Here is a 234,273-nt window from a genome sequence, read left to right on the forward strand (position 1 = left end):
CTGTGATGCTGAGTTTGATTTCAAAACTGACAGCTAATCCCAAATCTTTCATCTTCTCCAGTAATGACCAACATGCTTTAATATGTTGGCTTTCATTTTGACAAACGTATCAAAACTCACCTGGCAGCGACATTGTTAGTATTTATGTTTAAATGGTGGGCCTGTGTGCACCACTGCTGCATTTTTCTTGTGAGATTTAGTCTCCACTACCTGCACGCCAAATGAAAATATCTCCACAGCCATCTCAAAACACAATCACATCCTGTGCAATATTTAAACAAGATATCAGGAAGATTATTTCACTAATAAGAACAGCTATGTTAATTTAGCACTGTTGTATGAATACGGAGGGAATCAGTTATTTCCTTGTCACATTATTTTTTAAACTTGTGATCCATGACAATTTGTTTCCTGCCTCACCCCAATTTCTGGAATGCATTTCTCTCCTTCACTGTTCATGGCCTTGTAGTTGTCATTTTTCAAATAGTTTAAAGACCAGCAGGAATTAAACTGCAATTTAGTTTCAAAGTGCCCCAGCCAGGACACAGCGAACAGGAGGAGATATTACAATGTGATCATCAGAATTGCCAACGCCACCACATAGAAGAACAATCACCTAAATCCACAAGGTCTTCATTGCAAAGATATGGTCACCAACAACGTCCTGGAGTTTGTGCCAAGTAATGAGTTGTGTTGCTTTCATCAGTCACAGGATTCTGGAGCAAATCTGGAGAATACAAGATTCTACCTTGTAATACTTTTTTTTTCAGAAATACATAAATGGATTGCTAAATTTGACATCTGAATCTGGGGAAGCATACATCCACAAAAATGGTTCTTGCATCGCGGTACAGTGTGCAGCTGGTATAGCTGCTGCTTCACAACGCTGGAGACCCTGGTTCAACCCTGGCTTCAAAGGTCAAAGGCCATTTATTGACACATACACCATGTGGTGCAGTGAAATTTGAGTTACCATGCAACACACAAAAGATAAACACAACACTTTAGAATTTAACATAAAACATAAAAAACATCCCCCCACAGCGGAATCAACGTTTCCCACTAAGGGAAGGCACCAAAGTTCAGTCCTCTTCCTCTGTTCACCTGTGGTCTGGTCCTATTTGAAGCCTTCGCAGTCGCAGCAAAGGTGGCCCGATGTTTGTTTCAGGCTCTTGAACGGATGAACACTCTCAGCGGCCCGGAGCCTCCGAATCGGCCGCTTCCTACCAGAGACCACGCTTCCGAAGTCCGCACGCCGAGCTGGGCGGAGATTCAACGCTGGTGACCTCGGCGAGAGATCCCAGGCTCCGTGATGTTGAAGTCAGCGCCGCCAGCAGCTGGAAAGTCAGTGCCGCCCCACAGCTCCACGGTGTTCAAAGTCGGCAGTCCCAGCACTCCGGAGCTCCAACGCGGCAACTCCCGGAAAGGCATCGCTCGCTCTGCGATGGAATCCAGTGCTGCGCTGAAGCTCCGGCAGGAAAGACCGCGCCAATCCAGATGGTAGGCCGCGAGGAGGGGGCGAAGATGCGGCTCGGAGAATAGTCGCATCCTCGACCAGGAAGTGACTAAGAAAAACAGTTTCCCCCCCCCGACAAAAAAAAGACTTAATTTCCTCCAAAAACAAACTTTAAAGCAGACTAAAAAATAACAAAAAGAATGAAAGGACAGACAGCTGCAGGCGAGGCAGCCACACTCGATGGCGCCACCACTCGGGTGGTTGTGTGGAGCTTGCATTTTCTCCCTGTGACCGCGCAGGTTTTCTCCGGGTGCTCTGGTTTCCTCCCACATCCCAAAGACATGCGTGTCTGTAGGATAATTGGCCTCTGTAAATTATGTAGGGAGTGGATGCAAAAGTGGAACAACATACAACTACTGTGAAAATGTGCTCAATGGTCAGTGTGGACGGTGGCCAAAGGGCCTGTTTCTATGCTGTCTCTATCAATCAGTATGGCATTAATTATTCCAATCCGTGCATGCTACCAACATTACATATTACCTTCCACAAGATACACCTTTTTATCCTCTTGCATTTTCAATTATCTCTGGGAAAACACTTCTATCCAAGATACTACTTAAACTGAATGACATGAGTATGATTTTCCACCCAAAATGAATCATTGCTACAATCCTGTACATGGTTCTTCTTTCCCAATCTACAAAATGGTGATATTGTGATTAACCACTGTTACCAGCCTTGACTGATGAGATTGTGGTTCAAATTCAATGGGACAAGGGGCTTTGTTAGTGAAGACCTCAAGAAGGTTGCATTGGTGCCATATTATTTTCATTGTCCTTGGTAAGGAATGAATAGATACTGTGGATGTAGACTGCAACCTACATGTTGCCTTGTAATAATTCTTGGTATATTGGGGGAATTTAATGGTGTGATTGATAGTTCAGAATATAATTAGATTAATTGCTGCTATCATCTATTGGTCAACATATGTTTTAAAAGTTTGCTTCTGGTGCACAGGAATAAAAATGGCGGTGATTTTTTCATGTTTTTGTGCGGAGGACTCTCAATGTTTCCCTTCTGGATCTTATCCGTGTTAACATTATTTTTTTTCCATGTTAGTAATTCTCGTGTGGTATTTGTGGAAAGAGAAATAATGTTTCACTTTGAAGACCTTTTTCAGATCCTTTGGCCTGAGAAGGTAATTACTTCTCTTGCCAGGAATGCTACCTGATCTGAGAATTCCCATTATTTTTTGTGGTGGATTTCTAGCACCTACAGTTTTTATGGTATACTTTTTTAATTAGCTAGTTCATTTCTAATCTGTTTCAGTTATAGATCTCTCGGCTATTCAAATAGTAATAAGTCTGAGTTCCTGGGTCCATGTAATTTGTCCACAATTTTCCCCCTTTCTTTGTGACCCTGCATACATTGAAAATCATCTTGCATTTGAGTTAAGATAGTCTAAGCTAATTCAGCACATCACAGTGTGTAAATTGCCTTTAATAGAGATCATAAGGTCATAAGTGTTAGGAGCAGAATTAGGCCATTCAGCCCATCAATCTACTCCAACGTTCAATCATGGCTGATCTATCCCTTCCTCCTGACCCCATCTCCTGCCTTCTCCCCATAATCATTGACACCTGTACTAATCAAGTATCTATCTCTGCCTTAAAAATATCGATTGACCTGGCCTCCACAGTCTTATGTGGCAAAGAATTCCACTAATTGAGACTCATTTCTCACATTTTTATCAATTGTGCAACCAATACACGTACTGGATTAATTTGCCTGATATTCTCGCTGTACCTCATCCTCCATTACTTTAACAAGTTGAATTATGCTCCTGAGCAGTGACTTCATCCTATATGCCATCCATGAACACAGGGGAAATAAAATTCATATAAGCCCGGGTTCGGGGGGCAAAGTATCTTGTACACATGAAGAGGTGCTGAACACTACATTTGCATGAACACTAGAAACTTTCTTTGCTGTTGTAACTCTAGCTGACTTTGATTTCAGGATCCTCTTTAAATTTCTTTGGGGCTGCTGAAGCAAAGAAGCTGCAGACATGAATCCTGAAGTAAAAATAGCATCCAGGTAATATGAAACAAGTGGTCAGGCAACATTGGTACACCAAGAAGCTCTTTCTATTTCAAAAAGACACAAAATGCTGGAGCAACTTGGCAGGTCACGCAGTATCGATAATGTGTATGTGAAGTTTTGCGTTAGGACCCTTCTTCAGCTCGATTATAGTAGGCAGTAAGAAGCTGGAATAGAGATTGGCAGGACTAAGCCAGGCAAGGGATATGAACCAACCACAGGCAGATAGGACTAGTGCACCTGGGACATGTTGGCAGGTGTGGGAGGGGGTTGGCAGATGACTTAATAAAGGCCAGCAATTAAAAGACAATAAGTGGGGTAAGGAGACAAGCATAGAAGAGGTGTGAAAGGTGAAGCTAGAGAATGGAATGTAAGGGGAAAGGGAGAAATAGGTGTGTATAGAAACATAGAAATTAGGTGCAGGAGTAGGCCATTTGGCCCTTCGAGCCTGCACTGCCATTCAATATGATCATGGCTGATCATCCAACTCAGTATCCCGTACCTGCCTTCTCTCCATACCCCTGATCCCCTTAGCCACAAGGGCCACATCTAACTCCCTCTTAAATATAGCCAATGAACTGGCCTCAACTACCCTCTGTGGCAGAGAGTTCCAGAGATTCACCACTCTCTGCGTGAAAAAAGTTCTTCTCATCTCGGTTTTAAAGGATTTCCCCCTTTATCCTTAAGCTGTGACCCCTTGTCCTGGACTTCCCTAACATCGGGAAACAATCTTCCTGCAAGTATCCAGGTGGGGCACAGGGAAAAGGGGGGGAGGGGGGGTTGTTTACCTAAATTTGTAGAATTCAACGTTCATACCATTGGGGTGGAAGTTACCCAAGCGGGATGTGACGTGCTGTTCGTCAGGTTTGCATGTGACTTCTCTGGCAACGAAAGAGGCTCAGGACAGAAAGGTCAATATGGGAATGGGAAGGGGAGCTAAAATGGTTAGCAACCAGGAGATCCAGAAAGCATTTGCAGATGGAACACAAGTATCCGACCAAACAGTTGCCTAGTCTACGCTTGGTCTCGCAGATGTAAAGGAGGTCAGATGTAAAGGAGGATGGTGTGAAAGAGTCACAGTGATAGGCCACTGGAATCTGATTTGTGTATGCTGACTGGATGCAGATATTTCGTAGTGTAGTCACCCAAACGTTGGTCTCCCCAGTGTAAAGAAGCAACAAATAGTCTTCCTTTTCTTTAAGGAAGACTTGTTTTCAGCTCAGGATTTATGGATTCAGTGGGAGTTGATGAGCCACAGTGTGAAACTCTCACTCTTTACAGATGAGTCAGACCCTGCCCGATTGGGCAGGCATGTGGGTCGTTTGAGGTCAAGGGTCAAGAGTGTTTAATTGTCATTACTTGCAGCCTGTAACACAAGAAATGGATAATTTCCAGTACGATTTCTAATGTAAAAATATATATGAAGAGGCGGTGATGAACTGTTATCTACACAGGGCTGCTGTATGCTCTTCATGCATTGACTGGAGTTTCCCAGTACTCTCTCCAATGCTCCGTATCTGTGTTGTGTGATAGGCCAAAACATTTGCAGGAATCGGTGGGGATGTTGCATTTGTTGTAGGGGATTTTAAGGACATCATTAAATGTTTTCATGTGGCGTAGTTCAGAATAGAGTGTCCGAATGCAATAGAGTGAATCTGAATCTGAATCTGTCTCAGTCTAATGTCTACCCTGCAAGCAGCCTGAATAATTCTGATGTGGGCAGCGAGGCTGGAATGTGGAGAGTGGTGTGTCATGATTAGGCTGTAGTGGATATTTTGCTTTATGTATGTTTGTTGTTAGACTGGTTCCCTCATGTACTTCGGTGATAGCATCAACCAGCCTTTTAACGTACACAAACCCGCGTAATCTGCAATCTGCCGAGTTGAACAACGGGTCCACGTGACCACTTGGGCTGGGCTGCAATCGGTGCAAGTTGAACAACTTGCCATTCGTTCTGAAGATTAACACCACTCCCGTCGATAATTGGAGGGTGAGATGCAGAGCAGTGGCAAGAAAGATTGAGAGGGAAAAAAAGGAAAGAAGAAATTGTTGAATTAATGCAAGGCATGAGAAGTGTGCAGATGCGGTTGAGAAGAGAATGAACAAAGGGAGAAGGATGGTGAGAAATGAGACCAGTGGGCTGAGAACCAGTTGAGCAAAGTAAGCATGGTCTGATCGATAGGAATGAGCTGCAGAGGAGATGATGCCTGCAATTAAATTTCTTGACGTAAAATGGCAATGAATTTAACATAAATCAAAACCAAAATGACTGGATTCAAGAATCGATTTCTACGGCTAATTATTTTCGTTTGGGAGAAACACATTTGCCAGATCCAAACCAATCTCTTACTTGGCCAAGTCATTTGCATCCTGATTTCCTTCATGGGAAGCCTCATTTTAGATTTCTTATCGCTATTTCTCCAGAAGCTTCAGGGGACCTATTTGAAGACTTTTGAAGCCGTAGAGCGTAACGTCTTGACGTGAACTGTTTGGAAGCCACCATATCTTGACCAAAAGATGTTGTGTCAGAAAATCACTCATGTAGACACGGGAACTGGAAGCACAGCTGCTTTGTTTATTTTATTAGAAGTTAATACAGTACAAAACAGTACAGTGGAACCTAATTTTAGGTGCCATCTATGTCATACCGTAATCCATTCTATGTACAACCTCTACTTTTATGTTTTGAGAAGGAAGTAAGCAAGACAAGAAAAAGAAAACAATAGAAAGGGGAAAAAGAGGAAAAATAGATGGTAGAGAATAGAAAAACGTGAAGTGTGTATATAAACAAACCAATTGTGTGTATATAAACAAACACTTTAATGGTTGCAGACTAGGTCCTGTTTAACCCGCTCTTGCCTCATCAGTCAGTATGTACCTTCATTATGGGGGCAATGCTGTTACTATTCTTTGACCATCCCGGCCATTTTATACACTTTGATAAGTCTACTTAAATTTCCTAAATTCAAGAAAGTCTAAGTGTGTCTGCTTAATCTTTCATCATAAGCTCCCATCCCAGACATAAATATTGATCCATAATTAATATGAGCCAATCCATAACAAATATATACTTCGTTAGTTAAGGAGATCAGACCCACCACATATCTATATAATTACAGTAGGATGTCTTTATACTTTATCTCAATCCTCATGCAATGCCAACATACCAGTCTGTGGGAGTCTGAAGAAGGGTCTTGACCCAAAGCGTCACCCATTCCTTCTCTCCAGAGATGCTGCCTGTCCCGCTGAGTTACTCCAGCATTTTCTGTCCATCTTTGATTCCTTCCTGCACATACTGTTCCCATTCCTCATTGTTTTCTTTACCTGCATGTTACTTGTCAATAATTTTGACATCAGCACTGTACAGTTTAGTACCTTTGAACACCAGTTCTCTATTTCTGACTAGTTAAAAATATTCCTCAATGTTCAAACAATATTTTATAATGTATATATTTAGTTTGTCTGGGGATGCTTTTCTAGCTGCATCTTGTGTGTAGAACCTTGTTTATGGTGAATGGATCACTCCAAGCCAAACTACAATGGGTGATCAAAGACCCTGTGATACCAGATCATGCTCACAATCTTATGCAGCAATGTTACACATTTTTGAGATCAGATAAAGCATAAAAATAAGTTTAATTTGACACCTAATTCACTTTCATATCTTCAGTATTAAAAACGTTGTGGCCATTTTCATACTTGTAAATTAGCATCTTGTTCTCTATTGGTTTTCCATTGAGTTAACACAAAAGCTGTGATCAAGGACAGTGAAATGGCCATAACTTTATTAAAAATTAAGAGAACTGAAAGAAATTTTCAGTTATTATAGATTGAAACATTCTGAAACAAATATTAAACAATTTTACTTGGATGACCTGAAATTAAAGCATATAATTAATTAGTTACCCAATTGTAGCTAATTCCAAAATTCAATTACTAGATCTAAACATCTATCCATTTCTTAAGGAAAGATTAACATTTTAAAATAGCCTAAGTGTCCAAAGAACATTCACACAAGAATTCACAATAAAACATGATTTTAAAATCTCATTGACATTAATTTATAGGCCAAATGGAAGGGATTTAGTGTTCAATTGCTGGAAATTAATCGCCATTTAGAGGATGATTTTTAATCTACTCTAACAATTAAATAACCCAATTTAGTTTAAAAATACATGCAACGAACGAATTTTGCAGCGATTTTTCGTCAGCAACAAAATAGGCTGAACAACTTCGATTTCAACAGCCTAGAGTAAATCGCGTTTTAAACCCGCCCCCCTCTCAAAGGTGCCAAAGTCGCGCACACGGGCAGCGGCAGAACTGCAGCACAGCTGAAGGTAAGTTTTGCAACATACCTATCCCATGTATTAATAAATGATGGAAATTCCTCTGGTTGTAAAAATATAGTGAATCTAGTTTCATATTCAGAATGTTACTGCTCTGAATGTCTTCATAGCCCAGATATCAATATGTGTAATGAATCTATTCCAGGGGGTATCATTGATCAAGTCTTAATGTTTAATTTCATGACCCTCTCCCCTCACTACCCCATGCTGCCATAATTAAATTCACACAACCACACTTGTGCCTATTGTCACACCACTAGGTGTAAAACCTGACACACATTGACTCTTTCACTCTCTCACACACAGCTCTGTCTCAAGGTATCAGATTATGAACCTCAGAGGTACAAAGGGAATGCTTTGGGATCTGACTGACATTGTGAGGAGTGGCAAAGGGAAAACAAAAGCCTGTGAGGAATTTCCACATTAGCAGGCTAAAGAGATTGGGCGTAGATGGAGCTACCTTTCTGGATAAATCAGGAGAGGGTGGAACCAGAACTACAGCCGAATGGAGGAACCACCCAAGTCAAGACAGACACCAAATGCTGAAGTAACTCAGCAGGGCAGGCAGTATCACTGGAAAGAACGAATGAGTGACATTTTGGGATCGAGACCCTTCAGACCCGAAACGTCACCCATTCCTTCTCTCCAGAGCCTGTACACTGTGTCACTCCAGCATTTTATGTCTATCATCTGTGGTTCCTTCGTACATAACTACCCAAGTGATCTGTGGCATATTGAACAATAATTTTGGTGGATCCTCATGTGGAAAATCCTTCTTTCAGATAGTGCTTGTTTTTATGTTAACAATGCCTGCACTGAAAACTAATTTTATTACAGTACTCCATTACAAGTCACTCAGAGGTGTTGACTTTTGCTTTCTAAATGAGTAAGTTGACTGATTTTGGTTGACATTACCAGTCAACCACATAATATGGGAAGTAAACCAAGATCTAAATAGGAAACAGTTGGCAATCATTTTCATCTTCTCTTTTCCTCCTCCTAACTGGACTTTATTCAATTGCACAGCATTGACAAAGCAAGATTTAATCTCTGGGTGAGCGGGAGTAGGGTGGGAGCAGAAACTCAGAGGAATAATTTATATAATTGGGTGGGAGATGTTTATCACCTATTAAAATCCAGAGTTTTGCTGCAAAAGTCATTTGAGAACCGTACACTTCAGTTTCAACATTAATTGGTAGAAGCAGAACACGCTGGCTTCCAAACGAGGTAATGTTTTTTTAGTGAATATACTTGATGGTTTGGAACATTATGTGCTTGAACCAATATAATTTAGTTACGATTTATGAGCCTGAATATTCAAGAAAATTATTTCAGGGAAATTCCAACAAAAAATGACCAATGCACCTGAATTCATTATTAGTTTAAATGCAGGTGAGCTCGACTGAAGCAATGAGAGTAAAAAGGACCACACTGAACTGATTAAAGATACAGAATAGTATTTATTGCAAAAGAAAAAGGAAATAATGGGAACACAAGTATTGGTATTAATATGATTTTTTTTTTTAAATTGCAATCTATGTTCAATTGCCACTTCTATACATGTCAAAGGTTGACACTGCATGTTTCTCTGGTCTATACCAAAGTAGAGTCGCAAGCTATGAAGTTTGAGGACTTCATGAAGTCATGAGGACATATGGTATGTGGTAGGAAGGAACTGCAGACACTGGTTTAAACTGAAGATAGACTCAAAATGCTGGAGTAACTCAGCATCAGGTAACAGGCAGCATCTCTGGATGGAAGGAATGGGTAACATTTTGGGTCGAGACCCTTCTTCAGACTGTCTATGAAGTATGATCTGGCTCCTCAGCTCAGTTGGACTCTAGTAAATGGCCAGATGACCTCTAACCTCCAACTTATTTCCGATTCCTGTGCTGCAAGAGATGTCAGGAATGCACTGAGGTGTGAAATGCCCACCGAGTCCACACCGAACAGCGATCCCCGCACATTAGCACTATCCTACACACACTAGGGACAATTTACGCTTATACCAAGCCAATTCACCTACAGACTTGTGCGTCTTTGGAATGTGAGAGAAAACCGAAGATCTTGGAGAAAATACAAACTCCGTACAAATAGCACCAGGAGTCAGGATTGAACCCAGGTCTCCGGTGCTGCAACCACCGTAAGGCAGCAAGTACCGCTGTGCCACCGTGCCGGCCTTTTCCTCAAAGTGGGCTTTGAATGTTTAAGTTAGGGAGAGGGTATACTATTATCAAGGGTGGGGAGAGGGAAGGTTTACATGGAGGAATGCAGAGTTGATGTTAATTGGTGAAGCCAGCTTGATGGCCTCTCCCTACTCGAGTACAGCAAGTTTCTAATTCTAGAATTTCCACATTAAACCACAAATGTGTGAAAGCCTTTCCTGCCGGAGACCAGCCAGAGCTTCAGCTGCGGTGCAGCACTGGATTCCATCGCGGAGCGGGACGATGCCTTACCGGGGATCGCCATGTGTAGCTCTGGAGTGTTGGACTGCTGTTTAACACCGTGGAGCTGTGGTTTGCGGAGCTTCCAGCCGCGGGCGGCGCTGACTTTAACATCACGGAGCCCTGGGGACCTCTTGCCACGGTCGCCAGCGTTGAATCTCCGCCCAGCTCGGGCTGTGGACTTCGGGAGCCCCGTTCTCCATTAGGAAGTGGCCGATTCGGAAACTCCAAGCCGCTGAGAGTGTTCTCCGTTCCGACGCCGGAGCTCCGATCATCCCGGCAAGACGGCCCGAAACATCAGGCCGCTGCAGCGGCAAATGCAGAGGGCCCATAGGCCCCGACCACGGGTGAACAACAAAGAGGAAGATTTATTGCCTTCCCTCACAGTGGGAAACGTTGATTCTGCCGTGGGGGATGTTCATGTTAAATTCTATCGTGTTTGTGTTATTTTTATTCGTATGGCTGTATAGTAACTCCATTCTCACTGTACTAATTGGTGCATGTGACAATAAATGTAAACTTGAACTTGAAAACAAGGTGCTGAACGATAGGCAACATTTGTGGGTGGAATGGACAGATTATGGAGGTGTTTGGCCAAACATCATCATTCCTTCCACGAATAACATCACAGAGACCCAGGTTCAATTCTGACTGCGGGTGCTGTTTCTCCCCGTGACTGCATGGGTTTATCCAAGTGGTCCAGTTTCCTCCCACATCAGAATCAGAATCAGAATGCTTTATTGTCATTGCATGTGTCACCTACAACGAGATTACTGTGTCTTTCCATTTAAAAGAACTTCAAACATTCACATCTCAAAGATGTGCAGGCTTGTAGCTTATTTGGCTTCTGTGAATTGTCCCTTGTATGTAGAATGCGAATGTGGGATGACATAAGAACTAGTCTACGGGTGATCAATGGTCAACATGCACTTGGTGAGTCATAGTTCCAGTTTACACACAATGTCTCTCAATGCTTCCTGAACCACTGAATTCCTCCAGAACCATTGCTCAAGATTCAAGCATCTGCAGTACCTTCTATTTTTTAACTAAATTAAAATGTATTGGAATAGTAATAGGAATAACATTGAATATTCTAAAAATATTTTTATTCAGAAACTTAAATAGAAGTTTTGTAAATGGAAAACTTAAACCGTGGTTTGGCTGACTGATTATCTCTCTCTAGTATTACAAATTCTTAACACTTTCTAAATTAATCCCTACAAATTTGTGTACACAATGTGTGACAGTAAATGAGATGTAATAATTTCACCACTACTAATTTTAATGAGAGATATATAAGTAACGCATCTAACCAATAAGCGGTGTACTGATGACAGCAGAATATTATTTCAAAACCAGCAGCAATCTATTAACATCATTGCTTCTACGAAAAAAGATTTGACTCTGACAAAAGGTCATCACTGGAAACACATATTTGAGTTCCTATTTCCAGTATTTACTGCTTTAATTTCATATTCATCTGCAGTATTTTGAATATCCTGGGAATATGTAATTGCAAAGCCCACACATCATGATATCAGAATTGCTTGGCTTAAATTCATACTATGGTTATGAATAGGATGGTGCACATAATTATCTTAAAGCACTAGTTTATTTAAAGTTCATTTTCATCAGTCTCCACTGCAGACTTAAAATGGCATTGGGCTGTCGGCATATTTAAATCATTTGAAATGCCACTTTCAGACACGGGAAGAGGTAGAGTCTCCACAATAGGCTCCTGACAGAATGGAACCAGGGAGAGTGTAAGCAAGATTTCAAAGTGTTCTCTGTCTTCTCCGTTGTCTTTTTCAAGGTGGAATTGGTATTCACCAAATTGCAAAATACAGTTCCTTGGCAGATCAATCCTATTCAGGTGACCCAGAACAATGCTGTTGACAGAAAGTGGAGCCCTCACACTTGTATTTTTGACTTCAAAGTAGAGTTCTGAGCTGTCACTGTGTCGGAAAGCATGAATTGCAAACTGAATTCGTGATGCACGCCTGTCCACCAGAGGAAAATAACATATTTTAGTCTCGCGGCCAAACTTTATGGATTCATCCACCCGGAACTTCGGTTTCTCATTGAAATTCAGGGATTTAAATACTGCAGCCTGTGGATGGTAGATGCTTATGTGGAGAGAAGTTATTGTTTCTTCTGTTGTGGCAGTTTCGAAGTGCATGCTGCTGCCAATTTATATTTCTGTGGAAATAATAATTATCATTAGTCTTTCCTTCCACAGCAAGTGGTTGCATCACAAAACAAAAAAAATTGATGGATATGAAAATGCACTAAAATGGTTGGGAAGTCCTGAGGTTTTGAAATGCAAAATGTGAATGTTAATATACATCAATGAATGTGAATGTCAATTCTAACAATTGACAGAAATATTCAGCCAAGGTTTCCCAATCCTGATGGAGGGTTTTGACCCAAAACGTCAAATTATCCCTTTGCCTCCATAGATGCCACCGAACTCCTCCAGTAGCTCATTTCTTTGGCCCAATGTTTGATGTTTACAATCTATATATATATATATATATATATATATTACTAAAACTCTGTTCTTGACCGGTTTCGGCTTTCTCTGCTGCGGTTTCGGAGAATACGCCGCCACCTACGGCCGTCATTTTTGGCCACCTCGCTCAGAGCACCCCTCCGCCGCATGTGTGCCGAGGATTTTTCCCGTCGATGAAAGTTGACAGAGATATTAATGTTTTTACAACATTCCCCATTCTCTCTGCTGCCCCTGCTGGAGGGAGGGGGAGCGACTATAAAACCAGGAAGTGGTGTGCCTCAATCAGTCTCTGCAAGTGGTGTGCCTCAATCAGAGTTTTGAATGACACTGACAAATGTCTACAACACTGAGTACCCTTAATTTGGTTTGAAAATGAAAATATGGTTAGAGGTAAAAAAGCACTGCCTGCAAATGGTTGTTTGGGTTTGGGTTGAAGTAAAAAGGCACACTCTCCCCCCCCCCCCCCCCCCCCCCCCCTATCCTCTTACCCCCTACCTCTCATCTCCCCGCCCTCTCCCCCCCCCCCCCCCCCCTCCCCCCCCCTCCCCCCCTCTCCGCCCCTCTCCCCCCCTCTCCTCTCCTCTCCCCCTCCTTCTCCTCCTCCTCCCCCCCCCCTCTCCTCTCCTCCTCTCCCCCCCCTCTCCTCTCCTCCTCCCCCTCTCCTCTCCTCCTCCTCCTCCCCCCCCTCTTCTCTCCTCCCCCCCCCTCTCCTCTCCCCCCTCCTCCTCTCCCCCCCCCCTCCTCCTTCCCCCCTCCCCTCCCCCCCTCCCCCCTCCCCCCCCCTCCTCTCCTCCCCTCTCCCCCCCCCCCCCCTCCTCTCCTCCCCCCCCTCCTCTTCCCCCCCCCCCCTCCTCTTTCTCTCCACCCCCATCTCCTCTCCTCCCCCTTCCATTTGCGTGGGGGGGGGGGGGGGGGGGCAGTTTAGTGTGTGACGCTGCATGCCGCCTCCCCCCCCCCCCCCCCCCCCCCCCACAACCACACGTTGGGGGAACAGATCTGCACTTGGTCTAGTTATTAAATAAAATCTTCCCTCTTAATACATTCTCAACAATGCAGCTAGTGCTCCAGTTAAATATTTTATTTTGTTTTTGCACCCAAGCTAAGTTTGGATTCTTACTCGCATTCCTGCAAATTCCCAAATTGAAGCCATTAAAGGACCTGGCAAGAAAAGAGAGCTTGGAAATTGAACTTACATGTCTTTTTAAATTGAAATTACTGCAATAAAAAAAGCAACCAACCACACAATCTTAACAATATGCTTCCACCAGTGCACTTGGCACCACATTTCAGAGAGGATAGCAGACTCAGGTTGCAGAAGGTATTTACTAGAGTGGTATTAGAAAAGGTGGTCTTTAGTTTTATAGAGAGTGCAGAAATCAGCAGCTTAAATTAAGTGCTTACATTAATTAATGGTTAAGAAAGCACACAAACATCTCTATTACCTCAGAAGACCAAGGCATTTGGCACTTCTCCAAAGACCTACCAATGCTCCATCGGGATGCATCATAGCTTGGTTTGGCAACTGTAGTTAAGAAGTGAACTCGGGGTTTCCCAGACGAAATTCTGTAAGGATGTTTCCTCTCCGGAGATTCTCGAACCAGATGGCACGGTCTCAGAATTAAGGGCTGCTGGCTATGCTCCAGATACCATATGCATATCCAGCCCTAACCATGTTCCTGACTCCCATTCTAACCCCAGCTCCACACAACTGCACCCTTTCCACCTCCATAAACCCCACCCCCCACCACCATCCACCCAACATTCCCAACACTCATGGCTTAGTCCGTGACCTCAATGATCTGTTCTTCATTGTTCCCCAAAACTGACATTCGACAATGGGATTTGCACTTACGCAGTTAAATGAAGAAATCCAGCAGTTGCCGACTCCAACAGCCTGCTCCCCTATTCAATGCCCGGTTGCAGCAGGTAAAGGCAACACAGGTTGCGATTTTAAAAAATCAGCAATCACCTGAATAAAATGAAGTGAAATTTTTCAAAACACAGCAAATTACTGGTAAACAACCTTTAGATTATGTGGGGTTAATCTACTACCATTTACTCCATTCTTAAATTTTTAAAATCAATACGTTCCTAAATTTATTTTTTGAAGTTTGTCAAAATTGTAATTTAGCCGTTTCTTCCCATGTAGGTCCCAATTTGTATTTGTCCAGTACAGCACAATAATATTTGCTGAATATTAGAGATATCAAAAATAGTTCTCTCTCGAAACTCTATTCATTTATCACTAATCCCCATTCCTCTCTCCGTCAACTGTCGCAAATTAGATCAAAGACACACAGTCACGTACAAAATCAAGATGAATTTATGGACCCCCATGTCCACGCCATCACAAACGCAGTAGTGCTGCCCTCCATTAATTAGCAATCTCTGGATCGGCCTCAGCTATCATCTGTGCAGGAAGGGCACAAGATAGACACAAAAAGCCGGAGTAACTCAGCGGGACAGGCAACATCTCTGGAGAGAAGGAATTGAGACACTTCTTCAGACTACGAACATTGACCTCCAAATTCAAATGATACATCTCACCCTTTCCCTCTGCCCCTTTATCAACTCGGTGGACACATATATTCCCCACCACCACAGTCGCCCTGCTCTCTCCCCTCCTCTGTAAATTCATCTCCCATCCCCTAGTCCCACATTTCACTTTCATTCCGTCCTCTTTCCCCTCCCACCCACATCCCTGCACCAGCTTTACATTTTACTCACCCTCTTCTTTCCTTATCTGACTCCCTCGTCTCCTATTCACCTCTCACCCATGTCAGTAACTCCTCATCTGCCAATCGCCCCCACCCCGTCCTACTTCCACCCAACGTGTGCAGGAAGGAACTGCAGGTGCTGGATTAAACCGAAGATAGGCACAGAAAGCTGGAGTTAACTCATCGGGTCAGGCAGCATCTCTGGAGAAAAGGTATAGGTGACTTTTCGGGTCGAGACTCTTCTTCAGCCTCACGACCCGAAACGTCACCAATTCCTCTTCTCCAGAGATGCCGGTTACTCCTGCTGTTTGTGTCCACCCAACATAGGCCAGGCTTTGTCCCACACACGCCTCCTTCCCAGCTTCATTTCCCCAGTCCAATCAGTCTGAGGAAGAGTGCTTACACAAAATGTAATCTTCCCATTCCCTCCACAGATGCTGCCTGACTGAGTTCCTCCAGCACTGTTATTTTGTCCCCACCACCACCCACCCCCCCCCCCCCCCCCCCCCCCCCCCCCCCCCCCCTCCAATTTGCCCGTCTTTCTCACCTCCTCCGTCCACCTATCACTTACCACCTGATTTTCTCGCCTCCAGCTCTTCACTCCCCCTCCTCCCCACCTCATACTATCAGTTTGGAGGATCCCGGTCCAAAACGTCACCCATCCTGTTTCTCCAGAGATGCTGCCTGACCCGCTGAGTTACTCAAGCACTTTGTATCCATCTTCGGTATAAACCAGCATCTGCAGTTAGTCATAGAGTTCTAGTGTAGAAACAGGCCCTTCGGTCCAACATGCCCACACCGGCCAACATGTACCAGCTACACAAGTCCCGCCTGCCCGCGTTTGGTCCATATCCCTCCAAACTTGTCCTATCCATGTACCTGTCTAACTTTCTTTTTTTTTATTGATTTTTTTTAGTTCTTTTTTTTTTTACTGATGTAAGGACATCCGCAGTTCATTCTTTCTATTTCCTATCATCTGCCTATCTCTTACTCCTGCCCTTCTTAATATTTATACGACCGGCTCTCTCTCCTCGTACCGTTCTCGACTCGAGTCGTCCACAATTCTTCCACCCCGCCCTACCCTGGATCCGCTGGGTTCCTCCAGCAACAGAAGATAGTCACAGAAAGCTGGAGTAACTCAGCGGGTCAGGCAACATCTCTGGAGAAAAGGAATAGGTCACGTTTCGGGTCGTGAATCTGAAGAAGGGTCTCGACCCGAAACGCTACCTGTTCCTTCTCTCCAGGGATGCTGCTTGACCCCCTGAGTTACTCCAGCTTTGTGTGTCACTCTTCGGTTTAAACCAGCATCTGCAGTTCCTTCCTACAAGAATTCCCCTACCAGTTTTGTTCTTTCCACAGGCTCCGGTATCTGCAGGCTCTGGTGTCCCGAAATCTTAAGACTATTATTGTTGGCCAATAGTATTGATATCTGCCGCTATCCGCTGTTACATTCATGGGATATTTGTTGTATGGAATTACCAAAGTAACCGCCGGGTGCGATCACATTTATCACGGTGGGCAATGTTTGCCGTCGGAGAGTGGACAAGGACGGGGTGGGGGCGAGGGAGGAAGAAGGAAGAGGCTTCCATTGAAAATTCAGCTCATCCCCACATTTCTGAAACTGAAACCACAAGCGAGCAGTAGAGAAGGAAGAAATGCGCCATCTGTTGAGGAGTGGACAGGCTGTTAAGTATCTTCAGGGTCTGATGCACAAAAATGTTTAAAATCGCAAGTGTTGAGGTTCGATTAAAAACATCCTTCACCCTCTTCCTTCCGCTGGAAATCCCCAGTCTATGAAAGAAACCGTTTTAAAAATGCAAATATATCTATAATCATGAGAAATATACCCCCCCCCCCACAAGTCTATTCCCCCCCCCCCCCCCCCCCCCCCCCCCCACACCCCCCCCCCCCCCCCCCCCCCCCCCCCCCCCCCCCCCCCCCCCCCCCCCCCCCCCCCCCTTTTAAATAAACCATCCCCCCCCCCCCCCTGAGCTCCCGACCCACCCCACGACCTATAGGTTTGTCTCACAAACTGAACCCGCGTTCCCCACCCGCCACAAGCCACAGAAAACGCCCCGAGTTTGTACACGTCTTCAACGCCAAAGCTCGATGAGCTCGCCGTGAACAGAAACCCCCAGAACCCCCACCTATAGCCCCCCCCCCCCAGGCTGTTCGCCTGCGATCCAAAAGCTCGACCTCTCTATGATTGGCGTCAGAAACGGATATCAGCGGCTTCACGGACACGCCAAAGCTTCGATGAGCTCGCCGTGAAGTTTTTTTATTTTTAACTAACGCCCTGCGATCCAAGCTCGACCTCTCTATGATTGGCGTCAGGGATATCCAAACACAACAGAAGGTTCGCCTGTGATTGACACCTCCCTTTGTTCCTGGTGATACTTGGCCGAGTAAAACTGCTGACACGAGAAATATGATATAAAGACGCTCACAAACCAAGATACTGCTGGAGGAACTCAAAGGACCGGGCAGCATCTGGTGGAAGGAAATGGACAGACCGCGTTTCCTGTTGGGAGCTTTCTTCAGATCAGATTTTATGTTTCTCCACAAAAACTGCCATCCTGCCTTTGGTTATTTCTTAAACCACGAAGATTGTCTCGCTCTCAGTTTGCAACTTCTCTGAATTGTACTGAAACGCCAGCTTCGTTTTAATTCATACGGTGTTGTAAAATATTATTACTTTTATGTTTTATTTTACATTCTCTGCAGCGCCTTTTCCCAAGATTAAAAATAAAGTGGAGTGAAATCCTGAAGGTCATGTGCACCTTCAGAAAATAAATTATTTTCATTTGGATGCATTTGCCACTCAGAAGTTTGCAATGCCTCTTCTCTCCTGGACATTGATTTACCACATAACAATTGAAGTGTTGGAACAGGTGAAGTCCATGCAGTCCCTTGAGTCTACTCCGGCATTGCTGCTCCTCTCGAATAACATGTGCCCACTCTCACCCAATAATCGCCCCTACAACCTTCTGTGGTAGATAATTCAACAGATTCACCACCCTCAAAATGAAGGTATACAGTACATTGAGAAAGTATTCAGACCCCTTCACTTTTTCCAGATTTTGTTACGTTACAGCCTTATCTAAAATGGATTAAATTCTTCTTTTTCTTTATCAGCAATCTACACACAATAGCCCACAATAAAAAAGTGAAAACAGGTGTTTAGAAATTTTTGCAAAATATTTAAAAATAAATAACTGAAATATCAATTTACATAAGTATTCAGACCCTTTACTCAGTACTTTAATGAGGCACCTTTGGCAGTGATTACAACCTCAAGTCTTCTTGGGTATCACGCTACAAGCTTGGCACACCTGTATTTGGGTAATTTATCCCATTCTTCTCTGCAGATCCTCTCAAGCTCTGTCAGGTTGGATGGGGAGTGTCGATGCACAGCTATTTTCAGATCTCTCCAGAGATGTTCGATCGGGTTCAAGTCCGGGCTCTGGCTGGGCCCCTTACAGACATTCACAGACTTGTCACAAAGCCACTCTTGCGTTGTCTTGGACGTGAGCTTTAGGTGGTTGTCCTGTTGGAAGGAGAACGTAGATAGATAGATAGATAGATTGTGACTTGAAAGCGACTTGAATAGTCAAGTCAAGTCAAGTTTATTTGTCACATACACATACGAGATGTGCAGTGAAATGAAAGTGGCAATGCTCGCGGAACAACAAAACAACCAAACAAATTATAAACACAATCATAACACACATATTATTTTACATAATAAATAATAGAAGGAAAAACGTTCTGTACAGTTAGTCCCTGGTGAGAAAGGCGTTTACAGTCCGAATTGCCTCTGGGAAGAAACTCCTTCTCAACCTCTCCATTCTCACTGCATGGCAACGGAGGCGTTTGCCTGACCGTAGCGGCTGGAACAGTCCGTTGCAGGGGTGGAAGAGGTCTCTCATGATTTTGTTTGCTCTGGAGTTGCACCTCCTGTTGTATAGTTCCTGCAGGGGGGTGAGTGAAGTTCCCATAGTGCGTTTGGCCGAACGCACTACTCTCTGCAGAGCCTTCTTGTCCTTCGCAGAGCAATTCCCGAACCAGATGGTAATGTTCCCGGACAAGATGCTTTCCACCGCCGCTGCGTAGAAGCACTGGAGGATCCTCGGAGACACTCTGAATTTCCTCAATTGCCTGAGGTGGTAAAGGCGCTGCCTTGCCTTACTCACCAGTGCTGAGGCGTGTGATGACCATGTCATATCCTCAGAGATGTGGACTCACAGATATTTAAAACAGTTCACCCTATCCACAGGATCCCCATTTATACTCAATGGAGTGTACGTCCTCGGATGATGTGCCCTCCTAAAGTCCATGATCAGCTCCTTCGTTTTTTTGATGTTCAAGAGGAGGCTGTTCTCCTGGCACCAGAGTGCTAGATCAGCCACCTCCTCCCGGTAGGCCCTCTCATCATTGTCTGAGATCAGGCCCACCACCACAGTGTCATCAGCAAACTTAATTATTGAATTGGAGCTGAACCTAGCCACACAGTCATGTGTGTACAGGGAGTACAATAGGGGGCTGAGGACGCAACCCTGGGGCGATCCTGTGCTCAGGGTGAGGGACTTCGATGTATTCCCTCCCATCTTGACTACCTGGGGCCTGGTCTGCCCCAGTCTGAGGTCCTGAACGCTCTGGAGCAGGTTTTCATCAAGGATCTCTCTATACTTTGCTCCGTTCATCTTTACCTCGATCCTGACTGGTCTCCCAGTTCCTACCGCTGAAAAACATCCCTACAGCATGATGCTGCCACCACAATGCTTCACCGTAGATATGGTATTGGCCAGGTGATGAGCGGTGACTGGTTTCCTCCAGACGTGACACTTGGCATTCAGGCCAAAGAGTTCAATCTTGGTTTCATCAGGCCAGGGAATCTTGTTTAGGTGCCTTTTGGTAAACTCCAAGCGGGCTGTCATGTGCCTTTAACTGAGGAGTGGCTTCTGTCTGGCCACTCTACAATAAAGGCCTGATTGGTGGAGTGCTGCAGATATAGTTGTCCTTCTGGAAGTTTCTCCCATCTCCACAGAAGAATGCTGGAGCTCTGTCAGAGTGACCATCGGGTTCTTGGTCACCTCCCTGAATATGTTAGTAAGTCTCTATCCTAAGGCCCTTCTCCCCCGATTGCTCAGTTTGGCCAGGCTCTATGAAGAGTCCTGGTGGTTTCAAAGTTCTATTTAAGAATGACGGGGGCCACTGTGCTCTTCGGGACCTGCAATGCTCCAAAAAATGTTTTCCCCAGATCTGTGTCTCAACACAATCCTGTCTCGGAGGTCTACAGACAATTCCTTTGTCTTCATGGCTTGTTTTGTGCTCTGACATGCACTGTCAACAGTGGGACCTTATATAGACAGGTGTGTGCCTTTCCAAATCATGTACAATCAATTTAATTTACTACTTGTAGACTCCAATCAAGTTGTAGAAACATCTCAAGGATAATCAATGGAAACACGATGCACCAAAGCTCAATTTTGAGAGGCACAGCAAAGGGTCTGAATACTTACGTAAATGTGATATTTCAGTTATTTATTTTTAATTATTTTGCAATAATTACTAAACACCTGTTTTCGCTTTTATACAATGAGGTATTGTGCGTAGATTGATGATAAAAAAAATGACTGTAACCAATTTTAGAATAAGGCTGTAATGTAACAAAATGTGGAAAAAGTGAAGGGGTCCGAATACTTTCTCAATGCACTGTATCTTCTCTTCTTCATCCTAAACATCAAACAAAACATCTTGATAGTGATTTCACCCAACAAACGGCTAACAATGGCCTGTTTCCTTTATCATCATTACTGTTTTGCATATATTTCATTCATTGTTCTTTTATCTCTCTACATCATCATCTAGATCTCACATTTCCCTTATCCCTAACTAGTATGATGAAGGGTCTCTACCCTGAAACATCACCCATTCCTTCTCTCCAGAAATGAACAAGTTAGGAAAACTTTCTACGAATATAGGTCTCCTTTTTTTCCCAACATTTTCCTTCAGCTCATTAAACAGCTCAGGTGTGATTCGTAGAAAATTTTAAAATGCAGACAAATCCTCCTATTGCAGCACATTCATCAGGTTATCATACTGTCCAAGCATCAATCTTCTTTGCAAGAAGGGCTTCACCCACTGACACCTCTTCTGCTTCCTCTTCACCCTTGTGCTTTCCCAAAAGGGCTGCGGCTGACAGCAGTAGATGTACTTTTAGTAACATCCACCTAACTTGTTCCTTCCCTGCTCTCATGGTTCAGAATGATTTTTAAAAAAAACCTGGGAGGCTTTTATTGTAAGAAAAAAAACTTTTCTCTGCTAAAAGATCTCTGCACCTATGATTGAGCTTGCCCAGGAGTGACAGATGTCACATGCTTATGTTAATATTAACCTTTTTTTCACCCAGGTTTATTCCACCAGGGAGGTCTTACCTTCCACTACCTGCAACCTCCGGCAACCACCTTCAACTAGCATCGCAACCGGCTTCGACTAAAAAAATACTGATTTTTAAAACGGCAACCTATTTTTAGTCGAGGCCAGTTTTTAGTTTTTTGAACTAATCGCCGGAACATAGAAGAAGCTCGACTACGCGGAAACCACTTTCGACCATTAAGGAGAGTGACAAAAACCTCCGGGAACCTCACGGAAACCTTGGGTGGGGCGCAAGGTCTCCAGAGGTTTTCTAAGTGGGACAGGGGCTTAAACTATCTGTTATGCCCCTGTCCCATTTAGGAAACCTGAACGGAAACCTCTGGAGACTTTGCGCCCCACCCAAGGTTTCCGTGCGTTTCCCGGAGGTTTTTGTCAGTCTCCCTACCTGCTTCCACTACCTGCAACCTCCGGCAACCACCTCCGGGAACCGCACGGAAACCTTGGGTGGGGCGCAAAGTATCCAGAGGTTTCCGCTCAGGTTTCCTAAGTGGGACAGGGGCATAACAGTTCCAACATCCGTAATGTGATAAGGATCAGATGATCGGTTTTACGATATTGGGTGAGGTTTCAAGATTGCCCAGATCTCATGAGATAATTGCCCAGTTCCGCAAAATGCTGGGTGTGGGATCTTTTATCTCTTTATGGGGGAAAGCAAAGGTTGGTACCTCATTTCAACACCCCACCCCCATCTCTAAAACCAACATCCCACCGCCACACTACACACCGCACCAGCCATCTTAGAACATTGTCCTTGTCTCTGAAGTTAATAGCATGCACCATCTTCAAGCTCCCAGCCAAATGTCCTTCACAACTGTGCAGAGAGAGAGAGTAGAGAGAGGGATATACGGAGAGAAGGAGCTGTGGAGCAGGGGGAAGAGGGAGAATTGGAAAGAGTGGGGCAATGAGCAGGAATAGACAGGTATGGGGAGGAATGAGTGGAAGCGGTGAGAACAAGTGGAAAAGACAGGATGAAGAGGAAAAAGAGGAAAGATTTAAGGCAGCGAGCGAGCGAGGCACAGGGAGGGGGTCTGGAAGGACAGGGGGAATCTGCGAAGGGGCGATCTGGTTGTAGAGGGTTAACAAGGGCGGTGTGATGTATTGTCTCTGAAGTTAACACCTGGAGTATTGAGTACAGTTTTGGTCTCCAAATCTGAGGAAGGACATTATTACCATAGAGGGTATGCTGAGACGGTTCACCAGGCTGATTTCTGGGATGTCAGGACTGTCTTATGAAGAAAGACTGGATAGACCTGGTTTATACTCTCTAGAATTTAGGAGATTGAGAGGGGATCTTATAGAAACTTACAAAATTCTTAAGGGGTTGGACAGGCTAGATGCAGGAAGATTGTTCCCGATGTTAGGGAAGTCCAGGACGAGGGGTCACAGCTTAAGGATAAGGGGGAAATCCTTTAAAACCGAGATGAGAAGAACTTTTTTTCACACAGAGAGTGGTGAATCTCTGGAACTCTCTGTCCACAGAGGGTAGTTGAGGCCAGTTCATTGGCTATATTTAAGAGGGAGTTAGATGCGGCCCTTGTGGCTAAGGGATCAGGGGGTATGGAGAGAAGGCAGGTACGGGATACTGAGTTGGGATGATCAGCCATGATCATATTGAATGGCGGTGCAGGCTCGAAGGGCGGAATGGCCTACTCCTGCACCTAATTTCTATGTTTCTATGTAGGGAGAGGGAGGGAGTGAGCTCCGAGCTATTACCGCTGCTGTGGTGAAATGCAGGAAATCCCCGGCCTGTGGCAGTCTGCGGGCGGTGGAGAACGTGGGAGTTTCCGAAGGCACCGCTCCAGCCGCTGAATGTCTGAAAGGCTCTGTTGGGGCCAAGGATTTTACGTTGGAATTCGTGAATTTACGTTGGGATTGGTGAATTTACAATGCTCCCCAAGTGAGATGTGACAAGAATGTAACAAGGTCCGCCGGCTTGTTACGAGAGCTGGCAGGAAAAGTACGCGGGAACTTCCAGGAACTCAGAGAAGAGGCGGGGATTGCAGGAAAGGTAAGGTCCGTGGTCTAGTCTCGTAAACATGTTACTGAGCAAAAGTTGAAAACAAATCCGCGACAGGTGTTGAGTGAAATCATCCACACGGGGCAGTGACCCAGCTCTCAGTGTGTTGTGCAATATTGGGCGAGCTGGCGATTCTCACTTAAAGTCATTACTGATCAGAACAGGGGCTGATGATTCAGCCACTTCCTCAACACAGAACAGTACAGACAGCGACAGGACTTCGGCACACAGTGTCTGTGTCTAACATGATGCCAAGATCAACTAATCTCCTCAGCCTGCATGTGCTCCATGTAACCCGCATACAGGGCCGGCCTTAGGAGGTGCGGGGCCCAATTGGGAACAATTTTGGTGAGCCCCAGGTTCCCAGCCAAGGTCTGTAGAATCATACAATTACAAATAAGGTATATTATAGACTTTATATCTCTATGGTAGAATGGAAAGTAATCAAAACGTGCGCTTAAAAAGTGCCTGTGAGTTAATGGACCAAACAGATCTAAGCTACATTTTAATACAAAATTGCATACATGTAAGCCTACAAGTAACGAACAAAATGTGAAGATCACCTCTGTAACATAGTTACAATACCACTTGTTTTCGTGATGGAAAAAAAAGTAATTTAATGACCTAGATTCTGGCAAACCAATAATTGTTGGCGATAAACTAGTCCAGGCATTAAATTTTGGGCTTCAGCCCCATCCTACCCTTTGGGCTTCTACCCCATCCTAACTTAGTGTGTGTGTGTTAGTTGTCTGTGCGGGTTGTGTGTGTGTTAGCTATCTGTGTGTTATGCCTCCACCACCACTCCGGCAGTACATCACAGGCACCCATCAATCTCAGTATAAAAAAATCTTGCCCCACACGTCTCCTTTAAAATGTGCCCCTCTCACCTTAACACTAAGCCTTCCAGCGCCTTGGAAAATAGTATCTTAAGTATAAGAGCAGGGAGGTTCTACTGCAGTTGTACAGGGTCTTGGTGAGACCACACCTGAGGTATTGCGTACAGTTTTGGTCTCCTAATCTAAGGAAAGACATTCTTGCTATAGAGGGAGTACAGAGAAGGTTCACCAGACTGATTCTTGGGATGGCAGGACTTTCATATGAAGAAAGAATGGATAGACTCGGCTTGTACACACTAGAATATAGAAGATTGAGGGAGGATCTTATAGAAACTTGCAAAATTCTTAAGTGGTTGGACAGGCTAGATGCAGGAAGATTATTCCCGATGTTGGGGAAGTCCAGAACAAGGGGTCACAGTTTAAGGATAAGGGGGAAATCTTTTAGGACGAGATGAGAAAATCATTTTTCACACAGAGAGAGGTGAATCTGTGGAATTCTCTGCCAGAGAATGTAGTTGTGGCCAGTTCATTGACTATATTTAAGAGGGAGTTAGATGTGGCCCTTGTGGCTAAAGGGATCAGGGGGTATGGAGAGAAGGCAGGTACATGATACTGAGTTGGATGATCAGCCATGATCATATTGAATGGCGGTGCAGGCTCGAAGGGCCGAATGGCCTACTCCTGCACCTATGTTCTATGTTTCTAATCCCAGGTATCCTTCCTGAGGTGTGTACCAACATTTCTGACAGTTAACATGTTATTGGCCCTGAGAATTAAAAAGAAACAACACCTCAGGTCAGGCATCATCTTAGATTACCAGCAACTGCATTTAAAACAAATGTCATCAGCTTTATGAACCTGTCAGTAGCCATTGCAAGTGTACCAGCATTCAAAAGCACAAAAGATCATAAGACAGGGGACAGAATTAGCCATTGTGTCTGCTCCACCACTTGATCATGGCTGATCTATTTTTCCCTGTCAACCCCATTCTCCTGCCTTGTCTTCATAACCAATTACATCCTTACTGAACAAGAACCTGTCAATCTCCACTTTAAAAAAGACCCAATGACTTCATCTCCACTGCTGTCTTATGACAATGAATTCCACAGATTCGCCACCCTCTGGCTAAATAAATTCCTCCTCATCTCCATTCTGAAGATACGTCATTTGTTACTGAGGCTGTGCCCTCTGGTCTTAGACTCTCCCACTATTGGAACCATCCTCTCCATATCCACTCTATCTAGGCCTTTCATTATTCGGCTGGTTTCAATGAGATAGCCTCTCATCCTCCTAAACAACAGCGAGTACAGGCCCTGAGCCAGGAATGCTGCTCATACATTAACCCAATCATCCCCTGGATCATTCTCATAAACTTCCTCTCCAATGCCAGCACATCCTTCCTCGGATACGAGGCCCAAACCTCACAATATTCACAAAAGGAGCCACAATATTCATGTTTTATGATGTATTCCTTCCAACCCTTCTCTATTTAATTTTTCATTGAAGATTTATAAGGATTTTTCAACTGCAAGAAATTGGAGAGCTTTGATGAAAGGGGTGAAGGAAGTGATAAAAAAGAGCTAATGGTGGAGACATTCGACAAGTCAGGCAGTAATGGTGGAGACAGCCTCAGAGAACCAAGCCATATGGCACAGAAACTGGCCTCTCGGCCCACCTTGCCAGCCATCAAGTACCTACCTACATTAATCCCATTTACCAGCATTTGGACCACAGCCTCCTTACCTTGGCTATACAAGTGCTTGTTTCTTAAACATTGTGAAATTAACTGTGTCCACAAACCCCTCAGCCGGTGCATTACAGAATCCAGCCACCAAGCTGGAAACATTCTTCGTCAGATCATCTCTAAACCTTTATACCTTAAACCTGTACCTCTAGTTTCAGATACATCAGCCATGGGAATATTTTTTCATGCTAACTATTCACTCAAAGCCCCTCATAATCTCATGTATCTCCCTCGGTTACCTCGTCAGCCAACTCAGCCTCATAACTAAAACATTCTATCGCAGGCAATATCCTGGCAATACCTCTTTGCGCTGTCTCTAATGTTTTAACATATCTTTCTTACAGTGTGGTGATGCAGCTGTGGAGTATTGTGGAGTGGAGTATCCCTCCAGGACAGCACGATGGTGCAGAGGTAGAGTTGCTGCCTTACAGCGCCGGATATCCGGGTTCGATCCTGACTATGGGTGCTGTCTGTACGGTGTTTGTATGTTCTCCCTGCGACCACGTGGGCTATTTCCGGGTGCTCCGGTTTCCTCCCACACTCCAAAGGCGTGCAGGATGTTAGGTTAATTGCCTTCTGTAAATTTCCCCTCATGTGCAGGATAGAACTAGCAAACGGGTCGGCATGCAATTGGAGGGCTGAAAGGCCCGTTTCAACGCTGTATCTAAAACTAAATTAAATTAAACTAAGCTGTGGCCTAACCATTGTTTTATAAAATTGTACCATAAAGCCCGTACTCTTATGTTCTATGCCGAGTAATGAAGGTGTCCCACAAAACATCTTCACCACCCTGTCTGCCTTTACTGCCACATTCAGACATTTGTAGAACATAGAATAGTCCAGCACTGCAAACAAGCCTTTTGGCCCATAATTTTTGTGCCGAACATGATACCAAGTTAAAATGATCTCATCTTCCTGCACATCATCCATATCCTGCAATTCCATGCGCATCCACGTATGTATCTAAAAGCCTTTTAAACGACATAGTTGTATTTGCCTTCCCCACTCTCTCTGGCAGTTCATTCCAGCCCCCACCACTCTCTGTGTAAAAAAGTTGCACCGGTCATCCAATAAACTCTCATCTCATCTTGAGGGCATAAGGAATAGGGGTAGAATTAGGCCATTCGACCCATCATGTCTACTCCGCCATTCAATCATGGCTGATCTATCTCTCCCTCCTAACCCCATTCTCCTGCCTTCTCCCCATAACCTCTGACACCCGTACTAATCAAGAATCTATCTATCTCTGCCTTAAAAATATCCACTGACTTGGCCTCTACAGCCTTCTGTGGCAATGAATTCCACAGATTCATCACCCTCTGACTAAATAAATTAGTCTTAAAGCTATGCTCTGTAATGTTTGACAATTCCAAGCTGGGAAAAAGGCTCTGACTCTACCCTCTCTGTGTCTCTCATAAGTTTATATAATTCTGTTGAGTCTCCCCTCAACCTCCGATGTTCCAGGGAAAGCAATCTAAGACTATCCAACCTCTCCCTGTAGCTGAAATCCTCTAATCACATCTTTCCAGTAATGTGGTGACTAGAATTGCACGCAATACTCCAATACAGCCAAACCAAAGCCTGATAGAGCTGCATCTTGACTTCCTGACTGTTTATTTAAAGCCCCTAGCAATGACGCCAAGCATATCATATACCTTCCATAGCACCCTATCTTCTGGTGCTGCCACCTTTCGTGAGCTATGAACCTTTAGAGATATAGTGCGGAAACAGGCCCTTTGGCCCACCGAGTCAGCGCTGACTAGGACCACCCCGTACATTAACACTATCCTACACACGTGGGTCAAATTAAATCTTTTTACCAAAGCCAATTAAACTACAAACCTGTTTAAGAACGAACTGCAGATGCTGGAAAATCGAAGGTAGACAAAAATGCTGGAGAAACTCAGCGGGTGAGGCAGCATCGATGGAGTGAAGGAAATAGGCGACATTTCGGGTCGAGACCCTTCTTCAAACCTGTATGCCTTTGGTGTGTGGGAGGAAACTGGAGCACCTGCAGAAATCCCACGTGGTCACAGGGAGAACGTACAAACTCTGTACAGATAGCATCTATAGTCAGGATCGAAGCAGGGTCTCTGGTGCTGTAAGGCAGCAGCTCTACCACTGCGCCACTGTGCCGCCCGGACTCTCTGTCACAGGGAGAACTTGGACACCATTATCCCTCTGCACATCAATGCTGTTAAGGGTCTTGCCATTAATTGTGTACTCTCTCCTTACATTTATCCTTTCAAAGTGCAACACCTCACACTTGCTTGGGTTAAATTCCACCTGACACTTCTCCACCCGTTTCTGCAGCTGATCCATATCCATTCAGGGATCCCTTTATTTGTATACCATGATCCCTCTGTTACTTAGAATTCCCGTGGGCTCGACCAGAATAGAGTCAAAGCCAAAACCTACTACCCTGGCCTTAGCACGCAGGATTGCTAACCATGTCCTCCAGTATATTAATCAGATCCTGACAGAGGGCAAGGAGAGTGCATTGTTTCAGTCCTATGCATAAGGGCAATGTCAGAGTCACAAATCCACACACAGAGGTCCACCTCAACTTTATTGATTGGAACCCCTTTGAATATTGGACCAATTTGGATTGTTTTCTCCAGGGCATTAGAAGCTGAGGAGAGAACTGACAGAAGTTTATAAAATTATGAAAGGCATAGATAGGATGAACAGCCATGATCTTCTTCCTAGGCTGGAAATGTCCAATACTAGAGGCCATAGCTATAAAGTTTGAGGGGGAATTGTTAAACATGCTGGGCAGGTTTATTACACATTGCATGCTAGGTGCCTGGAATTTAATTTTAATTCTGCACATGAATATGGATGGAACGGAGGGAAATGGAGCATGAGCAGGCAGTAGGGATTAGTTTGGTTTGGCATCATGTTCAGCCCAGGCATTGGGGCCGAAGGGCCTGTTCCTGTGCTGGTTTCTATTTTGTTGAATAATTTTTACAAGTCCCTGAATGAAAGGTATACTTAAATGGTTGAAAAGTGACATGTTTAAATTACTCATTAAAAGTGTCAACAATTACTGAATTGACATTTAAAATAAAGGAAACACAAACTATAAAACAGACAAATAATGACCACATTAAACCAAATTAGAATAATTTTGGGTACACAAAAAAGGTGGAGAAACTCAGCGGGTGCAGCAGCATCTATGGAGCGAAGGAAATAGGCAACGTTTCGGGCCTCAACCCTTCCGTTTAGAATAATTTTGGCTTCTGTGGCAGATTCTGAGAGAAGGCTGGAGCAACCCGGATCAAGCAGCATCTCAGGAGAACATGGATAGGTGACAGTTTGGGTGAGGATCCTTCTGAAGACTGGATTGTGGTGGGTGGGGGTGGGGTGGAAAGCTAGAAGAATGGAGGGGCAGGACAAAGGTTGATACAGGTGAGGAAAGAATCTGAGAGGTTGTTCCAGAGTAAGTGGTGAGGAAAATGTAGACACAAAAGACTGTAGAATCTGCATTCTGGAGAAACAATTTACAGGAGGAATCGGTCTGAAGAAGGATCCCGACCCAAAACATCACCTATCCATGTTCTCCATAGATGCTGCTTGACCCACTGAGTTCCTCCAGCATTTTGCATCCTTCGCTGGAGAAACACAGTGGGTTGAGCAGCATCTGTGGAGGGAAATGGACAGTCAACATTTCATGTTGGGACCCTTCATCTGGACTTCATCTGTTAGTGAGTTCCAGACTTCACATTGGGAAATGCAAGCACAGAGTTCCAAGACTTGCTGTCATTTAAACCAGTAAAGATTTGTCGTACTGTTTGTAATTGCCAACATTCGCTATTCATGGGAGGGTGGTTTTGGAGGGGAGGATGCAACTCAAGCTGCGGAGCATCCTAGACAATGCAGCTCACCCCCTCCATGACACACTGGTCAACCTGAGGAGCACTTTCAGCAACAGACTGGTTCCACCAAGATGCAGGACAGAATGCCACAGGAGATCCTTCTTCCCTGTGGCTATCAAACTGGACCACTCCTCCCCCTTCTATCGTGGGATAGACTGACTCCCCAGCCCCAATCTTTGCACATCCCCTGGGGTAGACTGACTCCGTCCCCCCTCCCCAATCTTTGCACATCCCCAATCCTTTCTACTCGTCACTTTAATTTCATGTATTTTGTGTTTTTATGACTGTTGGCAGATCAATTTCCTTCCTGGAATAAATAAAGTTCTATCGTATCGCATTGTAACAAGGACTGGGCCAACTCTTCAGATTTGGTGCAAACTGTTTCTTGTTCTGCAAAGTCTCTTTGACCTGCTGGTTATTTTTTAATAGCTAGCACTTCACTTTTCAGTTTTCATCAGGGATGCCACCTGATCAGCTATGGATACACTGGCACTCATAGCAAGGTGAACTCACACAATAGGCTTTGTTTCAGACAACAGTGTTTGTAAGGACCAGGTCTACTCGAGGCCACAGTCCCCCTTCAGCAGTGAGGGGGCACAGGCAACTTGGATTCATCCCAGTAGCTCCCCCTTGGCCACAAGAGGATACGTTGACAGTCTCAGGGTTGTCCAAGTGGTTCAGTCTTCTGCTCCATCTTTTTACTAAAGAAAACCCCAGAAACACTGTTATGAGGGAGACCTTCCGGCCTCTCCTCTTGGATGGATCACCTGGGTTTATAAGGAGTGGGGCTGATGAGGTGCCGGTGACTTGGTCCAATAAGTACTAATTGGAAATAGACACAAAAAGCTGGAGCAACTCAGCGGGACAGGCAGCCTCTCTGGAGAGAAGGAATGGGTGACGTTTCAGGTTGAGACCCTTCTTCAGACCCTTCTTCAGGCCCCTATGTAGAAGGGTCTCGATCCCAAAACATCACCCATTCCTCCTCTCCAGAGATGCTATCTATCCCGCTGAGTTACTCCAGCTTTTTGCGTCTATCTTCGATGTAAACCAGCATCTACACAAGTACTAACTGGACCGAGCTATGGCCTGTTAGGCAGTGCCTCAGTTTGCTGGGGAGTGCCGGTGTTTTCCAGCAGCCGGCCGTTGTTTGTGCTGCTGGTCCTCGGCTTCCTCTGGCCCATCGGCCGGTGATGGGGATAGGAGTGGCCCTGAGGGTGGACGTGCCGTCACAATCCACATGACGACATTCTGGAAGGGTTCCTGGTCTGGGCTGCACGATGCGGTGTTGCTATGAAGGACTGGATACATGCAAGAAACATCAAAATTGGCACCGATCACCTGGAAGCAATGAGGTTTATGTTCATGCATTTTAACTGATGTCAGGCATGAAGCGGCACAAAATCAATAATGAAGAATCATAGATCACTTCATTCCTGGTGAGTCTGTCCACTTGGTGACACTAGGTACACCAGGTCTTGATAGAAAAGTTGTATAGTGGCTAATAGATATGTCTGTACAAGACTATGTCAGGGATGAACAGTATGTGGGATAGCTTTCTCAATTGAGGCTTCGCACGGCTAACTCTTCTTTGTGTTTGCATCTGGATAATGAGTTGCCAGTCTGTTTTAATTTAATTAATATTGTTGGTATAATCAGTCCTATGCTGTCGGTATAGATATTTTTCATCAGCAAGGTTGATTTATAAAGTTATATAAAAAGTTGCCAGGACTAAAGGGTATGAGCTATAAGGGGAAGTTGAGTAGGCTGGGGCTCTATTCCTTGGAGTACAGGTGGATGAGGGGTGATCTTATAGATGTGTATAAAATCATGAGAGGAATAGATCAGGTAGACACACAGTCCCTTGCCCAGAGTAGGTAAATTAAGGACCAAATGACATGGGTTTATGGTGAAGGGGAAAAGATTTAATAGGAATCTGGGGTGTAACTTTTTCACACAAAGGGTGGTAGATGCATGGAATCAGCTGCCAGAGGAGGTAGTTGAGGCTGGGACTATCGCAACAATTAAGAAACAGTTAGACAGGTACATGAATCGGACAGGTTTGGAGAGATAAATGCGGGCAGGTGGAACTAGTGTAGCTGGGACATGTTGGCCGGTGCTGACCTGAGCCCAGTGTTCTGTAACGTAACCAGGAGCAGTATCCCCAAAAAGAAAGCTGCATCAAAATACACTTGCAGTTTCTGACGTAGCTTTTGCAAATTGATCGCCAACTACATTTCAAAACCAAAGTGGTTTTCCCTTTTCTAAAGTAGAACTGATGAGAGACTAAATGTGAAACAGGCAACTTCAATGTTCTAAACTAAGCAATGCTCTGTTGCTGACTAGGAGTTGCTGGGAATAGTACAATCAATTCAACGATGCAACAAATGATGAGGACCAGCGGGAGAGCTTTAGGACAGGGGCAAGTCAACGGGCAAATACAGTTCAGGGAACAAATCTGCTACACTTGGTTGTTTCCTGATGTCTGAGAGGAACAAGAATGAAGAGTAAAATTTAGCCTTGCCAGTTGTACCTACATCCTGGAACCGATTTTTTTAAAAAGCCGAAACAAGGAATTGCAGATACTGGTTAGTACACATAAGGACACAAAGTGTTGGAGTTACTCAGCAAGTCCATCAGCATCTTAGGAGAACATGCACAGGTGACTTTTCAGGTCAAGAGAAGGGTCTCAACCCAAAACATCATCGATCCATGTTCTCCAGAGATTGAATTGAATTGAAATTGAATTGATGTTGCCTGACCTGCTGAGTTACTCCAGCATGTGGTGATCATTTTTAAAAAAGGTCAGATTATTATTAGAATACAGAAGCAGAACATATCACAGTGTGAACACATAGACGAGGCCACATAAAGGGGCAATAAAGAGACATATGGGATTCTGTATTAAATGTTTGAGTGTTAAAAAGAGTCTGTGTAGGTCTGTGCACGCTGGATGATGTTTTGAGAAATTGTAGCCTTATTACTATTAGAACAAATGTAAGGGGCCAGAACTACCTGTCTGAGCTGAATCAGCTCCAGGTCCGTTTTTTTTTAAAATTTGGTCTATATCAAGGGTCTTGAGACAGCACGGTGGCGCAGCGGTAGAGTTGCTGCCTTACAGCTCTTGCAGCGCCGGAGACCCGGGTTCGATCCCGACTAGATGCTGCCTGTAAGAAGTTTGCATGTTCTCCCTGTGACCGCGTGGGTTTTTCTCCGAGATCTTTGGTTTCCTCCCACACACCAAAGACATGCAGGTTTATGGGTTAATTGGCTTGGTGTAAGTGTAAATTGCCCGTAATGCATGTAGGTAAGATCGTGTTAATGTGCGGGGATCGCGGGTCGGTGCGGACTCAGTGGGCTGAAAGGCCTGTTTCGCTCTGTATCTCTAAACTAAACTAAACTAATCAAGATAGTGCATTTTGGAAGAGTGAGGGCAAGGCTCCTTGGTAGCTTGACAGAGATCATGTGCAAACTTCTCACAGATAGCACCAAAGGTCAGTGTTGACTCTGACTGGCTCTATTGGTTTTGCCACACAACACAGGAGAAGTCTCGACCCAAATTCCTTCTCTCCAGAGATGCTGCCTGTCCTGCTAAGTTACTCCAGCAGTTTGCGTCTACCTTCGATTTAAACCAGCATCTGTTGTTCCTTCATACACGGCAGAGGCTGTCCTCAGTGTAAATAAATAACCCTGCCTCCACAAAGTCTGTTCAGTGTTCTTAGCTTAGAGCTGTCTATTGTGTGCAGTGCAAGAAAGCCAGCCCACCACTAGTTTCTTAATGCCCCTGTCCCACTTAGGAAACCTGAACGGAAACCTCTGGAGACTTTGTGCCCCACCCAAGGATTCCGTACGGTTCCCGGAGGTTTTTGTCAGTCTTCCTACCTGCTTCCAATACCTGCAACCTCCGGCAACCACCTGCAACCTCCGGGAACCGCACGGAAACCTTGGGTGGGGTGCAAAGTCTCCGAAGGTTTCCGTTCAGGTTTCTGAAGTGGGACATGGGGCATAAGGGTATTTAATAATGAGCAATAGATGGTGCCTTGCCAGCTCTGCGTATGTTCCAAACATTTTAAAAATAAAAATGGGACTGGTGTTTCGCACAGATTTATTCCCAGTGATGCTTGTGGCTGATTGCTTCCTCATTTGCACAACATTAGAAACAGAACCTGTCTTTATAGTTTTAGTTTCAAGTTTTCTGCACAATCAAGTGCGCTGCCAGAAAGCAGATCCTGTGATCTAGGGACAGAATGCCGTTACTCTCTGTCCCATGGATTCAAGAAAGTCAAGAGTCAAATTTGTCCCGGAGAGAACAAAGAAATTCTTACTTGCTACAATATGTAAATATCGTACGCTGGAAACAATATGATAACTGAGTGAAAACAGTTGTGCGTGCATATAAACACATAACCACATATATATATATATAGGGCAGACACAAAATGCTGGAGTAACTCAGCGGGACAGGCAGCATCTCTGGAGAGAAGGAATGGGTGACGTTTTTGACTGATGTGTTTTGTAGTCAATGCCTATTATGTTCTGTGTGCTGAAGCAAAGCAAGAATTTCATTGCCCTATCAGGGACACATGACAATAAACTTGAACTTAAACTTGATGTCAGGAGGGTGGGCGGGACAGAGATAGAATGTAGTCAGAGGCAGTAAGACTGGTGGGAGAACTGGGAAGGGGGAGGAGATGGTGAGAGGGAAAGCAAAGGTTACTTGAAGTTAGATGTTCATACCGCTGGGGTGTAAGCTGCCCAAGCTAAATATGAGGTGCTGTTCCTCCAATTTGCGCTGAGCCTCACTCTGACTCAGGACAGAAAGGTCAGATTGGGAATGGGAGGGGTAGTTGAAGTGCTGGGCCACCGGGAAATCAGGCAGGTTAAGGCGGACTGTGCAGAGTTGTCCAGCGAAACGAATGCCGAGCCTGTGCTTGGTCTCGCCGATGTAGAGAAGTTGACACCTGGAACAGCGGATGCAGTAGATGAGGTTGGCAGACCTCTGCCTCACCTGGAAAGACTGTTTGGGTCCTTGGATGGAGTTGAGGGGGGAGGTAAAGGGACAGGTGTTGCATCTCCTGCGGTTGCAGGAGAAAGTACCTGGGGAGGGACGAGTTGACCAGGGAGTTTTGGAGAGGGGTGCTCAGATTCTACGACCATATACACACACACACACACACACACACACACACACACACACACACACACACACACACACACACACACACACACACACAACACACACACACACACACACACACAGCTGCTGCCAGGCAAAGACACAATACATCATGGGTCTCTAGTGTATATTCTACATGGGGTTCTCTAACTTCTCCATGGTTCTATAATGCTGCTCCTCGGAATGGCATTGATGCCCTATTGCAGCTGAGTGAGGCATGAAAAAGGTGGGGACAAATATCATTAAAGTTATCAGTTTCTTTTTTACCAGAAGTTACAAGATTGGGAGGTAATATTAGCAGCAGACATTAAAATGAAACCTCATGCAATCTTGGATCCAGACGAAGGCACTAATCACAACTGATCTGTCTCCAAGCTCATTGGGAAAATCGTCCTTGTGTGTAAACATCTGATGAGGGTACATCCTGTTTATAGATTACGAGTGTGAGAAAAACGTTGGCATCTGTAGAACTGTTCCTTCAGTTTCAAGATAATGATTGAAAAAGATCGGAGTGGTCCACAAGTTAAAGTCCTAAATTGGGACAAGGTGAAGAATTTTGATGGCACTAAACAGGAACTTGTAAAGGTTGACTTGGAGAGGCTGTTTGCAGGTAAAAGTCTTGCAAGATGAAGGTTTTTTATTAACCCTGGCTGATGACGGAGATTGAGGCTTTGGTCAGGGAAATGGAGGCTTACATCAGGTCTAGGCAGCAGTGATCAATCGGCTTTTAAGAAGTCTTTTAAGGGACTTAAGAAGGAAATTAGGACGGCAAAAATGGGCCTTAAGCCAGGCTTCCAGAGAGCACCATGGCCTACAAAGGGAGCTGCACCGTGGCCTACAGGGGGAGCCGCTGAGCTGGAGCGGACTGCGGCCCAAGATAACTCCTGGCGGTTTGTTCAGTTTTGAAGATTTTCTCATGAATAATGTGTAAAAGAATAAGGTCAGGTGCAGTTGCAAATATCTACATTGGTCACATTCCCCCGCACCCCTCCCCCCTTCAGTGACAAAGAGCTGAACTTGTATTTCAGGTTTCAATTCTTGTTTTTATCTCATCAATGATTTAAAATGCTTCGACTTGACTTTTCTGCGGGCGATCTCGGAAGCCAAAAATGGTTATTCTCCACAACATGATCACTAATGTAGTCATATCCTGCCTCCAGCCCGTACAAGCAAGAACCTATAAGGAAAAACAAATTTAATTTGCTGGTCTGGCCACAGTCTACTGAATCTTACAAGCTGAAGTCATCAACACATGCACAAGCTATGATGATGCCAGGTATTGGGAGCCTAAAAAGTGTTGCTGCCGTGTTGAACGTGTGGCTGGTAGAACTGCTGTCTCGCAGTGCCAGTGACCCAGGGTCGATCCTGACCTTGTCTACAAACAAAAACTGGGGCGGGAAGATCTGGTACAGAAAATCATAGCGGCAACAGATGACATCCTACGTGACTGCCGTGAGTCAGTGGATTGGCCCCTATTCAGGGAACCACTGACCAACTTGAATGAGAATGCCACTGCCGTGACTGATTGCATTGGTAAGTGCGTAGAGGAGTGCTAGCCAAAGAAGACAATCCGAGTGTTCCCCGACCAGTAACCATGGGTGAACAGTGAGGTTCATTCCCAGATGAAGGCTAGACCTCTGCGTCTCATTTAGCTTTGCCCTTAGAGTCAAACGATCCCGGGCGGTGCAAGAAATCGTGCTACAATCTTTGCAAAGTCATCATGAATGTCAAGAGACAAGACAGGGTCAAACGTGAGTCCTAGTACAATCACTCGGACACTTGTCCGCTGTGGCAAGGCCTGAATACTGCAAAGCGAAGTCAGGCAGCATCGCTGGTGATAGTGCGGCCCCTCCCTGATGAACTGATTGCATTCTATGCTCAATTTGAGGAGAAGGCCAACATCCATCCCATTAGACTCGAGCATGCCTTTTCTCGTGATCACTGTTGCAGAAGTTAGATCGGCCTTCGTGAGGGTGAACCCATGGAGAGCAACTGGCCCACACGAAGTCCCTGGCCGAGCCCTTTGGAACTGCATGGACCAACTAGCGGGAGTATTTACGGACATCTTTAATCTCTCTCTCCTCCGTTCTGAGGCACTCACCTGTTGAAGAAGCGAAGCAATGCACACACTGTATTGTATACATTGATGGCACCAACGTAAAGATGGTTGAAAGCTTAATGTTCCGAGGAATAAATATCACCAGCAATTTGTCCTGGACCAGACACTAGTGGGCCTGTCCCACATAGGCGATTTTTCAGGCGACTGTCTGAGTCAAATACACACACATCGCTTCCTTCACCAGCTTGTTATGTAGGCAGGGGACAGGGCAAGTGGGGGGAGCGCTGTCTGAGTGAAATTCACACGGTGCAAAGCCAATGTGATACAGACACCCACCACGATAAACAGGAAGGTTGCCGCTGTAATTAAGACGGTGAATGCTCAGTGTACGGGAAGGGTCACGTAAGTCCTTTATAAAGACGGGGGAGAGGGGAGAGAGAAGGGGGGAGAAGGAGTGTAGACAGCTTTTAAGAAGCCAGAGATACACGGCTGTGAAGCTCGGCGGATCTTAACATTACTGGCCGGTCATCCTTAGTTCTGAAAACTACTGCTTACATTTTTTTCCCAATGAGCCAATGAACTTCACCGGTCAGCACCGGCTACAACCTACGAGAATCTACGAGAACCTTTGACCTCCTGGCGACCCAGCTACGGCACGAGAATTCTTGCTACTCTCCATGGCGCCTTCATTCTGGTCACCGCTGATTTTTCAACATGTTGTAGGAATGCGGGAACTCCTCACGACCATGAAGGCAAATCCCCGGCAACCACCTGCGAATATTTGGCTACCGCAGAGTCTCCTGCAGTCGCATAAAAAGTCGCCTAAGTGGGACAGGCTTCCACTTCCTTAGAAGACTGAGGAAGTTCAGCATCTCCCCAACAACCCTTACCTATAGATGTGTTGTAGAAAGCATTTGATCTGGCTGCATCACAGCCTGGTTTGGGAACAGCTCCATCCAAGATCACAAGAGGTAGCTCAGACAATCACAGAAACCAACCTCGCTCCCATTGTCCATCTCTCCTTCATGCTGCCTTGACAAGGCCACCAGCATAATTAAGGACCAGTCTTGCCCCGGTCACTCCCTCTTCTCTCCTCTCCCATCAGGCACTAGGTATAGAAGTTTGGAAACGCATACCTCCAGATTCAGAGACAGTTTCTTCCAAGCTGTAATCGGGCAACCGAATGGTCCTCTCATCAGCTAGAGTCCTGACCTCCCATTTACCTCATTGGAGACCTTTGAACTATCTTTTTACAACTTTATCTTGCATTAAATGTTGTACCCTTTATCCTTTATCTGTACACTGTGGGTGGCTTGGCTGTAATCATGTATAGCCTTTTCTTTGACTGAATAACACACAAGCAAAAGCCTTTCACGGTACCTCAGTGCATGTGACAATAATAAATAAAACTGAATTTCAATTTGTGTGTGTGTGTGGGTTTGTAGGTTACAATTCTCCCTGTGACTGCATGGGTTTTCCTCGGGATGCTCCAGTTTTCTCCGACATCTCAAAGATGTGTGGGTTTGTAGGTTAATTGGCCTCTATCATTTGCTCCTGGTGTTTGGGATGGGATGTGAAAGTGGGGTAATGTAGAAGTAGTGTGAACGGGAGATTGATGGCCAACGTGGACTCTGTAGGCTGAATGGCCTGTTTCCATGCTGTATCTTTCGATGATTCAGTCATTGAATGAGTATCAAACCTGAAACTCTGTTTGAAGACACAAGAAACTGCAGATGCTGGTCAACAAAAAAAGACACAAAGTGCTAGAGTAACTCGGTGGGTCAGGCAGCATTTTTGGAGAACATGGATAAGTCACATTATTGGTCAGGACCCTTCTTCAGACTCTTTCCATTTACGCTACTTTACTTGAATATTTACAATAGTTTGTGTTTTGTTGATGATCTAAGACTTGGAGACATTGGCTGTTCAGGGCTTCTGCCTGACATTCACAGACAGTAGACAGAGGATCTTCCAAAATACACTCTCAAGAATTCCGTTTTCTCTCTTCGGGGTACGATTTCTCACCGTTCTGAGTTAGAAATTTTACATACATGCAAACCAAAGATCCTATAGCAGAGCCTCTGCTATAGGATCTTTGATGCAAACTACTCTGGTTCTCCAGCTTTTTTGTGTAACCTTCGATTCTCCAGCATCTGCAGTTCCCTCTTAAATACTCTGTTTCTGTAATACTTTCCCCTGCCACAGGAGGGCACATTTTACCCACTGTAGAATCGGCCTCGATTTTTTTCCCCCCAATATCTGTAGCCGGGATAGCCTAGGCAAATGGATTTTCTACTGTGTTCAAAATGTTATCGGTTTCAAAACTATTGACCTATGGTGGTATCAAACAGCTGAAGCAGCTTCCTCGACGGGCCTCACAGGAGCAAACACATTAAGATGCGTTCTTCTCCCAAGGTCGTGTTTGACAGGTTGCATTTAGGCTGGTCTATCTTTTGGCAATGGGATTCAGAGTAAGGCATGAGGGATCAGAGTAGAGTCCATGTTAGATGTATTGCCAGCATTGGTCGAGGTGTGTGTGTGTGTGTGTGTGTGTGTGTGTGTGTGTGTGTGTGTTGTGTGTGTGTGTGTGTGTGTGTGTGTGTGTGTGTGTGTGTGGTGGGGGGGGGGGGAGGGAGGGGGGGGGGGGGGTTGTCTGCACTAGGAGAGGGGGAAACCACAGCCAGGAATGGATGAGGAGGAATCGGGGAGTCGGGAGGATGAAATCCAGGAAAGGGAAGGCTGCTATCTGTGTGGGGTGGAGTGGAGGATTGGGTATGTGATTAGAAATTCGGTTCATAGTGAGCCAAAGGAAGGAATTGGAAGCGACCTGCAAGCAAGGTGGGGATTGGAGGTAGAACACAGGTGCTGGAGTAACTCTGCAAGGCAGGCAGCATCTCTGGAGGACATGGACAGACACGCGAGGTGGGAGATATTTCCCACGTTAGAGGATATTTCCACTAGTGGGAGAGTCTAGGACTAGAGGTCGGAGCCTCAGAATTAAAGGGCGTTCTGTGAGAAAGGAGATGAGAGGAATTTATTTAGTCAGAGGGTGGTGATTCTGTGGAATTCTTTGCCACAGAAATCTGTAGAGGCCAAGTCAGTGAATATTTTTAAGGCAGTGATAGATAGATTTTTGATTAGTACAGGTGTCGGATGTTATGGGGAGAAGGCAGGTGAATGGGGTTAGGAGAAAGAGATAGATCGGCCCTGACTGAATGGTGGAATCGATTTGATGGGCCGAATGGATTAATTATTCTCCTATCATCTATGACCTTAGATTGCTACGGGTCAGGACTCTTATTTCAAGGTGTCAGGCGCTGTTCACTGTTGTGTCGGTGCAAGGGGGGGGGTAGTAATATAGCTACGTTTTTAACTCTGGGTTCTCCCGGGTCAGTAGTGTGAGAGTAAGGCAATGTTCTGGGTCTCACCCATGGTTGGGATTTGGCAGGCCAGGTTTCCCTACTAACACAACAGTGCTAAAGGAGCCCTGAACCAGAATTGATTCATTGTGTGTCGGCTTGAGCTGCCACTGGATTTCACAATATTTTACTTTGACCCAGAAATTGTTGCTAAGGCAGTTCACACGAGTTTAAACCAATTTTCAGTGACATAGCAAAGAACAAACCACAGGAAGCTACCAACGGGTTTTGCAATGTAAAAAGAATGGTTAATGTTTAGTGCTGAGAGCCTGCTACAGGAGCTTCATTCACATAGCACGCTCTATGCTATCCCAACAACATCCCAAACAACTTTAATTTAATTACGCTTAGAGATACAGCATGGAAACAGGCCCTTCAGCCCACCGAGTCTGCGCTGACCAGCGATCCCCGCACATTAACACTATCCCACACACACTAGGAACAATTTACACATACACCAAGCCCATTAACCTACATGCCAGTGTGCCTTTGGAGTGTGGGAGGAAACCGAAGATCTCAGAGAAAGCCCATGCGGTCACGGTGAGAACATACAGACTCCGTACAGACAGCACCCGTAGTCGGGATCAAACCCGATTCTCCGGTGCTGCAAGCGCTGTAAGGCAGCAACTCTACCGCTGCGCCACTGTGCTGCCCAGGCTTCTTGACCTCCATTTCATGATAATAATTCAAGCCCATCAAATCGGGCCTGAATTATTCTCAGGCAACTGAACGGTCCTCTCATCAGTCAGAGTGCAGCCCTGACCTCCCATCTACCTCATGGGAGGCCTTTGATCTATCTTTAATTGAGCCAATTTATATTTTTGCACTAAATATTGTATCCTTTATCTATTCTCTGTGCACTGTGGATGGCTTGATTGCATTCACGTATAGTCTTTCCTGACTGGATAGCACGCAAACCAGAATAATTTCGCTGTAAAGGGCCTGTCCCACTTAGGAGACCTCCACTGCGACCTCTGGCGACCTTAAACGACTTTAAAAAAATCAAGGTTGCGGTGACCTACGACCTCCTACGACCTTCCACAACTATGCGTACGAACTCCTACGACTAGGTTGAAGACCTCCCTTGACCATGAAGAAGACCTCCTTCAACCTCCTTCAACCTCTTTCGACTATGTTGAAGACTGGCTTCGACCATGTACGTTTTACTCGAGGATGGTCTCTGGCAAATCATTCTGAACCATGCAAGCAAGGAAGGAACTAGTTTGGAGGATGTTAGTAAAAATACAACTACTGCTTTTGCTCCAGCAGCCTTTTAAGAAGTGCAGAAGGGGAAGAGCAAGGGTGAAGAGGAAGCACAAGAAGAGGTCTCAATGGGTGAATGGAGATAATGTGATGGACTGTCCCAGTCCCAGATGACTGGAAGAGAGTGGCACTGGGCTTTGACAAAAGATGGAACTTTAAGCACACATGTGGGGCAGTGGATGGCAAGCATGACATTCTTGTCCCTGTCCCTGTACCCCTCATTTTCCTTTCCGTACAGGATGGCATTCTGCTGGAACCATTCCTCAAGGTCCCCCTCCTGCTGCCTGGTGAACGTGTAGGGCATAACCTTCCTCCAGCCCTCCCTCACCACCAATGGGGCATCTGCCTCTGATGCTGTGTCAGACACAGGAGAAAGGGCTGCTTTGCTGCCTTCAAATGAGGCAGTGAGGGATGGGGTGATGGTGGGGACATATACTATCACCCTGGTCTCATAGAAACATAGAAACATAGAAATTAGGTGCAGGAGTAGGCCATTCGGCCCTTCGAGCCTGCACCGCCATTTAATATGATCATGGCTGATCATCCAACTCAGTATCCCGTACCTGCCTTCTCTCCATACCGTCTGATCCCCTTGGCCACAAGGGCCACATCTAACTCCCTCTTAAATATAGCCAACGAACTGGCCTCAACTACCCTCTGTGGCAGAGAGTTCCAGAGATTCACCACTCTCTGTGTGAAAAATGTTCTCCTCATCTCGGTTTTAAAGGATTTCCCCCTTATCCTTAAGCTGTGACCCCTTGTCCTGGACCTCCCCAACATCGGGAACAATCTTCCTGCATCTAGCCTGTCCAACCCCTTAAGAATTTTGTAAGTTTCTATAAGATCCCCTCTCAATCTCCTAAATTCTAGAGAGTATAAACCAAGTCTATCCAATCTTTCTTCATAAGACAGTCCTGACATCCCAGGAATCAGTCTGGTGAACCTTCTCTGCACTCCCTCTATGGCAATAATGTCCTTCCTCAGATTTGGAGACCAAAACTGCACGCAATACTCCAGGTGTGGTCTCACCAAGACCCTATACAACTGCAGTAGAACCTCCCTACTCCTATACTCAAATCCTCTTGCTATGAAAGCCAACATGCCATTCGCTTTCTTTACTGCCTGCTGCACCTGCATGCCTACCTTCAATGACTGGTGTACCATGACACCCAGGTCTCGCTGCATCTCCCCCTTTCCCAATCGGCCACCGTTTAGATAATAATCTGCTTTCCCGTTTTTGCCACCAAAATGGATAACCTCACATTTATCCACATTAAACTGCATCTGCCAAACATTTGCCCACTCACCTAGCCTATCCAAGTCACCTTGCAGTCTCCTAGCATCCTCCTCACTCCTAACACTGCCCCCCAGCTTAGTGTCATCCGCAAACTTGGAGATATTGCCTTCAATTCCCTCATCCAGATCATTAATATATATTGTAAATAGCTGGGGTCCCAGTACTGAGCCTTGCGGTACCCCACTAGTCACTGCCTGCCATTGTGAAAAGGACCCGTTTACTCCTACTCTTTGCTTCCTGTTTGCCAGCCAGTTCTCTATCCACATCAATACTGAACCCCCAATGCCATGTGCTTTAAGTTTGTATACTAATCTCTTATGTGGGACCTTGTCGAAAGCCTTCTGGAAGTCCAGATACACCACATCCACTGGTTCTCCCCTATCCACGCTACTAGTTACATCCTCGAAAAATTCTATAAGATTCGTCAGACATGATTTACCTTTCGTAAAAATCCATGCTGACTTTGTCCAATGATTGTCTCCTCCTCCAGGGGTCTCTCATGCAGGGCTACCTCCTCCTGCACTATCACCTCCTGTGGCATCACCTCCTGCCACTCCTCCTCCTGAGTGGGCAACACCTGCATGGCAAGTTTTTATGAGGGTTGTGCCCTCCCCCTGTGCTGCTGCCTTTTTGGTGCCATCTCAAAAACGCAAGCCTCCTCTCCAAAAAACTCTCCAGCTATGAATGAACATGCCTTGGATTGACAGAGGTGACGTTCTGCTGTTTAAATTACCTTTTTTTTCTACTGACTTATTTTTCACCCCGGAGCTATTACCTTCGACTACCGACGTCAAGCATCACAACTGACTACGACCAGCTTTTACCAGCTTCGACTAGACCTACGACAAAAAAAATATCGATGTTTCCCACGGCGACCTATTTTAAGTCGCGGCCAGTTTTTATCATCTTGAAAAATACGCCGCTACCTAGCTGAAGCCTCGACTACGCGGAGAGCACTTTCGACCACGAAAGAGAGTGACGAAAACCTCCTACGACATCGTGTCGACCTTCCCACGACTATGGGTCGCGGGCAAACTCGCCAGAGGTCGCGGTGGAGGTCTCCCAAGTGGGACAGGCCCTGTACTCTGCACATGCAACACTAATAAACTAAATGAACATGACCTGATTCAGCACCCGAGAGTCTCGCCCACCATCAGTTTGGAATGAGGTGTATCAGATCTGAGGTGTATGTCCCATCTTCTCATTCACATCAGATTATTCCTTTGCCCTTTTTTAATATGGCACTGCAACAAGCCATTTCACACATCCATGGAAAGTGAGACACAAGGAATTGTAGATCTGGAATCTTAAGCAGAATATAAAGTGCTGGAGTAACTAACGATCACACGGTGTATGTGACATTAAATGTCCTTTGTCTTGTTTTTGTCTTGTCTTTGATTGTTGTAGGCAGGAACTGCAGACCCTGCTTTAAACCGAAGATAGACACAAAATGCTGGAGTAACTCAGCGGGACAGGCAGCATTTCTAGATAAAAGGAATGGATAGCTAGTGTATCAGGTCTGGACCCTTCTTTAGACTTCAGAAGAAGTCACAAGTCCATTCCCTTCTCAGATGTTGGCTGGCCCGCTGAGTTACTCCAGGACTTTGTGTTTAAGTCTGTGGGAAAGGTTTCTTGTATGGATATAGTATACATAGCAAGTTGATGATAACGTTATTTGAATGTAGAAGAATGGAGTTTCATTTTGTATTGTGTGTTGAAGTATCACTTGTGTAAACTCAGTTTCGGTCCTATCAATAGGGAAATTCATTTTTCTGATGCAATGCTAACCACTTGCTGGAAATTGATTGGGTGCAGTATTGCCTTTTGGCCACAAGATGTCAGATTCCTACCTGACAGTAAATGTTGTTTCTGGTGCCAGATTATTTAAAACATCTCCTTTCCATGTAGCCAAGTTGCATTATTAATAAGTTTCCATGAGATCCTACATGCTACGCAAGGGGGGGGGGGGGGGAATCTCCGACTGGGACTACTACTTAAATAGCAAGAACGTAACGAGATGGTGGGACTGTCATATGAGGAAAGATTGAAAAGACTAGGCTTGTATTCACTGGAGTTTAGAAGGATGAGGGGTGATCTTATAGAAACATATAAAATCATAAAAGGACTGGACAAGCTAAATGCAGGAAAAAAAATTCCCAATGTTGGGCGAGTCCAGAACCAGGGGCCACAGTCGTAGAATAAAGGGGAGGCCATTTAAGACTGAGGTGAGAAAAAACTTTTTTCACCCAGAGAGTTGTGAATTTATGGAATTCCCTGCCACAGAGGGCAGTGGAGGCCCAGTCACTGGATGGATTTAAGAGAGAGTTAGATAGAGCTCTAGGGGCTTGTGGAGTCAAGGGATATGGGGAGAAGGCAGGCATGGGTTATTGGTAGGGGACGATCAGCCATGATCACAATGAATGGCGGTGCTGGGTCGAAGGGCCGAATGGCCTCCTCCTGCACCTATTTTCTATGTTTCTATGTTTTTATGTAATGTGGGAAATGAAAGTTTAGCTTAGAGCTACAGCATGGAAACAGGCCCTTTACCCACTGAGTCCACACCGACCAGCGATCCCCGCACACGAACACTCATCCTACACACACTAGGGACGATTTACAATTTTACCAAAGCCAATTAACCTACAAACCTTTTTGTCTTAGGAATGTGGGAGGAAACCAGGACACCCAGAGAAAACCCATGCGGGTCACGGGGAGAACGTACAAATTTTATACAAAACAGCACCCTGGTCTGGTTCGAAGCCGGCTCTCTGGCGCTGTAAGGCAGCAACTCTACCGCTGCGCCACCGTGCCGATTGGAGGATCTTTGCATGATGATTGCAAATTGAAGCTCGCACATCAATAAGAGTGGGAGAAATAAATTAGATACTTGGAGAGATTCAAATTAAATTAAAATAGAGAGGAAACTATATCAAGTTATACTGGGCCACTGCACATCCAATGCTGCGTATAATTCTGGGAAACCAAAGCAGAAGGCAGGAGTTTAAGGAGTGGTTATATTTCTGGGCAGATTCTCAGTGAAGAAAAGTTGACTACAGTCCAATTTCTTCAAAAATGCATGCAATGGGAACTTGCCGGGTTGGAACATATATTGTGAGGATACATAGAAACATAGAAACATAGAAATTAGGTGCAGGGTAGGCCATTCGGCCCTTCGAGCCTGCACCGCCATTCAATATGATCATGGCTGATCATCCAACTCAGTATCCCGTACCTGCCTTCTCTCCATACCCCCTGAAGTGCCACATCTAACTCCCTCTTAAATATAGCCAATGAACTGGCCTCAACTACCCTCTGTGGCAGAGAGTTCCAGAGATTGTTGCTCTGCGTGAAAAAAGTTCTTCTCATCTCGGTTTTAAAGGATTTCCCCTTTATCCTTAAGCTGTGACCCCTTGGCCTGGACTTCCCTAACATCGGGAACAATCTTCCTGCATCTAGCCTGTCCAACCCCTTAAGAATTTTGTAAGTTTCTATAAGATCCCCTCTCAATCTTCTAAATTCTAGAGAGTATAAAACCAAGTCTATCCAGTCTTTCTTCATAAGACAGTCCTGACATCCCAGGAATCAGTCTGGTGAACCGTCTCTGCACTCCCTCTATGGCAATAATGTCCTTCCTCAGATTTGGAGACCAAAACTGTACGCAGTACAAGATACTGGCCTGTTAAGTTTATCTGAAAGTGATGGTATGTGTGTGTTTTTTTTTTTTAATTGTTGCCTGTGGAATTGCCTGAATTTTAGGCAGATTGACCAAGGATGCGTTACTGCGATTACAGTGGGAAGATTAGGGAGCTTTGAACAGTAAATGTGGAGGTTCGAGGATGATTGTGTTTCTAGGGTGATGGCAGGGAGGGCTGGGGAGCTATGCAGGAAGAAACTGCAGATGAGTGAAGCTGGGATTAATGTTAAAATTGTACAAGGCATTGGTGCAAATCTGGAGTATGGTGTACAATTTTGGTCGCCCAATTATAGGAAGGATGTCAACAAAATAGAGAGAGTACAGAGGAGATTTACTAGAATGTTGCCTGGGGGGAGATAGGTTGAATAAGTTAGGTCTTTATTCTCTGGAGCGCAGAAGGTTAAGGGGGGACTTGATAGAGTCAGATAACTGTGGGGGTGGGGAGTGAGTGGTTGGGAGATGAATGATTGAATTAATATTTTGTTGTCACATGTTACAAGTTACAGTGAAATTATTTGCTTGTGTACCCAAGGTATGCAAATAGTTGCTACGTAAAGGGTGCAGACAAAGTTACAGAGTATTCGCGCCAGGTCATGTGGAGTGTTGGCAAGGGACAAATAGAGTTGAGATAACCCCCTGGGGCCTACAGTTCATTCCCATCCCCACACTCCCAAATCCCAAATCTCAACTTTTTTCACACAGAGAGTGGTGAATCTCTGGCACTCTCTGCCACAGAGGGTAGTTGAGGCCAGTTCATTGGCTATATTTAAGAGGGAGTTAGATGTGGCCCTTGTGGCTAAGGGAATCAGGGGGTATGGAGAGAAGGCAGGTACGGGACACTGAGTTGGATGATCAGCCATGATCATATTGAATGGCGGTGCAGGCTCGAAGGGCCGAATGGCCTACTCCTGCACCTAATTTCTATGTTTCTATGTTTCTATACTTAGAGGTTCTGTTCTTTGTGTTCCCTTGTCCTTGCCAGAATTCCCAGGGAGCAATGAAACAGGGATGAAAACATTGATAAATACAGATCCCGCCTCCTCAAAAAGCTTCGGTGATCCGCCTGCTTCAAAAGAATAGATTAGCTACACAATTTCATTAAAACCAGAAATGAGAATTTTGCACTAAGTGCTGGAGGAACTCAGCGGGCCAGGCAGCTTCAGTAGAGCATGTGGCCCAGGCAACAGAACACTCTTCAGACTCCTTCTTCAGCAGTGTCCCAACCTGTAATGTTGCCTGTCCATTCCCTGCTCAAATGCTGTGTGGGAAGGAACTGCAGATTCTGGTTTAAACCGAAGATAGACACAAAATGCTGGAGTAACTCAGCGGATAGGAAGGAATGGGTGACGTTTCGGGTCGAGACCCTTCTTCAGACTGAAAGTCACGGGAAAGGGAAACGAGATGATGTAGAATATTGTTGGTTGAGAGGAGAAGACAGATCAGACATGATTGAATGGCGGGGTGGATGTGATGAGCCAAATGGCCTAATTCTGCTCCTATGATTTATGAACTTATGGTTAACAATCTCTACCCGCCAACCTGCATGAGATGTAGTCTCAGGAAATGGAATCTGATTTACACGTAGAATTATCAGTGAAGGGATTGTTTGGAGTAAGGTTTCGGAGTAGAATTAGGCCATTCGGCCCATCAAGTCGTCGTTCAATCATGACTGACCTCTCTCTCTCCCTCCTAATCCTATTCTCCTGCCTTCTCCCCATAAACTCTGACGCATGTACGGGATGTCTACTTATTGTGATGCAATGTTTGTTCACTGTGAAACTGACCTTGTAAAACTAATTGCTGTTTATGTGTATATTGAGAAATATATCAATTTAAAGACGATTTCAAAGAATTGATAAGCAAATTGGGATTGTATACTGATGCAACTTAAACTTTGTATTGAAGAAGGGTGATGAAACCTCGTGTGTGAGTTCCTCATTGCCATGACCAGCACAGTATGAATCATTCTGTTGAACATGTGTAGGAAGGAACTGCAGATGCTGGTTTCAAGCGAAGATAGATACAAAATGCTGGAGTAACTCAGTGGGACAAGGCAGCATCTCTGGCGAGAAGGAATGGGTGACGTTTCAGGTCGAGACCTCTCTGCCTGTCCTGCTGAGTTACTCTGTGGAACATGATGCATATCTCCTGTTTGCTGGGATTATAAAATCCTATTTTATATCCCGGAACTAATTAGAACGAACTACCTGTGATTTGCTAAATCATAGGCCAATTTCCCAGTATTTTATCTCTTTGGAAAATTTACCTGTCAACCTTTTCCAAGGGATGATTAAACCAGGAAATGTTTTGTAGACTTTGTGGACTGTGTGGGGTATAACAGAATCCCTGTTATTAATGCACTCTACTTTATGATTCATTTTTAAAAGGAGTCACATATATATTAAAAACATCTACCTGGATTTATTATTGGATATTTTGAATTGTGGCTTCTGGTTCAGGGTATTATTCCCATTGCATCAATATTTCTACAAGGTCACATTTATCCTTCTTAGGTCTCTTCCTGCCTAAGCCTTGTTATGGAGGAAGGTAGGATATTTTTTCACTGCAAAAGGCGATAATTGGATCATATGCCAATGACACTTGATAGCTCACGCTGGGGCCAACCCCAACAATATGACATGCAGACAGCCCCAGTGAAGCCAACATTAGCTTAAGACATTTCACTTTGATGCAGAATCCGTGAGGGGAAGCAGAAAGACAGGAGGAGGCGCTGTGGAGCAGCTGGTGGAACTGCTGTCTCACAGCACCAGAGACCTGGGTTCAATCCTGACCTCGGGTGCTGTCTTGGTGGAGTTTGCACGTTCTCCATGTGGACTACATTGGACCCATTTTACATGCAGTATTTTTCAATCAATTCAACCAATCAGCACCCTGGGTGCGGGTTATAGATCCATTGCCTGCAACATCTGCACTTTTGGCCTTTACTTGATTTTTGCATAAGATATGAGCTTTGTTATATAAGGTCACACAGTGTGGAAACAGGCTCTTCTGCCCAACTTGCCCACACCGACCAACATGCCCTGTCGACACTAGTGCCACCTGCCTGCGTATGGTGCGTTCCATGCTGCTAATCAGGAAGAATTTTGGGGCAATCCCCTGCAGCTCCCCTGTATTGTCAAGCAACTTAAGGGAAATATAGAGCTATAAACATCTCTCGGATGTTTTGAGGGCTTGGTGGTTTAAGGAAAAAAATTAGCAGCTGAAAAAGAAGCCTGCTTGGGTGTAGGAATGCTAATTGCAATGATGGGAATCCCAGGAGGTCTATTTGGACCACATGGCTCACTTAACCTCAATGGGCGTTACTGCAATGATCTGATTATGGTTCGTCTGCCAGTGTGGCCTTATGGTTTTGTGCCATCAACAGATATTGAAACAAGCATGTGCAGGCGGAGGAGATTAATGTAACTTGGCATCACGTTCATTGTGGGACGAAGGGCCTGTTCCTGTACTGTTCTGTGTTCCAACCAAGAAGCCAACTGAGAGCAGCTGAATCGAGGGGAACTAAAGATGTGAGAGTAATTTGAAGGGAGTTAACACGAGGCGTGACAAACTTTGATTTGATTGTGCCAGGAACTACTGGTGTCCAGGTATTTACGTGAATAACATAGATAAATATTCAAAAGCAGATCCTGATTCAACGTAGCCAATATCCATAAACCCCTTCCTCATTCTTGATTTCTCTTCATTTCTGTCCCCATTCGACTCTCTCCTCTCAAACCTTCATAGCCAGTATGTATGTACCAGCGCTCGTTTTGACATCACAATCGCAATCACAATTACAATCACAATAATACTTTATTAACCAAGTATGTTCTGCAACATATGAGGAATTTCATTTGTCCAGTCAGTCATACAAATAAAAAGCAACAGAACACACTAAACACATTTTAACATAAACATCCACCACAGAGACTCCACATTCCTCATTGTGATGGATGGCGAAAAAATGTTCGAATCTCTTCCCTTCTTTGCTCTCCCGCGGCCGGGGGCCTCGAGCTCTCCATTGATGGGACAATCTCGATTCCCGTAGCCAGCGGCATTTGGTTCCTCTGCGTCGAGGCGATCAGCTCCTGCATCGGGAGTGTACTCTGATAAGGCCTCCAACTGCGTAGAAATTAAAACATCTTCTTTAATTATAGAAGTTTAATTGTAGCCTCCAATTTGTTACAAAAAATAAAGTACTTTTTCTTTTTGTATTTTAAAAGCAGGTATCATGTTGGGAGCAGGGTTTTATTAGTTCATAGCATTTCGGGCACAGTCAGCGGGTTTATTTCTTACACTTCCATGTGTTTGCCACAGCAGACGTGTAGAGATCATACATATGTATGAGAGGAGAAGCCCTTCTTGGTCTCATTAACATTGAAAAAGAATACCTCGAACTGTGGGTGTTAGCAACTCCACACAGCCAGGCAAAATAGAATTGTATTGAGGCATCATCAGATTAACTGAGGCAACGAGTTTACTTCTCGCTCGCTGGTCTTCTCCGTCCTCACTATTATCACTTGCAGCAACATTATTATTTGCCAATGCTCCCCCACCGCCCCCAAAAAAAATAAATCCAATTAGATAAAGACCAGTTCTCCTTTTATTAAAGAGCAAACGATGAGCACTGAGAGACTGGAGAAATACAATTTATGGATTAAATTTCCTTCATAGAAAGAGTTTGAAAAAAAAAAATCCGATTTAGCATGTTGAATATCTCCATTATGGCTCTTTCAGTGCCTCTGTGCAGCTCTGTGGATTTTTGTTTTTGTGATTAATCCTCATTTCACCCATGCCCGGCTCAGTTTCAATAATGTGCGTGCTGGTGCTTCGACTGGGTGGATGCAGAGGCCTCCTTTTCTTTCCTGTTAATTGGTTGAAGCTACCAGAATTCGGAGGCTACAGATGTCGCTGATAGTTTGCCTAGGGAGCACATTCAGGCCCATCTGTTGCCGTCTAGAAGCCCGTTCTTGTGTCCAAAAGGTCCTAATTTGATTCTTGTCAGAAACTAATGTAAATGCAGTTTGCCTCTTGGGTCACTGCTGGGTTTTTTTTGTGCCAGCGAGGTCCTCCCCCAGTTTTGTACGCCGTTCATAAAGGGCTCCAATGTGGAGTGAAGAATCCCTCTCCGTTAGTGGCACATTAAAACCGCAAAGTCCGCCCCCAACAATAGGCTTTTAATTTTATTCTGCATGTAATTAATTGAATCCTTTATGAAATAAAAAGTGGGAACTGTTGAAAATAAACACCTGAAGTTAACGTTGATTAAAACAATCCATAGAAGCTCATTTGCAGTTTGAGATGGAAATAAGTTATTTACAATTTATATATTTGTTTGCACTTTCAATCTGCAACACCTCTGTTCCATGATAGCGTCTTTTAATCAAACAATTGCACAACTTTATGTACAGCTGATAATAAATCACATGCTCAAACCCATCTGGTACAAATAATATTGATCAGGGGGACTATAGATGCTTTAAAAGACAAGCTCCCTGGTTAAGGTTCCTTTCACATTGCCTGTTGTATGTTGTGCCTGTTTTGTAGTTATTCGACTGTGGGTTAACCTGTGCATTGGGTGACAGGGGGGAACCACTAAATACAAGACCCTATTCATTTCTCCCTGGTGTCGATGGGTCCTATGCCTTTTTTCAACAAATAATTTTTAAGAATTAGGTTCCTTCCGTTATCGCGTTTTCCTCCCCCTTCCCACATTCCTGCTTTTTGATTGGAATGATTGGAACATACAGCATGGAAACAGGCACTTCAGCCCACCACTTCCACACCGACCACCGGTCACCTGTTCATATTAGTTCTTTGTTTAAGAAGGAACTGCAGATGCTGGAAAATCGAAGGTAGACAAAAGTGCTGGAGAAACTCAAGGGTTTCGGCCCAAAACGTCGCCTATTTCCTTCGCTCCGTAGATGTTGCTGCACCCGCTGAGTTTCTCAAGCACTTTTGTCCACATTAGTTCTTTGTTATCCCACTTTCATATCTATTCCCTAAACACTTGGGGCTATAGGGGGTTGCACGTAAGGTCATTGGGTCAAAGGGCGTGACGCATGGAGCAGCTCAATCCTTCTGGTGGACACGGCAGCCTCCGGATGTTAACATACAAAACGCATACTTTCTTACCCGTTAAAAACTGCCAAAATGGTCGATTTTTGCGCTGTAAATAATTGTGGAGGGTGACTGAGCTCTCTGAACCAAATGCTCTCGTACCTTTGCTCTGAACCCAAGCACCGAAGGAGCGCATCCCTCAGGACAGCCCCCGCTCTCCCCTCGGGGTCAGCGCTGTCCGGCCACGGCCACCCTCCGCCCACCCTACCCATGTGCAGCCGCACTGTCACGGGCTGTGGGTCGGCAGCAGACACACACGGGGCCGGGTGGAGCAGGGCCGCGGCTCCGGGCAGCGGACACACGGGGCCGAAAACCCGGCAATGTTCCCGTCAGCTGCAGCAGAGTGGGGGACAGTCTGGTCCCTCCGTCCCCCCACCAGAGTCACTGACCGCACTGCACCGGCACCCCGACCGACCTCCGACCCCCACCCCCCGACCCCCCCCCACCCCCCCCCCCCCCCCGACCATCTCCCACCACCATACCGCCCCGACCACCCCCCACCACCATATTTAAGGATGAAAATAAGTGTGATTTATAAAAAGGAAAAAACAGGGAGAATATTGCAGACTGATAGGTTAATCTGACTGTTCATTACCTCTATGGTCAAAGCTCAGTGTGGAAAAAGTAGCCCTAGACGTCTCTCTTAAATATCTCACCTGAAGCCTATGCCATCTAGTTTTAGAATCATCTACCCTGGGAAAAAGATTGTGAGAATTCACTTTATCCATGCCCCTCTTGATCTCAGCCTCATACGCTCCAGAGAAAAACATCCCAGTTTATTCAACCACTCTCCCTTTTCACTCCAGCTTGCAAGTCCAGGTAACATCCTGATCAATCTCTCCTGTACCCTTTCCAACTTAATGACATCCTTCCTATAGCTAGGCAACCAGAACTGCACACAGTACGCAAGGTTGGAGGAACAGCATCTCATATTTTGCTTGGTTAGCTTGCAGCCCAGTGGTATGAATATTGACTTCTCACTCACTTCAGCAAACCCCGGCATTCCCTCTCTCTCTCTGTCCCCCGCCCATCGCACCAGCTTCTCGTTTTCACCCAACAAACAGCTAATAATGGCCTGTTTCTTTTATCATTACATTTTTGCATATCTTTCCTTCATTGTTCTTTATCTCTCTACATCATTGTATATATCTCTCATTTCCCTTATTCCTAACCAGCCTGAAGAAGGGCCCTGAACCCCCAGCTTTTTTTCGCTATCTTCCATTTAAACCAGCAGTTCCTTCCCACACATGACTCCATGTGTGGTCTCACCAGTGACTTGTACAGTCCCGACCCTGGTACTTAATACTCTTCCCAATACCCTCTATGCCCGTGATTCAAGTGCTTATGAAGACACTTTGTTATTGCTGCCTGTTTAAGAAGGAACTGCAGATGCTGGAAAATTCGAAGGTAGATAAAAATGCTGGAGATACTCAGCGGGTGAGGCAGCATCTATGGAGCAAAGGAAAAGGTGACATTTTGGGTCGAAACCCTTCTTCATTGCTGTCAATGACCCGGCTTCTCTCATGCAGTGCCATCAGGTATTTCTCTAGGTAAAGAAGATACATCTCATATCCCCACGCAGCCTACCCCATCAATATCCCTTATCAATGTTATCTATCTTAATAATGTTGCTTCTTCACCTCCCGTGCTCCAGGGACAACATACTTCGCTTTTGCAGTCTCTCCCCACAAACGGAACTGCACCATCCCAGGCAACATCTTGGTAAATTGCATTTGTCCTCTCACCAGCACCATCACATCACACGGCGACACGGTGGCACAGCAGTAGAGTTGCTGCCTTTCAGTGCCAGAGTCCCGGGTTCGATCCTGACCATAGGTGCTGTCTGTATGGAGTTTTTACATTTGTTTGTTTTAGTTTTTTATTGTCATGTGTACCGAGGTACAGCCTGTGTGGAGTTTGCATCTTCTCACCGTGACCACGCTGGTTTCCCCTGGGTGCTCTGGTTTCCTCTCCCATTTAATCAATCAATTTTATTTGTGTAGCACATTTAAAAACAACTCGCGTTGACCAAAGTGCTGTACATCAGTGTAGGTACTAATGTGCTACATACAATGGTACACAGACCTAACAATACATACATAAACTGTTTACAGCGTCCCCTCAGAGGGACTCAAAAACGCTACGGAGTAGAAATAGTAGGTATGTTACAAAACCTACCTGAATCGTGGCTGAGCATCTGCCCCCACCCCGTGTGTGTGATTTTGGCGCTGTTTAGAGGGGGCGGGTTTAAAACGCGATTTTTACTAGGCTGTTCCACTCGAAAATGTTCAGCCTACTAAATAATTAACGGAAAATCGCTGAAAGACCCCGTCGCAAAAGGTATTATTAGTTTTTATGGCCTTGTATAATATTTATAGTAGTTTAAAAATCACTCTCTCACTCCGCAACCTCTCGCAGCCCCAGGGTTTTATAAAGCAAACAATTAAAGGTATGTACCTTATTTTTACATTAAATGGGGCTTGTATATATAACCCTATATTTTCTATAGCGAGTAGCTCATTTTGGGCTCTTTATATCCCGCAGTATTTTTCTGGGCACTTGAGGGCACAAATCCAGCGCAATGTGAACGTTCTAAACCAGCGCGTTCACAGGAACCCACTAGAAAGCCGATTTAAATTGACTTTAATTTACAGCAAATGAACACTAAATTCCTTCCATTTGGCCTATAAATTGATGTAAATGAGATTTAAAAATCATGTTTTATTGTGAATTATTTGTGAATATTATTTGGACACTTAGGCTATTTAAAAATGTTAATCATTTATTAAGAAATGGATAGATGTTTAGACTAGTAAGTGAAGTTTGAAATTAGCTACAAATGGGTAACTAACTAATTATATGCTTTAATTTCAGGTCATCCAAGTAAGATTATTTTATATTTGTTTCAGAATGCTTCAATCTATGATAACTGAAATTTTCATTCAGTTCTCTTAATTTTTAAGAAGGTTATGGGCTTTTGACTGTCCACGATCACAGCTTTTTTGTTATGTCCATAGAAAATCAATAGGGAACAAGATGCTAATTTCCGAGTATGAAAATGGCCATAACTTTTTTATTACTTGAGATATGAAAGTGAATTAGGTGTCAAATTAAACTTATTGTTATGCTTTATCTGATGGGATAAATTGCAGACTTGATTTTTTAAATCTCAAAATTTTGTAACATTGCTAGAAATAGGTTTTGAGACTCGACTTAAAGGAGTCGATGGAGTGGGCAGTTCTGATGTGTAGATCGGTGGGTTAATTGCTGTCTGTCAATTTCCCCCAGTGTGTGTGGGTGAGCGCTGAAATCCAGGGGGAGTTGATGAGAATGTGGTGCAAGGAGAATAGTAGAGTTAATGTGAGGTTAATGTTAGCAGTGGGTAGATGGGCCAAAGGGTCTGTTTCCATGCTGTATCCCTGTGTGAGTCTATGACCAATCTTTGTGCAATATCGTTCGAAGATTTGGTGAAATCGTGGGTCAATGGCACAAAGGAGAGTGTCAGTCAGCCTCATCAGAGAGTGCTGGATTCCATTTCAGGTGCCCACTGTGGCAGTGTTCAATGTTCAGCTTGTGCAGTGCATGTTGCTGCTTTAATAATCCAGAGCATATGTTCCAAACTCACCGTGCAAATGGAGAATATGAATCCATTTTTCCAAATATCGAATTAAGGCATTAAATTGCCATTGAAATTTAACTCATTCACTGATGTTTATTCAGGAAAGGAAATCTGCCAAAGATAGACACAAAGTGCTGGAGTAACTCAACGGGACAGGCAGCATCTCTGGAGAGAAGCAATGGGTGATGTTTTGGGTCGAGACCCTTCTTCAGACCATCCTTACTTGATCAGCCCTGCGTGATACTCACTGGCTGATGTTTGATTGCCCTTTGGACAATTTACACTAATACCAAGCCAATTTACGTACAAACCTATTAAGGGCCTGTCCCATGGGCATGCGACTCCATACGGCAAGCGCTACCTAACGTGGTCGCTTGAGCCATACGGCCTCGCGGGGTCGATTGCCGGAGCCGTATGGAGTTGTGCGGAGCTGGTCCCGACATCGCGCGGGGCTCCGAAAAACTGACCGTGTTCAAAAATTCCGCGCGGCAACGGCCTGCCGGCCCGCAGCCGCCTCGACACCGTACGTCACGCGTGACTTCACTCGAACTTCATGTCACTCACTCGACCTCCGCGTGGCCCCTGCTTCTGGTTAGGTCGCGCTTGCCGCATGGAGTCGCACGCTCGTGGGACAGGCCCTTAAGTCTTTGAAGTGTGGGAGGAAACCGGAGATCTCGGAGAAAACCCACACGGTCACGGGGAGAACGCACAAACGCCCATAGTCGGGATCGAACCCGGGACTCCAGTGCTGCAAGCGCTGTAAAACAGCAACTCTACTGCTATGCCACCGTGCTGCCCTGGCTCTTGGGAGAGATCTCCCTACTTGCCCCAAGGATATTAAACGTCCACCATATGGGACTGAAGCATAGCTGGCTCGGTAAGGATGGCAAGCTTCCAACCAGTCAAATAGATTTTTATGACAGTCCAGCTTCAGTGAGATCTTTCATTATACCTCTCACAAATGCTATTGGCAACTTCCGCTGTGCACACACGATTACTCAAAGATTTCTGGCCAATTAATTGCTGTATATCCAGAGTTAAATCTCAATGGAATAAACTGGACTCAAAATAGATTTAATTTTGACCGAAAGAATGAATTGGAATAGTCTTCAAAAATCTTGAGAACACATGAAGTAACGTTTCAGAACTTAATAATCTTGGGGGGAACACACTAAAATATAAATCTCCTATGTTCAATTTTTGCACCCTTCCTGAGAAGTGTCACAGAACATTCTGCTACAGGGCCTGTTGCTTTCCTTTTTCTTGACTTCTTGATTAGTAGGTGTCAGAGGTTATGGGGCGAAGGCAGGGGAATGGGGATAGGAGGGAGAGATACATCAGCCATGATCGAATGGCGGAGTAGATTTGATGGGCCGAACGACCTAATTCTGCTTCTTTCAGATGATCTAGTGCTTCTATTGTGGAGGCTTGGCCACTGTGAGCACTGGACAAGAACATATAATGTGAATTTTATTTAAATGACATGGAACCAAAGTAACAACTTTAGAATCATATAACCATATAACAATGACAGCACGGAAACAGGCCAACTTGGCCCATCTAGTCCGTGCCGAACACGTATTCTCCACTAGTCCCATCTACCTGCACTCAGACCATAACCCTCCATTCCTTTCCCGTCCATATAACTATCCAATTTATTTTTAAATGATAAAATCGAACCTGCCTCCACCACTTCCACTGGAAGCTCATTACACACAGCTACCACTCTCTGAGTAAAGCTGTTCCCCCTCATGTTACCCCTAAACTTCTGTCCCTTAATTCTCAGGTCATGTCCTCTTGTTTGAATCTTGAATGGGAAAAGCTTATCCACGTCAACTCTGTCTATCCCTCTCATCATTTTAAAGACCTCTATCAAGTCCCCCCTTAACCTTCTGCGCTCCAAAGAATAAAGACCTAACTTGTTCAACCTTTCTCTGTAACTTATTTGCTGAAACCCAGGCAACATTCTAGTAAATCACCTCTGTACTCTCTCTATTTTGTTGACATCCTTCCTATAATTAGGCGACCAAAATTGTACACCATACTCCAGAATTGGCCTCATCAATGCCTTGTACAATTTTAACATTACATCCCAACTTCTATACTCAATGCTCTGATTTATAAAGGCCAGCACACCAAAAGCTTTCTTTACCACCCTATCTACATGAGATTCCACCTTCATGGAACTGTGCACAGTTATTCCTAGATCCCTCTGTTCAACTGCATTCCTCAACTCACTACCATTTACAATGAACGTCCTATTTTGATTTGTGCTGTCAAGATGTAGCACCTCACACTTATCAGCATTAAACTCCATCTGCCATCTTTCAGCCCACTCTTCCAAATGGCCTAAATCTCTCTATAGACTTTGAAAATCTACTTCGTTATCCACAACACCACCTATCTTAGTATCATCTGCATACTTACTAATCCAATTTACCACACCATCATCCAGATCATTGATGCACATGACAAACAACAGTGGACCCAACACAGATCCCTGTGGCACACCACTAGTCACTGGCCTCCAACCTGACAAACAGCCATCCACCATTACTCTCTGGCATCTCCCATTCAGCCACTGTTGAATCCATCTTGCTACTCCACCATTAATACCCAACAATTGAACCTTCTTAACCAACTTTCCATGAGGTACCTTGTCAAAGGCCTTACTGAAGTCCATATAGACAACATCCACTGCTTTACCCTCATCAATTTCCCGAGTAACCTCTTCAATAAATTCAAGAAGATTAGTCAAACATGACCTTCCAGGCATAAATCCATGTTGACTGTTCCTAATCAGAACCTGTTTATCCAGATGCTTATATATATTATCTTTAAGTATCCTTTCCATTAATTTGCCCACCACTGACGTCAAACTAACAGGTCTATAATTGCTTGTTTACTCTTAGAACCCTTTTAAACAATGGAACAAAATGCGCAGTACGCCAATCCTCCGGCACTATTCCCGTTTCTAATGACAATTGAAATATTTATGTCATAGCCCCTGCTATTTCTACACTAACTTCCCTCAATGTCCTAGGGAATATCCTGTCAGGACCTGGAGACTTATCCACTTTTATATTTTTCAAAAGTGTCAGTACTTCCTCTTTTTTGAATCTCATAGTTTCCACAGCTACTATACTTGTTTCCCTTACCTCACATAATTCAATATCCTTCTCCTTGGTGAATACAGAAGAAAAGAAATTGTTCAATATCTCCCCCATCTCTTTTGGCTCTGCAGATAGCTGTCCACTCTGACTCTCTAATGGACCAATTTTATCCCTCGTTATCCTTTTGCTATTAATATAGCTGTAGAAACCCTTTGGATTTACTTTCACCTTACTTGCCAAAGCAACCTCATATCTTCTTTTAGCTTTTCTTAAGATTCTTTTTACATTCTTTATACTCCTCAAGCACCTCATTTTCTCCATGCTGCCTATAATTATTGTAGATCTCTCTCTTTTTCCGAACCGTGTCCAATTTCCCCTGAGAATCATGGCCCTTTCCAATTTATACTATTTCCTTTCAACCAAACAGGGACATAAAGATTCTGTACTCTTAAAATGTCATCTTTAAATGTCTTCCATTTCTCCTCCACATCCTTCCCATCAAACAAAATGTCCCAATTCACTCCTTTTAAATCCTTTCGCATCTCCTCAAAGTTAGCCTTTCTCCAATCAAAAATCTCAACCCTAGGTCCAGTTCTGACCCTCTCCATAATTATATTGAAACGAATGGTATTGTGATCACTGGTCCCGAAGTGTTCCCCAACACATACCTCCACCACCTGACCCGTCTCATTTCCTAACAGGAGGTCCAGCACTGCCCCTTCTCTAATAGGTACCTCTATGTATTGCTGCAAAAAACTACCCTGCATACATTTTACAAACTCCAAACCATCCAGCCCATTTACAGAATGTGTTTCCCAGTCTGTGTGTGGAAAGTTGAAATCTCCCACAAACACTGCCTTGTGCTTACTACTAATATCTGCGATCTCCTTACATATTTGCTCTTCCAATACTCGCTCCCCATTAGGCGGTCTATAATACACCCCTATAAGTGTTGCTACACCTTTCCCATTTCTCAGTTCCACCCAAATAGCCTCCCTAGACGAGCCCTCTAATCTATCCTGCCAAAGCACTGCTGTAATATCTTCCCTGACAAGCAATGCAACACCTCCACTTCTTGCCCCTCCAATTCTATCACACGTGAAGCAACGAAATCCTGGAATATTTAGTTTCCAATCACAGCCCTCCTGCAACCATGTTTCACTGATCGCCACAACATCATACCTCCAGGTGTCAATCCAGGCTCTAAGCTCATCCACCTTTCTTACAATGCTCCTAGCATTAAAATATACACATTTAAGAAACCCACCCCCTTGTATTCTCTGTTTATTATCTTTTTCTTCTCTCTCCCCTACATTTTGTGTCCGAGTGCTACCCTTCTCTGCCTCCTGCCTTACACACTGACTACTAGCTTTCCCTATTTGAGTCCCTCCCCCCCCCAACCGTTCTAGTTTAAAGTCTCCTCAGTAGCCTTTGCAAATCTCCCCGCCAGGATATTGGTCCCCCTCGGGTTCAAGTGCAACCCATCCTTTTTGTACAGGTCGCACCTTCCACAAAAGAGGACCCAATGATCCAGAAACTTGAATCCCTGCCCTCTGCACCAGTCTTTCAGCCACGCTTTTATCCTCCACCTCGCTCCATTCCTACTCTCACTGTTGCGTGGCACAGGCAGTAATCCTGAGATTGTTACCTTTGCGGTCTTTCTCTTCAACTCTCCTCCTAACTCCCTAAATTCTTCTTTCAGGACCTCTTCATTTTTTTTACCCATGTCAATGGTACCTATATGTACCACAACCTCGGGCTCCTCTCCTTCCCATTTCAGGATATCTTGGCCACGTTCAGACACATCCCAGACCCTGGCACCAGGGAGGCAAACTACCATCCGTCTGTCTGACCCCCTAACTATAGAGTCCACTATTACTAATGCCCTCCTCTTCTTTTCCTTACCCTTCTGAGCAACAGGACCGGCTCTGTACTGGAGGCCCGGCCACTGTTGCTACCCCCAGGTAGGCGTTCCCCCCCAACAGTACTCAAACAGGAGTACTTATTGTCAAGTTGTACAGCCACCGGGGTATTCTCTAGTCCCTGCCTGTGCCCCTTGTCCCTCCTAACCATGACCCACTTGCCTGCCTCCTGTGGTCTTGGAGTGACCACCTCTCTGTAACTCCTCTCAATGACTTCCTCGCTCTCCCTCACCATACGGAGGTCATCGAGCTGCTGCTCCAGGTTCCTAATACGGTCCCTTAGGAGCCCCATCTCAACGCACCTTGCGCAGATGTGGACGTCTGGAAGGCCATCAGATTCCTGTCTGAAGAAGGGTTTCGGCCCGAAACGTTGCCTATTTCCTTCGCTCCATAGATGCTGCTGCACCCGCTGAGATTCTCCAGCTTTTTTGTGTATCAGATTTCTTGACCTCCCACATCTGACATCCAGAACAGTAAACTGCCCTGGCACTCATACTCCGCTCTTACCTAGGATACAATACAATACAAAGTACAATACAATACAAACTGCTGGAAGAAATCAGCAGGGATCTGACTCCCAATCAGCTGGTCCCTCTTGTCTGCTTCCACCAATCAGCAGCTTCCTCAAGCCCACTTATTTTGAAATGCGATGGAACGTTGCAGATTTTGGCGCTCCTCCCTCTGCAACCGCTCCGCCGGCTCTCGGGCCTCTGTAAGAAGCAAGCCCCGCGCTCGAGTTTCAATCCTACCGCTTGGGTGTAGCTCCTCCCTCTGCGACTGTTCCGCCGGCTCTCAGGCCTCTGTGTGAACATGGGTGAGCGATCAGCATGATTCCCCATCCATTGTGATCATTGGATTGCTTTCACCTATCACGTGATTGTGCATGTGTGAAGATGTTTGTGCGTGCGTAGTTTAAAGCTATGGCAATGCTAATGCCAGTGGGAAACTTACTTCACATGGTTACAGAAGGCTGGCCTTTTTGGATGCTAGACTTTCATTTAAGCTGCAGAGATACAGAGCCGGAACAGGCCGTTCGATCACCTGTGATCACGTGTACACTAACACTATCCTACGCACTGGGGATTTTTAACCAAAGCCAATTAACCTACAAACCTGTATGTCTTTGGAGTGTGGCTGGAAACAGAAGCACCCGGAGCTAACCTACATGGTCACAGGGAGAATGTACAAACTCCATATAGATAGCACCGTAGTGGATTAAACCTGGGTCTCTGGCACTGTAAGGCAGCAGCTCTACCGCTACACCTCTGTACCACACCATCTTTGGAAATCTGGAAGGTTTACTTATGCCTTGATAGTAGCTGCATATTACCCATGCTTTGACAATAGAATAGACATCTCAGTAACATTGGTGCAAACTTTGAATCATCTGCCCTAGTGGTCATGCTGCAATTTTGTTTGGCAATGTTTCCAAAATTGTGCAAAATTGTAGTATGACTATGCAATAGATATTAGGGAAGATGATTCAAAGTTTAGTCAAAGGCATTGGCTTTAAGGAGCTTCTTGAAAAACAGAGATAGGTGGAGGCAGCACGGTGGCGCAGCAGTAGAGTTGCTGCCTTACAAGCCAGAAACCTTACAGCATCAGGTTTGATCCTGACTACGGGTGGTGTCTGTACGGAGTTTATACGTTCTCCCTGTGACCGCGTGGGTTTCCTCCGGGTACTCTGATTTCCTCCCACACTCCAAAGATGTACGGGTTTGTAGGTTAATTAGCATTGGTAAGTTGAAAATTTGTCCCTAGTGTGTGTAGGATGGTGTTGATGTGCAGGGATCGCTAGTGCATGCTGCATCTCAAGTCTAAAGTAAAGTCTAAAGGTGCAAAATGTTTTAGAGAGAAAATTCTCGAGCCTGGAGCATTGACAACTGCTGGTACATTTGCTTAGGGGAGAGCTATTAACAATGGCAAATAATAGGGAGACTAGAATTAGAGGTGTGGGTCGGTGACATCTTGCACGGTTATATAGCCGGTGAAGATCAGAAGGGAATAGAAGAACAAAATCATGGAGGGAGTTGTACACAAGGATCAAAAATTTAAAGCTAATGCGTCTGGGATACAGACTTGTGTACTATGGAATTTAAAAGGATGAGAGGGGATCTTGTTGAAACATATAAGATTATTAAGGATTTGGGCACGCTAGAGGCAGGAAACATGTTCCCGATGTTGGGGGAATCCAGAACCAGGGGCCACAGTTTAAGAATAAGGGGTAAGCCATTTAGAACGGAGATGAGGAAATGCTTTTTCACACAGAGAGTTGTGAGTCTGTGGAATTCTCTGCCTCAGAGGGCGGTGGAGGCTGTTTCTCTGGATGCTTACAAAAAAGTAAAAAAGTCAAAAGTCAACTTTATTCGTCACATACACCCGAAGGTGCAGTGAAATGAATTTGCCAGCAGCGGTACAATTACAAAAGAACACATAATACACAATAAGATTTAGCACAGACATCTACCACAGCATTCTTCACTGTGGTGGAAGGCACAAAGTTCAGTCAGTCCTCCTCCTTGTTCACCCGTAGTCGGGGCCATGAACCCTATCAAGAGAGAGCTTGATAGGGCTCTTAGAAATAGCGGAGTCAAGGGATATGGGGAGAAGGCAGGAACGGGGTACTGATTGGGGATGATCAGCCATGATCACATTGAATGGCGGTGCTGGCTCGAAGGGCCGAATGGCCTAGTCCTATTGTCTATTGTTTGCGAGTCACGACAGTGTTTCACTTCGGGTTTTCCAGATCATTTATTTAGAAGCTTTCATTGCATCGAGTTAGCCAAAGTTTCAGCTGGTTTTCAAGACTAAAGCATAAAAATTCAATGCAGTGTCCTGACCCAAAATGTTGCCTATCCATTCCCTCCCCAGATGCTGCCTAACCCGCTGAGTTACCGCAGCACATCCTGTTTTGCTCAATGCCATGTCCAACCTTTGTTTGTGATCTAGGTGAGAAGCAGAAGGTGGATCTATGCCGAGCTGATTGTTTCGTTCAGATATGCCTGAGCGGTAAAGGGAGCAGATGGCAGTGATTCTTCACCTTGACCTAGGATACACACAAGGTTCTTCCATCAAGGGTTAACACATCTGCCCCTCACAATAACACTTGTTTCATCAGAGCTCCGGTCATCAGGTGTCAGCATTACTGACAGAGTGCCCGGCGGACATGGAAGACAATTGTAACAGTTTCAGGAAACTGCTGAAGCATTTAGATGTGTTTTTATTCTCTGAGATTGACAGATAGTCAATCACAGACCCTGAAAACAAACCACATCCCAGGTAATTGAAACATCATAATTACATGGACAACAATGTGCCTCCACTGAGGAAACTAAGATACCCGTCTCAGCTCTGTGCCATTAAACACAAAATTAAAGGGCCTGTCCCACGAGCATGCGACTCCATGCGGCAAGCGTGACCTAACGCGGTCGCTTGAGCCGTACGGCCTTGCGGGGCCGGTCCCACTTCGATCGCCGGAGCTGTATGGAGTTGTGCGGAGCTGGTCCCGACATCGCGTGGGGCTCCGAAAAACTGACCGTGTTAAAAAATTCTGCCGGTCCGCAGCCGCCTCGACGGCGTACGCACCAACTCGTCGGGCATACGCAGCGTCTCGATGCCGGACACAGCGTCTCTACGTGGACGCAGTGTCTTGACGCCGTACGTCACACGCAAACTTCCCGCGGACTTCGCTCGAACTTCACGTCACTCACTTGACCTCTGCGCGGCCCCCGCTTCTGGTTTGGTCACGCTTGCTGCATGCAGTCGCATGCTGGTGGGACCGGCCCTGTTCGGGGATCACTCGACCTCCGCGCGACCCCCGCGGGGCCCCCGTTTCCGGTTTGGTCACGCTTGCCGCATGCAGTTGCATGCTCGTGGGACAGGCCCTTAAATCATATTCCCTTTCATACAATAAGTTTCTACATCCTGGAGCAGCCCGGTGGCACAGCGGTAGAGTTGCTGCCTTACAGCGCCTTACAGAGACACAGTTTCCAACCTGACTACAGGTGCTGTCTGAATGTAGTTTGTACGTTCTCCCTGTGACTGCGTGGGTTTTCTCCGAGATCTTTGATTTCCTCCCACTTTCCAAAGATGTGCAGGTTTGTAGGCTAATTGCCTTGGTATAAATGTAAAAATTGTTCCTAGTGTGTGTAGGATAGTGTTAATGTACGGGGATCGCTGGTAGGCGCGGACATGGTGGGCCGAAGGGCCTGTTTCCGTGCTGTATCTCTAAATCTAAAACATTTAGGACTTTTGCAAATGGCCTTTCTCTCGTAGCTTTGATATTTTCATGCTTCCCATCTGTATTAATGGCATGCAGATAATAGAAATTACTCTAGAGGGTAAATATCTGCGTGAGTAAATCTGGGGTCAAATTGCACTGGTCTGCAACGCTACATTGGTTGTTCTGTGGGGCAGAATGGGCAGCAAGTCGCAACTAGGCCATGGGCAGTAGAAACTAAGGCCCCACTTGCGAACCTCCTCCCATTCACACATGCTCTTTTCACAACATGACATTGGAAGGTATTTTCATCGTTTCTATGTGTCTCTGATGATAAGAGGCTTTTTCAAAGCAGCTGAAAAAATTATTTGATTTCACTTATGTGTAGTATGATTCAATTTAACTGGACAGCATGCAAACAAAATATTTTAAAACTGTTAATAACATATTAAAATAGATTACTTTAAAGATGCATGTAACAGCTGAATACTAAAAATTAAATTAATTACAATACCGTGAAGGAAACAAGCTACCTACCTTCACTTTTCATAACAATGAAGGTTGCCATTTCTATTGAACGAGTTGAATTGAATAAACTTTATTAATCCCCAAGGGGAAATTCTGATGTCCTTGCAGCACACTAATAAAACAATACAACAAAGTATTCATGAAGAAATTCAACACCAAACATAAAACATCCCCCCACAGTGATTCCCACTGTGGGGGAAGGCACAAAGTTCAGTCCCCATCCTCTTGTCCACCCAAAGTCGGGCCTATTGAGGCCTCCACAGTCGCCGCCACGGCGCCCGATGTTCTCGCCGGGTGATGGTACTCCGGCGTCGGGAGAACCCCCAGCGGCTTGAGGTGCCAGGAACGGCCGCCTTCCCAACGGAGCCCGCGGCTTCCAAGCCAACCTGACCGCGCCGGACGGAGCTCCACACACTGGCGATCTCTGCGAGAGATCCCAGGCTCCGGGATGTAAAGTTCAGTGTCGCAGCTGGCCGCTCCGCAGAACCGCGGCTCACCGACGATGTTTTCGGCAGTCCCAGCATACTGGTGTTCCAGCGCGGCGACCCAGGAAAGGCATCGCCCGCTCCACGACAGCGCTCCAGCGCCGCGCCGCCACCAAAGCCGATGTTCTGGGCAGGCCCCTCAGGAAAACGTCGCTCCAGGACCCGCTGTTAGGCCGCGAGGACAGGTCGAAGACGCTGCTCGGAGGAAGGCAACCCCTCCGACCAGGTAGGGACTTGGAAAAGCAGTTTCCCCCTCCCCCCCCACCCCCCCACACATAAAAATATTAGACCCCCTGACTGTACACTAAACGAACTAAAAATAACAAAAAAGAAGGGGAAAAAACGGACAGCTGCAGGACAGGCAGCCGTTCAGGACAGCGCCTCCTCCGTGTGGAACTGTGCAAGCTGCCAGCTGTGGATGGCTTTACACTAAGGGACTGATATGAAGTATATGGTAGGTCCATGGATCAAGCAAGTGGTCCGATGCACCGATGGACCCACTTGTTAGCTTTCATCTCAGTATAGCCTATTGGTATTGGTTTATTATTGTCACTTGTACCAAGATAAGTTCATACATTCTAGGAGCAGAATTAGGCCATTCAGCCCATCAAGTCTGCTCCGCCATTCAATCATGGCTGATCAATGTTTCTCTCTCGGCCTCATTTTCCTGCCTTCTCCCCACAACCTCTGACATCTGTACAAATCAAGAATTTGTAAATCTCCGCCTTAAAAATATCCATTGAATTGGCCTCCACAACCGTCCGTGGCAGTGAATTCCACAGATTCATCACCCTCTGACTAAAAAAAATCCTCCTCATCTTCTGTTTAAAGGTACATCCTTTTATTCTTAGGCTACGGTCTCTGGTGCGAGACTCTCCACATCCACTCTATCCAGGCCTTTCACAACTTGGTAAGTTTTACATGAGGTCGCCCCTCATCCTTCTAATGGACAGTCACCCAGATACAGTGAATAGCTTCTGTTTGCGTGATGTCCAGTCAAATTAAATCATACAATGCACGACTTACTAAACAATACAATCAAAGCCAAAGGCCAGTACAACAGGTAGTGCAAAGAAACAAACACCACAGTGAGCATATAGTGTAACAGCATAAGAGCATTATAGTTCATAACATCATGAGGTCATAAGTGATAGAAGAATTAGGCCATTCGACCCATCAACTCTACTCCAACATTCAATCATGGCTGGCCTATCTCTCCCTCCTATCCCCATTCCCCTGCCTTCTCCCCATAACCTCTGACACCTGTATTAATCAATAGACAATAGGTGCAGGAGTAGGCCATTCAGCCCTTCGAGCCAGCATTCGAAACACATTCACTGTGATCATGGCTGACCATCCACAATCAGTCCCCCGTTCCTGCCTTCTCTCCATATCCCCTGACTCTGCTATCTTTCAGAGCTCCATCTAACTATCTCTTGAAAGCATCCAGACAATTGGCCTTCACTGCTTTCTGAGGCAGAGAATTCCACAGATTCACCACCCTCTGTGTGAAAAGGTTTTTCCTCATCGCCGTTCTAAATGGCCTATCCCTTATTCTTAAACTGTGGCCCCTGGTTCTCAACTCCCCCAACATCGGGAATATGTTTCCTGCCTTTAGCGTGTCCAAACCCCTAATAATCTTATATGTTTCATTAAGACTACCTCTCATCCTTCTAAATTCCATAGTATACAAGCCCAGCCTCTCCATTTTATCAACATATGACAGTCCCGCCATCCCGGGAATTAACCTCGTGAACCTACCCACTCCCCAACCTGTCCCAGTCACCCTGCATCCTCCCAGCATCCTCCTCACAGTTCACACTGCCACCCAGCTTTCTGTCATCTTCAAATTTACGAATGTTACTTTTAATCCCTTCATCTAAATCATTAATAGAAACATAGAAACTAGGCGCCAATAGTAGGCCATTCGGCCCTTCGAGCCTGCACCGCCATTCAATATGATCATGGCTGATCATCCAACTCAGTATCCTGTACCTGCCTTCTCTCCATACCCCCTGATCCCTTTAGCCACAAGGGTCACATCTGACACCCTCTTAAATATAGCCAATGAACTGGCCTCAACTACCTTCTGTGGCAGAGAATTCCAGAGATTCACCACTCTCTGTGTGAAAAATGTTTTTCCTCATCTCGGTCCTAAAAGATTTCCCCCTTATCCTTAAACTGTGACCCCTTGTTCTGGACTTCCCCAACATCGGGAACAATCTTCCTGCATCTAGCCTGTCAAACCCCTTAAGAATTTTGTAAGTTTCTATAAGATCCCCCCTCAATCTTCTAAATTCTAGTGAGTACAAACCGAGTCTATCCAGTCTTTCTTCATATGAAAGTCCTGACATCCCAGGAATTAGTCTGGTGAACCTTCTCTGTACTCCCTCTATGGCAAGAATGTCTTTCCTCAGATTAGGAGACCAAAACTGTACGCAATACTCTAGGTGTGGTCTCACCAAGACCCTGTACAACTGCAGTAGAACCTCACTGCTCCTATACTCAAATCCTTTTGCTATGAATGCTAACATACCATTCGCATTCTTCACTGCCTGCTGCACCTGCATGCCTACTTTTAATGACTGGTGTACCATGACACCCAGGTCTCGTTGCATCTCCCCCTTTCCTAATCGGCCACCATTCAGATAATAGTCTACTTTCCTGTTTTTGCCACCCAAGTGGATAACCTCCCATATATCCACATTATACTGCATCTGCCATGCATTTGCCCACTCACCCAGCCTATCCAAGTCACCTTGCAGCCTCCTAGCATCCTGCACACAGCTAACACTGCCCCCCAGCTTCGTGTCATCCGCAAACTTGGAGATGTTGCATTCAATTCCCTTGTCCAAATCATTAATATATAGGGTAAATAGCTGAGCACTGAGCCTTGTGGTACCCCACTAGTCACTGCCTGCCATTGTGAAAAGGACCCGTTTACTCCTACTCTTTGCTTCCTGTCTGCCAGCCAGTTCTCTATCCACATCCAGTTTGTATACTAATCTCTTATGTGGGACCTTGTCGAAAGCCTTCTGAAAGTCCCTGCCAGTTTTCTTTCATAATCTATTTTCCCTTTCCTAATTAAGCCCTTTGTCCTCCTCTGCTGGACTGAATTTCTCCCAGTCCTCTGGTAGGCTGCTTTTTCTGGCTAATTTGTACGCTTCATCTTTTGTTTTGATACTATCCCTGATTTCCCTTATTATCCACGGATGCACTACCTTCCCTGATCTACAGCAGCTCTGAGTAAAGTCTGCCTGTGCTTTGCCTCTCCTTTTCAACTGTTTTCACCCCTCTGACTCACTTCTCTCCTCCCACTTGGTCTAGAGCCAATCAGTGTTTTCTCTTGCTTATCTTCTCCTCCTTCACAGCAGCTCTGAGTCCTGTATATTTAAATAGCTGTGGTACCAGCACCGAGCCTTGCGGTACCCCACCAGTCACTGCCTGCCTTTCTGAAAGAGACCCATTAATCCCTACTCTTTGTTTCCTGTCTGCCAACCAATTTTGTATCCATGCAGTACCCTGCCCCCAATACCATGTGCTCTAATTTTGCCAACTAATCTCCTTTGTGGGACCTTAACAAATGCTTTTTGAAAGTCCATTTATACTACATCCACTGGCTCTCCCTTGTCTATTTTCCTAGTTACATCCTCAAAAAAATTCCAGAAGATGAGTCAAGCATGATTTCCCCTTCATAAATCCATGCTGACTCGGATAGATCCTGTTACTGCTATCCAAATATGCGGCTAGTTCATCTTTTATAATTGACTCCAGCATCTTCCCACCACTGATGTCAGGCTAACTGGTCTATAATTCCCTGTTTTCACTCTCCCGCCTTTCTTAAAGAGTGGTGCAACATTAGCTACCCTCCAATCCACAGAAACTGATCCTGAATCTATAGCATATTGGAAAATGATCACCAATGCGTCCACGATTTCTAGAGCCACTTGCTTAAGTACCGTGGGATGCAGACCATCAGGCCCTGGGGATTTATCAGCCTTCAGTCTCATCAGTCTGTCCAACACCATTTCCTGCCTAATGTGAATTTCCTTCAGTTCCTCCACCCTAGATCCTCTGGTACATGAATGAATGAATGAATGAATGAATGAATTAATTAATTAATTAATTAATGAATGAATGAATGAATGAATGAATGATTGAATGCATGAATGAATGAATGATGAATGAATGATTGATTGATTGATGAATGAATGAATGAATGCATGAATGAATGGATGGATGAATGAATACGTTTATTGCACAATACTGTGCAACAAAATTCCATTACATCTCCTCCGGTTAAAAAATACAAACATGACAACCATTGACACATATGTACACTTATTAGTAAAAATAATAAATAAGTATTTAAAAAGAATTTTAAAAGAATGTTGCATTTCTTGGAATACTAGTACATCAGGGAGATTAATTGAGTATTCCTTAGTGAAGACGGATCCAAAGTACCTGTTCAACTCGTCTGCCATTTCCTTGTTCCAAATAATAAATTCACCTGTTTCAGTCTTCAAGGGTCCAACTTTGGCCTTAACTCATTTTTTCCTTTTCACACACCTAAAGAAGCTTTTACTATCCCCCTTTATATTCTTGGCTAGCTTACCTTCGTACCTCATCTTTTCTCCCCATATTGCCTTTTTAGTTATCTTCTGCTGCTTTTAAAAAAAAATCCCATTCCTCTGGATTCCCACTCATCTTTGCTATGTTATACTTCTTCTCTTTTATTTTTATACTGTCCCTGACTTCCCTTGTCAGCCACGGTCGCCTCTTACTCCCCTTGGAATCTTTCTTCCTCTTTGGAATGAACTGATCCTGCACCTGAATTATTCCCAGAAATACCTGCCATTGTTTTTCCAATGTCATCCCTGCTATGGTATCTTTCCATCAACTGGCCAGCTCCTCCTTCATGGCTCCATAGTCACCTTTGTTCAATTGTCTTACTGACACTTCTGATTTTCCCTTCTCCCGCTCAAATTGTAGATTAAATCATATTATGGTCACTACCTCCTAATGGCTCCTTTACCTCCTGTTCCCTTATCAAATCAGGTTCATTACACAACACTAAATCCAGAATTGCCTTCTCCCTGGTAGGCTCCAGTACAAGCTGCTCTAACAATCCATCACGGAGGCACTCCACAAACTCCCTTTCTTGGGGTCCAGTACCAACCTGAATTTCCCAGTCTACCTGCATGTTGAAATCTCCCAAAACAATCGTAGCATTACCTTTACTACATGCCAATTTTAACTTCAGATTCAACTTGTACCCTTTATTCAGACTACTGTTTGGGGGCCTGTAGATAAGTCCCATTAGGGTATTTTTACCCTTACAATTCCTTAGTTCTATCCATACTGACTCCACATCTCCTGTTTCAATGTCACCCCTTGCAAGGGCCTGAATTTCATTCCTCACCAACAGAGCTACCCCACCCCCTCCGCCCACTTGTCTGTCTTTTCGATAGGAGGTATATCCTTGAATATTCAGTTCCCAGCCCTGGCCCTCTTGCAGCCATGTCTCTGTAATTCCCACAACATCATACTTGCTCATTTCTAACTGAGCCTCAAGCTCGTCCACTTTATTTCTTATACTTCGCACATTCATATACAACATTTTAACTTTGGTATTCACCTCCCCTCTCACACCGGTTACTATTGGCCCTGACCTTACTCTCTTATTTCTCAAACTTTCCTTCCCATTAATTCAGGAGTCTTTTGTAACTTTTCCTGTACTCACTTCCCTTTAACTCCATCTTTATACTCCCAATTTGTCAACCCCTCCCCCCCACTATTTAGTTTAAACCCACACGTGTAGCCGTAGCAAACCTGCCTGCTAGAATGTCAGTCCCCCTCCAGCTAGGGTGTAACCCGCCCCTTTTGTACAGGTCACCCCTACCCCAGAAGAGATCCTAGTGGTCTATAAATCTAAATCCTTGTTCCCTGCACCAGCCCCTCAGCCACTCATTCAGATCCCCTATCTCCCTATGATGCTATGAGGATGCAGGGTGACTTGGACAGGTTGGGTGAGTGGGCAGATGCATGACAGATGCAATTTAATGTGGATGAATGTGAGGTTATCCACTTTGGTGGCAAAAACAGGAAGGCATATTATTATCTAAATGGCGTCAAGTTTGGAAAAGGGGAAGTACAACGGGTCCTTGTTCATCAGTCACTGAAAGTAAGCATGCAGGTACAGCAGGCAGTAAAGAAAGCAAATGGTATGTTGGCGTTCATAACACGAGGAGTTGAGTATAGGAGCAAATAGGTCCTCCTGCAGTTGTGCAGAGCCCTAGTGAGACCACACCTGGAGTATTGTGTGCAGTTTTGGTCTCCAAACTTGAGGAAGGACATTCTTGCTATTGAGGGAGTACAGCGTAGGTTCGCGAGGTTAATTCCCGGGATGGCGGGACTGTCATATGTTGATAAATTGGAGCGGCTAGGCTTGTGTACTCTCAAATTTTGAAGGATGAGAGGGGATCTTATTGAAACATGTAAAATAATTAAGTGTTTGGACATGCTAGAAACATGTTCCCAATGATGGGGGAGTCCAGAACCAGAGGCCATAGTTTAAGAATAAATGGTAAGCCATTTTGAACTGAGATGAGGAAAAACTTTTTCACACAGCGAGTTGTGAGTGTATGGAATTCTCTGCCTCAGAGGGCGGTGGAGGCAGGATGCTTTCAAGAAAGAGTTAGATAGACCTCTTAAAGATAGCGGAATTAAGGGATATGGAGAGAAGGCAGGAATGGGGTATTCATTGCGGATGATCAGTCATGATCACATTGAATGGCGGTGCTGGCTCGAAGGGCCGAATGGCCTACTCCTGCACCTATTTTGTCAAATGTCCCTGGTCCTGCCCTCTTTAGCACGAGGTACAGGAAGCAATCCAGAGATAACCACCCTAGAAGTACTGCTTTTCAGTCTTCTTCCTCCTGCTAAACTCGCATTGCAGAAGCTCCTTCCTCTTCTTCCCGACGTTGTTTGTGCCCACGTGCACAACTACTTCTGGCTGTTCAACCTCCCTCTCGAGGATGTTCTGAAGTCGGTTTGTGATATCTTGAACCCTGGCACCTGGGAGGCAACAGACCGCCCTTCATTCTTGTCTGCCGCCACAGAATCTCCAGTCCGCACCTCGGACAATGGAGTCACTCACCACTATAGCTCTACCCGACGTTGGTCTCCCCAGTCGAGTCTCATCGCTAGGATTGGAGTCACTGACCTGTCCGCCGCTTGTACTGGGAGTGTCGTCTGCCCCGTCAGCTCCCAAAAGAGTGGACCTGTTTTCATTTGGCACAGCCACTGGGTCTCCTGCACTCACTCCATGGTTACTCCCCTTTCTCCCAGTCACCTGTCTTCACTCTTCCTGTATCCTTAGCATTATCAAAAAGATCAAAAATCTATGCCTTAAAAATATCCACTGCCTTGGCCTCTACAGCCTTCTGTGACAAATAATTCCACAGATTCACCACCCCCCGAATAAAGAAATGTCTTCTCATCTCCTTCCTAAAAGAACGTGCTTAAATTCTGTGGCTATGACCTTTGGTCCTAGACTCTCCCACTAGTTGAAACAAACCTCTCCACATCCACTGTATCCATGCCTTTCAATATTCTGTATGTTTCAATGAAGTCCATCCTCATTTTTCTAAACTCTGGTACGAGTACAGGCCCAGTGCCGACAAATGCTCATCATACGTTAGTTAATTACTCATTCCTGGGATCATTCTTGTAAACCTCCTCTGGACCCTCTCCAGAGCCAGCACATCCTTCCTCAGATAAGGTGCCCAAAATTGCTTGCAATATTCCAAATGCAGCCTGATTAACACCTAATAGAGACTCAGCATTACATCCCTGTTTTTGCATACGTGCCCTCTTGATATAAATGCTAGCATTGAGCTAAGAAAAAGCTCAAGGTCCCTGCTGAGGTACTTTGGAAGATCAGGACTGCACCCTCGTTTATCGGAGAATTGTTCAGTAGTCAAATAACAGCGGGGAAATTGCTGGTCCTGAATCAGGTGGTCCCAAGGTTTCAAGCATTTGTATCTTATGACCAACAGGAGAGGGGAGAAGAGGGGATGATTGAGGTGAGAATGGTCCTTGATTGTTTTGGCTGCTTTCCCCAGACATCTTGAAGTCCATTGGCAGACACCCAGCAACTGACACTTGACATCAGCCTTATTGTGGTGCCAGGAGAAGCATTCCTCTTCCCAACAGCGTCATGAAATAAATCCCTTCAAAACGAGTTCTTTTCTTTTTAGAGCACTGTGACAAGGACCTCTGGTCAGGCTGTTCTTCGCCAATGGTTGGAACAGGTTCTGAAATTTGTGGCCGAAAGGAAGATCTTGTACCCAGCTGCCCACTTGTTTCAGGCAAGCATGCTCCGTGCCCATTTACATTCCCATTGGGAGATATGAAATCAAGTGGTCCTTGTGGTCCTTGCTGTCCCCAATGTACTGGGACGGGCCACTCACTGACAGCTACCTGTCAGGCACAACACAGTCCTGGGACAGTGGAGCTTGCCTCTGCTTCCTTAAAAAGGGTGGCACCACTTGTCCGAAATGGGAGGAATCTGTGTCACCATGACTGGTTGTAAAACTAAATTCAGGAGAATATTCAATGATGATCATGAGAGTTGTCCCGGAGTCCTGGATATAAAAACCCTTTCTGAACCAACAACAGCAAATTCAGCCAAGAATGGCAATTCCTTTCATTTGCCTCCACAGTGAGGAAAAAGTGACGGAGAGGCACTTTGAGATGCTGGCAAGAGCTGAATGAAATATGACCTCGTTTTGTTTTAATTATTGTATTTGTTTTGAGCTGCTTCCTTGTACTTATGTGTGTTGATTATTATATACCAAGAATGTATTAAGAGATTTTACATTGTTTTTGTTTTGTATACTTTTTATTCTGAATAAAGATTTAGTTTAGTTTGGAGATGCAGAATGGAAACAGGCCCTTCAGCCCACTGAACCATGCTGACCATCGATCATCCATTCACACTAGTTCTATAATAACCTACTTTCTCATCCACTCCCTGCACTTTGGGCCTTTTTTTGACAGAGGCGAATTAACCTACAAACCTGCACATCTTTGGGATTTGGGGGGAAGAACTGGTCCTCTACTCGCTGGAGTTTAGAAGGTTGAGGGGGGACCTCATTGAAACACAGAATAGTGAAAGGCATAGATAGAGTGGATGTGGAAAGGATGTTTCCACTGGTGGGAGAGTCTAGGACCAGAGACCATAGCCTCAGAATGAAAGGGTGCTCTTTTAGAAAGGAGGTTTCATTGTGGAACTCATTTGTGGAATTCATTGGCACAGAAGGCTGTGGAGGCCAAGTCAGTGGATATTTTTAAGGCAGAGATAGACAACTTCTTGATTAGAACGGGCGTCAGGGGCTATGGGGAGTAGGCAGGAAAATGGGATTCGGAGGCAGAGATCAGCCATGATTGAATGGTGGAGTAGATTTGATGGGCCGAATGCCCTAATTCTACTCACCTGTATAACATGTGACCTGGAGCACCCAAAGGAAACCCACGTGGTCACAAGGAGAACGTGCAAATGCCACCCAGGCAGCAATGAAGGTCAGGGTCGAACCACTGTCTGGTGCTGAGAGTCTGCACTCTACCAGATGTGCCCCTGTACCAGCCTAATTTTAAAATTAAGTTTAATTCTGAAAGAAAAACAAAAAATTGTTTTGAATAGTCTGCTTCTGAGTTGTATGAATCAGTGATTTTCTGGCCTTCCCTTTGAGCCTTTCATGGTTAGGGGGAAGATGCACCAGGGGTAAAACTGTCAAAGCCGAGTCCTTTAAAGAAGGTGGCAGGTGCACGTCGGAATGCGGATATCTGCACATTTCAGAACACCAGCAGCTGAGGCAAACAGCCCGGCGTCCATTTGAAGTACTGTGTACGAGGCTGGAACAAATGGCCCTGTTTGATGGATGTCCACTCTGCCCTGGAGAGTCAATCATTGAATACATCTTTTTCTTTTAAAAAGCAGTCATGTAGGTGCTGGGAAGTGTGTGCAATGTGTATATAAGTATGTGAGAAAAGAGTGCCGCAGCTGTCAATGTCCCAGCACCAAGCCCAGTCAGGAGTTTAGAAGCTGACAGATAATGCGCGCGGAGCCTGGCGTGTATTTTGATGTAACTGGAGCATTATCTTGCCCGGCTTGAGACCCACCGATAATTGATGACGGTTTAGTTAATCATTTCTCCCCTTTTGTTCACCAGGTAATTCGCCTGAAGGATCTTTTATTTGGCTTTTGTGTCCTCCCATAGGTAATTGATCACTCCACACCCAGGGAAGTTCGATTCATGGTCGGGCAAGTGAGTGGTCATGAATAACCAAGAGGTGGTAGCACTTCTACAGGAGTGCAAGCAGGCCCTCAATGCACCCCCACCGGAACCGTCAGAAGAAGAGAAGACAAAGTACTGGCAGTGTGAAGGTGAGAGTCTCAGAGAGGCTGAGCAAACAAACCCCCCCCCCCCCACCACCCCCACCACACAGACATGAAGCTCCACTTTCTGCCCTACAGTTTTTCTGACAGAGAAGTGCTGAGAAGTAAGTGTTATAAAAGTCTGAAGAAGGGTCTCGACCCGAAACGTCACCCATTCCTCCTCTCCAGAGTTGCTGCCTGTCCCGCTGAGTTACTCCAGCTGTTTGTGTCTATCTTCGGTTTAAACCAGCATCTGCGGTTCTTTCCTACACAGGATTTGTAGGGTATGAATGGGATGAAGCACAGAGCAGGGAAGGAAGCACATTTTTGTTATTGTGAATTGCTGTCAGTTCTCATTTTAAGCTCCAGTAAACACAAGGACTGAGTGGCTACTGCAATAGAACAGTCGGCAAAACCTTTGCCAAGATGAGCTCTGAGTGCACTATCATTAGTCCTAGTGTTAAACAGCATATACCCTATCGGTTCTGGTTTTTGCAAGCACGTGTATGCTCGCTTACTTCCAAACTGCTTTCTAAAATCATTAGATTTACAATGTGTCTATTTAATAACATGTCAAATTGCAATACATTTTGTATTTACCAACCTAAAGGAAACAAAAGCTTTCACACACTGCACTAGCCATGCTGCCTATTAATATGACTGAGGAAGGGGGGTTCGAGAAAACCTTTCATGGAGCAGTTTCTCAGGCTCATCTGCTTTGCAAAAGACCCAATCATTCAGCAAATGGCAGTGGGCCATCAACTGTATGCATTCATCACACCTTTCCACAAATCCCAGCTGTGTTGGTGAAGATAGTGTACCTAGTGTGGAGGCTGTGTGAGTAATTGGATTTTCAGTCAGGGTTGAAGGGGTTAACAGTGTAAACAGTGTGATTTCCTGACTTCAGCCTTGACAGAAGCAGCTTCATTTGGTGAAAAGTCTCAATTTGGTACGAAGTGCGACCACCATTTTCCAGCTTTTTCTCCCTGCCCTTTTCTTCCCACTTGAAATACAAGGCAGACTGGATTTAAATATTCACATCATACAGAATTGAACAATCCTGTCTTATAATGCCTGTGTATTAAAACATGCCGAGGGAAGAGACTGGAATCCAAGTCATTGAATTTAAAAAAATATAAATCAGTCATGCACATAGTCTTGAAATGCAGGTCCACGCACAAACATGGCAGAAGTTACGAACCACTTGTTTTAACAACCTTGCAAATAGTTCCTGGTGCTTCTGTAACATAATCCATCGAAGGTCAATGAGCAGTTGTGCGATTTCTTTGTAAACTGCACATACTTTCCATCACCCCAGCACTCAACAAAATCTGTGGTTAGCTCTTGGAAAAATTGTCGATGAGAAAAGTGTAAACAATGGGAACAATCGTAGGATGTCGTCAATATCAGAGTATGTGTTGGGTAACACCAGGCTATGCAGTCCATTGTGTGGCACGTTCCAACGGCGGCACCTTCCATTTATATTAGCTTTCAATGTAAGCAAAACACCCCAAGCCATGCTCTTAGATAAAATGTGATACCCAAGGAACATATGGAGGTATTAGGGAAGATGACTCAGTCGAGTGAAAAAGGCAGCCTATAAACAGTATCTTAAGGAAGTAGAAGGGGGATTTCAGAGTTAAGAACTTAGCAAGTAAAATAGCTCAACAACCTACAAATTAAAATAGGAATAGTGCAACTTGGTGGTTGATGGCCAGCATGGACTCAGTCACCCAATACAGTGCTGTATCGTTTTGTGTCTCAACCTGAGGCAGATTGATTCAAAAGGGCAGCACCGTGGCGCAGTGATAGAGTTACTCGATAGAGATCCTGACAACGGGTGCTGCTTGTACGGAGTTTGTACGTTCTCAATAAGAACGTATGAACCAGTGCTCCGGTTTCCTCCCACACTCCAAAGACGTGCATGTTTGTAGGCTAATTGCCTTCTGTAAATTGTAAATTGTCCCCAGTGTGTAGGATAGTGTTAGTGTACGGAGGATGCCATCTCAACGGCACTTCACTCCGCGCTCTCCCACCTCGACAACAGAGACACTTACGTAAGAATGCTGTTCATCGATTGCAGCTCAGCATTCAACACCATTATACCCTCTAAACTGATCACCAAACTCGGTAACCTGGGCATCGACCCCTCCCTCTGCAACTGGATACTGGACTTTCTAACCAACAGACCCCAGTCTGTTAGGTTAGACAAGCACACCTCTTCAACCCTCACCATGAACACAGGGTGTTCCACAGGGCTGTGTGCTGAGCCCCCTCCTCTACTCCCTCTTCACCTATGACTGCACACCTGTACATGGTACTAACACCATCATCAAGTATGCAGATGATACAACGGTGATTGGCCTCATCAGCAACAACGATGAGTCGGCCTATAGGGAGGAGGTCCAGCTCCTAGCAGCATGGTGCGCTGACAACAACCTGGCGCTTAACTCCAAGAAGACCAAGGAGCTCATTGTAGACTTCAGGAAGTCTAGGGGCGGCACGCACACCCCATCCACATTAACGGGACGGAGGTGGAACGTGTTTCCAGCTTCAGGTTCCTGGGGATCAACATCTCCGATGACCTCTCTTGGACCCACAATACCTCAACTCTGGTCAAGAAGGCTCACCAGCGTCTCTTCTTCCTGAGGAGACTGAAGAAGGTCCATCTGACTCCTCAGATTATGGTGAACTTCTACCGCTGCACCATCGAGAGCATCCTTACCAACTGCATCACAGTATGGTATGGCAACTGCTCTGTCTCCGACCGGAAGGCATTGCAGAGAGTGGTGAAAATTGCCCAACGCATCACCGGTTCCTCACTCCCCTCCATTGAGTCTGTCCAAAGCAAGCATCGTCTGCGAAGGGCGCTCAGCATCGCCAAGGACTGCTCTCACCCCAACCATGGACTGTTTACCCTCCTACCATCCGGGAGGCGCTACAGGTCTCTCCGTTGCCGGACCAGCAGGTCCAGGAACAGCTTCTTCCCAGCGGCTGTTACATTAACACTGTACCTCGGTGACTGCCAATCACCCCACCACCCCCCCCCCACCCCCCCCTCCCCCCGACACTCTTGACGCCAGGAAAAAAAAAATTGCACCACTATGACTGTATGTACGTAAATATATTTATTTATTGCTCATATTCTATGTTCGCTCTTCTAGGGAGATGCTAACTGTATTTAATTGTCTCTGTACTGTTCATGGCACAATGACAATAAAGTTTGAATCTGAAACTGAATCTGTACGGGGTGGTCGCTGGTCAGCGCAGACTCTGTGGGCCAAATGTCCTGTTTCCATGCTGTATCTCTAAAGTAAAGACTAAAGTAAAGATAGTCAGGCAGCAACTCCACTTCCTGTGCCGCTCAAGGTAAGAGATAGAGATAGCGAACATCATGACGGCATAGAGTCGTAGAGTGATACAGTGTGGGAACGGCCCTTCGGCCCAACTTGCCCACACCGGCCAACATGTCCCACCTACACTAGTCCCACCTGCTTGTGCTTGGTCCATATCCCTCCAAACCTGTCCAATCCATGTACCTGTCTAAATGTTTCTTAAACATTGTGATAGTCCCAGCCTCAACTACCTCCTCTGGCAGCTTGTTCCATTCACCAACCACCCTTTGTGTGTAAAAGTTACCCCTCAGATTCCTATTAAATATTTTCCCGTTCACCTTAAGCATAGGTCCTCTGGTCCTCGATTCACCTACTCTGGACAAGAGACTCAGTGAATCTATCCAATCCATTCCTCTCATGATTTAACACACCTCCATAAGATCACCCCTCATCCTCCTGCGCTCGAAGGAGTAGACTCCCAGCCTACTTAACTTCTCAAATGGAGGAATTTGGAAAGAGAATGAGTATATTAAAATCATGATGAGTTAAATGAAGGTCAAAGAGGATGATGGGTTGATGTGCAGGTTAAGGCACATGCAGTAGAATTTAAATGATCTCAAGATCATGGAAGATAGGACGCAGGAACCCAGAGGGAGTGCACTAGAAAAGTCAAATCTATAAGTAACACGGCTCATTAGGATTAGAATAAAAAGAGTTAATATGCATTTTAGTTTTTTCAGTTTTAATTTTACGGACACAGCTTGGAAACAGGCCCTTCAGCCCACTCAGTCCACACTGACCATCGATCACTTGTTCAGTCTGAAGAAGGGTCTCGACCCGAAACACCACCCATTCCTTCTCTCCAGAGATGCTGCCTGTCCCGCTGAGTTACTCCAGTTTTTTGCGTCTACCTTCGATTTAAACCTGCTCCTGCAGTTCTTTCCTGCACTCTAGTTACTGTAGGTGTTATCCTGCTTTCGCATCCACTGCCTGTACGCATAAGGGGCAACTTTTACCCAGGCTGATCAATCTACAAACACGCACATCTTTGGGATGTTTGGAAGAAACAGAGAACTCAGGAAAAAACTTATGAGGTCATGGAGAGAATGTGCAAACTCCATATAAACAGCACCCTCAGTCAGGATCAAACCGTGACCACAAATCTACCAGTGGCTTCCAGTATAGAAGCAGGAGTTAACTAGATGATGACAAAGAATGGCTAAGCTATAATGTGATGCTGTTCTGATTAATAATCCCCTTCAGACATGTAAATCATGTCAACACATGGACAATCCTGTCTGTGTTCAATCGCAGTTTTGCACATTGCCATCTACGGATTTGGCCAAACTTCAGGTTCAGGGCCATCATTTATGAACCAGCCCATATAATGACAAATGGACTGTAGTACTCCCAGCTATCAGGGAGAGAGCTGGATAGTACAAAAAGAATGTCTAAAACAATATTTTCCAATCTTATTTCACTAGCATGGTTCTGCCGATGTTACACAACGACGCTATTAATAGCAAAGCATTCAGACCACATTTAAATTTTGTTTTAAATGCGCAGAAACGGCACCGCTCCATACAGAAATGAAGCATTTGAAATTGACATTTGTTATATTGTTTAAAGCGCAGCTTTAACTGAAATTAGAGAGGGCGGCAATTAACGGCATCAGAAGAGGATGGATGGCAATGTGTTTGCTGATATTTCACTGTGACATTGAGAATACTCATGACATTGCTATCAATCTCACTGTGACCTGAGGTGCAGGTAGTTAATCACAACATACAAATATAATATTGTTTCTTAATGAAGGCCTCCCTGAAACATTGGAATCCTATTACTCTCTTAGCTGGGACCGCTTCAACTTTCTCATCTGGATGGGCCATATTTTTCCACCCTCTAGATTGTATCTTCTAGAGAACGTAATCGATTATGTTCCAGTTAGAGGAGTATAAGAGCCTCCAATAATCACCAATGATATGGTGCACTCTTCCAAAATGAAAGTGGGATAAGGATCTCTGTAGCCTTGCCCTCCGGCCATTGGGGTGAGCCAACAACCTAATTAAAATAAGGTGTAGGAAGGAACTGCAGATGCTGGTTTCAACCGAAGATCGACGCAAAATGCTGGAGTAAGTCAGCGGGACATGCGGCATCTCTGGTGGGAGGGATTGGGTGACGTTTTGGGTCGAGACCAGTCTGAAGAAGGGCCTCAACCCGCGACGTCACCCATTCCTTCCCTCCAGAGATGCTGCCTGTCCCGCTGTGTTACTCCAGCTTTTTGTGTCTACCTTGTAATTAAAATAAGGGGTGCATTTTAAGAATTTGCAAGCGTAGTCGGAGACCAAATTGGGAAATCACAAGCATCTTTATCCTGAATGTTCAGTTGTTAGTTTTAATACATAGAAGTTCATAACAAGAACACCCATAATTTCCTGATGTACACGCCCAGAATTTGTCCAATCTCTCCCTTGGAGTTACATTTTCTATCTCTCTCTGGAAGTTAAATCGGGTAGATTTCTAAATATATTCATTCTTAATGAGGGGGATATAACAGTTCTAACAATCTTAGCCACAATTGGGTTTTTTTATCAACACCATGGAGAACAATGGAGAAACTCAGAAATATGTAATAGCGATGTAGTTACTATATTGTCATGTTTTTCCCTCCTGTTAAAATACTATAATTGCTGTTCCTTTTTAGTTTGCTGGAGGATTATTGTACATTTATGCTTAGATGCCGGATGTTCCTCCAGTTCTGTTCTGTTGTACCAAGATGGTTACCTAACTTATGTTTGGGCTTGTCATCTGATAGCAAAAGATCGATAAAATGGGAAGGGTTATTCATCTTATTCTAGCTCATCCATTCTGCAGACCCACATGTGAATATCCAACTCCCGATTTCTGCACATATTAATAAATGTGCATGCCCGTGAAATTACATGTAAGTTGAAATTAAATTCCTCATATGTTGCAAAACATACTTGGCTAATAAAGTATGATTATGATTCTGATGATTATGAGGTTGTAGTGATCTGTTGCTGTAATGTTTCCAGGGGATCAGGGGACCCCCTCTGGGTCAGGGTAGAAAACAGGGTGGGTAAAAGGAAGCCCAGATTGAAATTCCTTTAGGACTTAAGGGCCTGACCCAGGCCAACCCAGAAACTCTCATTGAATTAATGTTAAAAGGGCATTAAGGGAGATAAATTCATCTTTATTTGCTTACTCTAAACATACGATATACTGATAGCACGCTGTTTCTCTCATGAAATGTTGAAGATAATGGAATTTCTTGAGAGTATAACGCACAGTCAATACTTCATTATGCATTCACCGTGAACTGATTACTCCTTCTATAAGATGCCAACTCTGTACTAATCAGGGATTGGTTCCACACAGGTGTGCAGAAACTAATTACCCACCATCTATCTATTAATATAAAAAACTCAAATCCGTCCGCCGTCCGTCCGCCTGCAGTACGGATCCCTTCCTGCCTTTCGATTCGTTCCCGTCGTGTGATGTCACAATGCCCAATGCTCGCAGACGTCCAATCGGGATGGATCCATTTACATATGCCTTTGCACCAGCCCCAGCCCCTGGTGACCGTGTCATCGTGTGATGTCACAATGCCCAAAGACATTATTGCCATAGAGGGAGTACAGAGACGGTTCACCAGACTGACTCCTGGGATGGCAGGACTTTCGTATGAAGAAAGACTGGATAAACTCGGCTTGTACTAGCTAGAATTTAGAAGATTGAGGGGTGATCTTATAGAATCTTATGTTTCTATGTTTCCCTCTCCTGGTCCCCTCTCCTCCCTCTCCCACCCATCCCCTCTCTCTCCCCCACCCCCTTCACTCTCTACCCCCCCCCTTCCCCCTTCCCTCTTCCCCCCGCCCCCTTCCCCTTTCCCTCTGTCCCTCTTCCATCACTCCCGCTACCCCTCTCCACCTCCCTCCCCACTCTTCCACTTCTCTTCCCCTTCCCCTCCACTCTCCCTCCCGACTCTTTCCCCTCTTTCTAATCTGAATGGAGCTGTGTATTGCATGCTCATCAATTGAAATTATCAAAAATAGGATTTAAAGTTTTGGAGTTACGCTGCAAGCAAACAGGGCCTTCGGCTGAACTTGCTTATGGCAACCAAGTTGCCCCGTTTACCCATATCCTACCTACCTGCATTTGGTTCATCTATCTATCTATCTATCTATCTATCTATCTATCTATCTATCTATCTATCTATCTATCTATCTATCTATCTATCTATCTATCTATCTATCTATCTATCTATCTATCTATCTATCTATCAATATATAAAACTCAAATCCGTCCGCCGTCCGCCTGCAGTACGGATCCCTTCCTGCCTTTTGATTCGTTGACGGCTGCTCCTTCCTATCAGCTTCCAACACACTTCGAAACAAAGTTGCAACAGGAACACTGAACTTTCCACCGCTGCCGCAGGCAGGGGAGGTGCAATTGAGGGAGTCAGGGGAGTGCTGGAAACTTACATTTGGCAACGGCTTCAATTCCATTGGAGGAGACGGGTGCATGGTGGAATATTGGGTTGGGGGAATCACACCATTGGGGGAGCAGACCCAATGGGTCTGCACTTGGTCTAGTATCAAATAAATATCTATTCCAAAGGCTCATTTCTGTCTGCTGAAAGAAGACTAACTTTTTCCTTTCTTCTCCATGCCTCCCCCCACCCCGTATCAGTCTGAAGAAGGGTTTCGGCCCGAAACGTTGCCTATCTCCTTCGCTCCATAGATACTGCTGCACCCGCTGAGTTTCTCCAGCATTTTTGTGTACTTAACAAAATATACAGTCGATCTTTACCTTTCCATTGTTTTAATTTGTGTCCACTAGTCATCACCAATCCATTAAATTGCAGAAAGTTATCTACATTCAAACGAGATGTCACACTCATCAGGGGTGACATAATATTGGTTGTTGGATGAAGAACAAGGTCACGTTGTAACAGATAACATATTGACATTCTACTGGGAAAGACGAGTCATAAAATACTGTAAATAGGGTAATTGCCTTTAAATTGCCCATTATTGTCCAGATATAAAAATTAAAATCAAGTCAAGTTGAGTACATTGTCAGGTACACAAAAATGCTGGAGAAACTCAGCGGGTGCAGCAGCATCTATGGAGTGAAGGAAATAGGCAACGTTTTGGTCCGAACCTCTTCTTCAGACTGATATCATTGTCATATGCATAAGTACAGGGAGGTACTGGTACAAAGAAAATCTTGCTGGCAGCAAAATCACAGGCATATAGTCCCAGACAACACACAAAAACACAAATTTTATATACATTACACATAAATTATACAGACTACTCGAGAGTTAGAAGAAGAAGAAGAGAGTCAAAAAACAATTAGAAAACTAGTCCATGGTGGTGCAAAAGACGGTGTTCTGCTCTCAAGGCAGAATTAGGCTTGTACTGGTCAGTTCAGGAACCTGTTGATTATAGGAATGTAGCTGTTCCTGAACTTGGAAGTGTGGGACTTCAGACCTCTGTACCTCGTGGTCAATGAGAGCAGGGAGAAGACAGCATGATGAAGGGAATATTTGATGATAGATGCTGCCTTCGTCAGGCAGTAGATGCTTTGGATGATGAGCGGAGCGATGCCCATGATGGAATGGGTTAGGTCTACCGCTCTCTGCAACCTCCAGGCTCTTTAACCCCCCTAACCCCACACCAGCAACGATCAACCATGGCCTTCTATTTGTTTCACTACATACTTTGGGTTTTCCTATTACGGTTTGGTTACCTGGTTATGAAGCAAGTAATTATTTCATTGTTCTGTTCCTGATACGTATGACATTTAAATATTCTTGACTTTTGTGCTCCATGCCTCAGGCCATGATGCAACCAGTTAGGATACTTTCTGCAGCACATCTGTAGAAGTTTGTGAGAGTATTCAAACATAGAAACATAGAAAATAGGTGCAGGAGTAGGCCATTCGGCCCTTCAAGCCTGCACCGCCATTCAATATGATCATGGCTGATTATCCAACTCAGTATCCTGTACCTGCCTTCTCTCCATACCCCCTGATCCCTTTAGACACAAGGGCCACATCTAACTCCCTCTTAAATGTAGCCAATGAACTGGCCTCAACTACCTTCTGTGGCAGAGAATTCCAGAGATTCACCACTCTCTGGGTAAAAAATGTTTTTCTCATCTCAGTCCTAAAAGATTTCCCCTTTACCCTTAAACTGTGACCCCTTGTTCTGGACTTCCCCAACATCGGGAGCAAGATTCCTGCATCTAGCCTGTCCAACACCTTAAGAATTTTGTAGCTTTCTATAAGATCCCCCCTCAATCTTCTAAATTCTAGCGGGTACAAGCCGAGTCTATCCAGTCTTTCTTCATATGAAAGTCCTGCCATCCCAGGAATCAGTCTGGTCAACCTTCTCTGTACTCCCTCTCTGGCAAGAATGTCCTTCCTCAGATTAGGAGACCAAAACTGTACGCAATACTCCAGACATGCTGAATCCTTTTAAAGTTCTTAGAAAATAGACACACCAATGTGTCTTCTTCATGATGATATCAATATGCTGGATGCTTTTGTGCATAAGAAACATTTTTAATGCTTGGTATTCATTTGTCTTTAACCAGTTTGAATGTTTGTCTCCCTGTTCTGCTGCTAAAACATAGCTCCATGTATTGTGGCAGATTTAATAGCCGTCATTTATTGGCTTTCTATATCTGTGCAGTCTCCTCTGTGTCATTTCTGTCAAAGATTGAAAAAAGCCCAATTTCCGCAAACACTCTTCAGAACAGTTCTCTGGCAGGAGGGATCAGCCTTGTGGCCCCATCTCCTTAAGTTTACATCCAAAGCTATAGAAGTCATTCAGTGCCTCAAAGTTTTTTTTTTTTTCTTTAAAAAAAAGGAAAGAAGCTTATCTTGCGATCACTTAGAATTTAGTTTGTTTAAGCCATCTTTATTCATTAGCACGAGGATTGAGGAAAAAAAAGCAAATGAATAGGTAGGTGGGTGTTATTGTGGGTGGATTAACTTCAGGCATGAGATAAAATTTTATTCAAAGCACTAATTTATATACTTTAACTTGTTGGGTATAGTTTCTGAAGTTTGACTGACTTCCAAAAGAAAATCAAAAGTTGTAAAAATCCTTTTTTTTTTCAATCTCCTTCATAACTCCAATAGGAGATCAGGGAAAAGGCCATGGAACTTCAGGGACCAATGCCCCTTTTTTTCAGTAGAGTCATCGGCTAAGCAGAGCTCACAAAATGGCCCCAGAAAATTGTGCTTAAAACAAATTGCAGGCACTTTGCTACAGTGTGCATTACTAAGTGTTTTGATGACCATCTCATTCCATTCCTGCTATGGTTCTTCATGCATAGAGTGTCATTGAAAAGATTTACTTCCTTTAAAAACATTTTTAAGAGCTGATTGAGTTTGTTTACCTGCAGGGCATGGTAGAGAAAAGCGCCCAGTGACAGACATACCGTCATTACGAGTCTTTTGTAAGAATTGAGCAGCTTGTAGTTACTCTCAAGTGGACGTGCTTTCACAACTTCAGATGCCACATCTTAGCATTCGCAATTGAGGTGTCTTTTATTTCTCTGAGATTTCCTTACACGAACTCTGACCTTCCTAGCTTCACTCTCTGCTGATCTGAGGACCCTGCTGAAACAGGCAAAGGAAATGAAGTGGCCCTTTGTACCAGAGCGATGGCAATACAAACAAGAAGTATGCGCAGAAGACAAAACAAACCTGAAAGATATCATCAGCGAGAGGCTGCCCGATCTGTTGGTATGAATAATGCACCTGTTTCTCAAAAAAAGCATTTCCTTTTTAAAAAAAAAAAAGCATAAGGGAAAGCCAAAATAGTTTTGCACTTAAACTGCGCACCATTATCATGTGCACACAACCGCTTCCAAGATCTTCTACGAGTGGGTGATGTTTGCAGTTGTTATTTTGTTATTTTCTTGCAGCACTGTATGAAAACCAAACGCATCCTGTTAGCCAAGTAAACGTGACCTCTCTCACATCAACGGAGATGAGCCAATATTCGAAGCATTTTGAAAGCTGTAGCGTGTGGATCATTATAAAAGATGGAGCTTCTCTCAACCCCCCCCCCTCCACCCCCAGTTTTTGAAACAAACAAAACAAAAACAGTCCATTCTGTCTGAGGAATTCAATTCAAAGTTTTCATGTTAGTTCTGTACTAATGACCGTTAAGTTAAAATTGCTTCCCCTCCAAGAAAATATGACCCGTGTTCATTTCATTTCACACTTTATTGTAAAGCTGCAGACAGATATTCTCTCTTTATGTTCACATTGAGTTGAATTTTCCACTAAACATGTTGGAGTGTTTTAACTCCTGTCATGTTTTGTGCATGTTTTGTTTTTGGAGGGACTAGGGGAGGAGGTTGTCTATAAAAGTAGTAAAGCTGTTTTTGTTCCTCCAAGACAGGAATTTATAGCTCTCTCTGACCTTCGTTATCCCACACAAAAGCTTTATAACTTTAGAGAGTTTGCCTGCATCAGAAGGCTTTCTCACAGAAGAAACACCTGCAGTAAACTCCCCAAGAAACCTGTGTATATGAGAGATTAATGCAGCAGTAATAGCGACCCCGTGTTTTTTGTATTATGCCTTCTCCCCAGGTAGACGGCTCTTTTCTGAGATGATACCAATTATTTATTGCTGAAACATCTGTTGATAACCGCAGCTGCCATTGCTGAACAAAGAAAATCATGGGGTCACACACTATTCAGGCCTAAAATCCAACCACATGCCAGTTCGCACCATTCACTGATACGAGCCCATAGGTTAATGTCTCTTCTTGAAATGTTTCATCATGCTGCTTAAAAAATACTTTGTAAACAGCACAGACCTTGCGATCGGCTTTGAACTATTATTTAATCACCACTGGTAATTTATATTCCTCTGCTATTGTGCACTTCTGAATGAGAAAGTGGTGGAAAGAAAGAATGTCAAACCTGCAAAAAGCGGTAGAAAGTGTGGCACTTTGCCCTGTGATATTATTTAGATTCAGAGATACCAATTGTTTTTATTAAGAAAGCACTGGGCACTTGATTTGCAATTTGTGGACATCTTTTGGGAGAATCATCATTAGCAAAGTTAGAAATTTTCTACAGAGTTCAAAGAATTATCTCTCTTTTAAATAATCCTATTAAATTGTTGTTAAGCTGCATAATTTTCAATAATCAAATGCATGTTGATTGTTCACAGGTACTAAATTGTGGGTGATGTTTTAATACTGAACCGTTTATATTCGGACAAAGAAAAATCATGTGTGGAATTTTTATCTTGATCATTGGGCAGGTGACACACAGTGGGTTTACAGTCTGCTCAATATTACTACTATTGACTTTGTTGTAACCAACAACTAAGGGCGGTGTAAAATCAGTAATGGTGTTTCCAGCAAATTTTCCTCCATTGAATGTGATCACCCAAACATCAAAGAAACCGTCCATTTGAAAAATGGTGAGACCCGTGTTTCTTTTCTCTCTCTCCCCTCCGTTCTCTGTCTTCTCTCTCTATTCACGCCTTCTTCAGGCAGATCACCTCCATTTAACAAGACTTCACCAAGTTCTCTCTGCCAGCACGAACACCATCTATGTCAACCAGTTTTCCTGTCGTTTTTTATACTTATCACTGACATTTTAGTTGTTCTCTCCACCCACCCCCCTCCCCTTCTTCTCAGCAACTTAATAGTGGCTTGTTTTCTGACATTTTGGTGCATGGAATGATAGACCATTCATTGATCTGAAATATTAACTCTGTGCATTGATAATCCGAAATGTCTAGAAAGCTCTAGACCCGAAACCTCCAGAGACGCTGCCTGACACTCTGAATTACTCCAGCACTTTGTGTCATTTTTTGTAAACCAGCATTTGCAGTTCCTTGTTTCCAAACTATCAACTTTTGCTTTCCTTTTAGATTTTCTAGCATCTTTTTAAAATAACTTTTCAGTCTTCTGGGCGTCTGACTAGGATTAAAATGGACTCTCTTCTCCAGCCAATTCTTGTGCCACCACACTCTTCATTAAATATTCATGTATTCTCCCATATGGCATGACATTGCGAATGGACTGCTGCCACACAGCATGCAATACAAGCTCACAAGTTATAGGAGTAGAATTAGGCCATTAGGCCCATCAAGCCCACTCCGCCTTTCAATCATGGCTGATATCTCCCTCCCAATCTCATTTTCCTGCCTTCTCCCCATAACCCTTGACACCCTGGTTCAATCCTGCCCTTAGGTGCTGTCTATGTAGAGTGTGCACATAGATGCACAAATTTCCTTTGGATTTTTCTCATTTCTTCCGATACCTCAAAGGCATTGGTTAGGTTGTGGCCGCTATGAATTCCTCCCCGCTCCCCACCCATGTGTAGATGAGTGGTAGAATTTGGGGAGTGATGGGAATGTGGGATTAATATAAACGAGTGGTTGATGGGTCTGTTTCCGTGCTGTATCTCTCTATAACACATCCGTTTGCTTCTGTTAACACCAGAGGAGGAGCTTCACCGCTCCCGGAATGTAAATATGATTCAATGGTTCAATGGTTCTTGATTGTCACGTGTACTAAGGTACAGTGACATTTGATTTGCCATCCAGTCATACAAATAAAAGCAACAAGATACATCACTACATAAATATTAAACATAGACTTAAACAGCCACCGCAGCGGCGTGGGAGAACCCCCAGGGCACACAGCATAAGCGGAGATCCACAGCCATCAGTTCAATGTCCGTGGCCACACGCGCGGTCCATCACCGTGATGTGACCAGAGTTGTACCGACCGCTGTCACTCTCTCCGCAGTCCCTGTCCACCCGAGCAGTCAGAGAGCCGTCCACACTCGCACTAGACTCCTGGATATCCTCATGGAGCAATATCCCCACAAACACCGAGATCACTGCACACACATCACTCCCTACGAGTCCTCACCAGTGCAGGCAGCACGGCCATCTTGTTTTTCCAACGACCGCACATTCCCCACTGTGATGGAAAGCAAAGAATTAACATTGAAAAATTGGCTTTATAACGTCCTTTTACTTGTATGGATCAGGAATTGCTTAATGATGAAGGTAGCTAATGTTTATTTCTCAAGCAATTTATTGTTTACTTATTGATGATGAAGGCACCTAATATTCCTCAAGCAGTATTATTCTCAGGTTTGACTGTGATTCACTCCAATCAGCTGCAAAAATGTCCTTCCTTGTTCATTTTTGAAATGACCCTTTCCCAATGATCAGTGGCCACACATGTTGGTACGGTGCAAGTGGTTTAGATTGGATTCTTTTCCCTGGCTGTGCAGTTTGTACATAAAATGACAAAAAAAAACTTCAGTCCAGTCACTCACGTTATTGGACATGAAAGTTTGGATTTCTCTGCAGATTCTTTCACTCTTCAGTAGACTCCAGCAGACGATGGGAGGAATAGACGGGGTAAACATAGAAACATAGAAAATAGGTGCAGGAGTAGGCCATTCGGCCCTTCGAGCCTGCACCGCCATTCAATATGATCATGGCTGATCATCCAACTCAGTATCCTCTACCTGCCTTCTCTCCATACCCCCTGATACCTTTAGCCACAAGGGCCACATCTAACTCCCTCTTAAATATAGCCAATGAACTGGCCTCAACTACATTCTGTGGTAGAGAATTCCACAGATTCACCACTTTCTGTGTGAAAAATGTTTTTCTCATCTCGGTCCTAAAAGATTTCCCCCTTATCCTTAAACTGTGACCCCTTGTCCCCAACATCGGGAACAATTTTCCTGCATCTAGCCTGTCCAACCCCTTAAGAATTTTGTAAGTTTCTATAAGATCCCTCCTCAATCTTCTAAATTCTAGCGAGTACAATCCGAGTCTATCCAGTCTTTCTTCATATGAAAGTCCTGACATCCCAGGAATCAGTCTGGTGAACCTTCTCTGTACTCCCTCTTTGGCAAGAATGTCCTTCCTCAGATTAGGGTAGGTAGTCAGAACCTTTTTCCCAGGGTGGAAATAACAAATACTAGAAGATGAGCTTTAAGGTCAGAGTGGGAAGGTTTTAAGCAGTTGCACTGGGCACGTTTTTATCAAAGTGTAGTCGGTCCCAGGAATGTGCTTCCGGGAGGGTGATTAAAGCAGATACAACAGTGGTGTCTAAGGGACTTTTAGATTAGCATATGAATGTTTCAAGGTTTCAAGGTCAATTTATTGTCACGTACACCAATTAAGGTACAGTGAAATTCGAATTACCATACAGCCATACTATAACAAGATCAATACGACACGCAGCTACATAAAAGTTAACATTAACATCCACCGCAGCGGATTCCCCACATTCCTCACTGATGGAAGGCAATAATGTCCAAACAACTTCCTCTTTTATTCTCCCGCGGTCGAGGCAATCGAAGCCACCGCATCGGAGCGATTGATGCTCCTGCGTCGGGGCGATCAAAGCTCCTGTGCTGGGACGGTCGAAGTTCCTGCGGCTTGGAGCTCCCAAAGTCAGTCTCTAACCAGCGACCACAAGCTCCACGAGTTAAAGTCCGCAGTCTCCAGCGGTGATGTTAAGTCCGCAGTCTCCAGCGGTGGAGCTCTCGAAGTCGGTCTCCAGCAAAGGCCGCCAACTCCTCCTTGTTAGGCGATACGATACGGAAAAATATCGTATCTCTGTCATGGTAAGAGATTGGAAAAAGTTTCCCGCAACCTCCCCCCCCCCCACATAAAACAAGCTAAAAAACAGTAAAAACATTTGTTTAACACATACAAACAAACAACAAAGAAGGATGGGACAGACAGGCTGTTGGTGGGGCAGCCAATGCTGGCGCCACCATTGGAAGGATATTGGAGCATGTTTAAGCACAAAAGTATATTTTGGCATCATAGTCGGCACAGACACTGTGGGCCGAAGGATGTGTTCATGTGTTTACTTTAGTTAGTTTATTGTCACGTGTACAGTGAACATGTGAATGTGTACAGTTGTCACAGGTACAGTGAAAACCTGAAAAACAGTGATGTTGCATGCTATCCAATCAGCGGAAAGACTATACATGATTACAAGTAAGTCGTCCACAGTGTACAGATACCAGATAAGGGGACTGCACTGTTCTAAATCAGTTATTAGAAATCTTGGAAGTTTGTAACTTTTCTTATATTATAAAAAAATATTAAGATGATCCGAAATAAAACAATTATTACAAGATGAGATCTATGGTCTGGAGAAATGGAAGGATTGAGACTGGTTCTCGAGTTTTTCTCCGATGGCTTTTATAATGAAAGAGTTCCTTATTCGCATGTTGAAATTAATATAATTCCCAGACTTCTACAGAGGGTGTGTGCAATCATGGAACTGGCCAAAAAAAAAGTATTAAGGGCCTGTCCCACTTAGGCGATTTTTTTGGTGACAGCCGGAAAATAGGCTGTCGCCACATGATCGCGGGATGACGCCTGTATTGTCGTGAGTTGGCTCCTCAAGTGTCGTAACTTTTCTCTTGGCGCCGCTGGATTTTGAGATGTTAAAAACCTTTCAGCGACAGTGGGCTTGACGTTGCCTGCCTTCTCCTGTCGTAGGTGCTGTTGTAGGCTGTCATAGGTTGTCTCCAGGATGATGACAGGTGACATTGGTTGTCGCCAGGTGCTGACCAGTGAATTCCATTGGCGACTACCTACATCAACCTACGTCAACCAGCGACTGAATTGTTTAAGAAGGAACTGCACATGCTGGAAAATTGAAGGTACACAAAAAAGCTGGAGAAACTCAGCGGGTGCAGCAGCATCTATGGAACGAAGGAAATAGGCAACGTTTGGGGCCGAAACGTTGAAGGGTCTGAAAAAGGGTTTTGGCCTGAAACGTTGCCTATTTCATTCGCTCCATAGATGCTGCTGCACTCGCTGAGTTTCTCCATCTTTTTTGTGTACCGGCGACTGAATTGTCTTCAGTTGTCGCCGATAGGGTCGTTGCTTGTCGTAGCTTGTTGGGGGTGGACGTAGGTTGACTTTAGTTGTCGTAGGTGGTCGCCTTTATGGTGGTAGGTTGTCATAGGTGTGGTCATTGGTGGACGTCCTAAGTCGCGATGATTGAGTCGCCGGATGTTGGTAGATTGCCGTAGCTTGACATCGACGAGGTGGTAGGATGACGTAGACATTGTCGTAGAGGGGGTCCAGTCGCCGTTTTATCGGCAACCTGCTACGACTGTGACAGTCGCCGACAGTCACCGAAAAAATTGCGTAAGTGGGACAGGCCCTTTATTCAGCAAAATTAGACACAAAATCCCGGAGTAACTCAGCAGGTCAGGCAGCATCTCTGGAGAAAAGGAATAGGTGATGTTTCGGGTCGGAACCCTTCTTCAGACTGAAAGAAGGAAGGGTGGCCTGTTGTTGGCTGGGAAAGATGTGCTAATGAGAGGGATACCAGGTTGCGAACGGTGAAACTGGTAGGACAACTAGGGTGGGGGAGGGGGAGAAAAGAGTGGTGGGGAGGGAACGCAAGAGTTATTTGAAATTATAGCACTCAATGTTCATACCGCTGAGTAGTAAGTTTCCCAAGCGAAATATGATGCGCTGTTCCCCTAATTTGCGTATAGCCTCATTTCGCAAACTCTCCAAGTTACATTCTTAAATTCAACCACCTTCTATCGCTCTACAACCTACCACATCAGTGACACCTTTTGGAGCTGGGAAATAATTGCAAGGCAGTGCTGATCCATTGGACTAGCAGGCAGTGATATCGCCCAAGATGCTGCAGTGGTAACCCAGCATTTATATAACAAATACCATCAGACTGGATATCACAAAGAATCTTGTATAAATGCTTGATTCTTGCAACGATCAGATGATTGTGCAGCTCTCCCACAATCATCCTTGTTCCATTGCATAGTCTTGGGGGTTCCAAGTTTCTCATTAACATGAATGAAGATCCTTTTTTCAACTACAATTTGTGTGGTGGTAATCCAGAGATCTCGAGTGAATCGAGTAATTCTGTTGGGAAGTGAGTCGCATTAGTTCCCTCAGTGACAGCATTGAAAGAAAAGTACTCCTAAATGATTCCAGGGAAGCATCTGATACATGTAGAATTGATGCTCCTCATGGTATCGTTCTGCGGAACCAAGATACAATTGTCGGAGAATAATTCTGCAGGATAATCAAATGCGGAAGAGATGTAGTCAATCCAATCCTGCAGTGTTCTTGCTGATAGAACCATGTCTTGTGGCATTTCAATGTCATCGTCTTCATTCTTTTAAATCCTGTCTTCTCCAACTTTCAACAAAAATTGAGAATAGCCGCCTTCTCCCTCTCTCAATCGCATATTCGTCTCCAATTGAAACTTGGTGAAAAGTGTCCACAAGTAGGATTTCTTGATGCAGGAATTTTCAACATCAGCATCATTTTCCCTTTTCACTACAGGAAAGAGTTGTAGAAAATCGCCACAACAAATGGTAAGAATCCCACTAAAAGGCTGAGTGTTGCCGCATACATCTCGAGGAGTTCTGTCCACCGCTTCGAAGCTCTCCTTACTAATCACCGGGCACTCATCCCAAACAATAAGTTTCACTTGCCTCATCAAACCTGCCGTCTTGGAGTTCTTGTCGACGTTACAGAATGTATCCTTGGACACTTGCATCGGTGTCTTGAATCGAGAATGTGCAGTTCTTCCACCAGGCATTAATGTAGCTGCTATCCCAGAGGATGCTACAGCAATAGCAACATCACCTTCCCCTCTAACTCTGGAGAGGTTCAAATTGGTGATAAATGTTTTTCCCATTCCTCCTGGTGCATCAATGAAAAACATTGAAGGAAGCTTCTTTTCAAGCAGTTGCACACCTGGCCATACTGCTCTCTGCTCAGCCTTCAGCAGAGGCTCATTCTCCCCAACACATTCCTGTTGTTCAGTTCCTATTGTATTGCAATTCCTGCAGTAATTCTGGATTGTCACCATCAAGGTGCATCCTTGCATTTCTTGGTTGTGGCAAATGAAACCATTGTTTTGTTGTGATTCTCAATCTTGTCCTGAATATACAACAGAGCCTGATCATGATGCCTTTCATCAATCATGGTATTAGGATCACTGATTGATCTCGTTCTCCGTTCCCTTTCAAGGTAATCTTCAGATATCGAATTCTTGGAGCGATCTCATAATTGTTGAGGATTGTTGTTCTCGGTTTTCGGCAGCAAATCAACAAACACATCTCTCATTGCACTGGGGAGTCTTGTCCTGTCAGCATCTTCCATTGTTTGTTTCCAATGGTCTTCAGTCTGCAACAAACCTCTTTCTCTGCAGAAATCGTTGAAGGAAGGATGAATTCCTCCATCATGTGTCTTCAATGAATTGAAGGGTACTGGCCCTTTTACGTGATGGAGAAGCAGTCTCAAGTAGTAGAGGTCATCACACCTTGGAGAGATGGTATACACTCGTCCCAGAACGTTGGCTTAAAAAATACCTGGATGATCTTCCACTCTCTTCCCAACCTTCCTTCATTGCTATCTCCTATTGTTCCATGTGTAAAATCGGGGAACATCGGCATAGTACAGTGTTCCTGCAAATGGCTCTTGAGAACACGCCATGAATTCAGTTCAAGTCATTCTCGCGATATCATGATGAATCTCCCGCTGAACAGCATCAACTCTGATGACAAGTCGTCGTTCTTGCGGTAGATGTACCTGGAGTCGAGGGAGAGCGGGGTATCTCTCATGAGTCGTAAATCCAAGGATTGATGCCACTGCTTCTGATGGACCAATGTATCTGCCAGTCAAGTACTTTGTAATTTTGTCATTCCTGTTAACTCCAAAAACGGCTTGATCACTCCCCTTCAAGGTGTACTTGATCACATATTTGACTGACTTTACAGAGGAGCATATCTAAACGTTGATGTGACATTTGAGCAACTTCAACAGTTGGGCATTATAGGGCACCACCCAATCAGAAGTAATGTTGATTCCGGCGTCCCTCTTGATGTCCCTGAAATCCTCCCATGCCTGGAGATCTTCTCCTGTACAGAGAATATGAATCATTTCCACACCTTGTGCTATCGAAAAATGGCCTTGGGAATCTCTTACTGCATCTTCCATCCTTCCAACATGGAGAGATGTGGTTGCAGTACGGTCCATGAATCATATGCTTGAGTACCAAATCATGCAGCTCAGGATCTACTTGGGGTGGAAGATTGCAACTTTCACGTGGTCCGCCCTATTTCGACGAATGCCCTCAACCCGGCGTGCACAATCAAATAAGATCAAATAGAACAAGTCGTCCTGCAACTTTAGGCTGTGCATGCCATACGCAAGAGGAAGAAGAAGAAGAAGAAGAAGGATCTACTTGCGGGCCTGGTATTTCAGCTTGCACAAATCTGTCAGAATGTTTTGGTCTTGGCTTACTCATTTCCTCAAGGGACAGCAGACAGTGCAAATGAGGCAGGTCTCTCCTCTGATTTTCCACAGTCAAGATGAAAGCTATACAGTTGCCAAAGAGGCCATGTGGTCCAATGAGGTACTTGATGAATAGCTTTCTTTTCAGATTGAATATTTTTGCAATCTAGTCTGGTCTATCACACGTTTATGAAAGAGGCACTGTCGCATCTCACTCCATTTCGGATCGCAAGTCATCGTAATGAAGAATGAAGCATTGCCATACTTCTGAACGTACGTCATGGCATCCTGGCATCGTTCCATCATGTATCTTGGTCCACCGACAAATGTCGAAGAGAGGATGATGCGCTTTACGATGTTTTCCAAACCATCATTATCGTTTAATGCATCCGTGAAGCCATTGTAAGTTGTTGATCTCAACTATGCTTTATTCATGCGAATGTAATTGAGCCTATCACCCTCAATCTTAGCTGCCATGTCAATGACATATTGATTTGCAGACCTCCTCTTCTTTCTTTCAAGACAATGTGCCATGAAGTTGCCTCAGGGTCATTATCGTTTGCTATTATGATGGAAACTTCATTGGCAATTTGTGTGTTAAACCGCCTTTCATGTTCCAAAGCTGGCCGATGAACTGGATGAATGATGATTGATGCCTCTGGTAAATCTTCAATTCTTTCCTTTGCCATTTTAAGTGATTGAATGTAAGAGCTGTTTTGTCTTATCAAGTTTTCAAGCATTGCAACAATTTCCATTTGAATACCAGCATTTTGCAGTATACCCATTCGCAATTCAATGCTATCTTGGGGGTCCATAAAATAGATCTGCAAGAATCGACTTTGTTGGTCTAGGTGAGGCATCAATGAACCAAGGTAATGATGAATCTTGCCTTGGATGATCACGGAAGGATTCCAACCAGGTGGCACCACTTCCTTGGCACCGAATGACATCAGTTGAAAGCGACAGTTGTATTGTCTAATATTCTTTCTGAACTCATTTGCTTATGGTGTCAAATGTATACAATCTCATGAGTTCATCATGCGGTGCCTGCAGAGGAGCAATGTTCATCTGACCCTCCATGCAGCCAATGTTGGCAGTTTCTCCAGAAAAATGGTATGCTCGACACTGAGGGCAAACCTTGGTCATCAGCAGAACGATTTCTCCTTGAGAGTTGTGCATTTCGTCTTGTTGTATCTCTGACCCGCTGTTCAGCCAGTCTGCTAGTTCTTTCATCTCCCATCTCTTAATCCCTTCTTCTTTGCGTTCTTTCCCGTTGATCCTCGAGATGTTCAGTTGTTTCTTGTTGTGTCTCTTCACCCCTTCTTCTTTGCGTTCTTTCTCGTTGATCTGCGAGGCGTTGAGTTCTCTCTTGTTGCGTCTCTTGTACCCTTCTGCTCGTGCTGCTTCTCGACGTCCCTTTGTGTTATTCCTTGACCATCCTGCAGTGCTTTTTTTCCTTATTCTTCGCATTAAGTTAAAAAAGCAGCCTAAACACAATTTCAGTAAACCACCACTGGCCCCGTTTTCTCCAGCAGCGATGAAGTTGTCCAGCTGGGGCTGTTGGGGGGGGGGATGAAGCTTGTACTTTGGGAGGTGGGGGGGGGGGGGGGGGGGGGGGGGGGGGGCTCAGGGTGACAGGTGGAGGACTTGAAGCAGGGGGCGGCGGCTTGATGTAGGGCTTGAAGCGGGGGCTATCGGTGGGGGGGGCGAGCGTCCTGGAGGGAGGGGGGGGAAGCTTTGAAGTCGGGGGGGGGGGGGGGGGGGGGGGGGGATTTCTGGAGCCGGGGGGGGGGGTGGCAGCCGGTCCTGGAGCCGGGGAGGGGGTGATGCAGCCTGGAGCCGGGGAGAGGTGATGTCCTGGAGCTGGGTGGGGCTTGATACGTGTGCTCTCAGGGGTGGGGGGTGGGAGCGAGCGTCCTGGAAGCAGGAGAGGGGGAGGGAGAGGCCGAGGGTATCTGGCGCGGCCTCTCCCCACCCCCGTTCCCCGCACCGGCTCCATCCCCAGCCCATGGCCCGGGGGAGGCCAGAAATTGAAATAGAAGCAAACTTACCCATGGAGCCCTCGGGTCACCGTTGTTACTGGAAAAAAAGATGGCGGTTTGAAATTCTTGAAAGGCCCCAACTGCGCAGGCACAGTTGAGGACCAGTGGGGTGTCCTTTGTGATGTCTGTCAAGTAAAAATGGCAAATGGGGACAGGGCAAGGGAGGTGGGGTAATGGGGGCAGGGCAAGTGGGATGGGCAATGGGTGGGGACAGGGCAAGTGGAGGTGCTGTTTTATTTTTTTTAAGTTTAAATGTCAATAACTTATAAAATATCCCATCATCTGAACGAAACGTGTTTAATTTACATCACAGCACAATGTTGAGTAAGGTGGGCCAAAAATTGTAACGTTATCTTGCGCAAATATAGATACAAACAAACAAACAGGCAAACAAACAAGATGAGAGTTTTAGTAATATAGAGATGGGTGGTTGATGTTGGGCAAATATGAAATCAACTAAAGGAATTGTTTCCATATTATAAAACATTAATTCTCTCTCACTCTCCTCTCTGTGTCTCTCATTCTTTCTCTCTCACTATTAATTCAAACTATTTCTATGTAATTTTGAGTCTTTCTAGAAATTTAGTTGGGCAAATCCAGTGAATCAGACTGGGCATGACTTTTGTACCAATCATGTACAAGGTGACACCATTCTTTGTAAAATGTGCCTTTAAGTTCATGCAGGGCAAGTTAACAAAGTTGTGCGGGGAGTGAGCGGTGCAGGCTGCTCTGAGGTCACCACATCCTCACAAAACAACACATGGTTAGGAACCCTGTACTGTTAGCCCCATGCTTACTATTCATCCTATGGACTTCAAGAAATTACTATTCTCTACTCTACTGAATTTAAAAGAAAGTTAGATGGAGCTCTAGGGGCTAGCGGAATCAAGGGATATGGGGAGAAGGCAGGCATGGGTTATTGATTGTGGATGATCAGCCATGATCACAATGAATGGCCGTGCTGGCTCGAAGGGCCAATGGCCTACTCCTGCATCTGTTTTCTGTTTCTATGAGATAAACTGGTGTGGATCTGGTCAATAGTTCCCTTGGGGTAAACATCAGAAAAATCACCAGTAATATCCCAGAAATGAACAAGCAATTTACAAATTGGTTCTGATTTCTAGACTCACTGTTCGATTGCCCCAAGCACTCTCTGATAATAAAACCTGAAAAGCTTAATTGCAGAGATTTGGGAGGGAATTTTCGGGGATGCAAAACATGATATAAATCTTATGTAGTAAATGAGAAATTCATGTTCCCAAGGAAGAAGAGAACTCAGGAGGGGAGTATAAAGTTAAAAAAAATGTACACTCTCTAAAATTCCAGACACATGGGCAAGAAATTAAATTGTACTGGTTTACACGTCCCTCAGTAGCAGGTGACCGAGCAGCTCTCATCCTTTCTATTTAGGAACCGTTCGGGATATTGGTAGCTTCAAGTTGCATTTAAAAAGGATTAATTTTCCCTTTCCTGTTATGGCGAGCTGCTGTGTTTGAAATGGAAATGTTTGCTGTGGTCTGCGTTCATTAATTTCTGCCTCTCCTCATGACCTCGCGAGGTTGCAAACGATGCTAACTTTCAAACCGCCGCTGAACCAGTTATTTTGCGGCGACTCAAACAGATGTAAACTTTTACAAACACTTTAGAAAGTAATTCAGCAAGTTTGTCCTTGCTGCAGCAATGAACAGCTGACAGGGAAAATGTCTAATTAGTGTAATTGCAAATTCCACCAGGTGGCGCCGTCAGCGATGGCAGCCTCACCAACAGTCTGTCTGTCTTTTTTGTGCGTTTTAAAAGTATGTGTTACTGTTCTCTGGTATGTTTTATGTTTGTGGGGGGGGTTTGGGGGAATTTGTTTTCAACCTCTTACCTTGCCGGAGCTGCGATTGTTTTCTGGATCATATCTCCGGTCGCTCTTCGGCCTAACATCAAGGAGCTGGTGTCTTTGCTCGAGACTGACTTTGAACCCCACTGTGGGGCCTGTGATCCCTTGCCTGATCGATGCTCCATTGTTTCCTTGTCTTCTTTCTAAATGGCTTACCCCTTATTCTTAAACTGTGACCCCTGGTTCTGGACTCCCCCAACATCGGGAACATGTACCCTGCCTCTAGCATGTCCAAACCCTTAACAATCTTAGATGTTTCAATAAGATCCCCTCTTATCCTTCTAAACTCCAGAGTGTACAAGCCCAGCTGCTGCATTCTCTCAGCATATGACAGTCCCGCCATCCGGGAATTAACCTTGTAAACCTAAGCTGCACTCCCTCAATAGCAAGAATGTCCTTCCTCAAATTAGGGGACCAAAACTGCAAATAATACACCAGGTGTGGTCTCACGAGGGCCCTGTGCAACTGCAGAAGGACATCTTTGCTCCTATACTCGATTCCTCTTGTTATAAAGGCCAACATGTCATTCACTTTCTTCACTGCCTGCTGTACTGCATGCTTACTTTCATAGATTGATGAACAAGGACCTCCAGATCCCGTTGTACTTCCCCTTTTCCCAACTTGATGCCATTTACATAGTAATCTGCCTTCCTGTTTTTGATACCAAAGTGGATAGCCTCACATTTATCCACATTAAACTTCATCTGCCATGCATCTGCCTACTCCCCCAACCTGTCCAAGTCACCCTTCATTCTCATAGCATCCTCCTCACAGTTCACACTGCCACCCAGTGTTGTGTCATCTGCAACTTTGCTAATGTTACTCAAAATTTCTTCATCCACAATCATTGATGTATATTGTAAATAGCTGCGGTCCCAGCACCGAGCCTTGCGGTACCCCACTAGTCATTACCTGTCATTCTGAAAGGGACCCATTAATCCCTACTCTTTGTTTCCTGTCTGTAGCAATGTTACAAAATTTTGAGATTTAAAAAATCAAGTCTGCAATTTATCCCATCAGATAAAGCATAACAATAAGTTTAATTTGACACCTAATTCACTCTCATATCTCAAGTAATAAAAATGTTATGGCCATTTTCATACTCGGAAATTAGCATCTTGTTCCCTATTGATTTTCTATGGACATAACAAAAAAGCTGTGATCATAACCTTCTTAAAAATTAAGAGAACTGAATGAAATTTTCAGTTATCATAGATTGAACCATTCTGAAACAAATATAAAATAATCTTACTTGGATGACCTGAAATTAAAGCATATAATTAGTTAGTTACCCAATTGTAGCTAATTTCAAACTTCAATTACTAGATCTAAACTTCTATCCATTTCTTAATAAATGATTAACATTTTTAAATAGCCTAAGTGTCCAAATAATATTCACAAATAATTCACAATAAAACATGATTTTTAAATCTCATTTACATTCATTTATAGGCCAAATGGAAGGCATTTAGTGTTCAATTGCTGTAAATTAAAGTCCGTTTAAATCAGCTTTCTAGTGGGATCCTGTGAACGCGCTGGTTTAGAACGTTCACATTGCGCTGGATTTGTGCCCTCAAATGCCCAGAAAAATACTGCGGGATATAAAGAGCCCAAAATGAGCTACTCGCTATAGAAAACTTTATATACAGGGTTCTTAAGAAGCCCCTTTTAATGTAAAAATAAGGTACATACCTTTAATTGTTTGCTTTATAAAACCCTGGGGCTGCGAGAGGTCGCGGGTTTAGAGAGTGATTTTTAAACTACTATAACTATTATACAAGGCCATAAAAACTAATAATACCTTTTGCGACGGGGTCTTTCAGCGATTTTCCGTTAATGATTTACTAGGCTGAATATTTTCGATTGGAACAGCCTAGTAAAAATCGCGTTTTAAACCCGCCCCCTCTAAACAGCGCCAAAATCACACACACGGGGCTGGGACAGATTCTCAACGACGATTCAGGTAGGTTTTGTAACATACCTACTGTCTGCCAACCAATTTTTTATCCATGTCAGCACTCTACCCCCAATACCATGTGCCCTAATTTTGCCCACTAATCTCCTATGTGGGACCTTATCAAATGCTTTCTGAAAGTCCAGATACACTACATCCACTGGCTCTCCCTTGTCCATTTTCCTAGTTACATCCTCAAAATATTCCAGAAGATTAGTCAAGCATGATTTCCCCTTCGTAAATCCATGCTGACTCGGACCGATCATTGTTACTGCTATCCAAATGTGCGGCTATTTCATCTTTTCTAATTGACTCCAGCATCTTCCCCACCACCGATGTCAGGCTAACTGGTCTATAGTTTTCTCTCTCCCGCCTTTCTTAAAAAGTGGGATAACATTAGCTACCCTCCAATCCACAGGAACTGATCCTGAGTCTATAGAACATTGGAAAATTATCACCAATGCATCCACATTTTCTAGAGCTACTTCCTTAAGTACCCTGGGATGGAGGCCATCAGGCCCTGGGGATTCATCAGCCTTCAGTCCCATCAGTCTACCCAGCACCATTTCCTGCCTAATGTGGATTTCCTTCTGTTCCTCTGTCACCCCAGATCCTCTGGCCATCAGGAAGATTGTTTGTGTCCTCCTCAAGCAGTCAGGGAGTGAATTCCAGTTATCCACATTCCCAATTATCCTAAAAACAAATCTTCACCTTCTCTCTAGTACCCCGGACACACTCCCTGTTTGAACTGTTGCCGTCAGGCAGACGGTACAGATCTACAAGGACAAGGACAAACAGACTCAAAAACAGTTTTTACCCCACTGCTTAAAGGCACTAAATGTAGCCGCCAAGGAACGCAGGGGCGATACAGACTAAGGGACTGTGGTAACTGTGAAATCGACAGAAGGATGGAGGGTTGGGTGTGCATGCGTGCTGTGTTCGTGATATTTATTTAGTTGTTTATCTTTATTATTTTACCGTGTATGTATCGTTAGCTTTTAGAAATGTTTGAATGCTGCACATTTCGTTGTACATGGTCCATGTTACAATGACAATAAAGAAACTATTCTACTATTCTATTTTAAATCTGTGTTCCATAGACTCTGGGCTGCTCAGCTCAGGGAATAAAAAGAACTATTTACTTTCCCTTCATAATTTTATACAGTTCAATTAAGTCTTCCCTCAAACCTCCTCTGCTTCCCAGGGATGTGCAGAGAATGGTGGAATACAGGCATAGGAGAATGACTATTAACTTGACATCATGTTATCAACGTTATGGGCTGAAGAGCCTGTTCCTGTGCTGGGATGTTCTATGTTCTAAAACACCCTGGTTTATCCAATATGGACCCCACAGCTGCAGTTTTTTTTTTTAGCTCCAGCAAGAACTTCACAAAAAAAGAAACTGCACACCCCCCCCCCCCCCCCCCCCCCCCCCCCCCCCCCCCCCCCCCCCCCCCCCCTCTCCCCAGTTCAGTCCCATTATTACTGGCTATCTTTCATTTTAATCATGAGCAGAACTGAATGCAGATAGACACAAAATGCTGGAGTAATTCAGCGGGACAGGCAGCATCTCTTGATAGGATGAATGGGTGATGTTTCGGGTCGAGACCCTTCTTCAGACGTCTGGGCTGAGTTACTCCAGCATTTTGTGTTTAAACCAGCATCTGCAGTTCCTTCTTACACAGAACTGAATGCAGTCAGGTTTAAGGTATGAAATTGACCTGAAATTGATGCTCCCTCTTCACATCTCAGTGCTCCAGTTTATGCTCTGCGGTAATCTTGCAGGGCTGAGCAGGCATTCAGCTGCATGAAGGACTGCCTGCCCACACTCCTTAAAGAGACCATCAATTACCTTTGCTGGTCTGCTGGGTGATGTGATGTCTCTGGGTGTTGGTACATTTCTTTGTTGCCTTATGCACCAACAACGAAACAATGACATTCTTCATTGCAGCAGCTTTACAGTAATGTGTGCATGTGCCTGTTAAACTGCTGAAAGTAAAGATGTGGAAGTAAAGATTCCAGGCCCCCATAGACAGCACCTAAGGTCAGGATTGAACCCAAGTCATTGGTGCTGTGAGATAGCAGCTCGACTATCCGTTGCACTGTTCTTAGGCTGGAGCAGTGACACCTCCCTCATGACATCAAAGATCCGTCTGGAAGCCTTCGTTACATAGAACATTAAACAGTACAACACAGCAATATGCCCTTCGGCCTACAATGTCCATGCCGAACATGATGCCAAGAAACTAATCTCCACTGCGTGCACAATCCATCCTGCTCCATGTTCTACATATCAATGTGCCTATCTAAAAGCCTCTTAAATGCTACTATCATATCTGCCTCCACCACCACTCTTGACAGCACGTAACAAATACCCACAACTCTCGGTGTAAATAAAACGCCATTCACATCTCCTTTAAAATTTTCCCCTCCCGTCTTACATCTACTGTATGCTCTCAAATCTTTATTATTTCCACTTTGGGATGAAGGTTCTGACTTTGGACTTTAGAGATATAGCATGGAAACAGGCCCTTCAGCCCACCAAACCCACGCCCTCTACACCCAATCACCCTGTAGACTAGCACTATCTTACACGCTGGGGACGATTTACAATTTACAGAAACCAATTAACCTACAAACTTGTAGATCTTTAGAGTGTGGGAGGAAACCGGAGCACCTGGAGGAAACCTTGGCTTTTACAAGGAGAACGTGCAAATTCTGTCCAAACAGCACCCTTAGTCAGGACGAACCCAGGTCTCTGACGCTGTAAGGCAGCAACTCCACTGCTTCACCACTGTGCAGCACATGAGGCACAGTTCAAGAAGATGCTACTTCACTGATAATACTCCTGCAATATGTAGTGACTCCAGACAGTCATTTTACAATTGGCATCCTGTAATTGGAACATTCGCTGGTATTCCCCCATATTTGTCAACACTTAGACGTCTGCCCTCCTTATTCAAATTCCTTTGATTTGATCCCTTTACTGTCAAGTGGAAGATCTAAAGGGAAGGCCCAAGAGGAACTATTTCAGCGCATCTGTCATGTATTAACAACTAAAATGGGTCCTTCCATGTGCCTCCAAGAAAATTCTAACTGATAATGTTCATGGTCCCATCCGGTGACAAAGATAGGATGAATTGTTTGGCCACTCCTGCACCTTTTTGTAAAGTCCCATTTGCTTCACTGGTGCCCTACTGGGAAATCTGCCCGGATAATTAGGGCGACAAGGTGACGCAGCTGGTAGTGCTGCTATTTCGCAGCACCAAAGATCTGGGAACAATCCTAACCTCAAGGTGCTGTCTGTGTGGAGTTTATATGCTCTCCCTGTGACCGCATGGGTTTCCTCCGGGTGCTCCGGTTTTCTCCTAAACCACAAAGACGTGTGGGTTTCAGATTAAATGGCCTCTATAAATTGCTCCTAGTGTATGGGGAGTGGGTGTGAAAATGGGATGACATGGAACTAGTTTGATCAATGGATGGTGTGGACTAGACAAGGTGCTGCCGGCCCCGATGGCATCCCTGGCCGGGTGCTTCGGGCATGTGCTGGACAACTATCCCCAGTCCTCGCCGACATTTTCAATCTCTCACTGGCCCAGGGTGTTGTCCCCACTTGCCTCAAGACATCAACCATCGTGCCAGTGCCCAAACAGTCAGCCACAGGGAGTCTCAACGATTTCCGCCCAGTGGCACTCACCCCTGTCATTGCAAAGTCATGTTTGAGCAACTGATCTTGGCTCCCTCCAAAGCCTGCCTCCCCCCCAAACTGGACCCCCATCATGTTTGGCCTACCGGACCAACAGGTCTACAGAGGACGTCATATCGGCGGCCCTACACTCTGCCCTGACCCACCTTTGTAACTCCTACATCATTGCTGTTCATTGATTTCAGCTCTGCCTTTAAACCGTCATCCCAGCCAGCTTGATCACCAAACTCAGTGGACTTGGCATCTCCACCTCCCTCTGTAACTGACATTGGACTTCCTCACTAACAGACCACAGTCTGTTAGGGATAACCTCACCTCCTCCACTATAACAAGGTGAACACCGGAGTGCCACAGGGCTGTGTGCTCAGTCCTCTCCTCTACTCCCTCTTTTCACCCACGACTGCATCCCAAAGTACGGATCCAACGCCATTATTAAGTTTGCTGACAATACCACGGTAGTAGGACTGATCAGCGACAACGATGAGTCAGCCTACAGGGATGAGATCCAGCACCTGACCACCTGGTGTGCCGACAATAACCTCATCCTCAACTCAAAAAGATGGTGAGGATTATTGTCGACTTCAGGCAGACCAGAGGAGGCAGTCTTACCGCCATCCATATCAACGGGACTGAGGTTAGCGCGTCTCCAGATCCAATTCCTCGGAGTGCATATCTCGGAGGACTTGTCCTGGTATCAAACACCTCCTAGCTGATCAAAAAAAGGCACAGCAGCGCCTTTTACTTCCTTAGGAGGCTCAGAAGCTCCCACCTGTGATAAATGTCAGATCCTGACCAACCTTTACCGCTGTACCATAGAGAGTATCCTGACCACCTGCTTCATTGTATGGTTGTAGCATAATTTCTGCTGCGGATACTAAATTAGCACTATTCAACTAATAATACTTAAAAAACCGCGCAGCACACATCATCGGTGCCCCGCGCTCCCTGCCATGGATGCCCTCCACCGAAAACGGTTGTCTGAGACGGGCTGGGAAGATCATCAAAGACCCCTCACACCTAAAATTTTTGGAAGGCCCTTTGCCCTCCTCCCATCAATGTGGATTATGTAAAGGAGCCTCAGGAGACGTACCAGCAGGATGAGGAAAAGCTTCTATAACAAACACAACTTTTTGCTGAACTCGGAGTCCCGACGATAGATTTTCTCTGGTCCCTCCGTCCCCCATTGTTTAATTATTCTGTATTTATTGATTATTCTGTATCTTCCCTCTTTCTATTTTTTTGTTTTCTTTATGTACAACTACTACGGACTGACGCAAAACTGCATTTCGTTGTACTGATACTTGTATTTTGTGCGATGACATTAAAGTTGAATTGAATTGAATAGTGGGGCGAATAGTCTGTTCCTTAACTATATCTTTCAATCAATATTCTGGCATGTATGTTACTCCAGATCCAATGGAATCAACTCCTAAGCCCAGAGCAACCTATAGCTATTAAACATTTTCAAATCTTTTCAAAATTTAGTTAATTTTGTGATATAAGAAACTTTGCATCGAACCTTGGTTACAGCAAGTCCAACAAACAGGAATGTGATAATGGCCAGATAATCTTGTTTTACTTGGTCGTGCTGACTGCGGGATAGATATTGATTATCATAAACATTGATAAACAGCAGTACCCAGTGCATTACTTTCAAAATAACTTTATGTGGAATTTTACAATTTGACTCCAATTTAAAGCGTCTTCCAACAGTAAATGACTCTGTTAGTATTGAGCAGGTACATCAACGTGGATTCTTATAATCACATCTTCAGATCTGAGGTGGGGCTTGAACTCACAATATTCTGACTCGGATCAGAGTTCTGCCAATTGAGAGATAACCGGCATTGAATATAAACTGAGATAGCAAGGGAGCAGGATAAAATGTTTCCAGTTTTTATTTTTAATTTAGAAATTTTGAATGGCTGGGGTAATACTGTTTTTTATTTTTAAATTGTAATTGTTTTTATTTTATTGTCAGCGGATGCCAAGTTTCTTATATCACAACATTAACTAAAACAAAGCGAAACAGGATAGGACAGATTTGGAGGGATATGGACCAAGCGCAGGCAGGTGGGACTAGTGTAGCTGGGAGATGTTGGCCAGTGTGGGCAAGTTGGGTAGAAGGGCCTGTTTCCACGCTGTATCACTCTATGACTCTAATCAAATATTCTAGCCCGAGGCATTGTGGAGTTTATTGTGTAGGAAGGAACTGCAGATGCCGGTTTAAACTGAAGATAAACACAAAAAGCTGTAGTAACTCAGCGGAACAGGCAGCATCTCTGGAGAGAAGGAATGGGTGACATTTGGGTAGGGTCTGAAGAAGGGTCTCGACTGATTTACTCCAGCTTTTTGAGTCATTGTGTCTGCCAGCACTTTAAGAGTTAAATTACATGTTGCTTTGTTGGCATTCAGAGCGATTACTTTGTACTCTATGAATTATAGACCATTTTCAACCAGTCTAATGAACACAATGATTTATCAGCAGCCATAGAATTAACAACACTGGGGAAAACAGTGTAGTGTGAACATTTTGTATAAGGAATATTTAAAATTTTAATGTTCATGTAAATGAATGAATAATAATTCTTGTAATTGAGAGCAACTTCATTGTATTCAGAAATAATGACCATTATCAACTATTTACTGGTACCTACAACTCCAGCACAGCAAGGTAAAACATTTTTTAAACATTGTTCATTTAATAAATTAAAGCAAACCAGACATAATTTCCTGGGACAAATCATATCAAACAATGTTATGGTTTATAGAGAATAGTATAATACTTTCGATAAAATCCCATTTCAATTAACCATTAGAGAGTCTCTTTCATCAATATGTAGATGGTAGATAAGATGTTTGCAGTAGCCACGTACAGAGTGAAATTCATGTTGAAAGGTTTTCAGCAATCGTGAATTCTCAGCTAAAATTCGTAACTGAGCTAAAGGGTACCTGCCAGTGGTGGAAAGTAGTTTGAAGAGAGGGGTTATTCATATGGACCAAAAGAAGGAGGAATGAGTTGCCACTGACACAATAGCTTAAAAGGGACAGGCATGGGGCGCAGTGAACAAAGTGGGAACAACGCAGCTCCAAATGATTCAATGCAGATATAAAGCAAGTATCGTATTTACTGTGTGGAGTTTAATTTTGTCACAGGCAGCTGATACTGGAAGGCTATTATATTATTATTTATGTCTTGCATTGTTTGTCTGCTTTTTAACTAATTTAGTAAAGCATGTATATTTCAAACCTCGATCAAATAAGGATGTTAATCTTTCACTGCCAATTTCACACCTAATTCTGCATTATTCTTCTTAATGGCTGCTTCAACTCTTAACCCGTGTAGCATTAGAATTGCCTTTGACTTTATTTCATTGATTGGGCAGTTAAACATTTTATTGGAGAATGTTTAAAAGGAAACGAGGTAGCTAGTGAGAAACATTATACACTGTTAAACAAAACGGGACAATAGCTTTCTAACAAATCATTTTTGCATGGAATTCGTTACATGGCCTCGATTATCATGTAGAGGTTCATGCTGATGTTTCTGTAACCTAAATATAACCCCAAAGCAGCATTCTCTATTTGACAGAATCTACTGTCATTATATGACAGAAACTCCTGCCATTATCCTCCCTGTTCAATGATAACTCCATTTCCTATGAAACATCACCAAATATAAACTCTGACAAATTGTTAATTTAGCTCCTAATACAATGCGTGGACCACTATAAATAAAACATCATTGTGTAGAATGTTAAATAAGTGGTAATCATTGAGGAACACTTACATCTTAACCAGATACGGAGTAAATCGGATGGTCATATTACTGACACGACTAGAACACTTTTGTTTCCCCTTCATGATGTTGCACCTTCACTTTCTTCCCACTGACTGCCATGTACTGACATTATTTTTCAGTGTTTGGTTAAGATCTGTCATTGGAGCAGTTGGTCTATTCATTCCGTCTCATCATCGTGGTCATGCTGCATTGACTTTATTGTCATTGTTACCCACTCATCCGTCCCAAACGTTGATTCACGTTTCACTATAGCATGACTGATTGAGATATTGCCAGAAATGCCACAGTTTAGAGCCTCCTGTTGAAAGATACCAATCCAGTCCATGTCCAGACAATGAACCTGATTCAGGAGGTGTGTTGTCTAGGTGTTAGTTGCCACCGTTTACACATGGGACAATACAGGGAGTTGTGCCATCCATATCCATCTCTGCATTGGATGGTGCTGAAACAATGGAGCACTGGGATTATTATTTTACTTCAACTCTGACTGAGGATTCTATTCTGGGCAGCAAGACATAGTTCTGTGTAAAAGTCATCTTTTAGCATAGGATAAAGCAGTCACTAAAACCAGGCCAATAAGTAATACATTTTTGATCTGCAATCTTGGTAACATATGGGTCTGTGCTGCACCTGCCAGATTTTGGAGGGTGAACTTTTAGCTTTAGTCTTGAAAATAGATTTATTTTAATTCAAAAAACAAATCTTTATCAGACTATGATTGGAAAGGTTGAAAAATGATTGCGTCTTTCACCATATCATGCTAAATATATTTCTCACTTAGTTTCATCACTCTTGAAATGGACTGCACAGACCCATGCCTTATCTGGATTAGTCCTCTGGAATTGCATCCGACTTACTGGCCCGTCGCTTTGAGTTACTTGAATCTGAACAACCGGCATAGAGTGTTAATGCGTAGATCATCTGCTATGCCCGCGTGCATGGTTGGACTTGTGTATCTGTACATTCACGAATGGAGCATATAATCAAATTCCTTGTACGTTTACGTACTTGACTAATAAATTAATTACAATTTAATTGCTCATGACTGTGTAACATGAGCAATACTCAATCGGCCACCCACCGTATATCTCTCACCATAGAAGCATACAAAGTAGCAGGAGGAGGCCATTCGGCCCTTCGACCCAGCACCGCCATTCATTGTGATCATGGCTGATCGTCCACAATCAATAACCCGTGCCTGCCTTCTCCCCATATCCCTTGACTCCACTAGCCCCCTAGAGCTCTATCTAACTCTCTCTTGAATCCATCCAGTGATTTGACCTCCACTGCCCCCTGTGGCAGGGAATTCCATAAATTCACAACTCTCTGGGTGAAAAAGTTTTTATTTCACCTCAGTCTTAAATGGCCTCCCCTTTATTCTAAGACTATGGCCCCTGGTTCTGGACTCGCCCAACATTGGGAACATTTTTCCTGCATCTAGCTTGTCCAGTCCTTTTATAATTTTATATTTTTCTATAAGATTCCCCCACATCCTTCTAAACTCCAGTGAATACAAGCATAGTCTTTTCAATCTTTCCTCATATGACAGTCCCCCCATCCCAGGGATCAATCTCGTGAACCTACACTGCACTGCCTCAATCACAAGGATGTCCTTCCTCAAATTAGGAGACCAAAGCTGTACACAATACTCCAGGTGTGGTCTCACCAGAGCCCTGTACAACTGCAGAAGAACCTCTTTACTCCGATACTGAAATACAGAAGCAAAAATAAATGTGCGAGGGGCAACTCGTCCAATATTGCCTGGGTCACACTTATAATCATATAATTATATCAGCTGAAGATATAATTACCACCAATGTTACTTCTTCTTCTTTCGTGTGGCGTGCACAGCCTAAAGTTGTTGGACAACTTGTTCTATTTGATCTTCCGTGTGTACACGTCGAGATCATTGCATTAGTCGAAACAGGGCGGACGTGAAGTACGTGAAGGTTGCAATCTTCCACCCCACCACAAAAAGCTGGAGTAACTCTGCGGGTCAGACAGCTGGAAAAAGGAATAGGTGACATTTCGGGTCAAGACCCTTCTTCACCTATTTCTTCTGTCTGATGCTGTCTGACCCGTTGAGTTACTCCAGTTTTTTGTGTCTATCTCCGGGTTAAACCAGCATCAGCAGTTCCTTCCTTCAACTTTCATTGAACTTTCACCTCCAACTGGTCAATTCCAATTATTGGCAGTGCATTTTATTATTTTCAGAGGGCTGAGGTAGGGGTTGCTGGTATGGTGATGGGATTTCCCCAGGTTTAGTATTAGATTGTTTTCCTTAAAATACATGATCCATTAATCTTCTCGAACTGTGCCAGAAACGTCCGTACTTTAGAAGCATCTTTGTGGAGTTGCTTGTTATTATATAGTCAAAGCTGTTCATCCTGCCATTTAGATTAAACTGCAATATATTAAAAAGATGGAGGGGACTGTTTTGGCTTGTTGTGGGACTGGAGATGACGACTGGACATTTTTTTCTCCCTAATTAACTGTACAGCAGAGATACCCTAAGTATCTATACTGCAGAGAACTGTTATTTAAGGAAACATGGTGGCACAGCGGTAGAGTTGCTGCCTAATGGGCCTGTCCCATTTAGGCGACTTTTTAGGCAACTGCAGGAGACTATGCAGTCGCCACATGGTTGCCACATGTGGTTGTTGGGGAGTCGCCTTCATGGTCATGAGGAGTTCTCGCATTCTGGGAACTAGTCGCGGCCTCATTATGGTCGCCGCAAATTATTCAACATGTTGAAAAATTAGCGGCGACAAGAATAAAGCCGCCACGGAGAGAACCAAGAATTTTCGTGCCGTAGGTGGGTCGCCAGGCGGTCCTAGTGGGTTGCCAAGAGGTAGAAGGTTCACATAGGTTGTAGCTGGTGCTGACTGGTGAATTTCATTGGCTCATTGGGAAAGATAGTAGTTTTCAGAACCAAGGATAACCGACCGGTAATGTTAATGTCCGCCGAGTTTCACAGCCGTGTATCTCTGGCTTCTTAAAAGTTGGCTCCACTCCATCTCTGCCCTTCTCCCCCTTCTCCCCCCTTCTCTCCCCCCTTCTCTCCCCCCTTCTCTCCCCCTTTCTTTCTTTCCCCCTTCTCTCCCCCCTTCTTCCCCTTTCCCCCTCTCTCTCCCCTTCTTCTCTCCCCCCTTCTCTCCCCCCTTCTCTCCCCCCTCTTAAGGACTTACCATACACTGTGCTTTAGCCATCTTAGTTACAGCGCCAACCTTCCTGTTCATCGCGGTGTGTGTCTGTATCACCTTGGCTTTGCACCGTATGAATTTCACTCAGACAGTGCTCCCCCCGCTTGCCTTGTCTCCCGCCTGCATAACGGGCTGGTGAAGGAAGCGATGTGTTGTGTGTGTGTGTGTGTGTGTGTGTGTGTGTGTGTGTGTGTGTGTGTGTGTGTGTGTGTGTGTGTGTGTGTGTGTGTGTGTGTGTGTGTGTGTGTGTGTGTGTGTGTGTGTGTGTGTGTGTGTGTGTGTGTGTGTGTGTGTGTGTGTGTGTGTGTGTGTGTGTGTGTGTGTGTGTGTGTGTGTGTGTGTGTGTGCACGTGTGTGTGTGTGTGTGTGTGTGCACGTTCCACTCTGACAGTCGCCATTCCAGTTGCTGGTTTTTCAGGCGACTGCTAGCGACTTGACAGTTGCCGGTAGTTGCCTGAAAAATCGCCTAAGTGGGACAGGCTCATTACAGCGCTTGCAGCGTCGGAGACCCGGGTTCGGTTCTGACAATGGGTGCTGTCTATACGGATTTTGTACATACTCCCCGAGACCTGCGAGGGGTTTCTCCGAGATCTCCTGTTTCCTCCCACACTCAAATACGTACAGGTACGTAGGTTAATAGTCTTGGGTTTTGTATACTTGGTATAAGTGTAAATTCTCCCTAGTGTGTGTAGGCTTGTGTTAGTGTGCGGGGATCGCTGATCGTTGGGCCGAAGGACCTGTTTCGGCACTAAACTAAACTAAACTACTTTCTCTCCGCAGGTGTTTTTGAAAACCGCTCTCTCGGTCGGTGACTACGCTTCAGCAGCTGCCACAGTCTTCGTGATTGACAGGTTTCTATACTGGGTCGATGCATCCAGCAAACTGCTGCAGGTCGCCAAGGCCTTGCACAGACGCTGCATGGCAATACCAATCGCGCCACAGGTGGTTATTCGCCAAGCCCGAGTCTCTGCAAATTCAGGTGACGTCACGCCTGTTGATCTTTCTCTGTGTTTTCGTGGCTAAACTCCAATTAACAAGCACTTGACTAATCAAGAGGACATTTTGTTCTATTTGAGATGTGGAGGGGAGAGGGAGAGGGAGAATGACATTCCTCTGAGCATAGTGCCATCTTTTCAAACCCACTGCTGACCCTTTGAAGAGGCACAAAGGCTCAGAGAGAAAAGGGCTTGGAGCTAAAAGGGTAGAGTGATTGTGAATGGGTGTGGAAAATACTAATTGGTGTCTTTGTTGTCTCATAAATGTACCCTGGCGATTTCAAACGAGGGATGTCTGAATTGCTATACTTCTGATCAAGAGTTTAATACAACAGATTAGTTTTCTGTCAGATTTTCCCTATCTCTTTCATCACATTCACTTATTTTTTCAGCATGGCCACTTGACTATACACACAATGCAGCTGCTGGCTGATTGAAGTAACTCAATATGTTTTAGCACACTCCTGTAGTTACCTGAATTGGGGAACGTCCCCATTGCTTTGTTGCCTTTACCAAACTGAGAAGTTGTCTGACGTCACTATTAAATACATTGATCCCAATTTTGCGATTGCTTTTGTTAGATCTATAGCTAGGTAAAAGCCTACTTAAACCATAAGATGAAAGGTCACTGCACAGAAGCTATTCAAGTTGCATCCAGTTTGTAGTTAAAAATAGACAAATAAGGGGAATAAAAATGGATAATACCAAACTCTCATTTATCAAGATATTGGCCGAGAATTTCCACAGTTGCTCACTATCTGTGGACGCCAAGTCAATGGATATTTCTTAAGGCCGAGATAGATAGATTTTTGATTAGTACGGGTCCTGGGTTATGGGGAGAATGCAGGAGAATGGGGTTAGGAGGGAGAGATAGATCAGCCATGAATGAATGGTGGAGTAGACTTGATGGGCCGAATGGCCTAATTCTACTCCAATCCCTAATGAACTGGTTGAATACCCACTAAGCCCGCTCTTATTATGACTGGATGGCTTGACAGGAATATCTGGAAATAACCCGTCTCCAAGGTGATTGGAGCAACAGAGGCCTTCCCATTATCAATCCGTATGAAAGTCTTTCTGTCCTGGGCCTCCTCCATTGCCAGAGTGAGGTCCAGTGCAAATTGGAGGAACAGCATCTCATATTTTGCTTGGGTAGTTTGACTTCTCTAACTTAAGGTAGCCCTTGTTCTCTCTCTTCCCCCCCCCCCCCCCCCCCCCCCCCCCCCCCCCCCCCCCCCCCCCACCCCCCCCCCCCCCCCCACCTTCCCAGTTCTCCCACTAGTCCCACTGTCTCCACCTACATTCTTTCGTTGTCCTGCCTCCTCCCCTGATATCAGTCTGATGAAGGGTTTCGACCGGAAATATCGCTATTCCTTCTCTCCATAGATGCTACCTCACCCGCTGAGTTACTCCAGCATTTCTTGTCTACCTTCAAGCCGTGTGAAATGCTTTGAGAGCTTGTTAAGGCTGGATTAGGTACAAAAAGCTGGAGTAACTCAGCGGGACAGGCAAGGGAGGACCAGGACAAAATGTATCAGGTGATAGGTGAGGAAGTATTGGATAGGCAGAAGCCATCTTCACTACCCTATTCCATGGGGCCTCATGCATGGAATTGTGCAGGGATCCCTCAGGCTTTTGTTCACCGACACGTCTTTGTGCCCACCTTTTACTATATTCTACACCTATTTGACTTCCTAAATGTGCATCACTTCACACTTATCCGGATCAAATTCCATCTGCCAACACACCACCCAACTTTCCAATTGTATCCACATCCTGTGTGAGGCAATGGCAGGATCTATATCCTGCTGCAACCTTAGATAATCTTGATACTAGTACAGGTGCACAACCTTTTATCCGACGATCCAAATAACGAAAAGCTCCGAATAGCGACATTTTTTCGGTCCTTGAAGAAAGGTCCTTGAAAACGTTCACCGAGGGCGACCCGCAGAGGTGACAGCGGAACCTCCGGTCGGTCCTCGAAGAAAGGGGAACTAAATCCCCATTCATAAAAGAGGTGAGGGTATATTGCGCGGGAGGGTTAATAATTGACAATATGCTGCTGCCTGCCCGCTGGGTTAAAAAGTTCCCACGGTAGACACGATACACAGTGTATCATGAGTCTTGCGTGGGAACTTTTTAACTCAGCGTGCAGGCAGCAGCAGATTGTCGCTCCCTTCAATTTCACCCCACCTACACCCCTCTGCTTCCCGGCCATGTGTGTGACCCCTTCCCTCCCCTCTCCAGCTCCCCGCTCATTGCACCGGCGCGGGGGCTTTGCACTGTCTTCACGTCGGCGATTCTAGCAGCGCAGTGCAGTCACCGGAGACGTCAGGACCAACGGGACACCGACCCCCAGGCCCACTGCAAGCACGGGGAACCCAGAGACCCACAGCCAGCAGCAGCCCAGCCCCGTTCCAACTCCAGAGGAAAACTGCAAACTGGCCGGAGACGTCAGGACCACCAGAAGCCGCTCCCCGATGGGCCGCTACGGCGACAAGTGGCAGTTCGCCCACAGCCCGAGCTGCGCCCTCTCATCGGGACACCAACCCCCAGGCCCACTGCAAGCACGGAGATCCCAGATCAGCAACTCCAGCCCAGCCCCGTTCCAACTCCAGAGGAACACGCAGTGTATGGGCAGAAGCTGATAGTGTGGAAGGTACTTCTTGTTCTTGGGGTGGCGCAGCTCGGGCTGTGGGCGAACTGCCACTTGTCGCCATAGCGGCCCATCGGGGAGCGGATTCCTCTGCAGTTGGAGGGGGAGGGGGGTATTGTGCTGTTTGATCGCCCCCTACTATCCCAGGGACAGGGAGACAGGACGTTCACAGTGTATCGTGAGTCTTGCGTGGGAACTTTTAAACTCAGCGTGCAGGCAGCAGCAGATTGTCGCTCCCTTCAATTTCATCCCCACCTACACCCCTCTGCTTCCCGGCCATGTGTGTGACCCCTTCCCTCCCCTCTCCAGCTCCCCGCTCATTGCACCGGCGTGGGGGCTTTGTACTGTCTTCACGACGGCGATGGCTGCAGGTCAGTGCAGTCACCGGAGACGTCAGGACCAATTGGACGTCGACCACCAGGCCCACCGCAAGCACAGAGATCCCAGAGACCCACAGCCAGCAGCAGCCCAGCCCAGCCCCGCTCCAACTTCTTCTGCCGGGATCAAGGCGCAAACTCGCGACCTTGCGGATATGAGCCGAGCACTCTACAACTGAGCCAGCCATTAAAATCTACTCAAAAAAAATTCCATTCCGAAGACCGACAAATTCTGAATTACGAAAGGTGTCTGGTCCCAAGGCTTTCGGATAAAAGGTTGTGCACCTGTATAGGTATTAGTTTATTTCTGTCACCAATTACCTGTCTCCTTCACAGCCGTTCCTTTCCGTTAAACTTGCACCAATTCTAATTATGTCCAGGTTTATTGTTCGTGCTGGGAAGTCAGTAGAAGCTTGTCCTCCATGTTTGAATCCAAGAACCAGGGGCGCCATACGATTGGCAGCCTCTGCCAACAGTCTGTCTGTTTTTTTGTCTTTTTGTTATTTTTTGTCTGTTTAAAAGAATGTTTTTGGAAGTTTTGTCGTCTTTTTATGTGAGGGAGGTGGGGAGGGTAAGGGGGAAACCATTTCTCAGTCACTTCCTGGTCGAGGATGCGACTATTCTCCGAGTCGCGTCTTTGCCCCTCCCCCCCCCTCCGAGGCTTACCATCTGGATTGGCGTGGCCTTTCAGCAGCGGCCTGCACTAATTTACCATCACGGAGCAGGCGATGCCTTACCGGGGGATCGCCGTGTTGAGGCTCCAGAGTGTTGGCCTAGCTGCTTTAACATCATGGAGCTGTGGTCTGCGGAGCTCCTAGCCGCGGGCGGAGCTGACTTGAACATCGTGGAGTCGTGGGATCCCTTTGCCGAGGGCCGCCAGAGTTGAATCTCCTTCCAGCTCGGCCTGTGGACTTCAGGAGCCGCGGTCTCCAGTAAGAAGTGGCCGATTCCGAAACTCCAAGCCGCTGAGAATTTTCTTCCATTCCGATTTCGGAGTTCCGATCATCCTGGCGCGAGGGCCTGAACATCGGGCTGCTGTAGCGGCGACTGCGGAGGGCTCAAAAGGCCCCGGCCATGGGTGAACAAAGAGGAAGATGACTGAACTTTATTGCCTTCACTCACGGTGGGAAACGTTGATTCTGCTGTGTGGGGATGTTCATGTTAAACTCTATCGTGTATTGTGTTCTTTTTATTCGTATGGCTGTATGGTCATTCAAATTTCACTGTACCAATTGGTGCATGTGACAATAAATGTAAACTTGAACTTGAAGAAGTGCATAAGCCGGCCAGAAAATTCCTGGCAATCAGCTGCTCAGGAATTCCGTACTTCTGAACTTATGCGGGTGAACCTGTGAGCACACACAGAGCTACAAGACAGCAATTCATTCCTGTGGATTTAACTCTCAACAGCCAGATTCCCTGGACCTGCAGAAGTGAAAGCAGTCTTGGGGAGAATGTATGGAAGATTTGAATGTCTTCCCACATTCCCTCACTCCTCCCAAGTGGTCAGGTGAATGGATGGGTCAAACGCCATCTCTAACCAACACAAACTACAGGTTTGCTCTGGACCACTTCCGCCTGAATTGTAACCATTTCTGTGAATCCTACGCATACCTGGAAAATCAAAATTTTCTAATAATTTACCGAACTGTATGCAGAAAGGAATTTCACTGCACCTCGGTACATATGATAACAAAGAACCATTGAACCATTGACATGCACCCTGCCTCCTTTGCACCCACTCATATCAAGATTCAGTTTAAAGTACCAGTCTGGATTTTAGTCTAAATTCACTGGAATGGGCCCTGAACAAAGCACACTGACACTGAGCTAACAAGCCTCACCTACTTCATTCAATTGATCAGGTCATAATCCTTTGAGAACCACAGCACTGTAAAAATAGGAAGCTGCAGGGAAGGAGAGACTGGGGCATGTTTACATTTCTAAGTGGCTGTGTACTGAACAATCTGGTGTAATTTTGTAGTCCAGTGTCGGTTCCTTTCTTAGACAGGTAATGTGGAGAAAACTAAAGGCAGTTTATCTTTACAACAAAAATCCACACTTCAAAAGTAACCTAATGTGTGAAGGATTCAGGAACATTTCTATATACCAATGTGTTGTGTATTATTAAACAAACCACACCATCTTTTTACGACAATATAAAAGCCTTTCAGCATGATTTTAAAGCTATGGAGCACTGTTGTAGCAGAGTTGCTGCCGCAAACAGGCAGCCAGCATCATGAGAGAGTGGCACAACCCTGGTCACACACTCATTTCTCCTACCACCGGGAAGAAGATACACGAGCCTGAAAACTGGAACGTCCAGGTTCAGAAACAGCCTTTTGGCTGTGGAACACTACAACCTTCAAATAAGTTCTGAACTGCATAGACTATTATTGTTATTATTGCACTATTATTATTTGTTTGTTTTGTATGTGTACGTATGTCTGCATGTGGGCGTGTGTGTATATACAGTATATATGTATATATACAGATAATATGTTTAGGAAGGAACTGCAGATGCTGGTTTAAACTGAAGATAGACACAAAGGGCTGGAATAACTCAGCAGGCCAGGCAGCATCTCTGGAGAAAAGGAATGGGTGACGTTTCGGGTCGAGCCCCTTCTTCAGACTCTCGACCCAAAAGGTCACCCATTCCTTCCCTCCAGAGATGCTGCCTGTCCTGCTGAGTTACTCCAGCTTTTTGGGAATATCTTGGGTTTAAACCAGCATCTGCAGTTCCTTCTTGCACAAGTACTATGTTTACATATTCTGTTGTGCTGCAGCAAGTAAGAATGTCATTGTTCTATCTGGGACACATGACAAGAAAACACTCTTGACTCCTGACTCCTGTGGTGTTAGAAATACAGCAGTCTATTTCAATTCTGCAAGGACCCTTAAATAACGAGGAGGTAAATGAGCAGGTCATCTGGTTTAGATCAGAGGTTAAATGAAAAATAGTTACTGGGCAGGAAAATGTGAAAAACATTCCTGCTGTTCTTCAGAAGAGTTCCAAGAGAGGCGGCCAAGTTTTGAGCCAATGTTTCTTCCAAAAGGCTGCATCTCAGCAGCATGCCCTCACCACTGACTGGAAAGTCCACCCATAGGTGTTGGGTCATGGTGTAAATAGCTCGTTCTAAGCTTCCCCCAATCTAGTTGCAGTCAATAAAATACTGAGTCAAGCACTTACGTATCTAAACTTTATTTTGGAAAAACACAATAACAGTTCCCCACTACTATAACTAACCACCGTGGGTTCGATCCTTGTATCACCTTGGCCAAGCCCTTCTAGCCTCGTGCAAACAGAGACACTCCAAAGGGTCAAGCAGTCCCAAGCGTTCTCCCAGAAGATCGCCACAGGACCTCATGGGAGCGGCCTTTTATAGGTCCCTGAACCTTGAGGGGCCGAACCATATGGGGGTGGTCTCTATACAGTCCAATAACAGATATCGATTAACACAGTTCATGATAGACATTTCCCTAACCCAATAATACAGTGACTAATACAATGTATCTGACAAAGTTTCTAGATGCAAGTTAACAAAGATAAATTATGCAACATGTGCCTGGATATTTAAGAAACCCAGACAATGCTCAACACTTAACCCAATCAACATCTAGCAAAGTAAAGCTTTGCAACAATATTTACAATGTGTATGTCTGGCTTGCATTCACCCAATCCGTTTCATGCAATTTACACCTAATTGTAAGAATCTGCAGCTGTCCCATTCTTTCCCTGCAACTCTTATCTAGGCTCCAGACAAGCTGGCACCATTCTGCAGCTTGTCCCATTTCTGCAAAAGGCACATTTAAATTGACCAAATGGCCTAGCAGCACAGAAGCCTTTACTCAATTTTAGTGTCCTGGCAGCTTCAATTTGGCCAGAATTACCAGTGGATCCTCTCCTGTCACAGAATCATAGAAACATAGAATATAGGTGCAGGAGTAGGCCATATGGCCTTTCGAGCCAGCACCGCCATTCAATATGATCATGGCTGATCATCCAGAATCAGTACCCCGTTCTTGCTTTCTCCCCATATCCCTTGATTCCGTTAGTCCTAAGAGCTGTATCCAACTCGCTCTTGAAAACATCCAGTGAATTGGCCTCGACTGCCTTCTGTGGCAGAGCATTCCACAGATTCACAATTCTCTGGGTGAAATTTTTTTTCCTCATCTCAGTCCTAAATGGCCTCTCCCTTATTCTTAAACTGTGACCTCCTGTGACCTATCCAAAACCATCTTGAGCTCCAATAAAGCAGAAAACCTTCGACTTAGAAGTGCGGATGGGTATGTAGTTGTGCGCGACATCGCGCGGAGCTCCGAAATTTGGTAGTGAACAAAATCTTCGAGCGCCAACGGCCTGTCACGGAACTGACGGCCAAAGTGGGACAGGCCCAAGACCCTGGCACGACGCAACGTCTCACCTTCAACAGCAGCAGAAGCAGGCAAACGGTCGCCGAACTCGGCCTGGAGCTCACGGCCATTGCGGTCCGGATCCGCCCCCACTTCTACTCCCGGAGCGGGGCCTAGAAAATTGAAGATGGACACAAAATGCAGGAGTAACTCAGCGGGACCGGCAGCATCTCTGGAGAGAAGCAATGGGTGACGTTTCGGGTCAAGACCCTTCTTTTCAGACTGAAGAAGAGTCTCGACATGAAACGTCACCCATTGCTTCTCTCCAGAGATGCTGCCGGTCCCGCTGAGTTACTCCAGCTTTGTGTCCATCTTCAAATGACGTCACGCACTCCAGACGGCTGTGCGTATGCATGTAATCGCGCCCGACCTTCGTAGGACCATCGCGGCGCAACACAGCCACGAGGTCGCGTAATTTCCATGCCAAGGACACGTAAGTGGGACAGGCCCTTAAGGCAGTGACATGACCTCCCACAACATTGCTGCATGACTCTGCCACCATCTTACACATCAGCCCTGTTCCTTTTCTCAATACTATTGTCTGCAGGGATGATTTTTACAAAAAATATATTTGCACTGTTATTACTTCATAAATAATTTTTTTTTTTTCCCCCAAAATGATTGACAGGTAAACTTCTGAAAGCTGAATATATCCTGAGCAGCCTGATCAATAATTGTGGGGGAACAGGTTAGTGATAACTTTTATAACAATATCTCGTGTATGCTTTCGACAGACATACATAATTAATTGTTTTGCCATTTTAGTTTTAGGAATTTATAGACAAATTATAAATAATTCCAATAAATAATTGCAAACAGGCGTAAATAAACCAGGAAAACAAAGAAGCTACTTATTGCATTTATTTACCAATACAGCAATTAACAAGTCTGATGTTAGACCAAATTATCATCTCAGTTTTCAGAGAGCATATGTTTTTAGATTCTTTCCTCCAACTGGCGGCACGGTGGTGCAGCGGTAGAGCCGCTGCCTTACAGCACTTGCAGCAGCGGATACCCAGGTTCGATCCCGACTACATGTCAGAGTTTGTACGTTCTCCCCGTGACCTGCGTGGGTTTTCTCCGAGATTTTCGGTTTCCTCCCACACTCCAAAGGCGTACAGGTTTGTAGGTTAATTGGCTTGGTATAAGTGTAAATTGTCCCTACTGTGAGTAGGATAGCGTTAATGTGCGGGGATCGCTGGTCGGTGCGGACTCGGTGGGCGAAGGGCCTGTTCCCGCGCGGTATCTTTAAAACTAAAAATTTCCCAAAGTCTAAATTCCTTGCTTTTGTTTGATTTCCCAGATCAGAAATCTCACCTTAACAGCTCCTAATGGAAGATTGTGATCATTCTCTTGAGGTTTTTTTTTATTATGCATGGTCCTGAGGATGTTTATTTTCATGCAAACAATTAATTATATGTAATTACAATTTACATGTTGAGGTGGCTTTCCAAGCTGTCATTCTCCACATCTCACCAATGTCCACCACCACCACAGCCCTCTTCCCTTGCATTATCAAGCAGGGCTTCACTTGTGACTGTGTAACCACAAGCAAGCCCTCTGGCACTTCTTGGTCCACCGTATGTTTCTGGTGCACGGTCTTCATGCGCGTTTCCTACCACCAGTCAAACTCCATCCACTCATAGTCAACTGCAAAGTTAATCTCTCCCATATATGCAGGCTTATTTAGTTTAGTTCATGTTAGAGATACAGCGCAGAAACAGGCCAGAGTCCGCACCCACCAACGATCCCCGCACACTAACACTATCCGACACACACTAGGGACAATTTACAATCTTTACCAAAGCCAATTAACCTACAAACCCGTATGCCTTCAGAATGTGGGAGGAAACTGAAGCACCCGGGGAAATCCCATGTAGTCACGGGGAGAAGGTACAAACTACATACAGTCAGCACCAGTAGCCAGGATTTAATCCCGGGTCTCTGGCGCTGTAAGGCAACTACACTGCCACTGTGCCACCGTGCTGCCCTTTGTTAAGGACTGAGTTGCCAATGCATGACCAATGGATATTGTGCTTGGTTTTTCTATTGATTTCTCCACTGTTGACTGTGACATTCAGGCACCTGGGTCTACGAGAACAAGACCGATTGCACACTGGTACAGGCTGTCAGCATTCAGATAAGGGGACAAATACTACAAAAACTTGGTAAGAACTGACACAAGGTTTAGTATATTTGTCATGCTGCTGAATTGGATCACGTATCTTGGTTGGGGTTTGCGAGTGAAGAATGAGTTGGTGCATCCATTTTGCCCTTTTAATGAATGTTAAATGGTCTAGACTGTCTTGTCATACCGGCCTGACCCATACCTGAAGATGTGTGTTGGAAATTAATTGCAGACGCTGGTTTAAACCGGAGATTAACTCAAAAAGCTGGAGTAACTCAGCGGGTCAGACAGCATCTCCAGCTTTTCATGTCCATCCATTCCTGAAGATGGTTTTCTTTATACATCTTCCTTGTAAAATGCCTGACTGGCTTCACCCATTCTGGTCTGACGTAATAGTGTTTTCCTTCCAAATATGAGGAAACGCAAAAAGCCAATAGATGTACCAATGGCCTGGCCAAGCTGGCCATCCGCCAGTCACGGCGCCAGGCGGGAGAGGGCTTTGCCCGAGCCTGATGTTTGCCCCTTTACCAGGGTTACATCCCCGCCGGGGTGGTGTTAGAGAGGGACATAGTTGTACAGTAGTTATTTAGTATCTATGTAAGGATTGTAACATAGTTGTTTGGAAATTTAGCCTGAATAATTTGGTGACTTTGTAATATGGTGGTGAGCGTGTCACCACGATTTTGTTTTGTATCTTAATAGTAAATAAATTAATTATTTTTGATATGAAAACAAAGAAAAATAGATGTACCAATTTACATTGAACTGTAAAAATAATTCTCCATTCAGTGAAGGGAGTGGTGAATCTTGCTGGATTTGTTTCTGTCATTTTAGGATTGTGGTATGAAGCTGCGGAATTGATCTGGGCCTCCATTGTGGGGTTTTATGAGCTTCCTCGCCCAGATAAAAAGGTCTGTTTTGATTTATTTTTTCCTGTCTCATTTATTCCAACCCTCCTCTCTTCCCCTGACTGTGCAGCCCTTTATTTGAACAACCCATCAGGTTTGAACGGCAGCTACACTCACTGGTCTTGGAACACAACCATTCCCTTCAAACTTGCTGCAATTTCCACAGGGAAAGAGCAGCTTACCCCTTGGCTCTGTGGATGATAGCAGAGCCTTGGCAACTCACACATGCCTCGTCGGTCTTGGCAGTGTCTTTGCCTGGAGGCAGTCAGGCATGAAAGGCACTTTAGATGTTGAGGCAACTTCAAGTCGTCAAGTCTCGTTGAGTTTCATTGTTATACTGTACACATAGCGACATATACTGTATACATACTGTACACGTACTGTACACATAGCAACACATACTGTACATATACTTTACACATACTATACACATAGCGACACATACTGTACACATAGCGACATACTGTACACATGCTGTACACACCGACACATAATGTATACATACATGTACACATACTGTACACATAGCGATACATACTGTACACATACTGTACACATACTGTACACATAGCGACACATACTGTACACATACTGTACACATAGCAACACATACTGTACATATACTGTACACATACTGTACACATAGCAACACATACTGTACATATACTTTACACATACTATACACGTAGCGACACATACTATACACATAGCGACACATACTGTACATATACTGTACACATACTGTATGCATACTGTACACATAGCACACATACTGTACACATACTGTACACATACTGTACACATAGCAACACATACTGTACACATACTGTACACATAGCAACACATACTGTACACATACTGTACACATACATTGTACACATACTGTACACATACTGTAAACATACCGACACAATAAATCAGGTGAATAATGGGCTCCTTTACACTTCATACTCCAATAGTGAGGCACGGGTACCATGACCATCCACGATGGCGTAATGGTGACACAGCGGTAGAGCTGCTGTCTTACAGCGCCAGAGACCCAGGTCCGAACCTGACTGCGGGTGCTTGTCTGTACGGAGTTTGTACGTTCTCCCCGTAACCTGCGTGGGTTTTCTCCGAGGTCTTCGGTTTCCTCCCACACTCCAAAGACGTACAGGTTAATTGGCTTGGAATAAATGTAAATTTTCACACTTTTCAAATGGATGTCCAGCTAGGATTCATCGGCTGCAGGATGCTGCAATGTTAGGTTGACTTGAAGCTCAGCACTCAGTACCAGCCGCAGGCGGACAATACACTGGAATTTAGAAGGATGAGAGGATATCTTATTGAAACATATAAGATTATTCAGTGATTGGACACGCTAGAGGCAGGAAACATGTTCCCGATGTTGGGGGAGTCCAGAACCAGGGGCCACAGTTTAAGAATAGGGCTTAGGCCATTTAGAACGGAGCCAATTAAAAACTTTTTCACCCAGAGAGTTGTGAATCTGTGGATTTCTCTGCCTCAGAAGGCAGTGCAGGCCAATTCTCTGGATGCTTTCAAGAGAGTTGGACAGAGCTCTTAAAGATAGCGGAGTCAAGGGATATGGGGAGAAGGCAGGAACGGGGTACTGATTGTGGATGATCAGCCATGATCACAGTGAATGGTGGTGCTGCCTCGAAGGGCTGAATGGCCTCCTCTTACACTTATTGTCTATTGTCTATTGTCTAATCCTTGTGGAGGAAGCTAAGAATATCAGTGCACTATGGTTTGATTTGGTTTGGTTTAGAGATACAGCATAGAAACCGGCCGATTCACCTTTTATGCAACCATAGCATAGATTAGTGTATGGGAACCACCTGCAGTTTAAAGCAGCTAAAAAAAGACACAAAATGCTGGAGCAACTCACAAGTTCACAAGTTTACATTATAGGAGTAGAATTAGGCCATTCGGTCCATCAAGTCTACTCCGCCATTCAATCATGGCTGATCTCTGCTTCCTAATCCCATTTTCCTGCCTTCTCCCCATAACCCTTGACACCCAGTCTAATCAATTAACAGAGTTGATCAGGCAGCATCTCTGGAGAACATGAATAGATGATGTTTTGGGTCGAGCCCTTCTCAATGGTTCAATGGTTTCTTTATCGTCATGTCTACCAGGTTCAGTGAAATACATTTATTGCATACATCTCAGCAAGACTATCCTGGTACATAAATCCAAATGCCCTGGTCAGTACAAAACAGCCCACTCAGTCCATCTGCAAGAGGCGCCATTTGACATCCCAGACTGCTTCAGACAAGCAGCTACTCATTTTAGCCCCAGAAAAATAACCTGATACTTATCCTTCAGACCCAGTTTAGTAAAAGCAGCATCAATGTAATATCAACTCCATATCAGTCTGAAGCAGGGACCCAACCCAAAATGGACTCAGTCCATTTCCTCCATAGATGCTGCCTGACCTGCTGAGTTCCTCCAACGCTTTGTGTTTTGCTCAAGATTCCATCATGGGCCGTTTCATGGCCAATTGGCCAATTGCTCCCTAAAAACACAATCACGGCTTCTGTACTTCACAGGACCTGAGTTTGCATATTTAATAGACCTCACACTTGCAATAAGTGGATAATCAATGGTGACCCCACAAGAAATGGCAACTGAGTTCAGGAGCAACTCCTTAATGTTGCATTCATTTATCATCATGCTTGCTCGCATTTGTTGCTTAATTTGAAAATAACGAAAACATTGTTATAGAAACAAAATGCTGGAGTAACTCAGCGGGGACAGGCAACATCTCTGGAGAGAAGGAATGGGTGACGTTTCGGGTCAATACCCTTCTACAGATGAGAGTCAGGGGAAAAAGGAAACAAGAGATATAGACAGTGATGTAGCGAGATATAGAACAAATGAATGAAAGATATGCAATAAAGTAACAATGATAAAGGAAACAGGCCATTGTTACCTGCTTGCTAGATGAGAACGAGAAGCGGTGTGACTTGAGTTAGGGAGGGATGGTGAGTGAGGGAATGCAGTGGTTACTTAAAGTTAGAAACATCTATACTCATACCACTGGGTTGTAAGCTGCCTACACAAAATATGAGGTGCTTGTTATTATCTTCTTTGTGACAATTCCATAAAACTTCGATCCATATATTTGTAAATGTGCTATCATTGGTGAATGGAAAGCAACACCAGGTGAACTCTTCAGTACGGGAAATCAAATCGGTCATGGTGGCGCAGCGGTAGAGCTGCTGCCTTACAGCGAATGCAGCGCCGGAGACCCGGGTTCGATCCTGACTACGGGTGCTGTCTGTACGGAGTTTGTACGTTCTCCCCATGACCTGCGTGGGTTTTCTCCGAGATCTTCGGTTTCCTCCCACACTCCAAAGGTGTACAGGTTTGTAGGTTAATTGGCTTGGTAAATGTAAAAATTGCCCCTAGTCGGTGTAGGATAGTGCTAATGTGCGGGGATCGCTAGTCGGCATGGACCCGGTGGACCGAAGGGCCTGTTTCCAGGCTGTTTCTCTAAAAAGTTCTCAGCCCCAGAAATGGGAGCTGCTAACTTTCTAAACAGTACATCGTGCAGAAAATTTGTTGCCCAGATTGGAAGCTCTGCAAAGCCTGGCAGGCAAAGCTTGTAACTTGTACAAAATAGACGCAAGAGACGGCAGATGCTGGAATCTTGAACGAAAAACAAAATACTGGAGCAACTCAGCGGGTCAGGCAGCATCTGTGGAGAGAATGGATAGGCGATGTTTCAGGTTGGGATCCTAATTCAGACTGGTGGTATGGTGAAGGTAACTTCGAAAGAGAAAAAGGTTAAGGACGTCACGGTAGCACAGCGGTAGAGTTGCTGCCTTACAGCTCTAGCAGTGCCAGAGGCCCGGGTTCAATCCTGACTATGGGTGCTGTCTGTACGGAGTTTGTACGTTCTCCCCGTAACCGCAGAGATCTTCGGTTTCCTCCCACACTCAAAAGATGTACAGTTTTGTAGGTTAATTGGCTTGGTGTATGTGTAAATTGGCCAGAGTGTGTGTAGGATAGTGTTAATGTGCGGGGATTATGTGCCAGTGGGTCAGCATCGCCTCAGTGGGCCGAAGGATCTGTATCTCCAAATAAACTAAAGAGAGGCGGTGGTGGAACAAAGCCTGGCAAGTGATAGGTGTACACAGTTGAAGGGTTGGGTGCAGAGGGGAGAGGAGAAAGTGACAAAGGCTGGAGATGAAAAGCAGATGTAAGGGTGTCAGCTAAGGATATAAAAGGAACGGTGAAATGTAAAGGTGGGGGAAATGGGGGGGGGGGGGGGGGGGGGGGACATAGGTGGAAAGGGAAATGGGGGACGGAGATGGGAGAGGTGGGAGATGAGCGTATGGAGGAGGGGAAAGCAGCAGGATAATGGGAATGGTGGGAGAAGTGTGGGCACACCGGGGTGCGGGAGTTTGGGATGGGGGGGGGAGGAGGGAATAGGGGATTATTACTTGAAATCAGAGAATTCAAGAATTTAATGTTTTCAATATTCAGACCATTGGAACTTATAACTAGAAACCTCATGCATCGCCACAGAGTCATACAGCACGGAAACAGGTCTATCTGTACAGGTCGTTCATGCTGATCATGATGTCCATCCAAGCCAGTTCCATTTGCCTGCATTTGGCCCATATCCCTCTAAATCTTTTCTCTCAATACATCTGTCCAGGTGTATTCAAACATTGTAATTATATCTGCCTCTACAGCTTCCTCTATCAACTCATTCTGTATATTCACCACCCATTGCATGAAAAAGCTTCCTCTCAGATCCCTTTTAAATCTTCCCCCTCTCACCTTAAATCTATGACTCGGGTCCCTAGACTCCCTTTCCCTGGGGAAAATGACTGCGATTTTATAAACCTGTATAAAGTTATCCATCAATGCTCTTGGAAAAAAAGACCCAGCCCATCCAGCCTTTCTTTGTGACCCCGGGTGTTGAAATAAACTGGAGGCGAGAATAGGCCAGAACAAATCATTGCCGGCAACAGAAGATCTCAGGAAGGGTGGAGCCCACAATGGCCCATTGTTAGCTGGTGAAGGTGTGATTATAAGAGGGTTACAAGGATGCGAACAGTGGAACCGGTAGGAAGTCTAGGGTAGGGGAGGGAGAGAAGGGAGGGGAGGGAATGCAAGAGTTACAGTGCCCTCCATGATGTTTGGGACAAAGACCCATCATTTATTTATTTGCCCCTGTACTACACAATTTGAGTTTGTAACAGAAAAAATCACATGTGGATAAAGTGCACTTTGTCAGGTTTTAATCAAGGCCATTTTTATACATTTTGGTTTCACTGTGTAGAAATTACAGCTGTGTTTATACATAGTACCCCATTTCAGGGGGCACCATAATGTTTGAGGAACATGGCTTCGCAGGTGTTTATAATTGCTCAGGTGTGTTTCATTGCCTCCTTAATACAGGCATAAGAGAACTCTCAAAGGCCTGTCTCACGAGCATGCGACTGCATGCGGCAAGCGCGACCTAACGTGGTCGCTTGAGCCGTACGGCCTCGCGGGGCCGGTCCCACTTCGATCGCCGGAGCCGTATGGAGTTGTGCGGAGCTGGTCCCAACACAGCGCTGGGCTCCGAAAAACTGACACTGTTCAAAAATTCCTCGCGGCAACGGCCTGCCGGCCCGCAGCCGCATTGAGGCCGTACGCGAACATCCCGCGGACGTTGTTCGAACTTCACGTCAACTCGTACGGGATCACTCAACCTCCGCGTGGCCCCCGCTTCCAGTTTGGTCGCACTCACCGCATGCAGTCACGTGCTCGTGGGACAGGCCCTTCAGCTTCTAGTCTTTCCTCCAATCTTTCCCTCACCTTTGGAAACTTTTATTGCTGTTTATCAACATGAGGACCAAAGTTGTGTCAATGAAAGTCAAAGAATCCATTATGAGACTGAGAAACAAGAATAAAACTGTTAGAGACATCAGCCAAACCTTAGGCTTAACAAAATCAACCGTTTGGAACATCATTAAGAAGAAAGAGAGCACTGGTGAGCTTACTAATCGCAAAGAGACTGGCAGGCCAAGGAAGACCTCCACAACTGATGACAGAAGAATTATCTCTATAATAAAGAAAAATCCCCAAACACCTGTCTGACAGATGAGAAACACTCTTCAGGAGTCAGGTGTGGATTTGTCAATATCCACTGTCCGCAGAAGACGTCATGAACAGAAATACAGAGGCTACACTGCAAGATGCAAACCACTGGTTAGCTGCAAAAATAGGATGGCCAGGTTACAGTTTGCCAAGAAGTACTTAAAAAAGCAATCACAGTTCTGGGAAAAGGTCTTGTGGACAGATGAGATGAAGATTAACTTATATCTGATTGATGGCAAGAGCAAAGTATGGAGGAGAGAAGGAACTGCCCAAGATCCAAAGCATACCACCTCATCTGTGAAACACAGCAGTGGGGGTGTTATGGCCTGGGCATGTATGGCTGCTGAAGGTACTGGCTCACTTATCTTCATTGATGAAACAACTGCTGATGGTTGTCGCATAGTGAGTTCTGAGGTGTATAGACACACCCTATCTGCTCAAGTTCAAACAAATGCCTCAAAACACATTGGCTGGCGGTTCATTCCACAGCAAGACAATGATCCCAAACATATTGCTAAAGCAACAAAGAAGTTAAAAAATGGTCAATTCATGAGTGGCCAAGTCAATCACCCGATCTGAACCCAAATGAGCATGACTTTTAAATGCTGACAATATGTGACAATAAACTTTCGTGTGACAATAAATATAACTTGAACTTGAACTTGAAGAGAAAACTGAAGGGGTCTAGGCCCCAAAACAAATATAAGCTAAAGATGGCTGCAATACAGGCCTGGCAGAGCATCACCAGAGAACACACCCAGCAATTGGCGATGTCTATGAATCGCAGACTTCAAGCAGTCATTGCATGCAAACGATATGCAACAAAATATTAAACATGACTACTTTCATTTACATTACATTGCTGTGCCCCAAACATTACGATGTCCTGAAATGGGGGGGACTATGTATAAACGCAGCTGTAATTTCTACACGGTGAAACCAAAATGTATAAAAAAGGCCTTTATTAAAATCTGATAAAGTACACTTTAACCACATGTGATTTTTTTCTATTACAAATATCGAATTGTGGAATACAGAGGCAAAAAAACTTACCAAAATGCAAAGATGGCTGCGCAAAATGCAAGTGCCTTTCACAGGTTTAACTTACCAAAATGCAAAGATGGCTGCGCAAAATGCAAGTGCCATCGAGGCAGCAGGAGTGGAGATGCAGCGAGTTGTGGACAAACCAGCCCATAGAGACAGAAGCCAGTCAGATAGGGAGCAATGAAGTGGGAGGCCAATGAAACCAAGAGGTTGTGTAAAAAGTAACTGCAGATGCTGGTTAAAATCAAAGATAGACACAAAATGCTGGAGTAACTCAGCAGGATAGGCAGCATCTCTGGAGAGAAGGAATAGGTGATGTTTTGCATATCTTTATTTCATTTGTTCTCTATCTCTCTACTTCACCATCGATATCTCTCGTTTCCCTTTCCCCTGACTCTCAGACTGAAGAAGGGTCTTGACCCGAAACGTCACCCATTCCTTCTCACCAGAGAAGCTGCCTGTCCCGCTGAGTTACTCCAGCATTTTGTGTCTATCTTCAAACCAAGGGGTTGACGGAGGTTGGGATTAAACGTTTATTGGCTTTATCATGTATCTGTTCGCTGTGGACAGCTCGATTGATATCATGTATAATCTTTGCGCTGACTGGTTAGTATGCAACAAAAGTCTTTCACCGTACCTTGGTACACAGGACAATAAACTAAACTAAACCTACACATGAGGAAAACCTTGTAATTATACATAGTGTACAAGTTGTACCAGTAAATACTTTGATTAGTACAGGTGATTCGTGATATCTTGATTACTACGGGTGTCAGAGGTTATGGGGAGAAGGCATGAGAATGGGGTTAGGAGGGAGAGATAGATCAGCCATGATTGAATGGCGAATTACACTTGATGGGCTGAATGGCCAAATTCTACTACTATTCCATATGATCTTATGTCCTTATAAATATGTCAATCTCTCCTCTTTCTGGTTCCTAGAAAGATTTCTAGAAAACCAACTTCAACAGCATAACTGACCACATTTGGAGATAATACTAATTATGCAAAATAATGTAATTTATTTGTAATTAATTGTTTGTCATTGTAATTGTACTAATTAAATAATTTATAGGGAATTTCTACATCACTGGGCATTTTGGCGGACCTGCTAGTTTCAATGAGTGATGAGGAGTACAAACGCTTTAAGAAGGACCCGCAGATGGACTTGGTAAATATACTGAACTGTTATTACTTCTGCCAGTGTATGTGCAACATGTTTACGAGTTATGTAACGAGGCCAATGCTACATTTATTAGTCTAGGTCTGGTCTAATAATAATATATTATTATAAATAATGATTATTATTAATAACTAATACTGGATTAAGTATTATCCATATTAAATATTGTATACATTGTACACCACGCAGGTACGAAAGACGCTGCCTCACCGTGGCAGATTCCCGGCTTCTATTCTGATCTCTGTGTGAAGTTTGCACGTCCTCCTTGCAACTGTGGGGGTTTCCTCTCAGTATTAGGGTGGTATTTTGGCACGGTGGCGCAGTGGTAGAGTTGCTGCCTCACAGCACTTACAGCGCCAGAGACCAGGATGCTGTCTGTACGGAGTTTGTACATTCCCACGCTGACGTGAGACTCACTGACCTATTGTTCCTTAGATTCGCTCTACTTCCTTTCTTAAACAAAGGAACAACATTGGCCACTCTCCAGTCCACCGGGACCTTGCCTGTAGCTAGTGAAGAAACAAAGCTCCTCATTAAGGTCCCCACAATCACCTCTGTTGCCTTCCTCAATAGCCTGGGCTAGGCCCTGGGGACATCCATCCACCTTAATGCTTTTCAAGAGCATCATACAGTCGTAGAGTGATACAGTGTGGATACAGGCCCTTTGGCCCAACTCACCACAATGTCCCAGCTACACTTGTCCCACTTGCCTGCGCTTGGTCCATATCCCTCAAAACCTGTCCTATCCATGTACCTGTCTAACTGTTTCTTAAACAATGGGATAGTCCCAGCCTCAACTACTTCCTCTGGCAGCTTGTTCCATACACCCACCACCCTTTATGTGAAAATGTTACCCCTTGGATTCCTATTAAATCTTTTCCTCTTTGCCTACTCTGGGCAAAGGACTCAGTGCACCTACCCAATCTATTCCTTTCTTGATTTTGTATACTTCTATAAGATCTCCCCTCATCCTCCTGTGCTCCATGGAATAGAGACCCAGCCTACTCACCTCTCCATATAGCTCACACCCTCTAGTCCTGGCAACATCCTCGTAAAGCTTTTCTGAACCCTTTCAAGCTTGACAATATCTTTCCTATAACATGGTGCGTGACTAAGCTTGAAATCTTTGACTGAGAACAGCATATTGGAGCTAAAGTTGCTTCTGTGTGCAACATTCTAGATATGTACTCAGTGCCACAAATAGACTATTATTAACATTCACTCTGAAGTCTCTGGACGTGAGTTCTCTGGCAGCAGAAAGAATAATTGAAGATGATAGTTAGAAGCAGATTTTTGACACATGCTTGCCAATAAAAGGCAATGTTCTCGAGAAAGCCTGGGTCGTGTTACTGATGGCACTTTTGCCACAAGCCAACAGAGGTGCAGATGCTCTGAGCGTTGTGCAGAGCAAGGTTAAAGAGGTACTGCAAAGTAAGTTATGGTGAAAGGGTTAGCTATAGAAACTGGTGGTCACTACCAAAGCAGTTAGTGGTATAATGTAGTGCTCAATGTGACAGATCTCAAATTACCTGCTGACAAACAGAGATTGGTGAGGCATGGTGGCACAGTGGTAGAGTTGCTGCGTTGCAGCGCTTACAGCACCGGAGACCCGGGTTCGATCCCGACTACGGGTGCTGTCTGTACGGAGTTTGTACGTTCTCCGCGTGACCTGCCTGGGTTTTCTCTGAGAACTTCAGTTCAGACTCGGTGGGCCAAAAGGTCTGTTTCCACGCTGTATCTCTAAAAAAATGTAAAAAATAAATTAGTGACAGCAGCATTATCTCTATACCTCTAAACCATACAATCCATAATATATGGAAACTGTTTAGCGTGTGTCGCTGCAAAAATGGATGAAGTTTGAATGCCTGTGCAGGAAGGAAGTTCAGATGGTTTACACCAAAGATAGACACAAATTGCTGGAATTGCTGGATAGTTATATGGATGGGAAGGGAATGGAGGGTTATGGTCTGAGCGCAGGTATATGGGACTAGGGGAGATTATGTGTTCGGCACGGACTAGAAGGGTCGAGATGGCCTGTTTCCGTGCTGTAATTGTTATATGGTTATATGGTTATAACTCAGCGGGACAGGCAGCATCTCTGGAGAAAAGGCTGCCTGACCCGCTGAGCTACTCCAGAATTTTGTGACTATGTTAAATTTGAATACCTGTTGGACACAAAGTGGACAGCAACGCTTGAGACATCCTTAGTGACAGCAAATGTAATGACAACACTGTAGTGACAACACTGATCTGGAAGTCTTAGATCAAGAGATAGTTGTGAGAGGGTTCAATATCGCTGGATCATATAATGACCGGCATAAGGACTATCCATAGGCAAACGGATATGATAAGGGAGTGGACACCTCCATTACAATCACACAGGAGATATCTTCCTCTCAATCCTCGGGTTTTGTCTAGAATGCTATGAGCCATGGCCAAAGGCTGGGAATCCAAGGAGCCAACTTTCTGCTGTGGTCACCTTCAACATCAAATTGCAGAATCATTACAGTACTAAAGGAGGCCATTGGGCCCATCATGTTCTTTGTAAACCAAACTAGTCACCGTTTAAATCACTTGTATTGTACTAAATGTAGCGACTTAAAAAGTGAGCTTTAGTTTAGTTTATTGTCAGGTGTACCGAGGTACAGCTTTTTGTTCCGTGCTATCCAGTCAGTGGGAAGACGATACACGATTACAATCGAGCCGTCGACAGTGCGCAGATAAGAGAGTTTCTGGAGAAACTGGCTCCCCTAAGTGGAGTGTGTTTACCGCATACTGACTGGTCACTGGGAATGAAGTCCTGCAGGCTCACAAAAACGGCATGGAGATCATGCAAATCAGAAACTCTGATGACACCTCACTGAGTTTGCCCATTAACTCCTATATATCAGCAAGCCTGCTGTTCTAGATGTGGTCTCCTATACATCGGTGAGACCAAGTTCAGACTAGGCGATCACCTTGGCCTTTGTGATCTCCCAGTTGCTAAAAACTTGCTAACTCCTCTTCCCATTCCCACACTGACCTTTCTGTCCTGGGCCTCCTCTATTGTCAGAGTGAGGCCAAAAGCAAATTGGAGGATCAACGCCTCATATTTCACTTGAGGGCTTACAACCTAATGGTATAAATATTGATTGCTCAAATTTCAAGTGACCCTTGCATTCCCTTTCTCCCTGTCACTCCCTCACCCTGGCCATCCTGCTAGTTTCACTGTTTGTATCCGCTCATTATCACCTTCTCCACAGCCAACAGTGGACCATTGTGGGCTCCACTCTTTCCTCGATCACCGGTGCTGGCTTTAATTTGTCGTTTTCCATACCTTTCAATCATTTGTTCTTTGTCCCTTTTCATACCTCTAGTTTCCCTCTCCCTGAGTCCGAGGAAGGGCCTCGACCCGAAACGTCACCCATTCCTTCTCTCCAGAGATGCTGCCTGTCCCGCTGAGTTACTCCAGCATTTCGTATCCATCTTCCGTGCAAACCAGCAGCTGCAGTTCCTTGCTACACATCTACCCCATCACTTTACGTTCGTTAAGCGGCACGACTCTCGTCAGCAGCGGCCTCTGCAGCCCGTCTGCGTTTTTATTATTTTTTGTCTATGTTTCTATGTAGTTTTTGTTATTTTTTGTTGGGGGTGTGTGTGGGGGGGGTGGGGGTGGGGTGGGAGGGAGGGGGTAACTTTTAAATCTCTCCCTGCACGGGAGACCCGACCTTTTCTTGTCGGGTCTCCGTTGTCGTTGGGGCTGCAACGAGGAGCGGCCTCCAACAGGAAGACCGGGAACTCTGGTGCCGACGACTCACCTCACCGTCGCGGAGCTGGCCGAGTCCAGAGCGGGTGGAGCGGTGGTGGAGCGCTGCTGCTGCTGCGGCCCGGCCTACGGAGATTCGGGGGCTGCGGCTGCGGGTCTGGCGGACGGCAGCGCCGGGAGCCCGCGGGTCCCTGGAGGGAAACCGCTTTTCAGGGCTCTCGCAACGGCGACTTCTCCCGCCCGAGTTGCGGGGTCGTAGAGCTCCTGGAGCGGGGCCTGACATCACCGCCCCGCGCGGCTTGAAATGGCCGCGGGACTCTGCGAGCGCACGCCAGGGGCTCTAACACCAAGACCCGGTGTGCGACCTCGCACCACCCGGCGTGGCTTTAATGGCCGCGGGACAATCGCCATCGCCAGCTGGGGGCTTTGACTTTGACTCTGACATCGGGGGGGGGGGGGAGAGGGCAGGGGAGAGATAAGTTTTTTTTGGGCCTTCCATCACAGCGATGTGATGGATGTTTATGTAAATTATGTTGTGTCTTAGGTCTATTTGTTTGTAATGTATGGCTGCAGAAACGGCAATTCGTTTGGACCTCAATGGGTCCAAATGACAATTAAATTGAATCTTGACTCTTGAGATCTTGAATCTTGAATCTTGTTAACTATAGCAGGATGTGAAAACATGCATTTCATGTTGTATTCAGTGACCAAATTAATGCAGCCTGATGTTCTGATTGTCTCCCAGATTCTGGTTGAGGAGTGCAATGACCGACTCCTGGCAGCTGCTGAAGCAAGCAAGCTGGCTGCTGTGCTCAGTCAGTACAATCCACTCTATGTGCTGACAAACCTGGTGAGTACCCAACATGAATTACATTAACATTGACATGAAATATCTTAACAATACAATGACATAAAATGCTGGAGTAACTCAGCGGGACAGGCAGCATCTCTGGAGAGAAGGAATGGGTGACGTTTCGGGTTGAGACCCCTCCTCAGATTGAGAGTGAGGGAGAGAGAAACCAGAGATGAAAAGGGACAAAAAACAAATGGATGAAAGGTATGGAAAAAGACAAATCTAATCAAGCGCTGATGAGCAAGGAAAGGTGGAGCCCACAATGGTCCATTGTTGGCTGTGGAGAAGGTGATAATGAGTGGATACAAACAGTGAAACTAGCCGGATGGCCAGGATGGGGGAGGGACAGAAAGAGAGGGAATGCAAGTGTGACTTGAAATTTGAGAAATCAATATTCATACCATTAGATTGTAAGCTGCCCGTGAAATATGAAGTGTTGATCCTACAATTTGCTTTTGCCCTCACTCTGACAATAGAGGAGGCCCAGGACAGAAAGGTCAGTGTGGGAATGGGAAGGGGAATCATAGTCATAGTCATAGAGTAATACAGTGTGGAAACAGGCCCTTTGGCCCAACTCGCCCACACTGGCCAACTATGTCCCAGCTACCCTAGTCCCACTCGCCTGAGCTTGGTCCATAACACTCCAAACCTGTCCTATCCGTGTACCTGTCTAACTGTTTCCTAAACAATGGGATAGTCGCAGCCTCAACTACCTCCTCTGGCAGCTTGTTCCATACACCCACCACCCTCTTTGATTTAAACCAGTATCTGCAGTTCTTTGCTACACATGAAATGTGTTAAGTTACTTTAAAATCTATCCACATTGCATTCATGTGGCAAGTTTGCAAAATGATTCCTTTTGGAGAGCACAGCTCAGGTATAGGCCAGGATTTATTCAATATCCAGTCAGTCCAATACCTTGAAACTGTTACTTAATGATACGAGCAACGAGCTGAAATGTAGCATGAGTCAATCATGATTGAATGGTGGAGTCTTCTTCTTCTTCTTGCACAGCCTAAAGTTGAAGATCAAGGGTAGACATCCAGGCCAGGACAGCATCAGTTGCTGGGTGGATGGCTTGGATGCCCCCAGGGAAAAGCCTCAGTGGGCAGCCATTCACGATGTGTGGGATGGTCTGGTCTGGATGTCCGCAGTCACAAGCAGGGCTGTCTGTCGTCCCCCACTCATGCAGGTGATGGGCTGTTCTTACATGGAGGATGTGGATTCTGTTCAGGGTTAGCCATTGCTTGCGATGGACATCAAATCCCGGTGGTTTCACTGTGGGATATGTGATGCCCTCTCCGTTGTTGGTGTTGGCATCTTTCCAGGCTCCACGCCACTCAGTCTTGGAGTCAACGTCTTCCAGGGATTTAACGGAAGACCAGAAGGGTTTGCGGGACTTCAGGCGCATGTTGGGCAGATTGTTCAAGTCAGCATGGATGGGAAGGTCAGGGTTAGCCTCGATGGTGCACCAATCTTTCAACATCCTCTCCCTTCTGCATATGCTGGGAGGGGCGATATGAGGGGGGGCAGGGAGCCACTGCAAAGGTGTTGACTTAAGCGTCTCTGTGATGACCGCATTGCAGAGTTAAGGACAGTGTCAACTCATTTGATGTTGCAGCTATTAGCCCAAGCTGTTGAGCAAAGCTCAGCTGTTGAGTAGACTAAGGGCTAAGCTTGCAGTACGGAAGGTGTATGCATTGGATCCCCAGCTGTTGCCTGCAAGTTTCCTGATGATGTTGACCCTTGCTTTCAGTTTATCAGCCACCCTCTTCAGGTGTTCACCATAGGTGAGGGTGTGATACAGGGTGACTCTGAGGTACTTGGGGAATTCTTCATTCTTCACTAGCTTACCACAAAAGGACACTCGGAGCCTTGCATTAGCGAGCCGACTGCTGAGGTGACAGTTGTCTTAGATGGGTTACGGCAAAGTCGCCAGAAGGTGAGGTACCCCTCCATCCCCTTCAAGATTGCAACCTTCACATGGTCCACTCTGTTTCGACTAATGCAATCAACCCGACGTGCACAAACAAATAGCGGAGTAGACTTGGTGGGCTGAATGGCCTAATTCTGATCCTAGACCTTATGAACTTGTATGCACAGATACAGTGGGGTACGGATTCAATGCAAATCTTGCTTGCAGCAGCAACACAGGCACATGAACTAAGACTACACACAAAAACATAAACTAGACGGTACAAAAATGGACATTTGTGCAAAAATACACAATTAGAAAATAAGTCTTTGGTGGGACACGAGGGGGTCCCTGGTGTTCCGTTGCCTGAGTAGGATTAGCCTTGTGCAGAATGTTTCAAGATCCTGATTGCTGCAGGCAATTAGCTGTTCCTGAACAACAAGAAGAGGGCAATGCCCCGGATGGTGATATCTTTGATAGATGCCATCTTTGATAGGGCGGCACGGTGGTGCAGCATTAGAGTTGCTGCCTTACAGCACTTGCAGCGCCAGAGACCCGGGTTCGATCCCGACTACTGGAGCTGTCTGTACGGAGTTTGTACCTTCTCCCCTTGACCGCATGGATTTTCTCCAAGATCTTGGTTTCATCCCACACTCCAAAGACAAACAGGTTTGTAGGTTAATTGGCTTAGTATAAGTGTAAATTGCCCCGAGTGTGTGTAGGGTAATGTTAATGTGTGGGGATCGCTGGTCGGTGCGGACACGGTGGGCCGAAGGGCCTGTTTCCGTGCTGCATCTCTAAACTAAACTAAACTAAATGCCAGCTTCTTGAGACAGTGCCTCATGTAGATGCGTTCAGTGTTGGTCGTGTGGACCCCATTATCAGTCCACTCACTTGTGTATGCGTGCATCTGAGGTCACAGCAAGTCACAGCTCTCCGTGAGGGCATATCGAACAGCATGGTCTGAACAGGCGTTTCTCCTCAGAGACAGCACAGTGGCGCAGCAGTAGAGTTGCTGCCTTACAGGGTCCTGGGCTCGACCCTGACTACCCATGCTGTTCTCTGTGATCGCATTGGTTTTCTCTGGATGCTCTGGTTTCCTCCCACATCCCAAAGACCTGCGGAATGTGCATCAATTGGCTTCTGGAAATTGTCCCTAGTGTGCAGGATAGAACTGGTGTATGGGTGATTGCTGGTCGGCATGGACTCGGTAGGCTGAGGGTCTGTTTTTCATGCTGTATCTCTAAACCAAACCAAGAAGTTTAGCTATGGCCATGAGTTCTGTGACACTCCCCTCCAAAGTGATTGGTTTTGATGCCTCTGGTAGCTCTGTTTTGCTTCCACCTCATCCAGCAATAGAAGTACTATTGCTATTTGCAACATTAACATAAGACTCAATTTTGCCATCTCCAGTATATTTGGTTTTATTTCAAATTTACAGCATTTACAATGTTTTAAAAAAAAGTCTATTAATAACCTACCGATAAGGATATAAAGGGCCTGTCCCACTTAGGTGTCCTTGGCACGAAAATTACGCAACCTCGTGGTCGCGTTGAGGCTCACGGGCATCATATGGCCGCGCGGGGCCGGTCCCACTGAGAAACACGGAAGGGTATGTAATTGCGCGCGACCCTTAAGTGTCATTAACACCAGAACAGCTTGACGTTAATAGCATTAACTAAATCTCTTTTTTTCTTCCTCTCCAGAACATTTATGGAACATGCCTCCTTTCTTATAATTTCAAGGGGAGAGGTGTAAAGGATGAAAGCCAGCTCCACCTTAAACAGGCAAAAGAGGCTTTTGAAATAGGGCTCCTTACAAAGAGAGATGGAGACGTTATAACAAGCAAGCATGAACTGCATGGGTTTGTTAAAGCAGCATTCTCACTTACAACTGTGCTCAGGTGGCTCACTGGTAACAGCGAAATCCTTACCAGGATGAGACGACTGTGCAAAGAAGCAATGGGGAAATTGTTCCTGTACAGTACGCGGAACCAGGAAAGTCTGGCGCAGGAGATCATGGAGCTGATCTGCCAAGTCAAAGTTTCTTTGCAAATAACCAATCTCTGCAATTCCGATAGCAAGTCCTATGTCCCAGACCACTATAAACATTACTGGGATAAGCCAATAGTGACGGGAAGGATGGCCTTTGATAAAATTCTAGAAAGGCACGAGCAGTATCACAAAACTATATGCATGGTATTTGAAAGCAGTTGTAGAAGACATCAGAATAGCAGCAGGCTCCCAAAATACAGCTGTATAACTGCGTTCAAGACTGAAACAATGGAACTCGATACTGCTGATGCCAAGGCAAGCATCCCTCATCTTTGTGATCGTGATATCACTCGGCATTCTCTACCCAAAGAAGCAAAAGCGACACAAAGCAATGAAGAGTTACAGAATAGGAACCCTGAATTAACAAGCTCAGGCAAATCAGAGAACCAATATCCAGGCCTTTGGAAAGACGGCAAGGTGCCCCATGCCAGCTCGGAGAACGCCCAGCCACATGCTGTAACAGGCATTGATAACAAACTGGGTGCTGTAACTTCGGAGGGGAAGGACGACAGCATTAATGGATGCGGAGACCACCTGAATGACAGCCACGGCTCGAGCTCCTCCTTCAAATCCTGGCTGAAAACATCCGGATCCGGACTTTCCAGCAGCTGGGAGGAAGTGAGAGCTTGCAGTGGCAGTGGTTCCCCCAGGAGCGGAGGTAGACACCTTCTGCTCTCTCTGGACACAGAATGCTCCACGTTTTTAACCGATGAAGTGGAAGAGAATCAGCAGAACGATTGCAGCGCCAAGAATGAAGATTGTAATTTAAGTAACAAAACTGCACAGTCAGAACGTCAGGTATCTCCGACGTGCAGACAGTTTGGGGATTCAAACATTAATTGCACTTCAGGCAATACGGAGAAGAAAATTCCTCCATCTTTATCTTCAGGAGAACACAGGTCTTTCGAGATGGCCGGCTCTGATAGAGAAACTGTCGACGACAATGCAGAGGACCACAAACGTGACAGGCTTGAAAATGACCATGATCAGACTTGTAGGGCTCCTTGCAAAACCTCGACTCATTCAGATTCAGCAAACATTGAGAGTAACTCCTTTGAGATGATTGACTCTGATGCAGAAACGGCGGATGACATTCAGGATGCTGCGAATGAGTTTCATCTGGGCACAAATAAAAATAGCCTTGCAAAATACTCGTCTTCCCAGGCACATTTGAATACCGCAAAGACCGTCGTAATTGATGGTGAGAATTCAGGGGGCTTTGCAAAGAGAAGCCAGCCTCTATCAAAGCAAAATAAATCCATGGAAATGTTATCAGTTGATCCTGCAGCAGAGACTGCTGATGAAACAGAAGAAAATGATTATTTCCTAACCCCACAAGGAGTTTCTGAAATTCTACAAGCCGATGGAAGCAAGAAGCAGGAGACACAGGAAACGCATGGTGCAACCCAAATGCAGAATTCCTCTGCTCAATCATCTCTAGCCATTGACGAACCCGCCAAAGGACGCATCAGGGAGGCACCAACTGCAGGTGAAACTACTGATGGCATCCTGAGCAAACAGCTTCTGAACAGTAGCCTCAACTCCAGCTCATCCTTCAACTCATGGTGCAAGTCGCTTTATTCAGGCAGCGGTTCCAACCCTAATGACATAAGCTCATCGATGAGTTCCAGCAGCAGTTCATTTGTGTTCCTTTCCAAACAGCGGCAGACCTATCACAGACGGGTTATAACTGATGAAGATTATAAACTGTTGTTTGCAGGGGTAACCCATGAGTGGCTCACAGAGAGAATCAGGGACACTGGAGTATTTTACCCTCACAGGCTCAAAGACATTTACAGTAAGTCATTTCTTCAATTTTTGTTTAAAAGTTAAGTTAAGTTAAGTATCCTTTTTCCTTTATTGTCATTCAGACTTTTCAGTCTGAACGAAATTCCGTGCCTTCAAGTCATAACATAGAATAAAATAACAATACACACACTTAACACAGTTTAACATCCACCACAGTGAGTCCACCAGGTCCTCCTCACTGTGATGGAAGGCCAAAGTCTTAAAGTCCTTATCTCTTCCCTCCTTGTTCTCCCTCTGCATTGAGGAGATCCAGGCTTCCGATGTTGCGACCCCGCCGGGTGATGGTAAGTCCCGCGACTAAATCCGAGTTCCGCGAACAGGCCGGTTCAAACTCCGCAACCCGGGGCGTACGAAGCTGCCGCCCTCCAGTCCAGTGGACGAAGCTGTCGTTGTGTGAGCTCCGGAAAACAGGTCACCAACCTGGGACCTGCGAGCTCCCGACGATGTCGTCCACTGGGCCCGCGGCTGCCACCGATGCTCCGAAGTCGGGTTGCCGCAGCTGAAAAACTGGCTCTGCCTCCGGAGCTTCGAGGTCGGTCCCAGTTGGAGGCCGCCAGCTCTGCTATTAGAACTCAGCGCAGACGGAGATGGAGACGGGGGATACGACAAGAAAAGGTTGCATCCCCCCCGGAGGAAGAGACCAAAAACATGTTTCTCCAACCCCTCCCCCACACATACACAACCAAAATAAACTAAAATAAACTGAAACAGGACAAAACAACAACAAAAAAGAAGAAAAGACAAACGGATTGCTGGCGAGCCGCAGCTTCAGGGCAACGCCGCCACTTCCGGAAATGTTATTATTAGCATTATTTGGTAAATTAAGGCAATTATCATTTAATTATCAGTCCATTCAACTGCTGCAAATCTCAGCCTTCATTTCAGAAAGTGTATTTTCATGGATTGGACCCCTTTAAATAGGAACGATCTTCAATTACATGTTTAAGAAGGAACTGCAGATGCTGGAAAATCGAAGGTAGACAAAAATGCTGGAGAAACTCAGTGAGTGAGGCAGCATCTATGGAGTGAAGGAAATAGGCAACATTTCTGGCCGAAACCCTTCTTCAGACTGATGTTCTGAAAAAAGGGTTTTGGTCCGAAACGTTGCCTATTTCCTTCGCTCCATAGATGCTGCCACACCCACTGAGTTTATCCAGCATTTTTGTCTATCTTCAATTACATTCTGCCTTTTACACCCTCAGCACCTCACAGAGCATTTTGTGACCTATCCAATGAAGTGTGGTCACTCTTGCAAGAAATATATTGATTGATGAATATTGACCTTTTAATTTCACACTTTGCTGAGTATGGGAAAGGGCAGGGTAGTTAAAATGTTTGGCAACCGGGAGATCACGTTGGCGAGGTGGACTGAGTGATATTGACATTTCTGTCCTGGGCCTCCTCCATTGTCAGAGTGAGGCCACACACAAATCAGAGGAACAGCATCTCATGGCTGGCTTAAAACCCAGCAGAATGTATATCTCAAGTATCTCTTCTCTCTCCGTCCCTACCCCATCCTAGTCGTCGTACAAGTTTGACTGTCGTCCAGTTGAGTTTCATTGTCTATATAACGTAGTATCACCAACCCCACAGCCAACAATGAACCATTGTGGGCTCCACCTTTCCTTGAACATCGTTGCTTTTTTGCATATCTTTCATTCATTTGTTCTATATCTCTCCATATCACCGTTTATATCTCTCATTCCCCTTTCCCCCGAGTCTCAGTCTGAAGAAGGGTTTCGACCCGAAACGGCACACATTCCTTCTCTGAATTACTCCAGCTTTTTGTGCCTATCTTCAGTTTAAACCAGCATCTACAATTCCTTCCCACACATAGAAATTAAATAGCTCAATCCAGTTTAAGTGGAATAACACTTTTCCTTGGTGCACTGCACCTGTGCAGAAAGTAAATTTGTATACAGGTGTGGCAGCTGAAGATAAGGCAACGCAAATGACCTGGGGAATTCGGAGAGCATCCGCGATTGGAAAGGAGTGGGGGACGAGGGTTATTAGCAGGTTGAGGGGTGATGACTGGGGTTTGGAGGGAACATGTAATTGCCAATTGGCAGAGGATGCAAGTTGGAAAGACTGGCCTTTGACATTCCGGGGGCTGCATTCAGTAGTCGATGTCGGAATCCACGGTGAGGTCTTGTCTGGGAATAGGTGGGGTCAGGGAGGTTCAGCCAGGACATCGGTGACTGGACAGATCTCAGGCAACCACTGGAGGGAGTCACTGCTAGGGAACGGGGAGAGCCTGAAGGAAAATTCTAGGATAGCCTAGGATTCCCACTCGGTTCTGTGCTTTCCTGGAACCTACTGAGGAAGATCCTTTTTAAGGTGCGCAAAAGCAGACCCATTGTCCAGCGGACAGTGTGGGCTCCCCCAAAGAGAACGGAAATTGCATTAGAGGCATTCAGATGTGAACTCGTACCACTGCACAGGGTCTTCCCTGCTGTACAAGGCAGATGTGCGGAGGAGCTCACAACAGAAACTTTAGGAAGGAACTGCAGATGCTGGTCAAAAGAAGGGTCTTGTCCCAAAACGTCACCCATTCTTTCCATCCAAAGATGCTGCCTGGCCCACTGATTCATTACTCCAGCATTTTCAGTCTCACAACAGAAAGTGTTGGCTTTGAACAACTCCGTGAGCCCTTGGTTTCCATTAATATTTTGTTGTCCATAAAGATTGAATCACGGCAACATAGTGCGACCCAAACTTCAGTTCAGTTTAGTTTATTGTCACATGTCCCAAGGTACATTGAAAAGCTTTGGTTGCGTGCTATCCAGTCTGCAGAAAGACAATAAATGATTACAGTCGAGCCATTGACAAGTGTTCAGATACATGATAAAGGAATAATGTTTAGTGCAAGGTAAAGCCAGCAAAGGATAGTCCGAGGGTCACCAATGAGATAGATAGTAGTTCAGGACCGCTTCCTGGTTGTGGTAGGATGGTTCAATTGCCAAATAACAGCTGGGAAGAAACTGGAAGGAACTGAATCTGGAGGTGTGCGTTTTCACACTTCTATACCTTTTGCCTGATGGGAGAGGAGAGAAGAGGGAGTGTCCAGGTTGCGAGTCGTCCTTGCTTATGCTGCTGGCCTTGCCGAGGCAGCGTAATTAGTTTGGAAACTGATTTCCAAATAATTATGTTTCAGCACTGCTCCACATGCCAAAAAAAAGTTGCATTAGTTCCTCCTCCACAATTTTCTTGTCTTCCTGTTTAATCCATTCGGATACTAAGTTAACAAGATTAATTCCCAGGGTGGAGGGACTGTTATACATTGATACAATGGATCTGCTGGGCTTGTGTACTGGAATTTAGAAGGATGAGAGGAGATCTTATTGAAACATATAAGATTGTTAAGGGTTTGGACAAGCTAGAGGCAGGAAACATGTTCCCGATGTTGAGTCCAGAACCAGGCCACAGTTTAAGAATAAGGGGTGGGCCATTTAGAATGGAGATGAGGAAAAACCTTTTTACCCAGAGAGTTATGAATCCGTGGAATTCTCTGCCTCAGAAGGCAGTGGAGGCCAATTCTCTGGATGCTTTCAAGAGTTAGATAAACCTGTCTTCTGGTCATTTCAAGAGTTAGATAGAGCTCTTAAGGATAGCAGAGTCAGGGAATATGGTGAGAAGGCAGGAACAGGAACATGGATGATCAGCCATGATCACAGTGAATGGCGTTGCTGTCTCGAAGGGCTGAATGGCATACTATTGCACCTATTGTCTATTGAAAGTCCAATTGCTCCATTGAGTAAGTAAGACAAGAAGGTGTTTGGTGCTCACGTCTATGTCTGTTGAAATGAAAAACGTAGTTTATGTCTATTTGTACAGGTGGTCTATTATTTAAGTATAACAAAAAAACTGACACTTGGACTGCCCAGGAAACGTTGGTGTATGTTGGAAAGCCTTTGGTTGTGGATAAACCCGGTGCCCAGCGGACTGCTTTGGAGATACGCTTTCTGCATCAGGAAGAAATACTGGGCCGGTACTGATTTCCATCTCTTCTGAAATCATATTGTCGTCTTATTTTTTTTTCTCTGGCAGTGTTGTCTTACATGAATCCTGCTGGGGTTATGGGTGTTGGTGCAAAGACTCCTATCATTTGGATCAATTATCAAAGCCGCCATTATATGTAAAGGAAGAATTAGTTTAGTTTAGTTTAAAGATACAGCGCGGAATCAGGCTGTTCGGCCCACTGAGTCCGCACCAACCAGCGATCCCTGCACATTAACGCTATCCTACACACTAGGGATAATTTACATTTATACCAAGCCAATTAACCTACAAACATGTATGCCTTTGGAGTGTGGGAGGAAAATGAAAGTTTCGGGGAAAACCCACACAGGTCACGGGGCGAATGTACAATACAGACAAGCACCCGTAGTCAGGATTGAACCTGGGTGTCTGGTGCTGTGAGGCAGCAACTCTACCGCTGCACCACAATGCCATCCAACAATCTGCCCATAAATGTCATCTAAAGAAAAGTTGTCCATCCGTCCTTGTGGCTGCTCGGTCTTCTCCCTGCAATCTAGGTGTTTCTTTCATTCATTTGTAGAATGTAGTTGCACTGTCAAAACCAACCTTTACTGCCTACCCCTAATTTCCCTTAAGGTGATGGTGAGCCCCTTCTAATAGAGTCATAGAGTGATACAGCATGGAAACAGGCTCTTCGGCCCAACTTACCCACACCGGCCAACAGGTGGGCACACGGTACAGGTACCACCTTCCTGTGTTTGTCCCATTTCCCTCCGATCCTGTCCTATCCATGTGCCTGTCTAACTGTTTCTTAAATGCCACAACTACGGCCTCTGGCAGCTTGTTCCATACCTCCACCACCCTTTGTGTGAAAAAGTTACCCCTCAGATTCCTATAAAAAATGTTTCCCCTTCATCTTAAACCGTATCAATCAATCAACCTTCATTGTCATCTGCAAGCAACAGACTTTTACATCTAAAAGATCTATTTCTCAGGGATTTTAGCGGAGCAATCGACTCATGGAAATTTAAAACATTTCATTCTAGTCTGTCACTAAAAACATTATCCAGTTTCCGTTGATGGAAAAGTATAAACCTGGAAACAGCAGGTAATTGATCAACGTTAAAATACTAATTATCCCATTTTAAAAATGTCCTACACACTAGCTGATTTACAGAGGCCATTGCCAGTTATTAAAGTGTTGGTGCCAGGCCGCAGAATCACCCAGAGGACCCATGTGAGTACATGAGTGAATGTGTTTATTCCACCTCACAGCCACCCGGTCAGGATGAAGCTGGGTTGGCGCAGTGTTGTAGTCCGGGCTTTCATTGTGCGTTTGACATCTCTTGCCTGTGGAAAAGGAGACTTCCAGAATAATGTATGTGGAGGGGTCTGGTTTGGGGGTAGCAATTTTCTGACTGGGGAGGGAATAGAACATTCTACTGAAGAAGGTTTTGGTACCCAATTTAGATATGTTTCTGATATGTGTAATTAGGTATGTTACAAAACCTACCTGAATCGTCATTGGGAATCTGCCCACAGCCAGGTCCGCGATTTTGGCGCTGTTTGGCAGTACCACGTATTATGCAGTACGTGAGTACTAGCTGTCCATCGTACCCCTGTTCAAAGTAGTGAGGATGTTGAAAAATCGTGAGGCCTGTTTTAGGTTTCCTCAGGAAGTTTTATAGTCGCTGGTCCTTGATATACCTATAATGGGCAAGAGATTCTTTACATCATTCCGCAATCTCTTCCTCTCAGGGATTTTATAAAGCAAACAATTAAACTCATGGCTCAATTTTGACAAGAATGCCATATCTATAACTGTATATAAATTTGGTCATATCTTAATTTAGTTCATTTTGGGCTTTTTATAATCCCCTGGAAACAGAGCCCATTGATCTCCGATTCACACTATGTTATCCCATTTTTGCCTCCATTCCCTACACACTAGGAGCAATTTACAGAGGGCATTTATTTACAGCAATTCCGCAATTCCTTCCATTTGGCCTATAGGAATTAATTGGAACACCCAGATATAAACCCATGTGGCTACATTGTGAATTATTTGTGACTCCACACAGACAGCACACTTAGGTCAGGATGAAACATGGTTAATCTTTCCTTAAGAAATGGGCTTTCTACCATCCAAGATCATTGTGCCGTCCTAATGTCCATTGAAAATCAATAGGGAAAACAAAGATGCTTAAATATCCGAGTATGAAAATGAGCAGGCTCTTTTTGGGGAGACAATGGATGAATTTGGGGTCAGAATAGAACATTGTTATGCTTTATCTGATGGGATTTTGTTCCCATTTTTAAAATCTCAAAATTTTGTAACTGATATAGTGTAATGATTCTTTCATGGCAAAGGAAATCTCAAAATGCTGGAGTAACGCAAGAGGTCAGGCAGCGGGTCGGGACACTTCTTCCTGACTTGAAACGTCACCTCTCCACATTCTCCAGGGATGCAGCCCGACTTGCTGAGTCACTCCAGCGTTTTGTGTCTTTCCAGGTAAACCAGCATCTGCAGGTGTACTTGCTTCGACAGTTAAACCTCAAATATGCATAGATTGATTCCCAACAAGTTCACAAAGAGAAGAGCAAAAATCAGTGTCTTAACTCGCTCTTCCTTGCTGTTCCAGATATGTTGGGAAACAATACAAAAATACTAAAGAGCTCTCCTACCATTTCCATGATGTTGAACGGCAAATGACAGCACAACACTACGTGACGGAGTTCAACAAAAGGCTCTACGAGCAGCAAGTTCCTACACAAATATATTATATTCCATCCTCAGTTCTCTTGGTAAGTTCGAGTCAAAGGCATAAATTGGAAGCTCCTCAAAAATGAGATGTTGGAGGCGTGAAGTGTAGAAGCTGGGATGGCTTAATCTTAGTGATTTCTTCACCGGAGGAACATATATATCATAATGAACGTACTGAGGGTGCCTTGAACATGATTCAAGCTGGCTGGGTTTTGCCTTCTGTGATGATGGTGATCTCAGCAGAAAACCAAGGTGGATTGTCTGAATATGGTTGTGAATGGGACGGCACAGTGGCACAGCTGGTAGAGATGCTGGCTCACATCGCCAGAGACCCGGGTTCCACCCTGACCTCGGGTGCTGTCTGTGTGGACTTTGCAATGTTCTCCCTGTGACAGTGTAGGGTTTTTTTCCGGTGCTCCGGATTGCTCCCACATCCTAAAGACGTGCGGGTTTGTAGGTTATTTGGACTGTAAATTGCCCCTAGTATGTAGGAAGTGGATGAGAGAGTGGGATTACATAGAACTGTGTGAACGGGTAATCGATGGTCAATGGTCGGCATGGCCTCAGTGGGCCGAAGGGCCAGCTTCCATGCTGTGTCACTAAACTAAACAATTGCTTTCAAGAGCAAGGAGTGTTTTAATGTCATATGTCCCAGATAGAACAATGAAATTCTTACTTGCTGCAGCACATTCAGCACTTGTCACGACCCCTGCTATCGTTGAGTATGGGGATATCCCATCGCCTCCACCCACATCATCGCACCAACATACATGACTATTGGGATATACCATAATATAGTAGGTTCAATTACACCCATTTGTGTGAGATTGTCCAGCTCTGAAACAGACTGACGATATTTGCTCCAGCTGACCTCTTCCAGTACACCAACAACACTGGCACCTCTTCCAGTGTTACATAGTGCACAACAACAACACTGGCGGATATTGTCCCATCAAAATGGGTCTACTCACAAAATGGTGGAAAATGATGCCATATGAGCACCTTACCAGCAATAACCAACATGCTAATGCTCAGGTTAAGTTGCAACAGGACTGCTTGACTCCACACTTCATGCCAGCCTAGTTCAAATAAGTACAAAAGGAATGAGTAAAATCAACTATCCTAAATGACAATGTTGCCTTTAACCGCATGCGGCACGGTGGCGCGGCAGTAGAGTTGTTGCCTTACGGCGTTTGCAGTGCCAGAGTCCCGGGTTCGATCCCGACTACGGGTGCTCTCTGTACGGAGTTTGAACATTCTCCCCGTGACCGCATGGGTTTTCACCAAGATCTTCTCAAGGTTTCCTCTCACACTCTAAAGACGTAAATGTATGTAGGTAAATTGGTTTGGTAAATGTAAAAATTGACCCATAAGTATTGTTATGGATAATGTTAATATGCAGGGATCGCTGGTCAGCGCAGACCCGGTGGGCCGAAAGGCCTGTTACCGTTCTGTATATCTAAATTAAATGAAACTCAACATGAAGTATGGCAACGAGAAGCCCTCATGGATTGAATCCAAAGAAATCAAAGGGAAGAATTTGTACTGACTTGTATCTGTTGGAATGGACTAGTCCTACTTTTGTGGACAACACGGAAAGTGTGTCAAGGATTATGGGGAGAAGGCAGGAGAATGGGATTATAGGCAGAGATCAGCCATGATTGAATGGCGGAGTAGACTCGATGGGCCGAATGGCTTAATTCTACTCCTATAACATGAACGTGATAGCTGAGCAATGTTCCACATTATCAGGGTGATGCCTGTATTGTTCGTGCACTGCACTGGAATGGCTTGGCCAGAGGCATGGCTAGTTCTAAAGTGAATAAAATGCTCAAACTTTTATTGTGGTCATTGCAAGTAAATTCTTCCAACCCTAATTGCAGATGTTCCTCGGAACAATGTCCAGGATTTAGACAATTGAGGAGATGGTTTTAACTCAAGATTTTGTTCGATTTGCAGGATACCTTGCAAATGACGGTATATCTATTTGCTCTTGTCCCTCTTATGTGACATGTGTCAGAGGGTTGCGAAGTGGAGTCAGCCCAGCCTTGTCAAGTAAGAACAGCCAACTTCAGCTGCTCCACCAACAACCAACCACCATTATGTCAGAAGTCTGGATACTCACTGATGTTTGCACAATGTTCAATGCACTTTTTGAAACTCCTCAGAAAGCAAAACTGTTCATGCCCGCAAACAACAAATGCCAGACCACATTTGGTCATGGACTGATAAGTAGCAAGTAATATTATCATTAGGGAATAACTCCCTTCCCTTGACATTCAAACACTTATCTTCACCAAGTCACTGTATCTTAAGATACATCTGTATCTTAGAAGTTACAGTAAACCAGAGACATAACTGGATCAACCACACCTATTCTATGGATACACAAACAGGTTCGAGGTTGGATGCCCAATGGAATATGGCTCAAGTCAGGAGCATGATGGAATACCCTCTACTTACCTGGGTAAGAGCAGCTCCAATAACACTGAAGAATTTCAGTACCTCCCAGGTCAAAGCAGCCCATTTGCTTGACACCACATCCACAATCCCCCCCTCCCCCACTCCCCTCCTCCATCCAACCCAACACAGTGGCTGCAATGTTTACCATTGATCTTACTGGCCAGGCCTACTCCAACACCAATTTGCAGACCTCACCTGCCATGGAGCGGGATAAGGGCAACAAGCATGTCGGTATGCCACCACTTGTTAGATCTTCTCTAACTATGATTGAGTTAGGAGCATCTTTTCAATGGATCTAAATCCTGGAGCTTCACATCCAAACACTAGTTTGTGGGACTGCAAACACTAGATTGATTAAAAACAAACAAAGTGCTGGAGGAACTCAGTGGGTCAGGCAGCATCTGTGGAAAGAATGTATAGATGACGTTTCAAGTTGAGGTCCTTCTTCTGACTGAAGATGGGTTCTGACCTGCAAGGTCGATTGTTCATGACCAACATGGATGCTACCTGACCCGATGAGTTCCTCCAGTACTTTGTTTTTTTGCTCAGGATTGCAGCATCTGCAGTTTCTTGTGTTGCCATCAGTTGATTGACTTCAGTAGATTAAAAAGATGGCTCACGCTCTTCTCAAGTACACTTTGAAATGGGCATTTAATGCAGGGCCGGATTTAGATGAAGAGAGGCCCTAAGCTATTTAACTTGTGAGCCCCCCCCCCCCCCCTCCCCCCCCACAATCCCCCACCCCCACGACTAGGGGACCATGACTACCCTACAGTGACAGTGTGACACTTTTAGATCCTACCGTATGTTGTCATGAAACAGTTGGTTTTAAAATAAATATTGGATTCACTGCGGAGCGGGTGATACTTTACCTGGATCGTCGTTTGAAGCTCTGGAGTGTTGGGCTTGCTGCTTCAACGTCATGGAGCTGTGGTTCGCGGAGCTCCCAGCCTTGGAACATTAAATTTTAATTTTATCCAAAAGCTAACAAAAAATGAAAGGATGAAGTTCATGGATATGGTGGCTCACATTTGAAATGTGTTATGAATAGTGATATGGCAGACAATTTCCATTTATACCAAGCCAATAACCTTCTTCTTCTTGCGTATGGCATGTACATCTTAAAGTTGTAGGACAACTTGTTATATTTGATCTTATTTGATTGTGCACGCCGGGTTGATTGCATTCGTCGAATCACGTGAAGGTTGCAATCTTCCACCCCAACCAATTAATCTACAAAGCAGTACGTCTTTGTAGTGTGGGAGGAAATCGAAGATCTCAGAGATAACCCACGCAGGTCACGGGGAGAAAGTTCAAACTCTGTACAGACAATCACCCTTAGTCTGGATCGAACCCGGGTCTCTAGCGCTGTAAGGCATCAACTCTACCGCTGCACCACCGTGCCGCCCAGAAAATGACGCTCAAAGGAAAGTTGTCCCTGCAATCTAGGTGTGTTTTTTTCATTCATTTGCAGAATGTGGTTGCATTGTCAAAGCCAGTCTTGGATAGATTGTAAGTACTTGTAAGATTGAATCAGTTCTGCCTTGTTCATGATGGACGTTCACTGGTGCATTCATGAAGAGTTAAACTGCTAAGGTAAATTAAACTTATGTTCATTTTCTTTCACATTCATCAGGTTAAATCTGTGAAAGAAAGTGTCCTTCGTGAGGCGTTCATATCAACATAGCCTAACATTCACTTCAGGCTTTCTTTTTCCTCAGCTTTTGGAAGACAACCAAATTGTGGGGTGTGTAAGCGTAGAGCCCTACATGCTTGGGAAGTTCATAAAACTAACCAACAACAAAAGGGATGTTCGCAAAGAATATGAAGCAACAATATATGGACTTGCATTTGGACATTTTACCTATGAGTTTTCAAACCAAGAAGAAATAGTGGTCGATTTACAGGGTAAGTAATTTAAATGCCACCCAATAGATGATAGCAGCCTTCGTAATCCACGTGCAAGTAATTCTAATGGTTATAGAATCGCACCGACCACATGTGTGTACCATTATCCAAATCAAGATTCACAGGGTCAAGCAGAAGCGTTTTAGTTGCTCGATGATGAATGAATGAATACATTTATTGGCCAAGTATGTGCACATACAAGGGATTTGCCTTGGTGCTCCGCTTGAAAGTAACAACACGACATACAGTAAACAATAAAGAATAAAACATAAAACATTAAGAATAAAACATTATAGTTTAAACATGCAAATGAAATAAAATACCAGAGAAAAATGTTTTTTGGTAATTGAGTAGAGCTACTGCTCGTGGGAAAAAAAGCTGTTTTTATGTCTGGCCATGGCGGCTTTGACAGTCCGGACTCGCCTTCCAGAGGGAATTTCTTCAAAGCGTTTTTGGCCAGGGTGAGAGAGGTCAGAGATGATCTTGCCCACTCGCTTCCTGGCCCTTGCAGTGTACAGTTCGTCAATGGGTGGAAGGTTGCAGCCAATAACCTTCTCAGCTGATCGAACGATTCACTGCAGCATCTGGATGTCGTGCTCGGTGGCTGAACCGCACCAGACCATGATGGAGAAGGTGAGGACAGACTCTACGATGGCCGTGTAGAATTGGACCATCATTGCCTGTGGCAGATTGTGTTTCCCCAGCTGCCGCAGGAAGTACATCCTCTGTTGGGCCTTTTTGACTGTGGAGTCAACTCCCTATCATCAGGGAAAGTCATTGTGTTGACAAAAGTGACCAGTTGTTTCCAGCTTTAGAGTTTGTGCTATCAGAACTTCACGAGAAGAAATTCAGTTTTCTCTTCATTTTCTCTTGGAAGGGGCCATGTTGAAAATGATTTTTCCTTGCTGCATCACTCAGTTCTAGTGTGTCTCCCATGTGTCATTCCCATGAGGCAGAATGAAATGGACAGGTTCCAAACTTGCTGATGATAAACGCAAGAGGGCATGTTGTGATGAGGACACAGGGATTATGCAGCGGAATATCAATAGATTGAGTGAAAACCTGGCAAACATGGTTTAACCTGGGGAAGCAAAGGTGAAGCACTTCAGTAAAAGGAATGAAAAGGCTGCAAACGGCTGAACTTCCGAGGGATCTTGGTAATTCACTGCACAAGTCACAATAGGTTAACATAGGCTGCATGTCTAATAAGTAGTTAAGAAGGCAAATGGGGCTTTCCCCTTTATAGCAAAAGGGGAGTTTAAGAATAAGGAAACATTCTTATAGTTGTACAGGGTATTAAAGAAGCCACATTGAGAATATTGTGTACAATTTGGTTCCCTGACCAAAAAATGAATATAGTTGTGTGTAGGAAGGAACTGCAGATGCTGTTTTACACCAAAGATAGAAATAAAATGCTGGAGTAACTCAGCACATCATCTCCACAGAAAAGGAATAGGTGACTTTTCGGATGGATACCCTTCTTCAGACTTCAGGCATTGGAGGCAGTCAATGGAGATTCACAAGGTTAATGCCTTGGATTAGAGGGTTGACCTATTAAGAGAGGGCAGACAAATTGCGTTGGTGTTACTTGTAGTTTAAAAGTATGGGGGTGATCTCATTCCGATAGATAAGATCCTAAAGGAGCTTGACAGCATAAATATTCTCACTAGTGGGAGAGTTACAAACATAGGGACATAGCTGTGGAACATAATCTCTGGAATTCTCTTCCCCGGATGGTGGTGGAAACCAGATTACGGGAGATATTTAAGGTAGTAATAGATAAATATTTCAGTGGCATGGCAGAACAGCAGTAAAATTGCAGACTTGCAGCACCAGAAACTCAGGTTCGATCCTGACCATGGGAGCTGTCTGTATGGAGTTTGTATGTATTCCCTGTGACCTTGTGGGTTTTTCTCCAGGTGTTTTGGTTTCCTTCCATGCTCCCAAGACGTACAGGTTTGTAGGTTAATCGGCTTTTTTACATTGTAAATTGTCCTTAGTGTGTGAGGTAGTGCTAGTGTGCAGGGTGATTGCTGGTCGGCGCGGACTTGGTAGGCTGAGGGGCCTGTTTCCACGCTGTATCTCAAAAGTCTAAAGAAAGATCGGGGAATTCAGGGTTATGAGGAACTGGTATAGGAGAGGTATGAGGCTAGCATGGAATAGCATTCATCATCTTGAAAGGTGAGACAGGCTTGAGGAGCCGGGAAGCCAACTGCTGGTCCTACTCTCATGTGTTCTTGCGGCATGTCCACCTCCATTATCTGCCTTGGGCCTGATGAGGCTCAGAGACTGAGAGCATGTGAATGCCATGGTTTTGGTGAAACCAGGAACTGCAGAGGCCCTTTTACAAAAAACCCCCACAAAAGCTGGAGTAAAGAGTCTGAAGAAGAGTCCCGAACCAAACGGCACCTATCCATGTCCTCCAGAGATGCTGCCTGACCTGCTGTGTTACTCCAGCACTTCATGGCCTCCCCCCCCCCATGTTTTAGAGGTTCTCTTTTCACCTCTATCTGATAACCACTCCACCTGTGAAGCTGTGGTGCTTGTTTTGAGACCGTTAATTGTCTTTTGTTTATTTTTGGGACCTGCTTATTGCTGGCAAGGTCTGTATTCATTGCCCATCCCCAACTACCCCCAAGAGGTTGTTGGAGGGGCTGCCTCCTTGAATCCCTGCCGTCCTTCTGGTGAAATGAAGGAGGCAGGGGTAGGAATTGGAACATTTACTTCTTGCTATTTCGCACCTCAAAATTCTCATGGAATGATTTTAGAATAGGAAAAAAAAGGCCATATTGCTTGAACAGGATTTAGAAAAGGCTTATTAAAAAATCTCCTTAGAATCTAGAATTTCTCCTGTGGCCCCAGCCCCACATAGAATGGTTGTGGTCTCGTAGGCTAATGACTGTTCTGGTGTAGAGCGATTGCTAGGAAATTCATCATCACCTGAGGTCCATGGCATCAGGTGTAACTGACTCGACCTTGCATGACGTAAGGCCTTACCCATCAGGGCTGCATCAGCACAATGTATGCAGAGGAAATTGGGTAAGACCAGGCCGGGGGGCAGGTGTAACTGTGAGTGAGAGAGGCCCAATGGTATAAATGAGTCTCTGTTGTTGCTGTTCATCAGTAGAGGTGTGGACTTTGTTTCTCAGCAATCACTGGTGATGGGATGGGAAGTTTGGGAGAGCATCAGGAGGTTGATGGAAGTTGGCGGTCAGAGTGTTGGGCCCCATACAAGAAATGGTTGCCAAGGGAGATCTCGTTAGATTCCACAGCAGGTCTGGGGACCATCATGCATTGCACGGCAACAACAGACAAACCCAGAATAACATTTCCATCTCTGTTAATCAGTAATTTTCCTAGTTTTAATTTTCACAGAACATAGAACAGTACAGCACAGGAATAGTTCCTTGGCCCATGAAGTTTATGCTGAACATGATGCCAAGTTAAACTGATCTCATCTGCCTGTCTATAATCCATATCCCTGTTTCCTGCACTTCAATGTGCCCATCGAAAAGCCTCTTAAACGCCACTATCGTATCTGCTTCCACCACCACCCCAGGCAACGCGTTCCAGGCCTCCACCACCCACTGTCACAGAACAACCTGCCCGTACATCCCATTAAACATCCCCCTCTCACCTTAGAGCCATGCCCTCGAGTGTTGACATTTACACTCTGCAAAAAAAAGGTTCTGACTGTCGACACTATCTTTTCCTCTCATCATTTTATATACTCCTATCAAGTCTCCCCCATCAACCTGTGACGTTCCAGAGAAAACAATCCAAGTCGATCCTACCTGAAGCTGAAACTCTCATGCAGGCAGCATTCTGGTTACGCTCCTCTGCACCCTCTCCAAAGCCTTGACATCTTTCCGGTACTGGGGGACCAGAACTGCATGCAATATTCCAAATGCATCCTAATCAAAGTCGCACAGAGCTGCATCATGACTTCCTGAGTCGTATATTCAATGCCCATAGCAATGAAGGTGAGCGAGCATACCATATGCCTTCTTTATCACCCTATCTTTTTATGCGTCCATCTTCAGTGAGCTATGAATTTGGATTGCAAGGTCCCTCTGCTCATCAATGCTGTTAAGGGTCTTGTCATTAACTGTATACTCCCTTAATATTCAATCTCCTAAAGTGCAATATCTCAACACTTGCTCAGGTTGAACTCCATCTGTCATTTCTCTGAGCATTTCTACAGCTGATCTACATCCCACTGTATCTTCTGACACTATTCTTCACTCTCTGCAACTCTGCAACTCACAATGACTTGGACAAATGGATTCCTCACTGTCTGCTGATTTTGGTGTCATCAGCAAACAAACTCAGCAGCCCATCTACATTTACATTGAGGTCATTTATATATGTATTACAAGCATCAGAGTTCCCAGCACAGATCGCTGTGGAACTCCACTGTCACAGACCCCCAGACAGAATATTTACCTTCCACCCGCAACCCTCTGTCTTCTATGACTAAGCCAGTTCTGAATCCATTTGTCCAAGTCATTGTGAATCTTCACATCTTAACGTTCTGGATCTGCCTACCATGAGGGACTTTATCAAAACCCTTACTAAAATCCATACCAGCTCTCGAAGGCCCTCCTCCCTCTCAGCTGTGTGGGTCCCTCCTCATTCTCAGTGGCCCTCCTTGCCCTCGGCAGTGCGGGTTCCTCCGCGCTCTTGGTCGATTCCGCAGCTGCGCAGCGCAGCGCATCACGGGAGCCTTCCGGGTCCCCATAAGGTTGTTTAGTTTAGAGATACAATGCGGAAACAGGCCTTTCGGTCCACCGATGTCGCACATTAACACTATCCTACACACACTAGGGATAATTTACACTTATACCAAGCATACAAACCAAAGCCAATTAACCTACAAACCTGTACGTCTTTGGAGTGTGGGAGGAAACCGAAGATCTCAGAGAAAATCCACGAGGTCACGGGGAGAGCGTACAAACTCTGTACAGACAGCACCCGTAGTGGGGAATCGAACCCGGATCTCTGGCGCTGCAAGCGCAGTAAGGCAGCAATTCTACTGCTGCACCACCTTCCCACTCTATTGCACAGTTAAAGGTAACACATGACATTCGACATAAGTTAAAATTCTAAGAATGGCATTCCCCAGGAAACTATAGGAATCAAAACAGTTTGACGCTTCACCTAAATTAATAAGATCCAGGTTGAATTGCCAATTTCCGTATTTGTATGGTTCAAGAGAACTTTCAAGAAAAAGTCAACAATTTAACTGAGTTTTTCACCAAATTCTTCCACAGGCTGGATCACTGGAGATGGCAAAGGCCTTATTTATCTCACAGATCCTCAGATTCACTCAGTGAAAAAACACCAATGGGGATTAAACTTCGCAGACAAAGGCATCGAATACTTTCTCAACTGCCAGCACAAGGAATGCAATGAGATTTGCCACATCCTCAATCTGAAGAACCCTGTCAGGGAGAATGTGGAGGAAACACCTTCAGCATAGTTTTGTCATCTTGAGATGAATGTTGGAATTTGTCAGAATCTTGTCTCATCTTCCTTAATGGTGCAGAAGATGATATTTGCATTGCTCCCAACAACCCACAGGCCACTATTCCTGCAAATGCATCAGGATTACTCTTAATTGCAGTTGGTGGTGCATTCCCTGACTCCGGAGTAGGGTTGCCAACTGTCTTGTATTAGCCGGGACATCCCGTATATTGCGCTAAATTGGTTTGTCCCATACAGGACCACCCTTGTCCCGTATTTGACTGCTACTACTCGGGTCGAGGGGACTGTCAGGTCGGAGCGCCACGTCCGGCCCCGCCTCACCCGTCCCGACATAGTGCAGCCCTTGGAGTGCAGCAGCAGCGCCTCGCCCGTGGCCCCGTCGGTCGGCAGCCCGGCCAGCTGTCCGACCTTCGGACCTTCGCTTACTGCCGACACCGATGGCCAATCATCGGCTCATGAGTTGGATGGGGTGCCGGACTCTGCATGCGACGTCACGTGCCCCCGGCGGCCGAGCCAAAACTCCTCAGCTGGCCCGCCGGCCGGCTGGGCTTTATGTGCAGTCCAGCACCCGGGCCAACTCATCATTCACCCAGGCACGGCCGAGTCAGTCAGTGAGGTTGGCAACCCTACTCTGGATGCAGGGTACACCTGGTAAATATCTGTGAAGGCAGTGCCACATTACACAGAATAACAGCAGCAAGACGTTCAACTTTACAAGCAAGACTTTGAAAAGTTAGTTGTAGATTGGTTTATGCATGACAACCAATCATATATAGGTTAGCATCACTAACCCCGCCTTACTGTATCATTTATATTAACACCCACTTCCTATGCTACGCAGTTTGGGTAGCAGTCCGGATGCAGTGACAACTAACATGCTACTGTGCTGTTCAGTCTGTTTGTGGATTAAAGATGATCTTATATTACATGCTGTGTGTATGTCATATTTACATTAGTGAATATAGAGCACTGAATATTTTTCTGAATACTTTGTTGAATTTAGGCAAGGGTGATATTTTTATTTGAGGAGTTTCACTTCTCTCTTTTTGAATACTGAATATGAATACTTTACTTTATGTCACATGTGACAAGTTACAGTGAAATTCTTTGCTAAGATATGCAAATAGTCGTCACATAAAGAGCCTTTATTGATCCTTTTTCTCGTTTCCCCTTCCTCTATCTCCCTCTTCCTCATCTTTTCTTTCTCATCGCTCTTTCTATCTCTCACTTCATTTTTTGCTTCCATCTCTTGCTTCTTTCACTCATCCTATAGTTTCTCTTGTCATGATCTCTCTGACCCTTTCCTTCCTCTCTCTCTCTCTCTCTTTTTCTCTCTCTCTCACTCTCTATCTCTCTTTTTTTCGAATATCCCGAAGTCGATCAATCTCTGTATCAAATGCAATCAGTCACAGAGACTCAATGTATTAAATCCCCACCCAGTGTTGAAACTTCAACTCTTCAATCCTATGTGACTTACAGTACCCCTTATTTTGAATCTGGTTCTAAACTCTTCAAATGTTTTTACTTGCTCCATCCATTGAACATTAGTGCTGTATTAGTGTTTAACTATGTAAGTAAAACACTCACATATCAAAGGTACAGTAAAATGCTGGAGAAACTCAGCGGGTGCAGCAGCATCTATGGAGCGAAGGAAATAGGCAACGTTTCGGGCAGAAACCCTTCTTCAGACCTTCGTGTACATTCGATTTTCCAGCATCTGCAGTTCCTTCTTAAACACTCACATATCAAAGATTAATTGCAATTATTTCCTTCCACTCAGCAGACCTATGTATAATACGTAAAAAATAAATGTACAGTTATTAATTGATTATAGTTTTTAGTGCATATTTCTGTATCAAGCTGTATTTTTTTGAACCATGAGCTTGCATTGATGTTATCATTTGAAGATTTGTTTTGTAAATCACTGCTGAATTTCCTTAGGGTTACAGCAATTCTTCATGATTTGAAAATGCAAATAAAAGATCAGCTCAAAATGAGTTTCTATTATTTGGACAATTTTCCACATTGTGTTTTTCGATGCTACTGGTGCTTTTACATTGGAACAGCTCAAGGTATGGCTGTTCTGCAAAACAAATATTTGGCACTTCACTTGGGATATTTGCACGGAGCTTTTGGTGTGTCTACTGTCATCAGCTGTTTCCTGACATACTCAGGGCTGCCAACATTGGGTGAGAATTGAGAATGATAAATTGCGAGGGACCATAGCGACCAAGGGGGAGAGGGTGTCCACCCTCCACGGTAGGGAGATTTCGCATTTTTCAGCTTGAAATTGTGCAAGCTGGTGCATAGTGTAGCGAGTCTTTTAACTTACACTTGAATGCAACATTTATGCTTTAAATTGGATTAGGTATGAATAAGGTTAGGCTAAATTCCTAATTACATTCCACAATAGAGCCAGGCTCTGATCAACAGGTGTAGCGAGTCTTTTAACTTACACTTGAATGCAACATTTATGCTTTAAATTGGATTAGGTATGAATAAGGTTAGGCTAAATTACATTCCTAATTACATTCCACAGTAGAGCCAGGCTCTGATCAACAGGTGCAGCACATGAATGACTATATTCATGTATGGAAATCTGATTATAATAGTAAGATTAAACGAGAACTTACCAGTTTGAAGTTTGATCATTATTTTATGAGGAGTTACGATGAAGGATTACGTGAAGACCCCGCCAGCACGCATGCGCGACATACTTCAAAGCAGCGGTGTGGAATCACAGAAACAACACAAAAATTGAAATAAACATAGTAAAGATAAGGAGAACTAAGATACCAGTTGACCTTTATAATTGAGGGTGGGAGCGGAGGGCACATAATCCCTCATCGTAACTCCTCATAAAATAAAGATCAAACTTCAAACTGGTAAGTTCTCATTTAATCTTACTATTTTACTTCGGAGTCACGTGAGTGACTACGTGAAGATTTTAAAGCTCTGTGATTTCCATGTAACAGTCTATGCTTCACTCACTGCCAAAGTCATCCAAGGGAGGAAGTATGTTATCGTAATCAAACATGAATCTGTTTATAAAACAATAATGATATTTATTTGAAACAATAACAAAGAAAATAACGCTCCCCCGGGCTTAAATTATATATTTGCAGAGTCTAAAATTCTCTCTGCAAATGAAACAGGTTTTACTATTGGCTTGTTGTAGAATGTTTGGAAAGTTCTTTCCATGGACCACCCCGCTGTTGCCAGGATGTGGTCCAATGGCACGTCCATTCTGTTAGCCGCCGATGTAGATGCTGCCCTGGTGGAGTGAGATGTGTAAATATCAGTATAGACTCCAGCAGCTCCCAATACCTGTTTGAGCCATCTAGAGATGGTTTGACACGACACCCGACCATGTGGCTTTTTGTAGCTGACCCATAGTGCCTTTTCTCTCCCTCGGGGATCTTTGGTTGTGTTGATATATAGCAGCAGGTGAGTCATGACACATAAACGGGGGTCAGGTGGGTACGCCCGTAATTCCATAATGAGTCCTGAAGTTCCTGGTTTGCTCTGTTTTACCAGCTCCTGAATAGTGAATGTTCCTGTTGCCCCATCCAGTTAAATTTTAGGTATCTACGATGATCCTTATGAATGGGTACTGAATCGATGCTCGCCATAAAGTATCCTTTGGAAATCAATTGTTTGGCAGTTACAAATGTTTCCATTTTAAAGTGTATATACCTAACAAAAGTATTCAACGTGGTTAAGTCAATGATGATGCGACATCCACCATCTTTTTTGGTTTTAGTAAATATATTTGATACGAATTCCAAAGGTTCACGATTAGATTTCTTTATCATTCCCTTTGTGTGTAACCTCACCAGTTCGGCTTGTCCCTCATGTTTTTCTTTTAGTGAGAGGGTAAATCCCCTTTGGGGTGCATGCTGAACTGGTGGCATACTTTCTTGAATAAGTTCAATTTTATATCCTTGAATACTTTTTAGTATATAACTGTCAAGTGTAATAGTCCTCCATGCTTCCAAAAACAGGTATAGCCACCCCCCTGTTGGCAAAGCCCCCCCACCTTTTATGTGCTGGTAGGAACCAGACCCACCTATCTCCATTGTTATTGGTAGAATGTTCACTTCTTGGGCTTCTGGTTCCTTGTCTGTCGGGGTGGTGCTGTGTGGGGGTGGCGCATTTTCCATGGGGTCCGTTCTGGGCCCTGTCCTAAAAAAGACTTCCGGGGATGGTATGCGGGCCCCGAGCTTTCACCAGTACCATGAAGTAGACGCCTACTTGTGGATGCGTAGGGGTACTGCCGTCTGGGTTGCGTGGTTTTGCTCATTCCGGGGCCTGCCCTCATGAGACCAAATGCCTTGGACTCTTCATCCAGATCTTTGACTTGCTTTGGTAAGTCTTTGCAAAAAGCTGGATCTGTGGCTGTGAGGTCGGCGTTTTACACAGTCCTGCGAATTTTGGGTTCAAGGCAGGTCTTATGGCCTCCTTCCGGAGGTTGTTGATCTCATACTGTGTGTTGCACAGTAGAGCCAGGGTGTCCTGTTGATTGGTTGTCATGTCAACCCCATCCACGGAACGAGCATAAGATGTTATTGCCGACGTTAGGAGCTTCAGTATTTTTTGTAATTTGAGTTCTTGGGTTCGGATACCCTGCCCAATGTACAGTCCCCAGATTTGACTGTTAATGGCTGGTACAATGAGTGAAATGCAATTTTCGGGAGGCGTGTATAAATGACTACCTGTTCTTGGAGTGGTTTAAAGGACAGGTAGTCAATACTGGCCGCCAGTTTGGGCTGTAACGGCCGTCCCGCTCGCTGTGTTGCCGCGTAGCGGCTCACCACTCCCAGTACCTCTTCCTGATCCTGTACCTCCAGCACACTCCCGTGTTCTTCAGCCAGTGATCCCTGTTCTCGACCAGCCCAGTCCTGGTTACCAACGCTCCCCTCTGCTGAGGGTGATGCGATGGCCAGTGCTTGATAATGCACTGGAGCGGGAGTGCTTGTGCTCCCTTGGCGAGCTTGCCCCATCTCCCGGAGCAAGTCTCCCTGGAGCATTTGCTCCATGAGCCTTTCCATGCGGCCCAAACGGTCACCTCTGCCACTCTCGGGCGGTGAGTCTTCCGCACCGGACTCGTCCGAGTAAACCGGCCGGTCCGACTTCCGTTTAGCCTTGCCTCCAGCCCGCTGCGGTTGTTCGAGCTGTGGTGCTAGCGGCGCTGGGCTTGGCTGTACGGGAATATTGTCGGTGACTGAGGACCGCAGCGTGTGCGATCCAGGTGCCGCCGATCGTCCCCCACTGCTGGGACCCTCCTGGTCCATCGCAGTCGGACGGGGTACGACCTTCTTTGGTTGTCTTCCCTTGTTCATATTTCTGTAAAGGAAAGCAGAACAAGGATTCCAAAATACGACCTCAGAGTAAGTTTACTTACCTGGAGGTCCCATTTTTAAACTTGTTGTGGGAGAGCTCGTGCTCCCGTCCATCGCTGTTGCACTGCGTGAGACGCTATGTCGCGCATGCGTGCTGGCGGGGTCTTCACGTAGTCACTCACGTGACTCCGAAGTAAAATTCATATTGTTATGCATACATATAGAGAAAAAACAGAGAAACAAGTCAAGAGTCGGACTTCCATCACTGTTCTGCAAAAATAAATCAATCAAACTTACCCTTTGACTATAGAAACAAGATGAAAATAATACTACACATTCAATCGTATATGGTTTAATGAAATTAAGATATATATGTAAAACATATATATGGAAACAGGCCCTTCAGCCCACCAAGTTCAAACTGACCAGCAATCTACCATATACCAGTTCCATCCTACACGTCAGGGACAATTTACAGAAGCTAATTAACCTACAAACCTGCACTTCTTTCGGATGTGGGAGAAACCGGAATATCCAGAGAAAACCCATGTGGTATTAAGGCAGCAACTCCACCGCAGCGCCACCGTGCCACCCCATTAAATTCTTTTTTTTGTGTAATATATTTATTATGGTGTCACGTCAATAAAGATGAACACATGATTCTGATTTCTGCCCTTAGTTGGATAACACACATCCCCAGTCATTGTGTTTTATGGCTGGTTTTCAACCTCTTCAGTCTGAAGGTCTCGACCCAAAACATCACCCATTCTTTCTCTCCAGAGATGCTGCCTGTCCTGCTGAGATTTTCTAGTTTTTTGTGTCTATCTTCAGTTTAAACCAGCATCCGCAGTTCCTTCCTACACTCTTTGTTAAGCGAAACAGGTCCTATTCTCATAATCTTATTCACCTCAACTAAGTTTTTTCTTCACCTCCGTTGCTACAGAGAATACAATCCCAGTTATCAAATCTTTCTTCAAAGTAAAATAAAAATCTTCATAAATCGGCCCTGGATCCTCTCCAGAGCAATTGCACCCTTTCTACAATGTGTCATAGTCTTACATCATGGAAACAGGCCCTTTATCCCAACTTATTGGTGTAGATCAAGATGCCCCATCTAAACTAGTCCCATTTATCTGCATTTGGCCCATATCCCTTTAAACCCTGTGTGTGCCAGTATGTGTGAGAGTGTGTGTCAGTGAAGAGGTGTAAACATCCGGAGTGAGCGGAGACTTGGCGATGCCCAGGGAGCTTTTTCGTCTCCCCCCCCCGCCCCCTCCCAGGAATGCGGGCGAATGCTCTGTGTCCAGCTGGGTTCCGGGGGAGGTGAGGGTCAGTGACCCGGGGGTTGGGCATCGGAGCGGAGCCTTAGCCCGAGATTCATCCCCGCGGCCCCGGATGTGTCTCCGACGTCCCCACTCACCCGGTCTGCACTTGACACAGACAGAGCCGCTGCAGGTGAAGGTGTCAGGTGTGAGCGGTGCCTGGGGGGTAGGGGGGCGGGGGTCGGTGCTGGGACTACTACTGTGTCTCACCTATCACACCATCTGCACGGGAGAAACAAAACTACTTTTCTTTCCCCCCCAAATCATCCTGCGGGGCTGGTAGTTTGACACCCCTGCTTTTAAACCAATGCCGTCTAGTTCTTGACACATATCCCGGAAAAAAAAACTATGCATTCACCTTATATATTTCCCTCGTGGTTTTTACTCACTTCTAAAAACTTTTTTGCTTTATTTTAAACTTCCCGCACCTGCAGATTTTTGAGCGTGAGAAATTTGTGATCAGCGTGAGAGCATGAGAATTTTGTGAAATGCGTGACTCTCACACTCAATGCATGAGTTGGCAGCCCTGCATACTGTAGGTTGACTCCAGGCTCTTGTGAGTACCTTATGCAGAGGCTGAGATATTTCCACTGAATATTTTTGATTCAGGATGCCCATGAATGCCTCAACCATTTGTAATCCAATGACTCGGGTCCGCATTAGGATAGTGCATCTCGGAGTGATTATGGAGCATGCTAGTGTCTTCCACGAATCACAACTGGGATATGGAAGCTCCTCAGACTGCCTGGCTACGCAGCAGTTAGAACAGCAGGAGTGATCTCAACCCCTTTCGCCCAGCAGAAGCCTCCAAGCTCGAAGGGCCGAATGGCCTAGTCCTGCACCTATTGTCTATTGTATACTGGTCACAAAAACCATCAACAGTCTATCTATTCTATTATAACCTGTGACGTCAATGGGAGCTGAACGGGGCTTCAGTGAGAAGCTAAGCTAGACCATAAAAGGTCATAAGCCAGTCCAGACCATAAAAGGCCCAAACAAGCATTGGGATAGTGCAGGTTAGTTATATTTTTGATGACATGGTTTAAGTGAGGCCTGGGAGGTATTCCAGTAATATATAAACTTCTTTGAAATCAGAGCACATTGGCCAAAAATATTAACATGTGGCATATTCGCTGGGAAAATGCAGACCACAGCAGCTGGCAAGCCAAAACATTTGCCTTTCAAAATTAAATCTATTGTGCTTTGGCATTAGTCCAGTTTAGTATATCTGCCTGTGTATATGAGTGAATAATTTGTCAGTCACGTGAATCCTTTTCTCTCCCATTTGGCCTACAGTTGCAACATGTTTTGGATTACAGGGCAAATGCAGCACCCTGCAAACTATTGCAAGTGTAAATACTCATCAGACATATCTAAACCCCATAGCAAATTCCCAAGTTATTGTAAGACACACCCTACAACACCACATCAATCCTTAATGGATTTTCAACAGTGCGATATGGGGGTGGCACACAGCTGTATAATGAGAAAGTGTTCGGCAAACGAGCAGGATTACCCACAGGAGTAATCCTCCTTTTCAGAGACTGTTGGAAGCTCCATGAAAACTCGGCCGCTGCCAGGTGAGCTGGGAGCGGGCTCGGATTACACTCGCAATCTCATTGCACACACTGTCCATCAACCATAGGCATTTGGCATATTGACCATTGTGAAGGGAAAAGCCATTTCAGCTGCTACCAAACTGAGGGGGTCATTCGTTGCTGCATACTTTTCACTGGTCACTGCTACAATTGTATTTCTGTCCTCTCGTCAAGCAGTGGCAACTGTGGCCACTCTGGGTTTATTTGAGATTTGCAGAAATAGGTTTGTAACTGTGAATATCAGTACAAAACAACTCGAATATATATGGGGGGGGGGAGGGGGGAGGGCATCTCCTTTATTATGGATAATTTAGTATAAGAAAACTGAATGGTATTAATGATCCCATCAAGAAGCAGAGTGTGTAATAAGATTTTCCATTTGTCTTTTTAACGGTTGTTGGGCTGTTTAGAACCCCCCGTCCCCACCACACTGCAGCCGTTTTAGCCGCATGAGCTAATGATACCTGTCACGCACACGGGCATTAAGAAAGGCTTGGGGAGAAAGAACAAAAAGTGTAATTCATCGGATAACATACAATGTTTGGCCACTGTGCACATGAATGAAGGCGACAAGAAAGCCAGTGGCCAAATGCAGACTATAATGGCCATTCTGTGCAGCCCTCTTCTCCACAGCCTAAAGAAAGTCACACAGCAGCCCCCACCTCAAACAATTCCCACCGACACTATCGTGTTCTCTACAAATTGGGGTTTAGTGGCATGCACATTCACACCGTGCAGTTTCCCTACTTGCTCCAACCGGTGAAGCTGGGGTTAGTGTTAATTGCTATAGCTCTTGGGGGGGAATCCTACTGCACACTGTTCATTAAAGATCACCAAAGCATTTCACAGTGACACAGGTCAGTCACACTCACAGCCCGAAGGTATCGCCCGTCGACACTGGGAGTGCGTGGAAAGGCGGCCCACTTATCATTGCATGGTTTAACAACAAAAACGGGTAACTTTAGGCGCAGCTCGTTTCTCTGGAGTCTTCCTAAAAGCGTGAAATGGTTTACAGAGTAAACTACAGCTGAACTGCAAATCAGCTGTGTCTTACAATCATCAAAGCAGCAGCGGGCACTTTTTTTGTGCAGGAAGGAACTGCAGATGCTGGTTTAAACCAAAGATAGACACAAAATGCTGGAGTAACTCAGCGGGTATGGGCAGCATGTCTGGAGAGAAGTTTCGGGTGACGTTTCGGGGCGAGACCCTTCTTCAGACGGGTACTTTTTGTTCAATTAAATGCACCAGAGATTATCTCTGTCCTCAACATTTCAACGCAATCTCTACTTTTATTTAAGAGACACGAGGAATTGCAGATTTTCAAAAAAAGTACACAAAGTGCTGGAGTAACTGAGGTGGTCAGGCAGCATTTTTTGAAGAACATGAAGGGGTCGAAACCCAACTCAACCTTTCCACTCCCCTTACCCACTCTAACTTCCCCTCCCTCCCCCCCTCCACTCTCTAAACAAGAAGGATCTCGACCCGAAACGTCGCCCATGCTTCTCTCCAGAGATGCCGCCTGACCCGCTGAGTTACTCCAGCATTTTTGTGTATATCTTCGGTTTAAACCAAAGATCCGCTCTATGATCTTTGGTTTACACCAGCATCTGCAGTTCCTTCCTACACAAAAAAAAGTACCGGCGGCTGCTTTGATGATTGTCAGACACAGCTGATTTGCAACTCAGCTGGAGTTTGTGTTGTTTATTTTATACCTTTTTATCGGTGTTATTTTTTTCTTTCCCATTTGTTACGCGTGTAGGAAGGAACTGCAGATGCTGCTTTACACTGAAGATGCTGAAGTACTTCAGCGGGACAGGCAGCATCTCTGGAGAGAAGGAATTGATGACGTTTCGGGTCGAGACCATTCTTCAGACGGAGAGGGAGACAGAAATATGGAAGGGTAAGGTGTAAAATCGAGGCATCAAAGAGGACGAGGCTCAAGTAAAATGTAGAATGGATCAATGTTAGCTTGGGGAAGGTGACTACAAAAGATACAGATATAAAATTTAATCCGGAAGATTTGTTACACCTGACAGCTCGGAGACTCTTTTCCTTGTGTGCTATGCGCCTATTTATATGCATACTCAATATTTGTTTCGACTACCAACGTGAAGTATCAAGCAGGGCGCTGGAGCAATCATCTCCAAGTTTGTAGATGACACAAAGCTAGGTGGCAGTGTGAGCTGCGAGGAGGGTGCTATGAGGCTGCAGGGTGAGTTGGATAGGTTGGGTGAGTGGGCAGATGCATGGCAGATACAGTATAATGTGGATAAATGCGAGGCTATCCACTTTGGTAGCAAGAACAAGGAGGCAGATTATTATCTGAATGGTGTCAGATTAGGAAAAGGGGAGGTGCAACGAGACCCGGGTGTGCTTGTACATGTCACCGAAAGTAAGCATGTAGGTTCAGCAAGCAGTAAAGAAAGCTACTTCATTGCTACTTCATTGGCCTTCATTGCGAGAGGATTTGAGTTTAGGAGCAAGGAGGTCCTACTGCAGTTGTACAGGGCCCTAGTGAGAGCACACCTGGAGTATTGTGTGCAATTTTGGTCTCCTAATTTGAGGAAGGACTTTATTGCTATTGAGGGAGTGCAGAATAGGTTCACCAGGTTAATTTCCAGGATGGCAGGACTGACATATGCTGAAAGAATGGGTCACCTGGGCTTGTATTCACTGGAATTTAGAAGGATGAGATGGGATCTTATAGAAACTGCTAAAATTCTTAAAGGCTAGACAGGCTAGATGCAGGAAAAATGTTGCCGATGTTGGGGGAGTCCAGAACCAGGGGTCACAGTTTAAGAATAAGGGTTAGGCCATTTAGGACTGAGATGAGGAAAAACTTTTTCACCCAGAGAGTTGCGAATCTGTGGAATTCTCTGCCACAGAAGGCAGTGGAGGCCAAATTCACTGGATGTTTTCAAGAGAGATTTAGATTTAGCTCTTAGGGCTAAAGGAATCAAGGAATATGGGGGCAAAAGCAGGAACGGGGTACTGATTTAAGATGATCAGTCATGATCATATTGAATGGCGGTGCTGGCTCGAAGGGCCCAATGGCATACTCCTGCAGCTCTTTTCTATGTTTCTATGTTTCTATAAAGCAGAACTCAGTGTTCTGAGGAAGGGCCCCGAACCAAAACGTCACCTATCCATGTTCTCCAAGGATGCTGCTAGACCCGCTGAGTTATTCCAACATTCTGTGTCTTTTTCAGTCATTAATAGTTGGAGTCTCTAATTGGATATTACTCGCTGTGTTTTATCTCCGGTATCAACTGGTTCTGTGTTCATTCTAATCGTTTACAGACTCTTTCCACGTATTAGTTAAGTGTATTCTGTTACATTCATTCTTTCTTGGCCTGCAGCTCTTTCGTTTTAAGGGTTTACCTAATCCGTGAAGTTATTTTAATAGATAAATGCCAAGGAGCAGTGGCTAATGCCAAGTGGAGTTTCTCTAGATACAGAGATGTAGTCACAGCCGCCTACATTCCAGCGCATGCGGACACCGACATGGCACTATCGACCCTACACGATGTGTTATGTCGACACCAAGAAACCTGACGTGACTAGGGTGGTGGCTGGAGATTTTAATAAGTGAAATCTCAAAAAGGTCATGCCTTACTTCTGCCAACACATCACGTGTGTCACCAGGGGGGAAATAACTTTGGACCACTGGTACACATCGTTCAGGAAAGGCTACAAGGCAGTTTCTCTCCCTCCTTTTGGGAAATCTGACCACGCTGCCATTTTCCTGCTGCCGGAGTATAAACAACGGATAGTACGGGAAGCGGCAGTGACGAGGGATGTAAAGTGGTGGTCTGACCATTCAGAGGCCATGCTGCAAGATGCACTGAGCGATGTCGACTGGAATATTTTCCAATCAAGTTCCAGAGACGTCAGTGAGTTCGCCGAAGTGGTCACGGACTTCATTGCAACAATAGCCAATAACATCGTCCCCACGATAAGGGTTAGCATCTTTCCTAATCAAAAACCCTGGGTGGACAGGTCCATTCGCGTTGCCTTGAATGCTCACACCACTGCTTACAACTCTGGCCTGGCATCCAGCAATATGGATGACTACAAGGCAGAGTCCTACCGACTGCAAAAGGCGGTGAAGGACGCAAAAAGGAGGTACAGGGACAGGATGGAGTCGCAGATGGAGCAGCAGGACCCCAGATGCCTTTGGCAGGGACTACGGACTATAACTAACTACCGGAGCAGCTCCCCCTCAACCGGAAGTGCTGGCACCTCCCTAGCTGATGACCTGAACTCCTTCTATGCACGATTTGAGACGAACAACATCATCCCTAGCTCGCCTAACAACAACACCGCCAGCGTGCTGGCTAGCGAGCTGGAGGGAGGTCCACCACTGGGGATGTGTACACATTCTCAGTGTCCGAGCACGACGTGAGGAGGGCTCTGACCTGTGTGAACATGAGGAAAGCTGTAGGCCCAGATGGTATATGACATAGAGAATGTATAACAGAGAGGATGAGATGGAGTTTCTTCCCACAGGCCATCAGGACTGTAAACTCTTATCTCACCAGGGACTAATTTACATTTACTGATGTGTGTGTCTTTTGTAAAAAATTATTTTCTAACATGTAAATACTGATTCTGTTCTATTCTGTTCTGTAGTTTTTGCACAATCCGAAGGCATTGGCACTTTCATTTCACTGCACATCTTGTATGTGTATGTGACGAATAAAGTTGACTTGACTTGAGTTAGTGCTTAAACGGAATGATGTGAAGATGCAGTCAAAGCCGTTGATGTAAAACGGGGGAAAAAAAGTGTAAAAACGATCAAAGTTTTTCAGAGGCAAATACAAAGTGTCGGCGGGGCAGGCAGCGTCTATGGAGGGCTCTACGGATGTTGGCTGACCCACTGAATTATTCCAGCACTTTGTATTTTGCTCAAGATTCCAGCACCCGCAGTTCCTTGTGTTCTCCTTTTCAGAGGCAAATCAAGTTCTTAACAAGAGTCATAGTGATATAGTGTGGAAACAGGCCTTTCAGCCCAACTTATCCACACCGGCCAACATGTCCCAGCTACACTAGTCCCACCTGCTTGCGCTTGGTCCATATCCCTCCAAACTTGGCCTATCCATGTACCTGTCTAACTGTTTCTTCATCGTTGGGATAGTCCCAGCCTCAACTACCTCCGCTAGCAGCTTGTTCCGTATACCCACCCCCCTTTATGTGAAATAGTTACCCCTCAGATTCTTATTAAATCTTTTCCCCTTCACCTTGAACCTATATCCTCTGGTTCTCGGGGCCCTTGTGATCTTGCAAGGAAGCTTAAAAACTATTGGACGGGAACCGGCCCAAACACAAAACTAACCTTGTCCCCAGACCAAACGAGTGAGTTCCCACATTTATCAAGCAAAACCAGGTGCTGGAGTATCTCAACTGGCGAGGCAACAAATGTGGAGGGAAATGGCAGGTAATGTTCAACCTCAGATTCCTATTATCTCTGTTCCCCTTCACCTTAAACCTATGCCCTCTAGGCCTCGATTCACCTACACTGGGCAAGAGACTGCGCATCTACTCGATCTATTCCTCCCATGATTTTATACACCTCTATTTCACCCCTCATCCTCCTGCGCTCCAAGGAATAGAGTCCCAGCCTGCTCACCCTCTCCCAAAATCTCAGACCCACTACTCCTGGCAACATCCTCATAATTCCTCTCTGCACCCTTTCCAGCTTGACAACATCTTTCCTATAAAATGGTGTCCAGAACTGAACCGAATACTCTAAATGTGGTCTCAACAATGCCTTATACAACTGCAACATGATCTCCCAATTTCTATACAATACTCTGACTGATCAAGGCCGATGTGCCAAAGGCCTTTTTGACCAACTGATCTACCTGCGACCCCACCTTCAGGGAACCATGCACCTAGACTGATCGCCAAAACTGGCTGACTTTACGGCCGAGAAGGTCAAGGGCAGCATTGACACCCATAAGTTCCCTTCCACATCATCCATTCTGACTTGGAAATTTACCACATTCTTTAATAGCTGTTGGGTCAGCAACAATGGCACTCACTAACCTAGCTATTCTGACAACTTAACCCAGCCCTCAGTGACTAAGGAATCATCAGTATCTTCTCCAGAATCTACTGGCTCCTGTTGGGCCTGAGTTCCAGAGCCCCGGCCACAGGGGGCAAATTCGACTGGCCGATCGGAAGTCCAGCCGCTAAAGTCAGCTATGGGAATGGATCAGCCAGCTCCGGCTGGGCCAGAGTACCTGGGCCTTGACTGCAGAGGTAAAATTCAACCCACCCACTGGCTCTGGAGTCGGGGAGGGGATTTCAAGTGCGTTCTCGTAATTTTGTCTGGATTAAAGGAGGTGCCGGACTACCAGTTGGTGAACCTGTATTATTCATGTAACATTGGCACTTTACATTTGAGTTCAAATCACTAGGCCTCTAAAACTATAACATTTCACAGATAAAATAGAGAGACAATTGCTCCAAGAGCCTCTTTCAACCATCAAGAGAGTTAAAGGTCGACAATAACACATCATTCTTATTTATTAAGGAGACAGTTCACATGTAGGAAGATTTATGTCAGGTGGGCAAGTGGGCCACAATTTTACCAAAGGCATTGTGCTGGACGTTACTGACTCTGTTCCTTTGCCTGAACCCACCATCCACACTGCCTGCTCAGCCTCACTAACCTGACCCAACTGTCCAGGGCTAACCTGCGCTCTGCCTTCTAAACGACGAGTTCTCTGGCTAAGTGGGGCAGATCACAGACAGCATCCATGTGCAGATGCCGTATCCTGAGGCTCCCTCACCAGACTACCCAGACCATCTGTTGACAGCCCATTTAACTGTACAAAAATAATACAATTAGTTAAAAACACAGCTTAATTTCCCAGAAAATAATTGAAATCTGTGAAATAAAGAAACAACTTATTATTTTTAATGCATTAGGTCAATAGACAATAGACAATAGACAATAGGTGCAGGAGTAGGCCATTCGGCCCTTCGAGCCAGTACCGCCATTCAATATGATCATGGCTGATCATCCCCAATCAGTACCCCGTTCCTGCCTCCTCCCCATATCCCCTGATTCAATGAGATACCCTCTCATCCTTCTAAACTCCAGATTGTACAAGCCCAGCTGCTCCATTCTCTCAGCATATGACAGTCCTGCCATCCCAGGAATTAACCTTGTAAAACTACGCTGCACTCCCTCAATAGCAAGATCATAAGGTCATATGATAGAAACACAATTAGGCCATTCGGCCCTTCAAGTCTACTCTGCCATTCAATCATGGCTGATCTATCTCTCCGCCCTAACCCTATTCTCCTGCCTTCTCCCCATAACCCTTGACACCTGTACTAATCAATAATTCATCTATCTCTGCCTTCTATATCCATTGGCTTGGCCTCCACAGTCTTCTGTGGCAAAGAATTCCACAGATTCACCAATCTCTGACTAAAGAAATTCCTCCTCATCTCCTTCCTAAAGGAACATCCTTTAATTCTGAGGCTACAACCTCTGGTCCAAGACTCTCCCACTAGTGGAAACACCCTCTCCACATCCACTCTATCCAAGCCTTTCATTATTCGATAAGTTTCAATGAGGTCCCCCCTGATCCTTTTAAGCTCCAGCGAGTACAGGCCCAGTGCCGTCAAATGCTCATCATATGTTATATATTAGAACATATATCATATTTGGCACTTACTTAAATGCATAGGTTTCAGTTACTTATTTCAGCCATTGCTGATGGAAAATAGATGACCATTTGGCCCAGCATGTTTCTGCTTCACCTGCATCTGACTTGTAGCTCATCCTAGATTTCTGCACTTCAACCTACAAGTAGAAACTCAGAGATGAGCTGACCCGTGAGGCAGATAGAGCCAAGGATCCACACACTATTGATAAGGAACAATATTAAAAGAGATCAAGACTTGGTCAATGTTCAGAGCAGTATTGTTATGTTTCATCACCTTAAAACAAATGTTATATCTAAACACTCAGACAGACTATATTTTGAATAGGCTGCTCAATTATAGCCCCTGGCATTGGGAGTAATTTCAATGGCTTGGAAAAGCTACTATTTCCTAGCGCTATGCATTTGTCCATTTAGTTTATTTTATTGTCACGTGTACCGAGGTACAGTGACAAGCTTTTGTTGCATGCTAACAAGTCAACAGAAAGACATGATTAAAACCAATCAATTTACAGTGTATAGATACATGATAAAGGAATAATGTTTAGTGCAAGGTAAAACCAGCAATGTCCAGACAACAAAGAGGTAGATAGTAGTTCAGGACTGCTCTCTGGTTGTGGTAGGATGATTCAGCTGCTTGATAACAGCTAGGAAGAAACTATCCCTGAATCTGGTGGTGTGCGTTTTCACACTTCTATACCTTTTGCCTGATGGGAGTGGGGAGAAGAGGGAGTGGCTGGGGTGCGACTGGTCCTTGATTATGCTGCTAGTCTTGCTGAGGTAGTGTGAGGTATAAATAGAGCTGGTTTGTGTGATGGTCAGGGCTGCGTCCACAATTCGCAGCAATTTCTTTCAGTCTTGGATGGAATTGTTCCCAAACCAAACTGTGATGCATCTTGATAAAATGCTTTCTACGATGAACAATATAGACTTAAACTTGACTGGAGTATAAAAAAGTCACTTCAGTGTGTTCATTGACAGTACATGTATAACCTTTAAAAGTAGCTGTTGTACCTATGCTAGTTTGTAAGATGAAGAGCATTTTTTCCAGTTGGTCAAAACTGGTGATCAAATTTTAAATCTTTAAGCCTGTGCATCCACAATAGAAATAAGATCCAAGTTTCCATGTGATACCTAGAAATCATTTAAAAATAGCCTTTCATATCAAAATAACATTGATTGTAATTTATGTTCTGAGCAATAGCAGACTGATAAGAGTAGAATTTAACTCAAAACAAATGAAAATGTTCCTTTGTTTACAATGGCAACATTTTATTTTGTTTTATTTCCAGCCATTTCAATTTTTCACATTCTAAATCTGGTTAGCAACAATAATCTTACAGCACTTTCATATCTTTTACATTACCATGTTATTTCTATGGCATAAATTATGGAGTTATTTTTTATTAGATTAACACATCCATGTTCCATTAAAAACATCTTGCCAGACAAAAACATTTGAAAAGATGCAAAGGAAATATGCTTATGCACAACTTAATCTAAACCAAGCACCATTTGCAATAAGGTGCCATGTGGATTTCAGTAGGCTTTGATTGGACTTTGTAGCAGGACTTTCCATTATTCTGTCAGAAAAGAGCCTTCTTTTACTATTAATGATTAACTAAGCCAGAATGCAAGGAGCATTTTAACCTGAAGCATTTGTATTTATTTCCCCATCATTAACCTCAGAACCCAAACCCTTAATTTCATTATGAGCTTTCAAACTTCAATCAATAGGAGTAGCCTACCTGATTCAAGCTGATCATTTAAGCTGCATTGAAGGGGACAAAGATTCTCTTTTTCGCCATGTGCTTCTTTCTTCAAACTATCAAAGATCTTGCTGGTTCTTCTAAATTTATTGGAGTGTCATAAATACTTTGGTTGAAAGGCCCGAGGTTTCAGAACCCGCGGGGGACTAAACCCAATATTAGAATGGTAGTTGTGGAGGTAACATTCACTTTAAGGGTGTTTTGTTAAATCTAAAAGTAGCCTGTGTGTGCATGTTTCATGGTTGAGGAGGTCAGTGTAAGTGCATTGATTAGGACCACCAATTGGAATTGTTCTCTTCCATCCAATGCAAGAGAAAAGAAAGCTCTGTGCTGTTATTGTGACCACTTTACTAGATGGAGGGGCAAATCCTCACAAAAAAGAGAGAGAGGGAGAGAGAGCGAGGGAGAGAGAGAGAATAAGATGCTGATAGATTTGTCACAAGGGAGATAAAGATAAATGCAATGACTTGGATTTAAGTAGCATCCTTGAAAGATTACAAATGCGCCAGGGTACTCCAGAGACTTAGTCAGACAAAGTTAGATGCAAAAAAATGTATCAATGATGTTTGAAGCAATGACTGAAAGATTGGTAAAGAGGGCAAGTTCTCAGGAAGCCTTTAAAGGGAGTTGGAGAGCCAAGGAGAAGAGGAGATTCTGGAGCATTGAGCTTGGCAACTGAAGCCATGGCCATCGATAAGAAATCAAAGGGAGGTACAACTACACATAAAGTCAGAGGGGAATGGAAGCAACATCGTAGAGCTGGAGGAGACTAGTGGTCAGAAAAAATTAAATAAAGCAATGAGGATTTTTATACTGGATACAGAAGGATTGGCAAAGAATGGATAGTAACAAGATGCCAGGAACCTGAAGTGCAGCAGTTCTATCAGTTTTGGGGATCACTTTAAACAGACAAAAAAATATTCATGTGTCCTTAACGTGCTAAAGATTAATGAGGAGAGCTTTTCCCCTTGGAGGCAGTGCATCTCTGCAGCAGTGTAGCGAAAAGAATAGGAGCAGAAGTGTGCCGTGGAGTGGAGTAGTTGGTTTGCTGCTGATTGACTATTTCAGTGGCATTTGGCTCCAGGTAGGGATAGAGGCTTTGGCAAAGTCTGGTTTTGTGGATCGTTTTATAGGCTGTGTAATGAAATATAGGGTTGGGATAATGGATCACGGCACCACTTCTAATTTTAGTTAGCTTCATTTTTAGTCACTCATAGAAATGCAGCACAGAACCAGGCCCTTCAGCCCGTCGAATATATGCCAACCGTTTTCAGTGCCGTGGCAGGGACAGAACCACTGATGGTGAAACTCAAACGTGGAAGAGGTAGAGGGGGAAAGAAAGGATCAAGTTCAGGAGACACGAACCTATTGCAAAGATGTGGAATTGACAGTATTTTAGATTTAAGGATGGGAGTGTGGTTTTGCCAGAGATTTGACAAATGCCTAAAGACAAGAAATTATTTACACATCAAACATCAAACTAATCTGAAAAGTCAGCTTCAGTAGGGAGTGGACTCAATGTGGGAATGTGTTGAGTCTGAAGAAGGGTCTCGACCCAAAAAGTCACCCATTACTTCTCTCCAGAGATGTTGCCTGTCCTGCTGAGTTACTCCAGTTTTTTTTGTCTATCTTCATTGTGAGAAGATGCGATTTGCATGGACAAGGTGAGCTTCAAATAATGACTAAAGTTGAATTAAAGTTGAATCTGACTAAATTACTGTAGTAGATGGTTTTGGCTAATGCCAAAACTTGTGGACACTAAGCATTGTGGCAGATATTTGTGGTCTCTATAACAGCCGTGACATAACTATCGTTATTTATAGAACTTAATTGTGCTTTTCTGGACAAAAGAAAGGAACTTTTGCTGTGGAATTTGGTGTCACAATTTGGAATTTGTAATGAAGGACTTAATCACATAACTTTAACAGGCCCACTGCAGCACAGTTGAAAAAGCAACAAAGGTCCTACAATATGTACTCATTTTTGTACCACAAAAATATTCCCGAAGATAGACACAAAACGCTGGAGTAACTCAGCGGCACAGCCAGCATCTCTGGAGAGAAGGAATGGATGACGTTTCAGGTCAAAACCCTTCTTCAGACTTCAGTCTTGACCTGAAACATCACCCATTCCTTCTCTCCAGAGATGCTGCGTGTCCTGCTGGGTTACTCCAGCGTTTTGTGTCTATCTTCGGATTAAACCAGCATCTGCAGTTCCTTCCTAGACAAAAATATTCCCATTGTTTACTGGTTTCCCTGCACTCTAATCCTATAGTGATTCCCATTACCTCTCCTGTCCTAATCAATCCCTCCTTGTCAAGCCAGGACATTCATTTTGTTTCTGCCTGTGAGCATTGGTTGTGCTCATAGGTCACAGCTCGCCATTATCATGGAGATGAGATCTGGCCAGTGCATCAGCCATCCAAAATGAAAACCAGCTCGTTATATCCTCCTCTGCACACAAGCCTTTGATCAGCATCCATTTTTTTCTCCTCTGTTGTAATCAGAATTTTCATAGATAGTTTAATTACCACCAAAAACAATCAGGCAAGCTCGGAGAGAAAAATCAATTTCCCATCCCACCAATGCCTCGAAAGAATATTTGGCACAGAAAAACAGAGATTAAGAAACCAAAAGACTCATTTATAAAGCATCATTTGCCCAGTGGCTATGCACTCCACAGTGTTTTTGCAATATTTTAGAATTGTGGACCCAGTTGTACAAGTAGTAGTCAATTTGCACGTGGAAAATTACTACAACAACAATTAAATAATGATTCAGAAGTTTGGAGTTTTGTCTGGGGGATAAATATTGACCAAGCTCCAATATAACCCCCTTTCTCCTGTTCAAAGTTGGGTCAGGGGATATATTGCATAATCTGACAGCGCACTTGGCCCCAGCTTAATAAATCCTGTGACCAATATCTATATTACTAAAAATCTGATCTTGACCACTTCCTGGTGTTCTGTATATTGATTTTATAATCAATGCCACTTCTGGCTGTGATTTTTGGCCATCTCACTCAGAGTCCCCCTACGCTGCGCAGGATAAGAAGAATTTTCCCATCGATGAAAAATAAAAGAGTTATTAGTGTTTAAAAAAGGTTGAGATTCTCTCTCCTGAAGGCCACGCCCCTTCTGGAGGGACTATAAAACCCGGAAGTGTTGAGTGCCTCAGTCAGTCTCTGCAAGATGGGGGAAGCGAGAGGGTCACGTCTCTCAGTCTGAGCTATGAATAACATTGAACACATCTCTACTAAACTGCGAGTGGTTTTACTGACTTGGCAGGTCCCCTAATGTGGTTAGAAAATATAGTTTGGAAATGCTAAAGCTGTGTTGCCTTTGGTTTCGAAATGTTAAAACTGTGTTGCCTTTGGTTTGGAAATGCTAAAGCTGTGTTGCCTTTGGTTTGGGAATGCTAAAGCTGTGTTGCCTTTGGTTTGGAAATGTTAAAGATGTGTTGCCTTTGGTTTGGAAATGCTAAAGCTGTGGTTTTGAAATGCTAAAGCCGTGTTGCCTAATTGAAGTTGCCTTGCCTAATTAAAGTTTCCTTGCCCAATTAAAGTTGCCTTGCCTTCCATATATAATTAAAGGTCTAATCTTGACCACATCCTGTTTGCGCTATATATTGATTTTAGAAAAAACGGTGCCGCGTACGGCTGTGATTTATGGCCAACTTACTCAGAGACCCCCTCTGCTCATCGGGTACCGAGGATGTTTCCCATCAATGAAAAATAAAAGAGTTATTAGTGTTTAAAAAATGTTGAGATTCTCTCTCCTGTCAATCATGTCATGAAAGCCACACCCCTTCTCGGGGGAGGGGGGAGGGACTATAAAACCCAGAAGTGTGGGTGTGGCTCACTGCAAGATGGAGGAAGGAGAGGTCATGACTCGCTGTCTTTAGTGGCCTTGTACCCTGCTTGAAATGGTATGAAACTGCACTTGAATTTGGTGGGCCTGCACCCTGCTTGAAATAGAATTTCAAGGAATAGCCGTGAGTCAACTGCCAGCCCATCAGCCGTGAGTGAATGAGCTGCCAGTTCAACAGGCTTGAGTGACTGAGCCGCAAGCCCAAGAATCCATTTGGCCCACAATGTCCATACTAGCCCTCTGGAAACCAGTCCCTTCAGCCCACAACACCCATACTAGCATTCCAGAACCCCCCCCCCCCCCCCCCACTGGCCACCAGTATTGGAATTGGTGGAGAGGTGGAATATTGTGTTGAGGGACCAGCCCTCCAGTGTGATGCTGGGACCCAACGGGTCCTACTTAGTCTAGTTTTCTCTATAAATGAGGCATTCCTCGCTGCTGCATTAGAGTACCAGTCTAAGTTTCTTTTTAAAGACGAGTCTGATTCATGAAAAGACCCACAACTGATAGAGGCAAGAAAGGAGGCTATCACAATCTATATATCAAGCCATACTGGCCAAGAGAGGAAAATAATCAAACTCATCCCACCCATAATAATCATTGTAAATTAAGGGCACATAAACTATGTGTTCAACGTTTCCTTCTAAAAGTAGTCAAATTATTCTATACACCTTCTATACACCCCTACTCGACATTCATCAATTGACTACATGATGGATTAAATAATTACCTTGCCAACTGCCCAGGCAAAAAGTTGATGCATTAATTTCCACCATCATAGTATTCCTGGTTTCCTTTGAATCCTGCTACACCCTCAATGGACATTTATTAAGGTATCTTCAAACATCATCACACATCTCTGAGATCCCCTCCCGTTTGTGACACGGTTACCAAGACCAAACTTCAATACAGATTGAGTGTGTAGGAAAGAACTGCAGATGCTGGTTAAAACCGAAGATAGACACAAAAAGCTGGAGTAACTCAGCGGGACAGGCAGCATTTTTGGAGAGAAGGAATGGGTGACGTTTCGGTTCGAGACCCTGCTTCAGATTGAGTTGGACACTCAATATATGGCAAGGCAGCACATTTCATGATTAAATACTCAGTTTGACCAAAGAAGGATCAGCTGCTTGAAGTAAAGTCCCTATTGATTAAATTCAGTGGTAGATGTGCTTTAGCTCCCAGTCCAGATGCCCAGCTAATTAACATCCAGATTCCATAAGATTAAAAGAAAGCGCTTAATAATCTTTTGAAGAGGTCATCCTGAGGGGATCATGTCCAGAAATCAGCTGCTGGCCAAATGGCTTTAATTGTCTCTCACGGGCTCCTCAGATTCAAGGGCAAAATTAGAAACTTTGTGTGTTTAGTATCTCCTGGAAAACACAAATTCTTTTGTGTTCAATTTTTGACAGAAAGATTGCGTAATTAGATTACTGCAACCAGTGACTAGAAATGACTGTTGTCAACACAGTTGCAATGCACATCTTGTGGTCATTTATCTAGTTTTCAGTAAAAAGAGCTGTAAAGTATCAAAATCAGACAGTAGCTATTATTGGCAATAGAATTTCTGGGGTTATGTTTTGCATCATATTTTTATGTTCTTTAAAAACGATGCCCAAATTAAGACTGGCACAATGCTGCACTCCACAGAATGCTCTACAACTGACCAGTTACTCTAGTGTCAAACAGTTTCACAGCACAACTCAGGAGTGAAGTGGTAAGATCAAATGCTACCCAAATCATGAGAGTTCACCTGAAAGTGGAATTGCACAAGATGCAATGTTGTTTTGTAGTAATACTTGTTGGAATAGTAATTAATTGTACCCATATTAACAGGGGTTAGGCCGCTGTGTGACAGAGACACTTGGTGACCTACAAAACCAAAACATAAACACATGCAAAGTGTTCCACCATGCCCTGAAATAATCTAGATGGGAGGACCAGAGAGAGACAGATACTGGGAAATCTGGTGTTTTCATGCATCATTTGCAAAAGCTAATATTCAGGAAAGCTAACAGAATATTATTGATCAATGCACACTGAATTGAATATACAAGTACGTCTGAAGTATGGTTTCCATAATGCAATGATTTTCACTATTCTGACACAAAATAATCTCATGTCCAAGTTACTTTTTCAGAAACTTTTCAGAACGTAAACAGCCAGGACCTGTTCATTTATAGGGGAGTTGCACGTAAGGTCACTGGGTCATAGGGTTTGACACACAGAGCCGCGCAATCCATCTGGAGGACATCCGTAACTTCCGTTATATGTTAATCATGCAAGAACCGCGTACTTTCCTACCTGTTAAAAACCGCCAAAATGTTGAAATTTTGCGCTGAAAAAAATTGTGGGAGTCGGGGTAAGTGTGAGAGACATGTACCCAACTTCAGAATTCCAAAAGTGAAGCGAAATGAAGGTAAAGAGAAGCAAGAGCTGAAGGGACAACAGCAACTAAAGTGCTTGGTAAACATTGGCCGTGCAGATATCGGAATTGAAAATATTGTGAATTATCGCGTTTGCTCACTGCATTTCATCAACAGTAAGGCATTATTCGTGTTTTTTTCTTGATTCCTTTGGTATCTAAAAAGTCTCAGAAGTGATAAATCTGGCTGTAAATTTTTCTTCAGATGCGTTTTCATTTTGTATGTAAAAACCCACTTGAGAACCATGGGCGATTTAAAAAATTTACAGCCAGATTTATCACTTCTGAAACTTTTTAGATGCCAAAGGAATCAAGAAAAAACACAAATAATGCCTTAGTTGATGAAATGCAGTGAGCAAACGGCCAATGTTCGCCAAGCACTCTGGCTGTTGTTGTCCCTTCAGCTCTCGCTTCTATCTACCGTCATTTCTCCTCACTTTTGGAATTCTGAAGTAGGCTAAATGTCTCTCACGCTTATCCCGATTTCCATAATTATTTACAGCGCAAAAATTGACAATTTCAGCGGGTTTTAACGGGCCCGCTACGCTGGAAACAATGGTAAGTGCCTACCTGCAGTACATCGCGTGTACTCTACTTGGAGTAGCGTAGCAACAGCACGGGTCATGGGTCGTGACCCGACTGCCGTGAAACCTCCCTATACCTGGCATTTCTTGTTAGTTTATCCTGAACAAAGAACAGGTGCTGGCAAGTTTCATGCTTGTGCCACCGGGGCAGCACGGTGACGCAGCGGTAGAGTTGCTGCCTTACAGCGCTTACAGTGCCAGAGACACGGGTTTGATCCCGAATATGGGTGCTGTCTGTATGGAGTTCGTATGTTCTCCCCATGACCTCGTGGGTTTTCTTCGAGATCTTCGGTTTCTTCCCACTCTCCAAAGATGTACACGTTTGTAGGTGTCTGTCAGATCAAAAGGGGAGCTGGATTTAGCCTTCTTTATGGCAAGCAGAGTTTTACCTTAAATCTAATGGGATCCTTTTTAACCATAATCAGGACAGGTCATCAATTGTGTGACTCAGTCATTTGTTATCAGACTGATCCCGGTAACATCCTGCATACGTGTAAATTTCGCCCGATAGTGTGGAGTGGCAGAGAGAGTGTGTTCTAGTAATAATAATAATAATAAATTGAATTTATATAATGCTTTTCAGGGACTCAAAGTCGCTTTACAAGGCAAGGCAAAAAAGTGTCAGCATTGAACAGGCCCATAAGCTAAACTTGCCCATGCCAATCAAGATGCCCTGTCTACACACTCACGTTTGGCAGATATCCCTCTAAAGCATTGATATCCATGTATCTGTCCTAAAGTCTTTTCAATTATGTTATAGTAAAGGGCCTGTCCCACTTGGGCGACCTAATCCACGAGTTCTGGCAAGTTTGCCCTCGACTCATACTCACAGACACGAGGTCCCAGGCGGTCTTCGTAACCCTCCTTCATGCTCAAGAGTGGTCTCCGCGTACTCGAGGCCTCAGCTAGGTCGCGGCGTGTTTTTCAATATGTTAAAAAATGCCCGCGAGTAAAAAAAGATCGCCATGGAAAAAATCGATACTTTTTTACTCGTAGGTTTAGTCGTAGTAGGTCGGCATGTTAGTCGTTGGTAATCGAGGATAATCAAAGGTAGTCGTAGATAGTCTTTATCATAGTCGAAGGGAGGTCGAAGGGAGGTCAAAGGAGGTCGTCTTCACTCCAATATTTGGTGTCCAATTTTCCCGAAGTTAGTCGTAGCTAGTCATAGCTAGTCAAAGTTAGTCTTCAACATAGTCGAAGGAGGTCTTCTACATAGTCGAAGGAGGTCTTCAACACGTCATTTTTTTAAACTCTTCTAAACTCGCCAATTAGGTTGCCCAAGTGAACGCTCCACCACAAAGTCAAGTATTTTCCACATGATTTTTGAAAAATATCTGGTTGGAGTTTCTGCACAACCAGAGATGATTCAAAGGTAGACACAAAATTCAGGAGTATCTCAGTGGGTGAGGCCGTGACTCTGGAGAGAAGGAATAGGCAACGTTTCGGGTCGAGACTCTTCTGCAGACTGATGTCAGGGGTGGGGGCGGGACAAAGATAGAATGTACGTGGAGACAGTAAGACTATTGGGAGAACTGGGAAGGGGAAGGGGATGGAGAGAGAAAGTAAGGGCTATCTGAAGTTAGAGAAGTCAATGTTCATACTGCTGGGGTGTAAACTACCCAAGCGAAATATGAGGTGCTGTTCCTACAATTTGCGCTGGGCCCCGCTCTGACAATGGAGGAGGCCCAGGACAGAAAGGTCAGATTGGCAATGGGAGGCGGAGTTGAAATGCTGAGCCACCGGGAGATCAGGTAGGTTGACGGACTGAGCGGAGGTGTCCAGCGAAACGATCGCCGAGCCGGCGCTTGGTCTCGCCGATGTAGAGAAGTTGACACCTGGAACAGCGGATAAAGTAGATGGGGTTGGAGGAGGTGCAAGTGAACCGCTGCCTCACCTGGAAAGACTGTTTGGGCCCTTGGATGGAGTCGAGGGGGGAGGAAAAGGAACAGGCGCTGCATCTCCTGCAGTTGCAGAATAATTAAATTTCATCCCATTATAAATATCAGTAAGCAGGGGAAGGCATAATTTCATCAAAATAAATAGTGTGCAGAAGTTAGAGCAGCCCAGTGGCGCAGCAGTAGAGTTGCTGCCTGATAGGGCCTGAGACCTGGGTTTGATCCTAACTACGGGTGCTGTCTGTACCAAGTTTGTACATTCTCACTGTGACCGCGTGGAGTTTCTCTGGGTGCTCTGGTTTCGTCCCACATTCCAAAGACATGAAGGTTTGTGGGATAATTGGCTTTTGTAAACTGTCCCTAGTGTGTAGGATAGAACTAGTGTGTGGGTGATTGTGTTCGGTGTGGACTTGGTGGGCCCACAGGCCTGTGTCCGTCTTGAATCTCTAAAAATTACTTTTTTTTTGTGCCGAGAACATCACAGGTTTACTTAAAATGGAATATATTCATATGATTATTCTCTACCTCCAACTCTGAAAGGGCACAGTTTTATAATCAGATGGCATTATTTAGTCTAAGCAGTACCTGACTATCCAATGTGTCAGTCCTCTGGGAAAGGAAAAGACAGTTGACGTATTGGGTCAGGACCACTCTTCAGACAGATACCATCAAATGATGCTCAATAAATCAGTTTAGTTTTAGTTTGCGAGATACAGCTTGGTCCACGCTGACCATCGATCACCCTCCACATCGGACGGCACGGTCCCACAACGATTTAGTTATTGCCTTACAGCGTCAGAGACCCAGGTTCGATCCCAGCCACAGGTGCTATCTGTACCGAGTTTGTACGTTCTCCCTGTGACCTGCGCGGGAGTTCTCTGAGATATTCCTCCCACACTCCAAAAACATACAGGTTTGTCGGCTAATTGGCTTAGTATGAATGCAAGATTGTCCCTAGTGAGTGTAGGATAGTGTTAACGTGCAGGGTTCGCTGGTCAGTGTGGACTCGGTGGGCCGAAGGGCCTGTTTCTGCACTGTATCTCTAAAGTAAACTAAACTAAGATGCTATCTGACCTGCTGAGTTCCTTCAGGACTTTGTGTTTTGCTCAAGATTCCAGCATCTGCAGTTTCTTGTGTCTAACAGTGGTCGGTTAGCAGAATAAATGCTTGTTACCTAGCATTGTCAAGAGGGGCTGGATGAGTGTCATGACTGACTGATAATGAAATGTTCCTCTCTTGACCACCTCCCAGTGAGATTGGTTCTTCAACACGGCACAACGGTAGAGTTATTGCTTTACAGCGCCATGGACCCAGTTGGATCCTGACCATGGGCGCTGTCTGTGCAGAGTTTGTACGTTCTCCCTTTGACCATGTGGGTTTTCTCCAGGTGCTCCGGTTTCCTCCCAAATTCTAAAGACACTCAGGTTTGTAGGTTATTTGACTTCTGTAAAATGCCCCATTGTGTAGGTTGCAAAACTTGGATAACTTGGATAACTTGGAAAAAAGGACTGGACAAGCTAGATGCTGGAAAAATGTTCCCAATGTTGGGCGAGTCCAGAACCAGGGGCCACAGTCTTAGAGGCCATTTAAGACTGAGGTGAGAAAAAACTTTTTCACCCAGAGAGTTGTGAATTTGTGGAATTCCCTGCCACAGAGGGCAGTGGAGGCCAAATCACTGGATGGATTTAAGAGAGAGTTAGATAGAGCTCTAGGGGCTAGTGGAATCAAGGGATATGGGGAGAAGACAGGCACGGGTTATTGATTGGGGACGATCAGCCATGATCACAATGAATGGCGGTGCTGGCTCAAAGGGCCGAATGGCACCTATTTTCTATGTTTCTATGTAACATAGAATTAGTGTTGGTCGGCGTAGCTGAAGGGCCTGTTTTAATGCTGTATCCCTAAACTAAACTAAACCAAACCAAGTTGTGAATTAGCATCTCACAACCTTTACATCGGTAGGTAGACACTCATACTCAGCAATCCAGTTCTATCAAGACTTTTCCGTAGTAATGCTTCACTGAGTGCCGGAAGAAACGTGGGTTGTGTGAGAGTGTGGCCACACCCAGGTTGGTCTCAGTCTGGAACTCCAGACGAGGTTTGTGGGTGTAACTGAATTTCTCTTGAAATGTAATGTGCCCACACAATGCATCTACTGTATTTGGAGCACAAGGAATTGCAGATGCTGGAACCTTAAGCAACGCACTAAGTGCCGGAGCGACTCAGCGGGTCAAGCAACTTCTGTGAAGGGAATGGACAGACGATGTTTCGGGTTGGGACACATCTAATGTCGGGTCGGGACACATCCTAAATATCAGGGAAATTATGTCCCATCCGTAAACATTGTCTGCCATTCCCGCCACAGATGCTGCCTGACTCGCCGAGTTCCTCCACCACTTTGTTTTTTGCTAAAGCATCTATTTAATTGTTTGCACAAAATACCACCCAACAAATGTTAGTTATTTGGTGCATTCAATTAAATAAACACAGAAGTTGATCCTAATTTCTCTTTAGTTTTTATTTTAATGTTCAAATTCCTGCTTCCTCAGATGTCTTTTAGCCTTATTCTGTTTCTGTGAATATGAGGCTACATCCCACTCCCTGGCACAACCATGAAACAAAGAAAGTTTCTTCATCAACCAACTGTGAAAAGAAGGAAATAATGTTATCAGCAAGACTGAGGAGGAGCGGTCACTTGGCTTTCTCTGTACACTACAGGGCCAAGTTCAGCCCCAGATCAGCCTGATAAACTCGCTTGAGAGTTCGCAGTCTCACTGACGTTTCCCGAGCTGTGCCTGTTTCAGCCACAACTGGAAGGAAAGTGGAAGTCAGATTAAACAATCCATTCCATTGTGTTGTACATCATTGGCTCTGTACGCAGCAAGATGTCAGAGAATGGCACGATTAACCTACACTTGTCAACTTCTGTGAAGTCAGAGTTATAGAGTCATACACCAGAGAAAAGGAGAAAATGGAGGTTGCGGGGAGAGTGAAGTATATAAAATCATGGAAGCCATGATAGGGTAGACGGTCAAGTGAAGGCGGCATAGAAGGTCAAGTGACCCCCTCCTCAGTCTTGCTGATGGCATGTTTTCCTCAATTTCCCTGATATTTAGGAATCTATATTACTAAATCTCTGATCTTGACCGCTTTTGGCCAACTGTGCTGCGATTTCCGAGAGGACGCCGCCACCTACGGCCTTCATTTTTGGCCACCTCGCTCAGAGCCCCCCCCCCTCCGCCGTATGAGTGCGGAGGATTTTTTCCATCGATGAAAAATGAGAGAGAGATTAATGTTTTTACAAAATTCCCCATTCTCTCTGCTGACCCCGCTGGCGGCAGGGGGAGGTACTATAAAACCAGGAAGTGTTGTGCCTCACTCAGTCTCTGCCAGACCAAGAAGCGAGAGGGTCACAGCTCTCTGAGCTGCGAATAACACTGAACGCACGTCTACTCCACGGTGAGTCCCCTCGATGCGGCTGTAAAGTGGCTGCAGCCCTTTTTTTTAAATTTGTGTTCACAAAATGAATTTTGTTTGTCGGGTGTCTGCAGCCCAATTGTTTACCTCACCTTTTTGACAGGTTTGTGTTCGCAAGATGAATTTTGGCCAACGGGGGGGGGGGGGGCAACATTTAAAGGCGATGTGTGGGGCTATTGTTTTCCCCACACAGAGGGTGGAGAGTACCCGGACGTGCTGCTGAGATCGGTGGTAGATGCAGATACAATAGTGGCATTTAAGAGGCTTTTGTGTAAGCACATCGTTATGCACGGAATGGAGGGATATAGATTACGTGCAGGAAGATATGAGCTGGTCTGAGCATAATGTTCGGCACAGGCATTGTGGACTGATGGGCCTGTTCCAGTGCATTATTGTTCTATTCTATGCCTTAGCTGATGAAGGTATGCATTCCATTTCGTCTTCAGCATCCTATCTACCTGCACTACCACTTTTGGGGAACAATGGACTTGAACCTAAAATCCCTCTCTTCACCTGTGCATATACCTACCCCTGTTTGACCTTCCAAACGGCATTATTTCACACATGTCAGAATTAAACTCCATTCACCATTGTTTATTTTAGTTTAGTTTAGAGATACAGCACGGAAACAGGCCCTTCGATCCACCGAGTCGCCGCCGACCAAACGATCCCCGCACATCAACATTATCCTACACACACTAGGGACAATTTTTACATTTACCAAGCCAATTTACCAACATACCTGTACATCTTTGGAGTGTGGGAGGAAACCAAAGATCTCAGAGAAAACCCATGCAGGTCACGGGGAGAACGTACAAACTCCATACAGACAGCACCCGTAGTCAGGATCGGACCCAGGTCTCCGGCGCTGCAAGCGCTTCTTCTTCTTGCGTATGACGTGCACAACCTAAAGTTGTAAGACAACTTGTTCTGTTTGATCTTCTGTTTGTGCACGCCAGGTTGATTACATTTGTCAAAACAGGGTGCACCACGTGAAGGTTGCAATCTCCCACCCCACTGCAAGCGCTGTAAGGCAGCAACTCTACCGCTGCGCCACCGTGCGTGCCGCCTGTTCTGCCAAATTTCTGAGCTGGTCTACTGAGATCAGCAGAATCCCATAAATACTGAGAGGTTAAAGCTGGGAAAGGGCACGGACAATATCCTGCAACACAAAGCCTAATGCTCCTGAAGTAACTGCATCGCCAATGCATGCTGGTGCATAGAGTTTCAACATTAACATCACCTTCACAATGTAGACAATTACCCAAGTATGCCCTATCTAAATCCAGACAAATCTATTGCAATTAATTATCGTTTTAATCAGGCACATCCACAATCATCAGCAAATAGATGAAGCCGTTATCAAAGGTAGAACTTCAGTTCCTTTGCAGAAATATTACCAATGATCCATCATGGACTAACCACATTGAAGCAACAGCCAAGACGCAGGCATGCCATCCCCTCCACTGCCTCCAGGAGATTAAGGACATTAGACATCTCTCCAATGGCTCTTACGAACTTCTATACATACACCATAGAAAGCTTGTGGTCGGGGTGCACCACTGCTTGATTTGGAAACAGTTCTACCCTAGACGGCAAAAGAAATACACAGCTGTGACTGTAGCTCAGTCCATTGCACACACCATTGACTCCATTCACACTCCACACTGCATCGGGGTAGCAGCCAACATAATCCTACAGTAGGTCTTTCCCATGTCCGTCATTTCTTCTACCCCGCTCCCGTCGGGCAGAAATTACAGAAACTTGAAAGCATGCACCACCAGACTCAGGAACAGTTTTTTGATGGTGCTTCCATAAGCTTGGCTACTGTCCAATTCCCCTGTACTTCATTGCAGACACTGGACTGAACTATTGCGCTTTAATGTTGAGAATTATATTCTGCACTCTGTATCTTTTTCTTCAGTCTACGTATTGTACTCGAGTTTGGCTTGGTTGTATTTATGTCAAGTATTATTTGATCTGACTGGATGGCAAAGCTTTCCTCCGTACATCAGTGCACATAACAATAATTAATACAAAAAAGAACCTACCATGCGATACTTATTCACCATGCACCTCCTGAAAGATGCCCAGTTTAGGTTTTTTTTTAGGATCAGTTCAAATCCATACTGGATCAAAACATGGGCAAGCAAGAAAAACTCCAGAGTTGAAGTGAGAGAGTCTGCGCTTGACATCTAAGCTGTACTCGGCTGCATGCATGAGGAATCCTGATGAACCCAAAGCAAATGGATGGCAAGTGGAAAATGTACTAAATGGGCTGTGATTCTAATAGGAAGATAGTTGTGTTTGGAAGTCAATCATCTCAGCTACAGGTCATTATTGCACTAATTCCTCAGGGCATCGTTCTAGACCTAAATATCTTCAACTGATTCCTCAATAACTTTCCATCTATCATGCAAATGTTCACAAGGTTTAATTCCATTTGTAACTCCCCACCAAATGATGCAGTCCACACCTGCAAGGAGCAAGGTCAGACAACATTCAGGTGTGGACTGGAAAATGACATAGCATTCACCCTGTGTTGGCCAATGGCCATCTCCAACCACAGAGACTCTATCCACTTACCCTTGACATTCCATTGTGCTACTATCAATGAGTCCTTCATCATCAACATCCCAAGGGTTATCAGTGACTAGAAATGCAACTGGAATAGAGGTACATAAATAGCAGTTACAAGAGTTGATTATAGGCCAGGTATCCTACAGTGGGATATTCACCTTGCGATATTTATTAACCACTCCACCTGTAGTAGCTCCACCAGAAACATGTCAGGAGTATGAGAGAATAGGCTCGGCGTGTCTGGATGAGTGTTGATTCCAACAGTTCTCAATGACCTCAATAGTTGCTTGGCTGGCATTCTGTCTACCACCTTAAACATGCGTTCATTTCTCCACTAGAACATGGCAAGTAAAGCATTTATTATGTACAAAATGCACTGCAGTTTCTCACCTAGTCCAAAAGCATCCTTCAAATCCACAACCTCCTCTTCCATGAAGGACGGACGCAACTGGTGCATGGAACCATCTGCCGATTCTCCATGTTACACACTGCCTGGATTGGAAATGTAATATCTTCATCACTAGATCCAAATTCAGTATCCCTTCCCCTGCAATACAAGTGGACTGTAGCAGTTCAATGTGGCTCACCATTACATTCTGAAGGGCAATAAAGGCTCGCCGGAAAAAAAGAATTATTAGATAAAAAAATTACTTGATTATCGAAAAATTTTGAACAAATAATTCTACAATTCAATCAAAGTAGTAATTGATAATTAAGTTCAATTTTGCGTTGATTGGCACATGCACCAATTAAGATACAGTGGTATTTGAGTTACCATACAGCCATGCTAAGTAAAAAGCAACAATACACAGCCACATAAAATCAAATTTAACATAAACATCCACCACAGTGGAATCAACATTCCTCACTGTGATGGAAGACAATAAGTTCAGTCATTTTCCTCCTTTGTTCACCCGTGGTTGGGGCTGAACCCTCCGCAATTGCCGCTGCCGACAGACCAATGTCGGGATGATCGGAACTCCGGCAACACGTGTATCGGAACAATCTGCAGCATGGAGCTCCCGAGTCGGCCTCTTCTTACTGGAGACCGCGGGCTTCACGGTGTTAAAGTCTCAGGCCCCGTGGTCGGAGCACTTTGTCTGGCGATCCATGGCAAAGGATCGCAGGCTCCGAGATGGTAAGTCCGGCCTGTGCCCGTGGGTTGAAGCTCCGGGCTGGTCTTCAGGAAAGGCCGCACCACTCCAAGTTGTTAGGCTGCAAATGCGACACGCATCTCCATCGAGGTAAGTGACTGAAATAAGTTTCCCCCAATTCCCCACCACCCCCCACATAAAACAGACTAAGAAACACTAAAACTAAAACATACTTTTAAGACATACTTTAAATAATTAAAAGGGGACAGACAGGCTATTGGCTAGGCAGCCACTACGGTGGTGCCACCCGATGGATCAAAAGAATTAAATTTCTTCCTAAAAACTAGGAGACAGTCAAAGTATTTTAATGAAAAACTAGCATTTTATTTGCAATGTTTTACATTGTCCTTTCTTCGATATTTTGTTCTCTTCTTCCCAGAGTATAGAAGTTGGGAAGTCATGTTGTAGTTATACAAGATGTTAATGAGGCTGCATTTACAGTATTGTGTTCAGTTCTGGGCACCATGTTACAGGAAAGATGTTGTCAACTTCGAAAGGGTACAGAGAAGGTTTACGAGGATTTTGCCAGGACTTGATGGTCTGAGGTTGAGCAGGGAGAGGTTGAGCAGGCCTGGACTCTATTCCATGGAGTGCAGGAAGATGAAGGGTGATCTTACAGAAGTGTATAAAATCATGACAAGAATAGATCAGGTAGATACACAGAGTTTGCCCAGAGTAGGGGAATCAAGAACCAAAGGGCATGATTTAAGGTGGTGAGAAATATTTAATAAGAATCTGAGGGGTAACTTTCCACACAAAGCGTGGTGAATGTATGGAACGAGCTGCCAGAGAAAGGCAGGGACTATTGCAATGTTTAAGAAACAATTATATAGATACAAAAATAGGACTGGTTTGGAGTGATATGGTCCAAAGGCAGGCAGATGGGACTAGTGTAGATGGGACAAGTTGGTCAGTGTGGACAAGTTGGGATGAAGGACCTGTTTCCACGCTGTATAATGCTAAATAGTGCTATTTTCTTCAGTGTTCAAATGAAAGAAAGACTTGCATTCATTCTGTACTCTCCATAGCCTCGGGACATCTCAAAGCATTTTACAGCTCATGAAGCAATTTTAAATATGATCATTGTTGTAGAAAATGCAACCTTTTCCCAACCTTCACATCACATACAGGGTTCCACTAACAGCAATCTGATAATCAACAGCTGGTGATGTTCATATCAAGCATCTTTTCTGGCAATCATGAATTTAATAAAAAACAAGGGTGAGCGTTGCTTATTCCTTGCTCCAATTTGAATACACATACCCATAAGCAATAAAATATTCTCAATGGGGCACCAAAGTTACTGCAGCAGGTTTGTTTTGGGCTCCTCATGTTAAAGAAATGCATTTTCTAAATAAAGTCATATAGTGTGGAAACAGGCCCTTCTGCCCAACTTGCCCACAACATGTCCCAGCTACACCAGTCCCATCTGCCCGCGTTTGGCCCATATCCCTCCAAACCTGTCCTATCAATGTACCTGTGTAACTGTCTCTTAAATGTTGGGATAGTCCCTGCATCAACTACCTCCTCTGGCAGCTTGTTCCATACATTCAGCACCCTTTGTGTGAAAAAAGGTTACCCCTTAGATCAATTCCCCTTCACAGTAAGCTTATGCCCTCTGGTCCTCGATTCACCTATGGGCAAGAGATTGACCTATGTTGGGCAAGAGATTCACAAAATCTGGGCAAGAATCTTTCACTTTATTTAAAAAAAACTCTATTGATAGAAACAATTAAAGTAACTAATCAACTATTACCATACACACATATGGAGAATATTGGGATATAGATTTGAACTTATTTTATTTATGTATTACTTTCTGTAACAGGTGTTTATTAGTGTTTGGCTTGCTAATTGAATCCAGCAAACCATTTCCCTTAAGCATACATGTTTGGCAGATGGATTTTATTCGTTTTATATTTATTTATATGATTCATTATCTGTATTATAAGAGAACGAGTGGTGAAGAAGTATGATGTACTAAAGCTGCATTCAATCCGACATGTTAATGGTTTCAGATGCATTATCGACATATCTTTTTATATTTTTGCGGGGACTAGAAGTCATATAATAAACATCTAAAAATAAAATGCATACGTTAAACAGCGAAGGAGTTTTGTTTTTAAGGGGGGGCTCCTCCCGTTTACATGATGCATCTGATCTCTGCGATCGTTCTACAACCAGTGGGGTCATGTTGAATACATGCATAACACTAAGGACAAAGACATGTTTACAGTTGCACATTGTTCACAAATGGTCCGGCGCGATTGCAATCTATTGATTTATATTTCATAACTGCACCGTTCCCCTGTCTCCTAATGAAGACACCAGGCAGGCTACAGAACGTGACCTGCTGTTTGGGGCAAGCCGGGCAGACGAGTGGAGAGACGCCGGCTTCAGAGCGAGATTGCGGTGGGTGAAATCTTCCATTGGCGATCCCTGTCCATCTGCAAAGCGAGCCCCTGTTCAGACTTGGCCACCAACACCACACTCAGCTGTCACAAGCAATTGGCCAACCCCACTTAATACAGGGCAGCTGACATCCACAAGCCAGGGGCTTTGCATCACGTACTTATCGTCTCTGGACGTTGAAATCACCAAGTGGAAAACAAAACTATTCACATTACAAGTTCAAAACTTTTAACCCAAATCATTGCCCGCATAACAGTTCATTCATCCAAATATGTTGAGAATTAATTTAGTTTTTTTTTTAAAGTGAAAAGGATCCGGTCAAGAAATCTTTCAATGGTGCTAGGAACAGAATATGTTCCCATCACTTTAATTGGTTTTGATTTGTAAACAGCTTCCCCCCGTTTTAGTCTTTCTCTCTTCGAAAGCACAGATGCCGCCTTTCAAACAAGCAAAAAGCAGCTATTAGCAGCAATTCAGCGAGTAATGTTAATGAAGGTGCACGCAGAAGTCAATCGGGCAGATAAAAAAAAGAACCTAATATAGCCATGGTAACTTGCCGCAGACAATCATCCCCTCGTTTCTTAAATTTAATCATTTAACCAGAGGGTTAGATAGAACAGAGGGCATGATCGTGTTAACACGGCGTTAGCACGGGCATATGTTAGAGTGCCACCAGAACAAATGTAAAACGGGGAATTAAAAAGTCCCATGCTTTGCGACTGTAAGTAGAAGGCTTTGGAGTAAAAAAAAGAAAAGAAGAAGAAAAAACCCATTGGAAATCTATTGGATAATTTTATAACAAATCAACTCGTGACAATAGATGCAGCCAGAGAGCTATATTATATCATTTTCCCTTTGCATAAGATATGAAGAAATCTTGTCCTCCCAACGAACATTGTGAACTGTACACTTGACTGTACAGGACTAAAAATATTCTGCTATTTCATTGAACCACATTCCTATACCTTTTAATTGTGTGAACTATTTTTTTCTGATTTTAAAAAAGTGCTGGGATATCTCAGCGGGCCAGGCAGCATCAGTGGAGGGAATGGACAGGTGACTCTTTATGTCTGGACCACTCTTCATTTCTGAAGAAGGGTCTCGCCCTGAAACGTCGCCTATTCCTTCGCTCCATAGATGCTACCTCACCCGCTGAGTTTCTCCAGCTTTGTCTGCCTTCAATTCTGGTGAATTCTGGTTTTCATAATCGCAAAACTGCATCATTTTAAGATCTTGTGATTCCTGTTCAAAATTCCTAAAATCAATTCATCCTCTTTGTTCAATGTGGAATTAGAAAAGTTTGCTTGGAGCAGCACCAAATATACCTGCAATGTGATGTTATATCTGCACTCCTCTTCCTTTCTCCATTTGCACCACCTGTTCCACTCAAGTATCTAGAAACAAAGAACTGCAGATGCTGGTTTCTACCAAAGATAGACACAAAGTGCTGGAGTAACTCAGTGGGACAGGCAACGTGTCTTGAAAAAATAGACAATAGACAATAGACAATAGATAATAGACAATAGGTGCAGGAGTAGGCTATTCGGTCCTTCCAGCCAGCACCGCCATTCAATGTGATCATGGCTGATCATCCCCAATCAGTACCCCCTTTCTGCTTTCTCCCCATATCCCCTGACTCCGCTATCTTTAAGAGTCCTATCTAGCTCTTTCTTGAAAGTATCCAGAGAACAAGCCCCCACCCCTCTCTGAGGCAGAGAATTCCACAGACTCACAACTCTCCGTGAGAAAAGGTGTTTCCTCATCTCCATTCTAAATGGCTTACCCCTTATTCTTAAACTGTGGCCCCTGGTTCTGAACTCCCCCAACATCGGGAACATGTTTGGGTGGTGTTTCTGGTTGGGACACTTCTACAGACTGAAAGTAAATTGGGGCTGGGGGTGATGTACTAGAGGCAAGAAATGACAAGGACAAATCAGGGCTGACAACAGATGACCTCCGGCATGGAAGTTCCCTGGTAGGCCAATTGTTGGCTGTGATCACAAGAGGGATACATTGGTGCAAACTGTGAAATTGTTTAAATGATTAGGGCGGAGGAAGGGGGCTGGCGGGGTCACTTAAAATTAGACACTTTAGCATTCATACAGCAAGCAAAATAGGTGCTGTTTCTCCAAATTTGCGTGGAGGGAAATCCAACCCACACAACCCACAAAATGCAGGGAAATCCAACCCACATAAATCCTCAGATTACTGATTAAAGGCTGTGTATTGGCATGGTGTATCAACTCCTGATTTCCCAAAGCCTTTCCATCACCTATAAGGTGTAAGTCAAGGGGACTATTGTGGAACTTAGCTTTAGGTACAAGATTTGTGCTCCAGACTTAGCCTTGCCGTTGCCAAGGTGTTCAGTGTAGTGGCAACATTGACATTTACCTGACCATGTGGAAAATTGCCATGGTACATCCTGTTCATAAATAGCAAGGTAAATCCCAATCTAGTTAATAACCACTAAATTACTTTACTCTCATTCATCAAAAAGTTATTATGAGTATAATCACATATTAGAAAATTGTTATTAGAAAATAGCTTCTCCCCGCCCCCCCGCCCCCACCTCACCATCAGTCTGAAGAAGGGTCTCGAAACGTCACCTATTCCTTTGCTCCATAGATGCTGCCTCAACCGCTTAGTTTCTCCAGCATTTTTGTCTACCTTCTATTAGAAAATAGTGTTTCACACAAGATAATCTGTGCACTGATGCATGGACCATTCAGCCCCAGATCTCATCATAGCCTTGGTCCAAACAGGACAGAGGAGCTGATTTCCATTTGCATCAAGGCTGCATTTGATAGAGTGTGGTCTCAATGAGCTCTGGTACAATTGAAGTCAGTGGCCACTGAGTAGAAAACCTTCCAGGGCAGGGCAATACAATATGAGAACGTTTCAAGAATTTGGGTCAATGATGGAGGAAGAATAATCAAACAATATTAAATTAAGAGAATCATTAATTTTTATAACAACAATAAAACTACAGCAAAACTACAATTATTTGAATTTGAATTTATTTATTTATTTGTCATTCAGACCTATCGGTCTGAACGAAATTTTGTTTCCCTGCAGTCATACATATAATAAAAATGACAAAAACACACAATCAACACAAATTTAACATCCACCACAGTGAGTTCACCAAACACCTCCTCACTGTGATGGAAGGCAAAATTAAACAGAGGTCAACAGCAAATAAACACCAAATCTCACATCCTTCAATTGTAGCAGCTCTTTGAAAAGCTTGTCGGTAACTCCTTATGACAGCTTGCCCTAAAGATTTAAAAAAATATCTTGAAGCCTTTCGATGCAGGCAACATTCTGAAATCAGGACTCATAGTCTGGTGAATTTGTTTGCAGCATGCACTTATATAATCAATAAACTATCTATGACTGTCATGGAATAAAATTCCCTGGCATTGCTAAGCTGCTCTCTCCATGGCATAATGTAATCTGACTTGCCAAAAACAAATGGAAGGTAGACACAAAATGTTGGAGTAACTCAGCGGGACAGGCAGCATCTCTGAAGAGAAGGAATAGGTGACATTTCAAGTTGAGACCCTTCTACTTGCCAAAACAAATGTTACATTCAGTTTTTATTGGATATCCTTCATAATTCCAGATCAACAAAAAATCTCACCCAAGGACTTGACCCATCCTCCACTGGCTCTGTCCTATCCATCTCAGTGGCAGAAGTCAGATCTGCTTTCACGAGGGTAACCTCTCAGAAAGCAGCCAGTGTACATGGAGTCCCTGGATGGGTTCGAAAATCAATTAACTGGCCACAGTCTTCACCAACATCTTCAAACTCTCACGTCAACTGTCTACTGTGTCCATCTGCTTGAAGGAAACCTCCATCATTCCGGTCCTGAAGAAAGTATTGGCCCAATAATTGAGTTATTGTCTCAATAACTCATGGCCCAGTAGACCATGATGAAGTCCTTTCAGAGAATGGTAATTGTCCACTTCTCTGCCATTCTTCTGGACAATCTAAAATGCTTGCAAATTGAGCATAAGAAATGTAGGACCATGGAGAACGCTATCTCCCTTGCTCTACATTCAGCTCTAGATCACCTTGACCATAAGAGCACCTATGTCAGGATGCTATTCATTGACTACAGCTCATGTTCAACAACATAATACCAAATAAGATAATCTCGAAACAGCTGGACTTTGACCTTGGGGTTTCCATATGCAACGGTCTTTTGGACTTCCTCACCAGCAGACGTTAGTTAGTTAGTTAGAATTGGCCATGACATTGCCCCCATACTGACCCTCAACACTGGTGTGTTAATTTCCATACTCTACACTCCCTATATACCCATGACTATGTGGCTAAGCATAGCACCAACTCGATATTTAAGTTGTTGGCCTTATCAACAGCAATAATGCCATGGAGTACAGGAAAGCGATTAGTTTCATTTAATTTCGGGTTATACCATGGACACATGCCCTTCAACCCACCGAGCCCACGCAAGCCAAAGATTACCCGTATAGATCTTTCCTACACACTGCGGACAATTTACAGCAGCCAATTAACCCACAAACCTGCACATCATTGTGATGCCGAAGGAAACCAGTGCACCCAGAGAAAACCCACGTGGTCATATGGAGAACATACTAACTCGAGACATCAAAAGAGATGAAGTTTAAGGAAAATGTAGAATAGACCATTGTTAGCTAGGAGGTGACAACAAAGCAAACTGAGATAAAATGCAATCTCCATCTCTTTTGACGTCTTGTTTTCACTCCTTATCCTTCCTTCTCTCTGTGTTTCCATCTTCCCTGACTCTCAGCCTGAAGAAGGGTCTCGACCCGAAACATCACCCATTCCTTCTATGGAGAGATGCTGCCTGTCCCGCTTAGTTACTCTGGCATTTTGTGTCTATCTTCGATGTAAACCAGCGTCTGCAGTTCCTTCCTACACATTTGAATCCAATGGGTTAGCTCAACTTGGATACCATGCGATCGAATCATCCAGACCAGCCTATCATGCAAGTTTTTGTCAAAGGTCTTGCTAAAATCCTTACAGCCAACATCCACTACCCTTCCCTCATCAATCCTCTTGGTAACCTCTTGAATAAGAACTATTAGATCTGTGCAACATGATTTTTTTACCCACAAAGCCATGCTGACCATAAATCAGTCCATGCACATCCACTAGCTGGTACGGTGGATCATGTCCTTATGAATTAATATTCCCACCACCCATACTCACCATTCTGTAGTTCCCTGGCTTTTCCAAGCTGTCCTTCTTAAATAATGGTGCAACATTAGAAACCAGCAAAAGAAAAGGAAGTCAAGAAGCTATTGATTTTTCAGGTGAACCTAACATTCTATGTGCAGTGTGTGGGCAAACAATGATTACAAATAATTCATATGAATTGCTATATTAACCAAGATGAATTACAAAATGTTATCATTGAAATTGATGGTCAAATCATCAACACTATCCTTACTCAACCATTCATTGTAATGATGCTCGAAATTATGTTTTCCTTTAGTTTTAGTTTCAGAGATACTGCGGAGAGATACTTTTAGAGAAACAGGCCCTTCGGCCCACCAAGTCCACATCAACTAATGATCACCCATACACTAGTTCTATCCTACTCGCTGGGGGAAATTTACAAACCTACAAACCTGCATGTCTTTGGAGTGTGGGAAGAAATCAGATCACCCAGAGAAAACCTACGCAGTTACAGAGAGATTGTACAAACTCCATACAGACAACACCCGTCATCAGGATTGAACCTGGGTTTCTGACGCTGTGCCATTATGCCTCCCTAATATGGAATATGTTACATATTCCAATATTGTAAACTATTTTTACTATGTAGATGTGCTTTTGTTTCTTGTTTCCAGATTTAACATCCATATTTAGCAACTAAATTTGTTTAATCTGAATTAAGATAAAATAACAGATGTGTTGATGGTAAAGAACCCAACTTTCAGGTTCAAAAGATATAACAAGCTCATGAATTTTTTGAATCTGAGCGGTAACCATTCCCACCTTTTGCCAGGCTTTTACATTTTTTTTAGGGATGCAGGGAGCATTTATTGTTCAACTCGTGTTACCCTTGCGAAGGTGAGAAGCAACTTTTATGAACTGCCACAGTATATCTGGAGAAAATGCACTCACTGTGCCTTTAGGGAAGGATTTTCAAGCATTAGATGCAACAACAGTGAGGAAAGGGAGTTTATTTACGTAAAGGGCGTGTCCCACCAGCATGCGATTGCGCGCGTCTAGCGCGACCAAACGTGGTGGCTTGAGGCGTACGGCCTCGTGGGGCAGGTCCAACTTCCAACCGCGGAGCCGTCTGTAGTTGTGCGTGGCTGGTCCCGACATCATCCTCACCAATCAGCCGGGCAGGAGGCGGGCCGACTGAATTTGGATGTCGCACGGCGTTGGGCAGTTAAGTCATCACGCAACGGGACGCCGGGCGGTGATGTCATCGCACAACGCCACGCGCTAGGCATACGCCATCAAGATGCTGCGTATGGCATCAAGACGCTGCATACGGTGTCGAGACACTGCGTACGCCCGTCGAGGCACTGCGTACCTCCTCAATGCGGATGCGGGCCGGCTGGCCGTTGCCGGCGGAATTTTTGGACAGTGTCAGTTTTTCAGAGTGCCGCGCGATGTCGGGCCCAGCCCCGTACAACTCCATACGGCTCCGGCGATCGAAGTGGGACCAACCCCGTGAGGCCGTACGGCTCAAGCGACCACGTTAGGTCGCGCTAGCCGCATGCAGTTGCATGCTGGTGGGACAGGCCCTCAAGGATGGTGCACGCCCTAGGGCCAATCTGAAGGCAATGGTGCTTGTACACACTTGATATTCTTGTTTTTTCTAGGCAGTAGAGTTGTGGCCTTGGGAAGTGCTAGTGAAAAAAAGTTGCTGAAATGTACGTTATACTGTAGATGTTATGCTCTGTGGCCATATAAGTGTCATGATATTCACAAAATGGCAATGTCACAAGAATCATCAGGAATACAAAGTACAGCATAAATTGACATTCCTATGGAGCACAAATTTAGGCCTTTTATCACTTTCACTTAACCATTTCAGAAAAAATAATGCAATTTCAATGATTAGCTCTTGTTTTGAATAAAAAGAGCATGTCAAACAGCATCAGAAAAGAAAATGATTAAGAACATTTTTTTTGATGAAGAATCCTCATCAAATCTGAAAAAGTAAAATGATGTGGGTTTTAAGTTGTAGAGAGGAAGAGATTAGGAAGAACAGATGGGTGTATCTGAGCAGGGGGCAGATTTAAATTGTCACAGTAAAAATTGGCAATTAATTTCCTCAACCTAGATGAGACCACATTGTGAGCAGCAAATGCAACATGCAGAATTTTGAAAAGTAACAAATGAATTGCTGCTTCACCAAAGGATTGCTTCACCATAGGGTCCCTGGATGGTGCGAAGGGAACATGCAAAGGGGCATGTTTTGCACCTCCCATTAGATAGTGCCATGAGATGGGCATGATTGATGGTATTGGAAGGGTGGACCAAGGAGTCACAGAGATAAAGGGTGAGAGAGGAGGAGTCTGGTGGTGGAAGTCTACAGTAAATGATGGAATTTACAGGGAATGATCCGTCGCATGTGGGGTCTAATGTGGTGAAAAGCGAGGGGAAAGGGAATCCTATCCAATTCTGACTGGGCAAGAGGGGTGCAGAGCAAAGGTAGGAGAAATAGAAGAGACACCATTATATTGTCATACAGCATGGAAACAGGCTCTTCAGCCCAACTTGTCCATGCCGACCAAGATGTCCCATCTGAACAATATACAGTAGGAAGGAAGTGCAGACGCTGGTTTACACTGAAGATGGACACAAAATGCTGGAGGCTCAGCAGGACAGGCAGCATCTCGAGATAGCAATAATGGATGACGTTTCGGGTCGAGACCCTTCTTCAGAATGAGGAAGGTCAGTCTGAAGAAACGTCACCCATTCCTTCTATCCAGAGATACTGCCCGTCCAGCATGTTGTGTCTATCTGCCATCTGAACGAGTCCCATTTACCTGCATTTGACCCATATCCCTCTGAACATTTCTTATCGATATACCTGTCTATGTTTTTAAATGTTCTTATAGCCAAAGCTTTGAATAATATTTTTTCAAAAAAAACAAAGTAATTACAGGAGCCCAGAGTATAATACTAAAAATACATTTTCTTTTGAACAATTTTTAGTTGTCATTTTTAAACAGTTTTTTTTTTCAATTTGTCATAATACTGCTGATATTTTATAGATTACTGAAATTTTAATCTCTCCTTATAGAAGGTGGTAGGTTATGGAATATGACATGTAATTAAAATAGCTCATCTAACAGTAATGAATGAACATTTTAAGCCTGACATGCTGAGTTACTCCAGCACTTTGTGCTTTTCTGTAAATCGGCATTTGCAGTTCCTTGTGCCTATATTTTAAGTATTACTAACAGGTTGAGGTGTAGAATTAAGTCTGATTCTTCAATTAGAGTTCTGTAATTTATGACTAAATTAAAAGCTGTATAGACCTATAAGGAACTGTTTCAAAATAAACACAAAAGATTATTATTCCATTCAAATTTGAATCCCTGTGTTTAAAAATTGATTTTTCCTGTTAATCCAATAACAAATGTCTAAAATTCTTACATGGCGTGGTGCAGAGAATGATGGGGTGGTGCAGAGAATGATGGGGTGGGCGACAGTGGGGTTGGAGGATTTGGGGAGATTATGTTTCTTTGTATAGATTATGTCATGTTATGGGCAAAACTCTCTCTTATATTTGGCTCAAGAAAAATTTGAATTATTGTGTTTACTTAGTAAAGATATATTTTTGCATGTTTTTAAAAGTACAATCTAAGGGGATATATTTGTACTCCACACTTTATTTTGTTTCAGTGATACAATGGAATTGGTCGATCTTAAACAATTTGAAAATGTATTAATTGCACTTTTGCATTGACTTAATGCAGGGGTTCCCAACCTTTTTCGTCCCGTTTACCCCTGGCAACTTTTTGAAAGTAAATTTACCCCCACCCTGTTTTGTTCAGTAATTTGAGTTTACACTTCTACCATAATAAAGCAGCCGACAAAGAGGAAAATTTAACATACTGTTTTTAACATTATTATTTTAAAGTCCCTGGGGGTACATTTACCCCTTGGCTTATTGACTGAGCATCCACAACACACCAAGCCTATGAATTGTCATTATTCATAAGTTATAACCATTTGAGTAAATATTTTTTTCTTCACCTCAATCCTCATTGTCTTATTTCTCATCCTAATATTATCCATCATGTTCTACATTCTCCACCTAACAAAAACAATTTCTTAGCATTTATCAGTGCAATCATCAGAATCGTACGTTTCTTGTCTCAATTCTAGAGAGTATAAACACTCTGTGCCCAATCTCTCCTCAGCTGACCACCAATAGCTCCAGAGCTGAGAATGAGGTTGGAAGATGTTGGGGGATTCTGTTTATTTGTACTGATTCTTTCATATTTTGGACGATTGTTGGGAGGATTGTGCTGTAAAGTGAACTAAAGTGTTCCTGAACACTAATGAATCTAATGATTCTTGTGTGGGTGTGTTTTGGAGAGCTCTTTATAAAATAGTTTCACGTGCCAAATATTTGTAAAAGGCCAAGCAAAGTAGAATTATTCCTTCCTTAACATTAATGTTATTTGATATTTTACTTTTCTTACTGCAACAAGATCAGTTGTGAGAATGCACAGTATTTTAAAACTTCATAAACTTCACCTACATTTCCAAATCCCTCAATGGCTTTGCCACCATCAACCTCACTAATGTCCTCTGGGCAAATATTTCAGCATATAACTTTCACTATCTGGGCTGCTTATTTATTGCTGTGACCTCTCCACTCCCATTAATTAACTTGTAGCAATAATCCATTAATAAAAGGTCTTTAAAGTTAGCAACTTCTGATGCTTTCCTCCATAACTCAAACCTGAACCCTAATAGCAAACCTGAAAGAATTCATGGTACAAATGCTATGCCCTCTACTCCCTATAAATCCTTCCCTCAAAACCTCTTGACAACTCCTCCCCTTCAAAGAGCTCCACAAAGCCTTCTTTGACCATGGCTACAACTCAACATTATCCACTCTCTTCCTTTTCTCATTTGCTTTTCTTTGAAGTTTCCCACCCTCCAACATGCTTTGGGGTGTCTTCCACATAAATCACGAGTGAATTGTTAGCATGTGAGAAATAACTTTTTGTTTACTTTTAAGGTTTTTGTCGATATTGGTTTTGCAGTATGCGATGGTACCTGATGACAGTCTAACCCCAGCCTCTTTTAAGCAAACAGTGCCCTTGTCAGTACATGCACATTTTAGCATCTAAGTTGAAAACGGGTTTGATGATTCAATTACTGGTCACTTTTCAAGCCAATTGTGAGTTACAGATCAGATAAGATATGATCAGTTCCATTGCACCGCTGGAACAAAATAAAGAGTAAGGTCAGGCTGCATGCTACAATTTGGTTTCAAATTCTGGAAACTCTATCCTGACTGCGAAAGCGCAATCATGCAAGAACGTGTGAAGTGTTTCAAAATTCTCTTGAACCAAAGGTTGGTTTTGATAAATAAAAAGATAACACAACTCTGTCGAGCGCAACCACGTAAGGATATGGTGGCAAATACGTATTGATCGGAGAGTTGACAGTTCCTAATTGAGCCTGTGGAAATCCTTCTCCTCCGAGAAACGCACGTGCTCTCCCAAGTATCAGAATAGACACAATCGGATCAATCACGCCCAGACCGAAAGGCTCGTCTTTTGTTGTTCTTTGTGCTTAATCATTAAAGGGACCCAGGCAAGCCGTGGGTTAAATCTATTTATGACGTCTGCCTTACACTGTCAATTTCGTAAAAGCTTTGGTGGTTTTTACACTCCCGGGCAATGGCTGATTTTTGACACACAAGTCACATCAAAGAAGTGATTATGCTAATACCTTTTGGGGAATGATTTAGCAGATAATAAACCTCCTGCCAAGCTGGAAAACAATAGATCAGACTCTCTCGCAGTACTAGCCCAAGGCTGGAAGCCTTACGTTTTATTCCCGTAACCAAATTTCACTAATTCTTTTTTCACACATTTGACTTTATTGCCCAGGCTCCCAACCACCCTGCCCCCCTCACACCCAACTTGCCTGCTCGCTTTGTGACCGAGGTCTTTTTTTCAAGGAGACCTTTGATCGGACTATTAAATAAAGGAGTCTCTAACCTGTTATTTAACCTACGTACATTTTTAGTTTAAATGGCATACATTCCAAAATAAAATCAGAAAACGGGCGTTGAGGTGTGTATGACTTCAAAACCCATCTGCTCTCTGGCAACGTTAGCTGGTGGGAGATCTTTATAAAATTAATAGCTTTGGAAACTAGTTATTCAAATAGTTCCTGGAGGTTGAATGAATATCTCATATATTGGAAATCTATCCAGCGATAGAACACAACTGTTTATCCTAATTCGTGCAGAATACGATTAAATGGATGTGTACATTTGCAATGTCAAACTGATGAGGTAGGCGGCTGTTTATAACAAGTACATGTGAAGGTGGTGCAGATCACAATTATGCTCATTTAACCTATTGAATGTGAGGTTAAAGCCGCTGAAAGTGTTTATTTACTGATACGTTTACGTTGAGTTTCAACATTCGACTAATTAGCCCATTACGAAAAATTATGCTTGTTCGATCTAATGATGTAAGGTGAAAGGATTTGATGTTTTAAACGTGAGACGTCGTTGACTCTATCCTGGAGAGTTATCAATCCTTGTCTTGCCCTCGTGCTTCAGGTAAAGAAGGCTCAGTTATTATTCTCCAGGACAACGCATTTCAGACCGTACACTGCAATAGTTTATATCGGAGTCACATTCGTTAAGACGTTTGGAATTATTCGTTTTACGTCAGCTTCATAATCTTTGTTTTGTGATATTGAATTAACCCCCCCTCCCCGTACAAAAAGATATTCTGGATTTCTTTACGTTAATCAAATTATCGCTGGATATTAGAAAGCGTGGAGTGTTTGCTATTAATTCTTCTCGAGTCCCATGTTTTGCTTAATCCATCATTCGGTTTAAGGGCCATTTAGGTAACTTGAAAAATAAAATCCTAGCTCGGATATAGAGATACCATCTGTTGGATTTTCTAGTTAATTTTAAATTTCAACTGAGTTTCACCATTTATTCGCCCTTCTCCTTAATTCGAGTTCAATTGTCCAACCCCACTCTAATTCTCAAAACAGTTTAAACGGCTTTTTCACAGAAGCAGATGCGACTCTCTTTGAACTCCCGAGCTTTTGCCGTATTTAAATTCGCTGAACTCGCGTGATCTGTTGCTGTCGAGTTCACCCCAGCCGCAGAGAGAAGATTGATACCAGATAATAATGAAACGTTTCCCTCTTGGGTATCCACAGACACGTGCAAATGCAAGACCATCATCAATAATCTTTTGAACGTCCTATAGATCGGAAGCAAAGGAGAGGGGGTTTACATCTACAGAGAACGTGCCAATTTACAAGGGGGATGAAGAAGTGCACTGATCTTATGATCCATATTCATGCTGAAAATTGGAACGCGCATGGCTGGATAAAATGCAGAGATAATATATTGTGCTTCAATGTTGATTATACTTCAACAGTATAACCTGTTGAGATTCGTTAATTCCGTTTTCCATTGCTTTATTTTTTACCGCCAATATGTCCATTAAAGCACAAATTCTGCATCTAATCTTAATCGATTTTTTAAATTGCGAATGTGTGAGATTCGGTGCTAAAATACATAATTTGAACGAAAGTATTTATCGTAGATAGTTTATACGCTTGCATAGAATTTGGGTGGGGGAGTCTGTGTGTATTGTTCACGGATCAAACCAATCTTTCACGACTTTATCAGTACGATAGACACAAAATGATGGAGTAACTCAATGGGACAGGCAGCATCTCTGGAGAGAAGGAATGGGTGACATTTCGGGTCGAGACCCGAATCCGTAATCGTTTTTATTAGATTTAAAGCAATGAAGTCTTGGGGGCTTTCCCTTTTAACAGCAGCACTGACAACTAACTGTAATGAAAAACATCTGATCAGAATTTTTCTTATTTTTGGGTTATTTACTTTTATCTCGGTCACTTTGTCGTTTTCCGCGTCCCACGTTTCCCTGAAAAGATTCGATATGAAATGCGTCTTCTGTCTGCTGATAATCTAATAACGAGTAGCGAGTAGAGGCGGCGTGTACAGCTGTTCTTTTTCACACTGTTTCAATGAGCCAAGCACTTGCCAACTTACTTATATGAAAGTTAAACTTTTTTTATTTTAAAAGGCATAAATCGAAAACGCTTTCCATTTGATTTGCAGGCGAATACATAGCAACAATAAACTTTTGAAATATACAAAATATACATTTTGTGCATGAAATCTTTCTTTTATAATAAATAAACGTGAACACATGTGTAGATGATCGCCCTAATCCTCCGTGTCGGTTTGTTTTATTCGCCTGATTTTTTTTCCCTTGGGGTGAAAAAAAGGCAATTCTTCATCCCCGGAGGTCGAGATAAATAATGCATGAACCCTCCTTCCTTGTGTTTCCCTTCTCTCCCTCCCTGCCTTTGATAAAGCGCTCAACCTAAATTTACACGCTCGTTTTCATTCAAAAAAAAGTCTACAAATTATGCAATGACTTCTAACCTCGTCCCGTAGCACAACATCTTTTTCCGTAAATCACATTAGACAGCTGGTGAAGCCGCTCTTATTCTCGAGATGATAAAAGGGGGGGGGGGGGGGGGGGGGGCAGAAAGAGAAGGGAGAGAGGTGGTGGTGGTGGTGGTGGTGGTGGTGGGGGGGGGGGGGGGGGGGGGGGGGGGGGGGGGAGAGAAAACCAGAGAACAAAAGGCATTGTGGAGAACCTGGGAAAATGGACAAAGTGCAGCGAGGAAAAGTTTGGTTTGACAGTTCAAATTCCCACAGCCTTCAACAGAGTTCTCTCTGGCAAGAAAGGCAGATGCCGAAGTATGGACCATTGGACCTCGGCGGTTAACGTGTATCAGCAGTGAAAAATACATTTTCTTTTTAAAAAATACATGACAAAATCTCAATCCTATAAACGCTAATAAGAAATGTAAACAGTGTGTCTCCAACTTTTTTTTCTCCCCAGCCAATAGGCATACTCATTGTTTTCAATGCAATAGACAGACAGGGTTCCCCCGTCTCTGATACAAGATATGCGAGCTTTAAATAAATTCATGGAATGGAGAAGAGGCCTGCAAAAAGTCCGACTGGCGTTTAGCGGCAGCGTACAGGCTCTCGGGTTGCCCGAAGTAGATGTCTTCCGCCTGCGCGGGGCTGCCCGGCGATAAAGTGCTTGAGTAGGAGGAAGAGGAAGGCGAGCTGAAGCTGTTCCAAGAGCTGGCCGAAGCCCCGGGGCTAGGGCTGCTCAGCCCCGTGTCCAGGTACTGCCTGTCCGGCCCTTCGGCGCTGGTGTCCCCGCTGGGATCGGCGAGCCGCAGAGCCTCGGTCAGTGCCCAGATGTAATTGTGAGCGAAGCGCAGGGTCTCGATTTTGGTCAGCTTGGCATCCTCTGGAAACGCGGGCAGCACCTCCCTCAGCGCGTCCAGCGCCCCGTTCAGGTTGTGCATCCTGTTCCTCTCCCGGTTGTTCGCTTTGATGCGCCGGGTCTTCTTGATTCTTTGCACCAACTTCTGGCTCCGGGCTTTGCCGCGACCCCGGGCTCGCCTTTTGCAATCGGCTTTGGCCGCGGACGTGTCCTCGATCTCTTCCTCGGCTGAGCTGAGAGAACAAGCTGGAGCCGGGCAGGCAAAGTACTTGCCACTGGCTTGCTCTTTGTAAGGACAGCGATCAGACTGTGGAGACATGATGCTGCTGCTGCTGAAAACCAAACAAGAAAATTAGTTCAAAGATGGTTAAAACAAACACGCATACTAGTGAAACTATGGCACATTATATTCAATATAAACACATCACATTGACAAACAAAGCAAGCAAAGCTTACTTTCCGAACGATGCTGGATATTTAATTCAAGTATCAAAAGTGTTAAAGCACTTGTTAAAAATTGCTGTCCAAGATAATTTCGCCTACCTGGTATAATTGTTTCTCTCTCCTTTTTTTTCCACCCGTCTAACTCGCCTTTTTTTGCAAATATATATCTATAGAGCATCAATTAAGTCGCAATAAGCAGGAGTGCTGTGCGCCAAGCTGAGTGGCACGCGACCTGGGAGGGGTAGGGGGTGGGGGTGGTGCCGGGTATCAGCAGCGCTGTGGCGAGCTTGCGGTTTAAGCGGCGGTGTGTGTGTGTTTGGCACACGCCGGCCTTTCACTGCTTTATATATTATATATACAGAGGGGGGGGGGGGGGGAGTTGGGGGGGCCAGACAATCGCCGCCCCGGGGGCTGAGGCGCGGGCGGCTCGCGCTCGCTGCCACTCGTCGCGCGCCCCCATTGTCAGGGTTTGTGATGAGGAGGGAGGGAGGGGGCGGGGTGTGTCATTGTCCCGGAGCTCGCGCTCGCTCCCATTGTCTGGGATGGGATGGGATGGGATGGGATGGGATGGGATGGGAGGGGGACACACATTGTCCCGGTGCTCGCACTCGCTCCCATGGTCTGGGGTAGGGGGCGGGTGGGGATCCCATTGTCCCGGGGTTCGGCCTATTGTCAGGGATGGGGGGTCCCATTGTCCTCGAACTCGCGCCCATTGCCTTTGTGAGGGGGGGGGGTCCCATTGTCCGGGGCTCGCGCCCACTGTCAGAGGTGGGGGATTCCCATTGTCCCGGGGCTCGCGCCCACTGTCAGGGGGGGGGGGGTGGGGGTCCCATTGTCCCGGGGCTCGCGCCCACTGTCAGGGGTGGGGGGTCCATGTCCCGGGGCTCGCGCCCACTGTCAGGGGTGGGGGTCCCATTGTCCCGGGGCTCGCGCCCACTGTCAGGGGTGGAGGGGGGGGGGGGTCCCATTGTCCCGGGGCTCGCGCCCATTGTCAGGGGTGGGGGTCCCATTGTCCCGGGGCTCGCGCCCACTGTCAGGGGTGGGGGTCCCATTGTCCCGGGGTTCGCGTGCACTGTCAGGGGTGGGGGTCCCATTGTCCCCATTGTCCATTGTCAGGGGGGGGGGGGCTGGGTCGCTCCCATTGTCCTCGGTGTCGCTCCCATTACCTGTGATGTGATGTGTGGTGGTGGGGGGGGGGGGGGGGGGGGGAAGCCCATTGTCCCGGGGCTCGCGCCCACTGTCAGGGGTGGGGGTCCCATTGTCCCGGAGCTCGCGCCCATTGGGGGGGGGGGGGGGGTCCCATTGTCCTCGGTGTCGCTCCCATTACCTGTGCTGTGATGTGGGTGGGGGGGGGGGGGGGGGGGGGGGGGGGCGGGGAAGCCCATTGTCCCGGGGCTCGCGCCCACTGTCAGGGATGGGGGGGGGGGGGGGGGAGGTGGGTCCCATTGTCCTCGCTGTCGCTCCCATTACCTGTGCTGTGATGTGGGGTGGTCCCGGGGGGGGGGGGGGGTAGCCCATTGTCCCGGGCTCGCGCTCGGAACACGGCGGCGGCGGCCGGAGCGTGCCGCTCATTAATGCGCGAGGTCCCGGGCCAATCGCGGCGCGCCCAGCCACGCGCTCGGGAGCCGCTCTCCCTTTCACGGGGGGAGGAGGGGTGGGTCATTAGAGCAGGGACATGGTGTGAGAGGGGAGTGGATGATAGAGGCTGACGCACGTACAGAATGGATGGAGGAAGATAGTGATACAGAGCGAGGCATGTTGCACAGAAAGCGAGAGTCTTGCTTGCGCACCGACCTATAAGAGGGTTGATTGCAAGACTCCGGGAACCGCCGAACTGCCTGAATAGAAAAACGTGAGAAAATAATGCAAGTAATAAATTGATACAGATAGCAAACGGTTGGAAATAATAGACAATTGTACTTGACAGGAGGTAAATAGACATGCACCGGCGGTTGAAGAGAACTTGAACATTGAATACAATGTAGATTAATAAAAATGGAAAAGGTTCCCAACCTTGCATAGAGTAAAGTAAATACACGTGCAGTGTGAGAACTGCGAACATCTCGTAGGAAAGTAGATTATGAATTTATAAAAGGCAAAATAAGTTACGTATCATAGAAAATAAAGAGTGTTGCAGAGTAACAACAGTAAATCGGAAAGCAGATGTGATACAAACGCGCGTGGAGAGAGCGAAATAATTGTACAAATTATTGCATTTAAAATCTGTATCAGCAAAGTGTGAGCATTTAAAACTAGCTCTTCGGATGCCCAGCGATGCTAAGCGAGTCAAGAATAAATTCTTGGATGAAAACTATTGATTAAAAAAGTACGTGTCACGTGGAAAATATAAGGTAATATTCTGACAGAGATTAGCATAATAGGAAGATGAAAATAGTTATTAAAACAATGTAAGAAGAACAGGCATTTAAAGTAAAAATGAAAACAGGGAATTGGTAAATCAGAGAATATATGTGAAGACAGACACAAAAAGTTACTCAACGGGGCAGGCATTATCTCTGGAGAGAAGGGGGCGTTTGGGGTCGAGACCCTTCTTCAGACGCAATATCAGTGGGTGCCAAAAGGAACTGGCACAAAGACAAACACCTAAATAGACAAAAATACGAAAAACTGCAGAGGCTGGAATCTTGAGCATAAAACCCGAAAGTGCTCTAGTAACGCAGCGGGCCAATGGGGAGAATGGATAGACGATGTTTCGGTCGGTACCCCCTTTCAGACGGAATGAAGCACTGCCAGACGGCAACGTGAGAGGTTTGTATTTAGGCAGCACCTTTCACAATCTCAAGATGTCCCAAGGCGATTTACAAACAATTAAGCACATTTTATTCAGTCATGAGTTATGGATGTCCCTGATAAGACCGATATTTATTATTTCTTTCTAGCGGCTCTTGAGAAGACGGTAGCGAGAGTACATTTTGACTTGCTGCACACTGCGTGGCGAAGGTGTCCACATAATGTTGCTAGGTAGAGTGTACCAGAAAGTCGACACTGACAATGAAGGAATGGATGAGGTTTCAATGTTATGTGACCAGCTGCAAACTCTACAGGTAGTTGTATTTCCATGTGTCCATCGCTATTCTCATTCGAGTCAGGTTAAGTCAAAGATAGACACAAAATGATGGAGTAACTCAGCGGGCCAGGCAGCATCTCTGGGCAGAAGGAATGGGTGACATTTCGGGTCGAGACTCTTAAGTCAAGTCAGGTCGCGTTTATTGTCACGTGCACAAGTACGGGGAGATACAGGAAACAATGAAAATCTTGCTTGTAGCGCCTTCACAGGTACATATATTCAGACCACACGTAAAACATAAATTATAAGAAACAGTGAAAAGAAAATGACTGCACAAAATATATGTGCAAAACACAATAAGAAAACACGTAACGCAAGAGGTAGTTACTAGTAGAAACAAGGAACTACAGATGCTTGTTTACAAACAAAAGGATACAACGTGCAGTAGTAACTAAAGGTTCCGGCAGAATCCCTGGAGAACATGGATAGGTGACGTTTTGGGCCCAACCCTTCTTCAAGCCGTCCAAGAAGTTCGTGGTGTTCTGTTGTTGGGGGGGGGGGGGGGGGGGGGGGGGGGGGGTTAAGGAGGCAATAGTTATTAAGGCAGGTCACCTTGGTCTCTTTGGGCACATGTATGATAGATGGCCGATTGAAACAGATCAGTTTCAGTTTTAGTTTCAGTCTATTGTCACATGTACCGAGGTACAGTGAAAAATATTTTGTTGCGCGCTAACCAATCATCAGAAAGACATTACATGATTACAATCGAGCCATTTACAGTGTATAGATACATGAATAACATTTAGCGCAAGGTAAAACCAGTAAAGTCCAATCAAGTATAGTCCGAGGGTCATCAAAGAGGTTCAGCACTGCTCTCTGGTTGCCTGACAACAGCGAGGAACAAACTGTCCCTGAATCTGGTAGTGCGCCTTTTCACACTTCTGTACCTTTTGCCCGATGGGAGAGGGGAGATGGGGACCTCAGACTGCAGGCAACGGAGGTCATGGATTTGGAAAACGTACTGTTGAAGATTCCTGGCTCAGATGTCTGGAGTCAATCTTTATGGATGGGACACACTGCAGCGACATGGGTGTGAATGTTTAGCATAGCGAGTGGGCCGTCAGTCGAATCGATGGCTTTGTTTCTGTGTCTGTTGGAAGTGTTGCTGGAATTGCACACACCTACCAGCAAGGAGTTTTCTCGCAGTTTTGACTCGGTGGTTTGGGAGAGTTAGGAGGTAAGCTATTTCGGTTGAATATTCCGTCTTTTCTCTTGCCGTTCTAGCACGCTATTTAAGTGATGATCTGGCTAAACGCTTGGCCCCAGATGCGATGGACGTGGGCAGAGGTTGTCAAGAATGTTAATACTAGAAAGGCGGGGAAAGGCCATTACTTTGCAAGTGAGCTTCATTAAGTCGGGGGTGGGGGGCTGGGGAGCGGGGGTGGACGGACAGACGCCGAGGGTGTTCACACAACACAATCTCTTACAAAGAGCGACACAAATGACTAAACTGTCAACTTTAGGTGTTGTTTCGGGGTTAAATATTGACCAGAATCGCTACTATTTCTCTTTTTAGCATATGCGCCATCCTGAGAAATAAGAGGGAGCTTCTGTTTCCAATTTCAACCAAAGGACCTCATCTTCAATTGCTCACCACATTCGTTCTTCAGTCGAGGTGTTATTGAGACATAGAATCATAGTCAAGACGCGTGGAAAACAGGCCCTTCGGCCCAACTTGCCCTCACCGCCCAACATGTCCCATCTACACGAGTCCCACATACCTGCGTTTGGCCCATATCTCTCTGAAGCTATTCTATCCGCGAACCTGTCGAAATGTTTCTTAAACGTTGTGATAGTACCTGCCTCACCTACCTTCTCCGACAGCTCGCTCCATACACCCTTCGTGTAAAACAAGTGTTAAGAAGTGATTATGAACTGGTGAACAGATTAGATAATTATGATGTAATTTAAGTCACAACTTTCTGATTCAGGGGCGAGTATAGACTCTGGCCCACAACGAAGTAATGAAAAGCTAATTGTTTGATTGGGAAAATAGAATAAAAAGGCATCGGATTGTCCGCAGTAAGAACAAAGACAATGGGAGAAAATGGACACAGGAAAAGTAATGAAGGAACAACGAAGTTAAACACAAGGGAAGTCCAAGAAATAGGAACATTGGATCATAGAAAGAAGAAACGTGTAGAAAGCTCCGATAAACTGACAAGGGTCACAAGAAAATGCGGACGATTCCATCGTGAGTAAAACACAAAGTGTTGGAGATATTCAGAGGGTCCGGCAAATATGTGGAGGGAAAGAACAGGCGACATTTCGGGCCCAGACTATTCTTCAGATCCAATTCCCTCCCAAGATGCAGTCTGACCCATATAACCATATTACGATTACAGCACGGAAACAGGCTGTCTCGGCCCATCATGTCCGTGCCGAACACTTATTTTCCCCTAGTCCCATCTACCTGCACTCCATAACCCTCCATTCCTTTCCCTTCCATATACATATTCAATTTATTTTTAAATGATAAAATCGAACCTGCCTCCACCACTTCCACTGGAAGCTCATTCCACACAGCTACCACTCTCTGAGTAAAGAAGTCCCCCCCCCCCCCCCCCCCCCCCCCATGTTACCCCTAAACTTATGTCCCTTAATTCTCGTCATGTCCTCTTGTTTGAATCTTCCCTACTCTCAATGGGAAAAGCTTGTCCACGTCAACTCTGTATATCCCTCTCACCATTTTAAATACCTCTTAACCTTCCGCGTTCCAAAGAATAAAGATCTAACTTGTTCAACCTTTCTCTGTAACTTAGTTGCTGAAACCCAGGCAACATTCTAGTAAATCTCCTCTGTACTCTCTCTATTTTGGTGACATCCTTCCTATTATTGGTGGGGTGGGGGGAGCGGTGGTGGCGCACAATCGCAGGACATGATCATCGAATGGTGAAATAAACTGACATCGCAAAAGGGAGACACAAAATGCTGGAGTAACTCAGTGGGTCAGGCTCTGGAGCGAAGGAATGGGTGACGTTTCGGGTCGAGACACTTCTTCACGGAGAAATGTCGGCCTGAATTTTAAAGTGTCCTATCGAGCAACGACTGGAGGCAACGATTTACACGTAGTTACGGTAGTTGCAGAGCTGGGAGAGTTCGAGGTCCCGGCGTCCAGGCACAAATGCTTCGGACATGCAGTAACATCCCCTTGACTATTTCAGTCAAGCAGGCTGGAATTACACCACAGCTCACCTGCGGCAAGCGAAACAATAAACGACCGACGCTGTTGGAGGCTGTTGGCCGTGCGCTCGCAAGTCACGTCCAAATAACCCAGTCAAAGGTACCCACTCGCGCCTCGGCACAACAGTGATAACAAGTCGGGGAAAAGAAAGTGTAGAGGAAAGGAACAGCAGAAGGATCGAGGTAATAATAACAAGCTCAAGAGATGGACTACATTTTACTTCAATGTAGACCACAAGAAAGGGGGAGGGGAGGAGGTTGTTTGAGGGTATCTAAAATTGAAGAATTCAAGGTTTTGGAGATGCATGGAATTCCTGGGATGTCAGGACTTTCATATGAAGAAAGACTGGATAGACTCGGCTTGTACTCGCTAGAATTTAGAAGATTGGGGGGGGGGGGGGGGGTGTCTTATAGAAACTTACAAGATTCTTAAGGGGTTGGACAGGCTACATGCAGGAAGATTGTTCCCGATGTTGGGAAAGTCCAGAACAAGGGGTCACAGTTTAAGGATAAGGGGGAAACTTTAGGACCGAGATGAGGAAAACATTTTCCACACAGAGAGTGGTGAATCTCTGGAATTCTCTGCCACAGAAGGTAGTTGAGGCCAGTTCATTGGCTATATTTAAGAGGGAGTTAGATGTGGCCCTTGGGGCTAAAGGGATAAGGGGGTATGGAGAGAATGCAGGTACAGGATACTGAGCTGGATGATCAGCCATCATCATATTGAATGGTGGTGGAGGCTCGAAGGGCCGAATGGCCTACTCCTGCACCTATTTTCTATGTTTCTATGTTTCTATGAAACAGGCCCTTTGGCCTACCGAGTCCACGCTGACCATCAATTGCCTGTACATTTATTCTATGTTATATCATTTTCGCATCCTACACACTAGGAACTATTTACAGAAGCCAATTAACCTACAAATCTGCACGTCTTTGGAATATTGGAGGAAACCAGAGCCCCTGGAGAAACCCCACGCGGTCACAGGGAGAACGGACAAACTCTGCACAGACAGTACCCGTAATCAGGATCAAACCCGGGTCTCTGGCGCTGTAAGGCAGTGGCTCTACCGCTGTGACGCCCACACATTGGAGATAATTGGATAATTCAATATTCACACACCGAAAATCAGAGCATATCTAAAATAACACCAAAACATGTCACCCATCTGTGTTCATCGGGGATGCTGCCCGACTCGCTGGGTTAATCCAGCACTTCTTGTCTTCATTTGGAAACCAGAATGTGCAGTTCCTTGTTTCTATACTATAATGGGGGAATTCGAAGGACAAATGGAACGAATAAATTAGACGGATGAAACACAAAAGACTTCAGATGCTGGAAACCTGAGTAAAACAAAACAAAGTGCCAGAGAGTTCAGAGTTCAGCGTGCCAGGCAGCATCTGTGGATGGACATAGATGATGTTTTGTGTCAGGACCCTTCCTCGTACAATTGTACATGATTGAATTCCATAAAATATACCTTTTGGTGAAGCAGACGACCATCCAAGGAATCCAATGAATCTCTTCCGCCTGCACATGAGCCATATCCCTTCATTCCCTGCGTATCCATGTTCCCATCTAAAAGCCTCTTAAAGCCACTGTAATGTCTGTGATCATTAGCCTTTCTTCTGATTATTGATACCAGGTTATTCCATATAATTCATGAACAACATCATGTTCCCAGCTACTAAATCGGACTATTTAAGTGTGTGTTAAAGAAACTAGCCTCCTTGTTTGTTTCTGGGATGAACATGAAATGATGGCAGAGCGTGATGTGAGTATCATAAACCCTTTTGAAATGCAACAAAGTTCGGCAATTTCATTATTGGTTCAATGGTTCTTTATTATCACGTATGCACTGCACGGTGAGTCACTTTTTTGCAAGTCGCCATATTGTGGCACCATTCACAAAAGAAAAAGTCTAAAGTCCAAAGTTCGGTCCACATGCTATGAGTTGAGTGCCTAATCCATGCAATCCCAGGTAAGGCCTGGAGTACTGTAGGGCCTCCTCCGTCCGGCTTGGCGGTGAGCTTTACAGCGCCAGAGAACCAGATTGGATCCAGTCTATGGGTGCTGTCTGTACGGAGTTTGTACGTTCTCCCCGTGACCGCGTGGGTTTTTTTTCCGGGTGCTCTGGTTTCCTCCCGCACCCCAAAGATGGGCAGGTGGTAGGTTACATGGCTTCTATCAATTTGTCCCTAGGGTGTGAGATAGAGCTAGAGTACTGGCATACTGATCATTGATTAGCATGGAGTCGGTGAGCCGAATGATCTGTTTCCACGTGGTATTCCTAAACGGAACTAAACTAAATATTGGCTACAAAGAGTTAAGAAACCCCTTCAGTATTCAACAAATACATGCAGGAAAGGAGGAGCAGAGAGGAAAGTATGGCTAATGTGGCATCAGAGACGACGCCGGGTGAACAATTACCACACTGTTATCTTCATGAAACTAAACCTCTTCGTGTGAGTTTACCCGAACACAAGTGTAGATACAGTTTCGAGTCCACGTGGGGGTAAGTCCCCCACCGTCTGTGGGCAGGTGAGACTCGGGCTTGTCCCGGCGGCTCAGTCTGGATCTGAGCCTGCAGGGAGAGAGGAACAGTTAGAAGGGAGTGCTCTATTTTGTCCTCACTTTCTCTTTCTCCAGGCTGGAACTCTCTTGGTTTTGAAGGAGCGGGGCTGACGAGGTGCTCGGGCTAATCTGGCGCAGTGTTGCTCCTCTGGCTGTGGCCTCAGCTCAGTCCTGAGCGCTGTCCAGGGTTCGTTGTTCTGGTCGCTGCCTGCCTGCCTGCCGGTGACGGAAATCGGAGCGGGCCACGGTGTAGACGCGGCGACACGCTGTCTTTAGGTAGATACAGGGAATTGAGGGATAGCGTAGTGCGAAATGTGGAAATATTGATACTCTGATGTACTTGGCTTTCACTGTTCACAAGCCACAGAAAACCAACATGTAGCTCCAACATGTGATCACAAAGGTAAATAGTCTGTTGGGCTTTATTAGAAGATAATATAAGTGCAGGAGTAAATGATGCCGCACAGCAATTATACTGTGTCTTATCTCACCTGGGATTTGCAAGCAATTTTGGTCTCCTTGCCGAAGAAAGGATATACAGTGGACAGTGGACTTGCAAAAGTGAAAAAGGTTCACAGGACTACTTCCAGGGATGGCTGGTTTGGTGTATGAGGAGTAATTATGTTGAGTAGGCCTGCATTTTTTTAGGGTTTAAAAGGCAAACATGTTTAGGACAGGGGACAACACAGTGGTGTATGGGGCAGGATGGAGGCACAGCGGTAGAGTTGCAGCCTTATAGCACCAGAGACCCGGGTTTGATCCTGACTATGGGCGCTGTCTATATGGAGTTTGTCGTTCTGACTTTCCACACTTTATGTAGAAACAAGGAACTGCAAATGCCGTTTTACCAATGAAGGGCACGGGATGCTAGAGTAACTCAGCGGGTCGGGCAGCATGCTTGTGGAACAGGGATTGTGTTGTTTCGGGTCGGGATTCTTCTTCAGACTTGCTTGACCATACTTTATATGTACCGGAGACATGTCAAGGACTTCAAAATTAAGATATGGATAATGGTAAACAATTGCAGGCCACTCAGCCCAATATCAGCAGTGGGCAAATATTTGCCGAACATTCTTGAGGGATAGCATGAATCAACATCCCAGATTCATTAACACAATGTTGGCATGACCAACAGTTGTATTTTGGGAAGAAGTATGAAGGAGGGTAGAATATTTAATGCAGTTAATCCTTGAATTTTAGCAAAGTTTGCATCTGACAGATTGCTCCAACGGAAAGTGGGAAATTGAATTAAAAGCTGTCTTGTTTGCAGACAGCAAAGGGTGATGTCTGAAGAAAACCAAATGCAGTGCGGCTCCATGGGCTCTGAACAAGGCCCATGCTGTGTTATTATTTTTTACTTCAATGTAGACCACAATTAAGACATCTGTTAGCGATGCCAAGACTTCCTACACAATAGGAAGGTTTCAATAGACCAAAACCAGCAAATAGAATTCAACCTGGAGAAGGGCAAGTTAATGATTTAGAGAGGACAAACAAGGACATGATACACATGCCAAATGGTAAAAATTAAGGAGTGTAAAAGAACAAATTAAAGTTTGAGTTTAGGTACATCAACCCTTGATTGTAGCAGGGCAGCAGATAAGGTGAAGCAGATACCTGACTATTTTGTTAGAGGGATGGAGTACGTCAGGCAGGTCATGTTAGAACTATATAACACATTAGTGAGGTCCAGGTCGGGGATACTATATACTGTTATGGTCATTGTTGGAGAATGATAGTAACGGTGAGATTGTCAAAGCTTTGGAACAAAGGAGATTGTCATTTAATTGAAGTGGATAACATTTTGAAAGCTTTTACATGGTGGGCAGTAAGGGCTTATTTTCCCCCAGCAAAGTGATCAGCCACTGGAGATCCGGTGCAAACAATGAAATAAAGTAAATAAGTATTAGTTAAAAGATAGTTACTAGAGCTGACTGTGAGCCTGAAAACTGATAACCCCCAAGAATATGATAATCAAGGGAAACACTATTGTAGTTGGGTTGGGTATCAATCGTGTCCATATGGGAAGAACACTGCTTTGGGATGAGTTTGCATAGAAGCAGTATGGTAGTGCAAAATAGTAGGTAGTCAACGATAGATCCTTGAGGGATACCAGCTATAACCAACCTTGCAGTGCACCTAGTGATGCCTTTACTGGCTAAAAGGGTAGATAAGGATGGGGCTCAAGTTTTTTCCCAAATGGATAGCAGAATAATTGCATAATGTTTCAGATCTCTGCTGGGAAATTCTGTAATCTTTAAAGAAAGATGAGATTGCTCAACATCTAGCTAAAGAGACATAACTTGAAGTATCTTAGATTGTTATTTGATGAAGAAGTTCCAATAGATAAAATGTATTCCGCACAATGTACAAATTGGAAAGTATTTAGCAGATGAAACCATTCAAGAAGGTTAAGAGGAATTAGAGGAAGGAGAGCAATTTGGATGAATGCTGATTAGAGAGGAGGAAATAAGATACTAGAATTAAGAACAATCTGATGTGATTGCAAGTTGGAACCAGATTCCACAAAGCTTAGTTTTTTTTTGCTTGCATCCATTCAATGTATTCCAATAATATAAATATATGAATGGTGGCCAGATTAGAAATTAATGTCACAATACTATACGCAGCAAATGATATGGAGGCGAAAAGAAGTGCCAAGGAGATAGTGAAATGGATATAACGTGGCCAAAGTAATAAATACAAGGCATCTTATTGATTAGAAAAAGTTTTCATCAGCCTGAAGGTACGAAATACCACAAGGCAGAAAGCAGTAATGGAAGTAGCCAATTAATGTCCAAACATAGTCTGAAGAATGGTCTCGACCCAAAATGTCACCCATTCCTTCTCGCCAGAGATGCTGCCTGTCCCAGTGAGTTACTCCGGCATTTTGTGTCTATCTTCGGTCCAAACTGTAATATTAACTTCACGGATGACATCAAATAGGAAACTATTGATGGAGATCATTTGATGGAGATATCAAAAGGGTTCTAATGGGTAATAATTTGTGACTTTAATCCATATGGAGATGTCCAAAAACAAGCTATAAATAACGCTCTACAGGATGCATTCGTAGACTGTTACTTGTTTTTTAAGCTCAATTCATTGAAGAGTCAACCAGTGACTAGGATCTCCGAGATTGTTTATTGTGCAATGAGAGGGGTAGGTCAGGTAACCATATACAGATGCCAGAAATGCAGCAGATCGGAGGATTGGGATTGGGAACACCTTAGCATTCTGTAACATAAAGTACCAACCGTTTAGTTAAGAGTGGTAAAATAAAGGAAAGGGGTATATTTGTAAGATACACAAAAGTGAACTGTAAAAGTTTCTCCAATAGTCAAGAGTCAAGACTGTTTTAATGGCGTACTGTATGGCCTGAAAGAGTTTTCAGAACTTATTTGGAGGCTGTAGTGTTTACTAACCTGATGGTTGTAGGGAAGTAGCTGCTCCTGAATCTGGACGTTACAGTTTTCAGTCTCCTATTCTTTCTTCCTGATGGCAGGAGTGAAATGAAGATGTGGCCAGCGTGGTGCAGGTCTCTGAAGATGCTCGCTTCCTTTATGAGGCATCGACACCTGAACTTCTGTTCGATGGTGTGGAGTTCAGTACCCGTGATGGATGGGGCTGTGTTGACCGCTTTTTGCAATCTTCTTAATTCCTGGGCATTCGAGTTGCCGAACCAGCCCGTGATGTAACCAGTCAATACCCTCTCTCCTGTACACCTTTATAAGTTCAAGAAAGTATTTGGTGACATCAATCTCCTCAATCTTCTAAAGAAGTAGAGGCATTGATGGAGTTTTGTTATGATTGCATCAATTAGCTGGGTCCAGGACAGATCTTCAGAGATTTGGCTGCCCAGGATTTTTAAGCTTTCGACTCTCCTCCACTATCTCATCAATAAAGGCAGGATTGTGCATCCTCAATCTTCCTCTTTCAAAGTCAACAATCAGTTCCTTGGTTTTACTGACGTTGAGAACAAGATTGTTGTTCAGGCACCATTTGGTCAGTCGATCGAACTCCTTCCTCATCGTCTGTAATTCATGCAATAACGGTGGTGTCGTGGCGAATTAGAAGATGGAGTTGGAACTATATCCAGCTTCACAGTCATGTGTATAGAGTGAGTTGAGCAAGGGGCTGAGAACGCAGTCCTGAGGGGGTCCTGTGCTGATGGTTATTGAGGAGGATGTGTTGCTGCCAATTTGTACAGATTGTGGTGTGTGGATCAGGAAGTAGAGGGTCCAGTTGCAGACGGATGCACGGATGGAGGCCCAGTCCCATGGGCTTGATAACCAGTTTGGAGGGGATGATAGTTTTGGATGCTCAGCTGTGGTCTATGCACAACAATTTATATTGTCTAAGTGGTCCAGTGCAGAGTGGAGAGCCAGTGAGATTGCACCCTTTGTTATCCTGTTGAAACGGTAGGCAAATTGCAGTGAGTACAGGTTCTTGTTGAGGTAGGAGTTGATATGCACCATAACTAACCTCTCAACGCACTTAGAGTGATATACAATATGGAAACAGGCCCCTCGGCCCAACTTGTCCGTACCGGCCAACATGTCCCAGCTACTCTAGTCCCATCTGCCAACGTTTGGTCCTTATCTCTCCAAACCTGTCCCATCCATGTACTTCATCACAACTGACGTTAGTGTCACCAGTCGGTAGTCGTTGAGGCTCATCTCCTTACTCCCTCTTGTGTCATGGTATTATTGATGTCCTTTTAAAGCAGGCGGGAACCTTCGACATCAGCACTGAGATGTTGAAGATGTCTGCAAAAACTCCAGCCAGTTATGTGAACAGAAAAAGATTGGTGAAAAAAAAAAACGTCCTTTGCAGTCACGACTGAGAGAATTTATAATAGAGATCAAAGAAAACCAGGAAGAACTCAGCAAATGCTTTGGTCCATCTTCATAGAAAATGGCACAATGAACCGCCCAGCTACACTATGTAACTAAGAATCGAATGAACAGGAAGAATTAAAATAAATTATTTTAAATGAAAAAAAATGTTAGAGAAATGAATGGGACTGAAAACAAATACATCAGTGTGAAGAAGGGTCTTGCCCCAAAACATTACCTTTTCCTTTTCTTCAGAGATGCTGCCTGACCCATTAAGTTACTCCAGCATTTTGTGTCTATAGCCAGGACCGGATGTGCTGCGTCCAAAATTACTAAAATAAATGGTGTGGCCCAACGGGTCCTTCGGCCCACAATGTTTGTACTGAACAAGACCCCAAGTTAAATATCTTCTTGTACATGATCAATGTACCTCTATTCCCTGCTCTTCCATGTGCCAATCTAAAAGCTTCTTAAACGGCACTATCGTATCTATGTCCACCCACACTCCTGGCAATGTGTTCCAGGCCCCCACTGCTCTCTGTGTAAAAAACTTGCCCTGGACATCTCCAATAAGCTTTCCCCCTTTCACTTTAGAGCTATGCCCTCTAGTGTTGGACATTTCCACCTGGGAAAAGCTTCTGACTATCTACTAATTGTATATACTCCCGTCAACCTCCAACGTTCCAGAGAAAACAATCCAAGTCTATCCAACTCTCTCTGTAGCTGAAACCCTCTAATCCAGGCAGCATTCTGGTAACCCCCCCTCTGCTCCATCTCCAAAGCCTCCACTCCTTTCCTGTAATGGGGTGACCAGAAATGCACACAATACTCCAGATGCAGCCTAACCCAAGACTTTACCCGCTGTTTTTACTGACTCTTATATTCAATGACCCTAATAATGGAAAGCATACCATTTGCCTTCTTTGCCACCCTATTTACTTGTGCTGCAGTACTAATGCAACTCCCCCACCATTTTTATCTCCCTCTCTATCACATCAGAGATAGATAGATTTCGAGACACAAAAGCAATTTAAGCATTTTGGGGCGAGAACATGGATATAATAATTCAATAGGGGATGATAAATGGTCACATTGAAGGTGGAGAGAGCTTGAAGGACTAAATTACCTGTTCATGTGCTATTTTCCATGTTTCAATGTATGCATGTTTAGAGTGGCATAGTTTTCGATGTTTCAGGCAGTATCATGGAGCAGCTGGTAGAACTGCAGCCTCACAGCGCCAGAGACCTGGGATCGATTCTGACCTCAGGTGTTGTCTGTGTGGTGTTTGCACGTTCTAGATTCAAGATTCAAGAGAGTTTATTGTCATGTGTCCCAGATAGGACAATGACATTCTTGCTTTGCTTCAGCACAACAGAATATAGTTGGCATAAATGAATACAGAACAGATAGAGCAGTGTGATCATATACCAAAGAATATATATATATACACATAAATAAACAGATGGGCTATTAATGGGCTATTAATGATCAGAGTTTTGTTTGAGTTGAGTTTAATAGCCTGATGGCTGTGGGGAAGTAGCTATTCCTGAACCTGGATGTTGCAGATTTCAGGCTCCTGTACCTTCTACCTGAAGGCAGTGGAGAGATGAGTGAGTGGCCAGGATGGTGTGGGTCGTTGATGATGCTGGCAGCCTTTTTGAAGCAGCGACTGCAATAGATCCCCTCGATGGTAGGGAGGTCAGAGCTGATGATGTACCAGTTTCTTCTCACATCGTCGAGACGTGAACGTTCGTGGGGTAATTAGCCTCTGTGAAAACTGGCCCTAGCGTGTAGGATATGGATGAGGAAGTGGGATGACATACAACTAGTGTGTGTGCCCTCGGTGAGCCAGGGTCGGACTTGTTTTCATGCTGTAACTCTAAAGTAAACAATGTTTCAGTTATTATACTTTCGATAAAGAAAGCTGTTTATTAGAAAAGAGCATGAAGATTGCAATGTTTTTATTTGACCATGAAGATTTATTGTGCAGATTCATACATCGAGTTATACCTCAAAGGGGGGGGGGAAACAATTGGAATATCATGCTTTATACTGAGAACTAAATATAATTTTGAGATGTAATTGTGAGTCTATATTTTTTTTAAGTTAAAAGTGTTACATTTCAAGGAGAAACACAAGAAGATTCTGTTGGATGCTTCCTGACGATAAAACACTATTAATAAGAAAATCTTAAATATTAGTTGTTTCCATTTGAAGGTATTTGAGATGAATGTTTAAACCCATGAATGGGGTGCGTCAGAATGGATTGAACCACGTTGCCAATGATTGACACTTCTGGTGCAGGGGAATCAAATTCAATTAGAAATAAGGTTAAATGTAATAGAGTTAGGTCAAATAGGACGTTTTTACTCAGTGGTCTGCAAGGCTGAATTATGTCAATTGGAATGACTGGTGCGGAATCCCTACTACCTACCATTTAAGAACTGGTTGAAGGAGGGGGATTAAAAGAGTATGAGAACAGAGCAGAGATCTAGATTAAGACTACTTTATAAAAAAGGTAAACACCAATTTGAGCTGTTGAGGCATAGCTAATCCCATGCCTTAGTTGAAACATATAGGAAAAATCTACACTTTGTAACAGCAAAAGAAAGTATTTCAGGGCTCAAACAGGTGCTTATCAGTTGACATTTATTCCCATACTAATAACTTGCATAATAAGTTCATTAAGTTTTTGGATTGCAATGTTTTTACTTGACAATGTAGTGTCATCAAATGCTTTCAAATACTTTCAGATAATTCAGAGACAGCTCACTGTTTTCAGATTATTAATGGATACTTAACAATCTAAATGAAAATATAGAATGAAATACAGAATCGGGGCACTAACACCCAAACCTAAATTAATAAAGATTAAAAAAATACTTAGCAGATGTGATCTGACCTGAGAACTTCAGCATTCTCTGTTTTTATTTTAGATTTCCAGCATTTGCAGTTTAAAAAAAAAATCAGCTCTCAAACCTGGAAGCTCCAGGATTAAGGATTAGGGTAACAAGTGTGTAGAAATATCATCACTCTAAATTCCTCTCCCAATCTGGATCATCTTAACTTGGATATGTGTCATCTTCTGGGTAATATCACTGTAACTCTCTACCCAACAGCACTGTTTGAGTACTGTAACCAGACAGCTTTCCCCAGTGTGACAAGATTCACCACAACTGTATAACAGAGGCTGAGAATGAGTGGCTGAGAATGCTATATGGTCAGTGTCACACACGCCCTATCAATGATTTTAATTAAATAAGCAAGAGTTACATTTATAATATTGTGTCTTGAAATTTTGAACAATAAATGTGTTGCTAGATGGTTCCATGTGGTTTCCATGACTACAAAACCATGGATTGGAAGAGAAACTGAGTTAAAAATTGCTCCATTTGAACGTTAACAATGATAATAATAATAATAATAAATTTTATTTATGTGTGCCTTTCAAGAGTCTCAAGGACACCTTACAAAAATTTAGCAAGTGGAGGAAAAACATGTAAGCGGAATGAAATAAATGGTAGAGACATGACTAGTACACAAAGTAAAGACAGAATTCAATTCAAAACACAATATGAGGCAATTCAAGCACAGATGAAAAGGGAGGGGGACGTGGGTCTAAGGATAGGCAGAGATGAAGAGATGGGTCTTGAGGCAGGACTGGAAGATGGTGAGGGACACGGATTGTGGATCAGTTGGGGAGGGAGTTCCAGAGCCTGGGAGCTGCCCTGGAGAAGGCTCTGTCCCCAAAACTGCGGAGGTTGGACTTGTGGATGGAGAGGAGACCAGCTGATGTGGATCTGAGGGACCGTGAGGGTTGGTAGGGGGAGAGGAGGTCAGTGAGATATGGGGGGGGGGGGGGGGAGATGGTGGAGGGCTTTGTAGGTGAGGACCAAGATTTTGTAGGTGATCCGGTGGGAAATGGGAAGCCAGTGAAGTTGTTTGAGGACTGGAGTGATGTGATGCCAGGATTTGGTGTGGGTGATGAGTCGGGCGGCTTCGTTCTGGACCAGTTGGAGTCGGTTGATGTGGGTGGAGCTGATGCCAAGGAGCAGTGAGTTGCAGTAGTTGCAGAAATCCAATGATGCAATTGTCAAACATAAATTCACAAGAGAATTTAATGTTCTCTTGTGGATTTAATGTTTAGAGGCTACATGAACGTTTCCAACATGTCTCACTCCTGCTGTTTCTATCCAAAGAAATATCTGATAAGAAATAGAACAGAAAATGAATAATTCCAAATTAAGTGATGTTTACATTTTTCTTTGCAATGGGAACAGATGTAAACCCAGCTGAAGGACATTTTGACGATTAGAGTTTAAATATGTTCTGCCACAGAAACAAATGTTTTCTAAGGAAATATCTGACATAGAGAACTAAGGTGAAATGTGACTTAAATTTTTTAAAGTACTAAAAGATGCTACGTATATATTTATATCTGCAAATATTCACGTTTTGTGGAAAGTCTCAGTTCAAAGGTTAGGCAAAAGCAACAGGGGAGCAATAGTAGAAGCAAAGTCCAGTGTATTAACTGACTTGAAAAGATCAAACCTGTAGTGATACATGTCTTGTCTTACTACACATGGCACAGATTAATGCAAACATTAAATGGAAATGTGTTAGTGTTCTGAACTCATCAGAAAATACATTGCATTGTCACAAGAAATGAAGGGCTTCTTGAAGGGGCTAAGTGGAATGTCCTTAAAACTTGGAGGAAGATATTGTTATGAAATCTGGGGTTAGAGAAGAAAGTAGATTTAGTGCTTGGGTCCCACAGGTTGTGATTGTGAATTAACTGGTTCTGCTTTAGATGACAAGATTATACCAGATACAAACATTGAGCTAAAGAGATGCATCCACAGTCATGGCCTCAATAGATATTCATACAATTGGATTTATTTTTAAGTAATATAATGTAACTGATTCCAAATTGAACTAAATAATTGTCAGATCATTTTGAATAACTTCGGTCCAGTATAGGATCTATCTCCAGTTCCCTTCTATGTAAAATCACCTAGTAATAAATGGTCAAATATATTATCAGTTTACCATCTCCTCTTACCCGATCATGGTGACTCAGTTCAGCTAAGGCGCATTTGCCCCCAATTTTAAATCCGGCCGGATTAAAGGGCATGTCCCACTAACACGACTTTTCAGCAACTGTCATCGAACTTCAAGCTCGAGGGCACTCGCCTGAAAAACCTCAAGCTGGATCGACCGTCAACGATGAAACCGCGAGCTGGATCGATCGTCAGCGCACACACACACACACACACACACACACACACACACACACACACACACACACACACACACACACACACACACACACACACACACACACACACACACACACACACACACACACACACACACACACACACACACACACACACAAACACATCGCAAAGGTGGGGGCCAGGGAAAGCAGGGGAGCGGTGTCTGACATTCACACATTACAAAGCCAAGGTGATACCCGCGATGAACAGGAAGGTAAAAGACGACTGGCACAGTGTACGGTAAGTCCTTTAACAGAGGGGGGAGGGGAGAATGGGGGAGAAGGGGTGAGAAGGGAAGAGAAGGGGGGAGAAGGAGTGGATACACTTTTAACAAGCCAGAGATACACAGCTGCGAGGTTTAGCGGGCAATTAACATTACTGGTCGGTTTTCCTTGGTTCTGAAAATTTGTGCTGACATTTTTCCCCCCCAATGAGCCAATTAAAATGCCCGGTCAGCAAAGCTGATTGCCTACGGCTACCTCGACTATAACTACATGGCGAAGCCACTACCATTGCACTACGAGTTCAAAAGAACCATGCCGACCAATTTTGACTTGCAGAAAGTTTGTCAGCATATTCAAAAATGTTCCTCGACCAAACTGAGGTAGCGAGTATGCGGGAACTTCTCTCGAGCATGAAGGAGAGTTACAGTGACCTCCTACGACCACGTGTCGACCATGCTGCGAGTTTGTGGCGAGCGCAAACTCTTCTAAACTCACAAATTAGGTCGCCATAGTGGGACAGGCCCTTATAATACCTATTTTGTGTTATATTTAAAAGCTCTCTTCCATTTGTCACTGGCGAATGCTCTCAATGGCTGCTGCAGTGTCATTAAAACAATGGCCAATCTACCTGAGGTTGGACACAAAATGCTGGAATAACTCGGTGGGACAGGCAGCATCTCTGGAGAGAAGGAATGGGTGAGGTTTCGGGTCGAAACCCTTCTTTAGACTCCTGAGGTTGATTGGAAATAGTTTTCAGAAACGAACACAGGAACAATGCATCTTTCTCTACCTGGGGTGAATCTTTATAGATATTTCAAGTCAGGAAACGTCTAAATGCCGATGATGACCAATTCTGATCATATGTGTTTGACAAAGGCAAGCATAAGTCTCAAGTGACTGGATGTGGGACATGCACTTTGTGAGTTTTGTTCAATTGACCAACCTCACAACGAACTTCCCTTTGCTATGAAAGAATAAATATATATATTTCAGACTAAAATAACATGGGGGAAGTTCGTTGTGATGTTGGTCAATTGAACAAAACTCACTAAGTACATGTCCCACAACCAGTCACTTGAGACTTACGGTTGCCTTTGTCAAACACATATGATCTGTTGTGTGGGCATTCTTGTGGTCACCCTACATTTTGGTGGATTTTGTTCTTCCAGTTTTGCATGACAGGTGCTGGAATCACGTCAAGCTTTTCTGAAAGATACTTTAATGAGAATCAAATTACTCCGGACTGGTGAAACACACAGCATCAAAATAAAGTGTATGCGTTTGATCTTATTCGATACCCCATTGCATATGAAGCATTCGCGGCAACAAAAAACCCACCATCTATTTCTCTTGCCATTTGTTCTTAATGTTCCGTTAATATAGATTAGAGAACGAAAAGATGTTATATTTTAAATCGTGATAGTTTTTAATAAAAGGAGATTCCGTCCGCCGAGAATGCGGGTGAATGACGGGACCATTAATCACTGAGCCGGCTAACAAATACGATTACTACCAGAGAGTCTTGAGTCAGAAAGTCTCATAGACTTTAAGACGTTAATCCCGAACGTAATCCTTCCTTTGCCGTGTAGAAATACTGCAGCCACAAGAGTTGTTTTGTTATTTATATTGGCGTTTAATAAAACTCAGCCGGGGTTGAATAGGACCCTTACTCTTGGATGGTAATTAATTCCTTATTTCTGTGACCCAATTGTGCCGGGATAGAGCAGTGGACAGTGCCAGTGTGCCCCCTTTATCTTTGTCCAAAGACACAACTCTCGTGCTTCAACAGCTATGGGAACTCGCTCTTTTGATGTTATTCAAGACTTTTTCCTGGACATCTTCTACTTCAAGGGCTTTTAATTTTTTTCATTTTTTTTTTAAATTCGTGAAAACCTTCCAGCTTGGCCACCTCAGTCGAATTTAATGATTCAATGGGGTTTGTTTTTGGGGGGGGGGGGGGGGGGGGGGGGGGGGGGTTGTAGTGGTGGATGGTAATGTGTGCATAATAGCTTGGCAGTCAGCTGCCTAAACCGGGGACCAACAAACTAAATGTGTATAGTTGTAGACTTCAAC

The 234,273-nt window shown here is 44.5% G+C and overlaps 2 protein-coding genes and 1 long non-coding RNA gene across 4 annotated transcripts; 1 reads left to right on the forward strand and 2 right to left on the reverse strand.

Moving 5' to 3' along the window:
• Positions 1-12,533: 12,533 nt before the first annotated feature.
• On the reverse strand, positions 12,534-15,490 carry LOC129703265 (uncharacterized). Its single transcript, XR_008724534.1, has 3 exons — positions 15,167-15,490; positions 14,711-14,827; positions 12,534-12,545 (listed from the first exon to the last, which is right to left on the reverse strand). It is a non-coding gene; the product is annotated as an uncharacterized LOC129703265 (long non-coding RNA).
• Positions 15,491-23,571: 8,081 nt separating this feature from the next.
• alpk1 (alpha-kinase 1) lies at positions 23,572-163,897 on the forward strand. 2 transcript variants are annotated; one of them, XM_055645611.1, is made up of 14 exons: positions 23,572-24,021; positions 77,686-77,852; positions 88,809-88,963; positions 115,907-116,105; positions 124,196-124,255; positions 125,649-125,735; positions 126,530-126,606; positions 134,825-134,920; positions 139,423-139,527; positions 143,152-145,297; positions 149,143-149,296; positions 151,929-152,091; positions 156,235-156,421; positions 161,695-163,897. In XM_055645611.1, the coding sequence occupies exons 2-14, from the start codon at positions 77,744-77,746 to the stop codon at positions 161,901-161,903; spliced, it is 3,747 nt and encodes a 1,248-aa protein (XP_055501586.1). In that variant the 5' UTR covers positions 23,572-24,021; positions 77,686-77,743; the 3' UTR covers positions 161,904-163,897. The 2 variants fall into 2 exon arrangements, with proteins under 2 accessions (XP_055501586.1, XP_055501593.1); XM_055645618.1 differs by lacking the exon at positions 88,809-88,963.
• A 48,044-nt stretch (positions 163,898-211,941) lies between these two features.
• LOC129700055 (neurogenin-1-like) lies at positions 211,942-212,949 on the reverse strand. Its single transcript, XM_055640271.1, has one exon. The coding sequence runs from the start codon at positions 212,889-212,891 to the stop codon at positions 212,250-212,252; it is 642 nt and encodes a 213-aa protein (XP_055496246.1). The 5' UTR covers positions 212,892-212,949; the 3' UTR covers positions 211,942-212,249.
• Positions 212,950-234,273: the final 21,324 nt, after the last annotated feature.

Source organism: Leucoraja erinacea, chromosome 1 (genome assembly GCF_028641065.1).
Source record: "Leucoraja erinacea ecotype New England chromosome 1, Leri_hhj_1, whole genome shotgun sequence".
Lineage (NCBI taxonomy): Eukaryota > Metazoa > Chordata > Chondrichthyes > Rajiformes > Rajidae > Leucoraja > Leucoraja erinaceus.

Excerpts from the sequence above, each read along its gene's own strand:
- alpk1 (XM_055645611.1), top strand. The coding sequence starts at position 77,744 with ATGAATAACCAAGAGGTGGTAGCACTTCTACAGGAGTGCAAGCAGGCC. Across the intron at positions 125,736-126,529 it reads ACAAATACTACAAAAACTTG|GATTGTGGTATGAAGCTGCG; the intron begins GTAAGAACTGAC and ends CTGTCATTTTAG. Across the intron at positions 156,422-161,694 it reads AATAGTGGTCGATTTACAGG|GCTGGATCACTGGAGATGGC; the intron begins GTAAGTAATTTA and ends ATTCTTCCACAG.
- LOC129700055 (XM_055640271.1), bottom strand. The coding sequence starts at position 212,891 with ATGTCTCCACAGTCTGATCGCTGTCCTTACAAAGAGCAAGCCAGTGGC.